The 212,500-nt window shown below is 43.4% G+C and overlaps 3 protein-coding genes across 7 annotated transcripts; all 3 read left to right on the top strand.

The window, feature by feature from the left end:
• The first annotated feature begins 44,790 nt into the window (after window positions 1-44,790).
• LOC116986320 (arf-GAP with SH3 domain, ANK repeat and PH domain-containing protein 1-like) lies at window positions 44,791-137,040 on the top strand. Of its 2 annotated transcripts, none has more exons than XM_033041742.1 (28): window positions 44,791-45,231; window positions 70,897-70,969; window positions 77,562-77,707; window positions 80,541-80,612; window positions 82,306-82,355; window positions 84,968-85,097; window positions 89,959-90,044; window positions 94,512-94,587; window positions 96,801-96,887; window positions 97,579-97,679; window positions 102,011-102,080; window positions 103,691-103,778; window positions 104,797-104,845; window positions 107,086-107,249; window positions 111,118-111,251; window positions 114,374-114,465; window positions 116,075-116,261; window positions 116,670-116,755; window positions 117,848-117,963; window positions 119,593-119,660; window positions 120,730-120,837; window positions 121,941-122,178; window positions 125,620-125,820; window positions 126,907-126,967; window positions 127,276-127,334; window positions 129,837-130,018; window positions 131,017-131,139; window positions 135,012-137,040. In XM_033041742.1, exons 1-28 carry the CDS (start codon window positions 45,124-45,126, stop codon window positions 135,084-135,086), a joined length of 3,030 nt encoding a protein of 1,009 aa, XP_032897633.1. In that variant the 5' UTR covers window positions 44,791-45,123; the 3' UTR covers window positions 135,087-137,040. The 2 variants fall into 2 exon arrangements, with proteins under 2 accessions (XP_032897633.1, XP_032897632.1); XM_033041741.1 differs by having other exon boundaries at window positions 44,792-45,249.
• A 3,896-nt stretch (window positions 137,041-140,936) lies between these two features.
• On the top strand, window positions 140,937-166,560 carry znf341 (zinc finger protein 341). 3 transcript variants are annotated; one of them, XM_033041740.1, is made up of 15 exons: window positions 140,937-141,070; window positions 144,692-144,802; window positions 145,187-145,338; window positions 146,039-146,191; window positions 148,566-148,754; window positions 149,294-149,513; window positions 150,634-150,718; window positions 152,582-152,769; window positions 154,866-155,047; window positions 155,409-155,617; window positions 156,139-156,235; window positions 156,706-156,838; window positions 157,611-157,722; window positions 164,614-164,684; window positions 165,661-166,560. In XM_033041740.1, exons 1-15 carry the CDS (start codon window positions 141,040-141,042, stop codon window positions 166,110-166,112), a joined length of 2,385 nt encoding a protein of 794 aa, XP_032897631.1. In that variant the 5' UTR covers window positions 140,937-141,039; the 3' UTR covers window positions 166,113-166,560. The 3 variants fall into 3 exon arrangements, with proteins under 3 accessions (XP_032897631.1, XP_032897629.1, XP_032897630.1); XM_033041738.1 differs by having other exon boundaries at window positions 152,582-152,844; window positions 154,863-155,047; XM_033041739.1 differs by having other exon boundaries at window positions 140,938-141,070; window positions 152,582-152,844.
• A 1,176-nt stretch (window positions 166,561-167,736) lies between these two features.
• On the top strand, window positions 167,737-192,434 carry chmp4b (charged multivesicular body protein 4B). 2 transcript variants are annotated; one of them, XM_033041736.1, is made up of 5 exons: window positions 167,737-168,376; window positions 181,826-182,003; window positions 183,855-183,969; window positions 189,911-190,037; window positions 191,333-192,434. In XM_033041736.1, the coding sequence occupies exons 1-5, from the start codon at window positions 168,193-168,195 to the stop codon at window positions 191,398-191,400; spliced, it is 672 nt and encodes a 223-aa protein (XP_032897627.1). In that variant the 5' UTR covers window positions 167,737-168,192; the 3' UTR covers window positions 191,401-192,434. The 2 variants fall into 2 exon arrangements, with proteins under 2 accessions (XP_032897627.1, XP_032897628.1); XM_033041737.1 differs by having other exon boundaries at window positions 168,071-168,376; window positions 191,336-192,434.
• The last annotated feature ends 20,066 nt before the right edge of the window (window positions 192,435-212,500 follow it).

Genomic DNA, 212,500 nt, shown 5'->3' with positions numbered 1-212,500 from the left:
CTGTCTCTTTTCCACCTTCCTCTCCCCTTACCATAATCAGTGTGAAGAAGGGTGAGCCGCCACGATACTCCAGCATGTTGTGTCCAGTGTGTCCATTGTGTCCACTCCTCACCAATCTCTGGTGTAATTCATTGTGAAAGATTAATGGATGTTGTCACACAAGTTGCGGTGCAGAAGTTACAGAAGGTGTATCAACGGGTTTGGCAAGTAGTCAGAAAAGCAAATGTCATCTGAGCTTTATTGTAAGGAAGTTAAATTTAGAATGCGGAAGACTGGAGAAATCACACCTGGTGCTCTCTCTTTCATAGTGCCAAAATAAATTCCTTCAAGGTTCAGTATAGCATGACAGAGGGTAGTGCTTTAAGGAGAGAATGAGTAATATTTGCAATGAGTAGAATTTGCAACATCACCCTGTGATGATTCAGGGTGGGTTTTTTTTAATTAAAAAAGGCACAAAGACAAAAAGAGAAAATGTGAGGGGCAGGTTTTTACACAGAGGGTGGTGAGTGCCTGGAATACGCTGCCAGGGGTAGTGGTCGAAGTGATTGAAGAAAATACAATAGTCGCATTTAAAATACTTTTGGATAGGCTTATGAATATGCAGGGAATATAGGATAAGAGTTATGTGTGGGTAGATAAATGATGGTCTTGACATGATGTACGACACAGGCATTGTGAACTGCAGATGCTGGTTAATTTTTAAAAAAGGACAGCGGGACAGGCAGCATCCCTGGAGAACATCCCTGGGTAACTGCTGTTTTGGGTCGGGACCTTTCTTTAGACTTTTCCTTTTTGCAGCAAAGATTTCTGAGGACGTTGCCAGGACTCGAGGACCTGAGCTATAGGGAGATGTTGAGGAGACTAGGACTTTATTTCTTGTAGCGCAGGAGGACGAGGGGTGATCTTGTGGAGGTGTATAAAATCATGAGCGTAATGGCTCGGGTAAACACACAGAGTCCCTTGCCCGGGATAGGTGAATCGAGAGCCAGAGGACATAGGTTAAGGTGAGAGGAGAAAGATTTAATAGGAACCTGAGATGTCACTTTTTTACACAAGGATGGTGGGTGAATGGAACGAGCTGCCGGAGGAGGTAGTTGAGGCAGGTACTATCACAACGTTTAAGAAACATTTATACAAGTACAAGGAAAGAACAGGTTTAGATGGATATGGGCCAAACTGTGTAGATGTATTATGTTGGGCATGGGCAAGTTGGGCTGAAGGGCCTGTTTTCACACTGTATGACTCTATGTAATGAAGGAGAACGTCTCTTGATGTTTGTATCTGGGGCCACCTGTGTTAATAAGTACAGACATAGAACAATTATAATACTTGTTTTATCAGAGGCCAACGGTTCACTTGGAAGCAAAGCTAGACCACGACATAATCATGACAAGACAAGCAAGTGGTGTGAAGTCTTTTGGGGAAAAGCAAAAGGAATCAGACTCATGAACCCAGGGAATAGATGGAGGTCCAATTAGATCAGATATGCTATTCATGTTTCACCAGAGTACCACTGAATCCTTCTGCACGTCAGTAAAAAGTTAAGATAGTATCTAACACAAGTTAGAGCAATTGCATGAAGGACTGTTTAAACCTCTCTAATAAGGGCGGCACAGCGGTAGAGTTGCTGCCTTACAGCGCCAGAGACCTGGGTTTGATCCTGACTACGGGTGCTGTCTTTACGGAGTTTGTACATTCTCTCTATGACCGAGTGGGTTTTCTCCAGGTGCTCTGGTTTCCTCCCACATTCTGAAGATATACAGGTTTGTAGGTTAATTGGCTTTGGTAAAATTGTAAATTGTCCTCGGTGTGTAGGATAGTGCTAGTGTACGGGGTGATCACTGGTCGGCGTGGACTCATTGGGCCAAAGGGTCTGTTTCTGCAGTGTTTCTCTTAAGTGTAAAATCTATCAGGTTGGAAGAGATCTTTTAAATTATAATGTGAAACTACTCCCCCTACTGGTCAGATGACCGCACAAAACAAAATAGCTTTGAAGGCATGAGGAACTGCAGGGGGGGGGGGGGAGGGAAAGAGAGGGGGGGGAAGAGTGGGGGAGGGGGAAGAATGGGGGGGAAAGAGAGTGGGGGGGGGAAAGAGTGGGGGGCAAGAGAGAGAGGGGGGGGGGGAAGAGAGAGAGGGGAGGGAGAGGAGGGGGGAGAGAGGAGGAGGGGAGCGGGGCAGAGCCATTGTGACGTCATCAGCCAAAGCCGCTCGGTTTTACTTTCAAAGTTATTTCAGGTTCTTGAAGATTTTGATACAAGAAATAATGCTTGAAGATTTTTGACTCCACGGGATCAATCACTATCGGAATATGTAAACATTTCACCATCAGCGCATCGTTCTTTTGAGAAGGTGTGACACACAAACAAATAAATACACAAATCCACGTACAAGATAAAGTCCAATAAAGCCTGATTAAAGTTAGTCCGAGGGTCTCTAATGAGGTGGATGGGAGGTCAGGATATTTGGGACATTTTCTATATTAAAAGCCCAGACAAATGGAGAGATGATGTTTTGTATCACCATTCCCCTTTAATATCTCAACTGAGAGATGTTTCCTCTAACACATCAGCCTGAAACAGCCTAAGGATGCCCAGGAGGTGTCCTCAGTTCACGTCTTGCACTTAAGTGACAGCAAGGCTAATTATCAGATGCAACTGGCCCTCTTCACTCCCCCTCACTTTCCCTTACACCACCCATGTGTACCCATTTCTCCGTGTCCCCTTCATCACCTGCAACCCCCACTCATGTCCTCCCCCTGTGCACCCTTACTCCCCGTCCCCTTCCCCCACACCATCGGGTATATATAAAGGGCGTGAGAAAAATGAGTACTTGTTTAAATTAAAAATTGAATTTGATTCTAAACCAGCATCTGCAGTTTCTTTTAATCAATGATAACATAGAAACATAGAAACATAGAAATTAGGTGCAGGAGTAGGCCATTCGGCCCTTCGAGCCTGCACCGCCATTCAATATGATCATGGCTGATCATCCAACTCAGTATCCCGTACCTGCCTTCTCTCCATACCTCCATACCCTCTGATCCCCTTAGCCACAAGGGCCACATAAACAGCATAATCAAGGACCTGTCTCACCCCGGACACTCCCTCATTTCCCCTCTCCGTCCAGAGGTATAATAGTTTGAAAACGCATATCTCCAGATTCAGGGACAGTTTCTTCCCAGCTGTTATCAGGCAACTGACCCACCCTCTCACCAGCTAGAATCCGGTCCTGACCTCCTATTTACTTCATTAGAGACCTTCTTTAATTGGGCTTTATTGGATTTGATCTTGCACTAAACATTATTCCCTTTATCCTGTAGCTGCACACTGTAGATGGTTTTATTGTAATCGTGTAAAGTATTTTCCATGACTGGATAGCACACAACAAAAAAGCTTTTCACTGTACCTCGGTACACGTGACAATAATAAACGGAACTACACTTGTATATCTATAACGAGACAGCATTATGTTTATATAGTTTAACTAAAACACAGTGTTGTATGCTCTCAGCACTGACCCATTAATTGAGTTTGGTTTAGAGATACAGCGCAGAAACAGTTCCTTCAGCCCACCGTATCTGCACCGACCAGCGATCCCCGTACACTAGCGCGATCCTATACACTAGGGACGTTACAAATTCTTACCAAAGCCATTAACCTACAAACCTGCACGTCTTTGGAGTGTGCAAGGAAACCGGAGCACCTGAGCAAAACCCACGCGGTCACAGGGAGAACGTGTAAACTCTGTACTGACAGCACCTGTAGTCAGGATCGAACTCAGCTCTCTGGCACTGTGAGGCAGCAACTCTACTGCTGCGCCACCTTGCGGCCCCTAAATTAGATTGACGTGTTTAAATTCACGGAACTGGTTGCTTGCAGCCTCTGGGAATGCTTGGGATAATGAGATTGTGGCCACAGCCGGCAGGGCGGCTCTGTTGAACCTCATCTATTTCCTGGGACAGCTGCTATCAGTTAATGATTTTTCTGCTGTTTGGGACTAGCTGTGTATTTAATGGAGGGCTCCAATTAAGGGGCCATCCTGGACAAAATAGCAAAGGCATAGATAACATTGTCAACTGATCTGGAGTCCTCATACACATTTATTTTGATAATATTTCCCAGAAAAGGAAAATATAATTGTATACTTTTGTTTGATTTTGTGCAGTTTAATATCTCAAAGGAAGGCATATAACTCACTGCTTGCCGTTGCAACCAATTCCCACCTTGCCTTTTCTGTGTGGATAAACCTCCACTCTTTGAATCAAAGATTATGATTGCATTTGGGAAATTGGTTCACTGTCTTGTCAACGGCTACTTATAGCATCTACTGCTACAAGAATTCAGAATTGAATTCTTATTATTTAATTCATTGAAAGATACAACATGGAAGCAGGCCCTTCAGCCCACCGAGTCCATGCCGACCACTGATCACCCGTTCACGCTCGTTCTATGTTACTCCACTTTCCCATCCACTCCCTACACACTAGGGGCAATTTACAGAGAGCCAATTAACCTACAAACCCACACATTGATTACAGCATTTAATACAATCATCCCCTCCAAGCTGGTTAGCCAGCTCTCAGGTCTGGGTCTCTGCGCATCCCTCTGCAATTGGATCCTCGACTTTCTCATTCAAAGACCACAGACTGTTTGTATTGGTGGAAATGTGGCAGCCTCGATAACAATCAGCATGTGAGCCCCCTGCTGTACTCACTCTATACTCATGACTGCATAGCCGATCATAGTGCGAACTACATCATCAAGTTCGCTGACGACACCACTGTTGTGGGACGTATCACTGATGGGGACGAGTCAGAGTATAGAAGTGAGATCGACCGACTGACCAAATGGTGCCAGCACAATAACCTGGCCCTCAACACCAGCAAAACCAAGGAACTGATTGTGGACTTTGGAAGGGGTAGGATCCCGTTTATATCAATGGGTCGATGGTGGAGAGGGTCAAGAGCTTCAAATTCCAGGGCGTGCATATCTCTGAAGATCTCTCCTGGTCCAAGAACACTGATGCAATTATTAAGAAACCACATCAGCAACTCTACTTCCTGAGAAGATTACGGAGAGTCGATATGTCAAGGAGCACTCTCTCTAACTTCTACAGGTGCACAATAGAGAGCATGCTGACCGGTTGCATCATGGCTTGGTTCGGCAACTTGAGCGCCCAGGAGCGGAAAAGACTACAAAAAATAGGAAACAATGCCCAGTCCATCATCAGCTCTGACCTCCCTTCCATCGAGGGGATCTATCGCAGCCGCTGCCTCAAAAAGGCTGGCAGCATCATCAAGGACCCACACCACCCTGGCCACACACTCATCTCCCCACTACCTTCAGGTAGAAGGTACAGGAGCCTGAAGACTGCAATGTCCAGGTTCAGAAATAGCTACTTCCCCACAGCCATCAGGCTATTAAACTCAACTGAAACAAATTTCTGAACACTAATAGACCATTATCTGTTTATTTGCACTTTATCTGCTTATTTATTGATGTGTGTGTATATTTAAATATTTAAATAATGGTATATGGAATCACTGATATGATATGTTCTGTATTCGTGCCTACTATATTCTGTTGTGCAGGCAAGAATTTCATTGTCCTATCTGGGACACATGACAATAAACTCTCGTGACTTGACTTGACTTGACATTTTTAGGATGTGGGAGGAAACCCACATGGTCACAGGGTGAATATACAAAGTCCACACACCCAAGGTAAGAAATTAGATTAGAAATTAGTTACGATAATATTCACTACATCCCATTTTCTCTCTTTGTTAGGTTTCCAAAGCCTGCTAGATGAAGAAATTAGTTAAGAAAAAAAGATGCAATAGAACTCGTTTAGTTTGATTTGGTTTGGTTTAGTTTGGTTTAGTTTATTGTCACACTAGACTAAGTGGGACCCATTGGGTCCCAGGTTCACAGGGGAGTGCTGGTCCCCCAACACAATATTCCACCTCTCCACCAATTCCAATATTGGTGGTCAGTTGGGGGGGGGGGGGGTTCTGGAGCGCTAGCATGGGTGTTGTGGGTCAAGTCAAGCACAGTGAGTGCAGGGCCAACAAACCATTTCAAGTCAATCCATTCCAAGTCAAGTCAAGTCAATCCATATCAAGTCAATCCAAGTCAAGTCAATCCATTTCAAGTCAAGTCAATCCATTTCAATTCATCAAGTCAATCCATTTCAAGTCAAGTCAAGTCAATCAACTCATTGCATTGTCATTTCATTTCCATTTTGCATTGCAGTATCTAGCACAGGGCAGGTCAAACAACTCATTGCATTGTCATTTAATTTCCATTTTGAATTGCAGTTTCAAGCACAGGGCAGGCCAAACAACTCATTGCATTTTCAGTAAGGGCTAACAAATCATTTATTGCAAGTACATTGCAGACTCACAGTTAAGTTGATTCACAGCTTAGAATCACAGCTGTGGCCTCTCCCTCTCGATCTTCCAGAGTGACTGACTCACATCCAGGCATCCGGGGTTTTATAGTCCTGCCCCCCCCCCCCCCCCCGGAAGGGGCGTTACCTTCATCATGGTGAATGACAGGCGAGGACCAATCAGCTGATCTCAAGATTTTTTAAACATTCATTACTTTTTTATTTTTCTTCGATCGGAAAAATCCTTGGGGCTGCCTTGAAGGAGGACTGTGAGTAAGATGGCCAATAATCATAGCGACATGGGGTAGTGTTTTTTATAAAATCAATTAACAGCGCAGACTGGAAGTGGTCACGTTGAGACTTTTAGTTATTTAGATGTACTGAGGTACAGTGAAAAGCTTTTGTTGTGTGCTAACCACTCAATGGAAAGACAATATACGATTATAATCGATTCATCCACAGTGTACAGTTACATGATAAAGGGAATAACATGAATAACTTTTAGTGCAAGATAAATTCCAGTAAAGTCCGATCATAGGTAGTCCGAGTATTTGACTCTCCCTCTGTGCCTGTGAGGGGGAGAAAGGCTAGCAGAAGCTGGTACTTAATAAGCATAGGAAGGAACTGCAGATGCTGGTTTACACCAAAGAGAGACACAAAATGCAGGAATAACTCAGAGGGACAGTCAACATTTCTGGCGAGAAAGAATGGATGATGTTTCGGGTTGAGTCCGTTACCACAGACACTGGTACTTAATAATATGGGTGAAAGGAACCTACAGCACACGAGTCTCCATTAGATTTTCTTCTCCGTTAATTACAAAATTACACTGGAATGTCATCGGGAATTTTGACTCCACTCTGGTGGAAATTAAACCTTCTAACTTGGTGTCAATTCTGCAACCAACTGTGGTAATCTTCGGACAATGGGACCTGTTTATGCTGTTGTTCTGACACTGAGTATGCTGTATTTGGAATAGTGCTGACTGTTGTGTTGGGGCTATTTCGATGATAAAACAAAATATAATGACAGTGTTTATAGTTGAATGAGGTAAGAATGACTGAATGAATCATAGCTGACATCAGCAAGAACTGGATTTGCTGAAACAAAGAACTGCAGATGCTGGTTTATCCTAAAGATAGGCACGAAGTGCTGGAGTAACATGGGCCAGGCAACATCTCTGGAGAACATGGATAGGTGATGCTTCGGGCCAGGACCCTTCTTTTGAATGTCACCGTGCACCAAATCCTTGGGAATTTCTCCATCACCCGGACTTGGAAAAATACCACCAGTCCTTCCCCATCACGATGTCTAAATTCTGTATCCCCCTGCACGCCCCCCCCGCCCCCGCCACCCATTCCCAAGAGCTGTGTGGGAGCAAGCCAAAATGTAGAAACAAAGAACTGCAGATGCTGGTATATACCAAAGATAGACATAAAGTACTGGAGTAACTCAGTGGGTCAAGCAGCATCTCTAGTGAAAATGGACCTAGTCTGAAGAAGGGTCCCAACCCGATACGTCACCTATCCTTCTCCAGAGATGCTGCCTGACCCGCTGAGAAACTCCAGCACTTTGTGTCTATTTAGGACTGGAGTTGAATTGTCAGGAATACCAATGCAACAACAACACAACTATTCATGATATTAAACTGACTGTTGCTCTAAGGTGTATTGGGAATAGGAACTGTTGTGAGCAGGATGCTGGATTTAATGCAAAATAGTTCAAAGGTTCTTTATTATCATATGCACAGAGATAGTGAAATTCTTTTTTTTTGCAAACCGGTATGGCAGGTATTGCCATGCCTAAGTACAGCGCCCAATTAGTGCAAAGTTCATAGACATAGTCTACTGTGACCGCAAGCAAGAGTCGCCAGGTTGTTTGCTCGATTATTGAAGTTCCGTCTGGACCGTGCGCTCTGTCTCTTGAAACAGAGCCTGGTCCAGGCGAGCCCCAGGCTCCACACACAGACAAGGCCTGAGATCAGGATCGGACATGGGTCTCTGGCGCTGTGAGGCAACAGCTCTACCAGCTGTGCCACCCTGGATTTCTGGATATTGAGGGAATCGAGTGGTGGGGAAAATGAGGTTTTAAGTAAAATATCAGATATGGTGCGATGGGATAGCAGAGGAAGACAGAAGGGTTGAATAGCCTTTCTTAGGATTTTGTGCTCGAATCATTATTAAGCCCATGACAATCACAAGGCGACCCCTGCCTGTACATAATTGTTTTCAGCTGTTTTGCTACTTGCAAAGGGTTAACTTTGTTTAATTATATTGTTGCTCTCGTATTATGAAAGATTGACCTGGCTAACCGATTGGTAACGACACATCTGTCATCTTGTCAGATCTCTTCCATATTTCTCTTCTAATGGCCTATCTATCGCTTCAAGGTTACTTTGATCTGTTCAAAGTGAAGCAGACAATGTCGGCTTGCTGCTGCTACTGCAAGCAGGTTAATCAGTAAGATTAACCAGTGGAGCAAGAATTAACTGAAGCATTAGTAGTCTAAGTGTGTGCTGTGATGTCAAATTAAAGGTAATTGCTATGACACAACGGAAGGAGCAAAGGTCAAATCCATCAATCATTTGATCATCCCTCACACAGTTTGTTAATGTACCAGAACCATGTCTTAAAGAATACTATGATTATTGTATGTATCAGAGCCAGCTCCTAATCAGAAAATAACACATTAGTAATTTTGCCTCTGAAACTTGTCTCGTGCCAACGTTAGATCAAGAATAGTTACAACAGTCATTTGGGACAACACAGTGGTGTAGCGGGAGAGTTGGTGCTTTACAGCGCCAGAGACCCTGATTCAATCCTGACAACGGGTGCTATCAGTATGGAGTTTGTACGTTCGCCCTGTGACCGCATGGGTTTTCTCTGGGTCCTCCGGTTTCCTTCCACACTCCACGGAGTGTGGGAGGAAAAAGTCCAATGTCTACTATGGAGTAGAGGTGAATCCGACAATACCCTAGCTTATAGCAGGACTGTGCAGAAGCCTGATAACAGAGGGGAAGAATCTGGTGGTGCGTGCTCTCAAGTTTCTGTACCTTCTGTCTGACGGAAGCAGGGAGGAGAAGGATGGACCAGGATAGGACATGAAGCGTAGATGGAGTTAATGGTGGGGAGTCTGGTATGTGTGATAGACTGGGCCACATCTACACTCTGCAATTTCTTTTGGGCCTGGCAGAGCAGTTCTCAAACCAAGCTGTGATGCAACCCAACAGTTTGCTTTCTTGGGTGTAGAGCTTTCTTCCTGAGGAAGTAGAGGTGTTGAAGTGCCTTCTCGGTTGTCACATCAATGTCTGAAGAAGGGTTTCGGCCCGAAACGTTGCCTATTTCCTACGCTCCATAGATGCTGCTGCACCCGCTGAGTTTCTCCAGCACTTTTGTCTACATCAATGTGGAACTTGAAGCTCTGAAACATTTCCACTTCAGCGCCGTTGATGCTGATTGGGATATCTTCAGTGACCCCCCCCCCATTTTAATGGACTCCTTTATAACGAATTTCAGTGATGGTGGACAGACCTGCCCATGCCACCCCCGGCTCGCAAGGTGTAACATCGAGCCCTTCTTCATCCATCGCACGGTGACGCCGCTATTGTTGCGGATCACGTTGTAGCCCCATGGGTACAGCACCTTCTTCAGGCTGCCGCCACTGACAGGACTTGCGTACTCACTGTGGGGCTTCCAACCCTTTCACCACCTGCTGCTTCTTCCAGTCGGTCATCGCTTTTTCTGCTCCTTGCTCCACCATCACCTCCTCGTCCCTCTCCCATTGTTCTGTCCACTCAGCCTCCCCACCACCCCCAACCTCCCCCTCCCCCCCTTCACCCTCCCCCCCTCCGCTCCCCCCCTCCGCTCCCCCCCTCCTCGTCCTCCCATTGCTCTGTCCACTCAGCCTCTCCACCACCCCCAACCTCCCCCAACCTCCCCCTCCCCCCTTCACCCTCCCCCCCCCCCCCCCCCCCCCCTCCGCTCCACAGTCACCTCCTCATCCTCCCATTGCTCTGTCCACTCAGCCTCTCCACCACCCCCAACCCCCCCCCCCCCCCCCCCCCCCCCCTGCATCACTGTCATCTCCTCCTTTTCTCCACCTTGGAAGATGTCAGCGACTGCGGGGGATAAGGAAGAGGTGGAGGCGGTGGAGTGGGGCCAATGCGATGGCTCACAGAAAGAAGTGGCAGCTGGTGAGAAGGGAAGGAGCCCCACAGTGACTGAGCATGTCCTGTCAGTGGGGGCAGCCTAAAGAAAGATGGTCGGTCAGGAGCTACAACATGAGCCACAACAAAAGCCATGTCAATCGGGCCATGCGGTAGCTGGTGAAGAAGGGTCACTGGTGCAGACCAGTGGCGTTGGCGCCTAGTTTTAAGGTGAAATTACACAAAATGCTGGAGTAACTTAGACTGAATCAGTCTGAAGAAGGGTCCCAAAATCACTCATCCATGTTCTCCAGAGCTGCTGCCTGACACTGACACTGATTTACTCCAGCACTTTGTGTTCCTTTGTGTATTAACCATCATCTGCAGTTCTTTGTTTCAATTACATACGTACAATCGTACAATGATAATCCCTTAATTGGTCCTAGCGGACAATCGTCAATAATGAACACCATTCCCCCCCCCCCCCCCTCCAGAAGTCAATAACTAGCTCCTTTGCCTTGTTCAGTCAATTGCTTAGTCACTGTCTCGAAGACTCAGCAGAAAATGATTTGGTGGAGCAAACACCACAACACAATTAAGGGCAAAATAATAAAGCTCTTGGGTAATTTCACAAGATCCACCACTTGCTGGGCTTTAAATAAACCAGCAGCCCTTTAAAACATTGTCCTGTTGCCTGTTCTCACCCACTGAGTGTGGTGGCTAGTTTCCAACTGACCGTCTTACTAACTGACATTAGACAGCTGGTCGTCTCTAAGACTGTACTGACTGATCAATTTGCCTGGAATTTGAATGTCTGATAACCAAACAACCAGATGCTCAAGAAATCAGCTGGATCTTCCTTTGCTCTTAGGTACCTTGAGAGAACTAAAAATTGTTGAATTTTCATCATATTATTTCGTAAAATGAAACGTTAGTCAAGTAAATCGTCATTGTCTTTTTCATAGCAAATTGTAAAAGGTTGTTCTTAGAGGAAGAAATAAGACGACATTACTTGCATTGGCAGGAATATAGAATTCTGCAGGAAAACTATTATTTGTAATAATGTATGAGCCACATTATTTTTCCATGAGGGAATGATAGCAGTGATAAGAGAGCTCTACGTGTAGGAATTAACTACAGATGCTGGTTTAAAACAAAGAAAGACGCAAAAAGCTGGAGTAACACTGGGTCAGGCAGCATCTCTGGAGAAAAGGAATAGGTGACATTTCAGGTTGAGACCCTTCCAAGAGCCAGGGGAAAAGGAAATGAGGGATATAGATGGTGATATAGAGATATAGAACAAATGAATGAACAGCTGTGGGCTACGTGATAATGAGTTAGACAGTGAAACACTACAGGACGACAGAGAAACTAGTACGACAACTAGGGTGGGGGAGGAACGGAAAGAGATAGGATGCAAGGGTTACTTGAAGTTAGAGAAAGCTCTGTTTAGCTAAATGTTCTCTAGAATGATAGGGAAAAAATGCTTAATCTTGTAGAAATTCCCACATTATCAGCAACTAAAGACTGGATAACAACAGCATGCAGGGCTGCGATAAGTTCCAGTGAGGGATGAGGAAGATGCTTAAAGTCTGGGAGATTTTTTGTGACCTGGAATGCAAGAAGGCATCTGAAAGTGGAGTTGCAGAAATGAACAGAGGAATTTATGGGGCTATGGATTAAATGAGTGGTTTTAATTGGATGGCTCTTTAAATTGGATGGCTCTTAAAGAGCTAGAATGAATACACGGGTTTGATCCTGACTATGATGTATGGAGTTTGTACGTTCTCCCTGTGACTGTGTGGGTTTCTTCCAGGTGCTCCAGTTTCCTCCCACATTTCAAAGACGTGCAGGTTTGTGTTAATTGGCTTCTGTAAATTGTCCCTAGTGTGTAGGATAATACTAGTGTGCGGGTGATTGCTGGACGGCATGGTCTTGGTGGGCCAAAGGGCCTGTTTCCACGCTGTATCTCTAAACTAAACACGGTGATGGTGTAAATCAGTGGGTCAAACAGCTAGAGAACATGGATAGGTGATGTTTTGGGACGGGACCCTTCCTCAGTCAGTCTAATGTGCAGTACCTCATTAAATGAACCAAAGGGGTCACTTCTCCAGAGCATTGGTCTGATATGTTAAATATTCACATTAGAACAGGAAATGCTAAGTATATTGTCCTAAAGATCACCCTCCAACAGTTTGTACTGTACAATGTTAACTTTGATTTTGTGCTCAGCAATTGAATCCACAGTCTGACCCACAGCAATGGAGCACTTGCACTGGGCTGAAAGGGGGAGGTATAAGTTAGGAAATAATAATGCAGTTGAAGTTGAAATGGCTCTTCTATGTCTCATATACTTCATCCCTGATTTATGAATTCTGACACTAAACATAATTGAATCCAATTGACCAGGTTTGATAGGGTTAGGACCACCTAGTGTCTCTAAAGCTGAATTTTCTAGGACACCATCGACTAAATTATTACCCAAGGCTCCTACTAGTTATTTTTTTGTGCCTTACATTGTCTATTTTTAAAAGAACAATGTTCATATTAAAAGATAACAGATTATGATGCAAGAAAATCACAATACGCAATATTGATACTTAATACAACATTGTGGCCATGTGAAACCCATGTATTTAGTTAAGTTTAGTTTGGAGATATAGCGTGGAAACAGACTTTTCGGCCCACTGAGTCCGCACCGACCAGCAATCCCTTGTGCATTAGTTCTATTCTATACACTAGGAACAATTTACAGAAGCCAATTAACCTTCAAACCTGCACGTCTTTCGAATGTGGGAGGAAACCGGAGCACCTGGGGAAAACCCACGCGGTCACAGGGAGAACCTGCAAACTCCGTACGGACAGCACCCGTAGTCAGGGTCAAACCTGAGTCTCTGGCGCTGTAAGGCAGCAACTCTACTGCTGCAGCCCCTTCGTTCATTCATTCATCTGTAAATTTAATTAGTACTATCTATCTCTGGTCTTTAATTTTGTATCCCAGCATTGTATCTTTTTGTATTCATTCTAGCTCTTTAAGAGCCATCTAATTTTAAACCATTCATTTAATCCATAGTCTCACAAATTCTGATCCATCTTCCTGTGGATAACATCAGAGGTAAAATTTAGTGCTCTGATCTCCATTGTGAACTAGCAATCCGAGAGGACTTGTTTGGACTAAGTATAAATTAATGTTTCAGGCTGTGGGAAAAAAAGACACAACATGCTAGATTAACTCAGCAGGTCAGGAAGCATCTCTGGAGAACATGGACAGGCGATGTTTTGGGTCGGGACCCTTCTTCAGACTAATAAGCCATCACTGATCAAGCTGTAGATTTGTCATCAGAATTGGCATGATGATAAGATGAAAGCAGAATTCAAGCCAATGGTCCTGGCTGGAGTCTCTACGACAGAGATTAAAGATATGATCATTGTTGGGAATCTTTGGCTGTGTTTGTTCAATCGATGAGTAAAGTAAAAAAACAAGATAATTAGATTTTGAGGCACAGAGGGAATCCAGAACTCTCAGGGTTGTGTGAAGCCAATATTGTAAAAAAGGCTGAGCAGGTTTAAGAGGTTACTCCAGTTTCTCTTCACTGCATTCCCACTATAGTAACATAACGTACCTGTCCTTTCTTCATCATGTTTATTTTAAATGCATCTATGGTTTTCATTTCCACTAGTCCATATGGTAATATATTCCACATTCTCACTACTCTTTGGGTAATGGTCAAATTACCCCCAAATTACAAATTTTGATTGAATTGATTGAAAGATACAGCATGGAAACATGCCTTCGGTCCACTGAGTCCACGCCGACCATCGATCACCCGTTCACACTAGTTCTTTGTCATCCCACATTCTCATCCACTCTCTACACACTGGGGGAAATGTATAGGCCCTTTGGCCCATCAAGTCCATGCTGACCATCAATCTCTCATTCACACAATTTTTGACATCCCACTTTTGCATCCATCCACTACACATGATGGGCAATTTACAGAGGGCCTGTTAACCTACAAACCCACACATTCTTGGGATGTGAGAGGAAAACCAGAGCGACCGGAGGTAACCCACGCGGTTACAGGGAGAACTTGCAAACTCCACACAGACAGCACCTGAGATCAGGTTCAAAGCCAGGTGTCTGGCACTGTAAGACAGCAACTATACTAGCTGCATCATTGTGCCGCCCATTGTATTTTAATTGTATCATAATTTTGAAGGTTTCCCTGCTGTGCCTCTAGTGGAGTGCATGGGCATTCAACAGTAAAGCTAATTCAAAGTATAAAGTTCATTGCTCGGGGAAATTGAAAGCATTGACCTATATTTAAACTATTCGTGGAGCATATGTTGATGCATTTGACTAAGAGAGTGTTGTCCATTGTGACCTCTTATGAATAGATAACGAAAGAGGCTGTGCAATGGCTCCTGAATCTACTCTGCAGCCTCTTATTCCAGTCTAATAAATTTAATTATATTTTAAACAATTTGTTTTCATTATCTGGACAGTGGCTGTTATCATGTTACAGAATTATAAAACATTTATTTATGTGCTGTAATACATTGAAGTTCTACTTCAGTAAACATTGTGAATTGAGCACGACTAATTCGCTTGGATCTCTCAATGCAAAAGGTGCCAGGATATTTGCACATTGTATCTCCAAACTGTAGCAAAAGATGTCTGAGAAAAGTTACAATCATGGTGCAGCTATTTTGATTCATAGGATTTCAATTTAGTTTAGTTTAGAGATACAGAATGGAAACAGGCCCTTCGGCCCACAGAGTCCACGACGACCATCGATCACCCGTTCACACTTGTTCCGTGTTATCCCACTTTCTCATCCACTCCCTCTACACTGCCTACTACACAATTTACAGAGGGCCAATTAACCCTACGAACCCGGATGGCCTTTGAGATGTGGGAGGAAATCGGAGCACCCGGAGGAACGTGCAAACTCCACAAAAGACAGCATCCAATGTCGGGATCGATCCCGGATCTCCGGCTCCATGTGGCAGCAGCTCCATCAGCTGTGCTACTGTTACAAGACAACTAGTGGCTGTCCAAATGTCTCTTAAGCATAGTGACTCATTCTGACTCCACCACCTCCCCTGGCACTGTGAGGCAAAGACTCTATTAACCAGAAATTAGAACTAATCTTTACTGCTGCAGTATTTTAAATAAATATTCCCCATCTTTGGGCACAACAGTGGCTGCTGCCTCACAGTGCCGGTGACCTGGGTTTGATCCTGACCTCAGGTATTGTCTGTGTGGAGTCTGTATGTCCTCCCTGTGACCATGTGGGTTTCCTCCTGTGCTCCGGTTTCCTCCCACATCCCAAAGACATGCAGGTTTGTCGGTTAATTGGACCTCTCTAAATTTCCCCTAGTGTGTAGTGAGTGGATGGGAAAGTGAGATAACATAGAACGAGTGTGAATGGGTGATCGATGGTCAGCATGGACTCGGTGGGCCGAAGGGCCTCTTTCCAGGCTGTATCTCTAAACTAAACCTCACTAAACCAAATCTTCAATCGTTTTTTTTAATTTGGCTGAAGCCTGGAGCAGTATTGATCGCCCAGAAATGAGGAATAAAATTGCAGAGCCAAATCCAGGATAATACCACCCTGAAGGCATTTTAATCTAGTCTATTTAAAGCATTATTTTGACAAATAGGTTGCATTTGCCAGCTGATCCATGGTTTCAATGCACCGAGCCGAAGCTTTCAGGATCCTCATGATCATCATCAAGGTGAGAAATTCATTGCAAGAGAGCAAAACGTGTCTGGACTTGGTAGAGAGTTAATGTTAAGTACTCCACGCCCAGTCATCAATCACAGGGCTTTAAATGCACGCGGCATCCTTACATCTGCTCCTTTGTGACATCTACATCCACGTATCATTTCCCTACAGCGGGTAATGTTTTCAAATTAAGCTTCTCCACGACATCCCTCTCCCATAGTCAATGTACCTGGGTACGTGTGACAAGAAAGTAACAGTGAACCGTTGATTCTTAGCAGTTTGCTGTTAAAAACAAAACGAATAGCAATGGAAAAAAACCCACAAAAAATTATAGCAGACACAAGGAACTGCAGATGCCAGTTTACAAAAAAGAAGACACAAACTGCTGGAGTAACTCAGCGTTCACACTAGTTCCATGCTATCCCACTTTCACATCCACTCCCTACATACTAGGGGCTCCCTACATACGGACCCTTCGGCCCACCGAGTTCATGCTGATCATAGATCACCCAGTCACACCAGTTTTATGTTATCCTACTTTCCTATCCATTCCCTACACACTAAGCACAGTTTACAGAGCCCAATTAACCCACAAACCCGCGTGTATTTGGGATGTGGGAGGAAACCGGAGCACCCAGAGGAACCCCACGCTGCCACAGGGAGAACGTGCAAACTCAACACGGACAGCACCCGAGGTCAGGATCGAACCTGGGTGTCTGGCGCTGTGAGGCTGCAGCTCTATCAGCTGTGCCTCTCTACCAGCCAAAATGAAAACTAAGAGCTCACTATTCCAGATGGATATAAAATAAATAAATAATATGGGCATATAAATAGATTATAAGAACAATTATGTTCACATCAATGGCATAGTCACTGGACTGGCATTCAAAAGCCTCAAATTATTCATCTGGAAATGTGCGTTGGAAGCTCATAACAGAAGCAGGGGGATTTAAAAACCCATCTGCTTCACTTATATCCTCCAGGGTCAGAAATCTGCTCGCCCTTCCCATGTCTGACCCACCTGTGTATCCAGACACACTAAACAAGGCTCTGAGTGAATCTGGCAATTGACTGTCTGGGGGGGGCAGGGCAATCAGAGCTTGATAATAAATGCCGCTATAGAACAGTAGAGCACAGGAACAGGCCCCTTTGGCACACAATGTCTGTGCCGAACACAATGACCTGAAGAAGGGTCTCGACCCGAAACGCCACCCATTCCTTCCCTCCAGAGATGCGGCCCGTCCCACTGAGTTACTCCAGCTTTTTGTGTCTTTCTCCGGTTTCTATCAGCATCTGCAGTTCCTTCTTACACAATGACAAGCCCATCTCTTATCTACCTGCACATAATCCATATCCCTTTATTCCCTGCACACCCTTGTGCCTATCCAAAAAACTCTTAAATGCCACTATCGTTTCTGCCTCCACCACCCCCCGGCAGTACATTCCAGGTACTCACCACTATGCGTAAGAAAGCTTGTCCAGCTCTTCTCCTTTAAATTTTGCCCCTCTCACCCTAAAGCTACATCCTTACCAGCAAGCAATATCCATGTCCTGTGAAGGAATAATTTAAAACAATAATTTTAATTTTAAATACATTACATACGAAAGAAGAGATAACATTTTCACTTTGAACTGGGAGTTTTACAGGCCTCAAAGAACAATTTGAATCTCAGCAAGAAAATCAATTTTGATAATTTTGGAAAGCCAAATTTCTATATACGTTGTTATCAGTGTTACTTTTTAAAAGCATAGTTTCACATTCCTGAAAAGATTTCCCCTTGAGGTTTATGTTCCAAGTCGGTTTCCACTGAGATGTGGGATTTACAAAGAGCAAGTCCCGGCATGTGTCGTTAAACAGAGACACTCATTGAAACTGCATGGGATGACCCATGCTGTTATTACTGTTGAAACTACATGAACCTATTCATCATCTATGATATACATCTGCTGTCTTAACCTTTTTGTTTTGGAGAAAAGAGCCCCAGCTTTCTCAATCCTTCCTGGCAGATGCACGCTCAGACTTCTGTTGACATGCTGCTAATCCTTCTCTGAATCTTTCCTCATGCTTCTGCTCAGTATTGTCTCATCAAGATTCTGCATGACTTCAAACGTAATGCCTTTGTGTTCTATTGCCAGAATGCTCTTCTATCTAAGAAGAGCAGAATGACGTTTTTAGTTTAGTTTAGTTTAGAGATACAGTGGGTATTCGGCCCACCGAGTCCACGCCATCAATCACCCATTCACACTAGTTCTGTGTTATCCCATTTTCTCATCTACTGCACACTAGGGGCAATTTTACATTAACCTACAAATGCGCATGTCTTTGTAATGTGGGAGGAAAACGGAACATCAGGAGGAAACCCACAAGGTCACAGGGAGAATGTGCAAACTCCACACACAGACACCACCCGAGGTCAGGATTGAACCTGGTTCTTTGGTGCTGTGAGGCAGCCGTTCTACCAGCTGTGCCACTGTGCCGCCCGTCAATTACATATTGTGACGGCTTATACATCATTTTTCATGGTTATTGGCATCTGCTTTCAAACTAAGGCACACTATTCTTGCAGAAATTTGCTGAGCTTAAACTTCGCATTGAACTCATGTGGACACAAAGTGCTGGAGTAACTCAGTGAGACAGGCAGCATCTCTGGAGAACATGGACAGACAATAGGCACAAAATGCTGGAGTACATCAGTGGGTCAGGCGGCATCTCTGTTGAAAAAGGACAGATGATGTTTTTGGTCGGGACTGATCCATGTATTCTCCTACTTTTTTTTCATGTATTCTCCTGAACGTGTGTACTTGTGAGTATGTGTATATATACACACTGAACTTTTTTTTCTCTCTTGTTTATCATAATGTTTAGAGTATTCTATGTGCACATATTCTGTTGTGCTGTGGCAAGTAAGGATTTCATTGTTCTATCTGGGACATATGACAATAAAACACCCTTGACTTGTCAATTCCTACAAATCAGATTTATTTTCTCCTAAACTGTTAGCAATCAACAGACCTTCTTGGTCACATATGAAATTCTTGCAAGATTCTATCGACCATGGGCTGGAAAATCTTAACCATAGGGTATGTTTGATTGTGGAACACACTGTGCATTTTAACAGTCAGGGTCTGCTGACTGTCTTTGTCAATATTCAATTATGCAACTTCAAGGGAAAGATCGAATTTTGTGAATACCTTTGATCCTGGTAAGTCCACTTACAAGATTCGCAGAGAAGATAGGAGATTGTTTGCAGTTTGATTTCATGTGATTTTGTAATCTCTTCACTAAACCACTATTGATGTGGTCCATTCTGGTGGCTTTACACAAATATACTTTTAACCAAGGCTGTTCAGTTCCTGTGGTGAGCTGGGGGGGGGGGGGGGGGGGGGGACGACGACGAAGGGAAAGAAACCTGGAAGTTCCCCAATCTCCCGCATTGTCACAAGGGGAACGTCAAAACTGCGTTTCTAGATGGAATCCAATTCACTGGAGCTGTGACGCAGATGCTCTATAAACCTCTATTGTTACAGTTTCATCCTTGTTTAGTTTAGTTTAGAGATAGAGATGGAAGCAGGACCATTGGCCGACCGTGTCCACGCCAACCAGCGATCTCTGCACACTTGCACTATCCTACACACATAAGGGACAATTTACAATTAGCCTACAAACCTGTACGTCTTTGGAGTGTGGGAGGAAATCGGAGCACCTGGAGAAAACCCACGCAGATGACAGGGAGAACATACAAACTCCATACAGACAGCACCTGCAGTCAGGGTCGAACCCAGGTCTCTGGAGCCTTTCGGCAGAACTGTACTGCTGCTCCAACAGCTGCCCTGATATGTCTGCAGAGCAGCCTATCATGTGTATTTAGGTTCAGGCTTCAATTTCGTACTCCCTAGAGATGAGCAACAATAGTGTTATAATTAATGACTGACAACTGTTTGTGAATTTTATCTTTCAAAAGATCTGATGTAAAATGTAATAAGGTTTACTTATTGTTTAAGAAAGGACTGCAGATGCTGGAAAAATCGAAGGTAGACAAAATTGCTGGAGAATCTCCATAGATGCTGCCGCACCCGCTGAGTTTCTCCAGCATTTTTGTCCACCTAAGGTTTACTTATTTGTCTGTTAAGGTATTTATTAATATTGTCTGTTAAGGCAGCTGTGGAGATTGGAATGATCCTGTTAGTTGCAAACCATGGCAAATAAAACATTTAGACCTGGGAATGTGGATGGCCAGGGCTGGTTTTTGTGGGCTGCAAGTCTGGAAATCATTTTTTTGTGGAACAGAATATGCATCGTATCAGAAGAAAAGTCTGATTGGTCTTCTCCCCCTCCGTTATCGGGCTTCCAAAAGCTAGAGTACTGTCCGATCCACCTCTACACCATTGCAGACGAAGGACTTTGTCTATGGAACAGATGCGCTACAATGCTATATTCTGCACTCTGTATCTTCACCTTTGCTCTATCTATTGTACTTGAGTTTGACTTGATTGTAACTATGCCTGATATATCTGGTCAGTTTGGTGCACATGACAATAATAAACCTAAACCTTATGCATCTGATGCAATTTCCACACCAGTCCAGAACTGAATGACTTCACTCTTCACTAACCCAATGAAACCACCACCCACGAAATCACTCCCAGTACCTTATGCTAGAATTGATTTGGGTTGGGACTCCAGTCAGATGAATCAAAAGTATTTAATTGTCATATGTACCGACAACAGAACATTCTCACCTGCAGCAGCATAACAGGCCTATAAGCACATGCATAGATAACGTGTAATCAACTAAATAAGCCAATTTGATTAGTCAGGGTGTCAGACGTTATGGGGTCTACAGAGGTCTATAATAAAGGTACAAGAGTGGTCATATAAATGGGGATTCAAATTTTCTGTGGACAAAACAAAGATAATGTTTTTTACTAGGAAGAAAATTGATAGTGAGGTTAAACTAATATTATATAACCAGGAATTGGAGAGAGTAAAATACTATACATTTTTAGGTTTATGGTTTGATGAGAGGATTACATGGATGGTTCATATTCAGAAAGTAGTGGACAAATGTAAGAAGATACTTAATGTAATGAGATGTTTAGTTGGATGTGATTGGGGGGCAGATAGAACAGCTTTGAAGGCTATATACACTGGGTTAATTAGATCTGTGTTAGATTATGGTTGTGTGGTGTATGGGTCCACATCAAGTACTTCTCTTAAGAAAATAGACAACATTCAATATCAGGCATTGAGAATATGTACAGGTGCAATAAAAACAACTCCAACAGCAGCATTACAGGTTGAAATGGGGGAGATGCCTCTAGAGATGAGAAGGATACAGCTTTCATTGAATTACTGGATTAACCTACAGGGCCACAGTCAAGAACACCCAGCACAAGTTACTGTCAAACCATCCTGGGAAAAGGAGAGAAGGGTAACAAAAAGTTTTGGATGGACAGTGACCCAGAGAGCATTACAAATCAGCATAGCACAATTAAATGTGGTTCCAACGGTTCCATTACCTTCAATTCCACCTTGGATACTTCCAGATGCAACAGTAGACTTTACAATATTAGAACAGAAAAACAAGGATAAACAACGTATGTATAATTCATTCATCATACAGGAATACATTGACAGATACTACAGCTTTGTCCAAATTTATACAGATGCATCAAAAGATTCAGTAGATAAAGTAGGAGTAGCATTTATTGTACCAGAATTTCACATCAAAGTAGGGAAGAGGATCAATAATGAAGTCTCAGTATACACAGGTTAAATGATTGCAATATTGATAGCGGTACAGTGGGTCGAGGATACCAGGCCTTTAAGGACAGTTATTTGTTCAGATTCAAGTTTAGCAATAAAGAGTTTACAGCACAGCCATTCAGACAGTAGACCAGTAGGCTTACAGTCATATTTTTATGGGTACCAGCACACATTGGCATTAGAGGAAACGAAATGGCAGATAAGGTAGCAAAAGAGGTAACAATAAGAAGTAAGATTGATTTCAGTATTAACATAGGTAAAACTGAAATCAAAGACATTATTAAGCAAAGACTGAAGGAAAGATGGCAAAAGCAATGGGAGGAAGAGCGGAAAGGACGGTGGTTCTACAGAGTCCAGAGGAAAGTGGGAGAAATGAGATGTGCAGGAAAAAACAGAAAAGAGGAGACAGTAATTTCAAGAATCAGATTTGGACACACTGGTCTGAACAGTACACTTTTTATAATAGGCAAGCACAATACAGGCAGATGTGAATACTGTGGGCAAGTAGAGACAATAGAGCATGTCATTATACATTGTGAGGTATGAGGAAGAAAGAAGACAAATGAGTGAACGATTCAGAATAGGAAAAGTACAATTTGATTTAATAGATATTTTACAAAAGAATTCATATAAGTGCTATCAAATCTAAATGCTTTTTCTCAGGGTAACCAATTTGTTTGGAAAGATATAGGTTATTAGTATACAAGTTATAATGTTATTTGATCCACACTCCATTCCAGTTGGTGGCGGTAATGCACTAAAAAGTTGTTTGCCAACCGCCAAAAAAAACTACAGAGAAGAAGAAGAAGAAGACGTTATGGGGTAGAAGGTAGGAGAATGGGATTGAGAGGGAAAGATAGATCAGCCATGATTGAATGGTGGAATAGACGATGGGTTGAAAGGCCAAATTCTGCTCCTGGAACTTATGAAAACAATTCAATAAATTAATAACCCAATGCTAGTGCAACAAAGCCAGAAGTCCTGTTTCCTCCTCACCTCAGGTCCCATCCCTATGCCTAAAAGACCAAACCCACATAAACCAACCTCCACCCACTCTGATCCTCTAACCCGTTGTTAAGGCCATGCACCATATTTTAATTCCCATATTTTCCAAATTACAATCAACCCTCAACCCCTTGGCCCAAGCTCTTACATCCAGACTCCTGGCTACGACCCTAATTGTTCTCCACCCACAAGGTTCTGATTTTCTCCGTAACCACCCTGTCACACACCTGACTCAGCTATCTAGTCAGATACTGCAACCACCCCCATTTTGTTTTTGCTGTGACTATCTCATGAACAGTTTCCCTAGTGCCCATTGCAGCTTCATGGAACAGAGGCGGAAGGAGCCGACAGCGTTGCTCTGGGCCAGACTAACCCCTACGTTATCGATCCAATGCTGCCGGGACACAAGGCCTTAGAGTGAGAAAATAATGAATTACACATCTCTCTGGGCCAAGTTTGGAGTTTTTAGAGACTGGAAGTTGCAAGATTGTGAAAGATTGTGGTGACTCTGCGTGCTGTTCCAGAAGGGGATCTATTATACTCGTGTATTGCATGATCTATCTGGATAACATGCAGAACAAGCTTTTCTCTGTATCCTATACATATGACAATAATAAACTAAACTAAACTCAACTCTGCAAAGTTTATGAACTCTGTCAGTCTTGGGTTTTCATCATCTAACATTACATTCATAGTTACTATTTCCAAACAGAAATCCCTATTTGGCAATGCCAAACGATTTTTTTTCTGCTTACTTGTATTTCCCTTTAGGAAAAAGATGGCTGTACGTTGAAGTGGCAGTTTTAACTTGTGGTGAAGATGAGGAAAGAACAAACTTCCCTTTCTTGGATTTTACTTTTGAAAAGTAACTTTAATCAATGCACCAGTCTTCTCTTATCCCTCTGCCATAAACTGCCATAAAATTAATTCTCAATTAATGAAAGCCTTTTAAATAGCACATATATTATATGTTCATGTATTAAAAAAGAATAAATCAATTGGACAAACCATGGTTTAGTCATGTGTAGGAAATAACTGCAGATGCTGGTTTAAATCGAAGGTAGACACAAAATACTGGAGTAACTCAGCGGGTCAGGCAGCATCTCTGGCGAGAAGGAATGGGTGACGTTTCGAGTCGAGACGTCTGAAGAAGAGTCTCGAGCCGAAAAACGTCACCCATTCCTTCTCTCCAGAGATGCTGCCTGTCCCGCTGAATTTAGCATTTTGTGTCTATCCAGGGTTTATTCAGTTTATTTCTCATTATACATGATACTGATAAAGAGACACAAGGAAATGCAGATGCTAGAATCTTGCATATAGCGAAACGTGCTGGAGTAACTCAGCGGGTCAGGCAGCATCTGTGGAGGACATCAATAGGCAACTTTTCAGGTCAGGACCCTTCTTCAGACATAGGTGATCATCTTAGAGATAAGCTCTGGCTCAAAGATCCTAAAGCTCCTTCTATGTTGCAACAATTCTATGATCCATATAGGATCATAGAGCATAGAAACAGGCCATTTGGACATCGTCCATGCTCACTGTTGACCATTTTTACACTCATCCCAAATTACTCTGCTCCCATTCCCATTAGCACAACTCAGATTCTCTTACATACCCGGGGCAATATAGACTGACCAATTAAACAGTCATTATATATTCGGGATATGGTGGGAAATGGGAGCACCCAGAGGAATCCCATGTGGTCACAGGAGGAATATATTCTCCACAGAGCACCTGAGGTCAGGATTAAATCTGGGTCACTGGAGCAGAAAGTGTTGGAGGAACTCAGTGGGCCAGGCAGCATCTGGGGACCAACCAGTTGAGTTCCTGCAGCACTTTGTGCTTTGCTCAAGATTCCATCTGCCATTCTTTTTTTCATTTTAGCAGCTTTATTCGTAGGCTTACTTCTGATTAGTTGATAATTGTTCAAATGTTTACAATAATTAGTAGTTAAACATGAAACCCCTTCATGCTGAAATGTCTCAATCAATTGGATGCTGCCGAGATCAATGGATGAGCAGACATTTGCTTTAATAAGCAAACAAGGGCAATTAAACTCAGGTGTACAAATTGTCAGGTACGATTATAATTAGGAAAGATTGCCAACCAAAGAATCCATTATGCAATCACAGCTAAATTCTAATTTGGAAATATACCAACTTGTTGGAGAGTTTTGAACAAAGGGGATATAACTACAAGAGGCTGGATATTTAAAACTGAGCTTTTTAGAAATTTCTTCCAGCAGAAGGTAATGTATCTGGAATTCTCCACCTTGTGGGTGGTGGAAACTGGATCATCATAAACATTGAAATGGGCCTTTCTGATGCTTGGACTTCTTGTTGTGCCTGTTACTTTTCTTGCAACACCCAACTTGGCCCCTGGGGTGCCATTCTGCTGTGGTGTGCATCCGGAAGAAGAATTGTGTCACCAAACCAGCTTGGCAATAGCAATAACTGAAATAATAACATCTGCTTTATAACAGTATAATACCCCTCCTGCATGTATTGTCCATCAGTTCTATGTCTGCTGAGTTACACAGGCCCTTGGTTCAGTAACAGATTGAAATTACAATGCCCAGGTTCAACAGCAACTGTCAAGAAACAAATAAATGGGATATTTTACTTTCCATTTAACAAAAGGACATTGACAAGTTACAATATCATAGGAATTATGGGATATTTTATTTTGCTAACTCAGTTTGGTTAAAATAGAATATACCTTTGTCTAACCATCTGCCTATCAACCCCCCCCCCCCCCCTCGCCTGCGTTCACCTATTCCTTGCCCAGCTTTGTTCTGCTCTTCCTCTTTTCCAGCTTTTCCAGCTTTCCTCCCCCCTCCTACAATTCATCTGAAGAAGGGTCGCAACCCAAAACATCACCTATCCATGTTCTCCAGGGATGCTGCCTGACCCGATGAGTTATTCCAGCACTTTTGTAAACCATCATGTTTTTGTAAACCATCATCTGCAGTTCCTTGTTTCTTTAATATACCATGCTTTCCATTGCTCAATATGCTCCAAAGCGTTTGCATGTCTGTCACCTCCTCGGGCCTTCAGAGATCTTTATTCTTATCTAGTTTTTTCTACTTTTGTATCAACAATTTCTCTTGCAGCTCCTTTAAATTTCTGCTTAAAGTTTTGCCAGTCGGTTGCTCGCAATTCGTTTGCTCGCCAACTTGTTTGAACATGTTGCCTAAATGCAACTTGGTGTCAGAAAATTGAAATGCCATTCAGGGATGTCTAAATGCTCAGAGATGCCTTTAAGCAGTGAGAAGTCTTTTTCATAGCAAAATCAAATCTCTCTAAGCAATTGTTGGATTAGCACTGTGTTGCAATAAACCGTTTCTTCATAAAGATATGCTTTCTTTATATTTCTTATAGAAAATACAAAATCTAATTTGCACAACATCCTGCATGAAGAAATGGCAGATGACGTATTTTGCTTTTGGGCCTATCAATCCCAAAATAAGCTACATCAAATATATGTTTTCTTAGTACATAAATGTCATTTTCTTTAAAGCCATCAATAGCTTCATTAAATGTTGTGCTCTTTGACATTTTACTTTTCAAGATTTTGACAGAATGATGCTAAAAACCATTAAATATAGTATTGACATTAATAGCCTGGTATGAATTACAATTGACAATTTAAATGTAAATAGTTTCACCTCTGCATCAGAAGCATCTAGGTTCAATCTCCATTCCACTGATTTGATCATAATAGTCTGAATGAACACTTGCTGTATTTCTGATGGTGTGCAATTATATCAGAGACTAGACCAAGTGCAGACCCGTTGGGTCTGTTCCCCCAACGTGCGGTTGTGGGGGGGGGAGGCGGCATGCAGCGTCACACACTAACTACCCCCCCCCCCTCCCGCACTCACGCTAATGGAGGGGAGGAGGGGGGGGAGAGAGAGAGGAGGGAGGGGGGAGAGGAGAGGGGGGGGAGGGGAGAGGGAGGGGAGAGGGAGGGGGGGGGGGGAGGGGAGAGGGAGGGGAGGGGGGAGAGAGAGTGCCTTTTTACTTCAACCCAAACCCAAACAACCATATGCAGGCAGCGCTTTTTTACCTCTAACCATATTTTCATTTTCAAACCAAATTAAGGGTACTCACAGTGCTGTAGACATTTGTCAGTGTCATTCACAGCTCTGATTGAGGCACACCACTTGCAGAGACTGATTGAGGCACACCACTTGCAGAGACTGATTGAGGCACACCACTTGCAGAGACTGATTGAGGCACACCACTTCCTGGTTTTATAGTCCCTCCCCCTCCCTCCAGCGGGGGCAGCAGAGAGAATGGGGAATGTTGTGAAAACATTAATATCTCTGTCAATTTTCATTGACGGGAAAAATCCTCGGCACACATGCGGCGGAGGGGGGCTCTGAGCGAGGTGGCCAAAAATGACGGCCGTAGGTGGCGGCGTACTCTCGGAAACCGCAGCACAGAAAGCCAAAACCGGTCAAGAACAGAGTTTTAGTAATATAGATAGTAACTTTCTGACTACATTAAATTTAGGCTCCATCTACTCGTTCACTTGAGCAGAAAAAAATCTCACATCACTATCTTGAAAATTAGAGCACCTGATCATGGTACCCTAGCCTAAATTTGTCTCCCACTCGATCTATATATTTTTTTAAATGGATGATTTGTGTGAAAATGGGCTTTCTGATATTATTCTAGAAAGCTTAGTTCTAACTTTTAAGGCTCTGGACAGTTTCTCAGTATCTATTAGTTTTGACACTTAAATATCCTGATTAGATCACTGTTTTAAATTAATTCTCAAAGCGATACAAACAATTAATGCATGAGTTTAACTCTTTAATTACCAATATCCACTGAATCATTATGTGATAATCAAGTTTGCTGATGACACTGTGGTGGTGGGCCTGATCTCAGACAACGATGAGAAGGCCTACCGGGAGGAGGTGGCTGATCTGGCACTCTGGTGTCATGACAACAGCATCCTCTTGAACATCAAAAAAACTAAGGAGCTGATCGTGGACTTTAGGAGGGCACATCATCCGAGGATGTACACACCATTGAGGATAAATGGGGATACTGTGGATAGGGTGAGCTGTTTTAAATATCTGGGAGTCCACATCTCTGGATATGACATGGACATCACACGCCGCAGCACTTGTGAGTAAGGCAAGGCAGCGCCTTTACCACCTCAGGCAATTGAGGAAATTCAGAGTGTCTCCGAGGATCCTCCAGTGCTTCTACTCAGCGGCTGTGGAAAGCATCTTGTCCGGAAATATTACAACCTGGTTTGGGAATTGCTCTGCCCAGGACAAGAAGGCTCTGCAGAGAGTAGTGCGTTCAGCCGAATGCACTATGGGAACTTCACTCGCCCCCCTGCAGGAACTATACATCAGGAGGTGCAACTCCAGAGCCAATAAAATCATGGGAGACCCCTTCCACCCCTGCAAAGGACTGTTCCAGCTGCTACGGTCAGGCAACCGCCTCGGTTGCCATGTTGTGAGAACGGAGAGGTTGAGATGGAGTATCTTCCCAGAGGCCATTAGGACTGTAAACTCCTATCTCACCAGGGACTAACTTTTACTGTACCACTCTACTGCTTTTTTTAAAATTGCTGTTTTTTTCCCTCCGCCCACAATATTTAATATGTAAAGAATATGTGATTCAGTTTGGTTGTTTGTTTGTTTGTCTTTTTGCACAAAGTCCGCGAGCATTGCCACTTTTCATTTCACTGCACATCTCGTATGAGTATGTGACGAATAAACTTGACTTGACTTGACTTGATGCCGATAAGACTCGATCATTTTTCAGAACTTGATACTTGAAAGGTACATTCCAAAGATGTGCAGGTTTGTAGGTTAATTGGCTTCTGTGAATTGCTCCCATGTGTACGATGCAAAAGTGGGATAACATAGTGTACGGGTGATCATTGAGCCGAAGTGCCTGTTCCCATGCTGTATTTCTAAAACTATAACTAAACAAAGCCACTCCAAACTTCCAACACATTTCACTGCTCGCAATTGTTTTAATGGTAGGCTTAAGACCCAAAAATATTGTGCAATGTTTTCCTTTCTTTCTGTACAAAACTGTGAAGGTACGGCAAACCAGTCGGGCCCAAGCAGAGCAACCACAGCTGATCTTAGCATTCTTCTCGCAGGACTGAGTGCCAGCCATGACTAAACAAATTTAAAACGTTTGAATCCTCCTTTTCACATCCTATTACCCTTCAAACCACAATCTCTTCTTAGCTGCAGATAGCACAAGCAAGCACCTCTTAATTCTCCGAGCACCAAACTGTTCTCTTGTGCAATAAGTATCTAACCATCCTCCTTTCAACTATGCATAGTTCCAGTTCATGCCACACGTGAATGCATTCAATTTGAGCAGCTCTAGCCAAATTTACATCCATGGAGTTCAGGCAACAACCACTTTGAAAGCCAATTTCAACACCTTATTATTTTACTGTTTTAAATAGTTCTGCTTTTTACTCTATTGTTTAATTGCATAAATTGTTCCCTTTTCTTGTGGTTAAGACCTTTCAGTTCCTTTGCCAAATTCAGTTTTATCATAAAGTCAAATAGGAAGCTGCATAAAATATCAGAGCTGGCATTGGGGACTGGCAGGATGTGTTGTTGGGGGGGGGGGGGGGGGGGGGGGGGGGGGGGGGGGGGGGGGGGGGGGGGGGCAATGTTTTCATATGCGCAACTACTGCCATGTGTCGATTTGGTTTAATTGTTGGGATCCTTGTGAGTTCAATTGCTTTGATGGATTTGTATCCAGGCTACTGATGGAACTCATCTATCGCCAAGAATCAATATAAAGCATTGACAAAGATAACTGTTTGGTGTTGTTCATGGGCATGAAACTGAAAGGACCAATGAGTGCTTACTGGAACCTTAAGTTCCATGACCTATTCTAAGTATGGCCTGCATCAACATATTTCTAGATGCAGTCAAAAACTAAAGCTGCCATAGGATTATTGATGACATTGTTCCTTACAATGGGCACTCTGTCCAAAGAGGTTAGATTGATGCTTTAGCTGTGCTATGCTTTTTGTATTGGTGCTCCATGTCACAATGTTGATTAGGCTAACTCTTGAGTACTCAATTAAGAAAATGCTACACCCTCAGGAGCATTTTTTTTCCAAGTAGGAGGGATTGCTCTGGTGCCCGGTTCAATCAACTTCATAGAACATATTAGTCATTTAATCCATTGCAATTTCTGGAACCATCTTGTAGCCATTTTGGCTACCATGATTCCAAGTTGCCAGATTGACCGTAAACATCTGAGCTTCATGACTAGCTCTATATGTGCAAGTCTTTTTTTCCCTTAGTTGGTAAACAGGAAGGTGGTACGTGTCTAATTTTGGAATGCATGCCAGATATAGGGGCAGCTTTCCATCAAATAATGATGCCTAATATTTGTACAAAAATTGACAATGCTTAAAAAGGGTTAATTAGGAATAAAGATCAAATCTGAAACGTCCTCAGACTGTATATAATTGAGTCAGCCATGAGGAAAACTATTCTGAACTGTTTCCTCTAATCTGCCATCTATTTCTGGGTACTTTTGGGAGTTCATGAATCAGCTGTAAATATTACAGAAATATAATAGGAATTGTAATTTAATTAAATAAATCTGAAGAAAACAGTTATAAATTAAATTTAGAAAATAATTTGACCAGTCTTAATATTGTATGTAATGCAGCCAATGTAATAGTAAATCTCACTGGTTACATATCTCAATGCCCTTTTTGGGACATTCCTGTGCACAGGTTTGCTTTCATGTCTGCCTCCATAAAAGAATTTGTCAGTTTTTAAGTACTCTAGGAAATTCTGAAGATTTGAGTATATATAAATCCAAGATTTGCTTTCTATTTGCTTTCAAATAGTTCCACTTTCTCTTAGGAACACACTTGTCCACTCAACTGCAAAATCTCCTCAAGGTATGTCTATTTTGAAGAAGTTCTCCTCCTCTTTACCCGAAACGTACCAATTCCTTCTCTCCATAGATGCTGCCTCACCTGCTGAGTTTCTCCAGCATTTTACCAGCATACCTTTGATTTTACCAGCATCTGCAGTTCTTTCTCAAACACTTGTTTTAACAACAGGTGCTGAAATTATGATTAGATAGTAATTTTCTTCATAATTGAATTTCTGGGTTACTTCAGTATATGTTATTGCAATTCCCTTGTCTCATTTATTTGCTGATAATTCTGCCTATCATCAGGGTCTTGCCTCTAAGTCTTCTGTCTTTTATGGGATCTGTTATAAAAAAAACATTACATTCAGGTTACATTTTAACCAATTATAGTTGAAATACAGCAGTTTAATTTCCTACGTCCACACAGAAACTGTGATACATTCACTTTTTTCTGCTGGTGAGGAACATCTACAAGGTTCATATCAAAATTAAATGGTGGTGTAAATGAACAAATAGCTAAATCTAATCAGGTCTCATGTAAAAAATTATTATTGGCAAGAAGACAGCAAACCCGTGCAAGGGCTATTTAAGAATAGGATCACCTCCCGAAAATGCGAATATCTTTGAATTAATGTGTGCTTTAAAGGTATATTGGGACCCTGAATGAAGAAAATTGTATTTGAATACAGATGAGGTGATCTTTGAATTGGTGATTGACTCTAGTATAGGTTCAAGGTGAAGCGGAAAAGATTTAATAGGAATCTGAAGGGTAACTTTTTCACACAAAGGGTGATGGGTGTATGGAATGAGCTGCCAGAGGAGGTAGTTGAGGCAGGAACTATTACAATGTTAAATAAACAAATAGACAGGTACATGGAAAGGGCAGGTTTAGAGGGATATGGCCCAAATGCAGGTAGGTGGGACATGTAGATGGGACATGTTGGTCTGTGTGGGCACGTTGGGCTGAAGGGCTTGTTTCCACACTGTATGACTATTTACAACCTGCAAGATAGGTTGCATCTGTATAAAAAATTACACTATGAAATACTGAAGAATGACCGTTGAAACAAAGCATCACAATTCAGATGCCAGATTCCCAAATTCCCTGGCTATACCTCTGTAATGAGTTTTAAGATATCTATCCTAATTATCTGTAAATGGTGTAAAATTGCATCAAATGTTTGATAATGCTCCTATAACATGCCTTGAATATTCTACTTCATTATAGGCGCAGATTAAATTGTTCTCCAATAAAAGCAATAAAAGTCAACTAACAACCATGGTGATAAATTAAAGATGCGCAATTTTATCTTATTTTCCTATATTTTTTTTTTAATGGAATTGAGAAATCAGCAAATAATGCAACACTCTGGAAAGGTTGCAAGACTAGTTTGAATGTCTACAATTGTGCGGACAGTTTTTTCTGTACATTCCATTTAAAAATTGCTGTAAGGAATTAAGTTGCATATGATTTTCAGTGTATGTACAGAGGAAATGAAAGCAAGTGCCTTCCAGCAACTGCCACTCCCTGCTGAGTTCTGAAGAAAAAATGTTAAAATAGAACATATGCTAAACTGTCTAACTTCCAACTTGATTTCACTGCAAAATCTAATTTTATTTTGAGGATAATGTCACATATTTTAAAATCTAATTTGGTTAGGAATTGAACTGGAAAATGGATGTTATTTCTTTTTTCGCTGCAAATTAAAGCATTAGTATAGAACAGATTCTTAACTTCCTATAAAATGCAATAAATGAGGAACTACTCATCAAAGAGTTGCAGATTGACATTTTACAGAAGAGTCATTCTCTGCACATTGAGCTGAGGAATCAAATACTTTTTGTTGTTCTTAAGCACCTATTATGATAGTTTGCAGAAATATAAGCAGACAAATTTTTCAACACAATAATGTAGATCAATTTTCCTTATAAAATATGGTTTCCATTTGCCACTTAGTTCAAGAAAATGATTAAAGAAAGTGTCTGTGGGAAGAAACCTATTTTCTTATGAATGACTATACAGGAAGGTTGTAGAAACTTTGGAGAGGATTCGGGAGGCTTACCAGAATGCTACCTGGATTAGAGGATATTAGCTACAAGGAAAGGTTGGATAAATTTGGATTGTTTTCTCTGGAGCGTCGGAGGTTGAAGGGAGACATGATTGAAGTATATAAAATTTTAGGAGGTGTATACATAGGATAGACAGTCAGAACCTTTATTTCCCAGGGTTGAATTGTCAAAGACTAGAAAACACAGCTTTATGATGAAAGAGTTAATTTAAAGGAGATGTTATTTTTACACATAGTGAGACATACCATAAGTGTGCTTCCAGGGTTGGTGGTGTATACATATGATAGTGGCATTTAAGATGCTTTTAGATAGGCATATAGATATACATGGGTGGATAAATATGGATTACATGTGGGGAGAGGAGATTAGTTTAACAGAGATATTTCCAATACAGCAGATAACTGTGATCCTCTTAGCCTAACAAAAGTAAAGTTGTGTTATTTTTGTTACTTCTTTAATTCATTTTAGATACCACTCATAAAGATACAGAACCCAAAACGGAGTTTCAAAGCAGTTTTGGTTTTAACTGGGGCAGAGACTTGAGCACAAATGACTGAACCAGTGGATTTTTTAAATAAAACGTACCAGTACACATATCAATTAAAAATGAAGCTACATTTATCAACAATTTTATGCCATCAATATACACCGCCTCCCCCCCCTACTGTTTTGATTTTTGTGGCCAATCAACTTCTAATTTAATAAAATAATAGTAACTGAAACTGAAAAGTATAAAGAAAAACTAAAAAGTATAAGGTTAACAAATCTTAAAAATTAAAACATTAATATTATTTTTAACCTTTTAGAAGTGCCGGTACACTGTACTGGTGCTTACTATCACAAATAAAAACACTGGCCTAATTGATCATTAAATCTGACATTTCTGTTTCATTTTAACATTTCAGTTTGGTTTCTTGTCCAAAGCTGTAGGTTTGCGCAGGAATTAAACAACTGAATGCGGAAGCCATTATGAACCTTAGCAAATGGCCCTTGACAAGAGAGATTATTTAGAAGCGAGTGAGGAGATTCTACACGACATATGAAAGAAAACATTCTTTCTGAGATCCGAAGAAGAAGCCTGTTCCTCTGAGGTCCCAGGGAAGTTTGTTTTACTTGCCGTGGCCTCTTCTGGCCCTTTGCCTCATGGTCTATAATTGTTAATCTATTGGAGTACTAAATATCAACAAATAGCAGGAAGTAGCTGTCACTTGTTTTTTTCACAAAGTAACAGCTACTTCCCCATTTAAAAAAGACACAAAGTCAGCGGGTCAGGCAGCATCCCTGAAGAACATGGATAGGTGGCGATTCGGGTTAGGACTGTCCTTCAGATTGTTTAATCTAATTAGGTTTCCAAAGGGTTCTGACCCGATACGTCATCTATCAATTTTGTTCAGGGATACTGCCGGACCCACTGAGTTACTCCAGCACTTTGTGTCTTTTTTTTGTAAACCAGCATCTGCATTTCATTGTTTCTACTTCTACATTATTCTCTGAAAACTGAAATATATGAACCCAGAAAGCATTCAGCTTTCTGAACCACCAAATATGTACAATGTGGTTACTAAATTTATATCAAACCTGGACAAATCATTACATTCCTATAATTGTATGCAGACACCAGCAGAATATAGTGTGGTTTTGCATGTATACAATTGTCTAAACAAATCTTTGTACCACCAGATGAAATGCAAAATAACCACTTGTACGTAAAATAAAAATCTCAAGCAATAATTTGAAAAGATCTTCCATTTAAAATTGATATTAGATTAACCAAAGTATAGTAATTGATCTTAGAGTTAGATTCTTAATCTTCAGCTATTAATTACTGAAGCAAGCGCCAGGTGGGTGAGCCATTTCAAGATGAGTCTTCTCAATGTCACGCAAATGGTAGCTCACTATCTGACTGATGCAACTCAAATACCTAGTAAACCCATACTTACAGGCAAAGTGAAATTGGATTACCACAAGGCTGTTCTCCCAGTTCCAAAACATAAAACCTCTAGTGTAAAGCATACTTATAATTTCCTTAACATTTCAATAAGGTTTCAATGGTTCAATGGTGGATCAATGTTCCTTTATTGTCACGTGTACCGAGATACAGTGAAACTTGATTTACCATAGTCATACCAAAAAAGCATAAAGATTAAACAAAAACAGCCACCACAGCAGCGTGTGAGAATCCCTAGGGCACACACCATAAGCAGAGACCCACAGCCATCAGTTCAATGTCCGAGACTCACACACGCTCCTTCACCGTGATGTGACCAAAGTTGTACCGACCGCTGTCACTATCTTTGCAGTCCCTGGCCGCCCGAACAGTCAGAAAGCCACCCACTAGACTCTGGGATGTTCTCATGGTGCAATGTCCCTGCAAACACTGAGATCACTGCACTCACGGTAATCCATCTGGGTCCTCGCCCATGCAGGCAGCACGTCCATCTTGTTTTTTGGCGACCTCACATTCCACACTGTGATGAAAGGAAGGCAAATAACTTTTACCTTCTTCCTCCTTATCTCCCGTGGTCGGGGCGATTGAAACATCCGCAGTTGGGGTGATCGAAGCTCCCGCAGTTGGCGATCGAAGCCCCCACAACGGGGCGATCGAGGCTCCCACGATCGGGATAGTCGAAGCTCCTGCGGTTGGAGCTCCCAAAGCCAATCCCTAACAAATGGACCGTCAGCTCCACGATGTTAGGCCGCAGTGCAGACAGAGATACGATACGGAAAAAGTCGCATATCCGTCGAGGGAAGAGATAAAAAAAGTTTCCCCAACCCCCCCCCCCCCCTGTTTTTTTTAATGGGGTTGTAGCTGTTACTCCGTTAAAATACAAAACTAAAGATACACTAAAACATACAAATAAAATAGATTAAAAACAACAAAAGAAGAAAGGGACGAGACAGGCTGTTCGCGAGGCTGCCACATACAGCACCACCCGGTTTATGTTTTACATTGCCAATTAGTTTGTAAAAAGGTCCAGTGCTTAAATGAGGAGATGGTCCAGCCAACCATTGAAAGTCGTAGTCATAGATTTATGTAGCAATTTGACCACGCTGAACAAGTTGCCCACCTGGGCCAGTCTCCTTTGCCTGCATTCGGTCCATATGCCTCTAAATTGGTTCTATTCACTTACCTGTCCAAATGTCTTTTAAATGTTGCAATTGTGCCAGTCTCTACCGCTTCCTCTAACAGCTCGTTCCACATTCCAACTAAACTCTATGTGGGTCACTAAATCTACAAATTCCAATTCTATTCCACTATTCCATTATGAACTAATTCTGATCTGTTGATGTTAACTTCAGATTGTTAAATTTACCTTTAGTTTCTACTCGTCCGGTGAACAATTAGGCAGGACAATTATCTATTGCTAGATTTGGCCCATGACCAACTATTCTTCTAAACTCTCCTGCTTGAGTTTGAAGACTTTGCCTCTTATCGCTGTGATTTTTTTTTGTAACCCTTCATATCTCTGGATTCCTTCAGTTTTGCCTTTGTGCAATTCTGATTCCCAGTACTTTATTATTGGCTGCTACAAATATTGGGATTTCTTACTTTAACTCCTCCACCTCTTTATTATACTTTAAAGCAAAACCTCAATCTATCTCTTTGACCAAGTAATTAAAAGACTGTCTAATATTTCTTCATGGATTGGCAACCAATTTGTTTAGTAATATTTCTGTGATAGGTCGGGATGTTTTATTATGTCAAGGTGGAAAAGGTAGTAAAGGTAGGTTGCTTTTACCTCATTTCACAGTGAGTGATATCACAACCAGTAGAATAGAAAGATAAACAGAGATGTAGTTGAATTCATGAAGGGATGTGAACACAAAAAGTAGTATTCTAAATCTGAGGTGATAAACGATCTGAACCTATTTCAGGTTAGCAAACATGGAAATATTACATGGTAGTCAGGATGTGGTGAAGAATTGGATATGGACACCTGATCTTTGGATGGTGAAGATTATGGAGCATAGAGGAAACTTGGAGATTGTAATAGTCTCTAAAAAGATCAATTCTGAGTATACAAAGCTGCAAATAAAGGCTTGTTTTAGACATGAATAATGATTTTACCAAATCATTCTCTGTAGGATAAATGGCGTATTTAAAGTTGGAAGTAATTTCTGGATCCTGCAAGCCATATAGGGGTTTTAGGAGATCCAAATTAAAAATGGTACAGATTGGCTTAAGTTACAGATCAATAACTTTTGTGGTAGACTCGAAGATCAGTTATGAATCAATAACTTTTCAGATAGAATTCTTGATCAAATTTCCAGTATTTGGGAAATTTATTTATTTGAGCAACTGATTCTACATATTATGGGTTTGGTTTAGCACTCTATACTTGAATTCTATTTACTGTATCTGGAGGATTACTGTGTCTCCATAATACCTTCAATACGTTCTGAATCCCAATATGCCAGTCAAGCTGTGATTTGGCATGGTGCGACTTTAAACTGTGCACTTTAAACAAAACCGGTGAAAAATGAGAGAAATACATGAATAGTAAATAAAGAATCAAAGGAAGGACAGGGCTAATTGACCAGCCAAAAGCTTTGTCTATAGACCCCTAAAGGCAAAGGAAGAGGAACCAAACGATTGCCTTGTATCAGTCTTCACTAGAGAAAGTAATCCTGTCCATTTCACAGTAAATAGAGAGAAAGCAGCAAACTGAACAAGATAAAAACAAAACTAATGTACATAAAACAGTCAATTATCCAACTTCAAATACATTGCTCCTTCTGGTCATATCAGAACTGGCCATCGTTGCTGCTTTTCTTTCATTTGTGCATTCTGGTTCCAGATGAGAGACAACAATGGCTTTAATTGGCATATGATATCAAAGGACACCAGAATACATTATAGTTTGTGATTATCTGTATTGGAAATAGAATCAGGTGACCTTTATGTCTGCACCTTATTCAATTAGATCACTATTGACTTTCTACCTTAATTCAACGTTCTGGTCCTGATGTCCGTTATATCTCGTCGGGTCCAAGGAAACGTGTGCATCTCTGACTTAGATTTATGCATCACCCAAACATAAGCAATATATTACACAGACAAAGAAGCTTAACTACCCACTTAATTACTATGTTCTTGGTATTGGTTTATTATTGTCATGTGCAGCAAGTTATAGCGCAGAAACTTTCTTTTGCATGGTATCTAGGCAAATCATACCATAATTAAACAGTACATAAGTACATCAGTAAGTGCAAAGAGAAAATAAACAGTGCAGAATACAATGTTACAACCACGGAGAAAATGCTGGTTAAAAAAACCGCAAGATCCGCAACGAGGTAGATTGGGAGATCGGGACAACATACTTAGCTTGTGCGAGGTCTATTCTATAGTCCGATAAGAGAAGCAATTTCTGAATGTGGTGCCTGAATGGGACTGGGGAGAAGAAGGAATGACTGGGGTGCAATTGGTTCTCGATTATGTTGGCTGCTTTCCTGAGGCAGCATGAAGTATAGATGGAGTCAAAGGGGTTGTTCTTCACGCAAATCTATCTTTGCTCTCATTTGCTTTCTCTCTTCCTCAGTTCTGATGAAGGGCATTTGACCTGAAATATACATTGTATTTCATTCCGCAGATGTTGCCTGACCATCTGAGTTTTTCCAGTATTTTCTCTTTTTATTTCAGAATTCTAGTATTCAGTTAAAAAAAAAATCTGTTTATTTAAAACAGTTGATGGTAGAAGTCACTTAGTCCTGATAAGATAGTTCTCAGGCTACTGAGAGAAGGGTGGACATCGTAGAGCCTCCATTCACAATCTTGCAGTCCTCTTAAGATATGAAGGGTTGCAAATGTCAAAATTCTCATTTAAAACAAAAAGGGATAAATTCAGAAAATATACCAATTGATCAAACTAGTTTTGAATGGATTTTTCTTTTGGAAAGAATAATCAGACAAAAAAAATAATAGATTTGTTAAAATCATATGTTGGAACTACTATATTTTTTAATGATGTAAGTAGAATAATTCTTTGGGATTTTACAATAATAAATCAAAATCGATAGAGGGTTGCAAGATCATTGATTTAAAACATTAACTCTGTCTTTTTCCATGGATGCTGCCTGACTGCTGAATATTTCCAACAAATATTTTGTGTTCGTTTAGAGATTTATAACACTGGTAACTTACCAATCATCAATTGTAATTGCAATATTTTTTATTCCAGATAGCTCAGTTAATCAAATTTAAATTTCCCATCTGTTGAATGTTTGATCAGAACAGAACTCTGGAGTACATAGCCAGTAATTTAACCACTCGATAAATTAAGATGCCATTTTCCAGTGGTTGACATTTCATGTGTGGGTTTTCAAACTGAATTTGGTGAAGTGTCATATAAGAGAGTTTGTAGCAAATTAAAGTCAAGAGGTTTAAAGGCATTGTGGCAGCATGGATACAGAATAGCTAAGGGACAGAAAGTAAAATGTTGAATGGCAGCTTTTCACGCCAGAAACACAGTGATTTTCTGCAGGGGTCTGTGTATAGAAACTGTTCTTTTTGATTGATTGACAGATACAGCATGGAAATTTGCCCTTCAGCCCACCAAGTCCAGGCTGACAATCGATCACCCATTTACACAAGTTCTAAGTTATCCCACTTTCACTCCCAAAGCACTTGGGGGCAATTTAGAGGCCAATTTATCTGGAGCACCCAGAGGAAACCCACATAGTTTCAGGGAGAACATGCAAATTCCATAGACAGTGCCCGAGTCAGGATCGAATCCGGGTCTCTGGCACCGAGGCAGCAACTCTACCAGCTGTGCCATTGTACTGTCCCTTTCTTATATATTACTGTTCTGTAGGAACGAACAGCTTATGGTCTTACTACGAAGTACAAAGAGTAACCCATTTGCTTCAAGACAGACATTTGTTCACCAATCCCCACTTGAAGGGTGATAACTAGAACCAGGATATTTAAGCATTAAAAAAACTGAAATAGGCAGGCAAAAAGGCATAATAAAATTACAAAAAATGCACAAAAAGGCATTTATTGACCAAAATAAGGCATAAAAAGGCATGTATTTCCACCACCAAAATATGGTTTAAAATGATAATATCTACATTAAATGACCAAAGTTGCCTGGTTTCACATAATTACTAGCAATTTTTTCAATTATCTGGTGTTAAACAATGCCGTCTGTCATAAAATGCTTGTTGTGAAAAATGTATTTCTACCTCAGCTGAGGTCACTGGTGCATACCCGAAACAAGCTACAGACTCTATATCCATGTCAATATCTTGTGCATTACAACTACCTTTGAGTACTTTAGCTATGTTGTGTATTTCTTCAAGATCTTTGTTAGCTACAATCACTCTCTCACATTTTCCTTGTCAGTCTCTACCTACATTGCCAGGAACTTTATGGATATCGACAGTTACTTTGTTGCAAACCTACAAGTTATTCACTAATGTTTCGCCACGTTTCTCAAGGGAAGTGATAACATGTGGGAAGTTTGCAAAATTGGAAGCAATAAACACAAGATCGCTGTGGAGGGACTTTTTCTGCATGATTTCACTGACGATCCTGACTGCAGCAGATTCTTCTTCTTCAAAACAGTTGACGATTTATTTTATCTTTTTAAAATTTGCAGCATAGTAGAGTACATGTACCCCATCTAGTCAAAACAGGCTGAGGAGGTAGTGGAATCTCGGGTGCTATTTCCTTGAACAACTGCACACGTGACGGTGCTTTGAGGAAGATTTTCTTGACATTGGAAACTAGGCGATCGACATTTGGAAACAAGCTATGTATGTGCTTGGCATTTCTATGAAGTCCTGGAGCTAAGCATGTCAAATGCAACATTTTGGGGAATAAAACTTTAAGAGCAAGAGCAGCTTTTTTCATGTACTTTGCTGCATCAGTTACAAACAGAAGTACGTTCTCGTGTTTTATACCTTCTGACCAAAGTACAGCAAGTGAAGATGTAAACCACTGAGTACTAATTGAGCTGTTTTGACTTCTCCAATACTTCCGATGTCAACATATACTCCTTTGATGGTTGACCTGCCTCCAGTGTACCGATGACCACATTGGCAACATGTTTCCCCACAGCATCGGTTGTCTCGTCTCTTGAGATCCATATTTTGTTGTATGCAACTTCATCTCTAATTTTCTGCACAACAATGTTGAAGTTGCTGTCAACATAATTTTTCCGTAATGATGACTTGCTCAGTATATGTTCCTCTGTGTATTTCTCTAAAAAACCTCTGAGAGATTTGTTTTCCAATTTCCACAGTGGAATTCCAGCATCAATGAATGCCTTGCACAGATCACTCAAAAACTCAGATTTGCAACTGGAGCCAGTAGTAAATGTAGTTAGGAGACCAGCTTGGGTATTTCGCTTGGGTAGTCTACACCCCAGCGGTATGAACATTGACCTCTCACTTCTGAGGTCCCCACCTGCTTTAAAAGGGCATCAATTATACCGGTGCCCAAGAAGAGTAAGGTGACATGCCTCAATGACTATCGACCAGTGGCACTAACGCCGGTGGTGATGAAGTGCTTTGAGAGGTTGATCATGGAGCAAATCAACTCCTACATCGACAAAAACCTGGACCCACTGCAGTTTGCGTACCGCCACAACAGATCAACGGTGGATGCGATCTCGCTGGCCCTCCACTCCGCACTGGACCACTTGGACAACAAAAACTCATATGTCAGGCTGTTATTCATTGATTACAGCTCGGCATTTAACACAATCATCCCCTCCAAACTGGTTACCAAACTCGCAGAACTGGGTCTCTGCGCATCCCTCTGCAACTGGATCCTCGACTACCTCGTCCACAGACCACAGTCTGTTCGTATTGGTGGAAATGTGTCAGCCTCAATAACAATCAGCACGGGAGCACCTCAAGGCTGCGTGCTCAGCCCCCTGCTGTACTCACTCTATACCCATGACTGCGTAGCGAACCACAGTGCGAACTCCATCATCAAGTTCGCTGACGACACCACTATTGTGGGGCGTATCACTGATGGGGATGAGTCAGAGTACAGAAGAGAGATCGAGCAACTGTCCATATGGTGCCAGCGCAATAACCTGGCCCTCAACACCAGCAAAACCAAGGAACTGATTGTGGACTTTGGAAGGAGTAGGAGGGGGACCCACAGCCCCATTTATATCAACGGGTCGATGGTTAAAAGGGTCAAGAACTTCAAATTCCTGGGCGTGCACATCTCTGAAGATCTTTCCTGGTCCGAGAACACTAACGCAATTATCAAAAAAGCTCATCAGCGCCTCTACTTCCTGAGACGATTACGGAGAGTCGGATTGTCAAGGAAGACTCTCTCTAACTTCTACAGGTGCACAGTCGAGAGCATGCTGACCGGTTGCATCGTGGCTTGGTTCGGCAATTTGAGCGCCCTGGAGAGGAAAAGACTACAAAAAGTAGTAAACACTGCCCAGTCCATCATCGGCTCTGACCTTCCTTCCATCGAGGGGATTTATCGCAGTCGCTGCCTCAAAAAGGCTGGCAGTATCATCAAAGACCCACACCATCCTGGCCACACACTCATCTCCCTGCTACCTCCAGGTAGAAGGTACATGAGCCTGAAGACTGCAACAACCAGGTTCAGGAATAGCTACTTCCCCTCAGCCATCAGGCTATTAAACCTGGCTCGGACAAAACTCTGATTATTAGCAACCACTTTCTGTTATTTGCACTACCAGTTTATTTATTCATGTGTGTATATATTTATATCATGGTATATGGACACATTTATCTGTTTTGTAGTAAATGCCTACTATTTTCTGTGTGCTTAAGCAAAGCAAGAATTTCATTGTCCTATACAGGGACACATGACAATAAACTCACTTGAACTTGAACTTGAACTTCTCTAATCAGCGATATTAACATTGACTTCTCTAATATTAGATAGCCCTTGTCTTCTCCCTCCTCCCCCTCCCCCATCCCAGCTCCACTTCTGGTACTACTGTCTCCGCCTCTTCCTTTCTTTTTTCCGCCCTCCCACACCAGTCGCCTATTCCTTCTCTCCATAGATGCTGCCTCACCCGCTGAGTTTCTCCAGCATTTTTTGTCTACATCCGATTTTCCCAGCATCTGCAGTTCTTTCTTAAATAGATCTTGGAAAAGTCTGAACCAGCGGGCAGCGGAATGAACGAATGAATGACAGTGGCAACCCCGGTTTTAATATTAACGTGTTAACATAGAAAACATCATTGTAATCACGGTACATCTAGAGAAAATAACGCGACCTTTAGCAAAACGGCAAAATAAGGCTAATTAAGGCAATCGATCGTGAAAAAGGTATTATCCTGGTGAAATCATCAAAAAAAGGCATGAAAAGGCACATGGCATTTATGGCAAAATCCTGGCTGTAGTGATAACAAAGCACCAGACTCTTACTTCAGTTTGGATGTAACATCTTTTGGTTGGAATATGCTAAAGGGAGCCCCTTAACATCTCCTTCAGGTGGACACCAAAGGAGCCCATGGTATTTCTCTTGAGAAGGTCTGAAGGGGCCTGATCTGAAACATTGCCTCTCCATTCACACCACAGATGCTGCATGAACTACTGAGTTCCTCTGCCACTTTGTGTATTTTGCTCAATACTCCAGCATTAGCAGATCCTTGTGTCTCCTTTCTTGAGAAAAGTTGGTTTGGTTTTTGTCCCTGCAGGTAATTTCACATGGAGCATCACTGTTGTCTTGGTCAATATCACACCATGCCATTTCATATCCATTTTCCTCTACTCTTGAGAGAGGTTGTATTGATTATTGATGTTGAGGCGATTTCATAAGGAGCATCTCTGAAATTGTTGGCATGGTCAATATCTCACCTTACCATTTCATGGGCAAAGCTACCATTTGCAATAGTCAATACATTTTAAGGGAATCTGAGAAGACTTGAACAAACCCATGGGAGAATTGTATATACTTTCAAAGTTTGGAGGCAACTGAAAAAAGACAAAAGATGTTGCCAGGACTCGAGAGCCTGAGCTATAGGAAGAGGTTGAGCAGACTAGGACTTTATTCTTTTGCGTGCAGGAGGCTGAGAGGTGATCTTCTAGTTATGTGTCAAATCATGAGGGGGATAGGGTGAATGCGCAGTCTTTTCCCTAGAGTAGGGGGATCAAGAACCAGGTGACCAAGGTTTAAGGTGAGAGGGGAAAGATGTAATAGGAATCTGAGGGGCAACTTAATCAAATTGGTTGTATGGAACCAGCTGTCCGAGGAGGTAGTTGCGGCAGGTTCTATAACAAGGAGAGGCGTCAGTGCAGAAACCAAGAACTGCAGATTTTTTGGTTTAGACCAAAGATGTACACAACGTGCTGGAGTAACTCAGCGGGTCAGTCAGCATCTCTGGAGAACATGGATGGGTGACATTCGGGTCCGCTGAGTTACTCCAGCACTTTGTGTCTTGTGCTTGGAGGGATATGGGTCAAACACGGGAAGGTGGGATTTGCATTGATGGAGCTATTTGGTCGGCATGCGCGAGATGTGTCGATGAGCTGTGTGACTCTATACGAGTTACCGGGCATCATCATGAGGGATGGTGAAGATGTCCCCATCCCGACTGCGTTGACCGTGACCTCGATGGACCTGAAGATATCCGACTCCCCCAGGGCGGGCGGCTATTCTACCCCTCTGACCGAGTGGGAAAGAGAGGGAAGACGGCACGGGGTCGCGCGCGGGGACGTTGGGCACGAGGCGCGCGCGGGATAGGACGCATAGGCGCGAGCAGCAGGAATGTCAGGCGCGCGCGGGGTGGGAGACGGTTGGTTGCGAGGCGCGCGAAGAGATGGGAGTCGGTTGCGAGGCTGGGGGCGCGCGTGATGGGGACGGTCGTTCGCGAGGCGCCGGTCGCGGGAGCGCGCGCGATTGAGCCGGGCGCGCGTCCGTCCTCACCCTCCCTCCCTCGCTCCCGCTAGCGTTTCCTTCCCCTGTTGCCGGGCGGACGGCGCTGGTGTGAGGGCGGCAGCGGGGAGTCTCTCCCTCACTACATGTGTGTCTGTGCGTGTGGGGGGAGATCTTTCTCCTCCTCCTCCTCCTCCCCCCTCTCTCCTGACGGGGCTGCAAAAAAATATATAGAGATCAGAAAGAAAATCTACCAAATCCGGATAAAACAAACGTAAAGCAAACATGCCGGAGGTGATCACGGTGCCGGAATTTATCTGCGAGACCCAGGAGGACCACAGCTCGCCGACGACCTCCTCCTTCACCACCAAGATGGCAAGCTGCAGGAACACGGTAACAGCGCTGGAGGAGGTAAAGTCCCCCTTCAGGTTACCCCCAGGTCTCTGGCGTACATCGCACCCCCTCCCTGAGGCTCCTGCCCTCCCTTTAAATGTCCCTCCTTGGTCACAGGTAGACAGGGTGCTGAAGGATGAAGGGTCCCAACCCTAAACATCGCTTGTCCATTCCCTCCGCAGATGGTGCCTGATCATCTCAGTTCCTCCAGCACTGTGTATCTTTTCTCATTTGGTGTAGAAGTGTTTTGGCATGCTGCCCTTCGTTGGTCAGGGCATTGAGTATTGGGTGGCACGGTCCTAACCTCGGGTGCTTTCTGTGTGGAGTTGCACACTCTCGCTATGAATGCGTGGGTGCGGGTTTCCTCCGGGTGCTCAGGTTTTCCTCCCACATGCCAAAGACATACGTTTGTAGGTCAATTGGTCCTCTGGAAATTGCCCCTTGTGTGTATGGAATGAATGAAAAAGTGGGATCACATATAACTAGTGTGTACAAGTAAGATACACACAAAATGCTGGAGTAACTCAGCGTGTCAGGGAGCATCTCTGGAAAAGGAATAATAGGTGACATTTGGGGTTGAGACACTTTTTCAGAGTCTGTCTGAAGAAGGGTCTTGACCCGAAATGTCACCTATTCCTTCTCTCCAGAGATGCTGCCTAACATGCTGAGTTACTCCAGCATTTTGTGTCTATCTTCAGTGTAAGCCTGAATCTGTAGTTTGTGTGCAGGTGATCGATTTGTCAGCATAGACTCGGTGGGCCAAAAGGCCTGTTTCCATTGCTGTATCCCACCCTCTCCATCATCAGACGGAGACAGGAGCACAGGTTGCCTCATGGCTGCAGTACTGAGGCAGTGCCGCACTGTCAAAGGTGCCATCTTCCCGCTCAGATGATAAACCAAGCCCTCGGGTGAATCTAAAGGTAGAGGAAAATTGAAAAATGCAGCACACAAACCAGCCTTTCAGCTTAGCTTGTCCATGCTGATCACCCTTTCATGCTAGTTCTATGTTATCCCTCATTCTCATCCACTCCCTACACTCTAGGGGTAATTTACAGAGGGCCAATTAACCTACAAACCTGCACGTCTTTGGGATGTGGGCAGCAACGACACGGTCATGGGAGAACGTGCAAACTCCACACAGGCAAACTCCACACACAGGATTGAAGCCGGGTCTCCGGTTCTATGACACAGCAGCTCTAACAGCTGCGCCACTGTGCCACCTTAATAAATCTGTAGTGTTAAACATACAACTATAATAGTATTATAGTGATGCAATATAGCTTGATGATAAATTTTGGAGGGACAGATGATAGAAGATAGAACAGTACAGCACAGGAACAGGCCCCCGGCCCACAATGTCCGTGCAGCATACGGCTGGTTTGTATGCTGCATCTTTCAATCAATCAAGGTTCCTAAGTTAAATGAATCTCCTTTGCCTGCCTATTATCCATATCCATCTATTCCCTGCACATTGATGTGCCTACCTAAAAGCCTCTAATGCCACTATCATGTCTGCCCCCACCACCACCCCTGGCAGCACGATCCATTACATTCTGTGTTTTAAAAAAAAAACTTGCCCCGCAGTTCACCTTTAAACTTTGCCCTTCTCACCTTAGAGCTGTGTATGCCCTCTAGTCTTTGACATTTCCATCCTGGGAGAAAGGTTCTGGTAGTCTACCCTATCTACTACGCCTTTCAAAACCTCTTTATACCAGGTCTCTTCTCAACCTGTTATGTTCCAACAAAAATAATCCAAGTTTGTCCAAACTCTCCTTATAGTTAATACCCTTTAATCCATCCAGGCAGCATTCTGGTAGCTCTCTTTTGCACCCTCTCCAAAGTCTCCACTTCCTTCCTATGATGGGGAGAGCAGGACTGCACACAATATTGCGAATGCATCCTAACCAAATTCCTCTAAAGCTGCAATGTGACTTCCTGACTCTTATGCTCAATGCATCATGTGGCATTACTCTTTGCAACATTTAGCCTTGCTGACCGGGGGTGAATATCTGGACATTTATAACACTGCAATAGCGAAGAACATGATTTTATTCCATAATGCATATATTAATATTTTAGCCAATTTAACAGATTATCATCCAGAAGCTTGGACAATTCATCTGGAGATGGAGTCCCACCATACTGACTGGAGATCTGAAATTGAACAAATGGTAGTGAAATAAATGAAATACTATTATCCGTACTCTTGAAGTGACCAGATTGTTGTAAAAAAAAAACCCATCTGGTTCCCTAATTTGCTTGATAGAAAATCTGCATCTCCGGCCCAGTCTGGTAGATCTGTAACTCCAGCTGAACCAACTGTAGTATGCAAGCTGGGGAGCAGTTAGGTTTGGACAGTAAATTCAAGGTTTGCCATTAAAGTCATGGGATTGCCATCTGGATTTATGACCATTCATGATACTAACCTATTGTTACTAACCCATGCCAGATAGCGCCGGATTGTGGGGCAGCTTTGCCTGAGGATCTATCATCCAATACAATCATTCCACTCTCTTAAATTTATTTTCTTCACTTTGTATCTTTGCTTTCGTTCTACCTATTGTACTTGAGTTTGGCTTGATTGTGTTTATGTGTAATATCAGATCTGATTGGATAGTTTGCCAAACAAAGCTTGTCACTGTACCGTCTATAGCAGAGATCACTGTACATATATACACTTATAGTGATCTCCACGTGCTAATAATAAACCAAAACCTGTGTTACGTAACATTATGACTCTATACACTTGGACAAATACATGATAGCGAAGGTTTGGAAGGTCATGGGGCAGGCACAGGCACGTAGACTAGCTAAGTTAGGCAACTTGATTAGCGTCAACAAGTTGGGCAAAAGGGCCTATTTTCGCATTGTTTAGTTGCATGACTTTATGACTCGCTTTCTACAGTATTTTGCTTTTTAGCTACCTAAGGCGTAGCAAAATTTAAAACTTGTTACTCTCCATTTTCCTTTTAGCTAATGCTATTACTTAGCTTTGTATCATCAATTAATTTAGACGTGTCACACTTGGATTCCTCATCCAAATCATTGATATAGATTGGGAACAATTGTAGCCCCAGCATTAATCTCTTTCGCTCATTATTAGTTACGGCCTCTCAACCCAACAATGGGATATTCCTTCCTACTCTCTATGTTTTCTCTTTATTAACCAACCTTCAATCCACACCTGAAATGTCCCCTATCCATTTTCTCCACAGATGCTGTCTGACCTGCTGAGTTGCTCCAGCACTTTTTCCTTTGTATATTAATAAGCATCTGCAGTTCCTTCTTTTTTCAATTCATACTAGTTTAATACCCTCTGTTCCATCAGCTCAAGTTTACTTTAATAACATATTTTATGGCACCTTATTGAAAGCCTTTTTGAAAAAAACAAATGCAGCACATCCGCTGGTTTTCCTGATCTATTTTACTCGTAACAACCCCAATAAAACTCAACTTTGTCAATCGTTATTTCCCTTTCATGAATCCACATTGGCTGTGGGCAGTCCTTTATTTTTTTAAAGCATTCTACCATTTTCTTCATAATAGATTTTAGTAATCTCCTTGCTATTGATGCAGGGTTCGCTGATCTGTAGTTTCTTGTTTCTTCTCTTAAATAGTCGAGGTTACATTTGCTGCCTTTCAATTTGGGGAGGTATTTTGCAATTTCAGAAGATGACAATTTGTGCATCCAATTATCTTCATTACTATCTCCTACAAAACCTTGGGATGCAAGTTATCAGGATCTAGAATTTGATTTGCTTTTGATCACATTAATTTCTCCAATTGTTTTCACTAATGCTAATATTTTTTCTACTCAGTCTAAACCTGTTGTTCTCCACTAGTTCCGAAAGTTTTATTCTCCACTATTTCCAGGAGTTTTTCTTTGTTCGTTCCATGAAGACTGATGCTAATTATTTGTAGACCACAAAGTGATGGAGTAATACATTGGATCACAGAGCATCTCTGGTGGGAATGAATAGGCGATGGAAGAAGGGTCCAGGCCGAAACATCACCAATTCATATCCTCCAGAGCTGCTGCTTAACTAGCTGAGTTCCTCCAGCACTTTGCATTCTACACAAGATTCCAGTATCTGCAATTCCTTGTGTCTACAAATTAATATTACCTCTTATAAATTCCTTACTCCCCATTATAATGGATTTGTTTTAACTTAGCATCATGTCATCACAGACATGCTGGGCAGAAGGCATGTTCCTGTGCTGTACAGTTCTATGTTCACTTGTCCCAGTCTGTATGACATTTTATGTATCTGCAGAAATCTTTACAATCTTTTTTCATTCCTCACTAGCTCACTTGTGTTCTGCTTTTTTTGTCATTATCAAATTCTTGGTTCTTCTTTTGGGGAATTTTGAAATACTATATGCTTATTGCTCTGTTTAGACAGGTATGTGCAAAGGAAAGTTTGTAGGAATATGGGTAAAATGGGGTAAATGGTTATATCTTAGATGGGGCATCTTGGTCGGCATGAAAGGCTTGTTATCGTGCTGTTTGACACTCATTAATTTTGCAGGGAAGAAATGGTAAAGTCATAAGTTCATAAGTAATAGGAGCAGAATTAGGCCATTCTTCCCACCCAGTCTACTGCATCATTTAATCATGGCTGATCTATCTCTCCCTCCTAACCCCATTCTGCCTTCTCCCCATAATACCTGATATCCGTATTAATCAAGAATCTATATCTCTGCTTTAAAAATATCCATTGATTTGGTCTCCACAGTCTTCTGTGGCAAAGAATTCCACAGATTCACCACCCTCTGACTAAAGAAATTATTTCCTCATCTTCCTAAAGGAACGTCCTTTAATTCTGAGGCTGTGACCGCTAGTCTTAGACTCTCCCACTAGTGGAAACATCCCCTCCCATCCACTCTATTCAAGCCTTTCACTATTCAGTAAATTTCAACGAGGTCTCCCCTCATTCTTCTAAACTCCAGCGAGTACAGGCTCAGTGCCATCAAACGCTATCACTGTCTATCGTAATTGTCGCACTGTCACATACAATAAATGCTATACTATCACTGGAGAATTGGTATTAGGCATAATATGTGGCTAAAGGCTGATAAGTCTGCTAGACTGGATATCTTTTATCCTAGCATCCTAGAAGAGGTGTCTGCAGAGAGAGTGAATCCATTAGTTATCTTCCAAAAATCTTTAATTCCTGGAGTGTGTCAGAAGATTAGAAAACTGCCAATGTGACATTCCTTTTTAAAAATGGAGACAGGCAACAAGGGCTAACTGAGCTGATTAGCCTGATATCCATTGCTGGAAAAAATGTTAGAATCAATTATTAAGAAAGTAATAGCAGCACATTTGGAAAATCCTAATCTAATTTAAAAAATGTTAACTTTGTTCATGAAGGGGAAATTGGGTCTGATAAATTTATGAGAATTTATGGAGGAAGTCTCGACCAAGTGGATGGTAAATTTATTATATACTAGACTAAGTGGGACCCGTTGGGTCCCTGTCACATGGGAGGCCTGGTCCCCCAACACAACCAGTTCCCGAATGCAATATTCCACCACTCACCCATAGCCCCCAACTGCGCTGGTGCGGCTCATTTCCCCTCATCCCCCAGCACTCCTTCCCCCTCCTCTTCATCCTCCCTCTTATTTCCCCTCTCCTCCTCTCCCCCAATCCCTCCCACCTCTCCCTCCCTCTCCTTTCCCCTACCCTCAGTCACTCCCTCCATAACTCCTCTTCCCTCCGTACCCCCTCCTATATTCCCCACCTCCCCACTCCACACCTCCCCCTATCCCCCCACTATCCCTCCTCACCTCCCCCATTGCCTCCCTCTCCCTTTGTACCCCACTCACTACCTCCCCTACTCCCCCCTCTTCTCCCTCCTCCCCCACTCTCCCTCCTCACCTCCCCCACTTCCCCCCTCTCCCTCGCTACACCCTCCTCTCCCTCAATCTCCCCACTCTTCCTCCTCACCTCCCCAGGATCTCAAGGGTGCCACTCCTTTCCCTCCTTGTGTGCCCGGAGGAGTAGCTGCCGTCGGCCTCAGGGCCAGGCTCAGCATCCAGGCCTCGGATCCTCGGCGCGGGCTTGGAGCAGCAGCAGCAGCAGTGGTTGGCCTCAGAGCCAGCCTCAGCGTCCAGGCCCCGGATAGTCGGTGCGGCCTCTCCCCGCCCCGGAAGCTGGCCGCCGCAGCCAGCCACACCGCCCAGGCCCCGGATTGTCGGCGTGGCCTCTCCCCGTCCCCGACCCTGGAGACGGCAGCCTCAGCGCCCAGGACCTGGATCGCCACGGGCCCAGAGTAGCAGTAAAATGCTGTTTTTTAAATCTTACCTGAGTCGCCGTTGTGACAAAAAGATGGTGATCTCTATTCTGGAAAGGCCCCAACTGCGCAGGCGTGGCTGAAGACCCGTCGGGTGCCCTTTGCAAAGCCAGTAAGGATGCGCATGGGAACTCTCTCCCAACTGCGCATGCACGGGTGGGGACACTGTTTTAATTTAATTTTTTAAAGTTAATTAAAAGTTAACTTTTAAAATATACCATCGATCTGAACAAAACTTGTTTCATTTACAGCACAAGACAGTGGTGAGTAATGTGAGCCAGAAATCGTAGCGCTATCGTGTATCGTTTTGCACATAGAGAAAAAACGCAAACCTGCAGATAACAAGATGAGAGTTTTAGTTATATATATACTAGACCAAGTGGGACCCGTTGGGCCCCATCCCCCCACGCGATCATCCACCACTCACCCGTTCCCCCAACACAACCCGTTTCCACCACTCAACCGTTCCCCCCACTCACCCGTTCCCCCAACGCAACCCATTCCCCTAACGCAATAATCCATTACTCACCCATAGTCCCCACAGGAGGCCTGGTCCCCAACGCATCCTGTTCCCCAACGAAAGATTCCACCACTCACCAGTTCCCCCAATGCAATATTCCACCACTCACCGATAGCCCCCAACTGTGCAGGTTTAAATAATGCAATTGCACTAAGATTTAATGTGATAGAGGTGCCATCGACAAGGCCATCTTTTGTTATCCAAATCTAATCATTAAACTTTGTTGTGCTGGGTTTTAGGCTGGCAGATTCTTTCCCTGGAGGACATTTGCTGTGAAGGACTCAGTGTTCTAGGATAGAAACATTGTAGCCGTTAGGGCATTGTGACGTCATAACTGCCAGTGCAGATTTGAAGAAATCCAACTGTTAAATGTCACTTTCAAACTTTTAAATCTCCCCCACTACGTCCCTCTCCTTACAACAATGTAAAAACACTCTCATAGCTTGTGTATTGGCAGCGGAGATCCCATTGTGATGTCATTATCGGTTTTCGGAATCTTCACGGCAGCTTGTGTAAATGAGATCCCATTGTGATTGGATGACTGTGAGATGCCATTGCGACATCATCACTGGAAGTTACTGGAAGAGTCCCCCTCTCAAAGGCAGTTATTATTTTCAAAGTTGCCTTTTATTAAACTTTAAATATCAATAACGCGAAATATAACATAAAATCTGAAGGAAACTTGTAAGAACGACGACGGGTAGAAGCTGAGTACGATTCTGCAAAACCTTTTGCACTATTGTGTACCGTTTTGGCGTAGTTCCTTGAGATCGCTCACACGCACACAGGCAGACAGACGTCCAAACAAGACAAGACTTTAAGTATAATACTAGACTAAGTGGGACCCGTTGGGTCCCTTTATCACACGGGAGGCCTGGTTCCCCCAAAGCAATATTCCACCATTAAGCCATAGCCCCCAACTGCGCATGATCCCCCTCATCCCCCAGCACTCTGTCCCCCTCCTCTTGACACTCCCTCTACTTTCACCTAGGAGGGGGGAAGGGAGGGAGAGAGGCAGAGTGAGAGGGATGGAAAGAAAGAGGGTGGGAGAGAGGGAGGGAGGAAGAGAGGAAGTAAGGAGATGGGGGGGTGAGAGGAAAAAGAGAGAGAGGGAGGGAGGGGAAAAGGGAAAGGAGAGAGAGGGAGGGAGGGAAAGAGAGGGAGCGGGAGCGAGAGAGGGAGCGGGAGCGAGAGGGAGGAAGGGAAAGGGAGGGAGAGAAAGAGGGGAGAAGGGAGAGAGAGAGAGGGGAGAGAGGGAGTGAGAGAGAGGGAGGGAGAGAGGCAGAGAGAGAGGGATGGAAAGAAAGAGGGAGGGGGGGGGGGAAGGAGTGAGGGAGGGAGAGAGCGAGGCCGTGTGCGGGCGTGGACCCGAGTGAGGCCGCGGGCGGGCGAGGACCCGAACGAGAAACGCCTCCGTTGCCATGCTGTGAGAACGGAGAGGTTGAGAAGGAGTTTCTTCCCAGAGGCCATTCGGACTGTAAACTCCTATCTCACCAGGGACTAACTTTACTGAACGTTTTTCCTTCCGCCCACAATATTTAATATGTAATAAGAATATGTGTGTGTTTATGATTGTGTTTATAGTTTGTTTGGTTGTTTGTCTTTTTGCACAAAGTCCGCGAGCATTGCCACTTTTCATTTCACTGCACATCTCATATGTGTATGTGACGAATAAACTTGACTTGACTTGAGGCCGCGTGTGAGCGAGGACTCGAGCGAGGTGGCGGGCGGGCGGGGACCCGAGCGAGGCGGCGGGCAGGCGCGGACCCGAGTGATGCGGCGGGCTGGCGCCGACCCGAGCAAGGCCGCATCTTCAGTGCAACTGGGCCAGGCAAAGTGGGGGAGGGGGGGGTTGCCAAAACATTCCAGCATGGCGCCCCCCCCCTGCAAAGAATCAGTGGTTTATGAAGTTAAAACGTTGGGGAGGTGGAGAGGGCGGTGACCCACTCCTTTTGCGGGGGCATTGTGACGTCATGCGAAGCCGCTTGAAGAATCTGTGGCTATTTTGGCTTTTTTAAAACTTTAATGATGAATAACATTTGAAATATAGCATGAAATGTGAAGGGAACCTGTTTATTGAGTCGACCTGGTTAATGTGAGTAATAATCTGTAAAAATTTCAAATCTGGCACATAGCGTTTTGACGAAGGTAGAATAACACATACAGACATGCACACATATACACGCACGTATACATACATAAAATTTGAGGCTTTTATAGATATACTAGACCAAGGGGGACCCGTTGGGTCCCATCCCCTCAATGTGCGGGGGGAGGGGGGGGGGGGCGGCCTGCGGCGTCACACACACACTAACCACCTCGCACACACACACACTAAACACCCCCCACACGCACCCACTAACCACCCCATTTGATATTGGAGAGAAGGGGGTAGAGGGGGGCGAGAGAGGGAGGGAGGAGAGAGGGGGGAGGGAGGGGGGGATAGGCCGGGGAAGGGAGAGGAGGGGTGAGGAGGAGGGGGGGAGGAGGAGGGGGGGAGGAGGAGGAGGGGAGTGGAGGAGGAGGGGGGAGAGGAAGAGGAAGCGGGCAGCGGGGTGGGCATCAACCAAAGGACTGCGAGTTCAGCGGCTTCAATCCAGAGCCCGGGGGTGTGTGGTCGTCGCAGGGGAGTGCGGGTTCCCGAACGCAATACTCCCTCGTTCCCGGCTGGCGGCTGCAGGCTCCCGGCTGCAGGCTCCAGGGCACGAGTACGGGGTGGGAGTGGTTGGGGGGGTGATGTCACTCGCAGCACAGGCCGTGCGAAGCAGATCCATTGTGACGTCATTAGCGAAAGAGCATCAGCGAAAGAGCCGGTTTATTTTCAAAGTTATTTCAGATTTGTGAACATTTTGATTAATAACTCGAGAAATAAAGCATGAATTTTTTAGTTAAGCGATTTTTTACTTCACGGGATAAATCCCTACCAGAATATGTAAACATTTTATCATTAGCGCGCCATTTTTTCGAGAAGATGTGATCACACATATACAAACACACAAATCCACATACAAGATCAGAGTTTTATAGTTATAAGGATAGATAGATATATATAGATGGACTTTCAAAAGGTTTTTGACAAGGTGTCTCGCAAAAGGTTAAGCTATAAGATGTGAAGCACTGAGTGCAGAATAGATGATTTCCAGATTAGGAGATTATGACAAATAGGGTATTACTGTGATCAGTAGATGAACTACAACTACAACGATGAACTACAACTGTTCACAATGCATTATAATGACTTCGTTTAGAGATACAGCATGGAAACAGGCCCTTTAGCCAAACGAATCTGTGCTGAACAGCATTCACTCGCACACTAGTTCTATCCTACACACTAGGGACAATTTGCAGAAGCCAATTAACCTACAACCCTGCATGTCTTTGGAATGTAGGAGGAATCTCTCGCATCTGAAATAAACCTTTAAGGTCACAGGGAGCACATACAAACTCTGTGCAGACAGCATTGATCCTAGGCCACTGGTGTTGTAAGGCATCAACTCTACCGCTGCACTACTGTGCCGCCACTTGGAGGAAGGAAGTGAATGTACATTGGCCAAGTTTGCAAATGACACAAAAATAAATCAGAAAGCAAGTTGCAAGGAGGAAACAAACAGTTTTCAGAGAGATAATGATCGATTAGGTGACCGGACAAAAAGTTGGCCATTGTGGTATAAAGTGTGAAATTGTGCTGTGTTTATTTTGGATGAATTGATGCAAGAATAGGATTTAAATGAAGATATCTTATAGAAAGCTTCAGCAGAAAGGAATTTAGAGGAGCTCTTGCATGATTCTCAAGATGGCATCTGCCTGCGGCGACATTTGCGGAGCACCAGAACCTAAAAGACTTAACTACAACTTCAATCAACTCAGGAAAACGGCAGAAAACGGTGCAGTTTCGGACAAGCTGCTTGAGCACCTCAAGGCTCTCGCAATTTCGCGATCTCCCGCTGCTGCGGGAGCCCCGGACTTTATATTTTCCCACGCTGGCTGTAAAACTCCCGACCTGACTGAGGAACACAGGTACTGTACCTGGAAACCCCGGGATGACCTCCAGAGCCGACGGGCTGGATCTCCCAGGAGTAATGAAGCTGGAGCTGCCGACTTTGAGGGAACCCCCTTTCGTTACGGAGCTGGAGCTGCTGTCTGTGAAGGAATCCCCGTTCCAGCGCAGGTCCGCAGAAACGGCAGGTACAATAAACACAGTACCTGGAAACAAAGGGGAAGCCTCCATTGTGTCCGGAAACGTGGCCGATGGGCAGGACTTCAGGTCAGACTGAAGCGCAGGGGACTTCGGCCCCCTCTCCCTATTATCCGACTGGCCAATGTACAGTTCCTTGAAAATAAAGTGGAGGACTTAAGGGCAAGACTGCTTTATCAAAGGGAGCTGAGGGAAAGCTCTCTGTTCTGTTTTACAGAGACATGGCTCACCCCCAGCTCCCCAGACTCAGCGGTCCAGCCTGAACCGGATGGACCGTACACTGGCATCTGGGAAAGGGAGAGGAGGGGGTGTCTGCCTCATGGTCAACTCTGCATGGTGCTCAGATGTGGCAGTCCTGTCCAACTCCTGCTCTCCACACCTCGAACATCTGGCGGTGAAGTGCCGTCCCTTCTACCTTCCGAGGGAATTCACCTCCATCATCCTGACCGCGGTCTACATCCCACCCCAGGCAGACGTCCGTCTGGCACTGGAGGAGCTGCACGCCGTGGTCAACAAACACCAGACGTCTTACCCCGAGGCATTTACCACCATTGCTGGGGAGTTCAATAAGGCAAACCTAAAGAAATCACTCCCTAACTTCCACCGACATGTGTCCTGCTGCACCAGAGGACCAAACACCCTCGACCACTGCTACACCACCATCAAGAATGCCTATCTCTCTATCCCTCGCCCTCATTTTGGTAAATCCGACCATATCTTCCTGCCTACAGGCAGCAATTAAAGAGCGCACCCCAGAGATGAGGACAGTACAGAGCTGGTCGGAGGGGGGTGGGTGGGGGCAGAGGAACAACTACAGGACTGTTTGGAGTCTGTAGACTGGGCAATGTTCAAGGACTAGGCAACGGACTTGAATGAATACGCCACAGTCGTTACAGACTTCATTAAGAAATGTGTGGAGAGCATCCCTACAAAAACCTTCCGAGTGTTTCCCATTCAGAAACCTTGGATGAACTTTGAGATCCGCACTCTTCTGAAGACCAGACACCAGGCATTCATGTCTGATGATACAATGGCCTACAAGAAGTCCATATACGACCTTGATAAGGCCATCAAAAAGGCCAAAAGGGACTTCTGTTCCAAACTGGAGGATGAGACAGATGTTCGCCAGCTGTGGCGGGGCCTGAATGCAATCACCTCCTACAAGGCGAAATCAGGAGGCAGCTCGAATGTCGGCAAAACATCACTCCTTGATGAGCTCAATGCGTTTTACGCACGCTTTGATAGGGAGAACACCAATGTGCCTTCCCGAGCCCCCATTCGCTGTGATGGTATTTCAGTCTCAGTCACAGAGGCCGACGTCAGGAAATCCTTCAGAGGGGTGAACCCTCGAAAAGTGCCTGGACCTGATGGTATACCTGGTCGTGTTCTAAAATTCTGTGTGGACCAACTGGCTGGAGTTTTTACGGACATTTTCAACCTCTCACTTCTGAGGTCTGAGGTTCCCACCTGCATCAAAAGGGCATCAATTATACCAGTACCCAAGAAGAGTAAGGTGATGTGCCTCAATGACTATCGACCTGTGGGGCACTAATGCCTGTGGTGATGAGGTGCTTTGAGAGGTTGATCATGGCGTAAATCAACTCCCACCTCGTCAAAAGCCTGGACCCACTGCAGTTCGCTTACCGCCACAACAGATCAACGGTGGATGCGATCTTGCTGGCCCTCCACTCCGCTCTGGACCACTTGGACAACAAAAACTCATATGTCAGGCTGTTATTCATTGATTACAGCTCGGCATTTAATAAAATCATCCCCTCCAAGCTGGTTACCAAACTCGCAGAACTGGGTCTCTGCACATCCCTCTGCAATAGGATCCTCGACTTCCTCATTCACAGACCACAGTCTGTTCGTATTGGTGGAAATGTATCAGACTCGATAACAATCAGCACGGGAGCACCTCAAAGCTGCGTGCTCAGGACCCTGCTGTACTCACTCTATACTCATGACTGCGTAGCCGGTCATAGTGTGAACTCCATCATCAAGTTCGCTGACGACACCACTGTTGTGGGACGTAGCACTGATGGGGATGAGTCAGAGTATAGAAGAGAGATCGAGCAACTGTCCATATGGTGCTAGTACAATAACCTGGCCCTCAACACCAGCAAAACCAAGAAACTGTTTGTGGACTTTGGAAGGAGTAGGATGGGGACCCACAGTCCCGTTTATATATACGGGTCGATGGTTGAAAGGGTCAAGAGCTTCAAATTCCTCGGCGTGCACATCTCTGAAGATCTTTCCTGGTCCGAGAACACTGATGCAATTATTAAAAAAGCACATCAGCGCCTCTACTTCCTGAGAAGATTACGGAGAGTCGGTTTGTCAAGGAGGACTCTCTCTAACCTCTACAGATGCACAGAAGAGAGCATGCTGACCGGTTGCATCGTGGCTTGGTTCGGCAACTTGTGCGCCCTGGAGAGGAAAAGACTACAAAAAGTAGTAAACACTGCCCAGTCCATCATCGGCTCTGACCTCCCTTCCATCGAGGGGATCTATCGCAGTCGCTGCCTCAAAAAGACTGGCAGTATCATCAAGGACCCACACCATCCTGGCCACACACTCAACTCCCAGCTACCTTCAGGTAGAAGATACAGGAGCCTGAAGACTGCAACGACCAGGTTCAGGAATAGCTACTTCCCCACAGCCATCAGGCTATTAAACTTGGCTCGGACAAAACTGAACATTAATAGCCCATTATCTGTTATTTGCACTTTATCAGTTTATTTATTCATGTGTGTATATATTTATATAATGGTATATGGACACGCTGATCTGTTTTGTAGTCAATGCCTACTATGTTCTGTTGTGCTGAAGCAAAGCAAGAATTTCATTGTCCTGCCAGTGACACATGACAATAAACTCACTTGAACTTGAAAGAAGAAAACTATCATGCAAGTGCAGCAGTAAATTGGAAAGATTAGGAATGTTGGATCTTATTTAAAGTGGTTTAGAGTATAAATGTAGTTAAAGCTTACTTCACCTGAAAATGTTCCCCCTATTAATTGGGAGTGGTTCAGAGAAGATTCAGCAAGTTGATCTGTGACATGGAAGAGTTGTTTGACGAGGCATGCCTATACAGATTGGAATCTATTCATTGGAGATAAGAAGAATGAGAGGCGATCTTATTGAAACATAAGAATCGTAGGGGCTACACAGTAAATGCTGACTGAACATTTCCTCACATGAGAGAGTCTAAAACCAGAGTGCAAAGTATCAGAGTAGGGGTCGCATATTCAAGACTCTTGTCCGGAGAGTTGTGAGACTTTAGAATGCTTTGCCACAGAGAACTGTGGGCAATAATTTTTAAGGCTAAAATAGATAGATAGATTTCTGTTCAGTAAGGTAATTGAAGATTAAGAGAAATTAGAAGAGTGGACTTGAGGAATGTCTGATCAAATGTGATCCATTGAGTGGCAGAGCAGCTCAGGGAACTAAATAATCTATTCGTATTCCTATTTATGGCATTAATTTTGTGGATGTTATCCATTACTTTATTTGTTATTGTGCCTTTTAACGTAATTTCAATCTACCATTGCCCATTCATACATCATACTTTTATAGTTAGCTTGTTTATTCAATTTAACACTCTGGTTTCAGATTTAATTCTATGTGAAATTATATCAAATAATCAGTTTGGTCTCGAGGCCCCTTAATTACCAGATTGCTAATCAATCTTTTCATTTTTGACAATACTAAATCTAAAATAGTCTGCAGTGCCACACTGATTGGAAAATAATTTCTTGTACACTCTGAATTTGTCCTCCACACTATTACTGTTTATATGGCCGCCCTGCTTATATATACAGTAGATTGATGTCTCCCGTGACATTGCATTAATCTTGTTAAATTACCTAAGTCTAGTTTCCTGATTTATAGATTGCCGCTACCGTTAGGGGACATGTGGAACATTCCCACCCTTTGCTCTTTTATTTTAATTTCACCCAAACCAGTCTACTTAAATTTCCGACCTAAGATCCTCCCATCCTTTTATTATTGCAGCTATGTCATCTTTTCCATCAACAAAACGTTTTAATTAAGGTGTAAGTGTCCTGAAATATTTAATTCCCAGCCTTTGTTACTTTACAACCATATCTCTACAATGTGAGCTTTTAGATCATATTCATTTATATGCAGCATTAATTCATCCACCTTGTTTTGAATTCTGCAAGCATCCAGATAAAGATCCTTTAATTTTGTATATAGTTGTACACTAATTTGAAGTATACTTTTAATCTGTATCCTTAATCACTTCCTGCCAGACTCTTGTTATCATTATCAATTTCACTACACTAACTACCATTTTTGTCTTAACTTTAGAAGTTTTTGCCTCAACAGGACAGGCCCTCCCTCCGAACTCCAACTATTTACCTTAAAATGGTTCCTTTTACCCAGCAGCACAGTAGCGCAGCAGCAGAGTTGCTGCCTCTCAGCACCAGAGACCTGGGTTTGATCATGATCTTGGTTGCTGTCTATGTGGAGATTATATGTTCTCCATGTGACCACATGGATTTTCTCTGGTGCTCCAGTTTTCTCCAAAATTTCAAAGACGTGCAGGCTTGAAGGTTAATTGGTTACTGTAAATTACCCCAGTGTATTGGACGCAAAACTGGGATAACATAGAACTAGTGTATGGGTGATCGTTGTGTAGGAGGGAACTGCAGATGCTGGTTTAAACCAAAGATAGGCACAAAAAGTTGGAGTAACTCATCGTGATAGACAGCATCTCTGGAGAAAAGGAATAGGTGACGTTTTGGGTCGAGACCCTTCTTTAGTCAGGGGAAAGGGAAACTAGAGATATAGGCGATGATATAGTGAGATATAGAACAAAAGAATTAAAGATATGCAAAAAAGTAACGATGATAAAAGAAACAGGCCATTGATAACAATGGCTGATCTTTCATTAATTTGTTCTATATTTCTCTATATCACCGTCTCTATCTCGCTTTCCCATGACTCTCAGTCTGAAGTAGGATCCTGACCCGAAACGTCACCTATTCTTTTTCTCCAGAGATGCTCTCTGACCCGCTGAGTTACTCCAGCTTTTTGTGTCTATTTTATGGTTGATTGTTGGTCGGCATGGGCTGAAGGGCCTGTTTCCACGCTGTATCTCTAATACTAAAACTTGCATGGCCCTGATTCATCAATGATATTCATGATCTTATTAAATGGTGGAGCAAGCTAATGGGCTCCTCATGCTTCTGTTTAATTGTATTCTTATGGTCTTTTAGTAACCTTTTTCATTCTGCAATTTCATGAATTCTTATATTATTGTGTATTAACATAATCATTCCATTGCTTATCTTACTAATATTATTGTTCTGGTTGGCTAGAATACTTTCATTATATTGACAGCAAATAGCCGCTTAAGCCCCTGTCCCACTTTCCCGAGTTACTCACGAATTCTCCCGAGTTTTCCCCTTGATTCAAACTCGGAGATGCCAGCCGTAGATACTCGGGGCTATATTTTTTACTCGTGGACATTTTTCAACATGCTGAAAAAACATCCCGACTTACCTGATGCCCCGAGTACCTACGGCTGGCCTTACGAGCCGCCGCAAAATATCTATGGACTCCTATGGACTCGCTACGGACATTCTCCGAGTTTGAATCAAGGGGAAAACTCAGGAGAATTTGTGAATAACTCGGGAAAGTGGGACAGGGGCTTTAGGTGTTAGATAAACGTATCTCTGAAATCCTAAAATAATTAAAAGACTGCTGGTTGGCGCAGACTGGGGGGACAAAAAAGTATGTTTCCGTGCTGTAAAGTCTAAAATTCGCTGTGAAGTAGGGAAGATCCACAGCTCTTTCATATAACAAAGTAATAATCCATTGCAGGTAGCTGTGCGATAGTCCCATTCCCAAGGAAAGATTGCTTTATAGGAAGTTGTGTTAGAAAAGCAATAATGTTAGTGGGGAAAGTGGGTTAAGAACCAGAGAGTTTCAGATTCGCAATAACAAGTTATTTTTTCCAGCAGGATTTTTAGGATTAAAGGTCTTTTTAATAGCTCTAAGTTTCTTTTTTTGGTGAGAGGAAGCATAAAATACTAAAGGCTGTATGCAACATTGTTTATTAGAGTATCATTGCGCATGTGTCAATATAAACAATTGCTTGTCAATTTCGGTGACCACCCAGGGTGAAACTAGCAGCTATTTTCTCAGGATACAATGGTTTCTGATTAAAGTGGGGGGTTACATGGAAACAGGCTTTTTTCCGCAGACTGTTTTTTCCCAAGACAGTTTTTTTTCCAGGTTGTCAATTTCCAAAGTAACTGTTAATGATTCACTAGTTCCCATTTGAAATAAAGTTATAACTAATTTGGCTCACGTGTTCCCTAATTAATCAGTCTTGTTATATCCAATTATTGTTATGGAAATACACATCATAACAGAATTGCCTGTACGATTATACTATTTCCAGGGCAATTAACTTTGAAAGTTAAAATATCATCCATACCAAGTAAGGTTTTAAAATGCTGGATAGTGGAACTGCTGGAGAGTCTTTCAAATCCTATGTTAACATATTATTGAATGTTTTCTGAAGCATCCAAAAGGTATATTGTCCTCCCTTGTCCAGTCCCTTCCCCCTACATCCGGGACACTTTATAAGCTCTCCAACATTCCAAAAACTTCCAAGTCCTGGCTTCCCCCCCACTGCTTCACCTTTATCAAATGGAACATCAAGTTCCTTTACCCCTTCTCCATCACAAATGCATCAGAGTTCTCAATTTCTCCCGAAAACAGACATCCGTTCAGCTCCCTTGAAGTAATATTCCCCATGCCTGATGGAACTTTCCTTTCCCTCATCTACATTCCTTTTAATACCTCACTTTCTTCAGTCAAAGGTGGAGCCATGGGATCTCACATGGGCCCTAGTTATGCCAGTCTTTGTAGAAAAGAGGAACTGCAGATGCTGATTTACAGAAAAAGACACATCGTGCTGGTGCAACACAGCAGGTCAGGCAGTATCCCTAGAAAATATGGATAGGTGACATTTAGGGTCACGACCCTTCTCCATGCATATCTTTTTGTTGGCTTTTTGAACATAATTTGCACTAAACCTAACCTGTCACCAAACCTCAAGTCTTTCTTTGCTGCATTGACAATTGCTTGGTGGCTGCCTCCTGCGCCCATGCTGGACTCGTGAATTTCATCAACTTCACCACCAACTTCCACCCTGCCCTCAAATTCACTTGGACCATCTCTGACATCTCTCCACTGTCTCCAAAGACATCTACAAATCCACTGACTCCCACAAATACCTTTACTACAATCCCCCTCTCCCAAGTGGCTACATTTTAGCATTTGAATGCTTTTTCATACAAATTGGCACAGTCGCACATTACTCTGAAAGAGTCTTCACATGAGGAGAAGCTACGTCCCATTGCAATAACCCTATCTTCAATTTGTGTGGTTAAGATGCAAGTCATTACAGTATAATGATTACAAGTTGCTGTGCTTCTTTCATTTGTTTTATTTTTCTGTTTATAATTAATTGGGGATGTGGCAGCCAAAACAGAGCATTATCAGATCAGATATCACACTTTGTGAATTGGGCAACATTTGAATAGTCTCTGTTCCAAGAACTCCATGGGGAGCCCATTCATTGATTCATCAAATGCCTGGTAAAATAATTTGCCTAAAGACTATAGTGAGGAAAGAGACAAGTATGAATGTAAGGAGCAGTGGACAAAATCCTCGGAGCTCCTGCTGAATTTACTATCAGAACCGTTAAATGTGTTGTGTTATTTCTTTCTTGGTAGATGATCAGATAGGCTAACTAGGCAGAAAAGCCAGCGATAAAAGGCCATAGCTACAGACTGCAGAAACAAGGAACTGCAGATGCTGGTTTACAAAAAAGGACATAAATAACTCAACGGATCAGGCAGCATCTCTGAAGAACATTAACAGGTGATGTGTTGGTTCGGTACTCTTCTTCAGTCTGAAGGAGGGTCCCGACCCGAAATATCACCTATCGATGTTCTCCAGAATGCTGCCTGACCCACTGAGTTATTTATGTTACTCCAACACTTTGTTTTCACAGCTACAGACACAGACTATTGTGGAATCTCCCAGGCAACTGAAACATGGAAATGGTAGCAGCCTGGTGGGGGATGTTGGTGGTGGGAGGGATAGGGGTGAGGAGGTGGTTATTACAATGAAATCAAAGAGTGAGAGAGGTAATGAAATATTTTTACAAACAGAACAGAGACCTGCATGTAAACCATACTGCAAATGTATGGCTAACAATGCATTAAGGGCCTGTCCCACTTAGGCGATTTTTTCGGCGACTACAGGCGACTTAGGCTTTTTTCACCTGGTCACGGGGTGACGCTTGTATGGTTGTGAGTAATCTCCTCAAGTCGCCTAAAGAGTTATAATGTTTTTCTGGTCGCCGCTGGATTTTGAAATGTTCCAAACTTTTCGACGACTGGGCTTGACATACTTTGTCTTCTCCTTTCGTAGGTTCTGTCGTAGGTTGTCGCCAGGATGACGCAGGTTGTCGCCAGGTGTCGCTTGGTGCTGACCAGTGAATTCCATTGGCGACTACTTACGTCAACCGGCGACAGGTACTGGCGACTGAATTGTCTTCAGTTGACGCCGACAGGGTCGTAGCTTGTCGTGGGTGGACGCAGGTTGACTTCGGTTGTTGTAGGTTGTCGCCTGTGTGGTCGTAGGTTATCGTAGGTGTGGTCGTAGGTGGACGTTCTAAGTTGCCATAGCTTGACGTCGACTAGGTGGTAGATTGTCGTAGACATTGTCGTGGGGGGGGGGGGGTCCAGTCGCCGCTTTTTCGGCGACCTGCAATGACTGACAACCACCGGCAGTCGCCAAAAAAATCACCTAAGATCACCTAAGGCCCTTTACAGTCACACATTTTAATTTTAACATTTAGTTTAATGTTTAATATGCAGGTTAGAATCCCATGGTGTACAAACAATCCTGATTCCTATTTCAAGAGGGAATTGATTTTGTAAGCCCCAGGCTGATGGATGAATGACTAGATATGACAGTTTACATCATTGCTGCAGCCCGTTTTTACATGCCAATTGTCCATTACATGCTAATATTTATTGTCTACCATAATTATTTTTAATGGCCAATTCTTTACATTCACACATTCAACAGTGCATTTAAAAATAGAAAATCTGCAGTGATTGGAATTTATAACCATTAACAACTTTCAAACCAAATTGCATATGGGTGGCAGATCAAGTGAATGGGGAAACATCGCCTTTTGTGATCAGAAGTTTTATTGATTGTACAAGGTAAATAGTTACTGGAAAATATCAGCATTATTGCAGTGATGACACAAATGGAGAACAATAATATTTTCCAATTTCTTTCATCACTGAAAAGTTTAAACACAAAGAAAAAGAAAACTTTATTTCTGTGTAAAATCTTCATTTAAATGTGTGTTACTGCTTATCCATTGTTATACCGTCAAAATGTAATTTTCCAATGTACTGTAGTATAATTTTCCCTTGTATAAGATTTATTTAAGAATAGGGTTTTTTTTTATGTTTAGGTTTATATGAAATTTTTACCTCAAATTGAATATGAAATTATAATTCTCTAAACTAAAAAACTAAACTAAACAAAAAATTTAATGTTTCCATTCATTGAGGAAAGTGACTACGAACACTGTCTTGAATTCTGCTTTATACACAAAGTGCTGGAGTAACTCAGTGGGACAGGCTGCATCTCTGGAGAGAAGGGATGGATGATGTTTCGGGTCGAGACCCTTCTTCAGACTGATGTCAGAGGGGTGGGAGATAGATAGATAAGGAAGTGGGAAGGTGTGAAAATAGGGCAAAGGGAATGGAGGTCAAGGAAAATATAGAATAGATTATTGTTAGCTGGGAGAAGGCAACAACAAAGCAAACAGATAAAATGTAGTCGGAGACAGTAAGACTGGTCGGAGAACTGGGAAGGGGGAGGATGTAGGAAGGAACTGCAGATGCTGAGTTTAAACCAAAGATGGACACAAAAAGCTGGAGTAACTGATCAGTCTGAAGAAGGGTCTCGACACGAAACATCACCCATTCCTTCTCTCCAGAGATGCTGCCTGTCCCACTGAGTAAAGGCCCTGTCCTACTTACGTGTCCTTGACACGCAAATTACGCGATCTCGTCGTCGCGTTGAGGCTCGACGGGCATCGTGTGGCCGCGCAAGGCCAGTCCCACTGAGAAGCGCGGAGGGGTATGGAGTTGTGCGTGGTATCGCACGGCGCTCCGGGATTTTGTAGCGAACGAAATCTTCGCTCGCCACCGGCCTGTCGCGTAATTGACGGCCGGTGGCAACAAGCCCAAGACCCTGGCACGACACAATGTCTCACCTCCAACAGCAGCAGAAGCAGGCAAACGATCGTCGAACGCAGCCTGGGGCATACGGCCGTTGCGGTCCAGATCCGCCCCCACTTGTACTCCCAGAGCGGGGCTAAGAAAAATGAAGATAGACACAAAATGCTGGAGTAACTCAGCTGAACCGGCAGCATCTCTGGAGAGAAGGAATGGATGATGTTTCGGGTCAAGACCCTTCTTTCAGACTGAAGAAGGGTCTCGACCCGAAACGTCACCCATTGCTTCTCTCCAGATAATCTGCCGGTCCCGCTGAGTTACTCCAGCATTTTGTGTCCATCTTCAAATGACGTCACGCGCTCCAAACGGCTGTGCGGATGCATGAAGTCGTGCACGACCTTCGCGCCTCCGCGCGACGACGAGTTTGCGTAATTAGCGTGTCAAGGACACGTAAGTGGGACAGAGGCTTTACTCCAGCATTTTGTGTATCTGAGAAGAAAAATAAGATTGGTTGTCAACACTAGATTGAACACAAATTTGAGCAGACCTACATGCACGAGGGAAATGGACAGGCAGAGAGTATCTTGGGTAGATAATTTAAAAGATTTGCTTCAGCATGAAGACATTTCTTTTCATCTTAATACTGGATAACCAATTAATTGCTTTAAGACTATGACCCTTTTCAACAAGATCACATCCCATTCATCTAAACTCCAGGCTAAAGGCCAAGTCTGCTTACTCTCTCCTCCCATCTCAGGAATCAAACTATAAAACCTTTGTTACCCTCCAATTGTCTCATATGTCCTTGGGTAGTGAGATCAGACCGGCACATAGTATTTCAGTGTGTAGGACGGAACTGCAGATGCTGGCTTAAACTGAAGATAGACACAAAATGCTGGAGTAACTCAGCGGGATTGGCAGATTCAAGATTCAAGAGAGTTCATTGTCATGTGTCCCTGATAGGACAATGAAATTCTTGCTTTGCTTCAGCACAACAGAAAATAGTAGGCATTGACTACAAAACAGATCGGTGTGTCCATACACAATTATATATGTATATACACACATGAATAAATAAACTGATAAAGTGCAAATAACAGATTAAGGGCTATTAATGTTCAGAGTTTTGTCCGAGCCAAGTTTAATAGCCTGATGGCTGTGGGGAAGTAGCTATTCCTGAACCTGGTTGTTGCAGTCATCAGGCTCCTGTACCTTCTACCTGAAGGTAGCAGGGAGATGAGTGTGTGGCCGGACTGACAAAAACAGACTGTGGTCTGTGAATGAGGAAGTCGAAAATCCAATTGCAGAGGGATGCGCAGAGATCCAGTTCTGCGAGATTGGTAACTAGCTTGGAGGGGATGATTGTATTAAATGCCGAGCTGTAATCAATGAATAACAGCCTGACATATGAGTACCTCTGGAGAGAATGAATGTGACGTTTCGGATAGAGACCGGAAACGTCACCCACAGTATTCTAGTTGCAGTTTTACAAGGGCCTAATGTAATTGCAGAAATATGTCATTACCCTTCTACACAATTTCTCTTTATGTATAGACCAACATACCATTTGCCTTCCATTCTGACATGTTCAGATGGCTTGTAGGTTGGATTTATGTTGCCATTTAATTTTATATCCAAGCAGAACTCTATCATTGCTAATATGACTAATGAAGCTGTAATTGCTAGACACTTTCATTTATCATTTCTTGAAATATGTGGGCACTGTCAGCACTGAAACCGAATGAGGAAATACACAATTGCACTTCATGGTCATGGGATTTCCAAAACTAGGATTTGGGCTTTATCTTTCCATATATGGTAATAAAGGCCATTTGGCAAAGAGCCAGTCACATAATTGAAGTTCCTGAACAGAGTTCAAAATGAAGACTATCTTTACTCCCTGTTCACTGTGCTCTAATAGTTGTTTCATGTTTGCTTGTACATCATTGTACTTTATAAGGAACCAGCCAATTTCCTCAATTCATCTTCTCTATGTGTCATTTGTGTTCGCACTTTGATATTGACTGTGTTCATTCTTTGTTACAAAACCCCACCATAAAACACCTATGGTAATTTATATTTTATTGGTAATCGCATACATTTATTTAGGGGCAAAATTTGATTGATGTGTGGAATGAACTATTCCCTCATTTTTCAATCTCAGAAAATTATAACTATTTACCAAATAGATTGCTGATATAACACCAGTGATTACATCATCTATTGCCATTTATAATCAATATTTCTGTAAATATGATTCTGCCTTGAAATTACAGTACAAGAGCCAATAATAAGAAATTTATTGATTTATTTTGATTTCACTTTGAATATTTGTGATTTTTGAAAACATTTGAAGAAACCTTTTAAGGGTATATTCAAATTCATCTATTTTTATTTACTAAGTTTTATTTAGTAGCCATGGTCTTTACAAATGAAAGCAATTAGTTGCAACCTATGGCATAATGATTAGTGACTAAGCTGTTATACAAGAGCTATGTACAATCTGAACTGCATTTTAGTTCATAAGATTGATGAAATAATTGTTTATGGCATTATAGGACACAAAAAAGATATGAGGAGAAATTCATTTCCCCAGATGATGGAGAATTATTGGAATTCCAAGTGGAGGCTATTTTTCTTGAGCAAAGAAAGTTGAGGAATGACGTTACAGCTTTGTAAAATTATGAGGGCCATTGATGGTCAAGTCCTTTTCCCATAATATCAAAGTCTAAAGCTCGAGAGCATAGGTTTAAAGTGAGAGGGGAAAGATTTAAAGGGAATTTGAGGGGAGTTTTCTTCGCAGAGAGGGTGAAAGATATCTGGATTGAGCTTCCCAATTTCCCGTTAACTTACATTGCTTCTAGTCCACCAAAATTACAATGTTTAAAAGACCACTTTCAAAAGTATATGGATATGACAGATTTAGAAAGGTGTGGGCCAAAAGCAGGCAAATGGGATTAGTGTAGGCAGGCATCTTGGAAAACATTGGCTACTCTCAAGCCTTCCAGAACCAGGCCTGTGGCTTGAGAGGATACAAAGACCTTTGTCAAGACCTCACCAATCTTCTCCATTGTCCCGCCTCCAGGAATAGATACCAGCAAGCCCTGAGGACTTCAAGAGACCCAACACCACCTTCTTGATCTCAAAATGCCCTTGCATATTAGTGATTTAATAAAAGTGTTTTAACTTAACACCTCTGATTGCAAATTGTATCTTTACATGCAAACAGGCCACCCACTGCCACAAATGAAACCTCATTTTGGCACTTATACTTTTATTAAATTCTGCATTTTCTCTGTAATTCTAACCGTAATCCGCACTCTGTTTATTTTCCCTTTTGCACTACCTGATCTCAGTAAGGTACAATTTACCTGAGTAATACACAAAACAAGGATTTTCACTATTTTGGTACACATGACAATAATAAACGTATACTAATTTAAGGATGATGCTTTCTCACCACTAGATGCACAATACTCCTTTAATGTCAGGAGAAATAAGTTAATGGGATTCTAAAATGTGCCAATTCTTGCACCTGAGGTAAACATCTGACTTTCCTTCCAACCAGCTCATCATACTACTGATGAAGCTGAATTGTCACTACCCTCCTCCAGTTCCCCACAAAACAGAACATTTTGATACTGTATAATATACCTATTTGAATTAGTGATTAAAACAAAGATCATGATAATATTTAAGAATACAATAGTTGTATGATTTGAAAGAAAAGAGAGTATTCCAATAGTTTAGCTATATACATTAAGACTACAGTATTGCTTATTTGGGAAATAAATACTTTCTTATGTTGAAAAGGCTGATAGTTCTGAATCGCTGCAATTCCATTGCTTATCTCATTTATCATTTCCAAAATTGAGATAATATTGTCCATCATCATCCATCAGCTCTGCATTTATAATGTTGAGATTCACTTTGCCATTGCTTTCCCAAACAGCTACCCATCTTCCACTTTGTAAAGGTAAATTCGTCCAAAACCATGTTGCTTGTATCTCACTCATCAACTTCACTTCACCCAATTTCCCACAAACCTACATTGCTTCCAGTCCCCCAACATTCACATGTGTTGTGTAAACCCTCTGTGGCTTTGTCCTTTTTTATCGCCATAACCTCTGAAAGCATTTTTTTTTCCACCTTGTTCCAGATTCCAAATAAACTTGCATGGTCAAGTGCAAATTTGAGACTGATGTTTTTTAAAATATAAACAATAACGTCTTAAAATCATTGTGCAAATTCTCCAACTTATGGTCACTTTTATTAATTATTATACCTGTAAAGAACCATTGACGTTTTATACATGAATGTCTTATTTTCTTTCCCTAGGCTTTAGACAAGGACAGATTTGTACTCCAGAAAATGAAGAAGGCAGTCAAAACAAGATACACCACAGGGCAAGGTAAAGAGTTCTGATACATCTTTAAATTTAATAATATTTAAAAACACATTCAAGGACGGTCTTTTGTTATACAAAATTATGAATATTTAGATCTTATAATTTTGCATTTAACACATCAGGAATCTCAGATGGATCCACCACCCACCTGCATCAGACTCTTCTTTGTTGATTATTACTTCACCTTCAACAACGTAATCTCAACAAAACTCCTAGACCTAGGAGTCAGCACCTTGCTCTGCAACTGGATTATGACTTCCTGAGCCACAGATTACAATCAGTGAGGACAGGCGACAAAACATCCTCCATGATAATGCTTAACATCAGTGCCCTTACTATACTCTCTATACACTTATAACAATGTGACCAAATTGTGCTCTAAATCCATTTTGAAATTTGCAGATGACATTACCATGGTGGGCTGAATCTCGAACAATGACGTGATGGGGTACAGGAAGGAACTTAGAAACATAGTGTCAAAACAACAACCTATTTCATGTTGTCAGCAGGAGAAGGAGCTTGTTATGAACCTCAGGTAGCGAAGTGATGTACACGCCCATGTCAGCATCAATGGTGGCGAGGTGGAGATGGTTGAGAGCTTCAATTCCTTCTGCATAAATATCACCAACAATTTGTCCTCGATCAACCATGGACAAAAAAGCAGACCAACACCTCTACTTCCTCAGAAGAGTAACAAAGTTCGGCATGTCTCCAACAACTCTTACCAACTTCTTTGTAGGAAGCATCCTATTGGGATCTTCAGTCGAACAGAAGATACAAAAGCTTGAGTGCCACCAAACTCAGGAACAACATCTTCCCTGCTTTTCACTGTAGTTCGGTACACATACCGAGTAACTTTGTTACTCTTCTGAGGAAGTAGAGGTGTTGGTCTGCTTTTTTGACTTGACTTGACTTGACTTGACTTGATGACAATAATAACCAAATCAGTACCACTTTCAGTTGAATCCAAAATAAAATTGCCGACTTTTGACTTCACATATTTAGTTTTGTTGATGTAGCCCTATACTTGTCCTTAACATCTCTAGACTTGATCGCTCCAAGACATTCTTGGATGTCCTCCTATCTTGTGCCCTTCATAACTTGAAGTTAATAAAACTCTGTTGCTTATTTTCTATCTACCAACTCGTGCTCTCGCCTGTGTTTTCTGACCTCTATTGATTCTTGGTTAGGCAGTGCCTGAAATTTTAAAAAAAAAAGCACACTTGTTTTCAAACCTCTCCAAAATCGCACCCTTCTGTGGCTCTATAATCTCCTCCAGTCCTGTAAAACTCCCAGATAATAACTGAAAATGATGGAAATACTCAGCAGATCAAACACAATAAGTGGGGAGAGAAGCAGTCTGCAATCAGGTGCAGACCAAAGTTGTCATGCTAACAATTAGTTTAAAATTAGCTCGGGACCGAAAACAAAGAAACAGTTTTTTTAAGGTGGCGCAGTGCCTTACACCGCTACAAATCCGGGTTTGATCCTGCCTAGGAGTGCTGTCTATACAGAGTTTGCATGTTCTCCATGTGACCACATGGGTTTTCTCCGGGTGATCTGGTTTCCTCCCACTTTCATAAGACGTTTGAAGGTTAATCAGATAGGGTCTGAAGGTTAATCAGCTTCTGTAAAATTGTAAATTGTCTCTAGTGTGTTGGATAGTGCTAGTGTAGGAGGTGATCGAGGTCGGCGTGGACTCGGTGGGCCAAAGGACTGTTTCCTTGCTGTATCTCTAAAGTCTAAGTCTAAAGAAATAGGAGAGACAGTCTGACCTGCAAAATATGAAGGTCAGTTCTAGGGCATCTTCATGCAGCTCTAACCGGACCTTGGCTCACCCGTGAGCATCAGGTCATTGCCTCCTAGACAGTCACTGATCTTCTATAGTTCCAATCTCATTGTTCCTCAACCTCCCAAATACCTCTCTTATTACACCTCCCCAAAATCCACAAGCAAGACCATTCCGATAGACCAAAGATAGACACAAAATGCTGGAGTAACTCAACGGGTCAGGCAGCATCACTGGAGAAACTGGATAGGTGACATTTCGGGTCGAGACATTTCTTCAGGGCTGGTAAACCATTATTTTTTGCATGCTGTTGTCCCATGGAACTTATTTCTTCCTATCTTAATTCATTTTCCCTCCTTGTATACTCCTTTTCTTTCATATCTGTAATGCCTTTGAAGCCCTCCACCACACTTTCCAGTTTACCAGTTTCAATTAGCTCTTCTTCACTATGGACATCTGATTCTTGTGTATGGCCACCAAGATGGTATGAGGACCCATCACTCATGCCTGAATGGAAGACAATCTGTTCTCTTCCATCACCCTATTCCTTTACTGGTTGAACCTTTGTGTACATTAAACAACTTTTTGACTCAAATCTGTTCTCACCAACTCACTTTCCATAATTAAAAGGTGCAATTGCCTTTCTGGATTGTTTGATATGAGGAAGAGTCCTTGCTAAAGTGCTTTTCAGGCTTTTTCTCCCTCATCTGTTTTCTTGTCGTACAGAACACACATATTCCATTATGCCCCCTTGCCAATATGTCCCCCTTGTCTTATTCATATGGTAAAATTCCGACGACTCCCTTTCTCTACATCTCTATCTCCATCTCAGATAATAGGTTAGCCAATATCCCATAATAAATTCACCAACTCCCACAGTTATCTCAATTATTCCTCCTCCCACTCTGCTTCCTGTACATTCCATTCTCCCAGTTTCTTTATCTTCATCATATCTGCTCACATTATGAGTCTTACTACTCCAGTACATCTCCTCCTAGCCAGGACAAAGGTATCACCTTGTGTCATCTGTCTCACCGATCTACACATTCATTGGATTACCCTCAATAGTTTCTGGCAACTCCAATGAATTTTCACTATCAGACACTGCATTTTGAAAGGACCATTCCCTTCATAATTCTTTGGTCCTCTCCTCCATCTCCACCATCTACTCTCCTTCTCATGGCAGTTTTCCATGCAACTTCTGGAGGCTCAATACATGGCCTTGCAGTATGTAAGGACCGAAAGTCTTTAGTAGTTCACTTGCTCTTCTTCCAATCTCATGCATTGTATTTCGTCTTCGCAATGCATTCATCTCTGCATTGAAGAGAAGCAAAAGCTGAGGGGATAATTGCTTTTCAGAATACTTCAATTCATTCTGGAAGAGCATCCTTGAGCACCCATTTTAGCTTTGTGCGTTTCACCCATTTGGCCCAATATATGCTCATGGATCAGCAATCAGCACCTGTGTCTGAGTACATTGGCACTTAATATTGAATTTGACAATTTCAAATGATTTTCTTTTCTCTCTGGAGTAGTGCTTGTATCTGACTTACAAACTTTATTTTTTTCCTTTTTGGTCACAAACTTTCCCTTTAAATTCTGCAACTTAAAACATATTTGCTTTCTAATTTTTCCAGTTCTGATGAAGGATAACGTTCAGGAACAGTTTCATCTCTACAGCCTACTACCCTCCTTAGGCTAATAAACACTACAACCTCCAAATAAGCTCAGAACTACATAGACTATTATTGTTATTATTACATTATTAATGTTTGTTTGTTTTTGTGTGTGTATATATATATATATAAATAAACATATATGTTTATATGGGTGTTTTTTGGGGGTGGGTTTTCTCATTTATTCTATTTTCTACAGTGTATTATGTTTACATATTCTGTGTGCTGCTGCAAGTAAGAATTTCATTGTTCTTTCTGGGACATGACAATAAAACACTTTGACGTATTAATATTGACTGTTTCTGCTGAGTGCTTCCATTATTTTCTATGTTTATTTACTGGACCTGCAGTTTCCAAGATATTTGTGCACCTTCACTACTAATTTTCTGAATAACCCCTCGTTTAGTTTGATTTATTGTCATGTGTTCTGAGGTACAGTGATAAGCTTTTTGTTGCATGCTATCCAGTCAGCAAAAAGACTAGACATTATTACAATCCACAGTGTCCATTATGTCCACAGTGTGCAGATACAGGTTAAAGGGAATACTGTTTAGTGCAAGATAAAGTCCTCTAAAGCCTGATTAAAGATAGTCAGAGGGACTCCAATGAGGTAGATGGTAGCTCAGGTCTCCAGTTGATGATAGAATGGTTGTTGTTGATAGAATGGTTCAGTTGCCCGACGACAGCTGGGAAGAAACTGTCCCTGAATCTGGAGGTGTGCGTTTTTACACTGTTTTTACACTGTACCTCTTGCCTGATGGGAGAGGGAGAAGAGGGACTGACTGGGGTGAGACTATGCAAAGGTATGCAAAAAAAGAAATGTCACTACTGAGATATGCGTGGCAATAAGACTGTTAAACGGACTTTGCCCCCTGCCAAAGTATCGCACACCAACCACCAACCTGGACAGAGCCACTGTCGTGCCGCTGCCGATCGGAACGCCTGTTGATGTTTAGTTGAGAGTAGTGTTAAACTTGTTCATGATATATGTATTTTTATTTCTATTTATTTATTTTTTACTGCACACTGAATGGACACTGGTTTGAGTAACGTTTTTTTGTTTCCTCTGGGTATGCGAGTACTCAGGAAAATAACAATAAAGATATACAATACAATACAATACAATAAAGTACCATTGAACCAAAACTTCCAAGATATTTGTGCTCCATCAGTTCTAACCTCTTGAACAGCCCTACTTTTAAGTACTTAAGCATTTCAGCTGCAAGACTTTTAGACTAACTACCCTTTGAAGGACCTTGTTGCGCAAATACAGATTGTTGCTGTTGATGCATTTATTATTATGGAATTTGATATCCAAGGCATCCATGTGATTGATGTTTGACGAATGTATGCATTGGGTGTATTGTAATTATGGCTTATTGATGTAGGATTCTTTCACTTCATTGTATAACAATCCGAATGACCAGATTTGAATCTGAATTAGTCACTATAATTAAAATGACCTATTTTTGCCAGTTTTAGCCAATTTATATCTCATGTGACGTGAGTGAGTTGTGAGGGGAAAGCTGCTGCTGATTTTTTCATCAAGCTAAATGAGATTTGAGCCACTTTTGTATCTGAACAGAAATTAAGCAAATGACACACCAGGTCATTTGTAATCTTTACGCATTGATTGTTTCTAATGAAAGCTGCTGTCAGGTTAGTGTGCAAAAAAAGTAATCAAAGCTACAGTAAGCATAATAACTCTTATAAACATATTACTACTGCATTTAAAATGGTAAATTTGTACTGTGATTTGTCCTGAAGTTTTGTAGCTATCCCAACTGCCACAATAAAATTGACAGCGCTGATTCATCACTAGACTTTACAGTTGTCAGTTTGGTATTAGAAACCCAATTTTGAAGGCATGCTTCTTTTAATTGCGTCTGCAGCCATTATACCAATTTTATAACATCAGAGCTCATCAGAAAAGGAATGCTTGTTTATGTCTCTTGGATAGAGGGGTAAAGAAGGAGTATGGTATGCTTGCCTGTATCGGTCAGGCGTTGAGTACGTCAGGTATTCATTTTGCAGCTTTATAAAATTTTGCTAAAACATTTGGAGTATTATTTGCAGTTTTTGTCACCTCATGAAGGATGTGAAGAGGGTGCGGATGAAATTTACCAGGATAGTGCCCAAATTAGAGGAGATATCAGTGGTTGGACAAACTTGGATTGTTTTCTCTGGAATGGTCAGAGCATATATTTTTTACACAGAGTGAGGTGGGTACTTGGAATGCACTACCAGATGTGGTGGTGGAGACTATTGTGGCATTTAAGATGCCATTAACATGCAAGGAATGGATGGATGTGGGTAATGTGCAGGCAGAGGATATTAGTTTATCTTAGCATCATGTTCAGCGCAGATACTGTGAATCGAAGGCCCTGTTCCCATGCTGTTCTATATTTATTTCACTATTTTTCCCGATATTCTGCTTTCCAAGGGTTGAGTGCAAGTTACACATATTCAAATTATCTGTGTCATTATAAACCAATTAATTGACCTAGTAATGAAGTGTAGAGCTCAAAATTGTTGGGCAGCTTCAAATATTGGTGACTTTAAAAGGTGACAGAATTGGATTTCATATTTTCTATGAATTATAAGATGTTTACATCACATTAAATGTCTGCCATAAACTACAAAATCCTGCAATGGTGAACTATATTATGGTAACAACAAACATATACTGAACACACAAAGTAAAGCATCACCATGGATGACACAGTGTGGACTTCATTAACAAATATAAAGTGGTCTTTAATTTTTTTTTGAAAATTATGTAGAATCAAAATCTTCAGCTTATTAATTATTGTGATTTATTTTAACATATTATTTTATTCCTCCCCACCTCAACTAGAGAAAGGAATATTGTTCTGAGTTTTGCAGTACTGATGGATGTCTCTTGTGATTTTTTTCTGGTAAATGTAGTTCATGCCTTTTTTCCCATTGCAGGTTGATCAGAGCTCAATTGCCAAAAGGTAATGCTTTGATATGTGAGAAGATGAACCAGTTTCTTTTTACATCCATGAAAATGAATGCAGGAGAGTCAAAGAAACATTAGCAACATTAAGCTATACATGGGAATATATCCATTTCCAGAAAATAACTTCTGTTCTATTTACATTTGCAGAAGACATATCCCTACAGGAAACATTCATAAATGAACTGGAAAAACTTGTAGCTAATTTCCAAAGTAATGAAGAGCTAGTACTGGCTGAAGCTTTCAGTAAATTTGCGGAATACTCTAGAGAGCTGCTGACACCAATGAGAAACCTGGTAAGGCCTGCAGTCGATGTGCAAAAAAATTTGCTCAATTGGTTTTAGTTGTTTAAAGATAAGGTATGAATAAAAGGAACCATTTTGGAAAAATTGAATAAATCACAAACATTTAAGAGAAAACCAACAACTAAAATGAACTAAAAATTAAGTTGTTACATGAAAGTACTAAAACTTGTGTATTGTCACGTGTACCAGGCTAGAGTGAAAAGCTTTTTTGTTGTATGCTACCCACTCAGCAGAAAGACTATACATGATTACAATCAAGCTGTCCACAGTGTACAGATACAGGATAAAGGGAATATCATTCAATGCAACATAAATACCAGTAAGGTCCGACTAAAGATAGTCTGAGGGTCTCTAATGAGGTAAATGGGAGGAATGATGATAGAAAGGTTCAGTTGCCTGATGACAGCTGGTGTGTACCGAACTTGAGTATGGTGTGGAATGGTTAGAGAGTGAGCCGTGACTACCTCCTTGACTGATATGCTGTGTAAGCTACTTGTGAATCTGTGGTTCAAAATATATAGTGACTCCAAAATACCTACTTGTATTTGGGAATTTATCTTTAATGGAAACTAAAATGAAACTGAGAGCCAAAAAGTTTAGATACATTTATAGATAAAGCTAAAGTTAAAATTCTAAATTGAAATGGTTTAGAATTCTAAATAGAAATGGTTCAGTCTTCTGATCAATAATACCGACCTGCTGTTGTCATCAGAGATTGTTTATATATCTATTTGGCACAGTGACAGCACTGCAAGAAATATCGTAACCCAAAAATAAAACTTAGTTCACCTTTGGATAGTTGCAGGTTTTGAGGAATACATGTAGTTCTGCTGTAATGCATGTCCATTGGGGAACATGATGTTCTTTTACACAGTAAAAGTCGAAGGCCTTTAGGTTTTACTGAATACTTATATCCATGTTCATAGTGAGCCTAGAATTCAAGCACAGCAAAAGTTTTTATGTATCCCAAATATCAAAATATCCCAGCTCGTGTAAACTCGCCCTTAAAGTTCGGTTTTAAATAAAATGTTGATATAATAAAATAATATTTGATGGAATGAGGTTAATGGCAATTAGCCTTTCGGTTTGTGAGAGCAGGGAAACATAATTAAAGTGAGAACAAACAGCAGGGGGATAGATTGGAATGTGGGGGAAATGGAGAAGAGGCTTCATTTTTCTAGAACGGAAGTTCATCTATTCAGTTTAAGATGATGTCACACCTTAAAGCTATCTATTGTATTATTTTTGCTCTGCAAAAGGTTTTGTAGAGTACAAATAGTTGTATGCCCTGTGACACATAAACAATAATTGCACTATTGTTAGTCAAACAAAGGTTTTTATGATTCTTTGCTTAGGCACAATCTAGTTAGCTATCGATGAATAATATTGTGATATCACAGTGAATAAGTTACTGGATCATCTTACAAATTTCAAACCAAGCTGGGGAATTGAAATTAAAATAATTAAATACCTTACATTTAAATAAAATTCTAAGCAACGATGTTAAAATTGCTGTATAGTTGTTAAAAGGCCATATATTATCTAATGTCCAACAGGAAAGGATATATACTATCATTGCTCAATGTTGCCGTTATTTTTCCAGAGCCACCACCATTGTAACTGTCAACTGCCTCCTCAGTTCAAGGCGATTAATGGTGGACAGTAAATGGCAGTATCAAATGAATGAATATATAAATTCAATCTTACACATGCATTGATGTGTAACAGTTAATTTGCACATTCTAGTTATAGTAAAAGGTTTTATTCTCACCTAGTTTCTCAAGTGTTACTTTATCCAAATGTTTAAAATTCAATGAGCTAAATATTACACAAGGATATTTTGGAATTATTAGTTCAAATGAGGATGCTAGATGAAAACAACCTAGTGCAAGATGTGTCCATTTAGACGATGAAGAGGATTTCAGTATTCTACCAGTTATTTTGATAACACCAATATTTTTAAAGTGTTCCAAAACATGACACAACTTGCTTTTAATTCCAGTTTGCGAAAGACAAGCCAGAACAATGTCAAGAAAATATCTAACTCTTCAAGTAATTCCCCTGTGGAACTCATTTAAGAATGTTTGCCATAGATCAGTATATCATAAATGAACTTTATACCAGGACTCATTAGCAAAGTATTTAAATAATCTAGTTTATGTCAAAAGTAGAAACTGGATTCAGTGTCCCTGCCTTGTTCAGTTACAGCATGACTAACCTGTTTCTTTTTACATGGTTATGCTTCATGTCCTTTGATAACTTTACCTAACAAAAATCTGGCAGCTTCATTGATTTAAATGAAACACAGACTGTATTACAAATAATATGGCATAGCTCACTTTTCACGATTCATCTTTTCTGAAACTTCTCTCTCCAATTGTTTAAAAGGCACCAGTTTCTTATTACAATTCTAAGAAGCAAAAAGCAGTAAATCTTTATGAGGTTTAGGAGGGTACTGGCAGACAATTATACTGCAACAGGCATAACCATGCCCATTCTTGTCCTAACCTGACATCCAAATGAGCATTCTTACAGCATTGTCTAGTGAACATGACTGTGGAACAGTGCTCCTCACTGAATCTCCCATTCAGGTGATATACATTTTTCAAATTATTGCAAGCTGAAAATTAAAGCTGGCCCTCCCTTTTTTACCTACCTCCATGGTAAACGTTGTCTTTATAGAAAACATAATTGTCATTATATTCACATGTCCTAATTTTACAGTTGCTGTACATGTATTCCCTATCACTCCTTCATTTATTTGATCCATATTATCTTTCAGTTCTTTCACCATCATTTTCTTGACCATAATTTTCTCTTTTAGTTGCAGAGTGCGAACCATATTGTATTTTTTCTGAACTCCCTGCTAAGAGGAGAACTGAAAGGAGTCAAGGGGGTAAGGAAGTATTGACTATGATCTGACAGAAGTTGTTTGAAATAAGTTATATTATAGAGTTATCATCCATACTGAAAATGGCTCTAAACAATCATCCTGTATCAGACTCTTGTTACCAGATATATGAACCATATTAAGGTTGATCTGCAGAAGTGAATCACAACAAAGTGGAGCAAGACTTTCGGGTACTTAGCCTTGTCTGGGGACATTGAGGAAGGGTGGCTCATCCCAAATCATGTACGTTCTTGATTGGAGCACCCTTAAAGCTCTTGACAGGATGAATGTTGGACTGGATAAATAAAAAAAAAAACACATTATCAGGAAAATGGAATACATCAAATGAAGGCAAGCACAGCAGTAAGTGCTGAGGTATTCGGCATAAGAATTCCTCTGCCTAGTGGAAGCTGAATGATTACTGGCAAAGATATGATACAAACAAGGTAAAGATTTGATTGTAAAACAGAAACAATTATTGCAACTCTGTTTCATAAAGAGCTACCAAGATTAAGATCAGTAAAGATAGAACAGGCAAGTTAATTTTGTTTTCTTTAGCCTAATTTATTCATAGAATTTGGAGTGCATTCTACGCGTAGCTTTATATTTTTGCATAAGTCCCATAACTTTCCAAGCCGCTGAGGAATGTTTCACCCGACGCCGGAGTTCCATCTTTATGACAAGAGGGCCCTGAAAATTATCGGACTGGCTGCAAGGCCACAAATGGTACCTCGGGTGTTTCACAGAGGAAGAGGACTTAACTTTCTGGTGCCTTTCCCCACAGTGGAAATTTTTGATTCTGCTGTGGGGGGACGTTTGTGTTGAACTCTATAATGTATTGTGTCCATTTAAAACAATTTTTTTTTAACCTTTTTCTATGGTTTGTATGGAAACTTATTATCTATTTTATGTAAAGCACTTTGGTGTCAATGCGAGTTGACTTAAAACGTGCTATATAAATAAAACTTACTTACTTAAGAAAGCAATATTAGCAGCAGGAATGCAGGAAGCATTCAGCAGGTCAGGCGACATTGGAACGTCGAAGAATCGTCAACCTGACCCATTAAATGTTTCTCTTTCCATAGATGCTACTTGATCTGTTGAATGTTTTCAGTATTTTATTTCAAATTTCCATCATCTGTAATTTTAATTTATAAAGCAGTTGCAGGCATAGTTGGGTCACACAATGTGTTGGTCAAAAAGGAATGTGCAGCGTACGCCTCATCATACTCGGGCTTCTTAGCATTTGAACTTGCAACTGGGGCAGCGTAGTGGTAGAGCTGCTCCCTTACAGTGCCAGAGACCAGGGTTCTATCATGACTACGGGTGTTGTCTGTACGGAGTTTATACGTTCTCCCAGCGACCGCATGGGTTTTCTCCTGGTGCGCCAGTTTCCTCCCACACTTCCAAAGACGTACAGGTTTGTAGGTTAATTGGCTTTGTTTACCAAAATTTACCAATAAATTATTTCCCAAAAAATTGTTAAATGTCCCTTGTGTGTTGGGTAGTGTTCGTGTATGGGGTGATCGCTGGTCGGTGCAGACTCGGTGGGCCTGTTTCCGTGCTGTATCTATAAAGTCTAATGTCTAAACATGAAACATGAAAAACACTTCAGATATTATAGTTCCAATCATACCATTAATCTGCATAACAGACAACATATTTACTGATTCAATTTACTTTTTATATTTTGTTGCAGGATATAAAGAAACCTTTTGACAAAGCTTGGAAAGATTATGAAGGCAAATTGTGAGTTAAAAAAGATCGTTTTAACATGTCATGTATTTTCTTTTTTTCTTCCTTTTCGCTTTTGATAGTTATTAGCAAAGATCACAGAATCTCATAGCACAGAACAAAGCATTATGATCTATTCTGTCCAATGAATATTAGAGCTATCCAATTAATCTCTCTCCCTTTCATTTATGTTGCTGGGTAAATTTTGTTTTTGCAATTAAATATCCAGTTACCTTTTTGAAGTTGTTAATGAATCTACCATCATAACTTGAGATCACTTCCTTAAAATAAAATTGTTAACTAACTAAACAATAATGACATTTAGATAAACTTTGCTTTAAGTTTTATTTTGAAGGATTCTGCTGGAAGTTGATACAGAAACCAACAAGCAATAAATATTAACTGAAATGTTTTCAGGAAGTCTTTATGTTTATTATGAATGAACAAGACTTTGGTTTATGTTTGTGTCAAGACTTTCCAATCTGAAAGCATGATTATTCCATATTCATAAATCTGACCAATTATGTTATTGGCAGGATTTTTGTGTTATGCATTTTAGATTGGATAGTGCAGAGATATTGAGGAGTGCACCAGACATTGTTTATTATTGTTATAAGATTGAAATCAGGAAAATATGATTTAAAATTGAAAGGTGCTTGTTTAGTTGTGTTACAAAAAGTTGGTCCGTGGCAGGCAAACATTTAGTTTGAGGGCAACCCAGGCATTGCTGTAACGCGTCGCTTGGACCACCAAAGACTGCAGGTTGAAACTAATGGTGTACAAAGGTCTTTGATTGTGTCATTGCATCACATGCAAAGAAAATCAGAAAAGTTCCAGGTCAAGTTACAGGGATGGGGAAGTTCAGAAGGGAGACTTGCTTGAGTATCAGGAATTGTGGAGGAGTGTCACACGTCAGGTGATGGGTAGAGGGGCAAAGTCAGCTGCTGAGGATTGGCGAAGTTGGGGGCTGGCGGCGGGAGGGTGTGTGGGGGGTGAGGCAATGGTTGGGATGTTGGGCATACAGATCAAGTCAAAGGAGCTGGGGATAGGAGAACGTCTGACAAGGGGCGGCAGGTGGAATGGGTAGGGGTAGGTTGGAGATTCATAAGTTCTTGTTCTATAGTTATAGGAGCAGAATTACACCATTCGGCCCATCGAGTCTACTCCGCCATTCAATCATGGCTGATATATCTTTCCCTCTCGACCCCATGCTCCTACCTTCTCTCATAACCCCTGACACTGAACTAATCAAGAATCTGTCAATCTCGGCCTTAAAAGTATCCATTGAACAGGCAAGATTCAGCAGATTGGTTGTAAGGGCAAGGGTTGTGAGCTTTTGAGTTGATGGTGTGGTGTTCTAAAGGAGATCTATTAATTAAATTATTTAAAGAAGACCTAAACCGGCAGGATCCCCATTCCTGGGCTTCTCATCTCTGCTTGGGAAGATCCCATTTAATTTACACAGCTGCATGGCAAACAATATGATGAAAATTTGTTTGGGTTGTGAGTGCCTAGCAACTAGCAAAATTTGGGTCAGCTAGACTTAATTTCTCCTGGTAATACCATTGCATTTGCAACAAAATTATGATGTCTCCATCCAACACAAAAATGCTTATGTGGACAAGTTTAATTCATTACAGGAAGTGCCTGATTGAGTTTCTACAATAGCAAGGTTCTATTTGGAAATTAAAGTAATCATGTTGTACTTTATCAACATCTATTTTCAAACTTGTAGCACTGGAAAGAAAAGACAAAAGAATTTCCAGTCACAAAATTGAAAGCAGTAGCCCAGGTGCAATCTCACGAAGTAGGCAATTACTTGTCTCTGGCTAATTGGTCTAGTCTCGATCATCAGTAAATGGTGGAAGGTTTATCCATACTGGACACTTTCTCATCAACGACCTCCTTATCCTTACAGACACATACAAGGAATTGCAGGTGCTGGAAACATGAGCTAAACACGAAGTGCTGGATAATGTCAGTGGGTCAGGCAGCATCTGTGAAGGGAATAGACAGACAAAAGAACAAAAGTTTGTGTTGGGGCTCTTCTTCAGACTCAGGCAAAATTTGACCAAGTATGTTATCAAACTGAAGTCAATGGAATACAAAACCACCTAAGTACTTGGAGTTATGCTTTATAGGGATGTTGTCATTCTTCTTGGCTGCAGACTATTGCTGCAGGAGTTCCTCAGGACAGTGTCTTGACCCCAATCATCTTCAGTGGGCAAGCATCAATGACTTTCTATCTATCATAAGGTGAAAACTGAGAATATTCATTGATGATTGATAGTGTTCAGATCAAACTTTCCACATTGTTCAAATGGTCACAACTCCTGACCAAATGAAGCAGCCCGTGTCAGCATGCAGCAAGACCTAGGCATTAAAAGAATTGGCACCCCATTAAACAACCTAAACATTAATTCCCTTCATCATCACACAGCAGATGCAATATGTGCCAACTGCAAAACTACTGAAATTATTCACCAAGACCGTGGGCACCTTCTAAACCCATGATCCCAACCACCAGGATGGTCAAGCACTCATGGCGCACATACTTCCATCACCTGTGAGTAAGCTTTTAAAATAAGATAAGTTTGTCACTTGAATGCATTCTCTTTGTTTGACAGCACCAAAATTGAAAAAGAGAAAAGAGAACTTGCGAAGCAGTACGGAATGGTTCGAATTGAGGTGACCGGAGGTGAAATAGCAGAGGAAATGGAAAAAGAACGGAGGATGTTTCAGCTACAGATGTGTGAGGTTGGTGAGAATTTCTGATGCAGCTGCTTTCCATAATCCTTGCTTACGTATTTTGTTCATAAATATTAGAAACCAGGTGTTGAGTTATCACGTCGATTACCTTATGGCTCAACTATAAAGGACACAGTTTTGGAAAGTCGAACAATCAGCTTTTTCTACTGGTGTTCCTAAGTACTCATGAATCCATACCATTAGATAAGCAGAGGCCTTTTATGTTTCTGCTCAAACATTACAATCGTCAATGTCACTTTCTACTGCACCAGTGGCACTTCTATATTCCATAATTTAAGAAATTACCAAATGAAGGGAATGTTTTGCATTTAAAATGGGAAATATTTCATTTGAAATGTCTAATTTTGGTTAATAGAAATGTTTGTATGTGTGTGTGTAATCCCACAACTGCTAATATAGTAATTACTGTTAATGGAATTTAGCATAGAGTTGGTCCCAAATTGTAATATCGGTTACAAAGAGGGTGGCACAGTGGCGCAGCAGTAGAGTTACTGCCTTACAGTACAAGAGACCCGGGTTTGATCCTGACCAAGGATGCTATCTGCATGGAGTTTGAACGTCCTCCCTGTGGGTTTTCTGTGGGTGCTCCAGTTTTCTCCCACACTCCAAAGGGGTGCGGGTTTGTAAGTTAGTTAGCTTCTGCAAATTGTAAAAATTGTCCCTCGTGTTTAGGATAGTGCTAGTGTACAGGATGATCGCGGGTTGGCACAGGCCAAAGGGCCTGTTTCCGCGCTGTATCTCTAAAGTCTCAAGTCTAATTAGAATAAACAAGGTTGTGCTAATTTGGGGAATGTGGATAACTGAAGTATCTCTGGTTGCTGCCTACGGTTCAGAGAAGGTGACATTAAAACAGAAAGCCCCCCGCTACTTATTGTGTTTGGCTTAATGCAATGATCAAGTGAGAAATCATTTACAAGGCTGACTTCAGTCATCATATATCTATGTAATTGATTTCCAGGAGATTCTGCCATTTTTCCTGAATTGCAGCCTGTTCAATATTATCTAGATATTTATGGAATTTTTCCTGATAAGTTATCTTTGAAATCTGTCACCTGTTCATTCAAAATAGTTAATAATCACTGTGGATTAGTTTTGCCCAACACAATATTATTTAAGAAGACACAAAGTGCTGGAATAACTCAGTGGGTCAGACAGCATCCTCAGGAGAACGTGGATAGGTGACGTTCCTGGGTCAGGAGTCTTCTTCAGACTGAAAAAGGGTCCCAACTCAGAACCTGAGTGTTCTCCAGGGATGCTGAGTTATGACAGCACTTTGTGTGTTCCTTTGTAAACCAGCATCTGCAGTTCCTTGATTATACAATATTATTTCAATTATCCACAATGACATAATACAAGATATCTACTTGAGAACCACTTTTCAATGTAAAAGGTATTTCTTGATTTTTTTTCACTCTTTTATTCATAATCTTTATAACAGTTTTGCTGCATGAATAATGGCTCCAAAATTGGTTAAATCGTAATAGTTTTGGGGGCAATCACAAATTTTAATACAGCAGTAGTTTGTGGCACTTCATCAAAAAATGTCAGACTATTTTGATGTTCAATGTTCAGCTCACAAAAGCTAATCTTACAGACTTCATATGATTTTCAAACATTTGATGATAAATATGAATTTGACGCTGCAGAAAGTTAGGATTTGTATGTAATGACATATTAACCTTTTAATAACAAGATCTGTGTTCCTGCAATGCCACACATATTTGGAAACCATGAAAAGAACCAACTGGAATTGAGGAGTCTCACTCCTGCAGGTAGTGAATTGTTCCTTGAGATTTTGTCATTTTTATGTCTTTCCCTTCTATTTATTCACTTTTTATTTACCATTTTGTATCTAGTAATTCCAATTCACTATGTGCTCATCATATCTCTGCTCCCAAATTTAATTGCTAAAGGAGATAGTGTTAGTGTGGTGATTCACCAAAATCACTGATGCGAGCCATACCATTAGCAGTTTATAAATGGAACAATATTTCATACAACATGGAAACAACAGCTCTGCCCAATTCGTCCATTCCGACCAAGATGCCCCATCCAAGCAAATCCCACCTACCAACGCCTGGCCTACATTCCTCCAAATATTTCCTATCCATGTACCTGTCCAAATGTATTACCAATATTGTTATTGTATCTGCCTCAGCAAATTCATCTGGAAGCTCTGTCCATATACCCACCACCTTCTGTGAGGGAAAACTCTCAGGTTCCTGGTAAATATTTCCCCTCTCACCATAAACCTATGTCCTCTCGCTCTTGATTCCCTTGCTCTGGGAAAAGACTCTGGGTATTCACTCTATCCATTCCCACCATGATTTTATATACCTCCACACAATCATCTCTCAACTCCTGCGCTCCAAGGGATGAAGTCCTAGACTACCTCCAACCTCTCCCTGTAGTTTAGGCCCTCGAGTCATAGCAGCATCCTTGCAAATTCTCTCCGCACTCTTGCCAACTTAATGGCATCTTTCCTGTAGCAGAGTGACCAATACTGAACGCGGTACTCCAAGTGCAGCTGCACCAGTTTCATGTATAACTGTAACATAACACCCCAACTTCTATATTCACTTCCCTGACATATGATGGGCAGGCAGAGGCATTCTTCACCACTCTGTCTACCTATAACACCATTTTCTGGGAATTATGTACGTACTCCTGGAATCGTCGACTAAGACATTCCCCAGGGCCCTACTGTTCACTGTAAGGATTTTACCTCCCAAAATGCAACATCTCAAATTTTGCTGAATCTATCTATATTTGCCACTCCTTGGCCCACTTGCCGAGCTGATCAAGTTCCTATTGCAATTCTTGATAACTATCTTTACTGTCTATTTTAGGTTTGTCATCTGCAAACATAGTAATCATACCTATTACATTCTCATCCAAATCATTGATAAATCATGCCTGAAGAAGGGTCTCGACCCGAAACGTCACCCCTTCCTTCTCGCCAGAGATGCTGTCGGACCTGCTGAGTTACTTGAGCATTTTGTCTTTACCTTCGATTTCAACCAGCATTTGCAATTCTTTCCTACTTATTGATATGATTGACAAACACCAAAGAGCCCAACACCAATCCTTGAGACACCCCATTAGTCACAAGCCTCCTGTCTGATCCTGTCCACCTGCTAATTATACATAAACCTTCTTAGTATACTTGAAAACCTGTCCGCCAGGATATTGGTCCTCCTTTTATTGTGGTGCAATAATATTTCAGCCTGGAGAGGGAAAAATAATTCAGCTCAGTAGACACATTGTGTAATCTCCCATTCCAGAAAATGCTGTTGATACGTCAGCTTGCTTTTAAGGCTTGCAAGTAGTATCCACACTAGTATTTTCTCATCTATTGCATCCGCTGCTCTAGATGTCAGCAGATCTATATTGGTGAGACCAAGCAGAGGTTGGGCGATTGTTTCGCCGAACACCTCCGCTCGGTCCGCAATAACCAAGCTGACCTCCCGGTGGCTCAGCACTTCAACTCCCCCTCCCACTCCGTCTCTGACCTCTCTGTCCTGGGTCTCCTCCATGGCCACAGCGAGCAGCACCGGAAATTGGAGGAACAGCACCTCATATTCCGCTTGGGGAATCTGCATCCTGGGGGCATGAACATCGAATTCTCCCAATTTTGTTAGTCCTTGCTATCTCCTCCCCTTCCTCAGTCCCCCTGCTGTCTCCTCCCATCCCCCAGCCTTCGGGCTCCTCCTCCTTTTTCCTTTCTTGTCCCCGCCCCCCCCCCACCCCCGATCAGTCTGAAGAAGAAACGTTGCCTATTTCCTTCGCTCCATAGATGCTGCTGCACCCGCTGAGTTTCTCCAGCTTTTTTGTGTACCTAGTATTTTCTCACTTTGGTATTCAGTTCCAACAATTTGCAGTTCACCTTGCTCAGCCAGTAAAGCCAATTATTCTGTGCCACTGGTGTGCTTGTGTACAGGAAATCTAATCATTGTTTGTGTTTTGTTGGGTGTGGGTAGTGCAGATATTTTCAGAGCTGGTTGAAAATTCTGTCTTGAGCTAAGCCAGAAAGTCTACAATTATCTGTAGACAGAAGAAATTAATGAGACTGAAAGGATGTCATTATACTTTTTGAATCTTCGTGTAATAACAAACATTTTACAAGATCATCTTAATTGTTTTTTATTCTTGACAATCTCATCAGATTTTTGGAAGATCATTTCTGTTTCCACATGCTTTGTACAAAAGCTGGAGTCTTCTCTTCTACCCTTGTTAATAATTTTTATTTTTCCACTAGCTCGGTCGTCCACTGATGACTAATTTTCCTTCACTGTTGATTGTTATTGAAATTTTCCAGGATTCTTTCTGTGACAAATGCAGTTTTTCACTGCCAGGTTTACTTTCCTGCTTGAAGATTTAATGGTTCAGCGGTGGTGCCAAATAATGCTAAGTTGGCTACCTTTCTTTTTGTCAACACGTCATTTTTATTTCTATAAACAATGATATCAAATTGTTGATTTTAATCAAATTTTCTAACGACATTGCTGCCAAAGAATACCTGACATTTTTACTGTCAGCAACAATCATTTTTTGTGGCATATTACAATAAACAGATACAATATAGATGTGCTGCAATGTATTTGGGCTTCTTAGTTACGTTAACATGGTGAAAATGTCGGGCAGATACATTTCCCCAAAATCAATAGTGCTATTCGACCTGCAACATCAGCTGAATTTGTAGCACGTGTGCAATAGTATTTGTTGTCTTCCTCTGAAACAACTGGCTTTTAAGAACCTTAAAACACAGCCACTCACAAAGTAATCAATTTCTTGAAGGGAGTGAAGGAAGTATAATTTATGCATTGTTTTTGTTTTGGTTTATCTTTAGTATCTGATAAAAGTGAATGAGATAAAGACGAAAAAAGGAGTGGACTTACTGCAGAACTTCACCAGCTATTGCCATGCACAGTTTATGTAAGAATCGACTGTTTTTATTTTCATGATTTTATCCTATTCATAGGTACACTTCTGGACTGATTAAATAATGTTTAGGCTATTTAGGGCTGAAATTGTATTGTGTAGGGAGATAGATGTGTGGGTCATAATGACGTATATCTGAGTTTCTGGTAAGCATGGAGCAGTGCCACAAAGCTTATTCTGTTTCAGCACTAGTTACCAATGTCATCTCGGCAAGCCACAGGATGATTAGTTCAGAAAAGAAGATTGCTGTACTGAATTTAGTCGAGGAGTTCATGAGTACTGCGAATTGAGGCACTTGGTTGCCAGAGTGTAGTGAACCTTACAATGAGAAAGAGTTTTAAAAAACCCCATAAAATGCTGGAGTAGTCGTCAGGCAGCATCCCTGAAGAACATGGATAGGTGACCTTTTGGGTTGGGACCCTTGTTCAGTCTTCAGACCTCTTTAGGGAAGTGTATGATGTATAGTGTGCCTAAAATAATCTGTACTCGTGGTTCATTTTTGTGGACATAAATGAAAGCCACAGCCAATAATGTAAGTGATAAAAAATTATTCAATAGGAAATCTGAGAGATACCACGGGAAGTGCAAGAGGATTTAAATGATGCAAATGAAGCTGATAACATTGCTGATACATAAATACATAGAACATAGGTGCAGGAGTAGGCACTTCGCCAGCTCTGCCATTCAATGTGATCATGGCTGATCATCCACAATCAGTACCCCATTCCTGTCTTCCCCCCATATCCTTGATTCCACTAACCCTTTTAATTCCTTCATCTAAATCATTAATATATATTATGAATAGTTGCGATCCCAACACCAAGACTTGCGGCACCCCACTAGTCACTACCTGCCATTCTGAAAGGGAACCGTTAATTCGTACTCTTTGTTTCCTATCAGCCAACCAATTTTCTATCCATGTCAATACCCTACCCCCAATACCATGTGCTCTAATTTTGCCCACTAATTTCCGTTGCGGGACCTTATCAAAGGCTTTCTGGAAGTCCAGCTACTGTTTGATGGGAGTAGATAACTCCCATCAACTTATATTATGATCACTACCTCCTGATGGTTCCTTTACGTTGAGTTCCCTTATCAAATCTGGTTCATTGCACAACACTAAATCCAGAATTGCCTTCTCCCTGGTAGGTTCCAGTACAAGCTGCTCTAAGAATCCATCTTGGAGGCACTCCACAAACTCCATTTCTTGGGGTCCAGTACCAACCTGATTTTCTCAGTCTACCTGCATATCCACAATTACTACATCTTCTGATTCTATATCACCCCTCGCAAAGGACTGAATTTCATTCCTTACCAACAGAGCTACCCCACCCCCTCTGCCCACCTCTGTCTCACCCCTGATTATTCAGTTCCCAGCTCCAATCCTCTTGCAGCCATGTCTCTGTAATTTCCACAACATCATACCTACCAATATCTAACTGAGCCCTAAGCTCATCCACTTTATTCCTTATACTTCGCGCATTCATATATAACACTTTTAATTCGGTATTCACCTTCCCTCTCACACCGGTTCCTATTTTCATTTGACCTTACACTCTTATCCCTTCTTGAACTTTCCGTCCCATTAATTAGGGTGCCTTTTGTAACTTTATCTGCACTCTCTTTCCCTTTAACTCCATCCTTATACTTCTAATTTGTCGACCCCCCCCCCCCCGCTATTTAGTTTAAATCCACCCGTGTAGCACTAGCAAATCTGCCTGCCAGAATGTTGGCCCCCTCCAGTTAAGGTGCAACTCGTCACTTTTGTACAGGTCATCCCTACCCCCAGAAGAGATCCCAGAGGTCTATAAATCAAAATCCCTGCTCCCTGCACCAGTTCCTCAGCCACACATGCAGATCCCCTTTCTCCATGTTCCTGCCCTCACCAGCACAAGGTACTGAAAGCAAACCAGAGATAACCTCCCTAGAAGTCCTGCTTTTCAGCCTTCTTTCTAAATCTCTAAACTCGCGTTGCAGAACCTCCTTCCTCTTCTTCCCGACGTCGTTTGTGCTGACATGCACAACCACTTCCGGCTGCTCCCCTTCCCACTTGAGGATGCTCAGCAATCAATCTGACAAGTCTTGGACCCTGGGGCCAGGGAAGCAACACACCATCCTCGAGTCTCGCCTGTTGCCACAGAATCTCCTGTCCGTACCTCTCACTATTGAGTCACCTACCACTACGGCGTTACCTGACGTAGGTCTCTCCGGTTAAGCCACAGCGCCAGGGTTTGATTGAAAGACATATCCGTCATTCGGACTGGAAGATAGCACCTTTCATTGATGATGAAGTTCTCACACAAGTTTTACATTAGCAATTTCCCTTCCCATTTAAAATAAAATGGTATACCAGTACAAAAGAATAGTTACTCTCTTTTTGAAATGTAAGCAATTAAGCAATCTTGTGTCAGTTACAGTGGCCCCAGAACAACAATATGGCATTGCAAAATTATCACAGATGCTGGAGGTGGCTTTGGTCCACCATTAGTGGTGTTATATTAAGGTGTTATATATCGGTTGGCTAACAGATTGCTAGCCTTAATTGTAAAATGGATACATTTGTACAAACTAGAAATGCCGGTTGGAACTCTTAAACATTTAAATTAGCCATTTTAAATTTAAATTACTTCAGCTTGTAAAAACATAAAATTGGATTGTCTGTGGTTTGTCTGGCGGTTCATATTATTCTCCCGAGATATATCTAGAGGGCAGAACTCTCAAGGGCCTGCTGCCAAAGTTGAATCTCATTAGATATGAATGATGGTTTGGAGCTGGGTCTGTAATATTGTCAAACTGATTCTGTGCCAAGATATTATACATACTAATCCGCAGCTGGAAGTTGCTGAAAGGAATATAAAGCAGAGAGATCTAAATTATGTTGTCCATTCCCATGTCAATTTTTTGTTACTACACCTGATGTTGGTATTAGAACATCCATTAAATTTTACTGTTGAAAGAGAGCAGACTATCTCATTAATGTTGGATTTGGGATTTTTCCGCCATGCCTATATGCCTAGGACATGCATTTCAACAGCCTGGTTGTGCTAAATGAGCAGAACACTTCATAAAATCATAAGACATAGGAGCAGAATTAAGACATTTGGTCCATCGAGCCTGCGCTGCCATTCGATCATAGCTGCTCTATTTTTCCCTCTCCTGCCTACTCCCTGTAACCTTTGATCCCCTTACTAATCAAGAACCTATCAATCTCCACTTTAAAAATACCCAATGGCTTGGCCTCCAGAGCTGTCTGTGGCAATAAATTGCACACATTCATCACCTTCTGGCTAAAGAAATTCCTTCTCATCTCCATTCTAAATGTATGTCCTTTCATTCTGAGACTGTGCCCTCTGGTCCTGGACTCTCCCACTACTGGAAACATCCCCTCCACATCCACTATCCAAGCCTTTCATTATTCAGTAGGTATTAATGAGACCCGCCCCCCCCCCCCCTCATCTTTGGCCTAATGTCAGTTCAAAGGTCAGCAAAAAAGTTAATTTGCTTAAAGAAATTGTTATTGAAGCTTCCTCCCTTAAATCATTAAAGCTTCACCTGTATGATTAAGCAGACAGTTGCACTACACATGTTGGCTCATGGAAAGTGAGTTGTGTCGTTAAGGGACTCTGTCCATGGTAGCCTCTGGCTGAGGGAAAGTGAAGGTATTGGGGAAAGGGGGTAGGGTTTGTATTTACAGCGAGCGGTAACAGCAGAAGATGAAGGAGATGGAGAAACCCCTCCCCACCCCTGAAACAAGGAGTGGGCAATTCAACTCGTGTCATGGGGAGCACAAGCCATTATGAAGATGGCATCATCAGGACCACAGATGAATGCATCTGTTTTGAACTATTCTCAGCCTTATTGGCAATGACATTAATGCATTAAAATGACAGTGAAGATTTAGAAAATATAAAACAATATTCCAGTGGAGACACTTTTTAAATCATCCATGAGATATTTCTTATTTTGTCATGAATGAAGGTTATTAATTGTCAGTATTTGTTCCAATTATTGTTATGTAATTAACCCATGCCATGAATACTGATTACATTATAATGTACACATATTTCATTAAATATGCTGAGTTTAACAAATACACTTTTAAAGTAATAGTGCAGACATAATGAAGTTAAATGAAGAAATGTAAACTATTAACTTTAAACATAACTTGGTAGTAGTTTGTCCTCAATTGAATGTGCTGAAAATGTTCATTTATGTGGATGTGCTGAAAATGCTTACTTAGGCAGGAGAGGGAAAAATGTTCATTTATATTAAATGCCTTTTGAACATTTGGTTCCATTGACTTGTTGTGGACCTGTAATCATATGTAGAGCACATGCAGCTGAAGACAAATGTTGATCCTGGTAGTCTGCTAAATATGGAAAAATGTTGATGTTGGGAAGTCGAATGATATTAGTCTAATATTTAGAAACAATGATGAGGCTTTACTGTCATTGGTTACAGATTCTTTCAAGAAGGCTTGAAAACAGCTGAAAAGATTAGGCATTACGTTGAAATGCTTGCAGCAGATTTACAGAACGTGAGTACACTATACAATTTTCCAGTTCACCTGACCCTGTATTACCTCATGATCAGCCAGCTTTTATTTTTTTGCTAAAAAATTAGTGTTGAATTGATTACAATATAATTAGAGACGTTGTTTAGGCTTGCATGAAATGAAGAGAACAAATGAAGAAGCACAATAAGCAAAATAAATCATTAAGATATTTCCATCTTTTAAAATAGGTATATCATTAAACCCACATAAATTATAATACAGAGTCTATAAAGAAAATGAAAAAAAGGAAATGGTGGATGTTCTTCCCGTCATTTTGTGGTTTGTATGTAATTATCTAAGTGAATAACATGGTTTGGGGATTTAGTGACGTCAAGTATATATAGTATATGCATCATGTGGAGGGAGTTCCTTCCTATTGGAGTCAGAATAAGCACCTTTGTTTGAAGCTCCAGAATCATGCAGCTGTTGTTAGAAATATAACTTACCAACAGCATCAGTTGCCCACCTTGATATATATATTGCAATTAGTGACAAAATTTGGCAAAGATTAAAATAGAATTGAGCAGAAAATCAGTAAAAAATATTCACAGCCCTAATCTAAGCTGATATATGGATACTACGCGGCTGTAAGGGAAAACAGCCAAAGATGGGCCCAGATGGTTCACTCTCTTAACTATAGGCTTAGAGGGTTCATTTTTCAAAGGTCTCCATGTGTCAGATTAAAGGCAGACTTGGAGAACAGCAGACAACAATATATGATTGATAGATAGCCAAAGTCTACCTGAATTATATACCCTCTGTTCTACAGCAGGGAAAGTAAACCTAGTCACCCCAGTTTCTCCTACCCAGCAACATCCTGGTAATTCTCCACTGCACACTCTCCAGCGAATCACATATTTCCTACAGTTTGGGGACCAGAGCCGCATGCAGTGCTCCAACTGAGAATAATCTCTCTGCTAACATAAACTGCAGGTGCTAGTTTACAAAAAGACTTACAAATAACCCCTCTATCTTCGTATTCAATGCCCTGACTAATTAAGGCCAGTATCCCTTATGTCGTCTTAAGCATGATTAGCTACCTGCACTACTACCTTCAAGGATCTTTGAACTTGTAAACTAAGATCCTTCTGCTCCTCGGTATTCCCAAGGATCCTACTTTGTAGTGCGTGACCTAGCCTCTTTAGCCCAATGAGGCATCAAATTCCTTCTTATTATGGAGGTTTGCACTACACTTCCACCTCCCCTTTTGTTGAAACGTCCAACTACTAAGTCCATTTTTTTGTGACTATTGCTGATTAGTTTTTATTTAGGATCTCACCTATAGGTCCTGACTCCAGAGATAATAGTAGTTAAAGAAGAGTGGGGTTTTTTCTCAATTCTCCCTGAATCAATATTATCAAAAAGATATTTAATGGTTTTTCATGTGGTAACTATGAAATTTCACATAACAATTAATTACAGCCCATTGTGACCACATTTAAGAAGGATGTCAAAGCTTGGAAGAGAGTGCAGAAGATGTTTATTGTAATATATTTTCAGAGTGACTGACTTCATTTATGTAGAGAGACTGGGTTTATTGTCATTTGAGTGGGCAAGGACACAATATGGATATTTAAAATCAGCTATGTTTGACAGGAAAGAAGAAAAAATTACTTCCAGCAATACAAAGCTTGGTAACCATAGGATACAGATTGCATATAATTGAAACATTGACAAGAGCAGCACAACTGGTAGAGCTGCTGCCTCACAATGCCAAAGACCCAGTTTAACCCTGACCTCGGGTACTGTCTGTGTGGAGCTTGAATGTTCTCCCTGTGACCACGTGGGTTTGCTCTGGATGCTCCAGTTTCCTCCCATATCCCAAAGACGTGCATGTTTGCAGTCTCGGTGGGCCGAAGTGCCTGATTCCATGCTGTATCTCTAAGCTACACTAAACAAAGCTAAACTGCATGAAATGTTGGAGAATTGGTTAAGTGGTCAGAGGTCAGCATGTGTAAATTAATTTTCAGCAAGCTAGGAACAAAAACCTTGATGATTTGGAGTAAAGAACAACAAACACAGGGAAGCCAGTTTAAATGAGTTATTTTATCTTGGCCCAAGTCATATAGTGTTGCCAAAGAATACGCTTTGTTCAGGGAGGAACTGCATGGAATCCCTTGTAAAATGCGTGGGATGAAAAGAACAAATTCCTGATGTGCAGTTTCAATTAAACCATTTGTCTGTCATTGCTCCAGATTAAACAGAACCAGGAGGAGGAAAAGAAGAGGCTATGTAGCCTTCGAGATCAGCTCAAACCAACTTTACAGTTAGACCACAAGGAGGTTTGTCAAATCTGTTCTGTTTATTGAATTGCCATGATATAGATTTGTTTTAATATATAGTGTTCTCATTGTCTAGTAATGCATTGAATATAAAGCTGAGAACACAATTAATTAATATGCTGTTTCCAGATCTAATGAGGGAGGAAAAAGTCAGCTTTGTTCAGCCATGTTGGTGCTCATGTAATATTTAAGTCACATGTGTGGTGTATGTATCAACGGAATGTGTTGTGGTCTTGGCTGTGTTATGTATAACACTGTTTACCTGCAATTATATGCAATTCTATTGCTTAATTAAGAAATAAATATTAACATTATAAATATTACAAAGACCCTACTGCTCAGATCAGATACTATGACCCCCTGAAACTACAAAGAAACTTGAAAAATTGATGAATAGCTCAAATGAAAATTTAATCTTGACATTGTGGGTATGCCATCTAGATTTCTACTTTACAATGGGATGAATTTCTCCGTATGAGTTAAATCAGCCCTTGTTTTAATCAGTTTATTTATTTTCTATTCTTTTCAAGCAAAGTTTTCGTACATATTATTTCCAGCATATGTTCTGCAAGAACATGTTCAATAATAATAAACTCTGCTTATTTGTGAAGTGCACAAACAATGTTTTGAACACCATGACCAAGGGACTTTCACCGATGTTGTCATTTGTTTATGATTTCTTTTCCTGTAGGATTCTACAAACCGCCAGTCCGTTTACAGTATGCACCAACTTCAGGGCAATAAGCAGTATGGTACTGAAAAAGTAGGAATCCTGTACAAGAAAAGTGATGGGTTAGTATGATTGTAATCTCATCTACCTGGAAATCATAGGTCTTGCAAGTATTTGACTCCGGTGGGATATGCCTTCATACTGTGATTTATTTTGTGGTTTAGTCTGCAGCAGTTAGAATTTGTATTTGCCAAAAAGAAATCAAGGAAACTAATTGCTCAGAGTTATAATAGTTAGCAGGACTCGCCCTCTGTAATAATCAAGCTGCTGAGGATACAGACGAGTATTTTTGAATTGCAAAGATCTTGGCTAAGTGACTTCTTATGCTTTTGGGTATTTTATATCTATTGTTGTCATCTAACATAATGTTAATACTCTTGAAACAATAATATGATCAAGGATTTTGCTGGAATGATGTCTGGTATGAACATTTGCATGCTCTTCATAAATATTGAACTTTGAACAATGTTTGTTGAGAATAATTCAAGAAGGACTAAGTACTTCAAATTGTTCTCACCTCCCTCTCCTAAAAGGAATGTCAAATGCTGTTGAGTATTTTGCTGCAAGCAATTCTCCTCCTAAATCCACTTTAAAAGACATTTTAACTATTCTCCACTCACAGAAATGCTGGCTGAACCAATAATGCTTACAATAATGCTTAAAAAAAAGTTGCACCATATCTCATCTTCCTCTCTGCTGCTGATCACTTTGCATCTTTTCGACCAAACTTGATGGGCACAATATCAGCTTTTAAAACCATGCATCTAACCATGATGAAAAACAGAGAAGTATCATTCATGTTCTTAAGGTAGACACAAATGCTGAAGAAACTCAGTGGGTGAGGCAGCATCTATGCAGCGAAGGAATAGGTGACGTTTCGGGTCGAGACCTTCAGACTGATGTGGGAGTGGAGGGGGGGGGGGGGAAGAAGAAAGGAAGAGGCAGAGACAGTGGGCTGTGGGAGAGCTGGGAAAGGGAGGGGAAAGAGGGAGAAAGCAAGGACTACCTGAAATTGGAGAAGTCAATGTTCATACCGCTGGGGTGTATACTACCCAAGCGAAATATGAGATGCTGCTCCTCCAATTTGCAGTGGTACTCATTCTGGCCATGTTCTTAATGCTTGTCTTGTGCATGTCTTTGCCTGACCCTGTACTCTGCTTCTCCAATGGTTATTCTGTGGCTAGTAAAAGGCTGTTGTATATCAGGGAAGAAGGCCACAGTTGAGGGTCTTGAGCAATATGGACCAGCTTCTAGCTCACTGAGAGGCAATAGTCTAGACTGTCCGGGACACAGACAGCAGAAGAACACTCGTCAAGTAGCAGGAGGATGGGAATGCTGAATACTATTATCCCGAGAGAAGGCAAAACTTTGTCATCAAGCCACCGCGTCATGCCAAAGATTGCATCTCAGCGATCCTAGCAATCCTAGCAGGCTGCTAGTGTGTTGTGATACCCTCAAAATGTCACCGAACATCGATATTGAGAGCCATGTCAGGAATAGCTTCCAAGCCACACATCTGGGATTCCACCGTAGCACGCATATATCCAATGGATTCCTCATGCTCCCGGAGGAGATGAGATATTGATCATCAATGCTACATAATGGTTGGATCCGCAAGTTAGGCTGAATCTGCAAGTTGAGATGGGCATTATTTACGTTATGGAAAAATTGACTCCAGGCTCCAACCAAAGGCATGTGGAAGGTTGGAGCTCGACTCTCCCTCACATTGCTTTATATTTATGGGTAATTTAAGGTATGTCTGCCAATGGACCAACCATTTCATTGTGAATCTTTCCTTCTGTAAAATCATTCTTCTTAATCTTTAGGGAACGGGGGTTCCCCTCTTCTATTATGGATGAGGCTCTCACCAGGGTCTCCTCTATATCCCGCAGTTCCGCTCTCACTCCCCATACTGCACTCGTAACAAGGACTGAGTCCCCGTTGTCCTCATCTTCCACCGTATCAGCCGTTGCATACAACATATAATCCTCCAACATTTTCGCCACCTTCAACGGGATCCCACCACTGGCCACATTTTCCCATCTCCTCTCCTTTCTGCTTTCCGCAGAGACCGTTCCCTCCATAACTCCCTGGTTAATACGTCCCTTTCCACCCAAACCACCCCCTCCACTTTCCCTTGCAACCGCAGGAAATAATAATAATAATAATAATAATAATAATAATATATTTTATTGTATTTGGTATGCAGCTTCCATCCGATAATCATAACTTAAACAACTAATTAAATTTAGATACCCCGAAAAACATTTTATATTTTTTTTAAAACAGTAAAACAGTCTAAAGTGCAAATATGTCTGTGCCGGGTCGATGTGCGTGAATACTGTTCATGGGGGAGGGAGGGGGGGGGGGCACTCAGCAGGGCCGGTTCAGAGCAGCGATAGCTCTGGGGATTAAGCTGTTCCTGAGTCTGGAGGTGCGGGCGTAGAAGGCCTTGTCACGTCTGCCTGAAGGTAGGAGTTTGAACAGGCTATTAGAAGGGTGTGAGGAGTCTTTGTGGATGCTGACGGCCTTCCTGAGGCACTGTGTGTAGTAGATGGCCTCCAAGGCTGGTAGCTGTGTCCCAATAATCTTCTGCGCCCTGTAAACGACGCGCTGAAGAGCTCTCCTCTCCGCCTCCGTGCAGCTGAGATACCACACAGAGATGCCATGTGTTAGTATGCTCTCTGTGGTGCTGCGGTAAAAGATTGTCAGCAGCCTTTGGGGCAGACCAGTCTTTTTCAATGTTCTTAGGAAGAACAGTCGTTGCTGTGCCTTCTTGACCAGCGCAGCGGTGTTGGTGGACCATGTAAGGTCCTCCGAAATGTGTGTGCTCAGAAACCTAAAGTTGGACACTCTCTCCACACTGTCCCCATTGATACAGATTGGGACGTGTTCCCCATTTTGTGTCCTCCTGAAGTCGATAAATGCTACACTTGTCGCTTTACCTCCCCCCTCGACTCCATCTAAGGACCCAAGCAGTCTTTCCGGGTGAGGCAGAGGTTCACCTGCACCTCTTCCAACCTCATCTACTGCATCCGCTATTCCAGATGTCAACTTCTCCACATCGGTGAGACCAAGCACAGGCTTGGCGATCGCTTCGCCCAACACCTCTGCTCAGTTTGCAATAACCAACCTGATCTCCCGATGGCTCAGCACTTCAACTCCCCCTCCCATTCCGAATCCGACCTTTCTGTCCTGGGCCTCCTCCATTGCCAGGGTGAGGCCCAGTGAAAATTGGAGGAACAGCACCTCATATTCCACTTGGATAGTTTCCAATTCCAGGTAGTCCTTGGTTTCTCCCTCCTTCCCCTCCCCTGCCCAGCTCTCCCACAAGCCTACTGTCTCCGCCTCTTCCTTTCTTTTTCCCGCCCCTCCCGACATCAGTCAGAAGAAGGGTCTCGACCCGAAATGTTGCCTATTCCTTCCCTCCATAGATGCTGCCTCACCCGCTGAATTTCTCCAGCATTTTTATCTTAACCTAAGAGTATGTGGGTAACAGTTTGAGTTTGTGATCGAGAAGGTGTTGGTTAGCCACCTTCTTGAACCACCATAGTCCTTCCAGAGAAGGTAATCCTACAGATCTAATGGGTAGCGAGTTTTTGGATTTAGAGCTCGCAACAATTTAGGATGGGTAGTATGAACTGATTGAATTAGTGGAAATTAAGTAGTTTCCCTGCTTGAAAAGTCATCAAATATCTTGCAGCCTTGTATCTATCTTTGGGGCTTGATTCCTCGTTTTGACCTTGTTTCTCTTTATGATTAACTCTCTGCCATGGGAACTTAACCAGCACCTGTGAAAAGAGGTGTTTGTCCTTCTTTTCATCAGCCAGAGCCATGTCAGAGAGGTGGGGTGCCCACAGCAGTCCATTCTCTGTTGCAGCTTTCTTGCTAACTTCCATCACTAAATATAGGCACAAAACAAATACCCAAAGCCATCAAACCGCAATTTTAAATGTATCTCTCTCCACAGCTAGTATCTGATCTGCTGCATATTCCAACAGATTCTGTTTTTATTTTAGATTTCCAGTGTCTACTGTTTTTAGCTTGCTACTTTCCCCTTTAAGAAATGTAGGCAGTGTTTAAATTGGCTTTGGCTAGCTTAAACTGATTCTAATCACTCAGTAAATTGAAACATGGTCCTGGGCCAATACAATAAATAGCAGTGCTTAGAATGTTCCAACATTTTTTTAATGAGGTTGCAGCAGGAATATTGTGTGCGTTCTGCACCTTGTTAAATGCGCATGGGTCTATTTCACTTCACAATCCCAGATCCCAAACTTTCTGTGTATGCATTTTTTACCCCATTGTTATATAAATGGGTTTGATGATATTTTCTTGATTAAAAAATATTTGAAATTGAGCAGTATTGTTTCATAAATATTTTCTCATTCAGGTTGAGGAAAGTTTGGCAGAAGAGGAAATGTATCGTAAAGAACTGTTACCTCACCATATCGCATGGAACAGTGAGTTTAGCATGGGAAATCATCTGTTGTTGATTTTATCTGGCAGCAAATGCCTCTCAGTTTACAATCGCCTGGTGACTGAATAAATTCAAATTTCTTCACACAACTTTGTCTTTCACACTGACTAGTGCTAATTTCCCCAGAGCATAAAAACACATAACTAGGAGCATTCATGGAAATCAGATGGAATTTAAAAAGGAATCACCATCATGATGAAGTGTACAGCAAGTCCAAGAACATTGGTACACATTTAATTTGGAAAGGATTATTTTTTTTCTCTCATGGCGGATCCACACATGGCCACTGTAATTGTAACAATGGTCAATTGAAATACTCTTGTAACAAAAATGAGAAGTGCACAGATGCTAGCAGTGAAAAGCCAAGCCACCCTCGGCCATGCATGAGCTTCAGGCTATGTGGCCGGGATAGGATATAGAAGTAAGAGTGGGAGTTGAAGGCTGAGAGGCCTGTAAGTTAGTTTTGTGACTCAATAAAGTGTCAGCTCTTCCTGTTCCTGTGTGATGAAGTTGTGTACTGATTTGAATAATACTTTCCATGTTTCCATACAACTGCTCTACTGTAGAAACAAGAAACTTCAGGTGCTGGTTTACAAAAGAAGACATAAAGTGCTGCAGTAACTCAGTGGGTCAGGCAGCATCTCTGGAGAACATGGATAAGTAACGTTTCAGGTCTACAGGAAGGGTCCTGACCCGAAACATCACCTATCCATGTTCTCCAGAGATGCTGCCTGACCCACTGAGTTACTGCAGCACTTTATGTCTTCTTTTGTAAACCAGCACCTGAAGTTTCTTGTTTCTACAGTAGAGCAGTTGTATGGAAACATGGAAAGTATTATTCAAATCAGTACACACTGAGTTACCCCGGCACTGCTATATTGTATTTGCCAAATAGAAAAGCTGAGGTGACTATCAGCTAAGTGGATAGAGCCAATGAGCAAAAGAGGATCTTAATTTGCATCAATGCTTGAGACTGCTGCTACTACAGGAAAATGTTTTGTTACCTGCAAAATTCTGCCACTTATTATTGAAAACGGTCAGGAATTGAGTGGATAGTAAAATGCCTTTTACATTGTTATTTACTTTCCCAATTTCCAATGCACAAACAAAGCAAACTATCCCTACAATGTATTCCATGCGATTGTGAATAATTATTGCCTCCATGGACATAAACAACTTGGATCATGACATTTGGTTTGGGGCAGAATCACACTAAGTACGAACCATTACAGACTGAAACGTTTTGCTTTAGAACATAAAGACTGGCATTGTTCAGTAAGTACATCATCGGTACCTTTTTTCTTTAACCTCACGTCTCTATTTTATAGACTTCCCCAAACTAATTTGAGAATACCTTATACTGCCCCAAATATAATTCTTAATCTTACAACTGCAACAGAGCTACATCCTATATTACTACGCAGTCATGATTTATTTTTGAACTAGCATGATATATTTTTATGCAATTGCAGGAACCACATTGTGTTCAGCAATGAGCAAATGCTCTTTTTTCCCCCTGTGCTTTTATAATGTGGAATGGAATAGTAGGATACATTATCTTAATGTCCTTTTATTCATTTCTATTTTTTCCAGCCAAACCGACAGCCAGCAAAGCTCAACCTCCTCACCTGTCAAGTGAAGCCTAGTTTGGAAGATAAAAAATGCTTTGACCTCATTTCACGTATGAACAATCATTTTGCTTTTTTTCCACTGTTGAATATGTGCTTATTCCCTAATATTCATCACTCTATGAATCATGTTGCTTAATAAAACTTACTTATGATTAGCAGTTGGCATATCGTTTGTCAGTACTCGGAGGTTTTTACATATTGAAATATGATACTCCTACACACCATTATGAGCAGCATTATTTGTAGCCCAGCATGTCAGTGCTGACCAGCAAGTATCTATCTTTGCTAATCCAATTTACCAGCACTTGGTCTACAGCCTGTGTGCATTGTGTGAGTATCTGCATCCGATGCTTACTCGGGCACTGTGTTTCAGATTCCAATCACACTCTCGGTGAAAATTGTCTTCATCAGATCATTTCTAAACCTCTCAAATATTGCCCTATATTATCTCCTTGTTTTGGTTACTTTTGCAGTGGGATGTTCTGTGCCATCTACCCTATTGTGGCCCTTCATAAATTTGTACATCGCTTTCGGGTCATCTGAGCCTCCTCCATTGAAAAAAAGAAAGCCCAGCCTACCCAATGTCTCCCCTTAAGTGAATGTACTCAATCCCAGGCTACATCCTGGTAAATGTCTATAAATCCTCTCCATTGCAATCCTACCTATGGAGTGGTGAACTAAACTGTAGACAGTAGTCCAAATGTGGCTTTACCAGTGTTTTATAAATTTGCATCATCACCTCCCCACCATACGTGCACACATGTACATTGTCATTCTCTAAGATAAAATTGTACTTTATTCTAAGCACAAATGCAAGCTATGAAAAAAGCAGTTGCGTGGCAGAGAGTTCCAAACCCATTTTCTCACTTGTGTTCCTTCACTTGGTGTGTGGTGAATAATTATAATTCTAGATCAAATTATATGATCTTTATTTTCATTTGTTTTGAGATCCAAATATAACTCTAGATTTAAAGGGGAATTAATTTCATATCATAGAGGTAGGTCCACAATGTAGTTGTTTTATCTCATTCAGTTATTCTAATGTAATATAATTTGTTTTGCCTTTAGATAACCGCACCTATCATTTCCTGGCAGATGATGAGCTGGACTGTATGGCGTAAGTAGACAGCTGACCAGTTGTGGGTTCGCACATGTAGATAATGGATTGCTGAGCATTTTAGAAAGCTCTCAGTCTATGGGCTCAAATGATTTGAGACTTTTCCTTTGAAAGCTAGCTAAACCCAACTGTGTATTTTGATGTTAATAAATCTTTAGTTTCTTATCATTTAACACGTGGGTGTATTTTATATCTGCAAGACAAATTTTCTGAATATCTACTTGGTTGTATTTTTTTATGTGCTATTGCTGTCACATTTGAAATCTCTTCAGTTTTCTCGTTTATTTGATTACAGCAACTTGTTAATCTTCAAACTGAGTGTAGAAAGGATTGATTATATTAAAATTGAGTGTGGATTTTATTGCAATGCTTTGATTAACTGGAGAGGTGTAGATGTATTTGTACACAAATAGACCTAAAATCAGCAATGGTTTTGTCCAGATATATTTTTCTCATATTTCTTTGGTAAACCAGCATCTACAGTTCCTTGTTTCTGCACAACCATGTTTGATGTTAGATATGCATCCAGTGGATGGTTTTCCATTGCCATACATCGACTAGTTTAAGATGCCTTAAATCAATTAATACTACCTTCATATTTAGCTACTCTCTCCACCCTGATACTCTGTTCTTGTATGTATCTGGATCAAGGCTGAAATATTTTGATCAAATGTTTTTGGAAAAATGAGCATTGGAGAGAGAGTTATTGGTGAGTGTCAGCAACACATGTACTTCCTGTGTCACTTCTCTGTTCTTGGCTTTCACACTTATACTTAACTACATATAGAAGTGAGCATCACTTTCAATTTGAGTGCAGCTAGAAAGCTGCTGCTTGCAATTTAGTCCCTTTTTATATACTGATAGATACTGATTACAGTCAATTGACAGGAAAGTCATTCAGAATTATGATGGCTAACAGCGGCATCTGAATTGACTCTCATACTTTGAGTTCTGCGTTTGTGGTTAGACTATTTTAGGCTGTTGCTTCACAGTGTCATCTGCACATATCTGATTGAAACTTGGCCTCTCATTTTATATCGCATTGCCACTTCCATGTTCTATTCTTGCTATTGAGGGAGTGCAGCATAGGTTCACCAGGTTAATTCACAGGATGGCGGGCATGTCATATGTTGATAGAATGGAGCGGCTGGGCTTGTATACTCTGGAATTTAGAAGGTTGAGGGGAGATCTTATTGAAACATATAAGATTATTAAGGGTTTGGACATGCTAGAGGCGGGAACCATGTTACCGATGTTGGGGTAGTCCAGAACCAGGGGCCACAGTTTAAGAATAAGGGGTAAGCCATTTAGAACGGAGATGAGGATAAACTCTTTCACACAGAGAGTTGTGAGTCTGTGGAATTCTCTGCCTCAGAGGGCAATGGAGGCTGGTTTTCTGTATGCTTTCAAGAGAGAGCTAGACAGAGCTCTTAAAGATAGCAGAGTCAAGATGGGGAGAAGGCAGGAACGGGGTACTGATTGTGGATGATCAGCCATGATCACATTGAATGGCGGTGCTGGCTCGAAGGGCCGAATGGCCTACTCCTGCACCTATTGTCTATTGTCCATTGGGTGTCCCTTTTTTTAAAAAGTTGATATTTTTTATATGTAATCATTTTTCTGTCACCTTTCAGGATTAAATTCCATGTGCCATTGCCCTGGCCATCTTCCAACTGATAAATTGGGAAGGACTATGGCAGGTGGAAATTAATAGGCAATCCTATCAGGAAGGCTAATAATATGTTCCATGAATGATTGCGCCCTAGGGAGCAGTGAGGAATTAAGGGACCTTGCTCTACAGATATCCCTGAAGCTGAGGGCATAGGTAAATAGGGTAGTCCAGAAGCCATAGGGAATGCTGGCCTTCATTAGCTGGGACACTATATATAACAGCAGGGAGGTCTTGGCAAAATATTATAAAAATATTGCTTACTCCACAGCTAGAATATTGAGTGGAGATCTGGTCACTGCACCATAGGAAGCATGTGCTTGCACTGGAGAAGGTGTAAAGGAGATTCACTAGGACATTGCCTGGGATGGAATGTTTTGGTTATGAGGAGAGACTGGATAAGCAGATGTAGTGAAGTATTACACACTTTAATGTCTTATCGTTATCTTTGCATCATAGTTGTAACAATAGATAACTGTACATTTATGTTTCAATAAATGTCTTGGACTAACTAGATATTGTGAATGACCAGAGATTAACTTAATGAATGCTCCTCTCCATTTTTGTCAAGGTGGATTTCTGTTTTAACGAACTGCAAGCAAGAGGCTCTAAATATGGCTTTCCATGAAGAGCACAGTAGTGCAGAGAGTAGTATTGAAGACCTAACCAAAGCCATCATTGAAGATATCCAACAAATGTCAGGGAATAGCGAGTGTTGTGATTGTGGAGCAGAAGGTGAGACGATGGTGTTAAGAAAGTGAGATGAAATATCTTTGTTCTTATCCAAAATAAAAACAGAAAATTCTGGATATATTCAGCGCATCAGACTTTTGTAGAGAGGTTGATGAACTTTCATCAGTCCCCACAAACTCTGCTTAAGAAATAAGAGCAGGAATGGACCATGTTTCCGGGAAGTCCAAGGTTAATGGGCGTTTCCTAACCTCTCTATCTCACCTTCCTCTCTTTCAAAATCGTATCATTTCTACCTACAGGTTTATTATATAGACTGCAGTATTTCAGTCAGGGTGGCTCACTGCACCTATTTCAGAGATGAACCATAAAGCCGTGAGCTTGCCAGTGATACACAATCTTGTGTATTAATAGAAGAAAAGTTGCTTAATTCAGGCCTGTGTTTTATAGCAATGGCTAATATTTAAAGAATAAGTATATTTACAAGAAATACATATCCCTTTAAGTCCCAAAATCCAACCTGAGGAGTAATCTAGCCATAGATAACAAGAAAAATTAAACAAGAAGCGCAGATCCAAAAGAAAAGAACAAATTGAGACATTAACATTATAAAGGGTACTGGGAGGGTAGACAGTGACAAGTGTCATCACCACTTTATTAACCTGCGATGCGACTTTCAGGGAACTATTTACTTGCACTCCTGGAACCCTCTGTTCTGCAAAGGACCCAGGGCCCTACCATTGATTGACTTCCCAAATGTAACACCTCACACTTACCTGAATTAACCTCAATTTGCCATTCCTTGGCCCACTTGCTCAACTGATCAAGATCCCACTGTAATTCTTGATAGCCATCATCACTGTCTACGATACCACCAATTTTTGTGTCATCTGAAGACGTACTAATCATACGGTACAAGAGAACTTTATTTATCCCAGGAGGGAAATCGGTATGCCAAGAGTCATAAAAGTGAAACATGAAATTAAAGTGGCGAGTGGAAAGTCCAGGATTGGGGATGTGCAAAGATGTGGGGGGGGGTTACTCAGTCAACCCCAAGACAAAAGGGGAGGAGTTGTACAGTTTGATAGCCACAGGGAAAAAGGATCTCCAATGGCATTCTGTGCTGCATCTTGGTGGAACCAATCTGTTACTGAAGGTGCTCCTCAGGTTGACCAGTGTGTCGTGGAGGGGGTGAGCTGCATTGTCGAAGATGCTCCGCACTTTGAGGAGGATCCACCCCTCCAAGATCACCTCCAATGTATCCAACTCCACTCTCAGGACGGAGCCAGCCTTCCTGATGAGCTTGTTGAATATGCCTTCTATATCCACATTCTAATCATTGACATACAGTGCCCTCCATAATGTTTGAGACAAAGACCCATCATTTATTATTTGCCTCTGTACTCCACAATTTGAGATTTGTAATAGAAAAAAATCACATGTGGTTAAAGTGCACATTGTCAGATTTTATTAAAGGGTATTTTTATACATTTTGGATTCACCATGTAGAAATTACAGAAATGTTTATACATAGTCCCCCCATTTCAAGGCACCATAATGTTTGGGACACATGGCTTCACAGGCGTTTGTAATTGCTCAGGTGTGTTTAATTGCCTCCTTCATGCAGGTATAAGAGAGCTCTCAGCACCTAGTCTTTCCTCCAGTCTTTCCATTACCTTTGGAAACTTTTATTGCTGTTTATCAACATGAAGACCAAAGTTGTGCCAATGAAAGTCAAAGAAGCCATTATGAGACTGAGAAACAAGAATAAAACAGAGATATCAGCCAAACCTCAGGCTTACCAAAATCAACTGTTTGGAACATCTTTAATAAGAAAGAGAGTACTGGTGAGCTTACTAATCGCAAAGGGACTGGCAGGCCAAGGAAGACCTCCACAGCTGATGACAGAAGAATTCTCTCTATAATAAAGAAAAAAAAACAACACCTGCCTGACAGATCAGAAACACTCTTCAAGAGTCAGGTGTGGATTTGTCAATGACCACTGTCCAAAGAAGACTTCATGAACAGAAATACAGAGGCTACACTGCAAGATGCAAACCACTAGTTAGCCGCAAAACTAGGATGGCCAGGCTACAGTTTGCCAAGAAGTACTTAAAGAGCAACCACAGTTCTGGAAAAGGGTCATGTGGAGAGATGAGACGAAGATTAACTAATATCAGAGTGATGGCAAGAGAAAAGTATGGAGGAGAGAAGGAACTGCCCAAGATCCAAAGCATACCCACCTCATATGAGAAACACGGTGGAGGGGGTGTTATGGCCTGGGCATGTATGGCTGCTGAAGGTACTGGCTCACTTATCTTCATTGATGATACAACTGCTGATGGTAGCAGCATGATGAATTCTGAAGTGTATAGACACATCCTATCTGCTCAAGTTCAAACAAATGCCTCAAAACTCATTGGTCGGTGGTTCATTCTACAGCAAGACAATGATCCCAAACATACTGCTAAAGTAACAAAATAATTTCTCAAAGCTAAAAAATGGTAAATTCTTGAGTGGCCGTCAATCACCCGATCTGAACCCAATTGAACATGACTTTTATATGCTGAAGAGAAAAGTGAAGGGGACTATCCCCCAAAGCAAGTATAAGGTAAAGATGACTGCAATACAGGCCTGGCAGCAACTGGTGATGTCCATGAATCGCAGACTTCAAGCGGTCATTGTATGCAAAGGATATGCAACAAAATACTAAACGTGACTACTTTCATCTACATGACATTGCTGTGTCCCAAACATTATGGTACCCTGAAATGGGGGGACTATGTATAAACACTGTTGTAATTTCTACATGGTGAAACCAAAATGTATAGAAATGGCCTTTATCAAAATCTGACCATGTGCACTTTAACCACATGTGATTTTTTTCTGTTACAAATCTCAAATTATGGGATGCAGAGGCAAAGAAATAAATGATGGGTCTTTGTCCCAAACATGGAGGGCACTGTAGATGACAAACTGCAACTTGGGCTGAGCATCGATCCATGGGGCAGACCACTAGCCACAAGGTTCCAGACCGATAAACAACCTTCCAATGTCGCCCTCTATTTCCTACATTAAGCCAATTCTTATGCAATTAGACACAAAATGCTGGAGTAATTCAGAGGATCAGGCAACATCTCTGGAGAAAAGGAAAAGGTGACGTTTTGGGAAGGGTCTCGACCTGAATAGTCACCTATCATTTTTCTCCAGAGATGCTGCCTGACCCACTGTGTTACTCCAGTACTTTGTGCCTATCTGGTATAAACCATCATCTGCAGTTCTTTGTTTCTGTATGCAGTTAGCTAGCTCTCTCTGATTAAATTTGATCTAATCTTGCAAGATCCCACTTAATTAAAAGCAATATTAACATTAATAATGGGCATTATGTTGGGAGACTATTCCTAGTATTTCTCCAGTAGTAATCCTGCTCAGAATGAGAGGCACCTCTAGGTCAAATATTCAGTATATGTGCTTGGCTGAGCTAAGAGTGCAAAGCTGCCATCCATGGGATTATAACTGGACACTTGCAAAACCATTTACCATTGAGGAATACAAAGTCTGAAATGATCTTCAGAATGCTTAGAAGAAAACAAAATAATTTATTCCAATCCTTTTCAAGAATTAGCACCAGGCTGCACAATTGGTTGGGCAATTGGAATTTACAAATGGCTAAACTAATGTAATTAATTACGAGGAAGCACATTACTTGGAAATAAAAACAGAATATGTTTTTCTTTGTCCTCTTTCTGGCTAACTATTTGAAGATATTTTTAGAAATGTCTACTATTTCCCAACCGCGCCAGCTACCACTTGCACAGCACATCTGTATTTATTCTTTGTCATTTTTAATTATATTGTGTATTCGTGAGTATTTGCAATAATTACATGTAGTTATTGTCAACTTTCCCCGCAGGTCCAACCTGGCTTTCTACCAATCTTGGAATCCTGATTTGTATAGAATGTTCTGGAATTCATCGGGAGATGGGTGTACATTACTCTCGTATACAATCTCTCTCTTTGGATAAACTTGGCACCTCTGAACTTTTGGTGAGATTCTGTTTTATTGTTCTATTTTAATAGCCTATTTTAGAATTGTTTTGCTGTAAAGAAAAATACATTCTGTTGGACAACCATCATGTCCCTGATATTTATAGGAAGGAACATAGTAACATGGAGATAGGTTGGAGACACAAGGAACTGCAGTTGCTAGAATCTTGAACAAAGCACAAAGTGTTGGAGTAACTCAGGAGGTCAGGTAACATCTGTGGAGGGAACGGATCAGTGGCGTTTCAGGTCGAGGCTCTTTTTCAGATTGAAGACGGGTCCTGACTTGAAATGTGCTTGTTCCCTCCACAGATGCTGCTTGACCAGCTGAGTTCCTCCAACATGGAGTGGTTGTTTAGCTTCTTAAGCATGTTCAGCTATTCAGTGAGGTAATATCTGAACCGGGCTCCTAATCTCTGCATGATTTGTCTCTTTCTGGAAATTAAGTGCATAATTTAGTACTTTTTAAAGGAAGTTTTGGCTTCACAGTGTGAATTCTATATGCAATGGAGAACTGAGTGCTGAGAGTGAAGAGGATGCGTATAATTTGGTACCTGGACGTGGCGCCGACAGACAAGAAGCCGAAGCAAAGAAGTTGAAGCCAAAGAATGGAATGGAAACGAGGCCGAAACGACAATAAACCGAAAGAGTCCGAAGACAAATCGCCTACTAACCGAAGGATGGGATGCCTAAATGAAAACTAAACGAAAGGGCGGGACGCCTAAATCCCAAGGAACCGAAAAGCTGCGTCGCCTAAAAGCAAACTTACCGAATGGCCGCTCTGTCGAAGCGCCATCTACCCGAAAGACGGCGTCGCCTACAGGCCAAAGGACCGACTGCCGCTCAACAGAAAAGTCCAATAACGGGCTTGACGTTGCCGGGGGGGAGAGACTTGTCAGCGATTGGTCCAGACTCCCGCGTCCATCACATCACTGTGAAGGCATGAACATTGTCCCAAACCTCCACTCCACCCGACCCACAGCCCGTGGAGGGTGGCCGTGGGAGAGTGGGGGCTGTCCCGAGCGATGCACAGCTTCGGCCGCTTTCAACTTGCTGCTTGGGTTCAGATTGCCCAGTCACCTATGGCTTGTGTGGGAAAATGAACCCCACGCTCCTGTCTCCCCCTTCTCTCTCTCCCCCTCTCTCTCCCCTTCTTGCTCTCCCTTCTCCTCTCTCCCCCTCCTCTCTCTCTCCCTTTTCTCTCTCCCTTTTCTCTCTCCCTTCTCTCTCTCCATTCTCTCTCTCCCTTCTCTCTCTTCTCTCTCCCCTCTTCTCTCCCTCCTCCTATTTCTCCACTCTTCTGTCTCTTCTCCTCTCTTCCCCTCCTCTCCCCCCTCTCTCTCCCTTCTCTCTCCCTCCCTTCTCCCTTCCTCCCTTCTCTCTCTCCCTTCTCTCTCTCCCTTCTCTCTCTCCCTTCTCTCCCCTCTTCTCTCTCTCCTCTCTCTCCATTCTTCTCTCTCTTCTTCTCTCTCTTCTCTCTCCCCCCCCCTCTCTCTCTTTCCCCTTCTCTCTCTCCTCTGTCTCCAACTGCGGGAGCGTCCCACAGTCACTGACCGCGGTCGGATAGGGTGGGGGGGAAATCACCTTGGTATGGAGGTTGGAGTCCGATGGCGGTGCATCGTGGTCAGTGACTGTGGAACGCTCCCGCGGGTGAAGATGGAGGAGAGAGAGAAGGGGGAGAGATGGGGAGTGAGTAAAGTGAGAGAGAGGGGGGGAGAGAGAGAAGGGAGAGAGGGGGGGGGTAGAAGAGGGGAAGAGAGAGGAGGAGATAGAGAAGAGTGGAGAGAGAGAAGAGGGGAGGGAGAGGAGGAGAGAGGGGGTGAAAGAGGAGGGGAAGAGATAGGAGGAGAGAGAAGAGTGGAGAGAGGAGGAGAGAGAGAGAAGAGGGGTGAGAGAAGAGGGGGGAGAGAAGAGGAAGACGGGAGCGTGGGGTTCATTTTCCCACACAAGCCATAGGTGACTGGGCAATCTGAACCCAAGCACCAAGTTGAAAGCGGCCGAAGGTGTGCATCGCTCGGGACAGCCCCCACCCTCCACGGGCTGTGGGTCGGGTGGAGCGGAGGTTTGGGACAATGTACATGCCTTCACAGTGATGTGATGGACGCGGGGGTCTGAACCAACCGCTGACAAGTCCCGCCCCCCGGCAACGTTAAGTCCGTTATTGGACTTTTCTGTCGAGCGGCAGTCGGTCCTTTGGCCTGTAGGCGACGCCGTCTTTCGGGTAGGTGGCGTTTCGACAGAGCGGCCATTCGGTAAGTTTGCTTTTAGGCGACGCAGCTTTTCGGTTCCTTGGGTTTTAGGCGTCCGGCCCTTTCAGTTAGTTTGCATTTAGGCGTCCCATCCTTTCGCTTAGTAGGCATTTCCTCTTCAGACTCTTTCGATTTATTGTCGTTTCGGCCTCGTTTCCATTCTGTTCTTTGGCTCCGACTTCTTTGCTTCGGCCTCTCATCCGTCGGCCACGTCCGCACACGGTACAATTTATGGTCATTAGTGAAAGCACACGTCAATTTAGAGAGCTCCATAATACATATAGAAAACTTAATGAACACATAATGTAAATCATTTGGGCTTTACTAAAATACTCACAAAATGCTGGAATAACTAGGTGGGTCAGGCAGCATCTCTGGAGAAAAGGAGCAGGTGACATCTTGGGTCAGAACTCTGAGTTGAAGAAGACCCAAAACGCCACCTACTCTTTTTCTCCTGAGATGCTACGTGATCGGCTGAGTTACTCCAGCATTTTGTATCTGTCTTTGGTGTAAACCAGCATCTGCCGTTCCAGCCACACATAGGATTTACCAAATTAGAAACAAAGATAGTAATTTTGAATAGTAAATAGAGGATTATTTCTTTAGGTACAAGGAACTGCAGATGCTGGTTTAAAAAAAGACACAAAGTGCTGGAGTAACTCAGCGGGTCAGGCCGCATCTCAGGAAAACATGGACAAGTGACGTTTCGAGTCGGGACCCTTCTTCAGACTGACCAGCTTAATACTCCAATATGTAGAGATCGTTTAGCTTCTTAAACATGTTCAGCTATTCGGTGAGGATTACTTCTGATGTTTTGATAGGTTGTGTTTGTTCAAGAATTTGTGAAAATTAATTTGTGATGTGCTTATTTTACAGTTAGCAAAGAATGTTGGGAATTCAAAGTTCAATGAACTTTTGGAGGCTAATCTTCCAAGTTTACCAGTAAAACCAAGTACAGACAGTCCCATGTGAGTAAAAATCAAAAGGAAATACTAAACATTAAAAAAGCTGCTGATGCTAACTGAACAAGACCATAACTTTTCATTATTTCTGCTATCAATTATTTTATTCTTGTTTTTTGATTTAAATAACAATAAAAAACATTTGTACATATACATCTATATATATATACATCTATATATTTTTTAAATGTTACTGAAACCAACTGCTTATATACTTACACTCAGGACCAAGAAGAAATCTTTAGTTACAAGGATATGTAACAATTAGCTAAACAATTAGCTAAACAATTAGCTTCAAACATTTTCCCAGTACCTGTCACATACTCCGCATGCTGTGGAGCTTTGGAAACTCAATTGGAAAGGCATTCCTATCTGCCCTGCCACGCTTAACAAACTTCGTTTGTCTTTTTAGAAACCAGGAACTGTGGATGCCTGTTTGCAAAAGAAAGTGCTGGAGTATCTTAGCAGGCCATGCAGCATCTCTGGAGAACATGGATAGGTGATGTTTTGGGTCGGTCTGAAGAAGGGGACCCGATCGGAAATGTCACCTATCCATGTTCTCTAGAGTTGCTGTCTGACCCTCTGAGTTACACCAGCACTTGTGTTTTCTATTCCTTTGTCTTCTTTTCAGTTTTGATGAAGGATTGTCAACCCAAAACGTTGACTCTGTTTTTCTTCTCACAAATGTAACATGACTTGCTCAGTATTTCCAGCATTTTTTATTTTGGATTTCAAGTGCCTGGAGATTTTGGATCTCCACTCATTGTGCCTACCCATTCAATCCCCATGATCTCTGGAACAATCCCTCTTTCCCGACATCCCCATCTTCCATTTTGGCTAGTTCTGATCCTCATCCCAACCTCATAATCAACTTGTGTAGGAAGAAACTGCAGATGGTTTACACTGAAGATCGACGCTGGAGTAACTCAGCGGGTCTGGCAACATCTCTGGAGAAAAGAAATAGGTGATATTTTGGGTCGAGACCCTTCTTCAGACTGATTGTAAAAGAAAGCTGGAAAAGGGGAGGGGCAGGACAAAGCGTGGCAGGTATAAGTCAAAACGTGAGGGGGGTTTAACAGGCAGATGATTGCAACAAAGATTCAGTAGGTGAGAGACAGGTTTGATGATTTGCTGAATGTGCAGCCAAGGGGAGAAAAGTAACATGTGAGTTACTGGCGTGGAGCAGAGATATAGGTGGGAGTCTGAAGAAGGGTCTCGACCCGAAACGTCACCCATTCCTTCTCTCCAGAGATGCTGCCTGTCCCGCTGAGTTACTCCAGCATTTTGTGTCCACCTTTGATTTAAATCAGCATCTGCAGTTCTTTCCCACACAATATAGGTGGGAGCCCAGGGCCTGACTTTGGCCCAGTCCTGACTGCATGGGGACTGCAAGTGATAGAATAATGTTTATAGTTTTAGTAGATTTCAAGATTTCAAGGGTTTGACCCCCTTCTAGTGTTTGCTTTAAGGTACCTTTTCAAACATGATACACTTTCTAGTTGTCTACATTATGTTTGGTTGTTTTACCAAAATCTAAACTGATTGAGATGTTCTGATATTTAAAAAAGACCCTAAGCGAAAGCTAATCTAATCAAAATGTTCTGTTGTTTTAAAGGACAACACGAAAAGATTACATCGTTTCCAAGTATATAGCTCATCAATATGTAAAAGAGACCAATGGTACTCCTGTGACAAAGCTGAATAATTTGTACATTTCCGTGAAAGGCAAGGATATATTTGCATTGTTACAGGCCTATGCAGAAAAAGTTGACCTCAGCGAATCACTGACGTTATTTGATCAGGTAAGAGAGGCACTGCACAGGAGTTATTGATAGAATAAATCACTGAAGGAAAATGAAAACCCAGTTATATCATTCCTTGTTACGTTTTGGAGGCGCTTCCGAAACCCCCTCAAGCATGATTACTTTTATAGAGTAGTAAGTGTTGCAGTAAAGATTAATACAGCAGTATTTCTTCACACAAATAGTTAATTCAGTTGGTTCTCTTTGATGTTAGCAAGAATACATAAGAAATAGGGTGAGGGGTAATCGCACAAGACTTTGAGCCTGCATTATTATTTAACAAAGTTATGGTTGACCTTCTGGGATGTTAAAAAATAAAATTAATGAAATAAATAAATAAATAATATGGCGATGTAGGCCACAGCCTCCAGATTAAATATGCATCCTGTGTGTACGTTTAATTTGCAGGAACCTGGAGAAACCGCTCTGCATCTTGCCATACAGCATGCAGACCGCACCTCACTGCACATTGTGGATTTTCTGGTTCAAAATTGGTAAGTTAGAATCTTCATACCTACCTTTCCATGACCATACAAAGTGCATTTGCCAGTTCTGTGATAGCAGATGGGTTTTGTATGGTAGTATCTTTTGCTGGGAGAATTGCTGATGTTTGATGGACTGTCCTGCGTCACAACTCGGCAATTTCGTACGTTTAGAAGTTATAGGAGCAGAGGTAGGCCATTCGGCCTATCAAGTCTCTCCACCATTCAATCATGACGGATCTATCTTTCCCTCTCAACCCCATTCACCTGCCTTCTACCCATAACACTTGACACCCTTACCACTCAACCATCTGTCAATCTCCATCTTAAAAATACCCAATTTCTTGCAGTCTTTGGCAGAGCAATTGCCATTTCAAGAAATAACATATTTCAGAGATGTCATTGATAAATGCTCTCCTTTTCTTCTTGTCTGTGCTCCAGTGACTGCAAGCTAATGAAAGTGATCAAGCAACCAGGACCATGGACCGCAAACCTCACCAAATACATTTTAGTGCACACCACATGGGTGTTGGGAGAGTGGGAGTGTGCTGGGACCAGTGCCTGCTGCATAACCTTTCATGCATGGTTATCATTTCCTTCGTCTAGAACATACTGGCGAACAGGAGAGCTGAGCCATTGCCTGAGGGCCTCTAGTATGAGGAGGAACACGATAGGGGATGGCAGAGGTTAAGGATCTGGAGAGACTGCAAAGGAGGAAGGTTCACACTTATGGAATCTCCCATTGCTGTATAGGTTGCACGCCTGGTTCATAAGCCTTAGGCGCAGAAGTAGACAATTCGTCCCATCGAGTCTACTCCGCCATTCATTCATGGCTGATCTATCTTTCCCTCTCAACCCCATTCTCCTGCCTTCTCCCCACAACCTTTGACACCCTTACCAATCAAGTATCTGTAAATCTCCTCCTTACAATATGCCTAAACCTCCGCCTGGTCTTGCATCTGTGGAACATGGGAAAAATGCTTCCCCGTAACAGCAAAATGTATTATTTATTACTCATCTCACACTGTCTGGAATGTGTGTAATCCAGAGAATAGATGATCTATTCTGATTTATGAAAATAGTATAACTTTTTTTAAATCCTAGTGGGAACGTCAGCAAGCAGACAGTGAAGGGAAACACAGCCATTCATTATTCTTGTCTACTCAATAAAACAGAATGTCTCAAACTCCTTCTGAAAGCCAAGGCCAACACCAGTGTTTGTAAGTACTGCATTATTCAACACACTGGTAATAATGCAATCATTTTTACGTCAGATATGTTACTTTTGAGATTATAATATGGTTTATATATTAATCACCTGATTAATTCACATATCCTTACATCAATTTTAAATTATCTTTCTAAGAAAATCACATTATTATATAGAACACAGAACAGTGCATCAAAGGAACATGATGTTTATGCGAAAGATCATACCAAATTAATTTGATCCCTTCTGCCTGCACGTGATGCTTATTCCTCCATTCTCTGCATATCCATGTGCCTACCTAAAGGCCACCACTATCCACTATTGTATTTCTTCCACCACTCCCCCTGTCAGTGAGTTCCAGGCCACTACCGTACTTTGTGAAACAATGAGCCCTAAATATCCCCATTAAATTTTCCCCCTCTCGCCATCAAACTATGCCCTATATTATTTGACATTTCCACCCTGGGGGAAAAAAGACCACCTATCTTATCTATACCTCAGATAATTGTTAACTTATAAGAAGTCATCCCTCAGCTTCTCCAGAAGCTCCAGAGAAAACAATCCAAGTTTGTCCAACCACCCCTTATAGCTGATACCTTCTGATCTAGGCAGCATTCTGGTAAACCTCTTCAAAACCCTCTCCAAAGTCTCCACATCCTTCTTGTAATAGGGTGACTAGAACTGCACACGATACTCCAAATGCAGCCTCGCCAAAGCTTCATAAAGCTGCAGCATGACTTCCTGACTCTTAAATGGTCTGACCAATGAAGGCAAGCATACCATATGCCTTCTTTACCACTCTATATACTGTGTTTCCCAGTAAACACCGGGAGAAATATACTTAAAATGGTGCGACAGACTACCACCACCGATTATTTCAATTTTTAAATGTTTTGCCCATTCCTGGAATTTCCATAGAGGTAATAACCATCATTGTTATCCTTATCATAACTACAATGGAAGATCAATAGAATCCGTCAAAAGAATGACAAAAATAAACAGGAGTCATCAAGAAGCTTGTGAAAAGAGTGACGTAGGAGCCAATACAGACTTGATGGGCTAAATGGTCTGTTTTGTGGTGTTCTGTTCTCTGACTTTACTGTACCTTTGAGTTAGACAAATCCTGAAAAAAAGGAAACCATCCTTCGGTGTGTTCCTAGCTTTGTAGTGTTCAGCAGAAAACAGCTATTTTTATGTGGCAATAATGGAAAAAATCAATTCCTGAAATTTGGTTTAGTGATACAGCATAGAAACATGCCTTTCAGTCCACCAAGTCCACAACAACCATTGAACAACTGTTCACATTAGTTTAAGGTTATCCCACTTTCTCATCCACTCCCTACACACTATAGGGGCAATTTACAGAGGCCAATTAACCTACAAACCCGCTCATCTATGGGGTGTGGTGGAAAATCCTTAGCACCCAGAGGAAACACACATGGTCACAGGGAGGACGTGCAAACTCCACACAGACAAAACCTGAGGTCAAGATCAAATGGCGTTTGGAATTGGGAACACAAAAAAAGGAAAGAGCAGAGAGGAACACAGATGTCCAAAGGCTCATTCATTGATCAAGTTCACCCATGAACATTTTACTGCAAAATTAATACCTGAAGTTTCGTGTTTGATTCTTAAACAGTAAATGACGATGGAGAGACTGCGATGGATATTGCTCGAAGACTGAAGCACCAATGTTGTGAAGAGTTGGTATGAAATAGTCACGTTCATCTGCCTGTTTACAATAGCTGTATAGTAATCAATTTGCTCTTTATTAACTTATGAACCATTTTCCTTGGTTCTCTGAAGCTTCTTTTCTATTTAGATAATGATAAGGGATAGGCTAAAATATGAGCTGAAAAAAAAATGGTTGACTTTAATCAATTTTGACCAACTGGGGACCGAGTTCCTCCTCTAATCAACAAATTGTGTTTATTTTAATGAATATTAATTTGATTTTCTGGCATAAAATACACGTTGGTTTGGAACAGCCAGAGTTAATCAATCTGTCAATTAGATGATCTGATCTTTAGATCATATGTAAACAAATATAAATTCTTCTAATTGAAACCAATTATTATGTTTACACAAAATAAATACAAATAATATTTTTATGCAAAGCACAACATACCGTTGAAGCATCTTAACGTACTTCACACGATTAATTTATTTTTGAAGCACCAAAATTCTGGTTTTCAAGGTGATGAGGCAGATGGAAAATTCAAGAGGGAAACGGAAAGAGGGCATGAGAGGAGGAGAGGGAAAGAGGGAGAGGGAAAGAAGAAGAGAGAGAAAAATTCACTGCTGTCGTTCCTGAAATAAGCCAGCTAATATGTGTACTATCAATTCCCATACTTAGTAGGAAGACATTAATCTGATAACGATTATTTGGCATTGTGATTAAAATTGGTCAGGATGCTGATAGAAATGCCCATTTTTCTTTGGTCATGCTGCAGTATCATTTATCTAAAGGACAAACTGGTTCTAGGCCCAACATCCATACAAAGACTACAACGTTGACCCTGCAGCTCTTCCGGTGTATGTCTCTGACCATGGCTGCTAAACATTCTGATAGAAATTACTATTCAATTGCATTTGTGAGGTAAAATAATGGGAATGTTAAACAGAAAGCTTTTGCATCATTGGAATAACACTTCAAGCTGTATCACTGCATTCAAAGAAGAAACGAATGAATATTTATTTTGTTTTTAAGTTAATTGTAATGTTTTAAGATTATTGATTGCTTAAATATTCTAAATGTTGTCTTTTTGTTTTAAAGTTGACCCAGGCAAAATTAAACCAATTTAATCTCCACACTAATGTGGAGTATGAATGGCGACTAGGACAGGAAGATATTTATGAGAGTGACGACGATTTAGATGAGAAGGTTGGTTCTTTGATATTTTCTTTGGGGCAAAAACGGTACAATGGCGCTGCAAGGCGGCACAGTCGTGCAGTGGGTTGAGCCGCTGCCGCACAGTGCCAGAGACCGGGTTTGATCCTGACCTCGGGTACTGTCTCTGTGGAGTTTGCACGTTCTCCCTGTAACCGCATGAATTCCCTCTAGGTACTCCGGTTTCCTCCCACATCCCAAAGACTTGCAGGTTTGTAGTTTAATCGGCCCTCTGTAACTTGCCCCTAGTGTGCAGGGAGTGGATGAAAAAGTGGGATAACATGGAACTAGTATGAACAGATGACCGTAGACTCAGTGGGCCAAAGCGCCACTTTCTAGGCTGTATTCTTAAAATAAGGACACATTTGGGGAACTGAATTATGGAGCTGATATACCCAAGGCTTTCACTTGAGTAAATAAAAAATAGTTTTTCACATACCGGGTCTCATCCTCTACCCACTGATCAACCATCACTGCAATACCTGAACTCTGGTACAGGGAGACTGTTTACCGCAGAGCAGTAGGTCCCATTTGAATGGCAGCATCATGTTACAATGCTCCCACCATTTTAACAGAGAAAGTGGGCTAATGTAGAACGAGTGTGAACGGGTGATTGATGGTCTGTGGGCCGAAGGGCCTGTTTCCATGCAGTACATCACTGGTACTGAACTCCACACCATCAAAAGGAATTGTAAGAGTCGCTGCCTCAAAAAGGCAGCCAGCATCATCAGATACCTATACCACCCTGGCTACACACTCATATCACTCATTTCATCTAGAAGAAGTTATAGGAGACTGAAAACTGTAACGTCCAGGTTCAGAAACAGCTTATTCGTTACTACCATGAGGCTATTAACCACCACTACAATCTCTAAATTACATAGACTTGGGGGCATTGGTTTTGTTTTATTTACAGTTATTGCTTGTTTGTATATTTTATGTTTGTGTGTGCATGCGCGTGAGTGTGTATATGTATTAAAACAATTTCCTTTATTATATTGTTTACAAAGTACTATGTTACATATTCTGTTTAATATGTAACATTGTACTTATTATTAATATTATATTAGATTTCTGTTCCTCGGTTCATTCAACAGGGACCTGTTAAGAAAGAGCGCTCTCGGCCCTATAGCTGCTACCAGCCTGCCAGCACTTCTTCCCGGAGCCTGGAGAAGCCTAATACAGCTGCCGTCAGCAGAGACTCCACATACCTGCCAAGAGAGCGGCGACGGGAGCTGCCTTCTGGATGGGCCAGTCAGCCGCGAAGCTTGGAATCTCAGCTTCCTTCTCCTTTATCAGAGGGGCCGCCTATTCCCCCCAGAATCCCCATCAGAGGTTTGCAATCAAGGACTAATAAGTCCATTCACTAATACATAGTGTGTTTCTACATAATTACCTTTGAAACTTAAATATGCAGAATAACTTAATTTAAAATGTGTACGAGATGGTTTTTAAATATTCATGTGAAGAGGGGAAAGATTTACCAGAAACTATCTTTAGCATTCCCTCTCCATCTTTTCTCCCTCAAGGCAGTCCTTCCTATCTGCCCAAATTGTAGCCATTCGCCTGTGTCAAATTATATTTGATAATGCTACTCTGAAACACCTTGATCTGTTAAAAATTCTACATAAATGAAAATTGTTGCTATTGTTGGTTTCCTAAAATGACTTGAAATATTTTCTAAATCATGCAAGGACTGTCATAGAGTCAAACAGCGAAGAAGCAGGTCCTTCGGTCCAACTTGCCCACGCCGACTAACATGCTCCTCGACACGTCCCACTTGCTTGCATTGGGTCCATATCCTTCTAATTCATTAATTCATTCATCATCGTTGAAAACATTAGTGACGCACTGGTGCTGGTTTCCAATGGGAACGGTGATGGAAGCACCACACATCTCTGTCCTCCAGTTCCTGCGGAATTCTGCCACTGGAAGTATAGGATTTTGGTGTGTGTGCTTTATCATCATTCCTTACAATGCTATGTACGACAGTGATCGCAACTTCTACTGAAGTGTGGATGGCCGTTGGCTCGCTAGAAGCTCATCCGCCCTTTGACAGGTCTTGTTTTTGGTCCTGCTGGGACCAGGTGGGGGAGCCGGATTAGTCGGCGACTATCCAACCATGGAGCAGGTAGCACAGAATTACATGGTGCCCGTGGCGGGGGGAACTCCCCCCGACCTGACCATCCTTCTAAACCTATCCTATACATGTAGCTGTCCAAGTGTTTTTTTTTAATGTTGTGATAGTACCTGCCTCAACAACCTCCTTTGGCAGCTTGATCCATATACCTACCACTTTGTGTAAAATAAATTGTCCCTCATTGGCCTGTCCCACTTCGGCGATTTTTCTGGCGATGCAGGAGACTATGCAGTCGCCACATGTTCGCGGGTGGTTGCCAGGGAGTCGCCTTCATGGTCGCGAGGAGTTCCTGCATTCTGGGAACTAGTCGCGGCTTCATTATGGTCACCATGAATTTTTCAACATATTGAAAAATTAGCGGTGACTAGAATGAAGCCGCCATGGAGAGTAGTGAGAATTCTCGAACCGTAGGAGGTCGAAGGTTCTTGGAGGTTCTCGTAGGTTGTAGCCGGTGCTGACCGGTGAATTTCCTTGGCTCAGTGGGGAAAAAAAGGTAAGCAGTAGTTTTCAGGACCAAGGATAACCGACCGGTCATGTTAAATGTCCGCCAAGCTTCACAGCCGTGTATCTCTGGCTTTTAAAAAGTTGTCTCCACCCCTTCTCCCCCCTCTCCATCCCTCTTTTAAAGGACTTACCATACACTGTGCTTTAGCCGTCTTAATTACAGCGCCAACCTTCCTGTTCATCGCGGTGTGTGTCTGTATCACTTTGGCTTTGCACCGTGTGGATTTTTTAGACAGCGTCCCCCCACAACCCCTCCCCCCCCCGCTTGCTACGAGATTACCCCCTCTTTATCCTGCGCTTTAAGAAATTAAGTCCTAGCCTGCTCAACTTCTCCCTATAGCTCAGGCCATGGAGTCCTGGCAACATACTCGTAAGTCTTCTCTGCACCCTTTCCAGCATAACAACATCTTTCCTATAACAGAGTGACCAAAACTGAACACAATATTCTAAATGTGGACTCATCAATGTCTTGTACAACTGTAACATAACATCCCAACTTCTGTACTCACTACTCTGATGAAGGCCAAAGTGCCGAAAGCCCTCGACCTCCTTGTCTACCTGTAACGCCACTTTCAAGGAACTATGTACCTGCACTCCTAGATCCTTCTACTCAACAACGCACCCCAGAGACTTGGCATTCGCTGTGTAGGTCCTGCTATGATTAGACTTCCCAAATTGCACCACCTTGCACTTATCTGTATTAAACTTCATCAACCATTCTTCAACCCACTTGCAAAATCGATCAAGATCCTACTGCAATTTTTGACCGTCATCTTGACAATCTACAATACCACCCACTTTAGTGGTTCATTGTCCATCTTTAATTGCCCCCAAACTATATGTTCTTGAATTACATAAAACTCAGACCAAGTAAGGACAAATATGGGCAAATGGGGCTCACTTAGATGGGCATCTTGCTCAGCATAGACGAGTTGAGCCAAAGGGCCTGTTTCCGTGCTGTGTGACTCTGTGACTCTTATCAGTGATGGGATTTGATCGCACTATCATTACCATTACTGATATATCAAATAATTTCATACGATTTTTGTTTTCGGATTATTTAAATTTAAGATTAAAGATAAGACTCACCCCGAGCACTCCTCTCCTATCCCTTTGATAAGAGGTACAGAAGTGTGAAAATGGATAACTCCAGATTCAGGGACAGTTTTATGCCAACTGAAATATCCTATCAATAACTAGAGCGTGGTCCTGAGCTAGTAGCTACCTCAATGGAAACCCTTGGATTATATTTAATATTTACCGGACTTTAAATGCTTTATTTATTGCCACATGTGACGTCACATTTAAATTCTTTGCTTGCATACCCAAGGTATGCAAATAGTCACGCATAAAGGGGGCTTACAAAGTATCAGCGCCATGTCCCCCTTTGTTCTCCCCCCCCCTCTCCTCACGCAGGTCCCCACATTCTGGGTTGTCCATTGTTCTTCCTCCTCCCTCATGGCAGTCCCCCCATGCTGGGTCCTCCATTGTCCATTGTTTTTCCCCCTCCCTCACGGTGGTTCTCCCAAGCCGGGTCCTCCTTTGTTCCTTCCCCCTGCAGTGGCTTACTCACTTCCACACGGTCCATCCTCGTCCGTCTGTCGGTGCCATCATCGACCGCCGAACGGACCTCTCCACTATCGCTGCCAGGTCCTCTCCAGACGTCTCCCTGGCGCCGACCCAGGCCCCAGCCGCAGGCTCCGCAGACCCAGGAGCCATTGACCAGGGGCTTCGTCGATTCGCGAGGCTCGACCTCCGGCTTGCGAGGCTCCAGCCCGAGGGGCTCCAGCCTCGGATTCTCAGCGGCCTTCCTGGAGGCGTCCTTTTCGTCCGACTTTATGTTGCACTAAACATTATTCCCTTTATCATTTATCTGTACAAGCACGGCTTGATTGTAATCATATATAGTCTTTCCGCTGACTGGACAACACGCAACAAAAGCATTTGTTGTACCTCGGTACATGTGACAATAATAAACTAAACCAAGCACTGCTGTCAAAATGTTATATTCATAATCTTAAATGGATGTACAGAACGGTGATGTACTGCAAGTCATTTTTTTTTAAGAATGCTCAACATATATGAAAAATATTTCTGCAAAGCTAAGTTGTGTGTACTTTGTTGATTGGTAGCTCCAAGTGTCCCACCACCTCCACCCCCACCGTCCGCTGTCTCCACTCCCCCTGCTGGAACGGGAGCATTTATCTCTGAAAGTCCGTCAATGAAGAAACGACCACCCCTACCTCCACTCATAACAAAACATAAACGGACACTCTCTGAACCAACGCCAGCAGTGCCTCCTTGCCCTATGAATCGCAAGCAGTCATCATTCGGTACGTTTTATAAGCAGATGTTCTCAGTTTAATTTATACTGGTAATTCAAAGAACAAATTGGGAAAGAACTTTGTTTTATGTATAGAGTTTTATGTCTAAATTTAAATATATAGCTGCAGAATAAAATTTTGTTCAAAAATTTAGAGGTGCCACATTTTGTATCTGGGCTAATGCCAAATGTATTCATGACCTTTCCCCCTATCCTCATGGTAATCCTCTGCTTCGAAGCAATTGAGAGTGGTATTTTTGAAGTGCAATTTGTAATCATCTTTACAGAGGGATTGCATATGTCAACAATAAGAGTAGATATGAAATGCATGCTATTACATTCCACTTTAAATCAATGTTAAATGTTCTAATATGTGGAGGAATCTGGTATGTTATGCACTTTAAAATGCAATCTAATATTAAAGTGCACCAGAGGTTTTTTCATTTCTATTCTCTGTGCTGCCAATTAGGCTTTAGAGATACAGGCCGTTCAGACCACAGAGTCTGCATCAACCAGCACTAGCACGATCCTACACACTTGGACCAATTTGCAATGTTTTACCAAAGCCAATTAACCTACAAACCTGTACATCTTTGGAAGGTGGGAGGAAACCAGAGCACCCAGAGAAAACCCACGCAGTCATGGAGGATGTACAAACTTCATACAGTCAGCACCCGTAGTCAGGATCGAACCCGGGTGTCTGGCACTGTAAAGCAGCAACTCTGCCACTGCACCACTGTGTCACCTTGATCTAAAATTTGGAGCCAAATATTAATCCACCACCTCCTTCAGTAAATTGAGCAACTTAGAATTAGATCATTTTCCAGAAGGCACCATATTCAGGTTATCTTGACAATTAGCTAAAATCATTGTCTTCAGTGAGTCCAGTTGTATCTTCAATGAGGGAAACTAAGTTGGTGTACAATTATTATTTCACTGGCCTGTATAGAAGGCAAACCTTGTTCAATTGAGGCAGGGCATTATAAATTGTAAAGTTTGTATGTGTTTGAGATTTGCAGAAAAAAATGTTTTAATTATTGGTGAATATATTATCAATGTGTTTATATATTGTTCTCTGTTATTTTTAAATGTTTAGATTCTACTCCGCCATCTAGCCCTTCTGCTACTATGATGGATAGATTTTCACCAAAATCAAGGTTAGACATTGCTTTCCCCTGCTTTACTATTTTTCTATTTTGTTACTTTATACAATATTTGCACAGTACTGGATTTCAAAATGGTTTCTTTGTTTTCTTTGCAATCAGGAGAGAATAAGATTTAGCTTGAATGAGTTCTAAAGATTACATGTCTCTCACAGTTTTCTTGCACAGACTATTTTCAAATGTGTCAATAGACATTATGGAAGTTAATTTTATTTTCTATTGAAATCTACAACAGTTGTATGAAAGAGGTAATATTTTTCTCAAGCTACATCATATTCCTTTTCATTCTAATTACATTTTAGTATTGGCTCTCCAAAAATCTCACCTGGGCTACATTCTCTCCCAGAGTTACCAGAGACAGGTAAGGACTCCACATAAATGTAAACCAGAAGCTTTGGTGCATTATCTTTGCATGTTGTACAATTTGTGAGTTACAGGTTCTGTTTCACTATTTGTTTCTGTAGACTGAAGTACTTGCTCGTCAGATGTTCTTGAAAAGAACAAAGTGTTTATAAATAGAGAATGAAAGAATGAAACAAGATATGTTTGATTTTTGATTGTTGATTTTTATTCCTGCCTTGCCATTTAAAATGGTGCATAGAATAAGTTTTTGTCCCTTCAGGGACTAGGAAAGTATATCGAGCATGAATACAGAATGTTCTCACCTTCTCCAGGTAATGCCAATCTTCTGGTAACTCAGCTGCCTGATCTCCTTTAATATGCGAGCTTGGACAATGAGTATTGCTATGGGGTTCATAAGTAATAGGAGCAGAAGTAGGCTGTTCGGCCCATCGAGTCTACTCTGCCAGTCAATCATGGCTGATCTATCTTTCCCTCTCAATCTCATTTTCCTGCCTTATCCCCATAAACCTTGACACCCTTACCAAACAAATATCTGTCAAGCTACGCCTTAAAAATACCCAATGACTTGGCCTACACGGCTGTCTGTGGCAATAAATTCCACAGATTCACCTCCCTCTGACTAAGGAAATTCCTCCTCATCATTCTAAAGGTATGTTCTTTTATTCTGAGCCTGTGCCCACTCGTTCTAAGCTCTCCCGCTAGTGGAAACATCCTCTCCACACCCAGTCAATCCAAGCCTTTCACTATTCAATTAGGTGTCCCCTCATCCTAAACTCCACTGAGTACAGGCCCAGTGCCGTCAAATGCTCATCCTATGTTAACCCAATTATCCCCGAGATCATTCTCGTAAATCTCCTCTGGACCCTCTCCAACGGCAGCACATCCTTCCTCAGATATGGGGCCCAGAACTGCTCACAATACTCCAAATACAGTCTGACCAGTGCTTTATAAAGCCTCAGCATTACATCCATGTTGGATGTTGCATCCTACTGCGATTGTCTTTTTCCTTATATTTATCCAGTATTCCTGTGCATGGTGAGGATGCTCTTCATTGACTATAGCTCTGCATTCAATACGGTCATCCCCACCAAGCTCACCACCAAAATCCACCAGCTAGGCCACAGCTCGCCGATATGCGATTGGATCCTGAACTTTCTGACGGAGCGACCGCAGGCAGTGAGACTGGGCCCGCACCTCTCCTCCACTATCACCCTGAGCACCGGCACACCACAGGGCTGTGTACTAAGCCCCATGCTCTACTCCCTCTTCACTCATGACTGTGTTCCTGCATTCAACACCAACACCATCGTGAAGTTTGCAGACGACACAACAGTGATTGGGCTGATCACCAACGGTGATGAAACAAAATACAGAGCGGAGGTGCAGAACCTGGCGGACTGGTGCGCACGTAACAACTTGTCACTAAACACCTCGAAGACCAAGGAGCTGATTATTGACTTCAGGAGGTCCCATAATGGAGAATACGCCCCAATCTCCATTTATGGGGAAAGTTTGGAGAGAGTGTCCAGCTTTAAGTTTCTGGGCACTCACATTTCAGAGGACCTCACATGGTCCATCAACACCGCTGCGCTGGTCAAGAAGGCACAGCAACGACTGTTCTTCCTGAGGACATTAAAAAAGACTGGTCTGCCCCAACAGCTGCTGACAACGTTCTACCGCTGCACCATAGAGAGCATATTAACGTATGGCATCTCTGTGTGGTATCTCAGCTGCACGGAGGCGGAGAGGAGAGCTCTTCAGCGTGTCGTCCACAGAGCGCAGAGGATCATTGGGACACAGCTACCAGCCTTGGAGGGCATCTACCACACACGGTGCCTCAGGAAGGCTGTCAGCATCCATAAAGACTCCTCACACCCTTGTAACGGACTGTTTGAACTACTTCCCTCCGGCAGACGTTACAAGGCCTTCTACGCCCGAACCTCCAGACTCAGAAACAGCTTTATCCCCAGAGCTATAGCGGCTCTGAACCGGCCCTGCTGAGTGCCCCCCATCCCCCCTGGACTGTCTCCCTCGGATGGTCAAGTCACACAGCTTATTTATTTATTTTAATTTTCTTTTACATCGGTTGAAAGCTGCATACTAAATCTCGTTGCACTGACGTGCAATGACAATAAAAGATATTATTATTATTATTATGCTTTTTCAGCAAAGGTTTTCTAGGTAATAGCCTGCATTGTTGCTTGAACTTCACTTCTTAGTTCAGAAGTGGAGGTCAATTGAGACAACCAATTGCGCAACCCAGCACAATAAGGGACTGGGTCAAATGTGCAAGACTCAGAACCTTCATAGGTGGCACTCGCAAAACATTCACAGCCTTGAGGGGAAATCATTCATGCTGTTTTGGGAGTATGGATTAGAAAACTGTGCATTTGGTACTTTTTATTTTTCTACTTCAAGTTATTTCTATTAAAAAGTTGAAAGCATTGTGCAAGTAACTAATTTACTAAATTGTGACCTCATTAGACACATTATTTTCTAGTGGCTCAGAAGAAATCAGAACAAGTCTACTCCATACCCAAAAAATCACAAAATATTTCAGAAGTCGATCAGAGGTCACCATGGTCTACTAGTTTACCTATACAGTCTTCATTTCCTGAGCCATGCAACGATACCTATGCTGTGCCTGGAAACCCCAAACCACTTCCCCGTAAAACATACATGGTAAGAAATTAAATATATCTTTGTGCAATAGAATAAAAAGGACCTGGCTCTGTGCTGTTTCTCTATAAGTCTAAAGCTGGAATTGGGATTGCACTTCCTAACAGGGTTGTGGAGGCGGAAACACTCATGGCAATAGCCAAGTTTCTAGACAGGCACTAGAGTCGCCACGGTATAGAGAGCTATGGACCACTCGCTATAAAATGGGATTTATATAGATGAGTCCTCAATGTTCATCATGAACAGGATGGGCTGAAGGGTCTGTTTCAGTGCTGTACAATTGTATGGCTCTATCCCAAATACATGCAACATCTTTGATTGCAAAAAATGGAGAACTGCTGGAGGAGTTCAGTGTCCAAATGAAACTCGTCTCCAAAGCCTGTACATGATCCATATCCCTCCATTCTCCGCATATCCATGTGCCTATCTGAAAGCCTCTTAAATGCTACAATTGTATCTGCAGATTAAATAAAGAAAATTTAAAATAAGAATCTCTTGCAAAGGTGTGGATTAATAAAGGAAATGGACCTTAAACTTGTTAAAACAAAATCGTGTTTAATTCACTCGGTTGAGCTTTTTGTTGTGAATGACAAGGGAACACAAAATGCTGGAGTAGCTCGGTGGCAGGTAGCATCTCTGGAGATCTGTGGAGCATTTCGGGAGATAGGTGGTGTTTGGGGTCAGGACCCTTCTTCAGACTGATTGTAAGGAGGGAGAAAGCTGGAAGAGAGGGGGGCTGGACAAAGCATGACAGGTAATAAGTGAATGAACACAGGCAAGGGTGAAGTGGAGGGGGGGGGGGGCTGTTTTGATATCCAGATGGTTTGAAAATGGCCAAAGATGAGAAGGTGTGAGACAAAAGGATCAAAGAGTTGCGATTTGTAAAACCCGAGGGAGAAATGTGTGTGGTGGGGGGAGGAAGGAAAGCAGTTTGGTTGGGAGCCGATGTTAAAAGGAGCCAATTAACTAAAGTCAAACCATGTAAAATTATTTGTTCCCAGACAAAACCAAGATTTCGTAAAGGAAGAGCCATTTACAACTGCACAGCAGATCATGCCGATGAACTTACATTTGAGGAGGGCGAGGTGATTGTAGTTATTGGAGAGGAAGATAAGGAGTGGTGGGTATGTATTTACCTAGTGATGTATGATTATGTTGCTGGAGATTTACCAACCTCAGCCAATTTGGTGTTGATGTGACTTTATTTATCAAAATATGGAAATTAAATCCTTCATCCTCCATGGCACAATGGTAGAGTTGCTGCCTTACAGCGCCAAAACCCGGGTTTAATCCTGACTACGGGTACTGTCTGTTGAGCTTTTAGAGGGAAATGAAGTTTTTTGTTCTCCCTGTGACTGACTGCGTGGGCTTTCTCCGGGTGCTCCGGTTTCCTCTCACACCTCAAAGACATACAGGTTTGTAGGTTAATTGGCTTTGGTAAAACTAAATTGACCCTAGTGTGTAAAATAATGCCAGTGTATGGGGTAATCGCTGGTCAATAGACAATAGGTGCAGAAGTAGGCCATTTGATCCTTCGAGCCAGCACCGCCATTCAATGTGATCATGGCTGATCATCCCCAATCAGTACCCCGTTCCTGCCTTCTCCCCATATCCCCTGACTCTGCTATCTTTAAGAGCCCTATTTAGCTGTCTCGTGAAAGTATCCAGAGAACCGCCCCCACCGCTCTCTGAGGCAGAGAATTCCACAGACTCACAAATTTCTGTGAGAAAAAGTATTTCCTCGTCTCCGTTCTAAATGACTTATCCCTTATTCTTAAACTGTGGCCCCTGGTTCTCGACTCCACCAACATCGGGAACATGTTTCCTGCCTCTAGCATGTCCAAACCCTTAATAATCTCCTCTCATCCTTCTAAACTCCAGAGTATACAAGCCCAGCCGCTCCATTCTCTCAGCATATGACAGTCCCGCCATCCCGGTAATTAACCTTGTAAACCTATGCTGCACTCCCTCAATAGCAAGAATGTCCTTCCTCAAATTAGCGGACCAACACTGCACACAATACTCCAGGTGTGGTCTCACTAGGCCCTATACAACTGCAGAATGACCTCTTTGCTCCTATACTCAACTCCTCTTGTTATAAAGGCCAACATGCCATTCGCTGCCTGCTGTACCTGCATGCTTACTTTCATTGACTGATGAACAAGGACCTCAGATCCCGTTGTACTTCCCCTTTTCCCAACTTGACACCATTTAGATAGTAATCTGCCTTCCTATTTTTGCTACCAAAGTGGACAACAATACAATACAATTCAATACAATACAATACAATTCAATTTATTGTCATTTGGACCCCTTGAGGTCCAAACGAAATGCCGTTTCTGCAGCCATACATTACAAACAAATAGACCCAAGACACAACATAATTTACATAAACATCCATCACATTGCTGTGATGGAAGGCCAAAAAAACTTCTCTCTCCACTGCACTCTCCCCCCCGATGTCAGAGTCAAAGTCAAAGCCCCCGGCTGGCGATGGCGAATTGTCCCGTGGCCATTAAAGCCACGCCGGGTGATGCAAGGTCGCACACCGGGTCTCGGTGTTAGAGCCCCCGGCGTGCGCTGTCAGAGTCCCGCGGCCATTCCAAGCCGCGCGGGACGGTGCTGTAAAGCCCCGCTCCAGGAGCTCTTCAACCCCGCAACTCGGGCGGGAGAAGTCGCCGTTGCTGAAGCCCCGAAAAGCGGTCTCCCTCCAGGGACCCGCGGGCTCCCGGTGCCGCCCGCCAGACCCGCAGTTGCAGCCACCGAATCTCCGGGGGTCGGGCCGCAGCAGCGTCCACCACAGCTCCACCCGCTCTGGACTCGGCCAGCTCCGCGACGGTGAGGTGAGTAGTCGGCACCACAGCCCCCGGTCTTCCTGTTGGAGGCCGCTCCTCGTTGCAGCCCCAACGACAACGGAGACCCGACAAAGAAAAGGTCGGGTCTCCCGTGCAGGGAGAGATTTAAAAGTTACCCCCTCCCCCCCCCACACCACCCCCACCCCCCACACACATACCCCAACAAAAAATAACAAAACTACATAAAAACAAAGACAGAAAATAATAAAAACGCAGACGGACTGCAGAGGCCGCTGCTGACGAGAGTCGCGCCGCCCAACCTCACATTTATCCATATTAAACTGCATCTGCCCACTCACCCAACCTGTCCATGTCACGCTGCATTCTCATATCATCCTCCTCACAGTTCACACTGCCACCCAGCTTTGTGTCATCTGCAAATTTGCTAATGTTACTTTGAATCCCTTCATCTAAATCATTGATGTATATTGTAAATAGCTGCAGTCCCAGCACCGAGCTTGCGGTACTCCACTAGTCACTGCCTGCCATTCCAAAAGGGACCCGTTAATCCATACTCTTTGTTTCCTGTCTGCCAACCAATTTTCTATCCATGTTGGCATGAACTCGGTAGAACAAAGGACCTGTTTTCATGCTGTATCTTTAAAGTCTAAAGTCTCTGTATTGTTGTGCAATGCAGAAGTCAGAAGGCAGCTTCTTGGCTCAGTTCAGAATAAGTAGTTTCGTGAATCACCAACCTTTTAAAGCATTTTGCTTTGTACGTTGTTTTAGAGATTTCCATTATTTAATTCTCAGTACAAAGTAAAGGGCCTGTCCCACTGTACGAGGTAATGCAAGAGTTCTCCCGAGTTTCCCCTAGGAGAATTACGGTAATAGCCGTTCGTAGGTACTCGGGGCTCTCGTGGACTTTTTTCATACTGTTGAAAAAACTTCACGAGCTTACCGCGTTTCCCGAGTACCTGCCGTTAGCGATACGAGCCGCTAAGAGGCGTCCCGAGCTCTGACGTACCTGCTACGTACATTCTACGTACTTACCACGAGTTTGATTTTTTTTTTTAAACTCAAGAGAGCTCTTGGGTAAACTTGTATAGTTGGACTAGAAATTAACTGGTTCAGAAATTAATGATCTCTGAAATGGTAAGGTGTTTTCCTACGGGGCAAATACCTCATGAACATAACAAAGAATAACTGGTACGACAAAAGACTGTGAGATAAGGAGAGAAGAGGTGTAAATGTAAGAGCAGAGGAAGGGATGTAGGTGGAAGGGGACGGGAACGGGGAAAAATGGGTGTGCATTCAGGGGCTTAATTCAATATTCATGCCACTGGGTTGTAAGCTACCCAAGCAGAATATGAGGTGCTGTTCCTCCAGTTTACGTGTGACCTCACTCATGCAATGGAGGAGGCCCAAGACAGAAAGGTCAGTGTGGGACGGAGAAGGGGGGTTAGCAATCGGGAGATCCAGCAGGCCTTGGTGGACTGAGTGCATGTGTTCGGCAAAACAGTAGCATGGTTAATGCTTGGTCTTGCCAATGTAACGGAGGCTATGTTGGAAGCACCAAATGCAGTAAATAAGGTTAGAGGAGGTGCATGTGAACCTCTGCCTGGAAAGGCTGCTGGGGTCCCTGGATGGTATTGAGGGAGGAGGTCATATTCATACAGCGTGGAAACAGGCCCTTCAACGCAGCTTGTCCACACCAATCAACATGTCCCAGCTACACTCGTCCCACCTGCCTGCATTTGGCCCACATCCCTCTAAAACCTGTCCTTTCAATGTACCTGTCTGTTTCAGAAAAGTTGCAATGGTATGGAACGTTAGCTCGTTCCATACACCTACCACCCTTTGTGTGAAATATTTACCACTCACATTCCTATAAAATCTTTCCCCCCTCACCTTAAATCAATGTCCTATTCTGAGCAACCAACTTGGTGCATCTACCCGATTTATCCCTCTCATGATTTTGTGCACCTCTATAAGTTCAACCCTCACCCTCCTGCGCTCCAGGAGATGTACAGGTGTTACATCTCCTGTGGTTCCAGGAGAGGCTGCTTCTGCAGAAGGGGGATGAGTGTTCAGATATCATTTATTTGGTGCCACTACATGGGACCCCAGTGAGTCTTCTTATTGCTGTCAGTACATTGAATTGGTTTAATAATGTAACCATTTTTCCCTCCTTATATTAGAACGGCTACATAGATGGACAGCCTCACCGGAAGGGTCTCTTCCCAGCATCTTTTATCCAGTTGCAAACAAGTTAACGGCTGCAATTCCTCAGACAAGGAGCGTTAAAGATGTGCGTCAAGTCCAATGTTATTCGCTTCTTCCAATTATTTTTTCATTGAGAGCTTGAAGCATTTATCTGAAAGGCATCATGCGGAGGCCACCTTTTGTAACCATGAAGACTGAGCCAGCAACCCCTCTGAGGGAAAGAGCTAGAATGGTTCATCGGGTAGTTTGGTGGAAGCCAAGTTTGTGGGTCACCTTCAGGAAAGATCCAAATTGCTGCTTTAAGGCAGGTGGTTGTTTACTTAGTGTGGCAAAAAATGTGCGTTTTACTGTAATTTGCTAATGCTCGGTGGTATATAAAAATCTTTGTTTCCAACCAGTGAAATAATTCGGGATTGTGTTTGAGGATTTTGAATGGTCACCAACAGCATTGCTATGAATTGGCCAATGCCTTTGGAAAATGCCTATCACGGCTAGAAATGATTGCAAGGAGACAGGAACTCTCTCCAATTCCACTTGAGAATGTCACTTGTAAGCAAGCAGCAACCATGACAATCTATCCTGGCCAGCAGACTCTTGTGTGGTAGGGGAAGAAGAATGTGAAAAAAATTATGAGCAAGTATGTGGACTTTTAGTTCTTAAAAAAAATGGAAAGTAATAATTTTACAAATGTTACATGTTCATGTTGTATATTTAAACCAGAAAATTAATCCCTAAACCATTCTTTAAAATATGGTATACTTTAAAGATTAGGCATGTGTAGAATAAGGGTCCCGATCGGAAACATTATCGGTCCATTTCCCTCCACAGATGCTGCCTGACCTGCTGAGTTCCTCCAGCAGTTTTTTTTTTTTGCTCTTAGGTTTGTTTTACTGTGCAATAAGTGTGCAAATATGAATGACTGATATTTGTAATATAAAGCAAATTGAAATAAAAGGATATTTCTTTGTAACCATCCCTCCAAATAAATGGCAGGAGGAAGAAAGAAGGGTTGGGAATGAATGTCCTTGTGAACCTACCTTAGCATTGGGAATGCTGGCTGGATTTTTCTTAATGTTGGGAAAGTTGGCCGGAATTTTCTTAACGTTGGGAAAGTTGGCTGGATGCTTCCTATTGCTGGGAATGTTGGCTGAATTTTTCTTGGGTGGATTTGTACAAGTCAGCTACCTCTGCGGAGAGTGAACTGCTTTTCCATTGAAAATTAGTATTTGAGTCTCGAGAGGAGACCTCAGGACTGCAGCCACATCATCGAGAACTCGAACAAAGTAATCATGACTGATTTGTGCATTTCATTTGTGTCAAACATGCCACTGTTTATCTTGTAACTGATCAATTGGACGGTGAATAGATTGTTATAATCCCACACACATGGACAAAAATAAGATTGGTGTCATAAATTATAAAGTACACATTGTTTGGAAGTGTTCAGTTAGAACAATTACATCAAATTATGATATTTACCTCCAAGTCAAGTGGTGATTCTCCTTATCCCACCAGTGGATTTGTTCCGTTTAAATTCACTATTACTATGGAGGGAATAAATGGAGCACGAATGCTGGATTATGCATGGTCGATATGAAACCTGAAATCATATTGCCAACTCATTACAGAGAAAGCTGTAAATGAATTTTGTATTCTGTGTATGACCTTACATAAAGTGTTGATATTTGCCTTCGAACCATTCTGCCAACACGCAAATATTGTGGTGAGGTTTGCAATATTTTATTTGGTCTCAAATAAGACTGTTTCTGAATCTGAAATGGAACCAGAGTTAGGATCAATATGAAATGGATCAGTGCAATCTGGAGTTATGAAACTGTTGGGGGGTTTTGTTGTTTTTATTAACTTTTGTTGATTCCAAATCATTTCAGAATTTTGATAGCTAACTCTGAATAATGTGCTGAGTATTTTCGTATGTGTATTTTAAAGGTGTATCCCACCTTAATTATCATTGTGAATAAATTGAAAACTCAGTTAATGACTGAATCATTGTGTCCAATTCAGACATACTTCAATTTTTTGACACAGCAAATAGAATTTCCATCCGGAGCACCTTCCAGTAACCAAAAATACACTTAATATCACATTTCATAAAAGTTCAATTGTGCTCTCAGAGAATGGCACAGCGACATAGCAGGTAGAGCTGCTGCCTCACAGCTCCAGAGACACGGGTTCGATCCTAACCTTGGGTGCTGTCTGTATGGAGTTCCCACATTCTCCCTGTGATTATGTGGGTGTCCTTGGGTGCTCAGTTTCCTCCCATAACCCTAAGATTTGCGGGTTTATAGGTTGAGTGGCCCTCTGTAAATTTCCCCTAGTGTGCAGGGAGTGGATGTGAAAGTGGGATAACATAGAACCCGTGTTAACGGGTGATCGATGAGCTGTATCTTTCAATCAATGAATCAAAGGACCTTAAAGCTATCCCCTCTTATCTTTGACATTTCCACTGTGGGAATAAAGGTTCTGACTGTTTACCCTATCTATGCCTCTCATAATTTTATATACATACTAGACCAAGTGCAGACCGGTTGGGTCTGCTCCCCCAACGCACCCCTTCCCTACCCGTAGCCCCCACGGGAGGCGTGGTCCTCCATCTCAAGTTCTGTTCAACAATAGGACAGTTGTGCTGTGGTGGAGTTGCTGCCTCACAGCGCCAGAGACCCGGGCTCAATCCTGACTACGGGTGCCATCTGTATGGAATTTGTACCTTCTCCCTGTGACTGCGTGGGTTTTCTCCAGGTTCCTTCCACATCATGCAGGTTTGTAGGTTAATTGGCTTCTGTAAATTGTCCCTAGTATGTAGGGCAGTGCTGGTGTCGCTGATGGGCATGGATTTGGTGGGCCAAAGGACCTGTTTCCGTGCAGTATCTCTAAAGTAAAGTCTAAAAGTGAAGTAAACCCTTTTCCCCTCCCAATGTTTCTGTAAGACACGAGGGAATGATTTTCCTAGATGAATGTGTTCAGTCAAGGCAGATGTTTATTTCTGTGGCAACAATTCCTTGAACGTTTCTGCTTCTGGGACCAGAACTCAGGGCACATATACATTTTTGGGGAGTTCCAGGACTTGTTGCAGGGACGGGAAGCTGAGCTTTCTGTCTAAGGAGACTAAAAGGTCTCCAGCCCTAGGCATTGCAGCAGACCATGTGAGGGAGGTAGCTTCTATCCCCTTCACCACCAACTACCCGAGTGACACAGACTCACACCAAGTTCTCTTGGTGGAGGTTCAGGACTTGAGGGCCTGAGCTATAGGGAGAGGTTTCGCAGGCTAGGACTTTATTCCCTGGAATGCAGGAGGCTGAGAGGTGATCTTATAGAGGTGTGTGAAATCATGAGAGGAATAGATTGGGTAAACGTACAGAGTCCTTTACCTGGAGTAGGAGAATTGAGAACCAGAGGACACAGGTTAAAGGGGAAGGAAGAAAGATTTAATAGGAACCTGAGGGGCAACATTTTCACACAGAGGCTGATAGGTATATGGAACAAGCTGCCAGAGGATGTAGTTGAGGCAGGTACTAATATAAAGTTTAATAAACATAAACAGGCTTGTAAACCACCATCTGCAGTTCCTTGTACTTCATCCCTCTTTGTTGGTGAGAATGCAAAGCTAAAATTAACTTTCAAGTTCATTTTAAAAGTAAAAAGTACAAAATATATCCTACAACAGTATTTGTGTGTGTGCGTGTGTGTGTGTGTGTTCATTGAGCATATGGTGGCACTCCATTGTTTCTTTGCAATCTCCTCAAAGTTTGAGCAAGTTCCTTTGAATAAGTATTCTGATTGTAACTGTTTTGTGGCAGAAATGTTGATTCCACATTTGTACTGTGAACAGACAAAATATAGAGTTTTTGTTTTGTTTGAGGGGGGACTCTTGATGCTGCTTGGTTTATTATAATTTTTTACTTGTTCATAATTTAAAACGCAGGAAAAGTTTGCAACAATATAGTGCCTTCCCACTTCTCCAAACTATCTCAATGTATTTTCTCACGAGCATTAATTAGTTTAAAGCATGATATTAGGTCTTAGTTAAGCAACTCTATTGCACTCAGCGTTGCTCAATATTAAAATGTATTAAATTGTATTTATTATGTCATATGTTTATTTTGAAAATCAAGTTAATAGAATTTGATTTGCTTTCACTGTATTCTATGTACAGTCTGATGTATCAAGCATCTGTGGCACATTTCCCATTTTTATTTTCTTTGTACTATTGTATCAAGGAAGAGTTATGTTATTTTTAGAAAAAATGTGTATGATGTTACTTAAAACTGTGGTATTTGTAAAAATTAAAAGGAATGCAAAGACCCTGCTTATTTTTCTCATTTTAGAACCATTGACATGAACAGTAATATAAGGACTTCCCTGGTTGTATGTTTAAATGGCTTCCTAGATTGTGCATTACCTGCCAGGTTTTGTCCTTGCCCTCCTCTCTTACAACTTTCGTTCTTTCCCCCCCACCTAAAAAAAGATTTTCTAAAGCTGCAGCATGACTTCCTGACTCTTGTGCTCAAAACATCAACAGATAAAGGCAAATGTACACACGCGCACAGAGAGAGGGAAAGCACCGAGAGAGTAAAATAATCAGTAATACAATAAATTATGAGTGATACTAAGTAATCGGATCAATAGTGCAGGCCAAAGTACATAGTGCAGGCCAAAGTACATAGTGCAACCTTATACAAAGTCCATTGATCATTGCTGAGGTAAGACTGGAGTCTGAAGATGGGTCCCAACCCGAAACATCACATATCCATGTGCTCCATGGATGCTGTCTGTCCCGCTGAGTTACTCCAGTACTTTGTGTATTATTTTGTAAAACAGCATCTGCATTTCTGTGTTTCTAAACTACGATCTTTTCAGGTGTGATTGGAAGGGGAATCAATTTTAATTCCTACTGTTCACTGTTGGTAATGAGTAGAATCCATAAACCGGGAGGTACAAGGAACTGGAGTTTCTGGAATCTTAAGTAAAACACAAAGTGCTGGAGTAACTCAGCAAATCAGGCAGCATCTCTGGAGGACATTGAGTCTGCAGAAGGGACTACGTCCAAAGCGTTGCCTATCCATGTCCTTCAGAGACGCTGCCTGACACACTGAGTTCTTCCAGCATTTTGTGTCCTTCTTAATGAACTATGCTGTTGTCAATTGCCAACTCAACCATATTTTCCCCACCAGAGGCCAACAGCAACTACAGCCAGACCAGCACTGCCCAGTCTAATTCCTCAAGTGATACAAAATGATGCTAAACTGGCCATTATCATCCTATGCTCCATGGTGACCACCCATCGGATTACGTAGCATCAGAGACAGTCCAAGACCCACAAGATGGTCAATGGTAGAACACGATGGGTGGAAGCTAGCTGTTTGTGTGATGACAAGGACGTTGGATATGGAAGAGATTCAATCTTAATGAAAAACCAATTGCAAAGAAAATCAAGGATTCACTGTGAACTTCCTTGCAGAGGCGTTGCCTGATACACCACTGAACATCATAGTTCTTGAAAAAGTACACAAAGTTCTGGAAGAACTCTGCGGATCAGGCAGCATCTCTGGAGAACATGGAACAGTGACGTTTCACGTCGGGACCCTTCTTCAGTCTTCAGAAGGGTCCAAACTCTTAACGGGGGATAGGAGAGGAATGGACAGATGGGGTGAGGAGGGAAGGATGGGGAGTGGAAGGGGGGGAGAGATGGGTCGTGATCAGGAGGAAGGGAGAGATGGGAGGCAGGGGCGATGAGTAGGAGGGAAGAGATTGGGGAGTAGAAGGAGAGTTAGAGTGGGAAGGGGGTGGGACGAGATGAGGAGGGAGGGAGGAAGGGGAGAGACTGGACGAGACGGGGGGGAGGGAGCACGTTCTGCAGACAGCCCCACAGCCCGCAAGCTGCCTGATTCAGCGGCCGACGGCTCCCTCTGCTGGGACGGGCTCTGGTTCTCGCCCGCTCTCCATTTCCCATCGTCCCAGCCTCAAATACAGCAGCGAAGCTCCAAGATGGCGCAAGCAATATTCGAGGCGTTGGCAGGTAGTAAAAATGCAACGTTTCACCTACTCTTGCGCACTTTAATGCTCGCCCCCGACCATTGCATCCGTGCATTCTCGTTGCATGCACCAGCGCTGACATTCACGCCGCCTGCAATTGATTACAAAGTCTGGCCAAGCACAAATGCTAGCAAACTATTGTTCTGCAATCTCCCCTTCTCTTCCCATCTAATGCAGATGGGAGCGTGTTTATTTGGGGGTGGAAGGAGAGGAGAGGAGGGTTAATGAATGATCCTGCCCCGGGAGGAGGCGGTGACTCCGGGCTGCCCCGGGGGGAGAGCAGCCGGAACAGCGGCCGCTGAGCAAAGGCGCCGCGGGAGGCACGGGGGGCTGTTGGAAAAGCCAGACAGGGTTTAAAAGGACACAGTCCCAGCAGCAGCAGCATGCAAGCAGAAGACTGACTGCCTTGCAATGTTGCAATAAGGCTGAATAAATGGGTCCCACAAACAAGGGAAGGGATATGAGTCCACAACGCTAACAAATGTATGCATAGCCGCTGAGAATGTCGGAAGAGTTATCACGCAGTTCTTCTGTAGCGATTTTAAATTCTGAAGAAAGTTTATTTTTGCGGGGGGGAAATGCATATATATGCAGGTCTGAGGCAGGCACACGTAGACCAGAGCGGACATGCAACTTGCAGCACGACTGTTTAGGTCTCAGAGTCACACAGCCCGGAAACAGGCCCTTCTGCCCAACTCCTCCATACCGACCAAAGTCCCTCATCTAAGCGAGTCCCATTTCCGTGTTTCCCCGTGTCCCATATCCTCTGAACCTTTCCTATCCATGAACCTTTCCTGTCCAAGTGTCTTTTAAATGTTGTTATGGTACCTGCTTCAACTTGCTATTATGGTCTAGAAGTAGAAACAAGGAACTGCAAATGCTGGTTTATACCAAAAATGGACACAAAGTGTTGGAGTAACTCAGCGGCTCAGACAGCATCTCTGGAGAAAAAGGATGGGTGATGTTTCCGGTCGGGACCTTCCTTCCGACTGACGTTTCAGGTTGGGACCCTTCTTCAGGCTTCTTGAGACTGAACAAGGGTTCCAACGCAAAACATCACCCATCCTTTATCTCCAGAGATGCTGCTTACCTCGCAAAGTTACTCCAGCACTTTGTGTCTATTCAAGGAACTGCAGATGCCGGTTTACACAAAACGGTTCAATGGTACTTTATTGTTATGTGTAAATGCACAGCAAAATTATTTTCCTTGCATCGGCTTGTACACGCTAGAACACGCTAGAATTTAGAAGATTGAGGGGGGATCTTATAGAAACTTACAAAATTATTAAGGGGTTGGACAGGCTAGATGCAGGAAGATTATTCCCGATGTTGGGGAAGTCCAGAACTAGGGGTCACAGTTTAAGGATAAGCGGGAAGTCTTTTAGGACCGAGATGAGAAAATCATTTTTTACACAGAGAGTGGTGAATCTGTGGAATTCTCTGCCACAGAAGGTAGTTGAGGCCAGTACATTGGCTATATTTAAGAGGGAGTTAGATGTGGCCCTTGTGGCTAAAGAGATCAGGGGGTATGGAGAGAAGGCAAGGATGGGATACTGAATTGGATGATCAGCCATGATCATATTGAATGGCGGTGCAGGCTCGAAGGGCCGAATGGCCTACTCCTGCACCTATTTTCTATGTTTCTATACAGCTCAGTCAAGTATTGCCATACCTAAGCGCATCCTCAAACAGTAAAGTGTACAGAAATAGTCCACTGAGCCTGCATGCAAGAGGCGCCTGGTTTCGGCATCATCTTCAAAGTCCAATCCGCGCTCTAGGCCTTATGAGCGGTGCCTGATCCAGGCATGCCCCAGGCTGCTGCAGGAACTCCAGCCATCGCCTGCCATGGACGTCTGGATTGTCCAGCAAACCGACAAGGTGAAAGGCCTGGATGTGGAGAGGATATTTCCACTAGTGGGAGAGTCTAGGACCAGTGGCCAAAGCTTCTGAATAAAAAGACATTCCTTTAGGAAGGAGATGAGGAAGAATTTCTTTAGTCAGACGGTGGTGAATCTGTGACAGAAGGCTGTGGAGGCCAAATCAGTGGATATTTTTAAGGCAGAGATAGATAGATATTTGATTAGTATGGGTGTCAGGGGTTATGGGGAGAAGGCAGGAGAATGGGGTTGAGGGGGAGAGATAGATCAACCATAGACCTGATGGGCCGAATGGCCTAATTCTGCCCCTATCATTTATCAATAATGACGTCCCTCTCCTCACCTGTCCAAAATGACGCAAAGTGTTGGAGGAACTCGGCAGGTCAGGCAGTATCTGTGGAGAGAATAGACACAACGTTTCGGGGCAGGACCCATCTTCAGACTGCCTTTTTCTTCCACAGGTGCTGCCTGACCTGCTGGGTTCCTCCAGCACTTTGTGTTTTGCTCAGGATTCCACCATCTGCAATTCCTTGACTACCTACATTCAGTGAGGATCCCTTGAACCCATTTTTTATTTTGTTCCTGTCAGGCAGCACAGTGGCGCAGCAGTAGAGTTGCTGCCTTACAGCGCCCGAGATCCGGGTTCAATCCTGACTATGGGTGCTGTCTGTACGGAGTTTGTACGCTCTCCATGTGATTGTGTGGGTTTCCTCTGGGTGTTCTGGTTTCCTCCCACACTCCAAAGACGTACAGGTTTGTAGGTTAACTGTCGTCTGTAAACTGTCCTGTTGTGTAGGAAAGAACTAGTCCTAGAGTCATACAACCTGGATATGGGCCATTAGGCCCAACTTGTCCACACCGACCAACATGCGCCATTCACAATAGTCCCACCTGCTTGGCCCAAATCCCTCTAAACCTAAACTAGTGTACGGGTGATCTTTGGTCAGTGTGGACTCGCTCGGCCATAGTTTAGGTTGTCAAAGACTAGAGGGCATCACTTTAATGTGAGAGAGGCAAGTTTTTAAGCACACAGGGTGGTGGGGCCTGGAACACATTGCCTGTGATGGTGGTGCAGGCAGATACGATAGTGGCGTTTCAGAGGATTTACGATGGTAATGATGACAATAGTGGTGTATGGAACATGTGCAGGCAGAGGAGATTAGTATATGGACTGTGGGCCGAAAGGCCTGTTGCTGTGCTGTATTATTCTAAGTTTACTTTAGACTTTAGAGACAAAGGCCCTTCGGCCCGCTGAGTCCACACTGACCAGCGATCCCCATCCACTAGCACTATCCTAGGGGTGGGAGATTGCAACCTTCACGTGGTCCGCCCTGTTTCGACGAATGCAATCAACCTGGCGTGCACAATCAAGTAAGATCAAATAGAACAAGTTGTCCTACAACTTTAGGCTGTGCACGCCATACGCAAGAAGAAGAAGAAGAAGAAGAAGCACTATCCTACACTCTAGGGACAATTTATAATTTTTACCGAAGCCAATTAACCCACAAACCTTTACGTCATGGAGTGTGGGAGGAAACCGGAGCACCCGGAGAAAACCCACACTGTCACAAGGCAGCAACTGTACCATTACGCCGCTGTGCCACCTCTGTTCTATGTTCTTACACTCCCTTCTTTATCTGTGAGGACCCTTGCTCTCCCTCACCGTGCTAAGTGCCCGTCACTCTCTCTCTCCCCCTCTCTCTCATTCTCTCCCTCTCTCTTCACAGGGATAGACAACCAGACGGTGCTGGCTGTACAGTCGCTGCTCGACAGTCAGGGCGGGGTCTCTGACCCAGGCGCGCAGGGGGTGCCGCCCCGCAGTGTACAGACCCCCCTGGGTGAGTAGCAGAGGGATCAGACTGGGATTCCCGCCACCCCCCCCCCCCCCCCCCCCGGCCCAATGATTCACTCCTCCCCCCCCACCCTGACACCCTCCTCTCACCCTCCAAACCATAAACTGTCCCTCTCTCAACCCCTAACCTTACTCCCCCCCTCTCTATCTCTCTCTCCCTCCCCATCTCCCTCTCTTTTTGTCTCTGTCTCTGACCCTGTGACATCTCTCTGACCCTGGGACCCTGGCTCTAACCCCGCGACCCTGCCTCTGACCCTGTAACCCCATCTCTGACCCCGCGAACCCATCTCAGACCCCACGACTCTGTAACCTCTGACCCCGCGACCCTGTGACTTTTCTCTGACCCTGTGACCTCTCTCTGACCCCGCAGACGAGGAGGACGTCTTCCTGTGCGGACGATGCAAGAAACAGTTCAACTCGCTGCCGAGCTTCGTGGCCCACAAGCGGGAGCAGTGCCAGGGCAGCAACACCTCCCTGCCCCCCGGACCCTTCACCCCCGCACCCCCCCCGCCCACCCGACAGGTGAGGGGTGAGGGTCAGAGGGCAAGGGCAGCGGCAACAGGGGGGGTGGCGTTTCTCCCTCTCCCACTCTCCTCCCTGCCCCCTTATCTCCCCTTCCCCTCCTCCTACTACCCTCCTCCCTCTCTTCTTCCCCTTCTCCTTCCCCTCCTACCCCCTCGTTCTGGCTCCTCATCCCTCCCCTCACCCTGGGTGTGTGTCAGGAAGAGGAGAGGAGGGGGAGTGTGACAGGGGGGGTAATGTGTCATGGGGTGTGGGTAGGATTGTGTTGTTGACACTGGCTCCGTGTGAGATTAATCACATCTCTCTTTCTGTCTGTGTCTCTCTTTCTCTCTCTTTCACTTTCTCCCTCTCTTTACTCTCTTTTACGCTCTCATGTCCCGTCTTTCTCTCTATTTTTCTCACTTTCTCTCTTTCTCCCCTTTTCTCTCTCGCTTTCCTTCCCAGTCTCTCCCCCTTTCTCTCTCCCTTTTCTATTTCTCTCTCTCGCTCTCTGTCTCTCTGTCTATCTTTCTTTCTCTCTTTCTCTCCCTCTTTTCTCCCTCTCTCTACCTCTCTTTTCCTCTTTCTATCCTCTCTTTCTCTCTCTCCTTCCCTCTCTTTCTTCCCTCACATTCTGTATCTCTTTCCCTTTTTTTCTTCATCTCCCTCTCTTTCCCTCCCTCTCCCCTCTTATTCCCCCCCTCCCCCCCCCGTCTTGCAGCAAGTGCCGACGTACATCACGCTGCCCCACTCTCCCCTCACCCAGGCGCTGGTGCAGGGCAACATCGTGGTGAGTGACGAGGTGCTGATGTCGGCCATGTCGACCTTCACCTCGCTGGACCAGCCCATGGGGGCCCTGTCCCTCCCCCAACAGGTAGGTGCTGGCCGTGTGGGAGGAGTGGGGAGGGAACCACCCACCGCCTATCCCCCCTCTCCCAGAGTCAGGGGGGGAAGTCACTGGGAGAGTGATGGGGGGGGGGGGGGCAACTTGTAATCACATCACACGACCGGGATACAGTGACAATATTTGTCACTCAAGTCATACTATACTATACACGGCGGCACAGTGGCACAGCAAGTAGAACCGCTGCCTCACAGCACCAGAGACCCAGGTTCAATCCTGACCTCAGGTGCTGTCTGTGTGGGGAGTTTGCTTGTTCTCCCTGTGACTGCGTGGGTTTCCTCCGGGTGCCTCGGTTTCCTCCCACACCCCAAAGACATTCCTCCCACACCCCAAAGACCCTAGTGTGTAGGAAGTGGATGAGAAAGTGGGATAGTGTCGATCTGGTGGTGGGGTGGTACTAGTAATGAACGGGGTGATCGATGGTCGGTGTGGACTCGGTTGGTCGAAGATTCTGTTTCCATACTGTATCTCTTTAAAAAAAAAAATCAAGCCATGCACAAGTACAACAGGTACAAAGGAAAAAATACCAGAGTGCAGAATGCAACGTTACTGCCACAGAGAAAGTGCACCTAAAAAAAGTTCACAGGTGGCAATGAGGGTGGCCAGGGGAAGAAAATGTTCCTGTGTCTGGTGATGCGTGCATTCAAGTTTCTGTATCTTCTGCCCAATGGGAGAGAGGGGAAGAGATGATCTGAAAGTGGGATGACATAGAACTGGTGTGAAGAGATGATGGATGGTCGGCATGGATTTGGTGGGCCGAAAGGCCTGCTTTCATGCTGTATCTTTCAATCAACCACTGGAGCATGTTATCTGGTAACTTTTTCTTTGGTCTATCTCAGCCGACATAAGCACTTTGGCTGGGACATTTGATGAACTTTCTCGTGGTCAGGGCCTGCTATCCAGAGAGTTTACACCACTTGTTCGTTCTTGGATAGACCACCTTGCCAATCATAATGGTATCAGTTTATTATTGTCTCGTGCACTGAGATACTGTGAAAAACTGTTTTGTGTCTATCCAGTCAAATCACAGTCCTGGGGAGAAGGTCAGGGATAGATTTAATAGCGGTAACTTTGGAAGGGTAACGCAAAGGGTAGTGGGTGTATGGAACCAGCTGCCGGAGGAGGTAGTTGAGGCAGGTACTATTGCAACATTTAAGAAGCAATTAGACAGGTACATGGCTAGAACTGGTTTGGAGGGGTATGGACCAAACGCAGGCAAGTGGGACTAGTGTAGATGGGACTTGTTGGTCGGTGTGGGCAGGTTGGGCGGAAGGGCCTGTTTCCACCCTGTATGTCTCTATGATTCCTGGGTAGACGGTCAGAGGTAGACTCAACATCAGCGGGTCAGGCAACATCTCTGGAGAAAAGAAATAGGTGACGATTCGGGTTAAAGGCTTTCGACCCGAGAAGGAAACTAGAGGTATGAAAAGGTACAGAACGGAGCCGGCACCGATGACTCGGTAAAGGTGGAGCCCACATTGGTCCATTGTTGGCTGTGGAAGAGGTGATTACAAAGGGATAAGAACAGTGAAACTAGCAGGACGACTGAGGTGGGGGAGGGTTGGAGAGAGAGGGAGTACAGAGGCTACTTGCAATTAGCGAAATCAATATTCATACCAGGAGGTTGTAAGCTGCCCAAGCAAAATATGAGGTGCTGTTCCTCCAATTTGCATTTGGCCTCACCCTGACAGTGAAGGAGGCCCAGGACAGATAGGTCAGTGTGGGAATGGGAGGGGGAGTTAAAATGTTTGGCTATCGGGAGATTAGGTAGGCCAAGGCGGACGGAGCGTAGATATTGAGCACAACGATGGCCCAGTCTGCGCTTTGTCTCGCCGATACATAGGATTTCACATCTGGAATAACGGATACAGTAGATGAGGCTGGAGGAGGTGCAAGTGAACCTCTGCCTCACCTACAAGGACTGTCAGGGCCCCTGGACAGAGTCGAGGGGGGAGGTATAGGGACATGTGTTGCAACTGCTGCAGTTGCAGGGAGGAGTACCTGGGGAGGGGGTGGTTTGGGTAGGAAGGGACGAGTTAACCAAGTAGTTGCAAAGGGAACGGTCTCTGCGGAGAGTGGAAAGGGATGCAGATGGGAAGGTGTGGCTGGTGGTGGAATCCTGTTGGAGATAGCGAAAATGTCAGAGGGTTATGTGCTGTATGCGACAGCTGATGGGGTGGAACGTGCTGGAATCCAGGGGAGAATGTCAGGGGGAGTGGGCTCCTGCCCATTGCCATCGTGAGATCCCCCTAACTGTCTCCCCCTGTACTTTGTTCTGTTGGCGTTGTGACTTTACTCTGATGACTAACGATGATCTCCTTCTCCTGCCCCCTGTGCCCTGCAGAGCGGCCACAACCTGGCACCGGGACCCTTGTACATCCCAGCCCCCCCTCCGCAGCCAGCACCCGCCGCCCTGCCCCCGCCGGTGCACACCACGGCCAACGGCGGCGCGGTGGTACAGGTCTACAGCGCCCTGGCATCGCTGGGCAGCGGCTCCACAGACGGGAACTCGCTAGCCATGCCGCACTTCCAGGTGGGACCACCGGGGGGAGTGGTGGGGCGATGGAGGGGGGGAAGGCAGAAACCCAGGGGTCAGTCTGAGGCACAGCCACTCCCTTCCCATCGTTCCTTCCTCCCCATCCCCCTTCCCACCTCCCTCTCCTTCTCTCCCTCTTCCTTCTCCCTCCCCATCACTCCTCCCCTCCCCCTTTCTTCTCCCACCCCATCCCTCTCCATTCCCATCCCCTTTCCTCCCCAACCCTCCCTTCCCTTACCTCCTTCCTCTTCATCTCATGTTGCCACATTGAACCGTACAGCACAGGAACAGGCCCTTCGGCCCACAATGTGCATGTTGAACATGATGCCAAGTTAAACTAATCTCCTCTGCCTACACGTGAACCACTTCCTCGTTTCCTGCACATCCATGTGCCTACCTAGTTTACCCTGCCAGCCTCCTCCATTCCCCCAGAGCCCCCTGTCTGTGAGGGGGTGGGGGGTGGCGGCTGCCTGTGGGATCCCCCCACTCACCTGGTCGCGGAGTTCCCGGCTGATGCTCCCCCTGCACCTCCCCAGGTTCCGGGCCCATGTGGGGAGAGTTCACCGTTCACCAGCCCCCCCGTCTACAGCCCGGGCAAACACGGCTTCAAGACCAAGGCCGACAGCATGGCGGCTGCTCCGGCCCTCAGCCCTGGCAATGCCCACAGCAACGGCACCGGCAATGGGACACTCACCGGCTACCAGACCGACCCACCCAAGGCCCGGCTCACCAAACAGCCCATCAGCATCCAGGAAGGTAAGACCCACACCCAGGCACTGCATCCATCCTCCCTTTCCTCCTCTCTCCTTCCCCCCCTCCCCTCTTCCTGCTCCTTCCCTCTCTCCCCTCTTCCTTCTCCTTCCCTCTCTCCCCTCTTCCTTCTCCTTCCCTCTCTCCCCTTCCACCTTTTCCCTTCCCCTCGCCCCACCACTTCACCCCCTCCCACTTCTCCTTCCCCGTCCATCCCCCTCTCTCCTTCCCCCTCTCTCCTTCCCCCTCTCTCCCTCCCCCTCTCTCCCTCCCCCTCTCTCCCTCCCCCTCTCTCCTTCCCCCTCTCCTACCCTCGACCCTTCCTTCCCCCCTCCTCTCTCCCCTTCCCTCTCTCCTTCCCCCACTCCCTTTCCCCCTATCTCCTACCTCCGCTCCCCTTCCCCCTCCACCCTTCACTTGGGGGCGGGGGTGAGAGGCCATTCACCCCCTTGAGTCTGTTCTGCTGGTCAATGTCAGGACTGACCTCAGACCTCCCCGCCAGACAAGATCTCCAATGGCTCTCGGGCAACGAGGAGCAAGCGAGAGGGAGAGTTGGGGGTGTTTAATTGTCTTACTTGCAGCAGCATCACTGGTCTGTAAACACAATACACATAGATAACATAATAAACCAAAAAAAAAAGAATTACAAATAACTCTTATTAGTGCTTAAAAAACCCAAAGTCCTAGTGCAACCAAGACAGTTCGTAGTTCATAGTTTAGTTGGTGTTGCAGTGTTTAAGAGCCTGATGGTTGTTGAAAATAATCTGTTCCTGAACCTGGCGGTCACGGTTTTCAGGCTCCTGTTCCTCCTTCCCGATGGCAGGAGTGAAATCTTCTTCTTGCATATGGCGTGCACAGCCTAAAGTTGTAAGACAACATGTTCTGTTTGATCTTCTGTTTGTGCACGCCAGGTTGATTGCATTCGTCGAAACAGGGTGGACCACGTCAAGGTTGCAATCTCCCACCCCAGGAGTGAAATGAGAGCATGGCCAGGGTGGTGCGGGTACTCTAATGATGTTGGCTGCCTTTTTTGAGGTAGCGACTCTTGCAGATCCCTTCGATGGTGAGGAGGTCAGTATCCGGTGTGTGAAGAGCCAGACACAAACTCTTCCTCTCTCTCTTCCAGGTAAAAGCAAGTTGCAAAAACTCAAATGCCACTATTGTGACAAAATGTTTGCCAAGAACTTTGATCTCCAGCAACATATCAGAAGGTACGTTCCATAGAACACAGAACTGTACAGCACAGGGAAAGTCCCTTCGGCCCACAATGTCCGTGCTGAACGCAATGCCGTTCCATATCCTTCCATTCCCTGCATATCCATGTGCCTATCTTAAACACCACTATCGTATTTGCCTCCACCACCACCACCCCGAGCAACGCGTTCCAGGCATCCACCACCCTCTGTGTAAAAAACATGCCCCGCACATCTCAATTAAACTTTGACCCTGTCACCTTAAAGCTATGTCCTCCAGTCTTTGTTATTTTAACCCTGGGAAAAAGCGTTCTGACCGTCTGCCCTATCTATTCCTCTCATAATTTTATATACTTCATTAGTTTAGTTTAGAGGCACAGCATGGAAACAGGCCCTTCGGCCCACCGAGTCCACGCCGACCATCAATCACCCGTTCACACACTAGTTCCATCTTATCCCACATTCTAATCCACTCCTTACACAGGGCAATTTACAGAGGGCCAATTAACCTACAAACCTGCACATCTTTGGGATGTGGGAGGGAAAGCTGAGCGCCCGGAGGAAATCCATGCAGTCACAGGGAGAACGTGCAAACTCCACACAGACAGCACCTGAGGTCAAGTTCGAATCCGGGCCTCTGGCGCTGTGAGGCAGTCACGATGTTCCAGAGAAAACATTCCAAGTCTGTCCAAACTCTGTAGCTGATACCCCCTCATCCAGGCATCAATCAATAAAATGCAGAAATAAGGCCATGCAGATGCCGGTTTATAAACACAAAGACACAAAGTGTTGGAGTAGATCAGAAGGTCAGGCAGCATCTCTGGAGAACATAGATAGGATACGCTTCAGGTCGGGGCCCTTCTTCAGACCTTCAGACCTGAAATGTCACTTATCCATGTTCTCCAGAGATGCTGCCTGACCCGTTGAGTTACTCCAGCACTTTGTGTCTTTTTATAATCATTCTGGTAAACCTCCTCTGCACCTCTGAAATATATCCTCTGGCATAGTGCCTACCGTATATATGCCTCTCATAATTTAATATATTTCTATTAGGTCTCCCTGCAATCTCTGACATTCCAGAGAAAACAGTCCATGTCTGTCTAACAATCTAAGTCTATCCAACCTCTACCATTAGTTTGGTTTATTATTGTCACGTGTACCAAGGTACAGTGAAAAGCTTTTTTGTTGTGTGCTATGCAGTCAGCGAAAAGACTATACATGATTACAATCAAGCCAGCCACATGATAAAGAGTATAACATTTAGTGCAAGAAAGTAAAATCCGATTAATGATAGTTTGATGGTTTCTAATGAGGTAGATGAGGCCAGGACTGCCGTCTAGTTGGTGAGGGGATGGTTCAGTTGCCCGATAACAGCTAGGAAGAAACTGTCCCTGCATCTGGAGGTGTGTGTTTCAACACTTCTATACTTCTTGCCTGATGGGAGAGGGGAGAAGAGGGAGTGCCCGGGGTGAGACTGGTCCTTGATGATGCCGGTGGCTTTGCCAAGGCAGAGTGAAGTGTAGATGGAGTCGATGGAAGGGAGGTTGGTTTATGTGATGATCTGGGCTATGTCCAAAATTCTCTGTAATTTCCTGTGGTCTTGAATGCAACTGTTCCCAAACCATGTTGTGATGCATCTCGATACAAAAACATTCTGCGGCGCATTAGCTCCGGATTCCTTCCACACTCCAAAGGCATACAGGTTTGTAGGTTAATTGTCTTTGGTAAGATTGTAAATTGTCCTTAGTGTGTAGGATAGTGCTAGTGTACGGGGATCGGTGGTCGGTGCGGACTCGGTGGGCCGAAGGACCTTTTTCCGCACTGTATCTCTAAACTAAACTAAGGTGCTTGCCTCCCCTCTCTCTCTCTCTCCCCCTCCAGCCACACCGGGGAGAAGCCGTTCCAGTGCATCGTATGTGGCCGAGCGTTTGCGCAGAAATCCAACGTGAAGAAGCACATGCAGACGCACAAGGTGTGGCCAGCAGGTCAGGCCCGATCCTCCGTCTCCATGCAGGTGGTGACGGTCAGCCCGGAGAGCAAGCGGCCACGGGGAGAGCGTGACGCCATCGGTCAGTCCACAGTCCACCAAACGCCAGCGCCATTAGCCTGCGCCCTTTTATTTTTAGATGGCTTACAACCCAGTGGTATGAATTTGATTTCTCTAATTTCAAGTAATCCCTGCATTCCCTCCCTCTCTGCCCCTCCCCCACTCTAGTCGTCCTGCTAGTTCCACTGTTCGTATTCATATATCACCTCTTCCACAGCCAACAATGGACCATTGTGGACTCCACCTTTCCTTGGTCATGAGTGCTGGCTCTGATTTGTTCTGAACATTTTTATACCTCTAGTTTCCCTCCCCCTTACTCTCAGTCTGAAAAAAAGGGTCTCAACCCAAATCGTTGCCTATTCCTTTTCTCCAGAGATGCTGCCTGATCCCCTGAGTGACTCCAGCATTTTGTCTATCTTCGGTGTAAACCAGCATCTGCAGTTCCTTCTTAGGCGGTTTTACTTTTAGTATACTTCATTAAAAGTTTGTAAATTATAGCTTATAAACTCATAAATTCATAATCCATAGGAGCAGAATTAGGCCATTTAGCCCATCGAGTCAACTCCGCAATTCAATCATGGCTGATCTATTTTTTCCTCTCAACCCCATTCTTCTGCCTTCACCCCACAACCTTTGACACCCTTACTAATCAAGAATCTGTCAATCTTCGCCTTAAAAATACACATTAACCTGACCTCCATATCCGTCTGTGGCAATGAATTCCACAGATTCACCACCGTCTGGCTAAATAAATTCCTCCTCATCTCCTTTCTAAAGGTATGTCCTTTTATTCTGAGGCTGCCCCTCTGGTCCAAGATTCTCCCACTAGTGGAAACATCCTCTCCACATCCACTCTACCTAGGCCATTCACTATTTGGTAAGTTTCAATCAGGTCCCCCCCTACACTAGCACTATCCTACAAACCAGGGACAATTTATAATTTTTACAGAAGGCAATTGTAACATGCAACAAAACCTTTCACTGTACCTCGGTACACATGACAATAAACTAAACTAAAATATCATTGTAAGAGAGAGAGATATACAGCACGGAAACAGGAAACCGAGTCCACGCCGACCAGCGATCACCCCATACACTAGCACTATCCTCCACACACTTTGGCCAATTAACAATCTTTAACCAAAGCCAATAAACCTACAAACCTGCATGTCTTTGGAGTGTGAGAGGAAACTGGAGCACCCGGAGGAAACCCACGCAGTCACAGAGAGTCATACAAATTCCGTACAGGCAGCACCCGCAGTCAGGATCGAACCTGGGTCTCTGAGGCTGAAAGACAGCAGCTCTATCACTGCACCACTGTGCTGCCCACAATGTTGTTATAGTATGTTGTTATGTTGCCCATATCCCTCTAACCCTTTCCTATCCATGTACCTGTCCAAGTGTATTTTAAATGCTGTTATAGTACCTGCCTCAACTACTTCCTCTGGCAGCTCGCTCCATATACCCACCTCCCTCTGAGTGAAAAGTCAAACCTTTCCCCTCTCACCTTAAACCTGTCCTCTGATCCAGGTAAAAGACTCGGTGCATTTCACCTGTCTATTTCTAAACCATGAAAAGACACAAAATGCTGGCGTAACTCAGCGGCGTAGGCAGCATCTATGGAAAACATGTCCATTACCTCCACAGACGCTACCTGGCCCGCCGAGTTACTCTAGCACTTTGTGTCTTTTTATTTAAACCTGCGCTTGCAGTTCCTGATATCCACATCTGCCTGAACCATCCTTGGCCCGTTCAGACCTAAAGGGGGCGAGAGGTCTCTCTATACACACGCAACGATTACTCCAATAGGAATGGGCAGATGGGTGTGAGAGTGCTGAACTCCTGGGGTGGGGGTGTAGTGTGGGGGGAGGGGTCTCCCTTCTCTCTGTCCCCACCTTGTGCAGGATTGGAAACTTCTGAGCCCAGGTTACTGATGTCTTTAATGAGCACTTGTTCCTCTCTCTCCATCCCTCTCCCCCTCCCCACCCCATCCTCCGTTCCTATCTCTCCCTCCCTCTCTGCCTCTCTCTCTCCGCATCCCTTCCTTCCTCCCTCTCCCTCCTTTCATCTCTCCACCCTATCTCCCCCCCCCCACTCCCCTACCGTTCCCTCTAGCAGGTCTGTCGGAGAGCATGGAGCAGGATGGGCGGCTGAGCCCGGAGCTGCCCCCTGGTGACGGGGGTGGGGAGGGGCAGCAGATGCTGGTCATCGACAGCTCCTACCAGTGCCAATTCTGCCCCTGTAAATTCCTCACCTACTTCCAGCTCAAGTCGCACATGATCCAGCACAAGAACCAGCAGGTAAATTGTTGCCAAGGTGTAGGCTAGTGCTAGTGCACGGGGCAATCGCTGGTCGGCGCAGACTCGGTGGGCTGAAGGATCTGTTTCTGCCAAAACTATATCCGCTGTTTCACCAAAACTAAAAAATAGACAGTGCTGGAGTAACAGTGGTTCAGGCAGCATCTCTGGAGAACATGGATAGGTGACGTTTAGTATCGGATGTGAATAAGGGTCCTGACACAAAACGTTGCCTATCCATGTGCCCCAGAGATGCTGCGTGACCCGCTGAGTTCAATTCAGAGTTACCCCAGCTCTGGTAGCGACTGGGAACGATAGCTCTGTCCGCGGCCGCAGGTGATTTGTTCCCCTCTTCCCCTCCCAGGTGTACAAGTGCGTGGTGAAGAACTGCACGCAGACCTTTATGAAGCTGGAGGAGTTTGTGGAACACATCAAGAACCACGATGATGAGATCACCTACCGCTGTCACCTCTGCAACAAGATCTTCCCCTCGCTGTACGAGCTTGGCGTGCACCAATACTCCCACAGCTTGTACCCACAGCAGCTGCCCAAGAAAGGGCCCACCTTTTACAGGTGAGTCTCCTCCTTCTCCACACTCGACATGTCCACATTGGGCGGCACAGTGGTAGACTTACTGCCTTACAGCGCCAGAGACCCGGGTTCAATCCTGGCTACAATGCTGTCTATACAGAGGTTGTACGTTCGCCCTGTGACCACGTGGTTTCCTCCGGGTGCTCCGGTTTCCTCCCATATCCCAAAGACGTGCGGGTTTGTCAGTTAATTGCCCCTAGTGTGTAGGGAGTGGATGGGAAAGTGAGATAACATAGAACTAGTGTGGACGGGTGATCGATGGTTGATGGGGACGAGGTGGGACGAAGGGTCTGATTCCATGCTGTATCTCCAATCTAAAATATTTAAAAGACACTTGGACAGCTACATGGAAAGGAAAGGTTTAGAGGGGTATGGACCAAATGCGGGCAGGTGGAGGTAGCGTAGATGGGGCATCTTGGTTAGCATGGACGGGTTGGGCTGAAGGGCATGTCTCCGTGCTGCGTGACTATGACTCTATTCCTCTTGTGCTTGTGTGTCCACAGGTGTTCGAGATGTTTGAGTAAATACTCCACACCGGAGGCTCTTGAGCATCATCTACAGACTGCCACTCACAACTACCCCTGCCCACACTGCCAGAAGGTGAGACACAGACCGTGTGAACTCCCTCCAACATGCAGCGTTCAGTGTGTGGGCAAAGCTTACAGCCCACGCGCATGGTCCAGTTAAACCCCACTTCCGTTATCGATCAGAAACCTGGCATGCACAGACACGGTGGCGCAGCGGTAGAGCTGCTGCCTCACAGCGCCAGAGACCCGGGTTCGATCCTGACCCCGGGTGCTCTCTGTGTGTTTGTGGTTTCCACGTTCTTCCTGTGACTGCATGGGTTTCCTCCGGGTGCTCCGTCTTACCTCCCACATCCCCCATAGACGTGCGGATCTGTAGGTTAATTGCCCCTAGTGTGTAGGGAGTGGATGAGAAAGTGGGATAACATAGAACTACTGTGAACGGGTGATCGATGGTCGGAGTGGACTCGGTGGGCTGACGGTCCAGTTTCCGCGCTGTATCTCTAAAGTCTGAAGTAAAGTGTCAACCCGCCTTCCTCTCCACAGGTATTTCCCAGCGAGAGGTATCTGAGGAGGCATCTCCCCGTACACGGTGGAGGGGGGGTCTTCAAGTGCCAGATCTGTAAAAAATCTTTCAAAACGGAGCATTATCTCAAACTTCACCTGCTTATTCACTCTGGTAAGTCCACGCGTTCCATCTCTCCGTCTCTCACAGCGATCACATCAGAGATACGGTGCAGGAACAGGCCCTTTGATTCACTGAGTCCGCATCAACCATCGATCACCCGTTCACACTAGTTCCATGTTATCCCACTTTTGCATCCACTCCCTACACACTAGGGGCAATTTACAGAGGGCCGATTAACCAACAAACCTGCACGTCTGACTTTAAAGATACAGCGCGGAAACAGCCCCTCCGGCCCACCAAAAACGTGCCTACCAGCTATCACCCGTACACTAGCTCTATCCTACACACTGGGGACAATTTACAAATTTACCAAAGCCAATTAACCTACAAACCCGCACGTCTTTGGGATGTGGGAGGAAACTGGACCACCCGGAGCAAACTCACACGGTCACGGGGAGAATGTACACACTCTACAGACCGCACCCGAGGTGAGGTTTGAACCCGGATGTGTGAGGCAGCAGATCTACCAACTGTGCCACCATGCCACCCTTATTGTGCTTCAGGTGCAGTAGGGTATATGTGGCGTATGATTTTACTAGATTGTATGGCAAAATAAAGAACTTCACTGTAACACGGTGCATGTTACAATTGAATACTATTGACTATTAGAGTTGCAGTCATACAGTGTGGAAAAGTATGAAAAATATGTAGATCCTTGGAAAAAGCCACAGGGGGGCAGCAGGGGTCATTCTTTGTTCTGGGCTAATCTCTTCCAGTTTATTGCAACATATTTTCATCCCCCTTTTCTTGTGCTTCCGGACAGGTGAAAAACCATTCAAATGCTCGTTATGTTCAGCAGCTTTCAATCGCAAAGATAAAGTCAAGAGGCACATGCTGACTCACGACCCTGTCAAGAAATTCAAGTGTCCCTTCAGGTAGGTTCTCTCTCAGTCTGAGTCTCAGTAGAACAGTATAGCACAGTAACAGGGCCTTCAGCCCGCAATGTCTGTGCCGAACATGATGCCAATGCCAACCCTTGCCTGCCTGCGCGTGATCCAATACCCCTCCATTCCCGGCATATCCTTGTGCCTGTCCAAAAATAGACACAAAGTGCTGGAGTAACCAGCGAGTCAGGCAGCAGCTTTGGATAAGTGATGTTTTGGATCAGGACCATTCTTCAGTCTGAAAGTAGGGGCTTGGGGAGAGAGGGGGGGGGAGAGCTGGAGGCGAGAAAAGACCAAGACAAATCAAGGCTGACCACAGATGATTTCAGGCAGGGTGTGGCCCTGGTAGGCCCATTGTTGGCTAGTGAAGGTGTAATCTCAAGAGGGATACAAACTGTGGAAATGGTTAAACGACCAGCGTGGAGGAAGGGGGCGAGATGAGAGAAGAGGGGAGTGTTTGTGGAAATTGCTTAAAATTAGAGAATTAATCTTTGGAGAAGTTCTACTCCACGGTGCCTGACATTCAGGAGAGTCAGGGAGTGGAAGTTAGTGGAGTGGCTATTACTAAGGAGAAGGTGCTTGGGAACAGCGGCCGGGCCTCTGGCACAAAGACCGGTCCTGTTGCTCAGAAGGGTAAGGAAAAGAAGAGGAGGGCAATTGTAATAGGGGACTCTATAGTCAGGCGGTCGGATAGGCGATTCTGTGGACGCAGACAGGAGACCCGGATGGTAGTTTGCCTCCCTGGTGCCAGGGTCAGGGATGTGTCTGAACGTGTCCAAGAAATCCTGAAATGGGAGGGAGAGGAGCCTGAGGTTGTGGTACATATAGGTACCAACGACATAGGTAAAAAAAGAGAAGAGGTCCTGAAAGAAGAATTTAGGGAGTTAGGTAGAGAGTTAAGGAGAAGGACTGCAAAGGTAACAATCTCAGGATTACTGCCTGTGCCACGCGACAGTGAGAGTAGGAATGGAGCGAGGTGGAGGATAAATGAGTGGATGAGGGACTGGTGCAGTGGGTATGGATTCAAGTTTCTGGATCATTGGGACCTCTTTTGGGGAAGGTGCGACCTGTACAGAAAGGACGGGTTGCACTTGAACTCGAGGGGGACCAATATCCTTGCGGGGAGATTTGCAAAGGCTACTGGGGAGACTTTAAACTAGTATGGCTGGGGGAGGGACTCAAATTGGGAAAGCTAGCAGTCAGTGTGTGAGGCAGGAGGCAGAGAATGGTAGCACTCTGACCCAAAATGTAGGGGAGAGAGAAGAAAAAGACAATAAACAGAGAATAAGAGAGGGTGGGTTTCTTAAATGTGTATATTTTAATGCTAGAAGCATTGTAAGAAAGGTGGATGAATTTAGAGCCTGGATTGACACCTGGAAGTATGATGTTGTGGCGATCAGTGAAACATGGTTGCAGGAGGGCTGTGATTGGAAACTAAATATTCCAGGATTTCGTTGCTTCAGGTGTGATAGAATTGGAGGGGCAAGAGGTGGAGGTGTTGCATTGCTTATCAGGGAAGATATTAAAGCAGTGCTTTGGCAGGATAGATTAGAGGGCTCGTCTAGGGAGGCTATTTGGGTGGAACTGAGAAATGGGAAAGGGGTAGCAACACTTATAGGGGTGTATTATAGACCGCCAAATGGGGAGCGAGAATTGGAAGAGCAAATATGTAAGGAGATTGCAGATATTAGTAGTAAGCACAAGGTAGTGATTGTGGGAGATTTCAATTTTCCACACATAGACTGGGAAACACATTCTGTAAATGGGCTGGATAGGTTGGAGTTTGTAAAATGTGTGCAGGATAGTTTTTTGCAGCAAAACATAGAAGTACCTACTAGAGAAGGGGCGGTGCTGGACCTCCTGTTAGGAAATGAGACGGGTCAGGTGGCAGAGGTATGCGTTGGGGAACAGTTCGGGACCAGTGATCACAATACCATTAGTTTCAATATAATTATGGAGAGGGTCAGAACTGGACCTAGGGTTGAGATTTTTGATTGGAGAAAGGCTAACTTTGAGGAGATGCGAAAGGATTTAAAAGGAGTAAATTGGGACAGTTTGTTTTATGGGAAAGATGTGGAAGAGAAATGGAGGACATTTAAAGGTGAAATTTTTAGAGTACAGAATCTTTATGTCCCTGTTCGGTTGAAAGGAAATAGTAAAAATTGGAAAGAGCCTTGGTTTTCAAGGGAAATTGGACACTTGGTTTGGAAAAAGAGAGAGATCTACAATAATTATAGGCAGCATGGAGTAAATGAGGTGCTTGAGGAGTATAAAGAATGTAAAAAGAATCTTAAGAAATAAATTAGAAAAGCTAAAAGAAGATATGAGGTTGCTTTGGCAAGTAAGGTGAAAGTAAATCCAAAGGGTTTCTACAGCTATATTAATAGCAAAAGGATAACGAGGGATAAAATTGGTCCATTAGAGAGTCAGAGTGGACAGCTATCTGCAGAGCCAAAAGAGATGGGGGAGATATTGAACAATTTCTTTTCTTCGGTATTCACCAAGGAGAAGGATATTGAATTATGTGAGGTAAGGGAAACAAGTAGAGTAGCTATGGAAACTATGAGATTCAAAGAAGAGGACGTACTGACACTTTTGAGAAATATAAAAGTGGATAAGTCTCCAGGTCCAGACAGGATATTCCCTAGGACATTGAGGGAAGTTAGTGTAGAAATAGCAGGGGCTATGACAGAAATATTTCAAATGTCATTAGAAACGGGAATAGTACCGGAGGATTGGCGTACTGCGCATGTTGTTCCATTGTTTAAAAAGGGGTCTAAGAGTAAACCTAGCAATTATAGACCTGTTAGTTTGACGTCAGTGGTGGGCAAATTAATGGAAATGATACTTAGAGATAATATATATAAGCATCTGGATAAACAGAGTCTGATTAGGAACAGTCAACATGGATTTGTGCCTGGAAGGTCATGTTTGACTAATCTTCTTGAATTTTTTGAAGAGGTTACTCGGGAAATTGATGAGGGTAAAGCAGTGGATGTTGTATATATGGACTTCAGTAAGGCCTTTGACAAGGTTCCTCACGGAAGGTTGGTTAAGAAGGTTCAATGGTTGGGTATTAATGCTGGAGTAGCAAGATGGATTCAACAGTGGCTGAATTGGAGATGCCAGAGAGTAATGGTGGATGGTTGTTTGTCAGGTTGGAGGCCAGTGACTAGTGGGGTGCCACAGGGATCTGTGTTGGGTCCACTGTTGTTTGTCATGTACATCAATGATCTGGATGATGGTGTGGTAAATTGGATTAGTAAGTATGCAGATGATACTAAGATAGGTGGGGTTGTGGATAATGAAGTAGATTTTCAAAGTCTACAGAGAGATTTATGCCAGTTGGAAGAGTGGGCTGAAAGATGGCAGATGGAGTTTAATGCTGATAAGTGTGAGGTGCTACATCTTGGGAGGACAAATCAAAATAGGACGTACATGGTAAATGGTAGGGAATTGAAGAATGCAGGTGAACAGAGGGATCTGGGAATAACTGTGCACAGTTTCCTGAAAGTGGAATCTCATGTAGATAGGGTGGTAAAGAAAGCTTTTGCTGTGCTGGCCTTTATAAATCAGAGCATTGAGTATAGAAGTTGGGATGTAATGTTAAAATTGTACAAGGCATTGGTGAGGCCAATTCTGGAGTATGGTGTACAATTTTGGTCGCCTAATTATAGGAAGGATGTCAACAAAATAGAGAGAGTACAGAGGAGATTTACTAGAATGTTGCCTGGGTTTCAGCAACTAAGTTACAGAGAAAGGTTGAACAAGTTAGAGCTTTATTCTTTGGAGCACAGAAGGTTAAGGGGGGACTTGATAGAGGTCTTTAAAATGATGAGAGGGATAGACAGAGTTGACGTGGATAAGCTTTTCCCACTGAGAGTAGGGAAGATTCAAACAAGGGGACATGACTTGAGAATTAAGGGACAGAAGTTTAGGGGTAACATGAGGGGGAACTTCTTTACTCAGAGAGTGGTGGCTGTGTGGAATGAGCTTCCAGTGAAGGTGGTGGAGGCAGGTTCGTTTTTATCATTTAAAAATAAATTGGATAGTTATATGGACTATATGGAAAGGAATGGAGGGTTATGGTCTGAGCGCAGGTATATGGGACTAGGGGAGAATACGTGTTCGGCACGGACTAGAAGGGTCGAGATGGCCTGTTTCCGTGCTGTAATTGTTATATGGTTATATGGTTAAACAGAAAGGTCTGAAGGTGGATAAGTCACCTGGCCAGATGGACTGCACTCCAGGGTTCTGAAAGAGGTGGCTTTAGAGATTGTGGAGGCATTAATATTGATATTTCAAGAATCACTAGAGTCAGGTTCCAGATGATTGGCAAATTGCCAATATTATCCCACTATACAAAAAGGGAGCAAAGCAGAAGAGTGGAAACTATAGGCCAGTTAGTCTGACCACAGCGGTTGGTATGATTTTAGAGTCCATTATAAAGGATAATGGTTCATGATAAAATAGGGCAAAGTTAGCTTGGTTTTGTGAGGGGGAGATCTTACCTGATGAATCTGCTGCAATTCTTTGAAGAAGTAAATAGCAGGACAGACAAAGGTGAGTCAGTGGATGTTGTTTACCTAGATTTTCAGAAAACCTTTCATAAGGTGCCATACGTGAGGCTGCTAAGGAAGATGAGAGCCCATGGTATCAGAGGGAAGATACTAGCACGGATAGCAGGTGGGATGGATGGCAGAAGGCAAAGAGTGGCAATAAAGGGGGCTTTTTCAGGGTGGCTGCCAGTGACTAGCGGAGTTCCGCAGGGATCGGTGCTGGGGCCGCTACTCTTCAAGGTGTATATAAGTGATTTGGATAAAGGTTTTGTGGTAAAGTTTGCAGATGATACGAAAATAGGTGGAAGGGCAGGTAGTGTAGAGAAATCAGGGACTCTGCAGAAGGACTTTGACAGGTTGGGAGAGTGGGCAGAGAAGTGGCAGATGGAATATAGTGTAGCAAAGTGTGGAGTCATGCATTTTGGTAGCAGTTATAAAGGCGCAGATTACTTTCTAAATGGGGAGAGAATCCAGAAATCGAAGGTACAAAGGGACTTGGGAGTGCTGATGCAGGATTCCCAAAAAGTGAATTTGCAAGTCGAATCGGTAGTACGAAGGCAAACGCAATGCTAGCATTAACTTCAAGAGGGCTTGTTTACAACAACAGGGAAGTAATGCTGAGGCTCTTTAAAGCGCTGGTCAGGCCGCATTTGGAGTATTGTGAGCAATTTTGGGCCCCATTCTGAGGAAGAATGTTGGCTGGAGAGGGTCTAGAAGAGGTTTACAAAAATAATCCCAGGAATGAATGGGTTAACAGATAATGAGTGTTTGATGGCACTGGGCTTGTATTCGCTGGAGTTTAGAAGGATGAGGGGTGACCTCATTGAAACTTACCGAATAGTGAAAGGCTTGGATGGAGTGGAGAGTATGTGGGAGCTAGACTAGTGGGAGAGTCTAGGACCAGAGGTCATGGCCTCAAAATGAAGTACTTTCCTTTTGGAAGGAGGAGGAGGAATTTCTTTAGTCAGAGGGTGGTGAATCTGTGGAATTATTTGCCACAGAGGGCTGGGAAGACCAAGTCAAAGGTTATTTGAAAGACAGAGATTTTTGATTAGTATGAGTGTCAGAGGTTATGGGGGAAGGCAAGAAAATTGAATTAGGAAGGAAAGATGGATCAGCCTTGACTGAATGGTGGAGTAGACTTGATGGGACAAATGGCCTAATTCATCTCCTATCTCATGAACTTTTGACCTTATGTCCACTGTCTGTCCAAAGGTTTCTTAAAGACCACTATTGTATCTACCTCCATCACCACCATGTTCCAGGCACTCTACACCCTCTGTGTGAAAAAAACTTGCCCTGCACATCTCCTTTAAAATTTGCCCCCTCACCTTAAAGCTCTGAGCATTGAACTGTACTGTATCGTACCCGTGTTGTGCTGCTGCAAGTAAGAATTTCATTGTTCCTTTTCAGGAAATATGACAATAAAACACTATTGACTCTTCTATCAAGGGACAATTTACAAAGTTAGCAAAGCCAATTAACCTAAAAACCTGTATATCTTTGGAGTGTGGTTTTATACTCTTCTATAAGATCACCCCTCAGCCTCACGCGCTCCAAGGAATAGAGTCCTAGCCTGCTCTTCTTCTTCCTGAGGCTCAGGCCATCGAGTCCTGGCAACATCCTCGTAAATCTAATCTGAATCCTTTCAGGCTTAACAACATCTTTCCGGTAACAGGGTGATCAAAACTGAACACAATACTCTAAAGTGTGTAGGAAGGAACTGCAGATGCTGGTTTATACCAAAGATAGATGGGCAAGGCAGCACAGTGGCGCAACGGTGGTGTTGCTGCCTTACAGCGCTAGAGACCTGAGTTCGTTCATGACTACGGGTGCTGTCTGTACGGAGTTTGAACGTTCTCCCTGTAACCACTTGGGTTTTCACTTGGTGATCTGGTTTCCTCCCACACTCCAAAGATGTACAGGTTTGTAGGTTAATTGGTTTTGGTTAAAATCTGTAAATTGTCCCTAGTGTGTAGGGTAGTGCTAGTGTGCGGGGATCGCTGGCTATCGCTCGGTGAGTCGAAGGCCCTGTTACCACACTGTAACTCTAAACTAAACTAAACTAATAATATACACAAAATGCTGGAGTAACTCAGCCGGTCGGGCAGTATCTCTGGAGGAAAGTATTAGGTGACGCTTCAGGTCGGAACATCTGAAGAAGGGTTCCAACCTGAAATGGAACCTATTCCATTTCACCAGAGGCTGCCTGACCCACTGAGTTACTGCAGCACTTTGTGTCTGTCTACAATAAATAGGTCCACGAGACATCTTGCAAGAGTCACTGACTAGGAGTGGTCCCTCTGTTTTCTGTTGTCTACAGGGTACATTCAGGATGCACAAAAGAATTCAACAGGCCGGATAAACTCAAGGCGCATATAATTGCACACTCAGGTAAGCTCTGTTCACCACGTAACTTTATCTTTAGGGTTTAGGTTTATTATTGGAGAGGGTCCAGAGGAGGTTGACGAGAAAGATCTCAGGAATAATTGGGTTAACATATGTTAACATTGGATTAACAGCCTGTACTGGCTGAAGTTTAGAAGGATGAGGGGAGAACGCATCCTACTCATCCCGAATAGTGAAAGGCCTGGAGAGAGTTGACGTGGAGAGGATGTTTCCACTAGCCTAGGACCAGAGGTCATAGCCTCAGAATAAAAGGGCGTACCATTAGGAAGGAGATGAGGAGGAATAAACCAGCATCTGCAGTTCCTCGTGTCTAAGTTTAGGTGAGATATAGTGAAAAACATCCATTGAAGTGCTGCAGTAACTCAGCGGATCAGGCAGCATCCCTGGAGAACGTGGACAGGTGACGTTTCGGGTTGGGACCCTTCTTCAGACATCCGAGTCAAAACATGGTGTAGAGCAGCAGGAATCAGAGAGGAGGAGCGCCGAGAGGGTGTCTCAGAACTCCTGTCGGAGAGAGGAGGAAAATTGCTTCAATGTAGGCTTGAGGAGATTTCACAGTGGAGCGGTAAAATGTAGAAATAAAGAATGCAGATGCTGATTAATATACAAAAGGATACAACGTGCTGGAGTAACTCAGCGGGTCAGGCAGCATGTCTGGAGAACATGGATAGATGGCATTTTGGGTCGGGACCCTTCTCCACCAGTCTGTAGAAGGGTGCAAAGGTGTCAACCCAAAACATCACCTAATCATGTTCTCCAGAGATGCTGCCTGATCCGCTGAGTTACTCCAGCACTTTGGTCTATCTTTGGTATAAACCAGCATCTGCAGTTCCTTCCTACACGCTTTAAAGTATTGCGTTCTTGTCTGGGTAGGAAGGGATCCGGGCAGGTGGGATGAGAGAGGGGTTGGGCCAAAGGGCTTAGTTCTAAGCCTGAGCTTCTGTTGCTCTCCCTGTCGCAGGTATCAAGCCGCACAAGTGCCAGTACTGCAGCAAATGCTTCAGCCGCCGGGCGCACATGACGGAGCACCAGCGCTCGCACACGGACTCGTACGCACTGCGCTGCGTGCCCTGCGGCCGCGGCTTCACCCGGGAGAAGTACCTGAAGCAGCACCGCTGCGGCTCCCGCGCTGACGAGCGGCAAGTCAGGAAGAGGCGGTGCGCCGCCCGCCGGGGCCCCAGCCGGCCCAGGAGAGCTCCAGCCGGGAGCCGCACGGCCAGGCGGACCGAAGGCGAGGACTCGCTGCCCGACTCCGGGGTGGCCGAGGCGAGGGACGGAGCCGCTGCCGACTGGCCAGAGCCTGAGGGCAGTGAGGACTCAGTGCTGGCGGACGGTGCCAGCATGCCCGGGCTGCCTGCTGGACAAACCCTCCCCATGGCCCCCGTCCCCGCCTACGTCCAGACCCCAGAGTGAACCTGCTCTCCCCTGGACTTTACACAGCAAAGGGGAAAAGTCGCCGAGATTTCATCCGGTGAAGAAACGGGGCATTAGTGCATCCCTGGCAACTTTTACAGAGCGGGGAGCTGATTTGTTACACATGGACCAAGCCACGGGGCAAGCAAGCTGCAAATAAAACAGATTTTTTAAATAAAACTAAAACAAAACTTTTCCCTGCAATCTTTTACATCCTGGGAAATAACATACACAAAGTGCTGGAGTAACTAAGAGGGTCAGGCAGCAATGGGGTAGGGGTGAATCGGTCAGAAACCTGGCTTCTGGAAGGACCATTTAGGAGCCTGATATCAGAGGGGAAGAAGCTGTTCCTGAGTCTGGTGGTGCGCGCTTTCAAACGTCTGTGCCTTCTACCGGAAAGGAGCAGGGAGAAAGAGGAATGATCGGGGTGGGACAAGTCTTCAATTGTGTGGTGGTGTGCACTTTCCTCCTGGTGCTTCGGTTTCCTCCCACATTCAAAGACGTGCGGTTTTGTAGGTTAATTGGCCCTCTGTAAATTGCCGCTAGTGTGTAGGGAGTGGATGAGAAAATGGGCTTACTTAAAACTAGTGTGAACGTGTGATCGACAGTCGGCATGGACTCGGTTGCCGAAAAACCTGTTTCCATGCTCAGTGCACAGTGGCCCAGCAGTAGAGTTGCTGCTTTACAGCGCTAGAGACACAGGTTCGATCCTGACTACGGGTGGTGCCTATGTGGAGTTTGAACGTTCTCCCTGTGACTGGGTGGGTTTTCTCCGGTTGCACCGGTTTTCTATCACATCCCAAAGACATACAGATTTGTAGGTTAATTGGCTTTGGTAAATTGTAAATTGTCCCAAGAGTGTAAGATAATGTTAGTGTAAGGGGTGATCGCTGGTCGGCTCAGACTCGGTGAGTTGAAGGGACACACCGCCTTTGCTAGCTCCCTCTAGTCTTAAGTCTGAAGAAGGGTCCCGACCCAAAAAGTCACCTATCTATGTTCGACAGAGATGCTGCCTGACCCGCTGTGTTACTCCAGCTCTTTGTGTGTTTTTCTGTAAACTGCCACCTTCCTTGTTTGGAACTCCTTCTGGATGGAGCCAATGAATAACTCTTCTGTGAATCATATGTTGTGGATTTAATGTACATAGTTTCCATGTGACTGTCATCCACTCTGCATATTTGGGGAGATTTTCATAATCATGAGTAAAATGGGTGAGAACATGACAGGTGCAGATTGTGCTCATCTTCTCGAGAGAAATTTGAATATTTAACTTCCATTTAATGACTAAATTAACTTTTTGTTATAGGATGGAAAGATTCTGCCTCAACCCCCTTGCATCTCATCGGTTGACACAGGGCTGGTAACAGACATTTGCCTAGAACATATCTGGTGACTTTCCTTAACTTCCTTTAATTTAATGAAACATTTCCTTTAATTTAATTGAACATTTTGTTGAATAAGTATCGGTAAATCGTAAATAACCAGGGTACACCGCCCCTTTAAGACACAGCGGCCATGGCCCCGCCACGTCGGGACACGATGCCCCTGCCCATATATGGCATTAACCGCGCCCCCTTTCCACGTAGAGCGTCCTGCGTCATTAATGCGTACATGTCGCGCACTCGCTCGTCGCAGATGCCTCGCCCCTAATAACGTGCAAGAGCAGAGGCCCCGCCCACGGAACATGTAGAGATCCCGCCGTCTATGTGCCTGAGTTCTGTTAGTACCAAAGATTATGGTTAGTACCAAAGATCTCTGCTCTAAGATCTTTGGTTAGTACCAAAGATCTTATGGTTAGTACCGCCAACCGCGCCCACCTATGACGTAATGCCGCAGCTCATTAAGGCGCGGAGGCCCCGTCCACTTCTGACATCATTGTGGTTCTGCGGCCACGCCCACATATGACATCGATGTCGCAGCTTATTAAAGGACTGATGCCACGCCCACCTTGGACGCCCAACGTCACGGCGTCCCGGTGGTTGACGTGAGCTGGGCCTGAGGCAGGCGGTCGTCGAGGCGAGTCCGTGTGAGGAGATCCCGGCGGCGGATTAGCGGCACAGCCGAGGCCCCGGGCCGCACCATGAACGTCTTCGGCAAGTTGTTCGGCTCGGCCGGCAAGTCGGGCAAAGGGACTACCCCGCAGGAGGCCATCCACCGGCTGCGGGAGACCGAGGAGATGCTGACCAAGAAGCAGGATTTCCTGGAGAAGAAGATCTACCAGGAGCTGATCACCGCCAAGAAGCACGGCACCAAGAACAAGCGAGGTAGGCCGGGGCCGGGGCTGGGAGGGGGCTGGCGCGGGGGCAGCCGTGGGGCGGTTATCGGTCGGCCGGATCGATAGAGGGTCGGCCGGATCGATAGACATATAGGGCTCGACAGAGGTAAGGCCCGATAGGGAGGAGGGGTTGGGCGACTAGGTTCCCAATTGATCATGAATAACTGACCGGAACTTATAAATGTAGAATGTAATTGACTTTTAAAATATTTTCAAGTAAAAAATGATCAAAACATTTTATAGTTGGGATATTAAGCAGCCATAATCTTAACTGATGAACCTTGAGGGAGACTGAGATTTTGGACTGTGAATGTGGGCATTTCCTGGAAAGTCAAGGGAGACCGCTCCCTGGTGTATTGTTTAATTGTTTGGTGTTTATTTATTAATTTCTCAGATGAATTTTAAGGAAAGTAATTGAACTAAAAGTTATAAAACGTTATAAATCTTGGTATGTTGGACCTATATAACCAAAATTAAATATTTTGATGGGTGTCTGGTAAAATAACCATTAACATTGTGTTATTTGTAATAAAAGTTTAAAGCCATTCATATGGACAGAATAATTGCCTAATACAGAATAAATGATTTGATGTCAATATCCTCATCAATAGCCTCTCTGCCATTCAGGATGTTTATTCAAAATAGTAATAAGTATCGGGCAACGCAACTTGGTTTCGTAATGCGGATTCAAAATTAACTCAAAGTTATGACATTCTTGGGGGATGCATCATTTTACTACAAAAGAAGTTTAAATGTTGTAAATGCTGTCCAGATAGAGATGTTAAATTGAGGCCTGTTTGCTCCTTGTAGTTATAAAATATCCCAGACTTGTGCTCTTTCCAAGGTGGCCAACATTTGTCATCAAATTATCAAGTTATACTTCAAGATAGACACAAAATGCTGGAGAAGGTTGGGAGATCGGGACTACACCCTTAGTTTATCAATAGTCTAATAACAACGGGAAAGAAACCATTCCTGAAAAATACCGGAGTGCAGAATATATTGGTATAGTGTAATAGCTTTATCGTTACCAAGTCGATTTTTTTTTTTTAAAGGTTTATGATTCTCAATGAGGTAGGTTGGGAGCTCGGGACTACACCCTGGATTTTGGAGAGGAAGATTGAGTAGTCTGATAATGGCAGGGAAGGAGCTGTTCCTGAATCTGGTGCACTCGCTTGCCAGGGGAAAGCTGCCAGGGGAGGTGATAAAAGCAGACATGGTAGCAATGGTCAAGAGACAGATATGGAATGGAAGAATACAGATACTGTTGGCAAATAGGGTTATTTTAAGTTGGCATCATGGTTGGTGCAGATGTGGTGGGCTGAAGGGCCTGTGCTGTGCCATAGTGTTCTGTTCTATCACTATTTTACATTGTTGCTGCATATTTAAATTGTTTGAATACAGAAAACAAGATGGTAAATTTTCTTCTAAATAAAAAGGAAATATTTCCCCCTCTCTCTCTCTCTTTTTCTCTCTTCCAGCCCACATTCATTAAAAACAAAACTCTTTTGTTTTTGACCAAGCTCTCTTTATCTAGACAAAAAGGTGATTCGATGGCTGTTATAATTTGTTTGCTATCAGCCCTGTGCATTGACATTTGATACTTTAGCAACAATTTTGTCTGATGTTTGACTGGTTACTCAACAGCTTAAACATGAGGAAATGAATGTACATTTCCCTTCCGTCATGAAGGCAATTGAAACATAATCTTTGTCCTGCGATCTGTTGGTTTCTTGGAGTAAACCAATTGAACAAAATGTTTTTTTTTATTTTTTGTTTCAAAATAGACTTTATTCGAGAAATTAATATATACAATACATGATCCTTACAAAATTCCATCTGACATTCTCGGCTATACAGTTTCCCCAAATCACAATTTTACCCCACACCCTTGCCACTCGTGTGGCCCACTGGCGTGGAATCCCTTCCCTTATTTTGAGGGGCATCTCCACCACACCCTGCCCCCCATGTCCAGCAGCGGAAGGACCCTAGACTGTGGTTCTACCCCACCGAGCCTTGGCGTTGGCTGCACCGCGCTTCAGTGAGACCCTCAGCATGTACTCCTGCAGTCTACAGCGGGCCAGTCGGCAACATTCCCCGACTGACATCTCACCCCGCTGTGTGGTCAACAGTGCTCGGGGAGACCAAAGAGCATCTTTCACCGAGATGATGACCTTCCAGCAGCACTCAATGTCCGTCTCAGAATGCGTCCCTGTGAATAGTCTGTAAATCTCAGAGTCCTCTGTGACAGAGCTGTTCGAATAAACTGTGACAGGGACCCTTGCGGACCTCTCCAGACACTCTTTGCGAATTCACTCTGCAAAGAGATAGGCAACCCGCTCCATAGCAGCGTGTGCTGGTAGTGAGGTTCCAACGGTGCAGGAAGGATCTGACTGGGAGGGCTCCCCTCACTGCCAGCGTGATTTATTTGAATGAAAGGGAGTGGTTGCAGTTTATGGTGGCAGAGCCTGCTCTATTTCTGTGGCCAGCCTTGAGCTGTGATGAATCTTAGTCACATTGACAGACTAACAAGTTTCAATTTATTTTAGCTAAAGCTATAGTTTGAACGCAGCTCGCTCTTATGTTCTTCCTTTCAAATTCTGAACATACATTGTAGATGGTTGTCTTTCCTAAAGGCTATCCTTTGAAAAGGAAATGTTCTGGAAGGAGGATGACTGCTTAAAGGGACAAAGTCATCCCAGTTAATCATTCTTGTATTATTTTAAGATACTATGAGAAGTGTATGGTGACTTCAGCCCACATACATTTTGACGCTTAAGACTTGGCTATTTCATTGCCTTCCTTGCCAACACGTAAACTGTTTATTCTGCCGTATCCTCTCCTCCCTACTCTGTTTACTGACCTGCTTCAAGTCAGAATTTCATTGTTCTGTTTTGGGACCTATGACAAAAAAACACTCTTGACTCCCTCATCAACTCCCTGGTTAACTCATCCCTTCGCTCCCAAACCACCCCCTCCCCAGGTACCTTCCACTGCAATTGCAGAAGATGCAACACCTGTCCCCATTCCTCCTCTCTTGACTCTGTCCAGGGACCCCAACAGACCTTTCAGGTTAAGCAGAGGTTCACTTGCACCTCGTCCAACCTCATCCACTGTATCTATTGTTCAACACGTGGACTTATGCATCGGCGAGACCAAATGTAGACTGGCCGATCGTTTCGCTAAATACCTTCGCTCAGTCCGCCTGGACCTACCTGATATCCTGTTTGACAAACACTTTAATTCCTCGTCCCATTCCCACACTGACTTTTCTGCCCTAGGCCTACTCCATTGTCAGAGTGAGGCTAAACGCAAATTTGGAGGAACACCATCTCATATTAGCATTGGAAGGTTTCCTTGAAGTGACGGGTTCAAGGATTTCACCTCGGCGAAGAAGTCAGCCAAGTAAGCAACCTTCATCATGAACATCTTTTCATGAAGCTGATTCTCCTTCTCGGTACACCCTCTCTCCAAGAACAGCGCTATTTCCTCTCGAAGTTGAATCACACGATTAAGAACCAGTGAAGTCCCACAGCACCAGGTTCAGGAACAGCTACTTTCCTATAACTGTCCAGTTCTTGAATCGACCCACACAACCCTAATCCTGTCATAACAACAAAACCCAAAGTACCACCTCTTGCACTATTTGTTTTCTAGCTGTGTTTTTCTACTTTTTTTTTTGCATTCTTTCTCTTTTCGCTATCTTGTGGAATTTATGTGCAATTGATTTTTGTGTGTATAAACAAGGAACTGCAGATGCTCATTAATATAAAAAAGGACACAAAGTGCTGGAGTCTATGTGCCTGTGATGCTGCTGCAGGCAAGATTTTCATTGTACCTGTACCTCACTGTACTTGTGCATACGACAATAAACGCGACTAAACCCACCCAAAACGTCGCCTATTCATGTTCTCCAGAAATGTTGCCTGACCCGCTGAGTTACTCCAGCACTTTGTATCTTATTTTGTACACGGGCAACTGCAATTCCAGGTGTCTACTTCACACATATCCCATTTGCCCATCAACTTTACTAGTTTGCCTCTTGGCCTCAATTTGTCTTGCCATCGACAGAGGTACTTTACAATCCGTACCCTGTGTTCTATAGGGAGGTTTCACGGCAGTCGGGTCGCGACCCATGACCCGTACTGTTGCAACGCTACTCCAAATGGATTACACGCGATGAACTGCAGGTGGGCACTTACCATTGTTTCCAGCGTAGCGGGCCCGTTAAAACCCGCTGAAATTGTCAATTTTTGCGCTGTAAATAATTATGTTAATCGGGATAAGCGTGTGAGACATTTAGCATACTTCAGAATTCCAAAAGTGAGGAGAAATGACGGTAGATAAAAACGAGTGCTGAAGGGACAACAACAGCCAGAGTGCTTGGCGAACATTGGCCGTTTGCTCACTGCATTTCATCAACAGTAAGGCATTATTTGTGTTTTTTCTTGATCCCTTTGGCATCTAAAAAGTTTCAGAAATGATAAATCTGGCTGTAATTTTTTTAAATCGCCCATGGTTCTCGTGGGTTTTTACATACAAAATGAAAACCCATCTGAAGAAAAATTTACAGCCAGATTTATCACTTCTGAGAATTTTTAGATACCAAAGGAATCAAGAAAAAACACAAATAATGCCTTACTTGATGAAATGCAGTGAGCAAACGCGATAATTCCCAATATTTTCAATGTTTACCAAGCACTTTAGCTGCTGTAGTCCCTTCAGTTCTCGCTTCTCTATACCTTCATTTCGCTTCACGTTTGGAATTCTAAAGTTGGGTACATGTCTCTCACACTTACCCCGACCCCCACAATTTTTTTCAGCGCAAAAATTCAACATTTTGGCGGTTTTTAACAGGTAGGAAAGTACGCGTTTCTAGCACTAATAACATATACCGGAAGTGACGGATGTCTTCCAGTTGGATTTAACGGTTCCGTGCGTCGAGCCCTATGACCCAGTGACCTTTCGTGCAACCCCCCTATAACAATGTCCTCTTCATCACTTCAACTACTATTTCTGTAAAGACAATTATTTAATGTGTCAGTTTGATTGCGGCATGGATCTTAAGCAATCTTCTTTACTTTGTATTGAAATTTGTATTGCCCTGCAGCACCTTGGGCTGTTTTACTATTCATCCATGCAATGTAACTGATGTTCCCCTGCCTTGTTTTTATTATCGAGGTTATAATTAATTTTAAGTTGTTTGCACTAATGCTTTGGCGCATAAAGGAGAATACTTTATTTTATAAACTCTAAGCCAGATTAAAGTTTTACCCCATGGAATGTTGGCCGTATGATGCATTTCTAGTCTTCAGTTCTTCATCCCTCAATACTTTCCAAGCAGGATTCGCCTAGAGTTATTTGTGTTTTTAAAGGAATTGTGCAGATTTACTGAAGGACTCAGTTGGTTTGTGGATCTGGATCTAATCACTCCAGAGAAGTCATGGGTAGTGGGGCTTATAACATGATTCTTTGCCTGCAAAAGCCCAAATGGCAGTCCACCCATAGAATTGGAAGTGATTGCAAAGTCAATAATGTAATAATGAAGTTGAGATAAGCCCTCATTTGGTTGCTTGTTTGAACAGGCAGCATTCCATCCATGAATGACTAATACAAGTCTGTTTTCTGTGTGTAAAGTTTACCTTGGCTTACTTTTAAAAACATGCAAATCACTACATCACCTAAGTATATACTTGCAAAAAATACACTTGTACTATATTGTATGGGTGTTCAAACATGCCTGTTTATAATATGTCCATCTTAACTCCTCTTGTTGTGATGCTGCAAGTAAGAATTTCATTGTTAGTCTGAAGAAGGGTCTTGACCGAAAATGTCACCCATTCCTTCTCTCCAGAGATGCTGCCTCTCCCACTGAGTTACTCCAGCATTTTGTGTCTACCTTTCATTGTTCAATCTGGGACATATGACAATAAAACACTCTTGACTAGTCAGATTAAAATTTTGGCATGTATGACATAGTTTGGAAAGACATCAACATAAATATAGTCTATATATGATTATGAAGAGAGACACTAAAGAGTGAGCAACAGCGGAAATTGGACGAACAGCACCTCATATTCCGTCTGGGGACCTTGCGTCCGGATGGCATTAACATTGAATTCTCCCAATTTTGCTAGCCCTTGCTGTCTCCGCCCCTTCCTTAACCCTCTAGCTGTCTCCTCCCACCCTCCCATCCGCCCGCCCTCGGGCTCCTCCTCCTCCCCTTTTCCTTCCTTCTCCCCCCCACCCCCCATCAGTCTGAAGAAGGGTTTCGGCCCAAAACGTCGCCTATTTCCTTCGCTCCATAGATGCTGCTGCACCCGCTGAGTTTCTCCAGCAATTTTGTGTACCTTCGATCTTCCAGCATCTGCAGTTCCTTCTTGAACACTAAAGGCAAGATTATTTTTAAAAGAGAATGTTTGATTTTTTATAATGTATTGGGGAAATAGCAAAACAAATAACAGAAATCCTATTGATGTAATTTATTTGAATTTTTGGAGGGCACGATAAAATATCACACTGGACGGAGATTGCTCTGTAAGGGGAGGGTTCATAAAACTGGGTAAAATGGTCACCATTTTGATTAGTAATTGGAAAACGTGCCGAATGCATTTGTCTTTGAAAGTGTGCAGAGTTCATTGGGTCGAGAGTCCCAGCACCTTTACCAGCTGATGGTGAAATCTTTCTAAGGTCGTATGCTGTGTGATGCAGAGGGATACTTGTTCAAGCTCTTGTACGTGACTGGGATGAGAGGACATTGTTGTAACACCAAAGTTTGCTGGTGATGTAAAGCCAAATGAGGTGGGTTTAAAGTAGTGCAAAGAAATAGAAAATATGGTAGTTAAAATTTTGGGCATTAGTTATCTGTTTTTAGTTTATTTAGTTTTTAGCTTTCCATTGTAAATTGAATTTTATGAGTGGTACAGCTGGTAGAACCGCTGCCTCAACGACACCAGAGACCTGGGTTCAATCCTGACCTCGGGTGCTGTTTGTGTGGTGTTTGCACCTTCTCCCTGTGAACACATGGGTTTCCTCTGAGTGCTCTGGTCTCCTCCCAAATAAGCGGAGGTTTGTAGGTCTCTGTAAATTGCCCCTATTGTGAAGGGAGTGGATGGTAAAGTAGAGCTTGTGTGAAAGGGTTATTGATGGTCAGCGTGAGCTCAGTGGGCCGAACGGCCTGTTTCCATGCTGAATCAATCAAAAATGGTGAGGCAGCAAAGAGACCGACAGATAAATTCAACTAAATGGTCATTTTGTTTCTTCTTGTTTATATAAATCTTTCCTGTATCATTGCAAAACACTAATTTTTGGTATGCGTGGTTGAGCTTCAGCAATCTGTGGTGAATACAGTGATCTTGTGGTCGTGGACACTGCTTGCTAAGATTCACTATGTGACACCTGATTTGTGCACATGACATTTGGGTGTGGCACTGTTAAGATGACAGCACCAAACTACTGTTTTATTTTGTTTAAACTAGCCATTCTGGTTTATTTTTAACTTTATGTAGTAAGGAGTAGAATTAAACCTTAGCGGTAAGACGGTGGTATAGTTTTAAGTTTATTATTGTGACATACTGAGTTACAGTGAAAAGCATTTTTGCATTCTATTCAATCAGATCAGATACGCCACACAGATACCATCTATTCAAACTCAAGTACAATAGATAGAGCAAAGGGAACAATACAGAGTGCAGAATATTGTTCTCAGCATTGTAGCGCATCAGTGGCGAGTGATCAGCAGTTGTCCTGGTTGGTTTGCTCCTGGGCCTGGCCAAGCTGGCCATTCGCAGGTCAAGGTGCCAGGCAGACGAAAGCTTCACCTGAGCCGACTGCCTGCCCCTTTTCTGGGGTTACGTCCATGCCTATCCCTTGAGAAAGAATATGCAGTGTCCACTGGCACCATGGAGGAATTCTAGGTGCTGCAGGGGATTGATTGTGTCCTGGATCAGGACTGTAATGTACTCCGAAGAAGGATCCCGACCCCAAAAGTCACCAATTCTTTCTCCAGGGATGCTGCCTGACCTGCTGAGTTACTTCAGCACTTTGTGTTTATCTTCTTGTAATGTAGTAATTTGATGTGTAAATTGTAAGGAATATTTGGCAGTTTTGAAGTATGGTGGCGGACGTTATAGTTTGATGTGTAAATACCATTGCAAATAACTATAATTTTAAGTTAATTTAAAAGAAGTTGGTTTTGGGTGAGCTGAGGCAAGCAGTGAGGTACAGGTGAGCAAGGAGTTCCTGGAGCTGACCACCAGCTGCTCCACATACTGTCGAACAGCCCAGACCCCACGTCACCATCTGTCGGGTGCAATGGCGGCTGCTGTCTCCCATTGTGCTCTGCTTCCCAGCTCTTCACCAGCCCAGCGACTTCAATGTGGTAACGCCCTCTTAGGTCAGAGCAACCAATGCTGGGTGTTGGCCGTTGCTAGAATTAGGCCTTTGGCCCAACCCCAAGCCATTGCTCATTTTCTCACTTGCTCATTCCACACCAAATTATGCGGCACTCTAACTGTATCATTGCTGGGCAAGTGCCAGTGAAGAGCTGGGACTGTATCTAGGATTGCCGCACAGCAGCTGAGGGAAGGGCCGAAATACCAGATCACCAGCACAGCAGCATTGTTACCAATACGTTAAAGTAGCATGGGGCGGCGCAGTGATAGAGTTGCTGCATTACAGCATCACAGTTCTCCCTGTGACTGCATGGGTTTTCTCTGGGTCCTCTGGTTTCTTTCCACATTCCAAAAATGTGCATGTTTGTAGGTTGAGTGAATTCTATAAATTGTCGTAATTCCAACTAGGGATAAACTAATCTCTGCCTGCACATAATCCATATGCCTCCATTCCTTGCATATCCATGTGCCTATCTAAAAACCTTTTAAATGGCACTATTGTATCTGCCTCCACCGCCACCCCTGGCAGCACGTTCCAGACACCCACTACCTCTGTGAGGAATAACTTGCCCCGCACATCTATTAAATTTCCTCAGTCTGAAGAAGGGTCCTGGCCCGAAATGTCACCTATCCATGTTCAAGTCAAGAGTTTTATTGTCATGTGTTCCAGATAGGACAATGACATTCTTAATTGCTGCAGCACAACGGAATATGTAAACATAATACAGAATGGGAGATAAAAGTTCCGTGTGTCTATAGACCATAGACCATATATATACAATAAATTAACAGATAAAATGCAATAGTAATAATAGACTGTTATTGTTCAGAGCTTATTTGATGTTGTGTTTAAGAGCCTGATGGCTGTGGGGAAGCAGCTGTTCCTGAACCTGGATGTTACAGATTCCAGGCTCCTGTACCTTCTTCCCGGTGACAACAGAGAGATGAGTGTGACCAGGATGGTGTGGATCTGTGATGATGTTGGCAGGCTTTTTGAGGCAGCGACTGTGATATGGTGGGGATGTCAGAGTCGGTGATGGACTAGGCAGTGGTCACAACTTTCTGCATTCTTTTCCGCTCCTGGACATTCAAGTTGCCATACCAGGCCACGATGCAGCCAGTCAGTATGCTCTCTACTGTAGAAGTTAGAGAGAGTCCTCCTTGACATACCGACTCTGTAATCTTCTCAGGAAGTAAAGGCGCTGATGTGCCTTCTTTATAATTGCATCAGTGTGCTGGGACCAGGAAAGATCTTTGGAAATATGCACGCCCGGGAAATTGAAGTTTTTGACCCTTTCCACCATCGTCCCATTGATATAAACGGGATTGTGGGTCCCTATCCTACCCCTTCCAAAGTCCACAAACAATTCCTTGGTTTTGCTGGTGTTGAGAGCTAGGTTATTGTGCTGGCACCATTTGGTCAATCGGTCGATCGCACTTCTATACTCTGACTCATCACCATCAGTCGGCCAACGATGATGGAGTTCGCACTATGTCTGGCTACACAATCATGAGTATAGACTGAGTACATCAGGGGCCTGAGCATGCAGCGCTGAGGTGCTCCCGTGCTGATTGTTATCGAGGATGACATATTTCCATGAACACGTACAGACTATGGTCTGTGGATGAAGAAGTCGAGGATCCAATTACAGCGGGAAGAATGTTCTCCAGAAATGCTGCGGGGCCCGCTGAGTTACTCTTTTTTTTTTTCAAACTAGCATCTGGAGTTTCTTGTTTTTAAACTTTGCCTCTCCTACCTTATTACAGCTGTGCCATCTAGTCCTTGTCATTTCTGTAATGGGTCAGTTGATATATTGACCAGTTCCACATTAGCACCCTGTTACTAGGGGGTGTCAGAATGATGATCTCATGGCTCTCGATCAATTTTAATTGATGGTAATAAGCTGCAAGAAAAGTTTCTGTTTTATCTCCATGATTTTTAAAACTCTTTCATCGAATTGTTTCATTTGCTGACAGAATAAATCTAAAGAAGGAAAGTGAGCAAAGGGAAGCACATTGTCTAGTTTGGTAAGCAAAAGGAGAAGAAATACTTTATAAATGTGGGCGAATTTGTTTTTTAGTTTAGAGATACAGCATGGAAACAGGCTCTTAGGCCCACCGTCCACACCGACCATCGATTTACTGTTCACATTAGTTCTATGTTATCCCAATTTCTCATCCATTCCCTGCACACTAGTGACAATTTACAGAGATCATTTAACCTACATACCCACATGTCTTTGGGATGTGGGAGGAAATCCATGTGGTCACAGGGAGAATGTGTAAACTCCACACAGACAGCACCCGAATAAGTTTGAAGCCAGGTCTCTGGCTCAGTGATGCAGCAGCTGTGCCGCTGTGCTTCTCCCAGCTATCCAATTTGGCAAGAAGAATAGAGAACAATCCTTTTTTTTTTAATGTGTAGGAAGGAACTGGAAATGCTGGTTTATACCGAAGATAGACACAAAGTGCTGGAGGAACTCTGCGAGTACTTTAAAAAAAACTTCAATAGTTCAAAGGTGCTTTATTGTCACGTATATAACTGCACAGTGAAATTGTTTTTGCATATATTACACATGCAGGCACCGCCATTTTGCGCCATATTTTTAAAACAAAAGTAAACTAAACTAAACTTTGAATGCAAAAGTATTAAAATACTATTTTCATGTTGAGAAAGCAGTAGATGCTGGTGTACTGATGCAGAAAGGTGCAAAAAGTAAACTTATCAGGTGCAGAAAGTAAACAGGTGTAAGCTTGTAACAGGTGGGAAGGTTTGTGCAACATTAACCTTTATGGAAAGCAGCTTAGAGTACAAAAGCAACTAAGTGTGTTGGTATTGATGCACAGGGCAGCTGTGGATGGCAAGAAATTGTATTCCCAGCTCCAGCACAGGAACGGATCCTTCGGCCCACAATGTTTGTGCTGACCATGATACCAAGTTAAACTGAATGGATAAGGGAGAGCCAGTGGATGTGGTGTATCTGGACTTTCAAAAAGCCTTTGACATGGTCCCACACAAGCAATTAGTGTGCAAAATTAGATAGACACCGAGTCCATGCCGACCACCGATCACCCGTACACTAGTTCTATCCACCACATTACCGACATTAGTCAAGAGTATTTTATTCTCTCAGGTCCCAGTTAGAACAATGAACTCCTTTCCTTACTTGCAGCAGCACAACAGAATATGTAAACATAGTACTTATATATAGTATCGTGTGTGTGTGGGAGGAACTGCAGATGCTGGTTTAAACTAAAGATAGACAGTAATTAGATGTTGAATCATGATTGTGGTTTGGTTGAAGCAGAAACATCGTCCAGTGGAGGTGCTGATGGAATGTTTTGCCTTCGGGTTCACTCTGTATATGTAAACCTTTCTCTCATTTCTAAGTTGAGATCGTTTGCAGCTACACCGGTTTTATTATTGTTTTATGTTACACTTGTTTAGCAATCCAGTCTGTCGGATAAAAGCATCTGTGGCTATGTTGCCATAGTAATTTTAACGTTAGTATTCACGAGCAGCGCTGTTTACTGCAAACGGCTGTATTTTGGCAGTAGGATAAGGCTGCTACAGCTCTGCTTGTTTATGTATGTATGTATGCATGGTAAGCCTCCACACTGTGATCTTGCACAAGGGCTGAGTTAATCATGGCCAGCTTTCAGTACAGCCGTGAATTTATTTTCATGGAGACGTTTCCTGGTTCTCAGCTGTACAATGTGACCAGGCACATGCCGTGAGTAATTACTCGGGGTATGCAGTCAGTCGGCTTTAAAAAAAAATCTTAAACCGAGCATGTGCAGATTATTCTCCTCTCCGTAAAAATAAAAATAAAGAAAGTAACAATTCAATTTGCCCAAGGCTTCCAAATCTCCTTCATTCTGAATTGCTGAATGGGTGGGGGGTGGAGGGTGACGGCAGGTGGAGAGATGGAGGGAGAAATGGGAGCACACCGGGACAAGTTGTGATCTTATTGAATGACAATACTAGTTCAAGGGGCCAATTGGGGGGAGAGTTCCTTTCACATCATGTGGGGAGTCTGGCCAGGGGTAAAGTTGCGGGGAGGGCAGGAGCGTTGAGAAGGAGGGGGTCGGAGATCATGCAAGTAACCCACTCACTCAACACTGCCGCGGCGCTCTGGTCTCGGGTGGCTGCGAGCGGCCGCCGGGACCTCAGCGCTTTCTGCAGGCCCGCTCGCCTCTGGCAGTGCTCTCCTTCTGAACAGTGAGGGGACCAGCTCAAGTGCAAAGATCATGGAGCGGAGTGGTTCAGTGGGCGATGGATAACAGGACAGCGGGCAGTGGAGCTTACTTCTATGTCAGCGCGAACTAAAGACCAATTGAGGTTACTCCCACTGACACATGGAGTAAGCTCCACCGCCCGCTGTCCTGTTATCCATCACCCACTGACCCGCTCTTAAGCTGGTTGCTGGCATGATTCCCGACCCCTGCTCCTCAATGCTCCTGCCCTCCTGCAACTTTACCCCTGGCCAGACTCCCCACACGCTGTAAATGCTCCCCTTCATGTCATAATATCGCCGGATTCAGGGACAGTTTCTTCCCAGCTGTTATCAGGCAACTGAATCGTCCTCTCACCAACTAGAGAGTGGTCCTGACTTACCATCTACCTCATTGGAGACCCTCAGACTATCTTCAATCGGACTTTACCGGACTATTCCCTTTATCCTGTGTCTGCAGATGACGGTCGGCTTGATTTATTGACTTTCCGCTGACTGGATAGCACGCAACAAAAAAGCTTTCAGTGTACCTCGGTACACGTAACAATAAATTAAACTAAACTAATATCAGAAAGATCCCAACGCATCAAACATATTGGGTCATTTTCGCTGACTGGTAGCATGCAACAAAAGCTTTTCACAGTACCTCAGTACAGGTAACAATAAAATAAACAAGAAATAAAAACTCTACTAGCGGTTTGGGTGCAGGTATGTTTTCATAGTGCACCTGCTTTGGATGTGCCAGAAATATTGGTGACATTTTTCTAAGTTGAGCTTACTCACAATCTTTTATTTGTCCCCATTGTACAGCTGCTCTGCAGGCCCTAAAGCGCAAGAAGAGGTACGAGAAGCAGCTGACACAGATCGATGGCACGTTGTCCACAATCGAGTTCCAGAGAGAAGCCTTGGAAAATGCAAACACGAACACAGAAGTACTCAAGAACATGGGCGTCGCTGCCAATGCAATGAAAACTGCTCATGAAAACATGTAAGGGCAACATATTTCCCATCTTATTCTAAGTCTGGGGAGATCCGTAGTGAAATCAACAATTATGATATATTCCTCCCCCCCCCATTGTAAGTGAAAAATATAGCATTTGTTGGGGCAATACCTTACATGGTCTGTAAGACAGACACAAAATGCTACTAACTCAGCTGGTCAGATAGCATCTCTGGGGGAAAAGTATGGGTGAAGTTTTGGGTCGGGTCTGAAGAAGAGTCCTGACATGAAACATCACCGATCCTTTTTCTCCAGCGATGCTGCCAGACCAACTGAGTTGCTTCAGCACTTTGTGTCTATCTTTGGTATAAATCGGCATCTGCAGTTCCTTTTTCCACAGTCTATAAGATCTTAACTTATGCATACCACTGTTCCATTTTATCCCCATTATATGAATCTCATGTCCAGTCTATAATGTGTAATGGTCTAATATCTCTGTGCAGAGATCTATAGATATGGGTTTTGCGGAAATTGAGGGACATGGTCATTGTGCAGGCAAATGGCATTGAGTATAGATCACCATAACTATGATGTAAAAGCAAGGAACTGCAGATGTTTTTCCCCAAAAAAAAGACACAAAGTGCTGGAGTAACTCAGAGGGTCAGTTAGGATCCCTGGAAAACATGGATAGGTAATGTTTCAGTCTGAAAAAGTGTTCCCAACCTAATACCTCACCTATCCATTTTCTCCAGAGATGCTGCTTGACCTGCTGAGTTACTCCAGCACTTTTTTTTCCACAATGAGTTTGATGACTAGTGGAGCAGACACAACGGGGCTAATGGCCCAATGCTCCTACTTCTTGTATTTTCACCATTCTTTTCACTTCAAGTACTTGTCCAGTTCTATTTTGAACGCCATGATTGGATCTGCTTTGGGTACCCCACATGCGCGCGTGTGCACGATTGGTCAGTTCCCTGCTTTATGGGGGGACCTCCGTAAGCCTTCTAACAGTCGCCAAGAAGCTGTTCCTGAACCTGGTGGTTTGCACTTCACCTTCTGCCAGACGGGAGCAGCAAGACTGAAATCTCCCAGGAATTAGCTGCACAATTAATCACATCAATCATTGAATAATTCCAATTAAAACCTCTTCAGCATCCTCTGTAAGACCTGCATATCTTTCCTAAAGGGTGATAACCAGAAATGCCCTCTTAGATCAAGTTGTTACTGAAGCAGTGTTTAGGCAACCTCGCCTCCTGCTTTTATACTCTATCCTTTTTAAAGGATCCAATATTCTTGTACAACTGATTTCTCAACGGACTCACTTTCAACATAAATACAGATCCCCTGTTACAGTACCCTGGTGCGTTACCACCGGAGTACAAGAATAAGTTTTAAATTCCTGCGTGAATCCTCATAGAGTGTATGAAAAATCAAAACTGTACGCTGCAAGGGTCAGGAAGCGAGCGGGCAAGATCATCTCTGACCCCTCTCACCCTGGCCACAAACTCTTTGAATCACTTCCCTCTGGAAGGGGACTCCAGACGGTCAAAGCTGCCACAGTCAGACATAAAAACATTTTTTATCCACTAGTAATTGCTCTACTCTACAGCCAAAATTCTGTAGCCTCACTTTGATCTGGTATCTTGTTGGTTCACATGCTTGATCAATGGTGTTTTATCATTAATGTTTGATTATTATTAATGTTTCGTGTTTTCTGAGTCATTCGTAACTGTCACTATGTCATGTTGTTACTTGTGGGCGGAGCACTAAGGCAAATTCCTTGTATGTGAATACTTGGCCAATAAACTTAAAGTTTTTTTTCTAGCTTATGAATGTAAATGTGACTGTGTAAAGTTGGTGTGGTTCATTTGATTCAGCATAATGTTTTCCTCTTTTCAGGGACATTGATAAGGTAGACGAACTAATGCAAAACATCACAGAGCAGCAGGAATTGGCGCAAGAAATCTCCGATGCCATTTCAAAACCTGTCGGATTCGGCGAAGATTTTGATGAGGTAAATATTGAAGTGCAATAAAACTTGAAGCAAAATCAAATGGGTTTCTGTTTACCCAAATGGACTCAAAACTAGAGATCAGGTAGAAACTAGGAAATGGAGTCACAGACATAGAACTGCAGATGCTGGTTTACAAAAAAGGACACGCAGTGCTGGAGTAACTCAGCGGGTCAGGCAGCATCTCTAGAGAAGATAGGTGACGTTTCTGGTCAGGACCCGATCAGACTGATTGTTTGGGGCGGGTTGGGTGGGGATGAAAGCTGGGAGAGAGGAGGGGCAGGACTAAGCATGGCAGGTAACACTGGTGAGGGGGGTTTTGATAGGCACATGGGTGGACAAAGGCCAGTGATTAAAATTGAAGGTGAAAGACTGGATTAAGGGATGAAAGGAAAAATAAGAAGGAAAATGTAACATCTGACAATTTTGAAATGGGGTGAATGCGCAGTGTTTTACCCAGATAGAGGGATCAAGAATGTGAGGACTACGTTTAGGGTGAGAGGGGAAAGATTTAATAGGAACCACAGTAGGTGGCTGGTATATGACAAGCCGCTGGAGGCAGATCTATCAACAGCATTTAAAAGACACTTGGCCAGGTACACGGATAGCAAAGGTTTAGAGGGGCTATATCCCAGGTGCAGACAAATGGGGCTAGTTTAGATGGGGTAGCTTGGTCAACATGGACAAGTTAGGCCGAAGGACCTGTTCCTGGGCTATATAACTATAACTAAGTTTAAAATATACAAGTATGAAATCAGTTTAATCGCTTAGCTTGGGAGAAATTTGTTACATTAAGAATTGAAGGAACTTTTTTTAAATTAATGAGCCAAACTTTCAGTAGTGAGCTGAGTGGGGAATTTACGGGTAAATTCAGCACTCGTTCTAGAAGTAACAGAGTTTGCATGACGCCAACCATGAGGTGGCAGAAAGTTCTGGCGATAACAGTGAGTGATTTGTGAGGGATACAGGAATTTGGGCATATTTTGCACTGCGTTTTAATTTGTGGGTCAATAAAGATTCCTTTTAACATTAAAATAAAGGCGGAAAATACTGGAAAGATTTGGCAAGGTAGGTTGTATCTCATGGTCAGAGTTTACAGCGTGGAAATGGGTCCATCAACCAAACCTGACCGTGCGGGCCAGATGCCTATTTACAGTAATCCTATTTGGCTACATACATAGATACATAGAAAATAGGTGCAGGAGTAGGCCATTCAGCCCTTCGAGCCTGCACCGCCATTCAATATGATCATGGCTGATCATCCAACTCAGTATCCCGTACCTGCCTTCTCTCCATACCCCCAATCCCTTTAGCCACAAGGGCCACATCTAACTCCCTCTTAATATAGCCAATGAACTGGCCTCAACTACCCTCTGTGGCAGAGAGTTCCAGAGATTCACCACTCTCTGTGTGAAAAATGTTTTTCTCATCTCGGTCTTAAAGGATTTCCCCCTTATCCTTAAGCTGTGACCCCTTGTCCTGGACTTCCCCAACATCGGGAACAATCTTCCTGCATCTAGCCTGTCCAACCCCTTAAGAATTTTGTAAGTTTCTATCAGATCCCCCCTCAATCTCCTAAATTCTAGCGAGTATAAGCCGAGTCTGTCCAGTCTTTCTTCATATGAAAGTCCTGACATCCCAGAAATCAGTCTGGTGAACCTTCTCTGCACTCCCTCTATGGCAATAATGTCCTTCCTCAGATTTGGAGACCAAAACTGTACGCAATACTCCAGGTGTGGTCTCACCAAGACCCTGTACAACTGCAGTAGAGCCTCCCTGCTCCTATACTCAAATCCTTTTGCTATGAAAGCTAACATACCATTTGCTTTCTTCACTGCCTGCTGCACCTGCATGCCTACTTTCAATGACTGGTGTACAATGACACCCAGGTCTCGTTGCATCTCCCCTTTTCCTAATCGGCCACCATTTAGATAATAGTCTACTTTCCTGTTTTTGCCACCAAAATGGATAACCTCACATTTATCCACATTATACTGCACGTGCCAAACATTTGGCCACTCACCCAGCCTATCCAAGTCACCTTGCAGTCTCCTAGCATCCTCCTCACAGCTAACACTGACCCCCAGCTTAGTGTCATCCGCAAACTTGGAGATGTTGCCTTCAATTCCCTCATCCAGATCATTAATATATATTGTAAATAGCTGGTGTCCCAGCACTGAGCCTTGCGGTACCCCACTAGTCACTGCCTGCCATTGTGAAAAGGACCCGTTTACTCCTACTCTTTGCTTCCTGTTTGCCAGCCAGTTCTCTGTCCACATCAATACTGAACCCCCAATACCGTGTGCTTTAAGTTTGTATACTAATCTCTTATGTGGGACCTTGTCGAAAGCCTTCTGAAAGTCCAGATACAACACATCCACTGGTTCTCCCCTATCCACTCTATTAGTTACATCCTCGAAAAATTCTATAAGATTCGTCAGACATGATTTACCTTTCGTAAATCCATGCTGACTTTGTCCAATGATTTCACCACTTTCCAAATGTGCTGCTGTCCCATCTTTAATAACTGACTCTAGCAGTTTCCCCACTACTGATGTTAGACTAACTGGTCTGTAATTCCCCGTTTTCTCTCTCCCTCCCTTCTTAAAAAGTGGGGTTACGTTTGCTACCCTCCAATCCTCAGGAACTACTCCAGAATCTAAAGAGTTTTGAAAAATTATAACTAATGCATCCACTATTTCTGGAGCTACTTCCTTAAGTACTCTGGGATACAGCCATCTGGCCCTGGGGATTTATCGGCCTTTAATCCATTCAATTTACCCAACACCACTTCCCGACTAACCTGGATTTCACTCAGTTCCTCCATCTCCTTTGACCCGCGGTCCCCTGCTATTTCCGGCAGATTATTTATGTCTTTCTTAGTGAAGACGGAACCAAAGTAGTTATTCAATTGGTCCGCTATATCCTTGTTCTCCATGATTAATTCACCTGTTTCGGACTGCAAAGGACCTACATTTGTTTTAACTAATCTCTTTCTCTTCACATATCTATAAAAACTTTTGCAGTCAGTTTTTATGTTCCCTGCCAGTTTCCTTTCATAATCTACTTTCCCTTTCCTAATTAAGCCCTTTGTCCTCTGCTGGTCTCTAAATTGCTCCCAGTCCTCTGGTATGCTGCTTTTTCTGGCTAATCTGTACGCTTCATCTTTTGCTTTGATACTATCCCTGATTTCCCTTGTTATCCACGGATGCACTACTTTCCCTGATTTATTCTTTTGCCAAACTGGGATGAACAATTTTTGTAGTTCATCCATGCAGTCTTTAAATGCCTTCCATTGCATATTCACCGTCAATCCTTTTAGAATTAATTGCCAGTCAATCTTGGCCAATTCACGTCTCATACCCTCAAAGTTACCTTTCTTTAAGTTCAGAACCATTGTTTCTGAATTAACAATATAACTCTCCATCCTAATGAAGAACTCAACCATATTATGGTCACTCTTGCCCAAGGGGGCACGCACAACAAGACTGCTAACTAACCCTTCCTCATTACTCAATACCCAGTCTAGAATAGCCTGCTCTCTCGTTGGTTCCTCTACATTATAACCATAGCTCCCTACTCCTTTCCTATCCATGTACCTGTCCAAATGCCTTTTAAACGTCGTAATTGTATCTGCATCCACCATTTCCTCTGGCACTTCATTCCATATAACCACCTGTGTGGAAACGTTTCCCCTCAGGCTCCTGTTACATCTTTATCCTCTCACCTTAAAACTGTGAACTCTAGTTTTAAACTTTCCCACATGAAGAAAATGACTAACTATCTATCGAAGTCCCTTATGTTATAAACTTCTGCAAGGTCCCTTCTCAGCCTATTACATTTCAGTGAGAATAAACCCAACCTATCCCTTCTTACATACAGCCCTGTATTCCATGCAACATCCTGGTGAATCTTGTCTGTATTTTCTTTATTGCTACCACATCCTCCTGCAGCGTGGTGACCAAAACTGTACACTATACCCCCAGAATCAGTCTGAAGAGGATCCCAAGCTGAAATATCTGTCAGCAGATGCTGCCTGACCCGCTAAATTCCTCCAGCATCAAGTGTTTGCTCAAGATTCCAGCGTCTGCAGTTCCTTGCATCTCTACAATCCTCCAGGTGCAGCTGTTTTATACAGCTGAAATATGACATCCTGCCTATTTGTCGGCTGAAATATTACCTTGTTTTCACACCCACAGATATAGTGGACCTACTGAATGTTTCCAGCATTTTCTGATTTTATTTTAGATTTCCAGCATCCGCAATTTTTAAATATTAGTTTTATTTATTGTCATGTGTACCGAGGTACATTGAAATGCTCTCTTATTCTAATCAGTGGAAAGACTATACATGACCACAATCAAGTCACCCACAGTGTACAGATACAGGATAAAAGGAATAATGTCTGGTGCAAGATAAATTCCAGAAAAGTCTGACTTAAAAAAAATGATCCATGGATCTCTAATGAGATAGATGGGAGGTCAGGAGCGCTCTCTAGTTGGTGATAGGATGTTTCAGTTGCCAGGACAGCTGGGAAGAAACTGTCCCTAAATCTAGAGTATGTGTTTTCACACTTCAGTACATTTTGCCTGGTGGGAGAGGGGAGAAGAGAGAGTGACTCGTCTTTGATTATGCTGGTGGCCTTGTTAAGCCAGTGTGAAATGTTGATGGAGTCAATGGATGAGAGACATGTTTTGTGTGTTGGTATGAGTTGTGTCCACAGCTCTCTGCAATTTATTGCTGTCTTGGATGGAACTGTTCCCATACCATGCTGTGATGCATTCCGATAAAATACTTTCTATGGCGTATCTGGAAGTTGGTGAGGGTTACATAGAAAATAGGTGCAGGAGTAGGCCATTCAGCCCTTCGAGCCAGCAGCGTCATTCAATGTGATCATGGCTGATCATCCAAAATCAACACCCCGTTCCTGCTTTCTCCCCATATCCCTTGATTCTGTTAGACTCCAAGTGCTATATCTAACACTATCTTGAAAACATCCAGTGAATTGGCCTCCACTGTCTTCTGTGGTAGAGAATTCCACAGATTCACAACTCTCTGGGTGAAAATTTTTTTTCTCATCTCAGTCCTATATAGCCCACCTCTTATTCTTAAACTGTGGTTCACGACTCCCCCAACATCGGGAATATTTTCCTCTGCATCTAGCCTGTCCAATCCCTTAAGAATTTATATGTCTCTATAAGATCCCCTCTCATCCTTCTAAATTCCAGTGAATATAAACCCAGTCGATCCATTCTTTCATCATATGTCAATCCTGCCATCCCGGGAATTAACCTGGTGAACCTACGCTGCACTCCCTCAATAGCATAGGAGACCAAAACTATGCACAATACTTCAGGTGTAGTCTCACCAAGGCCCTGTACAACTGCAGTAGTATCTTCTTGCTCCTATACTCAAATCCTCTCTTTATGAAAGCCAACATGCCATTAACTTTCTTCACTGCCTGTTGAACCTGCATGCTTACTTTCAGTGACTGATGTACAAGGACACCCAGGTCTTGTTGCACCTCCACTGTTCCTAATGTGACACCATTCAGATAATAATCTGCCTTGTTCTTGCCCCCAAAATAGATAACCTCACATTTATCCACATTATACTGCATTTGCGCACTCACCCAACCTATCCAAGTCTCTCTGCAGCCTCATAGCATCCTCCTCGCAGCTCGTGCTGCCACCTAGCTTTGTGTCACCTAGAAACTTGGAGATGCTACATATAACATTGTTGTTGGGAACATGCTGAACTTTCTAAACCTCTTCTTCATATTCATGTTCCTTTGAACACTGATAGAGAAGAAATGGGAAGATTTGCACTCCCCAAATGAAGCAATGATCTATAAAATTATAGCTTTGAACTTGCTGTAAAACTCAAAACCATTTGAGGTATGAGGTTAGTGTCGTGACAAGAGTATAAACCTTCCTCTCTGCAGGATGATCTGATGGCTGAGCTGGAAGAACTGGAGCAAGAAGAGCTGGACAAAAACCTGCTGGAAATCGGAGAAGCAGAAAACGTGCCTCTTCCCAACGTCCCTTCCACCTCTCTCCCAGAAAGACCAGGTAAGAAATTCTTCCCGATTGAACCATGGCGTGTAATTACCACAGGGGCCCTTCATAGGAAAGCACCCTTGGGTTTATGTTTATTATTGTCATGTGTACTGAAGTACACAGAAAAGCTTTAATTTGCATGCTATCCAAACAGATCAGACATGCCAAAATCCAATCGTCAAACTCAGGTATAGTAGACGGCAGCTCTTCCTTCTCTTTACTCTGATCATAAATCCATGTCCTCGGGTTCTGAAACTTTTGCTGTGCGTTTGTATTAAAGGACAAACTTCCTGTTAATTTCACTTGATGTCAAAATGTCAAAGACTCGAGGGAATAGCTTTAAGATTAGTGGGGCAAAGTTTCATGGAGGTGTGCAGAACAAGTTTTTTTTTTCTCAGTGGTGTGTGCCTGGAACGAGCTGCCGGGGTGGTGGTGGTGGAGGCAAATTCGTTAAGGGGCACTTAGATGGGCACAAGGATATGGAGAAACTTGGTTCACATGCAGGCAGAGGAGATTAGTTTATCTTGGTGTCAGGTTTGGCATGGACATTTCAAACTGATAGGCCTGTTCCAGTCCATTCTGTTCCATGTTCTAAATATTCTATTTTCTGAATATGGCACAGTGGAGCAGAGGTTGAATTGCAACCTCACAGCACCTGTGACCCAGGTTCGATCCTGACCATGGGTGCTGTCTGTACAGAGTTTGCACATTCTCCCTGTGACCGCATGGGTTTTCTCTGGGTGCTCCAGTTTCCTCCCACATCTCAAATGCGTGCAGGTTTGTGGGTTAATTGGCTTCTGTAAATTGTCCCTAGGGTGTAGGTTATAACCAGTGTGAATAGGTGATCGTTGGTCGGCATGGGCTCAGTGGGCTGAAGGGGTGGTTTCCAGGTTGTACTTCTAAACTGAAAATTAAACTAAAAAGACATTCTAATTTGTCATTTCCAATGTAGAGTAGCCAAGTCTTATTCAGGGGTGGTGGTTGAGGCAAATTCGATAGTGGCATTTAAGAGGCTTTCAAATAGGCACATAGATTTGGAGGGATAGGATCACGTGAAGGCAGATGAGATTAGTTTAATCTGGCATGTTCTGCACGAACATTGTGGGCCAAGGACCCGTTCCAGTGCTGTGCTGTTCTACATGTAGAAAGGCACTGTGGGTGCTGGTATATACCAAGGATAGATATAATGTGCTGGAATAACCGCGCGAGCCAGGAAGTATCTATGGCGAAAAAGGTGGGTTAAACTTCGGATCGGGACCTTTCTTCAGACCTGTACTGTTCTATGTTGTGTTTGTTTCTTCTTCAAGCAGCCAAGAAGAAGGAAGAGGATGATGATGACATGCGAGACCTGGAAGAGTGGGCTGCGGCGATGTGAGAGTGGCGACCCCCTGTAACGCATGGACATTGTCGTATGTCGTGGCTGTGGGTGTTTAGTTGTACGTCGAGGGTCGCGAGCAGAGTAAATTTCTGAATGGCCGCTTGAATGCATTTTGCGGAGGGGGAAGGGTGTGTGCAGTGTGGCAACGTGGCTTGTTTCTACGTGATGGGGAAAGAGAAAAACACTCCTTTTGGTACTTTTTTAAATCATTGGACTTTCACTCGTGTTGATGACTACAGGGCAGACGGTCGATTCTTGGGACATCTCTCGCCCTCTCTTTCCACCCTCCCGGGACAGGTGCACCACACCCCTCTCCCCATCCCACCCATTGTAGTGCCACTCATTATATAATGTCCTTTAGTTCCTTTCTAAGTGCTGTGGTGCCTATTTTCATTTTTACAAACAATGGAATTCCTGTAACACATTCATAATTGTTTGAGGTGGTGGCATATTTGACCAACACAGTGGCTTTTCTGCTATTTTTGATTAATTCTTTCTCAAAAAAAATCTCAATTGAAGACCTTTTTCAAAAAAAGGAGCTCTTCATTTAAAAAGCTTGTAAATTATTCACTTCCCCACAAAATTTAAGCTGCTTAAGAATATATTTTATTCGGATATAAGGAAATGATTTGGTGAGTTTGTTTGCTGTCTTTGTGCCTCTGAGATTTTTGCTTTTTGTTTTTGCTTTAAGGTTTTTTAGTTGTTTTTGGGTGCAGTTGCTGGTTTAAGATGACTATTTCTAAATTCCTGGGTGTCTTTCAAAGATTAAGGTGTGCTTGCTTGTATTTTTCTGCTCATCTGGTACAATTTAGTTTTTTTTTTTTTATTCTGGACTTACACAAGCCTATAACACACCGCCTGTATGCTGCTTCAGCTAAAAAATATATTTTCCTCATAAACATGGGCTGTATACGGCACAATGGTGGCATGACGGAACTCCTCAATCCAGTACAAAATCAACCTAATCTTACTTAAACATGCTGTAAATATGTTAAGAGAAAAAAAAAATAAAGTTTCTTTTAATGTAATAATATGTTGTGAACTGGAAGTTTGAATGCTATGTTTATATAAAAAATAACCTGAATCTGTGTAATGATTCTTGTTGCTATGTACTGTAGGTGACAATGGTTAACGTTCTCCTACCTCTACACCCAACACTCGTACGTCATAGGACCAGAATTAGGTCATACGGACCATCGAGTCCATTCTGCCATTCAATCATGGCTGATCAAGAAGGCAGGAGAATGATCCTTCTCAACCCCATTCTCCTGCCTTCTCCCCGTAACTGTTGGCAGAGTCTGGACTGAAGAAGTGTTTAGGTTTAATTGTATTGCATGTTGTCCAATCAGATCAGATAGTATATATACATACAATCAAGCCAAACTCAAGTACATTTGGTAGAGCAAAGGGAAAGATGCAGAATCTAGTTCTCCGCTTGCAGCACATCACTTCCATAGACAAAGTTCAATGTCCGCAATGGACTAGAGGTGAATCGGACAGTACTCAAACTTATGGAAGGACCGTTCAGAAGCCAGATAACAAAGGGGTAAGCTGTTCCTGAGTCTGGTGGTGTGTGCTTTCAAGCTTCTCCATCTTCAACTGGGTTCCATGTTACAAAGGCAACAATCCTTCCAAAGTCTTACTTTCCTGCAAAGTATTTTGAGATATTTGAAGACGTAATGTGCCAGTCTTAAACGCGACTGGTGAAGGTAGCCTGACTTTCCAAACTGCAACACCTGCCACTCATCTGCATTAGTCTTTCCTTGGCCAACTTCCCCAGCTGATCAAAATCTTGCTGCACTTTTGACGCTGTTGATCAGAGGCTCCATTAGCTGCATTGGTCTGCTGCCCACCATGCCACAAAGACTCGCTGTATCATGGGTAAGTCCATTGAATAGTAGCCAAGATCCAGAGCAGTGGTTGTATCCCAGTGCTATGATTTCCAGTTAATTGGGCTGGAACACTTGCCCAAAGATGCTAGAGATAGTCCACTCGACAAAAAAAAACATGGATCATGGGTAATCTTTACCCCATTTCCGTTACTGGCGTCCGTCTCCGCACAAGTATCTTTGCTTTGGTCACGGCGTCTTCATATTGCTATTATTTTACCAAATACCAAAGATACTGGAGCGGAGCAAGGTAGACCACTACTGCAAAATTCAATGGACTGACGTGTAGTACGCAACGGAGCGTAAATTCCGCCATTTCAGTAAACCCGCCCCTATCTTTGACCCAACCCGACTTCAGTTATGCGTTCAGTTAAAGCTGCACATACCTTGCACAGGGAGGAACTGCAGATGCTGGTTTAAACTGAAGACAGACACGAAAGGCTGGAGTAAATCAGCGGTTCAGGCAGCATCTCTGGAGAAAAGGAATAGGTGATATTTTGGGTCGAGACCCTTCTTCAGACTGACAGTCAAGGGAAGCGGGAGATATAGGCATTTCTTCCATTCATTTGTCCTTAGTACCGTCTATATCTCTTGTTTCTCTTTCCCCTGACTCAGTCTGAAGGAAGGGTCTCGACCCGAAATGTCACCTATTTCCAACTATGATCATTGCTTTCGTCCGTCTGTCCGCGGGTCCACTCGCTCTTGATGCTAGCGCTTCTCCCCTCAGACTCCGACATGCACACACATGCACAAGCACACGCACACATTGTCCGGCAGATCGATGTGGGCCGAGACCAGGAGCAGGGCGAAAGATGGCATCAAACATGGCAGCTATCGAAAAAGTCGGCCCGAAATATCACCTATTCCTTTTCTCCAGAGATGCTGCCTGATCCGCTGATTTGCTCCAGCCTTTTGTGTCCATCTTCGGTTTAAACTAGCATCTTCAGTTCCTCCATGTACCATGTATGTGCCATTTTAACTGAACGCATAACTGGGGTTGGGTCAAAGATAGGATCGGTCTGAGGCCAGGAGCAGGGCGAAGGATGACATTAAACAGGTCATGGCAGCTATCGAAAAAGTACGAAACTGGTAAGGGGAATTAAAAAAAACACCCAAAGGAAATAGATGTTTAACAAAAAAAAGGGGGGGCGGCGTTTGCTCCGTGTCTGTGTCGGAGGGAGGGGGGAGGATGGCTTGAGTAGGTGCTGGATTTTCTGGAGCTCCTTCCTAATGACGATATTTTGTATGTTCAAGTTTAATAAGGAAGATTAGGCAGGAATATCAAGATGATCACCTGCAGCTGAGAAAAAAAAAGATAATTTGTGTGGTATTTGGCAAAGATACTAGAGCGAAGCACTTTGTACTTGCTTCACATCTCTTCAGAAAGACAACACCACCGACTGCCCCCACTTCCTACTCCTGCTATACTCAACTTTTGTTTTTTAGCACATCAGTACAGGGACATAACTTCAAAGATTATTTTGCAATAGCAAACGAGCGGCAGAAATGCTGGGGGCACTTCATTTCACCAGTTTCAATGGTCTGAGTCAATCAAGCGTGTTTAATTGTCACAGGAAGTTCTTAGTAGTTGCAGCTTTACAGGTACATTAAACACAATAAACGCAAGTTTGTTTAACCTCTACTTCTACCTTATCACTGGACCTCGGTACACGTGACTATAAACTAAACCTTATACCCTCTCATCCAGGCAACAGTCTGTTCAAACCCCACTCACCTGTGTCCACCTATTACTTGCCACACTTTGCCCTGCACCTCCTATCTTCCAGCTTTCTCTTCCCCCCCACCCCCCAGTCTGAAGACGGGTACCGACCCAAAACGTCACCTATCCATGTTCATTGAGATACTGCCTGACCCGCTGTTACTCCAGCCTTTTGTGAACTTTTGTGTAAAGCAGCATCTGCAGTTCCTTTTTGCTAGCATTCTGTTAAACCTCTGCACCCTTTCAAATGCCTCCACATCCTTCCAGTAATAGAAACATAGAAAATAGGTGCAGGAGTAGGCCCTTCGAGCCTGCACCGCCATTTGATATGATCATGGCTGATCATCCAACTCAGTATCCCATCCCTGCCTTCTCTACATACCCCCTGATCCCTTTAGCCACAAGGGCCACATCTAACTCTCTCTTAAATATAGCCAATGAACTGGCCTCAACTACCTTCTGTGGCAGAGAATTCCACAGATTCACCACTCTGTGTAAAAAAAGATTTCCTCATCTCGGTCCTAAAAGTCTTCCCTCTTATCCTTAAACTGTGACCCCTAGTTCTGGACTTCCCCAACATCGGGAATAATCTTCCTGCATCTAGCCTGTCCAACCCCTTAAGAATTTTGTAAGTTTCTATAAGATCCCCCCTCAATCTTCTGAATTCCAACGTATACAAGCCGAGTAATGGGGCGACTAGAACTGCACGCAATACTCTGAATGCAGCCCGACCAAAGGTTTATAAAGCTGCAATGTGACATCATGATTTGTGCTCAATTCAACAATAGATATATGTGTGAGAGAGAGAGAGAGCACCTTATACAAAGTCCATAGATCTTCGTTGAGATTAATTGTAGTTAGAGCTGTGCGGATAGCTTTGAGTCTGAAGGTCGATGGGATGAAGTTATTCTTTAAGCTACAGTTAATGATTAGCAGTATGAACATTGACTCCTCTAATTTCAAGTAACCCCTGCATTCCCTCCCTCTGCCCCTCCCCCACCCGAATCAAACCAACAAGTTCTGCCGTTTCCATCCTTGTATCCCTTTGTTATCACCTCTTCCCCAGCCAACAATGGGCCATTATGGGCAAAGATCTTAGAGCAGATATCTAAGATCTTTGATTATGGGTTCCACCCATCCTTGATCGTCTGTTACTGGCCCTGATTTGTTCTGGCCTTTTCCTACCTCCACTTCCCTCCACTTTATTTTCACTCTGAAGGAAGTTTCCGACTCGAAACTTCATCCATTCTTTTTCTTCAGAGTCGCTGCCTGACCCGCTAAGTTATTCCAGCACTTTATCTATCTTTGGTATAAACCAGCATCTGCAGTTCCTTTCGGCACACCGTTTTTTGCATACAGTTCAGTAAAAATCTTACTATACATAGGCACAATCAAATGTTCAAAGTTTGGTTTATTTTCATGTACCAATTAAGGTACAGTGAAATTCGATTTATCAAGAACAAGAGTGTAAAATAGTGGATTACACTGAGACAGTACTCAAGTCGCCATGTTTCCAGCACCATCACGTACCCTTCAAGTTCAGCTTTGTTAAAACAAAGTTAAGAGTCGTAACTTGGCCATGTACAGTGCCCTCCATAATGTTTGGGCCAAAGACCCATCATTTATTTATTTGCCTCTGTACTCCACAATTTGAGATTTGTAAGAGAAAACACCACATGTGGTTAAAGTGCATATTGTCACATTTTATTAAAGGGTATTTTTATACATTTTGGATTCACCATGTAGAAATTACAGTTGTGTTTATACATAGTTCCCCCCATTTCAGGGCACCATAATGTTTGGAACACATGGCTTCACAGGCGTTTGTAATTGCTCAGGTGTGTTTAATTGCCTCATTCATGCAGGTATAAGAGAGCTCTCAGCACTTGTCTTTCATCCAGTTTTTCCATCACCTTTGGAAACTTTTATTGCTGTTTATCAACATGAGGACCAAAGTTGTGCCAATGAAAGTCAAAGGAGCCTGAGAAATGAGACTGAGAAACAAGAATAAAACTGTTAAGAGATATCAGCCAAACCTTAGGCTTACCAAAATCAAATGTTTTGGACATTATTAAGAAGAAAGAGAGCACTGGTGAGCCTACTAAACACAAAGGGACTGGCAGGCCAAGGAAGGCCTCCACAGCTGATGACAGAAGAATTATTTCTATAATAATGGGAAAATCGCCAAACCCCTGTCCGACAGATCAGAAACACTCTTCAGGAGTCGGGTGTGGATTTGTCAATGACCACTGTCCGCAGAAAACTTCATGAACAGAAATACAGAGGCTACACTGCAAGATGCAAACCACTGGTTAGTCGCAAAAACAGGATGGCCAGGTTACAGTTTGCCAAGAAGTACTTAAAGGCAACTTCAGTTCTGGAACAAGGTCTTGTGGACAGATGAGACGAAGATTAATTATATCAGAATGATGGCAAGAGCAAAGTATGGAGGAGAGAAGGAACTGTCCAAGATCCAGAGCATACCACCTCATCTGTGAAACATGGTGGTGGGGGTGTTATGGCCTGTGCATGTATGGCTGCTGAAGGTACTGGCTCGCTTATCTTCGTTGATGACACAACTGCTGATGGTAGCAGCATGATGAATTCTAAAGTGTATAGACACATCCTATCTGCTCGTTCAAACAAATGCCTCAAAACTCATTGGCTGGCGGCTCATTCTACAGCAAGACAATGATCCCAAACATACTGCTAAAGCAACAAAGGAGTTTTTCAAAGCTACAAATTGTCAATTCTTGAGTGGCCAAGTCAGTCACCTGATCTGAACCCAATTGAGCATGCTTTTCGATGCTGAAGAAAACTGAGGAGGACTAGTCCCCAAAACAAGCATAAGCTAAAGATGGCTGCAATACAGGCCTGGCAGAGCATCACCAGAAAAGACACCCAGCAACTGGTGATGTCCATGAATCACATACTTCAAGCAGTCATTGCGTGCAAAGGATATGCAACAAAATACTAAATCAGGGAAGATATTACAGCAGTGCTTTGGCAGGATAGATTAGAGGGCTCATCTAGGGAGGCTATTTGGGTGGAACTAAGAAATGGGAAAGGGGTAGCAACACTTATAGGGGTGTATTATAGACCGCCAAATGGGGAGCGAGAATTGGAAGAGCAAATATGTAAGGAGATTGCAGATATTAGTAGTAAGCACAAGGTAGTGATTGTGGGAGATTTCAATTTTCCACACATAGACTGGGAAACACATTCTGTAAATGGGCTGGATGGGTTGGAGTTTGTAAAATGTGTGCAGGATAGTTTTTTGCAACAATACATAGAAGTACCTACTAGAGAAGGGGCGGTACTGGACCTCCTGTTAGGAAATGAGATGGGTCAGGTGGCAGAGGTATGCGTTGGGGAACAGTTCGGGTCCAGTGATCACAATACCATTAGTTTCAATATAATTATGGAGAGGGACAAAACTGGACCTAGGGTTGAGATTTTTGATTGGAGAAAGGCTAACTTTGAGGAGATGCGAAAGGATTTAAAAGGAGTAAATTGGGACAGTTTGTTTTATGGGAAAGATGTGGAAGAGAAATGGAGTACATTCAAAGGTGAAATTTTAAGAGTACAGAATCTTTATGTCCCTGTTCGGTTGAAAGGAAATCGTAAAAATTGTAAAGAGCCATGGTTTTCAAGGGAAATTGGACACTTGGTTCGGAAAAAGAGGGATATCTACAATAGTTATAGGCAGCATGGAGTAAATGAGGTGCTTGAGGAGTATAAAGAATGTAAAAAGAATCTTAAGAAAGAAATTAGAAAAGCTAAAAGAAGATATGAGGTTGCTTTGGCAAGTAAGGTAAAAGTAAATCCGAAGGGTTTCTACCGCTATATTAATAGCAAAAGGATAACGAGGGATAAAATTGGTCCATTAGAGAGTCAGAGTGGCCAACTATCTGCAGAGCCAAAAGAGATGGGGGAGATATTGAACAGTTTCTTTTCTTCGGTATTCACCAAGGAGAAGGATATTGAATTATGTGAGGTAAGGGAAACAAGTAGAGTAGCTATGGAAACTATGAGGATCAAAGAAGAGGAAGTACTGACACTTTTGAGAAATATAAAAGTGGATAAGTCTCCAGGTCCGGACAGGATATTCCCTAGGACATTGAGGGAAGTTAGTGTAGAAATAGCAGGGGCTATGGCAGAAATATTTCAAATGTCATTAGAAACGGGAATAGTGCCGGAGGATTGGCGTACTGCGCATGTTGTTCCATTGTTTAAAAAGGGGTCTAAGAGTAAACCTAGCAATTATAGACCTATTAGTTTGACGTCAGTGGTGGGCAAATTAATGGAAAGAATACTTAGAGATAATATATATAAGCATCTGGATAAACAGGGTCTGATTAGGAACAGTCAACATGGATTTGTGCCTGGAAGGTCATGTTTAACTAATCTTCTTGAATTTTTTGAAGATGTTACTCGGGAAATTGATGAGGGTAAAGCAGTGGATGTTGTGTATATGGACTTCAGTAAGGCCTTTGACAAGGTTCCTCATGGAAGGTTGGTTAAGAAGGTTCAATGGTTGGGTATTAATGGTGGAGTAGCAAGATGGATTCAACAGTGGCTGAATGGGAGATGCCAGAGAGTAATGGTGGATGGTTGTTTGTCAGGTTGGAGGTCAGTGACGAGTGGGGTGCCACAGGGATCTGTGTTGGGTCCACTGTTGTTTGTCATGTACATCAATGATCTGGACGATGGTGTGGTAAATTGGATTAGTAAGTATGCAGATGATACTAAGATAGGTGGGGTTGCGGGTAATGAAGAAGAGTTTCAAAGTCTACAGAGAGATTTATGCCAGTTGGAAGAGTGGGCTGAAAGATGGCAGATGGAGTTTAATGCTGATAAGTGTGAGGTGCTACATCTTGGCAGGACAAATCAAAATAGGACGTACATGGTAAATGGTAGGGAATTGAAGAATGTAGGTGAACAGAGGGATCTGGGAATAACTGTGCACAGTTCCATGAAAGTGGAATCTCATGTAGATAGGGTGGTAAAGAAAGCTTTTGGTGTGCTGGCCTTTATAAATCAGAGCATTGAGTATAGAAGTTGGGATGTAATGTTAAAATTGTACAAGGCATTGGTGAGGCCAATTCTGGAGTATGGTGTACAATTTTGGTCGCCTAATTATAGGAAGGATGTCAACAAAATAGAGAGAGTACAGAGGAGATTTACTAGAATGTTGCCTGGGTTTCAGCAACTAAGTTACAGAGAAAGGTTGAACAAGTTAGGGCTTTATTCTTTGGAGCGCAGAAGGTTAAGGGGGGACTTGATAGAGGTTTTTAAAATGATGAGAGGGATAGACAGAGTTGACGTGGAAAAGCTTTTCCCACTGAGAGTAGGGAAGATTCAAACAAGGGGACATGACTTGAGAATTAAGGGACTGAAGTTTAGGGGTAACATGAGGGGGAACTTCTTTACTCAGAGAGTGGTAGCTGTGTGGAATGAGCTTCCAGTGAAGGTGGTGGAGGCAGGTTCGTTTTTATCATTTAAAAATAAATTGGATAGTTATATGGATGGGAAAGGAATGGAGGGTTATGGTCTGAGCGCAGGTATATGGGACTAGGGGAGACTATGTGTTCGGCACGGACTAGAGGGGTCGAGATGGCCTGTTTCCGTGCTGTAATTGTTATATGGTTATATTATATGGTTATTACTACTTTCATTTACATGACATTGCTGTATCCCAAACATTATGGTGTCCTGAAATTTGTGGGGGGGGGGGGAGACTATGCATAAACACTGCTGCAATTTCCACATGGTGAAACCAAAATGTATAAAAATGGCCTTTATTAAAATCTGACAATATGCACTTTAACCACATGTGATTTTTTTTTCCTATTACAAATCTCAAATTGTGGAGTACAGAGGCAAATAAATAAATGATGGGTCTTTGTCCCAAACATTATGGAGGGCACTGTGGCCCTGTTGTCTTGGCGACGGCACTGTGTCAGAGTTGCAGGGGTCGGCCTGACCAGGCAATATTGGTGTCCTTCACCGCCGCTCCTTGCCGCTGCAGGCTGTATCCTGTGGGAGCAGCACTAGAGCACCAGGCTGCTGAAGGGCCTATTCCACACTGTGTCTCTAAAGTCTAAACGGCTAGAAATTCCACTTCGCTACACCTTTTAGCAGTGGAGCGAGTTGTATGGAGCTGCTGCCTTGTAATACTGTGAATGAACACCAGATGGAGGAAGTGGCCCATCTTTATGATAAATGCCCTGGCAGCACAGTCTGCTTTCCCATTAGATGTAGAAAATATTCACAGTGTGACATCTGGTGAACTCCTTCCCTGTTTATTGCTCGATCCAATGTGTTTAATCAGTTTTGAGCAGAGTGACTGGAAGAGTGATCGCCATTCAGCAAGGAAATAAGTCCCTCCGTCCAACATGTCCTGCCATAGTCATAAAGCGTGGAAACGGGCCCTTTGGCCCAACCTGCCCACACCGACCAACATGCCCCATCTTCACTAATCCCACCTGCCAGTGTTTGACCCATATATCCCTCTAAACCTATCCTATCCATGTACCCGTCCAAATTTTTTTTAAAACACTGATAGTAACTACCTCCTCCGGCAGCTCATTCTATATACTTGCCACACTTTGAGTAAAAAAAACAAGTTGCCCCTCTGGTTCCTATTGAATCTCCCCCCAAAAGAAAAACCCTGTGTCCTCTGGTTCTCGAGAGCTCTGAGTGGTTTATTTTGCTCTTTCTCATCACCCTGAAAGTCTTCATCTGATTTTATGTTGAAATTGGTTGTTGAACTCGATACTTTCTCAAGAAGTTGAATCAATATTGTATTGTATTGTATTGAATCAAATGCTGATTTACAAAAAAGACAAAATGCTGAAGTAACTCTGTGGGTCAGGCAGCTTTTCTGAAGAACATGGAAAGGTGACATTTTGGGTCGGGACCCTTCTATAGACTCCAGTCTGACCTCAACTATTGTTGAAGTGAGCACGTCGGGAAGTCACGTCGCAGCTTTATAAAAGTCTGGTCAGGCCGCATTCAGAGCATCGCCTGTAGCTCTGGTTGCCCATTACAGCAAGAATGTGTAGGCATTGGAAAGGGTACAGAGGTGGTTTAACTGAATGCTAGAAACCAAGCAACTGCAGATGGTGGTTTATACAAAAGGACACAGTGCTGGGGTAACTCAGCGGGTCAGGCTGGGGCTCTTCTTCAGACTCCAGTCTGAAGAAAGATCCCGACCTGAATCATCACCTATCCATGTTCGCCAGAGATGCTGCCTGACCCGCTGATTACTCCAGCACTGTCTTTTTTTGATACTCTTTCAAGTTCATTCTCAGATCAATGTTTTCTGTTATATAGAAAAATGTCCCCATTTCTGGAGCTGCTTTCCTGAGGTGACCAGTGCTCCCCCAGAGGCACTCTCTATATTTACTCTCTGCAGACCATCATGTTCACAACTCATTAGCTGGATATCAGTTATACACCAGGGTTTAGTTTAGTTCTGAACTGCATGCTTTCAAGCTTCCTTGTCTATAGTCCAATGGGAGCAGGGAGAAGAAGGAATGACTGTGGTGGGACAAGTCTTTGACTATGTTAGCTACTTTTCCAAGACAGCGTGAAGCGTAGACGGAGTTGATGGTGGGGTGTCCTGCCTGTGGGATGGACTGGGGTACATCCATAGCTCCCTGCAATTAACTGCGGTCTTAGGCTAAGCTGTTCACAAACCTAGTTGTGATGCAACTCAACAGTACGTTTTCTGCGTGCAGCTGTAGAACTTTTTCAGTCATTGGAGACTTGCTAAATTTCCTCAGATTCCTGAGGATGTCGAGGCATTGGTGGGCCGCCTTGGCTGTCGCTTCGATGTGTTTGGTGCACGACAGTTTAGTTTATTATTGTCACGTACCTGCGTACTATGAAAAGCTTTCTGTTGCGTGCTATCCAGTCAAAGAAAAGACTGCATGATTAAAATCAAGCAGTCCACAGTGTACAGATACAGGATAAAGGGTATAATGTTTAACGCAAGATAACGTCCATTTAAAGGTAGTCCGAGGGTCTCCAATGAGGTAGATGGGAGATGGGGACTACTCTCTAGTTGATGATAGGATGGTTCAGTTGCCTGATAACAGCTGGGAAGAAACTGTCCCTGAATCTGGAGTTGTGCGTTTTCACACTTCTGTACGTCTTGCCTGATGGGAGAGAGGAGAACAGAGAGTGATCGGGGTGAGACTGGTCCTCGATTATGCTGGTGGCCTTGCCGAGGCAGCGTGAAGTGGACATGGAGTCAATCAAAGGGAGGTTGGTTTGCGTGATGCACAACCCTGCAATTTCTTGTGTTCCGTGCACTCGATGTACTGGGATGCCTCAGATCCAGGCTAGCCCCGGGCTGATGCAGGGCTGCCAGCAGCGCACTCCTCCTCAGCTCTGGTCTCCAGGGCCGAGCTCAGCGGCTTCCGAGCTTCCCCTCTGCAGGCAGCGGTCTGTCTGGCCCATATTGTGGTAAACAAATGATTACCTCAATGTGCAGTTGGCTGATATTCCCGTTGCTTCAAATGCATCCTGCAGCCACATCAGACGGTGCAGGAAATACAGTGCCCTGCATTATTTAATACAGCTACATTGCTATGCGGCCACTCTCCCACCATGTAACAACTAATCCATTATTGGATTTCTGAGGCAAATAACGGAGGGAGGGCTAATACATCAATATAACAATTGCAAAACAAAATTTACCTTCTTGTGACCTAATCCCCAAGTAGTTTACATTACTAGTTTCTAATCCAAGAGATCAAATATTTTGAAATTTAGATCACTATAGTACAGACAAAAAGCTGGAGTAACTCAGTGTCAGGCAACATCTCTGGAGAACATGGGTAGGTGACGTTTTGGATCGGAACTCTTTTTCTGAAGCCCTTCGGCCCACAATGCTTGTGCCGAACGTGATGCTTTGTTAAACTGATCTAACCTGGCTCTGAAGGATTCCGACTCTAAACGCTACCTGTTCTTTTTCTCCAGAGATGCTGCCTGGCCTGCTGAGTTACTCCAGCACTTTGTGTGTATCTTCAGTATAAACCAGCATCTGCAGTTCCTTCCCACACTGGAGTGCAGCACAGGAACAGGCCCTTCGACCCACAATGTCTATGCCGAACAAGATAGCGTTAAATTAATGCTCTACCAGCACAATATCCATGCCCCTGCATATCCACATGCCTATCTAAAAGCCCGTTAAACACCACTGTTGTATCTGCCTCCATCACCACCCCTTGGCAACGCGTTTCAGGCATTTGCTACTCTGCATAGTTTTAGTTTATTGATATAGCGCGGAAACTGGTCCTTCGGCCCACCGAGTCTGCGCCGACCAGCGATCTCTCCTTACACTAGGACTATCCTACACGCTAGGGACAATTTACAATCTTTACTGAATCAATCAACCTACACGTCTTTGCAGTGTGGGTGGAAACCGAAGCACCGGGAGAAACCCTATGCGGTCGTAGGGAGAACAGACAAACTCTGCCGACAGCTCCTGTATTCAGGATGGAACCCGGATCTCTGAGGCTGTAAGGCAGCAACTCTACTGCTACGCCACTGTGTCGCCCCCTTTTCTTTTGTCGACCCTGTTTTCTTCCCATTATTTCCCTTTCTTCTCTCTGGCTGTGCTCTTTCTCTCCCAAGGGGTTGTGAGGTGGAGATGGGGACAGGCAGGTTTGCAGATACGTTCGTAGCAGGCTGCTGGTCTTTTCCTACCCTAGTTACACAAACGCAAGTGTACAGTATCCAGCGCGTCGTTCATGAATAATGTAATCAGCAGTGAGGCAGAACAGAATCCGATACAACCACATCACTTCTAATCCCCAGGCACTGCCCATTCCATTTATCACCTGCCCTGTTCACTCAGTTATCACCCAGCCAGCTACTTTGCCATTGATTCTATGTGACTTTTTATTGAAATAGCTAAGATTCACAACCTTATCAAAGAGCCTTTGGAAATCCTGGTGCATTTCTTGCAAGAAATACCAGCCTGTCATAGTCACACAGCACGTAAAGTGACCTTTATTTTACGGTTTTGTTTAGTTCACACAAAGGGTGGCGGGTGCATGGATAGAACCGATTTAGAGGGATGTAGACCAAACGCAGGCAGGTGGGACTAGTGTTGATGGGACATGTAGGTCGGTGTTGAGCTGAAGGGCCTGTTTCCATGCTGTGTGACTATGAGAAAGAGGTCCTTCACCCAACCTAGTCTGCGCTGACTACCAAACAATTTCTACAAACACTCCCCTTCCCCCTCCCCTCTATCTTGTCACCCCCTCTCCCCCCACTGAACGTTGCTTAACCAGTTCCACAGTTTGGAATGATTTATCCCTCTTAGGATCACACCTATTGAAGCCAACACTCAGTCTATCAGGGAGCCACCTAATGTCATCTATTTCCGGCCCTCATTTATCCTGGGTTTTTTTCCTGCTTCTGGTCCTTTCTTCTACTACAATCTGTCTACATTGATTGATTGAATGTTACATATGATGAGGCATAGGCTATAAAAGATGAACACTGAATAATAATTGAAAAAATACCTTTAGCTCTCCGATGACAGGGATGGAGGGGAATGGGAAGAGCGCAATCAAATTTTTTTTTTTTACCCAACTGTGCTTGCCCCAGAGCATGGTTAGCAGGTGATTGCAGGGGGAAAATTCATTGCCTTATAATGCAACACAGCTCAGATTGCAGCAGAAGGCATCATCATTGCAAGCTGCACTGCTCTGCACTCCACCTCGTTACTGCTCAGGACATGGGCGACAAGGTGGCGCAGCGGCAGAGTTGTTGCCTACAGCGCCAGAGACCTGGGTTCGATCCTGTCTACGGGTGCTGTCTCTACAGAGTTTGTACGTTCTCCCTGTGACCACATAGGTTTCTCCGAGTGCTCTGGTTTCTTCCCACATTCTACGGTCATGCAGGTTTGTAAGTTGATTGGCTTTGGTAAAATTTGCAAATTGTCCCTAGTGTGTGGGACTAGTGTTAGTGCATGGTGCAGACTTGGTAGGCCAAAGGGTCTGTTTCCGCACTGTATCACTAAACTGAGCTAGAAAGATTTACCAGAATGTTGCCAGAACTCGAGGGCCTGAGCTATAGGGAGTTTGGCAGACCAGGACTTCATTCCTTGTTGAGGGATGATCTTAAAAAGGTGTACAAAATTATGAGAGGAATAGATAGGGTGAATGCACAGTCTTTTACCCGGGGTATGGGGAATCAAGAACCAGAGGACATAAGTTTAAGGTGAGAGGGGAAAGATTCAATAGGAACCTGAGGGGGAATCTCTTCACTTCAGAGGGTGGTGGGTGTATGGAACGAGCTGCCAGAGGAGGTAGTTGAGGAAAGTACTATCACAGCATTTAAAAGACACTTGGAAAGTTACATGGATATGTAAGGTTTGGAGGGATATGGGCCAAATGTGTGCAGGTGGGACTTGCTTAAATGGGGCATCTTGGTCGGCATGGACAAGCTGGGCTGAAGGGTCTGTTTCCATGCTCTATGACTATGAGCTCGGCCTGAGTTTCACCGCACGTGAGAACAAATTCTCATCATCCTGATCTCTGCGCTGTGGGTCACCTGCCAACCAAGGTGCCCCATTCAGTCTAATCCCATTTGTCCGCTTTTCGCCCAGATCTCTCAAAACCTTTCCTATCCATGTACCTGTCCATGTGGCTTTTAAATGCTGTGATAGTACCTGCCTCAACTACCTCCTCTGGCAGCCCCTTCCATGCACCCACCACCCTCTGTGGAAAATGTTGCACCGCAGGTTCCTATTAAATCTTTCCTCTCTCACCTTAAATCTATGATCTCTGGTTCTAGCTTCCCCTCCTCTGGCTAAAAGACTCTGTGCATTCACCCTGTGGCCACCCCCTCTTTATATTGATAATGGTCTTTCTCCGTCAAAGAGATTTATGCCATTAATCTGCGAGGGGAAATTATACCTAAAGTTAATCACAGCGTTAAATCTTAAGAGGTTTTAATACTTTAAGAGCTGGGTTAAATTCTGCTGCGATCACGTCATTGGAGGGGATAGATGGGATAAAAAATAGCGCTGAATTGTAAGCTTGTAAATGGCTTCACATTACTTAGCGCTTCTGCTCCAGGCCAAGTGTCGATCCAGATTTATTGCATTTAATACATTAAATTAAACATTCTTTCGGCACGTGTAGTCAGACTGGTGTTGGTAAAAAGTCAATGCAAATAATTCTTACTGCCTTGTCAAGGCAAGTACAATGTGGCATCACCATTTGGCATGATAAACCATTGGGTATTGGTCTCTTGATTGAGCATTGTTGATTAGTAAGGGTGTTAAAGGTTATGGTGGGGGGGGGTGGGGGGGGGTTGTGTAGGCAGGGGAATGGGGTTGAGAGTTAAAGATAGATCAGCCATGATCAAATGATGGAGTAGGCTCTTTTGACATTAGACTTTAGAGATACAGTGTGGAAACAGGCAATTTAGCTCACCAACTCCATGCCAACCAGCAATCCCTATACACTGGCACTATCCTACACACTAAGGACAATGTACAATTTTTACCGGCCCATTAACCTACAAATCTCTATGTCTTTGGAGTGTGGGAGGAAACTGGACCACCGGGAAGAAGCCCACATGGTCACAGGGAGAAACTACAAACTTGTACAGACAGCACCCGTAGTCAGGATCGAACCCAGGTTTCTGGTACTGGACCTGTCCCACAGGTGATTTTTTTCCAGGCGACTATCAGAGTGGAACACGCACATGCGCACGTACATCGCTTCCTTCACCAGCCCGTTATGCAGGCAGGGGACAGGGCAAGCGGGGGGAGCGCTGTCTGAGTGAAATTCACACGGTGCAAAGCCAATGTGATACAGCCATACATCGCAATGAACAGGAAGGTTTGCGCTGTAATTAAGACAGTGAAAGCACAGTGTACGGGAAGGATCACGCAAGTCCTTTAAAAGAGGGGGGGAGAAGGAGTGGAGACAACTTTTAAGAAGCCAGAGATACACGGCTGTGAAGCTCGGCGGACATTAACATTAACATTACCAGTCGGTTATCCTTGGCTCTGAAAACTACTACCTGTACTTACGTTTTTTTCCCCCAATGAGCCAATGAAATTCACCGGTCAGCACCGGCTACAACCTACGAGAACCTTCGACCTCCTGGCGACTGACCTACAGCACGAGAATTCTCGCTACATCCGTGGCGGCTTCATTCATAATGAGGCCGGGACTAGTTCCGAGAATACGGGAACTCCTCACGACCATGAAGGCGACTCCCCAGCAACCACCCGCGAACATGTGGCACCCGCATAGTCTCCTGCAGTCACCTAAAAAGTCGCCTAAGTGGGACTTAAAGGCATTAAAGGCAGCAACTCTTTCCCGCTGCGCGACTCGATAGGCTGAATGGCTCCACTGTCTTATGGGTTGTTCGTAAGGTCATAGGAGCAGAATTAAGCCATAAAGTCTACTCCGCCATTCAATCATGGCTGATCTGTCTTTCCCTCTCAACCCCATTTTCCTGCCTTCACTCCATAACCCTTGCCATCCTTACAAATTAAGAATATGTCAATCTCTGCTTTAAAAATACCTAATGACGGCCTCCACCTTCATCTGCGGCAATGAATTCCACAGATTCACCATCCTCTAGCTACAGAAATCCCTCACCATCTCCTTTCTGAAGGTGCATCCTTTCCCCCTGAGGTTGAGCTTTATTTTAGACTCTCCCACCACTGACAACATCCACTCTATATGGACCCTTTCACTAATCAGTAAGTTTCAATGAGATTTCCCTCCCCACCCCCACCTTTCCCCCCTTAAAGGTACATATGACAATACCTTTATTATTGTCATATGTATCGATGTACAATGAAAAGATTTGTTTTGCATGCAATTCCAACAGGTCAGATATACCTTGGATGAATGCAATCGTCAAACTCATGTTTAATAAATATGGTAAAAGGGGATGACAGTGGAGACTATAGTTCTCTGCATTGTAGCGCATCAGTTCCATAAACAAAGTCCAAAGTCAGCAATGGGGTAAAGCTTATGGAAGGACCATTCAGAAGGGGGAGAAGCGTGGGATTACTCCAGGTGTTCCGTTTTCCTCCCACATCCCATAGATGTGTGGGTTTGTGGGTTAATTGGCCCTCTGTAAATTCCCCTTAGTGTGCAATGGTTCAATAGTGCTTTGTTGTCACATATGCAAAGTGCAAACACACAGTGAAATCAGCAGTTGTATAGAAATAGTCTAGTGAACCCACATTCAAGAGGCACCATGCTTGATGCCATTTGCCAAGTCCAGTCCGCGCTCCAGTTGTTTTGAGCGGTGCCTGATTCAGGCAAGCCCCAGGCTTCTGCAGGCCTCCAGCCGTCGCTTTCCCTCAGTCGACCAGCATCTGATGTCCTCTCCTCGTGGATGCGAAAGTGGGATAACACTTCAGTGAACATGGGTCATCGATGGTTGGCTGGACTCGATGGGCCGAAGGGCCTATTTCCATGCTGTACCTTTCATACAATCATTGGGTCTCAATGCTGTAACTCCCTTCCGAACAATTCCATGGAGCTTGGTTGTTTAAGACAGTGCTTAGCGGCCAATCCTCAAGTGATACACAATGTGCTGACCTTATCAAAGAGGCTTACTTACAGAGAAATAAACTAAAGAATAAATAGTCCATGGAGTTTTGGATGACAAAAGCTATTTGTGGCTCCAAAAGTTGACAGCCCATTCTTGACCTTGTCAGTGTGAGAGACCTTGGCCTAGCCAGGTTTGGCTGCTGTAATGGTCAATAAAGATACTTGGAATAGTCAAATAAAACCTATTTAATGAGAAGCAGAATTCCTTGGGGAAAGATTAGGGAACAGTTTGCAGATTCCATGAGCACTAATTTGGTATAATTAGGTAGATTGACTGATTGATGGGTTTCGATCTTATCCCTGAATCGCTTAGTCAGACTCCAGGCTTATTTGACCAGAAACCTCGGCCTGCATTGCTACCTGTTGCTTTGTATTCATCACCATGAACTAACTTCTCTGGGTGCTCTGGTTTCTTCCCACATTCCAAAGCCGTGCAGGTTTGTAGATTAATTGGCTTCTGTAAATTGTCCCTAGTTTGTAGGATCGCTGGTCGGCACAGACTTGGTGGGCCAAAGGGCCTGTTTCCACGCTGTATCTTAAATCTAAAAAAATCTAAAGTAAAGTATACTGTTCACTATACATAAGCACTTAGATACATCTTAGATAAGCATCTCAGGTACAGTATGTGTGTATAGCAGTAGTACCACTGAGAGTATACAGAGTCGCAGATTTGGTGCCATTTTCAAGTCCCAGTTTGTAAGTGCAGGGTTCTTGGCCTGACGATGAAGGCCCGTTGTCCTGGCAACGTTGGCCTGGCCAAGCGAAAACCATTGGTGTCCTCCTCCGCTGCTCCACAGCCCCGTGCCGCTGCAGGCCGTGTCCGGTCCACGCGCTCGGCCTCTTGGAGCGGAGCCCGGTCCAGCCAAGCCCCTGGCTGCTGCAGGGCCTCCAGTGGCCCACCCCACCGTCGAGGCACTGCACTGCCTCCTGCCTGCACTTGATGTATGAGCCTACGTCAGATGGTTAGATCCTCAGACAAGGACACTCTGAAAAATAGTTTTTGATTGCTTGGATATAAAATATGTTGTCAAGGCCATTGCAGAGCGAGGCAGCTCAAGATAATAGAAACTCTGCTCTTTGTATCTATAGGAAGCAAATTCAAATGCTATTGGGTATCCCACGTATAGATTTTAATCTAGAGCTTGGAGTCACTGGTGGCAGTGACCTTGACAGCGACATGTCGATCCATAATCCAAGAATCGTAAATATCACTTTAAAAATGAATAACTAAACCCTTTCCACAATGGATTTTGAAATGTCTCTCAAAAATGATGGCCCGATTTCAAATCCTTCTAATACCTGGCACAACAAGGCATCAAATCATTCCGGGATGGGAGTTTGACAGAGATATTTTATCCTTGGGTTCAAGCTGAATTCTGATGAAGGCGTTAACACCTTCCTCTGAATCCCAAATTGAATCGCCAGACTTTCCTCTGTCTCTCCTCTTCCACAGCCACTCCTTCAGGGACTTCTGCTTCCACAGCCTTGTCACCTCCGCACCCAACTCATCCAAAGCCCCAGAACTCTTCCAGTTTTCCAGCTTTCTCCTCCCTACCCAGTCCATCGCACAGACCAGACTCCCCACCATCGACTCCATCCACACCACGCTGCCTCGGAAAAGCAGCCAACATAATCAAAGACTTATCCCACCCCTGTCATTCCTTCTTCTCCTTCCTCCCGTCTGGCAGAAGATGCAGAAGCTTGAAAGCGCACGCTGCCAGACTCAGGAACAGCTTCTTCCCCTCTGCTATCAGACTTCTGAACAGTCCTTTCATAAGCTAGGGTACTGTCCGATACATATCTACCCCATTGCGGACATTGGACTGTCTCTGGATCTAATGCACTACAATGCTGAGAACTATATCCAGCACTCTGAATCTTCCCCTTTGCTCTACCTATTGTACTTGAATTTGACTTGATTGTATTTGCATATGGTATTATCTGATTTGATTGGATAGCATGCAAAACAAAACTATTCCCTGTACCTTGGTACACTCTTTTTCACTCCCCCGTCCCACCCCACACACGCCTCCTTCCCTGCCCCCCCCCCCCATTGGAAATGGGTATAGCCTTCTCAAGAGATGTACGGATCTATTGACCAGGGCCTTCTGAGGAAACCTTTGACATGGGTGGGTGGGAGTAAGGGAGGAGTTTATAAGAGCTTGGGCAGCACAGTGGTGCATTGATAGTGTTGCTGCCTTACAGCGCCAGGGACCACGTTTTGATCCTGACTGCAGCTGCTGTCTGTACGGAATTTGTACGTTCTCCCTGTGACAGCGTGGGTTTTCTCCAGATACTCCTGTTTCCTCCCACATTCCAAAGAGGTGCGGGTTTGTAGGTTAACTGGCCTTGGTAAAAATTGTGAATTGTCCCTAGTGTGTAGGGCAGAGCTAATGTACGAGGGGATTGCTGGTCGGCGCAGACTGGGTGGGCCAAAGGGCCTGTTTCCGCGCTGTATCTCTAAACTAAAACTCACCTGGACTTCTTGCCTGTGTCTTGTGGGCTGGCCGTGTTTTTGGTGAGGAGGGGGCCTTTACGTTGTGACAGCGGTGGTGTGTGGTGGGACGGAGTGAACTTCAGTGTTCCCCACACCACTCATTTGTCACAGGCTGGGAGGAGCAGGCTTGATGGGCTGAATGGCTACTTCCCCATGTCTTGGTCAATCTGACTCCGTTGGCTGATATTGGTCAAATATGTGACAGGATCCAATGTCAAATGTCTACTGAAGGGATCACAAGTAACACAGGACTATAGACCAAGCAGTATCTTGTAGACACTGGAGTTAGCATCATGTGTTTGCTGGCCAGCATGGGCTCAGTGGGCCGAAGGGCCAGCTTATACATTTTATGACTATGAGAAGGCAGCCTGAACGT

This window comes from Amblyraja radiata, chromosome 23 (assembly GCF_010909765.2).
Source record: "Amblyraja radiata isolate CabotCenter1 chromosome 23, sAmbRad1.1.pri, whole genome shotgun sequence".
Lineage (NCBI taxonomy): Eukaryota > Metazoa > Chordata > Chondrichthyes > Rajiformes > Rajidae > Amblyraja > Amblyraja radiata.
The sequence above is the reverse complement of the archived record's forward strand: the minus strand, read 5'-3'. Positions and strand labels throughout refer to the sequence as shown.

Coding starts and splice junctions, on each gene's coding strand:
- LOC116986320 (XM_033041741.1), top strand. CDS start 45,124: ATGCCGGAGGTGATCACGGTGCCGGAATTTATCTGCGAGACCCAGGAG. Junction 119,661..120,729: donor ACCAATGTTGTGAAGAGTTG/GTATGAAATAGT, acceptor TTTGTTTTAAAG/TTGACCCAGGCAAAATTAAA. Junction 126,968..127,275: donor AGATTTTCACCAAAATCAAG/GTTAGACATTGC, acceptor ATTACATTTTAG/TATTGGCTCTCCAAAAATCT.
- znf341 (XM_033041738.1), top strand. CDS start 141,040: ATGGCGCAAGCAATATTCGAGGCGTTGGCAG. Junction 144,803..145,186: donor CAGTGTACAGACCCCCCTGG/GTGAGTAGCAGA, acceptor CTGACCCCGCAG/ACGAGGAGGACGTCTTCCTG. Junction 155,618..156,138: donor AAAGGGCCCACCTTTTACAG/GTGAGTCTCCTC, acceptor GTGTGTCCACAG/GTGTTCGAGATGTTTGAGTA.
- chmp4b (XM_033041736.1), top strand. CDS start 168,193: ATGAACGTCTTCGGCAAGTTGTTCGGCTCGGCCGGCAAGTCGGGCAAA. Junction 168,377..181,825: donor CGGCACCAAGAACAAGCGAG/GTAGGCCGGGGC, acceptor CCCATTGTACAG/CTGCTCTGCAGGCCCTAAAG. Junction 182,004..183,854: donor AAAACTGCTCATGAAAACAT/GTAAGGGCAACA, acceptor TCCTCTTTTCAG/GGACATTGATAAGGTAGACG.